The sequence below is a fragment of the Balaenoptera musculus genome, chromosome 5, assembly GCF_009873245.2.
Source record: "Balaenoptera musculus isolate JJ_BM4_2016_0621 chromosome 5, mBalMus1.pri.v3, whole genome shotgun sequence".
Lineage (NCBI taxonomy): Eukaryota > Metazoa > Chordata > Mammalia > Artiodactyla > Balaenopteridae > Balaenoptera > Balaenoptera musculus.
In genome coordinates, this window is record NC_045789.1 from 64979649 (window position 1) to 65268006 (window position 288358).

A 288358-nucleotide genomic window follows, 5' to 3' on the forward strand; every position below is an offset into this window, starting at 1 on the left:
TGTATAGTTAACTCTGTGGACCCTTGGCCTTCTCCCAGGATATATCTTGAGAACTTATGAAACTACAAACTTGTGAATATCTCTAGATAATATAAATTCCCTCACAAAATTTAGTATATTGTTACTGAACCCAATTGCTTATCCTCTAGCTAATCTGTTGATAGTTACAAGTAGTGGGGAGGTCTGGATGGTGGAGCTCATAAGAAATGATTATTCAAAAGGCAGTTGGAACAAAAATGACTGTTGTTGGTTTTTTTGGCTGCCTCTAATGCAGCATCTCTTAGTCACTTATGGGGAGACACACTTTGTTCCTTATGTGCAGCTCTATCTTGCCTTGGGCATGACGCATCCACGAGAAACATCCAAATATGAAAGAAAAATATGAGGCTTAGCTTGGACTTTTTATATCATGAAAGAAAATGCTGTTTGAAGGTCACTACTAGAAAAAAAATGTGCATGGAAAGTGTTGAAAAGAGTAGTCATTTACATTAAATAACTCAATAATTTGAAATGAAGATTTCTCCAAGAGATTGAGAAAAAATAGTAAATATATTTTCAATAATGGCTGCCAAAGCAAGGGCACTTTAAATACCTAAGTCGGCAGAAGGTTTGTTCATAAAACAAACTTTTATAAACTTTAAATTTTCACTTTTCTGTTACTTGTATTTCTGTACAAAAAAAGGCATTTGGAAATAGACATTCTGCTGATGTTATTTTTAATGTAATTCATGACAGGCATATAATTTTCAGGTACTTTTGTGATGTTTAAGGATCCTTCACTTGAGGAGATACAGGATTTAGGGCATCTCTAGAGCCATTTACATTTACCATAATCACAATCCAGCTGAGCTTAGTTAAGTATGGTTCATGAATCTAGAGTTGTACAGGATAAAGTAAAATAATTCAGGATGCCTGGAGTGTGTCCTTTTTTGGTGCATAAGATTCAAAAATGAGTCAAATGAATTTTAAGATTTCACAATTAATAATAAAAAAAGTAACATTTCAGTTCTCTCTTGGGGAATTAAAACAACTCCCATGAAATCATATCCTCACAGAGTAGAAAGTCACAGAATGAAATCATCAATCAAACCTTGGAGAAGAAAGGATACATTATCCACTTGATATCTTTATGTTTTAAATAAGTACAGTGTGTGCTTGGAAATGAAAGTCTGGCCGTCAAATCTACTGACAGGCAATGAGAGCCTTCTTTGCTTCTGTCCCAAGAGAATGTTAATAATGCTTAGGGATGTTTAGAATGAGCTGTGTTCTCTGAGCTGTCCTTTGACATAAGAGTGATCAGTTATCTTGTGTGACTGGGTCTAGATGGTGTCCTTTTTGAATGTGTCCTTACTATGTTTTTAAAAATAGCAACCATTATAAATGAGAATGCTAATGTTTGGCAGTTTTGATATCACCAATAAATATTATAACTAACTTCTAACAAATAAGAACAAAAATAATACATTAGAAATCTATATCCAAAGATAATTTTCTTTCTCATTTATTCATCTGTCATCTGGACAAGTTATTTAGTCTCCTTAAGTTATTGAAAATAATGCTAATGATTTAATAATAATTTGATTACAGTGACTTTATTGTTTTGTTAGATTTCAATTTTCTTTTATTCTGACAGTTTTCTAATGTTTACAATTACACTTCTAAACATTTTCCTTAAAATGACAGATAACGTTTAAAGAGAAAAATTTCTGACGTTTATTTTACCGGTTAATGCATATCTTTTTATATCACAGTATTGCGTTCCTGACATTTTTTAGTCTAATATACAGGCGTTTCAGGTGTGTAATGTCAGGATTATTATTATAAAATTCTGTTTAGTAGAAACGTGAATAATCTTACAAAGAGATTTCAAAACAGGTAAGAAAATATATCCAGTAGGAGGTTATAGATTTATGTAGTTGAAGTCAAGGGCAAGTGGTAGTACGTTTTACAATTTTTCTAGGAAGCATTTCCAAGATTTCTTTTTTTTTCTTTGAAATATTGAGGAGAAAATCTTTTAAAGTAGTTTCTGTACAATATAAATTACATGTAAACAATATTTCTGATAATTGATAAATTTTTGTTTATTTTTAGGAAACATAGTCCAACATTTACAGCCAATTTGCTTTTTGGATAGTCTTACTGGAAGGAAGAGTTATACCTACCCAAAGCCTCACAACCTGTTTTACTCCTTTTAACCTTGAATATCACACTTTACAGACTGAAAACACTCCATCACTAAAAAGCTTAATTAAAAGATTTCCAAACTTTGCCAGGAAATCTAGGGAGCCATGATTTCAAGTTAATATCTTTATAAATTTGGTGTTAAACTGTTACCAAAAAAAGTATGTATTGTATTGTAACTTCCCCTATATACAGAGACGCAAAATAAAACGAAATCCATGATCCCTCACAGCCCTCTGAGATTATATTCACATCCCAGATTCACAGTAAACTATGGCACACAGGGTAACCATCCCCCAGAATGACAGACTCCAAGCTGACATACACAAAGCTCTAAAAGAAACTTTACTTGAAAAGCAGGTGTATCCAGGATCCCAACACCAGGTCATTCAATTTAAGGCCTAAGGAAACTGAACTTTGGTCAGCAGGTTTTTGCTATACCTATCTTATTGTCCACCAATCAATCATGGGTGGGACATCATTCAACAAATATTTATTGAGCACTTACTACATTGATTACAGTGACTTTAAATAGTTTTCCATGTTCCTAGGATAATCAAAGTGCTCAGAGAAAAAAAGTTATTATGAATGCTTCTATTTTCTCGCCAATAGATTTTTCTTAGATGGTACAACTGATACCATCAGGATTTCACAAGGATTAGCCTGTGTGAGAATCACCCATGTTAGTCAGAAAAGCTCTAAATGATAACATTTCCTCGTTATTAAGACTTGTTTCTCTCTGAAATAATCAAATCATGGGACAATAGAGCTGTTTTATTACTAAATGTAACAATGATATTCTTTTATACAAGAAGGGTAGTTTTTAAGGAGAAGTTGTGTGTAAGGTACTTATACTCTATTAACTTTTAGTACTCTGAGGCAGTTATTTGCTAAGTAATACCTAAGGAACAAATTTTAGATGTTCCCAAGTGAAATATTGTGGCTGGTTCAACAGTTTAAATACTTGGTTCATTTTTTAAAATGTTTACATATATTAAAAAATTTTTTTATTGTTTTAACATTTTATTAAGAATATTTCAAACCACATGATTAGAGAGAAAGGTTCAATGAACACCTAGGCATTCATTCCCCAGCTACAAAACCATCAAAACATGTTCCATCTAACTCAGCCTCACTCCCTGCCCCTCCCCCCGCTGGATTATTATGAATCAAATTCCAGATAACATTTAATTTCATTTGTAAAAATTTCAACATTGTCGCTAAAATATAAGGCCACACAAAAAATTAACTCCAATCCTATCATCACCTTAAAAAGTAATAATATTAGGAAAGCTAAAATTAAAAATGATGGATATCAAAAGTTGGTGAGCATGTGGAGCAACTGGAACTCGTGCTGGGAGTGTAAAATAGCACAATTACTTTACAACTTCTTATAAAATTAAATATACATCTACACTATCACCTAGCAATTTCACTCCTAGGAATTTACCCCCAAAGAAACAAAAACATATACAGAGGGTCCTGGCTTAGGATTTTTCAGCTTTACAATGGTGTGAAGGTGATATGCATTCAGTAGAAACCATACTTGGAATTTTGAATTTTGATGTTTTCCGGGCTAGCAATATGTGGTACAGTCCTCTCTCATGCTGCTGAGCCAAGCAGTGAGCCACATTTCCCAGTGAGCCATGTGATCACAAGAGTAAACAACCAATACACTAAAAGCATTCTGTACCCAGACAATCGTTATGTTTTCCACTTTCAAAAAAAGTGTTCAATACATTACATGAAGTATTAAGCAATTTACTATAAAATAGGCTTTGTGTGAGGTGATTTTGTCCAACTGTAGGCTAACGTAAGTGTTCTGAGCATGTTTAAGATAGGCTAGGCTAAGCTATGATGTTTGGTAAGTTGAATGTATTAAATTCACTTTCGAATTATGATATATTCATACAATGGGTTTATTGGGAAGTAACCCCATCCTAAGTTAAGGAATATCTGAGTGCACAGAAAGACCTGTGCAAGAATGCTGATAATGTTTTACTCATAATACCCCAAACTGGAAACCACCCAAGTGTCCATGAACAGGAGAATGGATTGTTTTTAAAGTGGAATATTTATACAATGGAATGCTACTGAGCAATAAATAGAAATTAACTACTAGTATATGCAACAGCATGGATAGATCTCAAAAACATTATTTGATATATAATCATTAGAATGGATGCCATCAAAAAGACAGTAACAGATGTTGGCAAGGATATGGAAAAACTAAAACTCTCATACTTTGCTGGTGGGAGAGTAAAATGACATAGCCACTTTGGAAAATAGTTTGACTGCTTCTTTACAAGTTAAACATAAATGTACCATATGACCCGGTAATACACCTACTTATCTACACAAGATAAATGAAAACACATATGAGGACAAAGACTCACATGTGAGTGTTAACAGCAGCATTTTCACACCAGCCCCAAATTCGAAACAACCCAAATACTCAATAAGAGATGAATGAATAAATAAAATATGGTCTATCTGTACAATGGAATATTATTCAGCCAATAAAAAGGAATGCTACAACATGGATGAACCTAAAAATATTATGCTAAGTGAAAGAAGCCAGACACAAAGACCACAAATTGTATGATTCAGTTTATATGAGTTGTCCAGAGAAGGCAAATGTGTGGAGACAGAAAATAGATTAGTAGCTGCCTGGGTTGGATGTAGAAATGGGGATTACTTGAAAATGACCCTACTGGATCTTTTTTTTTTTTTTAATTTTGGTTTCTGCTCTGATTCTTTTTATTTATTTGTTTGTTTGTTTGTGGCTGCATTGGGGTCTTTGGCTGCACATGAGCTTTTCTCTAGTTGTGGCGAGTGGGGGCTACTCTTCGTTGCGGTGCGCGGGCTTCTCATTGCAGTGGCTTCTCTTGTTGCGGAGCATGGGCTCTAGGCGCACGGGCTTTGGTAGTTGTGGTACAAGGGCTAAGGAGTTGTGGCTCATGGGCTCAGTAGTTGTGGCTCGCGGACTTTAGAGAGCAGGCTCAGTAGTTGTGGCACACGGGCTTAGTTGCTCCGCACCATGTGGGATCTTCCCGGACCAGGGCTCGAACCAGTGTCTCCTGTATTGGCAGGAGGATTTTTAACCCCTGTGCCATCATGGAAACCCGGGCCTACTGGACCTTACTGGGATGATAAAATATTCTAAAACTGGATTATATGATTGTTGCACATCTTGGTAAACTTACTAAAAGTCATTCAATTGTATACTTAGAGTGAGTGAATTTAATGATATGTAATGATATGTAAAGAAGCCAGATACAAAAGAGTGTGTTAGTGTATGATCTTTTTATATGAAGTACAGAATAGGTGAAATTAACCTATTGTGCTAGAAGCTAGAAATTGGTTACTCTGAGGTAAGAGCTGGGGGTTATTGACTGGAAAGGAACAGGAGAAAACTTTCTGGGGTGATGGAAATTTTCTACATCTACATCTATATCTTATTTTGGGTGGTGGCTACCCAAATTGTTAAAGCAGATACAATTATTAAAACTGGTCATACTGAACACCTAATATCTGTGCACTTTATTGTATGCAAATTATACATTCATTAGAATCATAACAATATTTCCCTTAATACTATAGAATATTCACTTCTGAATCCCCAATTGTTTATTTGTGTATAATTGATTTGTTTGAATTAGTATCTAAACAAATTCCCTACATTGCCCTTAACTGGTATGTCTCTCAAGTCTTTTTTTTCCTCAAGAAAAATAACAAAATTGATTTATAGGTAGTGTGTGTTTTGCACATGCATTTCCTTCACTCCATTTTTTCAGTACTTTTTAAAGAAATAATTTACATATGATAAAATGCAAAGTGTTCAGTGTATAGCTTGATAATCTTTTGAATATGAACATGTATTTCTAATTTAAAAGGTAAATTGGCCACATTGTAAAATGTGTGAAATTGAGAGAAAGTAAAAACAATCACAATCACCATTTTGGTGTATTTCTTCTTATCTTTTTTTGCAACTGCCTCTTAGTGAAATAATATATATAAAGTGCTATATCATCATCATCATCATCATTTCACAGGCATATATTGCTGAGGAAATCGTCAAATTAAACAGAGTATGTTTCCTTGAAAATGAAGTCTTGTCCCAGCATATGTTTTGATCTCACTTACTGTAAACTGACTTATTCCTTACATGGGCTTTTTGAAAACAGTTTCCATGTAATGCTTGAGGTGTTGATTTTTCTTGCGATTGCATTAATTCCCATATAAATGCCAGGTTTTGTTGAAGAAGAAGAAACTAGGCTAAATGATGGGACCCTTGGGACGTGGATATTACTATTTTTACAAGCAGCATTTTTCTCTGGTCTGGAAAAGTTCACAGCATTTCTGTTTTGTTTTGTTTTTTGAGGGGGTGGGGTGGGGCCGCTGCTGTTCCCTTTCCTGAGATGTAATGAGATGCAATTGATCTGTTAGTAAAAATGGCTTTCAGAGGCTGCAGATACAGTAAAATCTAATCAAGCAAACAATATTATCCTAAATTGACTTTGAGTAAAAAGTGGTTATCCCACTTTCTGAACAGCTTTTAAAATAATACCAAAAGGATGAAAACACAATCAAAGGCAATTTAATGTTCTTAAAAGTTTATGATAGGGCTTCCCTAGTGTCACAGTGGTTAAGAATCCACCTGCCAATGCGGGAGACACGGGTTCGAGCCCTGGTCCGGGAAGATCCCACATGCCGCGGAGCAACTAAGCCTGTGCACCACAACTACTGAGCCTGCGCTCTAGAGCCCACGAGCCACAGTTCCTGAGCCGGAGTGCCACAGCTACTGAAGCCTGCGCACCTAGAGCCCATGCTCTGCAACAAGAGAAGCCACTGCAATGAGAAGCCCACGCACTGCAACGAAGAGTAGCCCCCGCTCACAGCAACTAGAGAAAACCTGCACGCAGCAACGAAGACCCAATGCAGCCAAAAACAAATAAATAAAATAAATTTTTTAAAAACTATAAAAAAAGTTTATGAGAGCTTTTTCCAAAAATAGTGCTGGAGCAGTTAGACATCCATAGGCAAAAAAAAGAAAGAAAGAAAGAAAAAAAACAAAGAATCTTGAGTTAAACTTTATACTTTACGTAAAAATTAACTTAAAAATAATCACAGACTTAATTAAAAATAAAATACAAAAATATAAAACTTTTATATTTAAGAGAAAATCTTCAGAACCTAGGACTGGGCAAAAAGCTTTCAGACTTGACACCAAAAGCATGACTCATAAAAGGAGAAATGTGATAAATTGCATCTCACCAAAATTAAAATTTTTGCACTGTATGATATCACTTCTATGTGGGATCTAAAAGATAAAACAAACTAGTGAATATAACAAAAAAGAAACAAACTCACAGTTATAGAGAACAAACTAGTGGTTACCAGTGGTGAGAGAAGAGGGGAGGGGCAAGATGGGATAGGGGATTAAGAGGTACAAACAACTATGTATAAAATAAGTAAGCTACAAGGATATATTGTACAACACAGGTAATATAGCCAATATCTTATAATAACTATAAATGGGGTATAACCTTTAAAAATTGTGAATCACTATGTTGTATACCTGAAACTTATATAATATTGTACATCAATTATACCTCAATGAAAATTTTTAATAAAAATTAAAATATTCTAGATTTCAAAAAAATTAAAAATTTTGCTCTTTATGAGGAGGATGAAGGGCCAAGCTGCAAACTGGAAGAAAATGTTTGTGAATCACATATTCAAAATAAGACCTTGTATCTAGAATACAGAAAGAGCTCTCAAAACTCAATCTAATTAGAAAATGGGCAAAAGACATTAGCACACATTTCACTGAAGAGAACATACAGATGGCAAACAAACAAATGAAAAGATGCACAACATCAATGGCTATTAGGAAAGTGCAAATTAAACCCACAACAAGATATCACTATACACCCATCAGAATGGCTGAGATAAAAACAAAAATAACAATAACATCAAATGCTGGAAAGGATACAGAGAAACTGGATCACTCTTTGCTGATGGGAAAGTAATATGGTACTGCCACTCTGGAAAACAGTTTGTCAACCTCTTATAAAATTAAATAAGCACTTACCATATGACCCAGCAATTGCACCCTAGGGCATTTATCTCACGGAAGTGAAAACTTATGTCAACACAAAAACTGTACACAAATGTTCACAGCAGCTTTATTCACAATAGCCCAAAACTGGATGCCCTTCTGTAGGTGAATGGTTAAATGTAATATAATAAAAAGGAACAACCTCCTGGTAATATATAACAATTTAAATGGATCCCAAGGGAATTATGCTGAGTTGGGGGGGGAAGACATTCTCCAAAGGTAACATAGTGTATGATTCCATTTATGTAACATTCTTAAAATAACAAAGTAAAAGGAAAAGCAGGTGGCAGCTGGAGTTAGGGATGAGGAGAGGGGCTGAGTATGGCTAAAAAAGGGTAGTACAAGGGAGCTTTGTGGTGATGGAATTGCTCTGTGTCTTGACTGTGATGGTGGTTAGAAGAATCTGTGCAATTCATAAATTGCACAGATTTGCATAGAACCACAAATTGCATAGAACTACACACACACACACACACACACAAGTACACGTAAAACTGGTGAAATCTGAATAAGCTCTATGGATTGTACCAATGTCACTTTCCTGATTTTGATATTGTTCTATAATTATACAAGATATTACCTTCGGGAGAAAATAAGCAAAGAACACATAGGACTTCTCTATAAATTGTTTGGCAACTTCTTGTGAATCTATAATTATTTCAAAATAAAAAGTTTAAAAAGTTTATGAGAGCTTGGGCTGTGTGTTTAGTAAGAGGTCTGGATGGTAAAAGACCATTGTAATAATTTGTCCCATCTCCTCCTTCTGCCTTCCTGAAAAATTGGTGGGTCTACATCTTGAAAGTTTCATGGAAGTAAATGAATTCTCCTCCTTCTTGTGTCTGTTCTTCCTATTCTCGGCATTGACACTCTTCATTATGAAATACACAAAAATGGAGTAAAACTTTAGAAGAAGTTTTCAAAACCCTCCCTTCTATTTAATGATTTCTCTTCCTCATCCACTTGTTAGTCATCACCAACATAGTAAAACTTACTGTGCACTTATTTCGTGCCGGTCACTGTTGCAAATGTAAGAATCCCAACTTAAAAGAGAAATGGAAATTTTTGATTTACTTAACTCTGAACATCGAAGGATGACCTGGCTTCAGGCCTGGCCAGATGTCAGCATGTATAACAATTTCCATCTCTCTCTCTTCCTCTGTCTCTCCATTTCTCATGGCTACTTGGTATCATTCCAAGACAGCCTCTCTGCATGTGGTAACCCACATGGTCCATGTATGTCAGACTCACAGAGAAAGAGAAAGCCTTTGCTATAGCTCTGAGGCAAATTCAGGGATCAATCCTTGAATCATGTGAGATTCTTACAGAAAAAGGAATGGTTTTCCAAAGGAAGGGATGTTATGCAGGCAAAAAAAATTTATGCACTCCTAGTTTACAGATAATCAAAACTGGATCTTTCAAAGGTCAATTAGTATCGCAACGTCTTGCTGCTAGTAGGTGGTGCTGCTCTGAATCAAGAGCTAGATTGTCCAGCTCCTGTGCTCAGGTTCTCAATCATGAGGTCATACTGCCTCCAAGAATTCTTGCTCTCCTGGTTACATAATCCCAGTGTCTAACAGCATTTCTATATTTATGTTTATTTTCTACCATATGCTGATTGACTCTTTTCTTTATAAATTCCATCTTCTCAAGTCTCCCACACTCACTAGGTCAGAATAAGAGACAGAACCCAGGACAATGAAAGATCGCTTTATCATTCCAATATAGTTATAGGGTGTATCACCATTTATACAGTAGATATATGCTTCAAGGTTGTATACTATTATAAATAAAAGTTTTAGGGCTTCCCTGGTGGTGCAGTGGTTGAGAGTCTGCCTGCCAATGCAGGGGACACAGGTTCGAGCCCTGGACCGGGAAGATCCCACATGCCGTGGAGCAACTGGGCCCGTGAGCCACAACTACTGAGCCTGCGCGTCTGGAGCCTGTGCTCCGCAACAAGAGAGGCCACGACAGTGAGAGGCCAGCGCACGGCGATGAAGAGTGGCCCCCGCTCGCCGCAACTGGAGAAAGCCCTCGCACAGAAACAAAGACCCAACACAGCCAAAAATAAATAAATAAAATTAAAAAAAAAAAAAAAAGACACCATCAACAGCAATGAACACCATTGATTTAATAATAGCCCTTTATGCAAAAAAATGATTTAAAAAAAAAAGTTTTATACATCAGTTTTTTATTTTCCTTATTCATGTATATATATTTTTGTGCTTATTGCATGCCAAGTACTCTTAACACCGAGAACTTGAGTTATAGAACAATATGAAAGTGACTGTGTTTTTAAAAGGATAAAAGCATTAAAAACCTGAGTTGGTATTCTCCTAGCAAAGGGAGACAAATAAAAAACAAACCAACAACTCTATAGATAGAAATATCTAGTATGATGTCAGGTGGTAATAAGTGTTAAGGAGAAAAAGGTGTGTAAAGGAGATGGGAAGTGCTGAGAGGAAGAGGGTGCTATTTACTATCCAGGGATCAGGGAAGGGAGACATCATCAATTATGTAACATATTTGCCTTGAGTGCTTTGCCCAATATAGAATTAACTCAACACTCCTGAAGGTCTCTATTATATGATAGGGTATAATGTGGTAGGATAGGAAAGGAGTTGAAGGCAATTCTTTGGTATATTTTTAAAGAGAATAAAAGTACAGGAGGACAGAAGGATGAGAAAAAGAAGCTCAAATTATTTTTATTGATCAACTACAATTGCCACAAATCAAGGGTTGGTAGTTAAACCATTAAATATATGGATGTCATGATGAGAATATCAGAGTTGATCTGCTTGGAAACACACTGAATTAAGGCAATGATTGCCTTAATTTTATTTTTCAGTTTTCTCTAAGAAGTAAATCTATTATTTTGCCTACTTCTGCTTTTTCCTTTTAAGCTGTTTAAAAACTCTGAAATTCGGGTTGAAACTCAAGATTGAAAGTAGCTTACATATGTACTAATGGATGAAAACAGAAAAAAGGACCTGTGATTAATTTTTGAGAAAAAGGGATTTGATCACTTCATAGATGAACAAAGAGAATAAACTACTCAACACTGACTAATTTTATTCTTCTCAGAAATGTCTTAAGTTTCTAGTATTTAATTTAGAGCAACATGACATACATCCATATACATTGAGCATTTCATATCTGTTATGGTCCACTTAAAAAATCAGAGCTAAAAGTATTTGAGACACTAGAGATAAAATGAGTAGTGATTACTCCTTTTATGATACTAACTGAAATGGCGCTTATTTTTATACTCAGAAACTCATTCCAGGTCTCTTTTGATTAGTTTATTTTAGCATTTTTTAAAAGATCAAATAATATCAATTTTCTTTTCCTTTCTTTCAATTACCTTTGACCAAATGCAGTAAAAGATTTTATTTTAACACACCTGTGTAAAGAAATTACGTATTTTTTCATAAATACAGATGTCTTTAGAAAATATAATCGTTTTGACTCATTTTGAAATAGACTGAAAAACCAGTCTAGTGATAAAAAATGGTTGTACAACTTATTGTGTAGAAATAATAAATTTTACTTTATCCTTGTATTTTTTTAACTGTCATTTAATTTTAGGTTCCATTTTTATAAAACTTGCTATATCTGGAAGTATCTGTTTTGCTTCCAGCTTTGCCACGATGTGATTCATAAGCATGTCAAGAAAATCTAATAAATCTTTCATTAGTGTGTATAAATATTTTAATTGCAGTTTAAGGAACAGGGAAAGATTCTGCCTTCAACGGATTGGAATTTTTTTTAACGTCATGTTTCAAATTAGTAATAACAGTGCTGCATTTCTATAATGGCTTTACCCTCGGAACATCTATCACGTGAAAATCTAGCCTTGTGGGCATCAGTGTAACTGCAAAAAGTTATTGACTTCTTGCTTTTTAAGAAATTCTCTTATTACTTTTCTCAAAAGGAATTTATCTCTAAAGTCTCTCTGCGATAAACCTATGCTGCTTTCAGGCTGCATGGCAACCTTCTCTGGCCTGTACTTAGAGAATTCACCAACAGTATCTCCACCCACAGCTCCTCCTGAATGCAAGAGACTGAAGAGATGAAATCTAGCTCCTTTTGCAAAGACATTAGCAAGAATGCCTCTTGAACATACAAATCTTTTATTCACCATTAGTCCACATCACAGTCACTACGTGCATCGGATGAACCTGAAAAACAACCTCAAGTGGAAGGACTTTTAATAATGTTGCTCATTATTCCTGTAAACTGTTTAAAATAAATTTTATCAAATACTTAGAGAAAATAAGAAGAGTTTCCCTCTCCTGTAAAGGATGATGTTGCATTTCTTAAATTTTGTGAGCTGCTACATCATTATCAGGGCAAAGTTAATTATCCTACAACAGAAAGCCTTAAGAAATGTAGATGTATTTGGTCTGTGGTCCTCCATTTCTTGTATTCATTATTCTTTTGTTGTCTCTTAGAAGAGTGTTTTTCCTGCGTTGATTTCTCAATACAGTGTAGTTCATCCAAAAGTCTTTCTGAGTCAAGAGATTTTCCTGGAAGCAGAGAGGCAGATATCTACCTAGTTTGAAGACACAGATGGGAAAAGGAAAAGTTAGGATTATTGGAGTTACTATAAAATGTATGAAATACTATTGTTCAAAGAGAAGGCAAACTCAGTTATAAACTGGGAATTTCATCCAGATGCCAAAGTTGTTTGTGGAAAGAGCTGAAAAGTATCCTTGTCACTAAATAATAGATACCCATCTTCAGAAGTAAATAGACCCCCCAATCATTTGGTCATTTTCTTGTAATTGCCACAAATGACCCTCTCCCCTTGAACCTGTGCTCTGTAACCCCACAGTTGGCTTCTCCCCTGAATTCTATTTAGAGACCAAAGGCTAAATTGAGTCTTTGGAGCAGTTTGCTTTTAACTTCCATAATCTCATCAGAACTTTACTCTTCAGTATTAGATACCCTTAAGCAAAACTTTTCTCTAAACTTCAAATTTGATATTAGGGTGGTATTTCTAAGTGAATCACCCTGCATGAACTTAAGCAGTAAATAACAGAAAATTGGGAAGATGCACGACAAGGTACAGGTGGTCTTAGGAAAGATAAAACAAGACGCAGAGTTTTCAGCATTTTGTTAGTCTATAAATCTTACAGGTGACAATGGCTTAATAAATGCTTCCTGAATGAGTGAGTGTCCTATAAACCGTTTAGAACAGGTCATCACAAAATCCACTTGCCATTATTTATATAATGATGCTATTCATAAATAACAGTTATATCAAAGTGACTATTAAGACCAACATTCTCCATCTGGGTTTTATGAAGTATATATTTTCTGCCCTGAAAAAATTAGTTAATGACTATAGCATGATACAGACATGTCTTAGGTGAATGCCTTCACAAAGTTCTAGAAGAGGATTTCATAGTTACCAAGAACATCCAGGACTGTTATTTGTTAAATAACAAAATTTGTTATTTTGTACTGTTATTTGTTAAATAACAAAATTTGGATATTTAATGCCAAAAATAGACAAATTTTTTTTGTGCTAAATTGCAGAGGCTGCCACCATCCTCTGCCACAGGTCATCATCATTGTATCTGGCCTGAACTTCTTTCTTTTTTTTTAATTGAGATGTAATTAACATACCATAAAATTTATCCTTTTAAAGTGTACACTTCAATGATTTTTACTATATTCACATCATCACTGTCTAATTCCAGAACACTTTTTATCACCCTAAAAAGAATGCCCCTAAAAGGAATCGTCTATTCTTATTAGCAGTCACTCTTCTTTCTTCCCAGCCTCTGGAAACTACTGATCTATTTTCTGTCTGTATGGAGTTGCCTCTTCTGGATATTATGTATAAATGGGATCATGCCATTTGAAACCTTTTGTGTCTGACTTCTTTCACTTAGCATAATGTTTTCAAGGTTCATCCATGTTATAGCATGCATCAGTACTTCCTCCAGTTTTATGGCTCTGGTGTGGACTTCTACCATGTTCTCCCTGCTTCTACTGGGGTCCTCCACAGTCTGTTCTCCACTGAAGTCAGGGTGATGTTTTGCAAATGTAAATCGAATCATCTCACTCTTCTACTTAAAATCCTTCAGAGACTTCCCATTTTACTTAGAGAAAAAAAACTGAACTCCTACCCATGGTCTCTAAGACCTTTCAATGATCAGGACTCTACCCTGCCTACTTCCCAACATCAGCTCCCCATATTCCACTTACTCACTCTGTACCAGTTCTGTGCCAGTTACACTGGCTTCCTTCTGCTCCTGGAAACTTCAGGCTTGGCATTTCTTTCAGTTTCTGCCTCAGGGCCTTTGCACTTGATGGTCCCATTGCCTGAGGCTCTTTTTTCACAGAACTTTCTGGTTTCTTCTTATCTTTCAGGGCCTTTCATATCATCCCCTCAGAGAGGCAACCCTAGATAACCCTGTGTCAAGTATCTTTCCCCCAACTCCCAGTCACCTTCTATCATTTCATTACCCTGTTTTCTTTATAGCATTTACTACTATCTGAAATTGTTCTGTTTTGTTTACTTGCTTATTATCTACCTCTCCTTGAAAATCTGTCAACTCCATGAAGGCAGAGACTTTAACTGACTTGGTCTCTGCTATATCCCAAGCTTCTAGAATGGAGCCTAGAAGGTGCTCAATTAATATTTGAAGGAATGCATGGCTATCTTGCCTAGAACTCCTAAATCTTCCAGATCTTGCCCCTACTCTCAGCTCCTAAAGCTGGGTCTCTTTATTAGACTTTACTAGACTTAGCTATTGCCAACTACTGCCTGCCTGAGTTTCCATCTGTTGCTGACTCTCCCATTCTCCTGACATTCAACCATCCTCCCCTTCCTAATGCTCTCCATGATGACTTTTCTAGATACCCCTGTCACAAGCTAGCAGGTCTCACTAATCTGTAGGTCCATGATTTAATTGAACCTTCATTCTTATAGGTTGCAAACAGAAAGCACAGTCCAGTTGCCAATTTGCAAGAGATAAATAGGTGAGAGGAGTCAGCATGGTACGAAGAATCAAACTTTCAGTCTTGAACAGAGTAAGTAGGAATGCATTAGATGCTGCACTATGCCTGGTGGTATATACTGATGTATAAGCTCATGTTAGATGAATGTGAACTACATACAGATTGGAATGTTTCTAACTAAATTGTTAAGCCTCCACTGTAGAGATCTGGGTTCTTGCTTCTTTGGAATATTTGGACAAAAGGGAACCTTGGGAATCAGCTTCTTCCCATTTAGTCATTTGTGAAATTCCACACCCCACCACTGCCCCACTTAGCTCCTAGGTAAATAAAGTGTCTATTTTCCCTCATTGCCTCGTCCATCTTCTCTTATCATCCAAGTCACACAATAGCACCACCATTTGTCTGCAAGTCTTTTCTTAAGCATTTCTTCAAAATAACAACTCATATACAGTGAGTAAAAGGAAAAGCCCTATATAGGGAGGAAATAGTTGCCACACAGTTAACCAACAAAAGCTCCAGATGCATAAAGCATTTCTATAATGGGTAAGAAAAAAGCTGACAACCCAAAGGGGAAGAATGGGCAAAAGAGATAAATGGACATTTCACTGAAGAGAAAACAATAATGGCCAACACATTTGTGAAAAGATACTCATCCTCATTAGTAGTGGGAATTGCAAATTAAATCCACAATGAGATACCACACCCACCAGGGTGTCAAAGGTTTTTGCAAGGATGTGCAGCAATGGAAACTTCATGCACTGCTAGTGAAGTGTAAATTGGTACAGCACATTGGAAGACAATCCAGAGTTTAACTAGATATCCCTATGACCTAATAACTCTATTCCTAGGTATATAACTCAGAAAACTCTTACATATGTGCACCAAGGGCCATGTACAGGCACATCCAGAGCAGCCTGATTCATGCAGGAAAAAACCTTGTAATACACAAGTCATTTCTTTTCCTGACCTGCTGGGGGTATAAAAGCATCGAGCCCACCATTTCCAGGTTTTTCTGTTCTCACTGACATCTCACCCCACACAGGTGGCTGAGACTAGTGATCTTTCACTGCGCCGCCAGGAGACACAAGGAAGGCAACGGGAAACCAGAGGCTTCTTCCCCCGCCAACATCCTTATTTCATTTACATTCTTTGCACTACTTTTTTACTACTTTGGGGATAAATCAAGGTACACACAATCTTGACTCAAATCTATTCTCATCCATCTTTGAACCTGGACCAGACTCTATAATCTGTCCTTGCTCACATGCTTCATGGGTACAAGGAACTTTAAAGTGGTAGGCATTATTTTTTCACTTTATCTATCAGGATTATTCTCTTGCCTCTCTGTATTTTTGCCAGAGCACCATCCCAATGGGCCTTGTAATACAGCTATTTGAGTGTGGGTTTGGGGTCCTTTATTAAATTGTAATTTCCTTCAGGAAGATTACTAAATGTTGTATCCTTAAGGACATGTCTTGCCTATGGTGGGTTGCACAGTGCATGTCTGATACATTAAAATCCCTGATTTAGAGGAGATGCACCTTCAGAGAGTAGAATGGCCAGCGGCTCCCTCACATGCTGATACCCTTAGATTGTTTAATATCTCTAAGCATCATCAAATGAGAATCATAATACTTTCATATCCCAGAGGTGCTGTGCATTTTAAATGAAATAGCACGGGAAAGTGCCTGACATAAAGATGTCTCTTAAGAAATGTTAATGTACTTCCTTTTCTACCCTTTCCTCAGCGTTCCCTTCAAAAGGAGGTCAAATAAGATCCATCTTCCATCTTTCTGGAGAAAGAAATTTAAACTGTATCAGCTGGTGCCCTGGAGGAGGCTGCTTCGTGGATGTTTCCGCTTAGGAAGGAAAGTATGGAGAGGGATAGCAGAAGTCAGGTCACTCTGGAAATCAGAATGCAACAGCTAGGGAGTGACAGCAGGAGAAATGCATAGAAAAGGGAGTTACCTTAAGACTGGAATTCCACAGGACAGCCAGAGACCTTCTAGAACTGTTAGAAATGTAGTGTGGTCAAGCCTCAGCAGCCCTTTCTTCTTAACCGTCTTTAACAGACAACCGCTTTTCCTAAAAGGTCTCAGACCAGGTAGGAATTTGGGGAACACCACCACCATGAACCTGTGTTTCTCTAATATGCCCCGGGCGTTGGGCCAGGGGCTGAGGATGAGCAAGGGAACAGAACAGAGGTGCTTTGCACCGAGGTGGTTACTGGAGCGCTAGGACAGGAAGGAGGGGCAGAGAAGGCTTCCCGGGGAGGGTGCATAAGGGGCGTCCCAGGCAGAGCGTCGCCACCGTCTGGTGTAAAAACCGGCATCCCAGCCTCTTCGGGCCGCCTGCCTTGCCATTTTCCTCCAGCTCCCATTCATTGCTTCCAAAGAAGGGAAGGGACTTGCCTCGTTTTAATTCCATTCTCCTCTATCCCAGAGACCCTAGGGCGGGGGCGACGAAAATGAGTGGTACTCTGAGTCAGAAACTTGTGAAGGGGGCGCGGGAGCCGGCAGCGGGTTGGGAGTGACGCGAGGGAGGCCGGGGGCGGGGAGGTGACGCGCGCGGGGACCTCGCCGCCTCAGCCCACGTGTCCGCGAGATTTAAAAGTTGGCAGAGCGCGGGTGGGTCAGTCTGGCGGCCGAACTGGGCGAACAGCGCGCCAGGGACGCAGAGGCTCAGCCAGAGCATCGCTTGGAGCGCGGGCTGGTGCAGTGCAGGGTCCCGGGATGCTGCGAGCCGCGAGCCGCCGCCCCGGGCCGCCCCCCGGTCAGGTGGCCGCTGCGTCCCCGCTCCTGCTGCTACTACTGCTGTCTTGTTGCGCGGACACCTGCGGAGGTAAGCCGACCCCGCGCCTGCCAGGGTACCCGCGCCACCGCCTGGTCCCGCGCCGCTCCTCCCCGCTGTGATCGCCGCGCTCTCTTCCCTCCCTTTCTTGCCTCTTCTCTTGGCTTCTGGGATTTTCCACCCCCTCGTGCCGCAGGGCTCCCCAGGTTCTCGCTCTTAATCACAGGAGCGGGTCGGCGCCCCAGGGCAGCCAGCGGCGCAGGTGCCAGTGGCCGGGCTCGAGCGCGGACCTGGGCCTGGCCTAAATCCCCAGGCCGGGCAGCCTGAGGTCGGTGGAAACTTGTAGGGCTCCCTCGGGTAATGGGAGTTAAAACAGTGAAAATGAAAATGCTTTTCCTTTGACTGCAATCACTGGAGGGGATTGACGGTGAAGCAAAACTAGAGTAGGTTTGATACTTCCCCTGCTGATGCGAGGTCAACTTGCAAAGTGCGCAACTTCCTTGGTAAGTGATCTGTTCAGACAATCATGAGCAATAACATGCCCCGTTCTGGCCGTATCGAAGGGGAAAGAGTCAGCTCTGTGCCTCGTAGGTTTTCAGGGACCAGATCAGGAAAAGGAATAGAGGCCTTCTTACAATGCGGAGTTGGAGAAGCAAATGTGCAAGCCGGGCTTTCAGTCAGTGCTACAGCTAAAGCCAGTGAAGGCAGATGTGGTTTGATAACAGTAGGGACTTCCTGAGCTTTGCTTAGAGGAAAGGTGTGGGAAAAGCAAAAGCAAGGTCAGGAAGGGGTGTCTGAAGCTTGGGAGACAGTGTAGAGCAGATGCAACTTGTTCCAGTGGAGAGATCACTTCCCTGTTCCCTTAAGGTTACCTTTCCAGGTACCTTGAGGGGACCATCCCTCATCTCCCAGCTCTGAGCCAGGGCCCCTCCAGCGCCAGCCACTGACCTACTAAGATCATGAATTTTCTAGCTTCTCAGCAGGTCTTCTTAGTTTCCCTCTGCTCTCCTTCCTGTCAGTAGGATAAACGAGGGCTGACTTTCATCATTGCTCAGAATGTTAGGGACTTGAAACCATAACTGTGGGGACCTTTCTTAGCATGTAGCCCAGCCCTCAGTTAGAGGTGGGGGAACTGAAACTATTATTCTTTTCCTAATTTTTTTTTTTTTTTTTTTTTTTGCTGTCCTTTCATTGTTTTCCCCCTTTCCTTAAGGAATTGGAGATGTAGGGAGGTGGGGACACCCGTGCTTGAAAAGTAAGGTAATTTGGCTATGAAATCTAAGCAGTCAGAAGCTAGGAGACCTAAACCTTCTCCATCACTTATTCAGCAGTGCTACAGCATGACTTATGCAAAGTAATATTAATCTTTTTCAATTTTAAATTTGTTATTGGTAAAATTAGTTTGGTAGTTTTTATCTACCTTATTAAGGAAGCAGATAATCATAGTTTAATTTTTTTCCTCTGTAAAGCAAATGTACTTTCCATGCATGTTACGTACTATATGCTTGCAGTGATTTTTGCATCAGTGGGAGGTAACTTCTTTTTGTGGGGGGAGGCAGGGAAATTTTCAGGCTTCTGGTGATTGAGCAGAAACTATAGAAAGCAGCAGCTGATTTCTAAAAAAGGCAAGTCTTGGGTTTTATTTTCAAAAGAGCATATCATGTGGTTGACCAGTCATCTCATAAATATCCCCAATATTTCTCAAGCAAAGGGATGAGATACCTCTTTCCCTACTACCCTTTTCTGTCTTCTTTCCCCTTCAGATCTGCTCTTGATACCAAAAAATTAATTTTATCTCTCTAAAAATGTGATGGGGAGGGAAGAGGGTGAATTTATCCTAGTATGATCTGCCCTGGTGATCTGCCCTAGTCCTGAGCCCCTAAAGATAGCACTGGAGGGGAAGCATGACATACATAAGCAAAACTGGGAGATAATCTACCAAGATTAATCATTACGCAACATGCAAGTGGATGTATTGAAAAACAACAAAGCAAATGCCACAATGCCAGAGGAAAAAAAAATCTTGTCAATAAGTGCAACATCCTTGGCAAAAATGAGTTAGCAGAGCATAAAATAGCAATGGGAAGATAAAGGACCAGCCACAGATTCGGTGGCTGGAAATGGTTTACTATTCAGAGAACATTAAAATAAAGGACATTTCCTGAAAGAGGGGCACATCTGTATATCTGCAACAAACTGTCACTTGATGTGGCCTCTGACAATAAGTGATAAAGCGCCCAAGACTAAATTAAGAAGTGTCTTTTCCTACTCAGACCCCTATTCATGGAATAATTCTTAAAATTCAGTCAGCAGTAACAGTTTCTGACTTCCAAACACTACACTAGTTAAGTACTAGCAATGAGAAAAGAAAATTGATACCACTTTTAGAATAATCAAGTCTGTTTTTCTTTCTCTTACACATGGTATATTTACAGATCACAAGTTGTCTATCCATATTATTTGCATTAGTTAGATTGTACAGTATAAGACTAAAGATTTCACTTAACTAGATAGTGTGAAGTATAAATATCTTGAAACTGATTGATCAAAAACAATGCAGTTTTTAGGCTGTAGATGACAGTGGCACTGTCCCTGACAATACTTGGGAAAGTATCTAGTATGGCTATTTGATTAGTATAAAGCCCACATCTGGGGTATCTTGCGAGGAAAATCACATCAACGTTAGTTAACAAATAGACAAAGGGGGAAAATTTTTCCCTTATGTTTGGAATTCAGTCATAGGCTATTAATGGTTTTCTATAAATTATAGATAAACATTTTGAAATTTTGGCTTCTCTAACCTTTTTACCCTGAGACTGTGTTTTGTGTAAGAGCCACAAAGTACCCCTTTTTGATTATATAAGTGCTTGGGACTAGGTTAGACATAATGGCAATTTTGGTGTGACCCATGCAAGCTTGGGGACATGGAAGGAGGCAAACTCTCCATGCTCTTGGTAAGGCAGTGGGGAGGGGGAGCTTCCACTTTTACTGGAGGATGGGAGTTCGTCAGGAGAAGAAATAATATGAAACTGTATTCTTTAAACAGGAATGCCCTGTCAAACAGAGATTAACCATGGTATCTTGAGTGGAGAAATCAGAAGTACAGGCAGGTGAAGACTGAATCCAACAAGTGGAATTCCTTGTGTATTTCCCTGCATCATACTTGACTCTGGTTCTCATCAATCAAATACTGCTCTCTCCCTCCATTCCTCTTTCTTTTACCTTCCTATTTTTCAAAGCTGTGCACTCTTAGTAAAAACGGATGAGTAATGCATCCAAGCTGTAAGGAATGGGCCTATGGATTTTAGATTTTTTTCATGACAACATTCGTATCCCCCTTTTGGAAATATTCAGACTTGTTAAAAAGGTTACACCTAAAATGTTTATTTGAGCTCCCTAGTTCTGTCAAATAAGAGGCATCCTCTGTTTCTTTCTACAATGCGGCGCTCACTCCCCCTGTCTATTCACTGTTATTCATGCACCAGCAGCATCGGTATCAGGTATCACCGGGCAGCTTGCTAGAAATGCAGACTCTTGGGCCTGTCCCCCAGTGACTGAATCAGAAGCTCATTTAAGTAAGATCACCAGGTGTTTTGCATGAAAATTTGAGAAGCACAGCTTTATCCCTTCCTGAAAACAGAATCAGCTCAGAGTAATACCCACCAGACAACAGTGACTTTGGGATATACATTTGTGCTAGGGTGGGAAATATTTAATTGAGAAGTGTGTAAGTTCATTTGTCCACCTTGAATAGCTGTCCCATGAAAGGGGATTCAAACAAATCAACTCTCTACTATGGACTACATGAGCTCTGTAAGTTACTTCTATTGCTGGGTACAGATAATGTAGCTAAATACTATTACTATTATTAGAACATAGATTAAATACTAGCACAAATTTTTGTGCACTCAAGGCAAGACTTATCTGAAAAGTGGTAGAATTAGAAAAAAAAAAATTTGTCAGGATTTGGAGTCTGGTTTGAAATCTGCTTCTGCTATGTATATATTTTGGTGATCTGAGACAAATTACTTAATCTTTCCTTCCTTCAATTTCCTCATCTTAAAATGGGAGTAAGTAGAATAGCTAATTTAAAAGGTTGCTATGAAGGTTAAAGGACATGATACATTTTCTTTTCTTTTATTTTATTATTATTATTTTTTTTACTTCTACAGACAAGTTTATTGACCTAGATTGAACATTTTAGAAAAACATTTTCTAAATGTTTACTGTAATGTATAGTTAATTTTCCCAATGGTAGTTAACCCTGGATTTTACAACTAAGCCTATGATTTTGTTACCAAATGTAATGAAAAGCTTTTAAAACCCTTTAACAATCAATGATATAAGTTTCACATTCTCCTGAATATATAAATTTGCTATAATTCACTTCTACTGATAAAGTTTGTATTGTTTCTAAGAGACCTTAACTTTTTATTTTCTGGAACATATTATCATTAGTCACAAATAATCTTATTTTTTTCTGGTGATAAGAATGAATAGCAGGAGCAGCATTTGTGAAACCAAATCTAATATGAAACTGACTCTTTCTTGTGAGTAAATTTGAATTTTGAAACAGTAAAACAATAAGGTTTAATATAAAGCAAAATAAATTTTTTATGTTTATGATCTGCCAATTTCCCAGAAAAAGTTTTGTGGTGACTTTAGTTATATACCAGATACATTAAAATCACCAGTGGACAACACATCTTTTATTCAGGTGCCATCTGAAAGTTTTAAAAATTTGTTGACTTAATATCACTGAACTGTCCACTTTAAAATGGTTAAAATGATAAATTTTCTGTTTTGTGTATTTTACCACAATTTTTAAAAAATGTGTTGTTTGACGATTTTTAGGTTTTATAAAGGTATTGTATTAGCATAACAATGAAAAATTTAAAAGACTGCCTCTAATCTCATTACCCTATCAAGCAATATTTACATTTTTATTTTCTCTTCCTGTTGTCTAAAAACATAATTCCACATAGCTTCAATATAATTTTCCATTCTTATCTTTTCATACTAAATTTAAATTTTATGATTCATAGTTATACTTTTTAACATTGTATTCACAAGGTTTCATTGAGTTGGTCATTTTTTTTTTCAAGGTAACAGTAGTGTTTTATTTTTTTTAAATTGCACACATGTCTATAAACCTAATAAATAGGTTTTCTCTATTTTTTTTTATACAGCAGGTTCTTATTAGTCATCAATTTTATGCACATCAGTGTATACATGTCAATCCCAATCGCCCAATTCATCCCACCACCACCACACCCCCAGCCGCTTTCCCACCTTGGTGTCCATACGTTTGTTCTCTACATCAGTGTCTCTATTTCTGCCCTGCAAACCAGTCCATCTGTACCATTTTCTAGGTTCCACATATATGCGTTAATATACGATATTTGTTTTTCTCTTTCTGACTTACTTCACTCTGTATGACAGTCTCTAGATCCATCCACGTCTCAACAAATGACCCAATTTCGTTCCTTTTTATGGCTGAGTAATATTCCATTGTATACATGTACCACAACTTCTTTATCCATTCATCTGTCAATGGGCATTTAGGTTGCTTCCATGACCTGGCTATTGTAAATAGTGCTGCAATGAACATTGGGGTGCATGTGTCTTTTTGAATTGTGGTTTTCTCTGGGTATATGCCCAGTAGTGGGATTGCTGGGTCATATGGTAGTTCTATTTTTAGTTTTTTAAGGAACCTCCGTACTGTTCTCCATAGTAGCTGTATCAGTTTACATTCCCACCAACAGTGCAAGAGGGTTCCCTTTTCTCCACACCCTCTCCAGCATTTGTTGTTTGTAGATTTTCTGATGAAGCCCATTCTAACTGGTGTGAGGTGATACCTCATTGTAGTTTTGATTTGCATTTCTCTAATAATTAGTGATGCTGAGCAGCTTTTCATGTGCTTCTTGGCCATCTGTATGTCTTCTTTGGAGAAATGTCTATTTAGGTCTTCTGCCCATTTTTGGATTGGGTTGTTTGTTTTTTTTAATATTGAGCTGCATGAGCTGTTTATATATTTTGGAGATTAATCCTTTGTCCGTTGATTCCTTTGCAAATATTTTGTCCCATTCTGAGGGTTGTCTTTTCGTCTTGTTTATGGTTTCCTTTGCTGTGCAAAAGCTTTGAAGTTTCATTAGGTCCCCTTTGTTTATTTTTGTTTTTATTTCCATTACTCTAGGAGGTGGATCACAAAAGATCTTGCTGTGATTTATGTCAAAGAGTGTTCTTCCTATGTTTTCCTCTAAGACTTTGATAGTGTCTGGCCTTACATTTAGGTCTCTAATCCATTTTGAGTTTATTTTTGTGTATTGTGTTAGGGAGTGTTCTAATTTCATTATTTTACATGTAGCTGTCCAGTTTTCCCAGCACCACTTATTGAAGAGACTGTCTTTTCTCCATTGTATATCCTTGCCTCATTTGTCATAGGTTAGTTGACCATAGGTGCGTGGGTTTATCTCTGGGCTTTCTATCTTGTTCCATTGATCTATGTTTCTGTTTTTGTGCCAGTACCATATTGTCTTGATTACTGTAGCTTTGTAGTATAGTCTGAAGTCAGGGAGTCTGATTCCTCCAGCTCCGTTTTTTTTCCCTCAAGACCGCTTTGGCTATTCGGGGTCTTTTGTGTCTCTGTACAAATTTTAAGATTTTTTGTTCTAGTTCCGTAAAAAATGCCATTGGTAATTTGATAGGGATTGCGTTGAATCTGTAGATTGCTTTGGGTGGTATAGTCATTTTCACAATATTGATTCTTCCAATCCAAGAACATGGTGTATCTCTCCATCTGTTGGTATCGTCTTTAATTTCTTTCATCAGTGTCTTATAGTTTTCTGCATACAGGTCTTTTGTCTCCCTAGGTAGGTTTATTCCTAGGTATTTTATTATTTTTGTTGCAGTGGCAAATGGGAGTGTTTCCTTAATTTCTCTTTCAGATTTTTCGTCATTAGTGTATAGGAATGCAAGAGATTTATGTGCATTAATTTTGTCTCCTGCTACTTTACCAAATTCATTGATTAGCTCTAGTAGTTTTCTGGTGGCATCTTTAGGATTCTCTATGTATAGTATCATAAAGGACATGATACATTTTAATGCTTAGCATAGAGCTTGGCATCAAGTAACTGCTCAATCAGTATTAGTAGGTGCTATCTTTATTTTTAAAAACTTCTCTATTTTTTTAATTATTTGATTTAGGTGTGGTTGAAATCTTAGACAAATTTATAGTCTTCTACTAAAGGATGTTTTCTTGATTTTAGTAAAGGTAAATGTATACATATAAAGAAAACCAGTAATTACATTTAATATTTATAATTTATATAGCATGAATTAAAAAATTAAACCTATGAAGAAAATATTATTTTGGAGGATGTAGGCTAGTTAAAATTTTATTTCAATAATAATTAAGGCCTTACCAAGTAATTCATTTTTAAAAAATCTTGATTGAGATACAGTTTATGTACAATAAAATTTATCTCTTTTAAGTATACAACTCAGTGATTTTTTTTTAACATCTTTATTGGAGTATAATTGCTTTATAATGTTGTGCTAGTTTCTGCTGTATAACAAAGCAAATCAGCTATAAGTATACATATATCCCCATATGCCTTCCCTCTTGCGTCTCCCTCCCACTCTCCCTATCCCACCCCTCTAGGTGGTCACAAAGCACCAAGCTGATCTCCCTGTGCTATGTGGCTGCTTCCCACTAGCTATCTGTTTTACATTTGGTAGTGTATATATGTCAATGCCACTCTCTCACTTTGTCCCAGTTTACCCTTCCCCTTCCCCGTGTCCTCAAGTCCATTCTCCACGTCTGCGTCTTTATTCTTGTCCTGCCCCTAGGTTCTCAAAACCATTTTTTTTTTTTAGATTCCATATATATGTGTTAGCATACGGTATTTGTTTTTCTCTTTCTGACTTACTTCACTCTGTATGACAGTCTCTAGGTCCATCCACCTCACTACAAATAACTCAGTTTCATTTCATTTTATGGCTAAGAAATATTCCATTGTATATATGTAGTACATCTTCTTCATCCATTCGTCTGTCTATGGACATTTAGGTTGCTTCCATGACCTGGCTATTGTAAATAGTGCTGCAATGAACATTGTGGTACATGTCTCTTTTTGAATTATGGTTTTCTCTGGGTATATGCCCAGGAGTGGGATTGCTGGGTCATATGGTAGTTCTATTTTTAGTTTTCTCAGGAACCTCCATACTGTTCTCCATAGTGGCTGTATCAATTTACATTCCCGCCAGCAGTGCAGGAGGGTTCCCTTTTCTCCACACCTGCTCCAGCATGTATTGTTTGTAGATTTTTTGATGAGGGCCATTCTGACTGGTGTGAGGTGATACCTCATTGTAGTTTTTATTTACATTTCTCTAATGATTAGTGATGTTGAGCATTCTTTCATGTGTTTGTTGGCAACCTGTATATCTTCTTTGGAGAAATGTCTATTTAGGTCTTCTGCCCATTTTTGGATTGGGTTGTTTGTTTTTTTGATATTGAGCTGCATGAGCTGCTTGTATAGTTTGGAGATTAATCCTTCGTCAGTTGCTTCGTTTGCAAATATTTTCTCCCATTCTGAGAGTTTTCTTTTCGTCTTGTTTATGGTTTCCATTGCTGTGCAAAAGCTTTTAAGTTTCCTTAGGTCCCATTTGTTTATTTTTGTTTTTATTTCCATTTCTCTAGGAGGTGGGTCGAAAAGGATCTTGCTGTGATTTATGTCATAGAGTGTTCTGCCTATGTTTTCCTCTAAGACTTTGATAGTGTCTGGCCTTACATTTAGGTCTTTAATCCAGTTTGAGTTTATTTCTGTGTACAGTGTTAAGGAGTGTTCTAATTTCATTCTGTTACATGTAGCTGTCCAGTTTTCCCAGCACCGCTTATTGAAGAGACTGTCTTTTCTCCATTGTATATTCTTGCCTCCTTTATCAAAGATAAGGTGACCATATGTGCATGGGTTTATCTCTGGGCTTTCTAGCCTATTCCATTAATCTATATTTCTGTTTTTGCGCCAGTATCATACTGTCTTGATTACTGTAGCTTTGTAGTATAGTCTGAAGTCAGGGAGCCTGATTCCTCCAGCTCCGTTTTTCTTTCTCAAGATTGCTTTAACTCTTCGGGGTCTTTTGTGTTTCCATACAAATTGTGAAATTTTTTGTTCTAGTTCTGTGAAAAATGCCATTGGTAGTTTCATAGAGATTGCACTGAATCTGTAGATTGCTTTGGGTAGTATAGTCATTTTCACAATGTTGATTCTTCCAATACAAGAACATGGTATATCTCTCCATCTGTTGGTATCGTCTTTAATTTCTTTCATCAGTGTCTTATAGTTTTCTGCATACAGGTCTTCTGTCTCCCTAGGTAGGTTTATTCCTAGGTATTTTATTCCTTTTGTTGCAGTGGTAAATGGGAGTGTTTCCTTAATTTCTCTTTCAGATTATTCATCATTAGTGTATAGGAATGCAAGAGATTTCTGTGCATTAATTTTGTCTCCTGCTACTTTACCAAATTCATCGATTAGCTCTATTAGTTTTCTGGTAGCATCTTTAGGATTCTCTATTTATAGTATCATCATCTGCAAACAGTGACAGCTTTACTTCTTCTTTTCTGATTTGGATTCCTTTTATTTCTTTTTCTTCTCTGATTGCTGTGGCTAAAACTTCCAAACCTATGTTGAATAACAGTGGTGAGATTGGGCAACCTTGTCTTATTCCTGATCCTAGTGGAAATGGTTTTAGTTTTTCACCATTGAGAATGATGTTGGCTGTGGGTTTGTCATATATGGCCTTTATTATGTTGCAACTCAGTGATTTTTAAGTAGACTTAAGGAGTTGGGCAGTCATTTGCCTATTAATGTTTTCTTTAATGTATTGATTTGAAAGAGTTCTATATTATAAGGATATTTACCATCACATTTTATTAAATATGTTTCATACATTTCGGGAGTTTTCATTTGTCTTTTAATTTAAATTAATTTGTGATTTATGGTAAAATAAGTTAGGATGAAGGTGGTCAAAAGGTACAAACTTCCAGTTATAAGATGAATAAGTACTAGGGATGTAACATACAACATGATGACTGTAGTGAACACTGCTCTGTGGTATATTTGAAAGTTAAGACAGTATATTCTGAGAGTTCTCATCACAAGGAAAAAAAACATTTTTTTTTTGGGTATCTATATGAGGTGATGGATATTAACTAAATTTATTGTGATAATCATTTCACAATATCTGTAAGTCAAATCATTATGCTGTATACCTTAAACTTATTCAGTGCTGTATGTCAATTACATCTTCGTAAAACTGGGAAGAAAAGAAACAGAAGAAAAAAATGATCCTCACTCATCATAGTTAATGTGCTACAACATCATACCATTTACATAAATTTTATCTGATACTTCATCATCCAAATTCTATTTCAGGATCACACTAGCAATACCCTGGAGGCATTGTCTTACTTGAAAAATGTTATTTCAGTTAGTTGAATATCATTCTTTACAAGATTTAAGTCAAACAAGGTTCAGCACTATATCCAAACCAAAATAGATGTGTCTGTAATAAATTTCTGCCCCTGCATTATTCATACATAGTGGCATAGATGATTCTTCAAGCGTTCTGAATTAAGTACAATGGATTTCTCACTTTTTTATGTTCTGCCGTATAAGCCTTTTTGTACTTTTACTTCTCCTTAACAAATAAAGTGTTGTTTCATCTCCACCAAAAAAAAAAAAAAAAAGTTGTGCAGCTATCACAACAATACAATTTTCCATCACCCCCCAAAGATCTGTTATGTCCATTTGCAGTCAATCCGCATTCCTACCCTCAGCCCCAAGCAACCACTAGTCTTTCTATCACTATAGGTTTGCCTTCTCTGGACATTCCATATGAATGGATTCATACAGTATTTGATCTTTTGCATCTCACTTATTTGATTTAGCATGATATGTTTGAGATTCATCTCTGTTGAAGCATATATCAGTAGTTCATTCCTTTTTATTGACAACAATTTTCCATTGTGTGGATGTACTACATTTTGTTTATCTGTTTACCAGGTGATGGACATCTGGATTGTTTCTGCTTTGAGCTTATTATGAATAATGCTGCTATGCACATTCATGTACAAGTTTTGTGTAGACATGTAAGAAATTCACTCTTGAGAGTAATGTCTTTGTAATGTTTTAAGGTTTATTTAATAATTATGTCTCTTTATACTAAGTCAGATGTTGAAATATCTAGTTGAAATAGGAGGGTAGTGATGTACAGTGAAAAATGAGAAATATCATCCAAAAGTAAATCAAAACTTTATCATCCAAAACTTTATTTTTAGGTGCTCCAATATTGCCTCAAGGATTACAGCTGGAACAAGGATTACAGTTGTGGAATGAGGTAAAGAATTATCCTTACACAAACTAGTGGAAACTTTACCCTTTTTAAAATTATCATGGTAAAGTGAAATAATGTAATTGAGCTTTGGGACAACTGTGATTTTACTGACATTCTGAATTCAAAATTATTCTCTTTATCAAGTGAAAGAAGGAAAGATGAAAAAGAAACCAAAAATACTGTAAGTGGTAAATTAAGGTGGCAGAAATATGTCCTAATAATAGAGTAATTATAATAAATATGAATGTGCTAAAATACACCCCTTAAAAGAGATTCTCAGGCTGGATTTTAAAAACAGATTTAGCAATATGATCTCTATAAGAGTCACACTTAAAGCAGAAAACGAAAAATGGCTAAGAATGGAAAGTGACATACCAAGCAAATATAAACTGCTAGAAAATTGGAGTAGCAGTCTTAATATCTGATAAAATAGAATTCAAATACACAAACCATTTTAATAGACAAAGCAGGATCTTATATACTGATAAAAGAACAACAGAGCAAAAAGATACAGCCATCATTAATATATATTAACAGAACAATCTCAAAATTTATTTAACAGTTGATAGAAATTCAGGGAAAAATAGATAAATGAACATTTGTAGTTGGAGATTTTAATATTCCTCTTTCAAAACTGATAGTTAAAGCAAATAGCACAAAAGTAGATATGTCAAAGACACAACAGTACAATTAATAAATTTGAATTTGAACTATTAGAACTATTTTTAAAAACCTGTACTAAACAGTATGAACATTCTTTTTGAGAATAATTGGGGCATTTTAAAAACAGATCATGTCTTAGAAGACAAAGAAAGTTTTCATGAGTTAGGATCCATTTTAAATGTTTTCCAATCATAATGCAATGAAGTTAGAAACTATTAACAAAAGTATAACTTAAATATCCCATCTGTTAGGAAAATAAGTGGAATTTCGGTAAATAGCCCTAGACTGAAAAAGAATGACATAAAAATATTATGAGTCAAAATTTGTATGCTACAACTAAAAGAGTAGCTAGAAAGAAATTTTAACTTCATATATATTTATCAGGAAAAAAGAAAATTTAAAAACAAATATGCTTAGCATTCAACTGAAAAATGTGGGGGAAAAGAACAACAGAGAAAATTCAAAGAAACAGGAATGAAGTAAATAATAAAAATAAGGGCAGAAATAAATATTAAAAAGAGAGAGGAGAGAACAAATCAACAATATTAACAAAATCATATGTTTGTTCTTTCAAAATGTTAATAAGCACTGGCAGTACTGATTTAAAAGGCAGGGAAGATAAAGATAAAAAAAGACATACACTGAAAAAGGGTAGATCACCAAGAAAAAGAGAGATTTAAAAAATGTTTTATACGATATTTGCTTTTCTTCTTCTGACTTACTTCACTCTGTATGACACTTTATAGGTCCATCTGTGTCTCTACAAATGACCCAATTTCATTCCTTTTTATGGCTGAGTAATATTCCATTGTATACATGTACCACATCTTCTTTATCCATCCATACCAAGGGGGAAAGTGGTGGTGTGGGAGGAATTGGGAGACTGGGATTGACACATATACATTATTGATACTATGTATAAAATAAACATCTGATGGGAACATACTGTAATAGCACAGAGAACTCTACCTAATGCACTGTGGTAACCTAAATGGGAGGGAAGTCCAAAAGAGAGGGGATATCTGTATGTTTATGGCTGATTCATTTTGTTGTGCAGTGGAGGCTAACACAACATTGTAAAGCAACCATACTCCAATAAAAATTAATAAGAAATAAAAACAGAAAAAAAATTTGAAATAAGTATTATGGACAATTGACTGGCGAAGTTTGCACAACTCAGTAAATAACACTAAAAACTAGTGAATTGTGTCATGTTGGTCTGGAGTCATCATACTGGTCTAGACAAAAATTATCAGCTAAGGGATGGACAGTGGTGGGTCATGACTTGTAATTTAAAAAGTCCGTGGCTGCAAAGGCCCTATGGAAAGACCCCTTGTTATTTGTAGCTCTGAACCAGAGAGTTCCTATATTCTGTGGTTCAGTTTGAAGGTCTGTATTCAAAACATGAACTTTAGGTCCAGTAACAAGGTAGTTAGAGTATAGATTTACTGCTTTGCCTATCAATGACATCACCCTCTAAACTGATAAAGAAAAAAACAGATTGAGGAGACTCAGTGCCCCTCTAATCTGGTGGGACTCCCATCCTGCATTAGTCCCATAAACCCACAGATCTAGGGCACATCTCAGGGAGAGAAAAGAAGGACGCTGGAAGCGGCACCTGTTCTATTACCTTAAGGCATTCTCTGCTCTAACTAGTTGAGTTATAGCCTTCATCTGAGGTAAGCTAATTCTTGCTACCGTCAGGGTTAAATTCTGACATTTATCTTGACCCACAAGCCTAATTTCTGTGTGTACATATATATTCTCTAGAAGGCTATTATATCAAGCTGTTATTTTCTTTCTAGATAAACGGGATAATAGCTTAAAAAAAAAAAACTAGTGAATTGTACACTCTAAATGGGCAAATTATACAGAATCTGAATTATATTTCAATAAGCTGTTACCCCCGCCAAAGTATTATGGACAGTTATATGGTAATAATTTTGAAAACTTAGATGAAATGAATAAATTCCTAGAAAAATATCTGATGCCAAAAAGGTGCTATAGTAATACAATAAGCACTGAAGAAACAGTTTCTTCTTTCCTTCTAATCATTGGCCAAAGGCCTCCAGTACTATGTTACACAATAAATGTAACTAAAGCTTCTCCATAGGGTATAAATTTGCTCTAGAATTTTGTTATATAACCTTTACCTAGTTAAGGAATGTCTATTCTTCTCCTATCTTCCTAAGAGTTTTGTTAATCCTAAATAAAATGTGAACTTAATCAAATATTTTATCTGCACCAATATTGAGATAAGCAATATGCCTTTTCTCCTTTAATCTATAATCATGATAATTTACATTAATAAATTTCTCGCTCTTAAACTATTAGAGCTAAGATGAGAATTTAGAAGAGTTTTGGGTATAATACCAATATACAATAATCAATAACATTTCTTTTCACTAGGAAAAAGTAACATGAAAATATTACATCATTCACAATGGCAACAAAAACTATAAGTATCTAGGAATTAACCAAAAATACACAATAGCTTATGGAGAAAAAATTAAATTTTAATAAAGGAATTAGAAGATAATGTGAATATATGGAGAGACATTCTTTACTTTTGGATGGAACAATTAATTTAATGTAATAAAAATATCAATTCTCCCTAAATTAGTCAATGTAAACCCTATAAAATCAATGCAACCCAATCGGAATTCCACTTAACTTTTTTTTTGGAAAGTTTATAAATTTAACCTAAAATTGATGTGGAAAAATAAAGGTCTACAAATGGCTAAGGAAATTTTAAATATAAAGAGCTAAGAGCCAGAACTTGCCCTACCAGATATCAAGATATACTAAGAAACTGTACTAATAAAAAAGGTATGGTGAGGGCGTAAGAATAGATGAACGAACCAGTGGAACTGAGACTAGAGCTTGGAGAGTTTAGCAGACACTGTCAGTGCCTTGTCATATCCCTTTGTCATTCACCATTCTAGCACACTCCAAACTTACTGTTTCTAATTGCAAGCACATGTGACTCTGCCTGTTTGGCCTATGCTCAGGACAGACCAGAAGTGCCTGGGACCAAATGCCCCCACCACAGGAATAGCCATCAGTTGGTGACCCAAGAGAGTAGGTGGATGAATACCTTAGCTGCCTCTCCCCTCAGGTGGGATAACTCTGAGATGTATTCTGCATTGTGTCTCAGAGTACCCCAGGCAGATTGATCCCAGTTACAATGGTGGTAACCTGCTTGATAACATACTCTTGACTGGATTCCTTCCCTTCCCTGTTTTACTTCTCCACTCTTCTACCAGTGCTTTTTGGGTTATCTTACAAATGATCTACTCATATCCACATCCTTATCTCAAGGTCTCTTTCTGGGGGAACCCAGCCTAAGACAACCTAAGACAAATGCATGTGCACATAAACTTAACTTATAATAGAAGTAACACGAAAATTCAGAGGCAAAAGGACAGATTGTTCGGCAAATGAGGGTTGAGAAACTGGCTCACTGTATAGAGAAACATAAAATTAACACCCCATACAAAGGTAGGCTCCAGGTGGATTAAAGGTCTAAACATACAGGGTAAAATTATAGAGTTAATAGGAAATATCTTTTCTATTAGGAAACCATCTTTGTGAGCTAGGAGCAGGGAAAGGCTTCTTTCCACAAATTTTAATAAGTTTTTCCATAAAAAATTTCCATAAGTTTTTCCATAAAAAACTTCTACCATAAATTATAAGGCCAAAAACATCATGATTTGAATTACATTAAAAGTAAAGATTTCTTTCAACAAAGGACTCCCTTGAAAAAATGTAAGAGCCTTGGAAAGAAGATATTGACAATGCCTAAAACTGATAAGGTATTAGTTTCTAGAATATCTAAGAAATTCTAGCTAATTGGATAAAGACAGGAATCCAAAGTAAAAATAGTCAAAGAATAGAACAATTTACAAAGAGGAAACCTAAAGACCAACGAGCATCTAAAGAGATGCTCAAATCCATTAGTAACAATGACATGAAAATTAAGACAAAAATATTGTCACTTTCTATCCGTTAGACTGGCAAAAAATTGAAATCGAGAGAATGGCAAACGTTAGCAAGGATGTAGGGTGTAGGAATCCCCATGCATTGCTGATGAGAGTATCAACTGGTGTAGCCATCTGGAAAGCCGCCTAGATACCCCTGTGGTTTAGCATGCCCTCTCCTGAGTGTGTAGCCCAAACATATTCTCCTACAGAACCATATGTGGAGGACAGATACAAGGAGGTAATGCGAGGAGTGGAGGGAACCGGCCTCGCATCACTGGGGAGTAGGTAGGCAACATGTGGTGCATGCACATTATAAATACTCTCTGGCAGTTAGGAGCAACACGCTAGAGGTATCCAGGAGCAGGGAGAGATCTTAAAGTATAGTGTTAAGTTAAAAAAAGTAAGAAAATACCATATGTGCACAGCAAACAGCAGTACAGATTTTATAAGAACATAAACAGAGGATACACGTCAAATACATTAGAAGAGCTGCTTATGGGAGGATGGTATAGGAGTATGAAATGGAAATATAAAAGGATAAATAAAGTGAGTCCAGTGATGATAGCAAGCTATGAACTGAGGAGAATACCCTTTATACCTAAGCCACCCCCTAACAAAATACATAAGGGCAAAGAAAGACAGATGATAAGGGCCAAGTACTAAAGAGTCTTAAATAGCACAGAAATTTGTAAGACTATTTTAAGGGCCTCTGCCTTGGTATATCATAATACATGCTTGAAAAATATAAGCAAGATGAAGAATAATTTAAAAACAGATATTAATGTAGAGTACAGAAACATTTAGTTTAGCTTGAAATTATATTTCTGAGGAAAATCTTTGAAAAAAACTTTTAGATGATAATGCTGGGGAAAAAACTCAAATGGAGCTGTAAAAGCACTATGCATTCTTTTATAGAAAAAGATATTTTAAGAAGATGCTAAGAACATATAGTTAAGCTTTCTGCTGGAGGTTTTAAATATTACATAGCTATTCAGATGCTAGAAACACATACTTTTCAAACCGTATACAGAGACCTAACCATTTTCAAACGGGTTCATCGATGGACTCCACAGAGTTCTCAAAAGCATTAGTGGCACTTAAAACCATTAGGGCCATAAGCTGAGTGAAGTGAACACATGCTTACCCAAAGGGAAAGTGGGAGAGCAGTGCAGCCATGCCTTTTAAAGAAAGGAGAACAAAGACTGAAAAGCTTTGCACTTATCTCCTAATTTGATTAATTGGTGTTTTTTCTTATTCTGATGTTTTTATTCAAGCCATATTGATGCACTGATTAGTGAGCCCTGAAGTTCAAGGGTCCGCTGTCCTTGGACACGGCCACCTCATACAATTTAGCAGCCTGGGCTGGGGGTGGACAGCTTTCCCCTTGAGCATGTAAAGTCTTCAGATACCTAAACATCACAACAATTTCGAGAGGGACCACTTCCTCCTACCCTACTAGAGCAAATTAAATCGCATTTGGGGGTGATACATAAAGCATTAGTCACAATTTGAAGCTTAAAACGGTATCTTTTTCGCTTTCCCTTCTCAATTGACTTCTCTTTTTTTTTCCCCACAAACTCAATGCAATTTAATTAAAGAATATTTATTGAACACTTACTTGGGGACGTTAGATAGCCCCTGCCCTCAAGAAGTTTACCACTGTCTGTGTGTTTGTATCCATGATTCTGGCTTTATATGGCATGGAAGAGGGAGCAGGTGGATGGACACAAGGGACAAATAGAATAAAACAATTCTCCCAGTATTTGTGATATATAGAGAGGATAAGTTCTGTGAACATGAAAAGGAGACATAAACGTATGCTTTTCTATCATACCGTATACCTTTGTTATTCTCTAAATTACAGAATTATATATATTAGTTCATGTTCAACTTGGAAACCAGAGGAGCTTGAGAAATTATGACTAAAGGGTATGATTATCCCCCTTCAGTTTAGTGTGAGAATGGCAATTAAATTAAATTCAACAAACAATTCTGAAACTAGAAGGGGGCCCCTGAGATGTTATGCCATAAATAGGACTCAACCTAAATCATCCCAGACAGACAAGAATCAGTACCATTTTTTCCAGTCCCGTTTTAAAAGGCCACCAAAGAAATAAATGCCATAGATAACTCTAGACACCTAGCTTAGTGCTTAACTTCTCAGCACAGTTTTTTAATGATTAGTATAAATCTCATACTACAGTTTAAGATCTTTCAAGGTTTCTTTTAAGGATAAAAGCTGAGGACGGAGCACGGGAGCCTACCTGGCTCTTTGGTGGGGCTAATTGTGGACTCTGGGAGGGCTCACGCCAAGGAGTACTTCCCAGAACTTCTGCTGCCAGTGTCCTTTTCCCCACGGTGAGCCACAGCCACCCCCTGCCTCTGCAGGAGACCCTCTAACACTAGCAGGTGGAAGCTTTAGACAAAAGCGATCACACCTCACCTCTCTACTAGTGCAGCCCATCTCAGCATCTCTCGTTGCAAAACTCATCTCTTCGCCAAAAGATAGAATCACACACAGTGCCTGTGGCCCTCTAGAACTTCCAAATAATGAGGAAAGAATTGTCAGCATGCAAATTCAGACAGTCACAAAATTTGAAACAGTTACTAATGTTGTTGGATATTTAAAAGGCTCGACATCTCCAGACCGTTATATCATAGTTGGCAGCCATCGTCATACCGCATACAGTTATAATGGACAAGAATGGGCCGGCGGCACTGCCGTCATCACAGCTTTTATCCGGGCCTTGATGTTAAGAGTCAAGAGAGGGTGGAGACCAGACCGCACTATTGTTTTCTGTTCATGGGGTGGAACAGCTTTTGGAAATATTGGCTCGTATGAATGGGGAGAGGATTTCAAGAAGGTTCTGCAGAAAAATGTTGTGGCTTATGTTAGTCTCCACAGTCCTGTAAGTGGTAACTCAAGTCTCTACTCTGTAGCTTCCCCATCTTCTTCAGCAACTGGTCGCTGAGAAAAATAATTTCAACTATTCCAGAAGAGATCAGTGCCTAGAAACAAATATCAGTTCTGTACAGATGCAAGATGATGCCGATTACTTCATCAACCATCTTGGAGTTCCCACCGTGAGGTTTACTTATGAGGACATCAAAGCATTAGAGGGTCCAAGTTTTCTCTCTGAAGGCTTTTTCCCTAAATGTGCAACAAAAATTGAAGAAATGGATCCTTTTTTCAACCTTCACGAGACCATTACCAAGATCTGGTGTACCCCCAGCAGAGCTTTGTAATAACATTCAGCAGAAAGTGCTTCACAAATGAGTGTGCAGAACAGTGGAAACAAGGTCTTTGGCAAGGCCTCCTAAACATCTCATCAAAACTCCACAGAGGGACTTCCCTGGTGGCTCAGTGGTTAAGAATCCACCTGCCGATGAGGGGCCACGGGTTCAATCCCTGGTCCGGGAAGATCCCACATGCCGCGGAGCAACTAAGCCCATGCGCCACAACTACGGAGCCTGCGTTCTAGAGCCCACGAGCCACAACTACTGAAACCCATATGCCTAGAGCCCGTGCTCCACAACAAGAGAAGCCACCGCAATGAGAAGCCCACACACCGCAAGGAAGAGTAGCCCCCACTCACCGCAACTAGAGAAAGCCAGCACGCAGCAACAAAGACCCAACGCAGCCAAAGATAAATAAATAAAATAAATTAATAAAAAAAAAAAACTCCACAGAAAGGAGCCCTCAAGATAAATTAGGAGTGTGGGATTAACATATACACACTTCTATATATAAAATAGATAATCAACAAGAACCTATTATACAGCACAGGGAACTCTACTCAGTCTTCTGTAATCACCTATATGGTAAAAGAACCTGAAAAAGAATGGATATATGTATATATATAACTGAACCACTTTGCTGTACACCTGAAACTAACATAATGTTGTAAATCAACTATATCCCAATGTAAAATAAAAATTAAATAAGTTGGCAAAAAAAAAAAAAAAAAACCAAGGACAGCTAGTTGCCAAGCATAGTTCAGTAAACCTTCACTGTAAAATAGAACTATTTTCTCATGCTGGCTTCTTGGTAGAGCACTGGAAGATGGCCCATGTTGTGTAAGACTTTTTACTTACACTCTTTGTCATTTAGCACACATGCTATTATCATGTTAATTTAGATGGTGTGATTAGATTTATATGGAGATATGATTAGATTTAAAGAACCACATAGCAGGGTGCTCCTTAATTTTGAGGCCATTCTTTAGTCACTACTCACGTTTCTCAGGCTGAATAATACCAGAAGTTTTTCCATTCAATGTTTGAAGCATCTTTATGCTCTGATGATCCCTACTGACTGTTAATGGGGATGTATATCCCTGTGCCTGGGGGTGAATCTTGGGGAAATCCCAATTCCAGGACTTCCTTAGATAGTTTAAAAGGCTCCTGCCTCCCAAATCCAGAGTCCTGAACAGTCATGGAACTTGAATTAATGTTACATAGGTAACTTGACTTCGTAAAATCTGCTTTCCATTTTTCGCTATCTTCTCTCTGTTTCCAAGATGTAACTGGCATTTTTGTTTTCTACAGATAGATGATGCTTGTTTGTCTTTCCTGTCCATGGATCCTCTGCCTCAGGTAATTCAAATGGAGGTGTTTCATAGTGATGTAAGCATTTGTGTCATGCTGAAATACTCCATCTCTCCCTTTGGACCCATCATTATTTTATGGACTTACTAAAATGTCAACATATTAGAAATTATTACATCATCTGCAGGTAATAATGAGTGCTATGAGTTTATGGTGTAAAGTGTTAGGGCTTTTATCTCTAAGAAAAATAGATTTGCAGGTAATATACCCATATTTTTGAAATTAAAATGCTAATTTCAAAATCAAATTCTGTGTTAGATTAAAAATAATGAATCCATTGCTCTATTGGGGGACTAATATCCTGGCCCTCAATAGAGTTTGCAACCCATGGAGAGATGAACTTACAGAGTCAGACTTAGGAGATCAAAATATCATTGTAACTGAAAAGTCAGTTTGTGAATGTGGCCTTAGATCTGCTGCTAAGTGTGTCTGCTAAAACTACCCCCAGAATTAAACTGAGGTTAGACTGTGACTCAAGCCTCCTGCCAGAATCAGGTTTTCTGCCACGGGGCAGCAATAAGGCAAGAACAACTGGCCAGAGAGCTGGCTCTCTAAGAGGAAAGGGCTCAACAGAGCGTGCCCAATTTCCTCCTCTCAGTCATCTGTCAGGTAACTCACTCCTCTTCCCGCAGGAAAGAGTTAAGAGGACTGGGGAGAGAGGAGTGTGGGTCTAGCTTCTGTACCTGGAAATGATACAGACCAGTGTTCTTGGCCTTCCCTAATCAATAGAAATTGACTAGAGGCCAGACAAGAAATTCAGGCAAAGCTTTACTGGGGCCCCTGCTGCAGCAGGGGGAGCTAGAACAAGTAACAGGTGCCCTCGCTCACTCTCCGAGGGGGGTGAGCTGGTTCCTTATATGGGGTGAGGGTAGGGGTGTGTCCAGCGGTCAGGCTGGAGGGGTGGCTTAAGTGTTTGGCCCACTCCTCTGGTGGTGTTGAGTGCAGGGAGCATGCTCTGTACCCTGCTTTTGCCCCCCACACCCTGTTTTTTGCCCCCAGCTCTTTAGAAGTGGCAGTAAGGTTTTTTGGTCTGCTTGTATCTTTTTGTTCATAATTTGCCCCAACTGTCCATACACTCAGTTATTTTTAGTCTCACATAGCTTCTTTGTATTTTGTTGGTCAAGGAGAGGTCTGTCCAGGTGCAAGCCTTGCAGCACTGCAGCAAAGGGTCCCAGGTCCCAGCAGTCTCAGAAACACGAGCCGCGGGAAATGTGTGTCCCTCTTACACGTCTCTACTGGACGCTGCTCCCTCTGTCTGCAGCTCTGTCTCTGAGTGCAGGTGTAGCAGAGTTAGGCTTGGTGTCTTAACTTTCTTAATCAGCATCACTAAGTCTCCTGAACAGAGGAGAGGGCTCAGCAGAGGCTCTTGGTTCAACCTTCTCAACACAGTCAGCTGTGTGCCTGGGGCGAACCCCTACATGGTCTGGCCAGGGCGCGATGCCTGTCCTTCACGTAGTCCTTCCAGAATGTCATCCTGGCCGGTGTGGAGAAGCAGCCTTTCTCCTGCCTCGACCGGTTCCTCAGCCTGCAGAGGATCACTTGCAGCAAGTTAGAGGCATTAAGTGGTAAAGCAAGACCAGAATCAAAATAGACAACATTTATGAATGATATTTCGAATTGCTTGAGGAGCATTGACGGATATATAACATGTGGTGGATATTAATCAGCACACAAGCTTTTGCATTACATTGGAAATTCAGGAACACCCTCAGAATCACTTTTATGTCTTCAAAATTAAAAGGATGAATTTTAAAGCACTCATCTAAACACCATCAAGGTAAACTAAGCTTCTATTGGATTTGGAGACTGTACCTTTTGAGGAGAGCCTTGTAAATTTACTATGAAATCTTTTACACTAACTGATACCATTTTTTAAAAATCATTAATTTCCTGTTAACTGTTACTATATTATGTATGTGATTATCTGAATAGTTCTTCAAAACATTTTTACCAAATAGAAAATAAAGGCTCTTTAAAAGATCCACAAATAAAAAATAAAATATTAAAAATCTCATATGAGAAAAATCCTTAAAGAATAGTTGTAGCTCAGTGAATAATGGCTTCATGTAAAAAGTTGACGGAGAAAATGCAATTTGTTTTGAAACTTTTTCTGTCAAACTTCAGTCTTGTTGCCAAGCCTCAGCTGGCTTAGAAGCTGTTTTCTAAGGAAACATTCATATATCTAAATTTATTCTTCTTTGAGTTAAGAGACACATGGTATAACTAGATTTTTTAAAAAATTATTTTGTATTTTTTCAGCATTTCTAGATGGGCCATAAGAGGAAGTTTCAGGGATTTATTTCTAGATTTTTCTGGGGTGAACTGCAAACCCAATCCTGAAGGGAAAAAGTGAGAAAAGATGTATCAGTGTTCACGCTCTACTTCTTCTCTCATCCAACTCCCAACCGTAGGCTTAACAGTCAATACCAGTGCAACACAGGGATACCTATAGATCAGACGACCTAGCCGTGTGTAGTATTGGGCAAGTGACAGTCTCTTAGAATCTCACTTGCTTTATATGTGAGAATAACAATTCCCATCCTGTATATGTCAAGCTGTGTTTTAAAGACAAAGTGTGGATTATGTATATGAAAATGTGTTATAATTTATTGAAATACTACTTAAATATGAGCCATTTAATACTATTAATAAATATCCCAACAATTTGCATTGGGCAGGCAAACAAATAGAAGAGAACAAAGCAGGCCTATGACATGCTAGGTGGGATACTCAGAGAAGCTGTTTCATGACTCCAACTGTATCCCTAAACTACAGCCAATCCTGTTAAACATGTGCTGTTGTTCAAAGGGTGAGGATCTTCCTGGCCCTGAACAATCCTTTATGACACGTCTTCTGAATTAGCGGTAACTGCAGCTGTTAAATCAAGCTTTACAGGTCACACATTTTTCAGCGCTACTGTTGTTAACTAATTGCTCTGTATGTGGCACTGTGTTAAGAGCTTTACCTGCGTGTAATCCTTCCAAGAATTCTGCATTGATGTTGTCATACCCGATTTACGGCTGCAGGAACTGAAGTTTAGAGAGGTTAGGTAACCCGCCCAAGGTCACACAGCTAATAAAGGGGAGAAATGGAATTTGCACTGCTCTGGAGTTGCAGGCCGCTCCACTCCACAGCCCTACCCCACTCCCACACTGTTTCAGCTCCTCATTATTTCCCATATGTATTTATTAAGTAATCAATTACTCCTGGTGCGACTATGCTGAACTCTGTGCAAGGTAGGTTTCGCCCCTGCTTGTCCAGTTGGGCTCCTCCTCACCGCACCCAGCTGGCTGCAAACCACAAGAGCCCTGCCCTGCTTCTGTGCTCGGGTGCTTTGAAAACCCTGATCCTGGGGTATGCAGTCAGCAGCCTGGAAGGGTGGGAACTCATATTAGGTGCACCATACACGGCTTCTTCTCCTCCAAACTCCCATTGTTTGCGAGCAATTGAAGGATTTTCAAATTAGCCAGTAATGAGTACTATTCAGCGAGGCTCACCACTTTGGCATGTAGATTCAGACTTTGCTGCAAGGTGGGAAGAATAATCCTTCTTTTGGCACTGCCTTAGTTACTCTCAGTCATAGAATTTTAGCAAATACTGAGAATTTTGTATCTGGACCCACAGTGGAAGCCTTAATCAGTGCATATAGACAATACATAACTTTTATATTTTCCTGGTTGGAAGGAAGGTTTTACTTTTAGGAGCCAAGTTTTTGTCATGAGAGAAATCAAGGGATTCCAACAGAGTGTCAATGGGCCACAAGGATTCTATTTGGTGTAGTTGTGTTGCAGGAAGGGGGACCCCTTCCAGGGCCCGAGAGTGGGCTCTTGTCTAACACTTGGAAATGAATTGTCTGAGGAGACACATGTGCTGGCAAAGCAAGAGACTTTATTTGGAAGGGGAGCCCGGGCGGAGAGCAGAAGGGCAGGGAACCAGGAGAACTGTTCTGCCACATGGCTTGCAGTCTCGGGTTTTATGGTAATGGGGTTAGTTTCCGGGTTGTCTCTGGCCAATCACTCTGACCCAGGGTCCTTCCTGGTGGCGCACGCATCACTCAGCCAAGATGGATTCCAGCGAGAAGGATACTGGGAGGTTGGTAGGACATGTGTAACAGGGAAGAGCCACATCTGACTACATGTTGCATCTGTTTGTTTTACTTTAACCTTTGCTTCCCATTGCTTTTGTTCACTAAAAGGATATTGTCTCTACATAATGGCCTGCCTCGGGGAACCCCGCCCCTCTGCCTGAATGTTAAACCAAAGTGCCTTTGTTCAGGGAAACATCCAGACCCTGTCCACCTGTGGATGGCTGCAAGAAAGAAGAAATTAACACATCCCCTCCCCGAGGCTGGCCATTCCAGGGGATATTGCAAAACGTATGGACCTTTTTACTTTACTTCCTAATCTCCTCCCCCTCTCTGCGCTATAAAAGAAACTGGCATCCAAACCCCGATAAGATGGTTATTGTGAGACATTAGTCTGCCATCTTTCCAAATAAAGTCGTATTCCTTGCCTCAGCACCTTGTCTCCAATTTATTGGCTTGTTGTGCGGCAAGCAGAGTGAGCTTGGACTCAGTAACATATGGACTGGACTCTCTTCTCTCCTTTTGAGCTTTCCTGAATTCTTCCGGTTGGTACTAGCTTGTTAGTTCCGCATTCTTACCAGGACCTCCTGTTGTAAGATAACTCATGCAGGTGGTTACTGTGGTGCCTGGCCAGGGCGGGCAGTTTCGGTCAGTGGTTCTCCTAACGGTTGGAATGTCCTTGTGATCCTAACATTTTATGGTTATCTCTTCTATGCAAATCATGATAAAGCAGAAGCATGGCCTATATATCTTCTCATTTCCATTAGGCATCCAGTGCATTGGAGGAGCTTTGCTTCATAATTATGGGGACTCTACCAAAGCCCCAGGTAAGGTTCAAATAGTGTTTAATTTGTAGGAAAAAAAATTGCTCAGTGGTATCTTGGAATTCCTCCTGGAAGAAAATATACCCAATTTAGGAAGCATGCCAAGAGGAGCTAGAAGAGCATAAATTGACTTTGGATAAGAAACAAATACTTCAGTTTCTTTGACGCCTGAGAATTTAGGGTTATATTAATGGAGTTGGCAATCATCTAATTGGAAAATGGTATGTCCCCTTCAAGTATAAGATGTGTTCTAGTTCTGATGAGGGAAAGTTGAGGTCATTTTGGCTCTTTCTCTCTTCTTGAATCATACTACAATTGGAGAACAGATGCATTTTTCTAAGCCCAGAGGTTAGGACAGTGTACTTTGTCAGAGAGGACATTAAGAATGCAAAAAAAGCAAACTATATTGCCAATGTCGGTTTGAAAATTATATTCTTACTGTGATGTCTCGGTTTTTATTAAAATTATTATTTGATTCTTGTGTGAGAACTTTTTGTCCCAAAGTGAGGCAATGGGAACTTGAAAAATGGCATGAGGTACCATACCTCAGTTATGTTCTGTATCTTATAGGTAAACTAATTTTAAAATTACCTTATTAAGGATAAGAGCCTTAGGTTTAGAATGTATTTTTCATTAGCAGTTTAACCTATGATCACTGGTTTGGTCTGACTTCCATGATTTTCACATACGGTAATTCAAAGAAAACTTGATATTTTGAAAGCATAAATGTTCTCTTAAACTAAATAAGTGTTTACAACTGTATTTTTTTCCAATGTTTTTAATAGTGACATTTTCCAAAACACTTAATTGATTTTTTTCCTAATTAAGAGAAAATAAATGGCAATGGTGTTTATCCATGAGTTTCTATTTATTTTAAAAGCAAATGAGAAAAAAAAAGAATAACAAAAAAGGAATGATATGTCTTTTTCTTAAAGACAGATTTTTGTAGGGAGAGAGGACTATAAAAAAGTTTATGGAAGAAAGCAAAAATAACTGATAATCTTGTTCTTTCATGATAACAACTACAAATATTTTGATGTGATTCCTTCTGGTCTTTCTCTCTGAATTTTCTATCATGTGATCGTATCAGTATTTCCTATTCCACCACTACTGAACATTTAGGATGTTTCTAGTTTTTTACTCTTATGAATAATGCTGTAGTAAAGATCTTTGTTCATACTTTTATTTATAAACATACTTTTATTTATAAAGCTTTTGATTAATTGCCCATTTATTTTTAGAGTAATATATGCTTAACCAATTGCAGTCTTATGTTTTATGTATAGCACATGTGTCATATATTTTAAAAATTATATAATATAATCTTATAATAAATTATAAATTTTAAACTATACATTTATATTATACATATTATGATTTTCTAATATAATATAATGACATTTCTATATCTCTCTTTTCAACAGGAAACAGATGAAAAAGATAATACCAAAAGGGTAAGGTGATTTCCATAAATATATACATTAAAAAATAATAAAGGAAACCACTAATTATCTATAGTAAAGCTCACTATTTTTTTAACAGTTCTTATTTCATTATTCGAAGACACAAAAGTTGGGCAATTCAAATGCTGTGGTAAGTTGTAGAATTACTTCTTATTAGTAATCACTAGTATTTTTTTTTAAACCTGTTTTTGCAGTTTATCTTATAGAGTAGATCAAAATTCATGTTTTTTTCTTTAAAAGTTTACATGTGGGTGAACAAATGGAATTCAGTATTTATTATACATTTATTTTATATCTCAATAACTACAAGTACATTAAATTCATTCATTTATTCATTCAACAGTTATTTACTGGGTATCTACTATGTGCCAAGCACAATTCTAGGTACTAGAAATATAGCAGTAAATGTCATGCAACTTACATTTTAGAGGCAAAAAAAGCAAATGATTAAGTAAAACATATTGTTTTAGATGGTGATTAGTGCAAGGGAAAAACAGACCTATGCAAAGTCATTTTAAGAATTATTTTAAAAGATGATTGTCAAAAATGTATTTAAATATAACTAGAAATACCACTTGTATTCCTAAGAGCTCCTTATTTGTAACTAGGCACTTAATTTGAGAATTTACTCTCTAAGATTAGCCAGATACCAATAACTTGAATTCATTTTACTTCTAAATTGTGTGGTTTTAGTGGTAGTTTTTCTTTTTGTATGCATGGATTTTTAAAATGCTAACCAATCTACTTTGGTGTTTCAATCTAGAATACTTAAGAATTACTTGACTATAATATTCTTTCTAAGCTTGTGACTCACTACCATGGACCAGTTTGTGAAACGAGGAACATAGTGTATTTTAAACATGTGTTTACCTGTGGGAAAGTAACTGTAACCATAAACTCAGTTTTAAATGTTTATCCCGTTGAATATTCTTACATGTGAGGAGTTGAAAGTTAGGTTATACTGGCTTCAAATGAAATACAAGTTGAATTGATTAACAAATAACCATTATATGGGGCTTATAGTAGTCCATTTGATGAATGAATTTAATATTTGTGAGAAGGTTCAATTGAAGTCATGCCTTTAAAATGAAACCGTTATCAGGTAGTCACATGTCTCAAATGTGCTTTCATTTTCTTCTGCTCGGCATCTTTACATCTTGAGAAAATGTATCTTAGTCACATTTTTCACTAGCAATGACACATTGCCATTTTTTGTGTCTCCTGTTGTCTTGTTCCACACGTTCAATTTAAATGAAATATATATTTTATAAAGAAGATTACTAGATGTGTGTACAGTATAATCTTCCAGATAAAAATGTTCATGATGGAAAACTGATTCTCACAGAGTTGGCTTCATGTGTCCCCAAATCATTCTGAGTAAGTCTGGAAACAGACAGACAGCTTTTTTGCTTCTCAAGGATGCAGGTGGCTGTTTTCCTTGTTGGCTGCTACTGGTGGAGCTCAGGCCCTCAGGAAAGAGCATCGTCAATAGAATGACCAAGATCCCAGCATAAAACTGCCAACTTTTACTCCATCTCTTGGTTTATTCTCCACAGCTCTTTGAAAGGCTCACAAAGGACTGTCTTAGGTCACATCTTTCTTGTTCTTTTTTGTCTGGAGCAAGGATGGTGGGTAAAAACAAAAACAAATAGGAAGCCGTCTTTATGCCCAATGCTGAGAAACCTGTGTGCTCATCACGTGTGTGTGTTCGTGTCTCTCAGTCATCTGTCCTGCATCCGCTGCTGCAGCTCGTTCCACAACTGCATGAGAAAAGAATGAAGAGGTTCAAAGTGGACGTATGTAACACAAACTGCATGCTTCCTTCGCCACTCTGTGCGTGGCAGCCCTTTCTGTTCGTTCCCTTTGGTGGTGGTTTATAAGATCTTCTTCCGGGTGAGCCTCATGTAACACCCAGGTAGCCTACAGAAGAGCATCTATTCGCAGAAATGTTTTCACACTCAGGAAGAAGAGAACTGTCCTCCTCCCCATTATATGTCCCTTCTAACCCAGGTTGTGGGCAGTGAGGAAAACCGGGATTAGACTTCCTGCCAAGGGCCGTGCCCCTCCCAGTGAGGAAACCTATTCATTCTTGGTTTAAGAAAGGACATGGCAGTGTGCCTAGTCATTAGATAGGAATAGGAGAAAAGATCAAGGACCATTTACTGCCCCTCTGTGTACAGGTCGGCAGATGGCTGGAATGACAAGCTTTCTATCCAGGTATTAAAGCATTAGTAAGAGTAAGGCTCATGAAGTATTATAAATATAGCAGACATTAAACGTAGGTATTTCGTTTTTCCACAGTTAACAAAAATATGGCCCAAACTCAGTGTCTGTGTTTAAGATGAACATAACTAAGAGGAACATAAATGAGTTAACACATTTTTAAACTAGAAATTGTGGCATTTTTATTGTCCTTTGAAAAGAATCCTAACTCTTTTGATGATGAAAGTTTCTAGGCGTTATTTTTAAGTAATGCCTTACATTGTTGGAATGCCTTATAGTTTTTAGTCTTATAGGATCTCATTTTATTCTTTTGACAACTCTGTTGGCACTTAACAAGTATTGTTATCCACAGTTTACAAAAAGGAAAACAACTCAGAATAGTTAAAGGAGTTTCCCAAGATCATAGTAGTAAGTGGGATTAGAGATTATAACAATCTCTTGACTTCCAGTCTAGGCAAATATTTTTTTTCACTATGCTGTTTCCTTTGTAGTCTAATCTTGAATATTTCTATTATTGTTAAATTTTTTCTTAATTTAAATACCATATTAATTTTATTCTTCTACTACCAAAAGTTTTCAAATACTTTTTAAAACACATACAGTTTAGGCAAATAAATTCCTCAAAATTTATTTTTATGATCACTATTTCCTCCCTAAATTCTTCGCATCGTTGAACTAAGCTTTCATCATGGAAGACAATACTGCTGCCAACTTTAATGAGAAATGTAAGAGGGACTGTAGTAGCCCTTAAAATTTTAGAATTTCCAATATGAAAAAAATCAAATCAGTTTTCATCAAACTTTCTAGAAGTAATATATGCTTTTTTGAATTAACTTTTACTTTCTGAAGAATCTTCCCGACTTATGAATAGTGTAAGATTTCAACTTAAAGATCCAGTTTCTTAAAATACACCAGCAAATTATTAGTTTACTACAACACTTCAGTGTTAGTATTTGCAAAATCAAAGCTACTCAGTATTGTGGGCGGTTTGGTACTTTATCTAAATGTTCCACCTTGAGTGAGACTATCTATATTTACAGATAACTATCTAAAAGTGTGAACTCTGACTTAGTAGTAATATCTTGTTGGACAAATGATAGCTCTTAAAAGTATTTTGCAGCAAGCCAGGTTTTCTAGGAATCTCTAAGAGAAAAAAATGTAAAACATGAATTTTAGAAAATTACAGTAAAGTATTACTTTTGCTGGGCCTAAGTCACCTAATTTTAAACCATATTTTTGATAGTGAAATATTTTGGGTTCTTAAAGAAAATGAGTTTTCAGATTTTAGTGCACTCAAACCCTTTTCTTACATGTTCTTTGCTAGACATCCTCACTTCCATCCCCGCATGTTTTTCAGCTCTACCACCCAAATTCTTTTATATACTGTTCTATCTCCAATAAGACTAAAAAGACCTGTATGTTTGAGTTTGAAATTTTTAAATTTGGGCACATTTTAAGTTACATTTGTCCCACTTTTCTTTTTTTCTGTGTAATATAAAATACATAGCTGTTCTTATATAACCATATAAAGTCTCTATGTGTACATTTTTAAATATTAAACATTTCAATCTTTAAAGTAATTTGGGAGGACTTAATAATCAGGATGAGAATTAGATATAGAATGTTGAGAATTTAAGACACATTTGTTGTAAAGAAGGGATTTTAGAATTTTAATAGACGTCAGGGCCATTTCTTAGAATCTAAAAATGTGATTGTACTTATATTATGGAATACTTGAAAAAGGTCTTGATGACAAATTTCATATAATTGCTGTCCTGATACTTTTATAACTTGCTGTTGAAAATAGGAAGCTATGAGAACCAACTTTATGGAAATCATAAAATGTTAAATATTTTTTCCATTAACTTTGAAATGAAATATTTTGAGAAAAGAAACACTTCAAAATACATCCATTATGAATAATCAGTTTGTTCCTATTTGGTTTTTTTTTTTCATTACCATTTCTGTTAATATAATTATATTGGGAAAAATCTTCTCAGAAGTCTCATTGAATAAATATAGTTTACCAAATTTGTCCCTCAATTTCAATTTAAATTTCTATAGATATATTATGTATTTTAGCTATGACACAATTCTATTTTATATTTTTGCCTGTTCGTGTGTTAGCACATACAATATGTATTGTAAAGAAATCATTTCATTCTAACAAACTGCTGAAGGGAGATTTTAAATATAGTTAATTATCTATGAAATGTCCTCTGCCTACTTATCAATGAATATATGTACAACTGACAAATTTCATGAAAATAGTATCTGTTAGACTAATAAGGAAATTACCTTAAAATACAACACACTGATGATACTGCTAGTATCACTGAAAATTCTTCCAGTAGAAATACAATAATTACTTATTGATATGAATTATATACTCAAGTCCTTGATTCCCTCATTATTTAATTATGATAGTTGAAAATAACTATACTCTCAAGAAGCATTTGCACTTATTTTTACTGTTGTTTGATTTGTAATGCCCTCATTTTCTCTTCCAGGAAGAATTCCAAGGTCCTATTACAGGCCAAAGTAGAGGATTCTTTTTATTCAGGGTATGCACATACTATATTTTTTTAAAAATCAATCAACATCAACATTGAAAAATACTTTCACTGTGCATTTATTTACATTAACTCATAAGTTTTAATTAAGTTCTGAAGTTTATCTAAAGATACTTGACAGCAAGCGTTACAGTCTGAGATTCACTTCTGTCGCCACCTTATTGCCTTAATATCATGGCATCTCTGATCTCTTCTCTAATCCACTACTCATGTTTGTAAATACCCCAAATGACATTCGCCTATTTCACAGTTTAGTTCCATAACATTTCATGTCGGAAATGCGTGTCTGAAAGATGTATTACTCCTTAAGTTCTAATGAAATATTTAGCTAAAGAAATATTAGCCAATGAAATATTTAGCTAAGGAATTACAACTTTATTATAAAGTCTAAGGAGAGCTATATGGTAAGATTTGCATTTCGGAAACTAATTCTAACAATAAATTGGAGGAGAATGGACTGAAAGAAGGAGGAAAATAACAGATATAGATAAGGAAGAAATAATACCACTCATCAAGATCATTAGGCTGCTTTCTATGAAAATTAACTTCTCTCCTTAGTTACATTGATGTGTTTCTCACTTATTATTTTCCAGCCACGCAATGGAAGAAGGTCAGAAGGTTACATTTAAAATGGTATGTGCATCACAATTCAACCCAGTTTGAAAATTTCTGTCATTTTCGGATCTTCACAAGTTAACCTATGCTCAGTTTATTTCTATTATTTGATTGCATGTGTACATTAATATTCTATATAAATACTGCAAATATAGAGGCTGTGAGGACTTCATATGACGGAAAATGCCAGTATTTTAGGGCCAGATTTGCTTTGCCCATGTCGTGCATTCCTCACACTATGTCACAATAGTCATCATCAGTTTTGCAGACACTGACCTAATCATCATTTACTGTGCAAGTAGAATGTGTCAGGGATCATGTTCTTATTTTGGTAATCAGTGTCCATAATAGTGGGCCATAACTTACAGACTGGATGCATTTCTGACTTCCAGATGACCTATATTCAAAGATTCTTTATAAGAGCTGTGATTTACCATTTCCAGAGAACTAAGAAAATGTGGAAAGACATGAAAGCATGACTTCTACTTTGGGACTCCCAGAGTTTCCACCTCAGTGCTGGAGATACAGTAGACACTTAGTAGCTATTGAATGGCCCTACACATTTAATAAATATGTTAATCTTAATAACTTATTAGGCTATGAATTTTAAAGTTAAATGCAAATGCACATTGATAAATTTATACCACAGAAATAAAACTATATTCTACTAACTTTATGTAATCCTAAATGCAGATTCTACGCTGAACATATTTTTGCAAATATTTCATTCATATAATTTATCTCAACCCTTTAATACATACATATTTAGCTTAAGAATATAAAATTCTTAATATTTTCTCATAGAAATGAAAATCAAAACACATTATTTCCAACTAAAGAAGACAACACCAAAATTATACAATATCTAGAAAATGAAGATAATGAAAACACTACATGTTAAAACTTGTGGGACTCTGACAAAACCATATTTAGTGGAAAATTTAAGGCTTTAAACACTATCAAGCAAGAAAAAGTGAGTGAATTAGGAATTTGTCATTAAGTTAAAAAGAACAACAAGGTGAACCTCAGGAAAGCAGAGGAAGAAAATTATAAAATGAAAGATGAAATTAATTGATTATAAAATAGTAAAATACAACAATTGGTAAATAAACCAAAAATCTTATTCTTTATAAAAAATGAAATAAACTATCCTAATTTTCCTAGCCTAATCAATGAAAAGAAGAAACCATAAATATACAAAAATACAAATGAAAAGAGGGAAATTAAAACAGATACAGAAGAAATGGGAATCATAAGAGTACTTTTCAAATCTCTGTGCCTATCAGTTTGAAAACCTAGATAAAATGGAGAATATATAATAAAGTAGATGCTACCAAAATTGACCTCAGAAAAAAGAAAAAAAAAATCTAAGCATACTGATGGCCTTGGAAAAAAATCGAGAATGTTATCTAGAAACTCTCCTGTCAAGAGTACTAGGACAAGAAATTTCAGATTTTTCCAGCTCAGAGAAGTAAGAAAAATTTCAAAATATTTTTATGAAGTCAGCAAATACTAATACCAAAACCTTACAAAGTTAGTATAAGAAAGGAAGCTGTAGGTCAATTCTGTTTATAAATATCAATGCAAACATTTAAAAGAAATATTAGTAAATAGTATTCAGCAATACATTGAAATAATTATATGACCCCATGAAGTGAAGTTCATTCCATCAACTAAGATGGTTCAATATCAGGAAGTCTATGAAAATATTTTCACCATTAAAAGAAAAATTATACAATCAACTCAATACAGGCATACCTCCATTTTATTGCACTTTGCTTTATTGTGCCTCACAGATATTATGTGTTTTACAATTTGAAGGTTTGTGACAACCCTGTGTTGAGCAGGTCTATCAGTGTCATTTTTCCCAAAAGCATTTGCTCACTTCGTGTCTTATGTCTCATTTTGGTAATTCTTAAAATATTTCAAACTTTTCCATTATCATTATATTCGTTATGGTGATCTGTGATCAGTGATCTTTGATATTACGATTGAAATTGTTTTGCGGTGCCATGATCCACGCCCATGTAAGATGGCAAACTTAATTGATAAATGTGTGTGTTCTGACTGCTCCACTGACCAGCCATTCCACGGTCACTCTCCCTCTCGTCAGGCCTCCCTATTCCCTGAGACACAAAAATATTTAAATTAGGCCAATTAATAATCCTACAGTGGCCTCTAAGGTCTCAAGTGAAAGGAAGAGTTACACGGCTCTCATTTTAAATCAAAAGCTAGAAATGATTAAGCTTAGTGAGGAAGGCATGTCAAAAGCCGAGACAGGCCAAAAGCCAGGCCCCTTGTGCCAAACAGCCAAGTTGTGAATGCAAAGAAAAAGTTCTTGAAGGAAATTAAAAGTGCTACTCCAGTGAACACGTGAATAAGAAATTGAAGTAGCCTTATTGCTGATATGGAGAACATTTCAGTGGTCTGGATAAAAGATCAAACCAGCCACAATGTTCCCTTGAGCCAAAGCCTAATCCAGAGCAAGGTCCTAACTCTCTTCAATTCTGTGAAGGCTGAGAGAGTTGAGGAAGCTGCAGAAGAAAAGTTTGAAGCTAGCAGAGATTGTTTCATGAGGTTCAAGGAAAGAAGCTGTCTTCATAGCATAAAAGTTCAAGTTGAAGCAGTAAGTGCTAATGTAGAAGCTGTAGCAAAATCCAGAAGATCTAGCTAAGATAATTAATGAAGGTGGCTACACTGAACAACAGATTTTCAATGTAGACAAAACCACCTTCTATTGAAAGAAGATGCCATCTAGGACTTTCAAAGCTAGAGAGAAGTCACTGCCCGGTTTCAAAGCTTTGGAGGACAAGCTGACTCTTGTTAGGAGCTAGCGCAGCTGGTGACTGTAAGTTGAAGCCAATGCTCACTTACCATTCAGAAAACCCTAGGGCCCTTAAGAATTATGTTGAATCTACTCTGCCTGTGCTTTAAAAATGGAAAAACAAAGGCTAGATGACAGCATATCTTATGCAACAAAGTTTATTGACTATTTTAAGCCCAGTATCGAGACTTACTGCTCAGAAAAAAAGATTCCTTTCAAAATATTACTGCTCATCGACAATGCATCTGGTCACCCAGGCACTCTGATGGAGATGTACAGCGAGATTGTTTTCAAGCCTCCTAACACAACATCCCATGGATCAAGGAATAATTTCTTCAAGTCTTATTATTTAAGAAATGCATTGTGTAAGGTGATAACTACCATAGATAGTGATTCCTCCAGTGGATCTAGGCAAAGTATAATAAATTGAAAACCTTTTGGAAAGGGTTCATCATTCTAGATACCATTAAGAATATTTTTGATTCATAGGAAGAGGTTAAAATAACAGGAGTTTGGAAGAGCTGATTCTAAACCTCATGGATGACTTTGAGGGTTCAAGACTTCAGTGGAGGAAGTAACTACAGATGTGGTAGAAATAGCAAGAGAACTCGAATTAGAAGCGGAGCCTGAAGATGTGACTGAATTGCTATAATCTCATGATAAAACTTTAACAGATGAGCAGTTGCTTCTTATGGCTGAGCAAAGAAAGTGGTTTCTTGAGACGGAATCTACACCCAGTGAAGACGCTGTAAAAATTGTTGAAATGACAACAATTTCAATGACAGGGATTTAGAATATTACATAAACTTAGTTGATAAAGCAGCAGCAGGGGGACTTCCCTGGGGGTCCAGTGGTTAAGACTCCATGCTTCCACTGCAGGGAGTGCAGGTCCGATCCGGTGCGGAACTAAGATCCCACATGCCGCTCGGTGCAGCCAAAAAGAAAAACAAAGCAGCAGCAGCAGCAGCAGGGTTTGAGAGGATTGACTCCAATTTTGAAAGAAGTTTTACTATGAGTAAAATGCCATCAAACAGCATTGCATGCTATCAGAGAAATTGTCCCTGAAAGGAAGAGTCAATCGATGTGGCAGACTTCATTGTTGTCTTATTTTAAGAAATTATCACCGTCACCCCAGCCTTCAGCGACTAATACCCTGATCCCTCAGCAGCCATTAACATCTAGGCAAGACCCTCCACCAACAAAGAGATTACGAATCTCTGAAGGCTCAGTTGATGGTTAGCAATTTTTAGCAATAAAGTATTTTTAAATTGAGGTATGTGCATTTGTCTTTTTAGACATAAAGCTACTGTGCACTTAATAAACTATTGTATAGTGTAAACATAACTTTTATATGCAACAGGAGACTAAAAAATTTGTATGACTTGCTTTATTGAGATATTCACTGGAACTGAACCTGCACTATCTCTGAGGTATGCCTGTAGATGCTTTTGGTAAAGTTCCATGTCAATTTCTGATGTTTTCAAAGAAGATCCTGTAGAAAGAGATGAATCTTTATTAACAATATTTATATAATGGTCTGAAACAAAGTCAGTAGAAGGCTTGATAGTAAAACATTTTGGAGTATTTCTATTAACATCAGAAACAAAACAAGGATGCTCTGTTCTCTTTTATTTCATGTAGTTCTTATGCATTAGCCAACTCAGACAAGAAAGAAATAAAAGATACAAATATTGGAAAAGTGAAGAAAAAATTTTATGTTCTCATGGGGCATAATTATGAACTTGAATTTTCAAACTATATTTGGTATTAATTCATGTTTCAACAAAGGCTTGTTATGTTCACATCAAGAATATGAGCAGGGCTTCACTGGTGGCTCAGTGGTTAAGAATCCGCCTGCCAATGCAGGGGACACGGGTTCGAGCCCTGGTCCAGTAAGATCCCACATGCTGCAGAGCAACTAAGCCCGTGAGCCACAATTACTGAGCCTGTGCTCTAGAGCCCATAAGCCACAACTACTGAAGCCTGCATGCCACAACGACTGAAGCCCGCGTGCCTAGAGCCCATGGTCCGCAATAAGAGAAGCCACCACAGTGAGAAGCCCGTGCACCGCAACGAAGAGTAGCCCCTGCTCGCCACAACTAGAGAAAGACCACGTGCAGCAACAAAGACCCAACGCAGCCAAAAATAAATAAATAAATAAAATAAATTTATTAAAAAAAAAGAATATGAGCAATCATATTTCTAATTTTTTCTTGTTTCAAGGAACTAAGAACAAAAAGTTAATGGAAAAGAACTGTATTTTATAATATTACAAATGTTGAGGCATTTTATAAAATGTGAACAAAAAATAGTTTAATACTAAATGGAAAAAATGTCTGATTTTAACACTAAACTAAGTGTTAGAGTGCTCATAAATGTGAAATGGAATTTAATCCATGATTTGATCAAGTTAGCAAAAAATTCTCTCTGAAACTGAGAAAAATAGCTTTATTTGGATTGTTTCCAAGATTAGGGCCCACATATACTAATTCACTCAGGATTTCATTTTATCTTGTCAATAGAGAAACACTTCAATAATACTTTTTCTTTGTTTTTCTCATCTGATTATCTGAGATCTTACTCTGTCCTGATGACTTATATTTATTTAGACTATGGTTAGATATAAAATAGGATGATTTAGTCACAAATACATGAGGAATAACTGCAACATATTCATAAATCTTATTGGCATCAATGAGCTTTAGGAAACTACTTTTATACAGTTAAATAATTTTTGTAAAACTTTGGAAAATAGTGGCATACAGAATAAGCATTTCCTCAGAGAGATATTAAACGATAATTAAAAATATGCAGATTGAAGAATAGCTGAGAAATATCTCAGATGTCAATTTTATCATACATGACAAAATATTTATAGAAATGTCTATATATAAAGGAAGTGTATATAGACTTGTATATATGCTCATTATATACATACATTCATATACCCGTTTATACTTGAATCTAAATTCAATTTTTTTTTTAACAGAATGCCTACTATTTTCTGCAGAAACAATGCTATGGAATACAAGATGTACTGACATTTTGTTTTCTTCTGAAAAACAATCCTTGCTAAGTTTAACATGTTTGAGAATCCCTGTGTTGTAAGCATTCTCAGTAAAAGTTGATTGAGATTGTAAATGTTTAATTTGTTGAAAATTAAAGAAGCATCTTAAAATATTTTTTCTTAGTGTTGTAATGATAGATAGTGTATAATAAAGCTGTGAATAATTATGTTCCTTAGATCCTTGAGGCTGTTGATGGTACTCATATACAATGCTCTTTTGATATTTTTATTAAAGGTAGTTAGTAGAGCTGAGTTTTAATGAGCGATTTTAGTTTATTCTATTTGGATTTCTTCAGTGACAAAATCACCAGCTCTTACAAAATAGCAGAATGCCAAATAGCTAACAATCTTAGAACATGAATACCAACTAAAACTATACTAGTTGGAGGACTTGGCCATGATCCATCCAATAGTCCAATAAGCAAGTTCTGATATATACACTGTAAAATAGATGTCTTATTGCTACTAACATAACAGGAGGCCAGCTTTTTCTACCAAGTAGTAGTATTAAGTTTATCTTTTTTTTTTTATTGGAGTATAGTTGATTTACAATGTTGTGTTAGTTTCTGCTGTACAGCAAAGTGAGTCAGTTATACATATACATATATCCACTCTCTTTTAGATTCTTACCCCATATAGGTCATTACAGAGTATTGAGTAGAGTTCCCTATGCTATACAATAGATTCTTATTAGTTATCTAGTTGTTTCACCCTGCAGCATCTGAAAGGCAACCAGCCTTGTCCAGAAAGAATGCAGTCTTACTAGTAGAGAATCATGAACACAGTGGGTGAACTTTTTACATCAAATCAGTGTCTAGTGGGCACAATTAACCTCATATGGATGTTGAGATTCTCTCCCTTCAGGTTCCCCTGGGTTTTCCCTTCAGATTCCCCTGGATTTTCCCTTCTGACCTGGCCTCTTGGATAACCGCCTACTCTACCAGCTGGTTGCTGGCTGATTAGAGAAGGCTGGCTCTCTGTGTGGGTAGGATTAGTTCTTACATTCTTCAGAGTATCTAACAAGCCTTTGTCTTACTAATGATGACCACTGATTATAGCTTAAATTATGCCTTTTTCTAACAGAGTCCCTGAATTTCACTTCTTGTCAACCCACGTGAAGAACATGAGAAAGAAGGAGCAGAAGAGAACAAAAAGTATCTTCTTTAAAAAATGAATTGCCTTGATGAGATGCGGACTTGAGACAGAGAATGTTGCCAGAGCTGCTCCAGGTCTTTGCTCAAAACCTGCCAACCCCCACTTTTAGCAAGAGTTAACATAAATCTTTAAAGGGTCCAGAAATAAAAAAGGAAGCTACAAACAAACAAAAACCAGATGGAACCAGCTAGGACCAAGATGGTGAGAGATCTGACCTCCAACAGACCCTGAATCTCATTATATGCTGATTTTACTACATTAGCATATTAAATGACATGCCTACTGGTGGCCAAGACTGGATATTAAGGACCAAAAAAGGATAAAAAGGGGTGGCACTCCATTCCCTTGGAAAAAACTCTGCCTCTTCCCCAGTAGACTAATGCATATGCCTCCCCATCATTAACCTCACTCCTCCTCCCTTTGTCTTTACTCTTTAAAATTAAAGCCCTCTGGACACGTGGGCAAGAAGTGGATCTGTGAACTTAGTTCCTGCTTCTCCATTCTTTGGCCACTGAATAAAGCTTGTGCTGTGTTGATCTCAGCTTTGGCTTCGTTATTTGGCTGCTCGAACATGAATGGAAAAAGAACCCTCCCCCCGCCAAGGCAGAGAGCCATTGCCCAGCTAGGGGCTGAGCAGGGTCCGTAGGACTTAATTCGGTAACAAAAGGGCTCTAAAGCTCTAAATGTATAGGCAGTGTTAGCTAGTGCTATGCACAGTAATTCAACTAGCCTGGATTTTAGATTGTCAAATAAGAAAGGGAGTTGACTGCTAATTCAAGCAGCAGCTCCCAGGGCCTGTCGGAAATCTAGAGAGACTTAGGCCACTTACATTTTGGGGGGTTCCCCTGATATTAAAGAGAAGAAGAAGAAAGAGGAGGAGTAGAAGGGGAATGAGGGAGGAAGGGGGGAGGGGAGAGGAGGAGGAGGGGAATGAGAAAAAGAAGAAAACAAAACATGGTTACAAAAATAGTGTGATGTTTTAAAATATTTTATATTTAATATTAATATTTTACACACAAATAAAACAAAACATATAGGCTGTTAGGAATGTACGATTTGTATTAACTGGGCACTACAGATGGAGTAGTCCAGTGCTGAGCCCGAGTTTAAAACTGTGTCACTAAAAACATTTTTTCTTCTTTTCCAACTCTTTTCGCATCTTTGTGACCAGGCGTATAACCTTATTTGGCAATAACATCATATGTTTTCCTCATGTTCCTGGCAGCTCCCAGTAAACATCCTTTCCTTCATCTAAACACCAAGGAACCAAACTGTCTAGGTTTCCTACCTAAAGTCTGAGCTCCTGTCTCCTAAGGCAATGGGTTTTTAAGGTGGCGGCAGAGAGCCATTTGAGAATCTGATGAAAGCTCTGGTCCTTAAATACCCCCCAAAACTTACACATACAACACAATTATGTGTGCATCGAGGGCTGGGGCTAGGCACCCCCTGAAGTCCATCCAAATATAGGCTATGGGTTCCACGTTAAGAACTTATACTCTGAAGAGTTCTCTCCCCAGGATTTTGTTACTTCTCCATGAAGACAGGACTCAGGGATTGAAGGGTGCCGGAGGCACGGAAACAACGCGTGATTTTGGAGGTGGTGGAGGGACGGGTGGGAGGAATGCCGGCACCAGTTATCATGAACGAAAGAGGCGCTGCTTGGGATAAATGCCCAAGTCCAGGTGCGTCAGTACCCACAGCCACTTCCTAGGCCACGCCTCCGCGTTGCCTGGCAACAGAGCTGCGCCAGGCTCACGTGCGTCAGAGGCCATTGTTCTCCCGTCTCCCTCCCCGTGGGCAGTGGGAATAGCTAGGACCTCGGCGGGCTCCCTTGTGGCTTCGAGGGGACGTCGGAGCCAGGAGTCCCCGCCAGGAGTTAGACGACACCGGCGTGTGAGGGGCGAGGCGGAACACCATGCAGGTGGGAGTCGCGGCTTCCGGGGAACCTGGACACCCCAGCGGGGTCCCTGGCTGGGCCTGAGGCTGAGCGCGATGGGGAGGGCGGCCTACCGGGGTTAGGTTCTAACATTTGTTTTCAGTGAGAGCTGAATTTTGCTTGCGTCTCTGTCACAATTGGAGAGAAATTCAAATTACCTCTAGGAGAACGCCGTTTTTTCAACACTAAAGAAAGACTTCCGCTTGTCGCTGGAGGAAGCCTTTGGATTGCGTTTCACACCTATATCCTGGAAATCTTACTGCTGCACTATTTCTGACTTAAGAAATAGACCATCAGCTTTAGCCCAAGTGTAATTAAATTTAAGTATCCTGCCCCACTACATTTTAAAAAGGTCAGAGAGGAAACCCTAATAGTCGCATCTGTCTTGAGAAAGACCAGCTGTCCCTGGAGTTTCTCCTACCTGATCACAAAAACTCTGTTAAACTTCCATTAATTCGTAAGAAGGTTGCTCCTCTATCTAAAGCTGCATTATTAAGCAGAAGGCTGTGCTTTTATTTCCTTTTTTTAATCAGAGTAAAATTCTCATTTCCAACTTCAGAAAAAAGCTTCTTCCCACCTGCTATCCCAGATTAAAACCACTGTGATTTTTCTAGTTTTACATATTTAATTTTGGAAATCGTTTATGCTGTATAATTTGTTAGGATATTTTGAACACAAATTACATATAATTTTAAAGGGTATTCCTTTTGTGTTAATAATAGATTCCTAGCAAGTGCATTTTATTCACTATGTAAAAACATTGCAAATTTGTCCTGATTTTTGTCTGCTCTTCAAGAAATAGGCTGAAATGTAATTGAGAGTAGAGACGACAGCATATTAATCTTTGTTCATTTATTTATTCATTGATTTATTCAATAGCCAGTTATTCAGTGCTTATGTGTAGTTGTGGACTTGTTCTAAAAGAGCTTACTGTGGGGGAATAAGAGAGAGTCAGATATAACTGTGTCATGATAAATGCCATAATACCTTTATCAAATAGATTGCGATGCCTATTTCTATTTCTCTTATTACAATTTCATAGATAATTTCTAAAGGTGAAGGGAAGATCAGAGTATAGAGCATTTACTATTAAATCCCATTGCAACTAACTCCCAGATCAGTTAAGGAAGAGCAGTCACGGAGAGGTATGAATAAAACCATAAGTATGTGATATCATGAATATCAAGAAAGAGTGTTTTAACGAAAAGAATGACAGACTCTCCCCAGTTCTGCCTGAGATATCAAATACAATGAAAATCCATTGAAAATAACAACATGGAGCTCATAGGTGACCTTAGAACAGTTTTGAAAGGAGTATTGGAGGTAGAAGCCAAATTTGGAGTAGGTCAAAGAATGAATGGGAGATGGAAGTGGTTACAGCATATATAGACAATTATTTTAAGAAGTTTGAGTAGGAAGGAGAAAAGAGAGATAGGGTGGTAGGGGGTGCAAAGTGCAGGGAGGGTTTTTTAAAAAGGTGACTGCTGGATTTTCTGATAATAGAGGGCTCAGTTATTTGGACCAACTCTCCTGCTGAATAATGCTGGCTAGAATGTAAAACCTATCTCCTTAAAAGCATCAGAGATAACGTGATAGTAAATGATGAGACCAAAATCAAAGGGAAAGTGGAAAAGCAGGTGAATGGATTTCCAGAGCTTTAAAGCCAGTTTTACCACAAGGCCATCTTAGCAATCTGCAGTTCGTTCCTGGGTGTAATCACAGGGTGACGAGGAATCAAAGGGTATGGTCCATGGAAGCATGGGAAACTAATAGGAGTATGAACCAGAGATAAACCCATGTCTAGGGGAATTCAGGGAAGGTCGTCTTGATGCCTAGTGGAGCAGGAGAGAAAAAGAAAAGCAATAAAACCTATCCCCAAGAAGTTGTGGCTCAAGAGATCTCTCACATAGATTGCAACCTAAGGCATATTGTCTGGGTGATCCAACAAACTTCAAACTGTGAATTTGATATAAATTAGTTATATGGGGCTTCCCTGGTGACGCAGTGGTTGAGAATTTGCCTGCTAATTCAGGGGACACGGGTTCGAGCCCTGGTCTGGGAAGATCCCACATGCGGCGGAGCAACTAGGCCCATGAGCCACAACTACTGAGCCTGCGCGTCTGGAGCCTGTGCTCTGCAACAAGAGAGGCCACGATAGTGAGAGGCCCATGCACCGCGATGAAGAGTGGCCCCTGCTTGCCACAACTAGAGAAAGCCCTAGCACAGAAACGAAGACCCAACATAGCAATTAATCAATCAATAAAAAATAAATCTTTAAAAAAAAAATTAGTTATATACTAATTAGTGCTTGTAAATACCTGGAAGAAATAGCAAATCCTCGTGCAGGAAGACATCTTTATGTTAGAATTCATGGAGATAAGTTTTCAAGGACATCAAGCAGAAATCAGTCAAAAGTGACCAAGCACACAAGGGAACAGGGCACTATGAGCATGAACCAACAAAAACAGACTTGCAGAGACTTCAGTTATCTGAATGATCAGAAACAGGTATAAAATAACTATGCTTATTATGTTTAAAAAAACAAAAGACCAAATTGAAATTATCTTCAAAGAGTAGGAGACTATAAAAAGTGACCATAAAATTTGATGAAGACATTTCTATACACTACAATGAATAATAAGAAAGGAAATTAAGAAAACAATTCCATGTATAATTGCATCAAAAAGAATAAAATACTCAGGAATAAACATAAACAAGGAGGCAAAAGACTTGTACACTGAAAACTACAAAACATTGCTGATAGGATCAGTGTCCTTATAAGAAGAGGAAGAGACACTAGAGCATGCTCTCTCTCTTTGCACACACACAGAGGAAAGGCTATGTGAGCACACAACAAGAAGGTGGCCTCCTGCAAGCTAGGAGAAGAGTTCTCACCAGTAGCAGCCCTGCTGGCACCTTGATTTTAGACTTCCAGCCTCCAGAATTGTGAGAAAATAAATTTCTATTTAAGTCACCTGGTCTGTGATATTCTGTTATGGAATCCCAAGCAGACTAACACAGGCTCTTCTGCCATCTGCAATCTGCTGTAAAGCCCATTCAGTGAATTTTTTATTTCAGTTGTTGATCTTTTCAGTTCAAGAATTTCCATTTGCTTGAGTGTCCTCAAAACATGGCAACTGGTTTCCCCCCAGAGCAAGTGATGAGAGAGACTGAGAGGAAAAAGCAGCAGCAGTGCCTTTTGTGACTTAGTCTTAGAAATCACATAGTGTCACTTCTATCATATTTTCAGTTTATTAGAAATGAGACAGCAGGTTCAGCGTATACTCAATGGAAGTGGGTTAAGCTTCAACTCTCAAAAAAGGTGCATGAAAGAATTTGTGAACATATTTTAAAATTAACACAATAGTTTAAAAAGAAGATTAGATGTAGTTGAGGGCGTTTTACAATCATATGGCATGGGGTGGCAGAAAACTACCATTTTAATACAGATGTTGGAGGGCAAAGTCCTGGGCTGGTAGAGTGGTGGGAGAATCATGAGGAAGTCTCAGAAAGGAAAATAACACAGAGGGGATGATCCTTAAATTCTGCGTATAAAATCCACACAAATTCTTATTTGTCAGCCAAACTCCATATGTATATAGGAGACCCCAAGGTGCCTGGCAAAAAGCAGCCACTAGAAGGTCAAAGAACTGAAGTGATCTGAGGTTTTGGCTGCTGCGCATTTCAATTGAAGTAGTTTGGTGTTTGAGTCCAACCAAGTTAACTGCCTTCAAGTATGAAAATCAACATACTTTAGAGGAACATAAAAAATCATAAATTTCTATGATGTATCTTCCTGAATGTCTAGTATGCAATAAAAATTATATAAGCAAAAAGAAAAAAATGAAAAGCCATATTCAAAATGTGACTCATATTCAAAAGCAAAGCAACCAATGGAAACAAATCCTGAGACTATCCAGATGTTGATATTAGCAAAAGAAGACTTTAAAGCAGCTATTATAAATATATTCAAGGACTTAAAGGAAAATGAATTAACAGTTGGAGAATCATAACAGAGAAATAGAAACAGTAATAAAGCAAATGGAAATTCTTGAACTGAAAAGATCAACAACTGAAATAAAAAATTCACTGAATGGGCTTTACAGCAGATTGCAGATGGCAGAAGAGTCAGGGAACTTGGATTCATCAATAGAAAGTGTCCAACTTTAAGAACAGAGAGAAAAATATTAAAAGTGAATAGAGATTCAGTGAACTGAAGGGACATTGTTAAATTGGTTAACATACATCTAACTGTAATACATGGTTAACATACATGTAACATCCTGTCAAAAATCCTAGAAGGAGAGGAAAGACGGGGTGGGGGGGCAGGAAAAAATTAAAAGGATGATGGATAAAATTGTCCAGAGTTTGAGGGAAGACATAAACTTAACAATCTAAGAAGTTCAGGGAACTCCAAACAGGGTAAATACAAATAAAACCACACCAAGCACATAGACACACTTCTGAAATCAAAAGATAAAATCTTGAAAACATCCAGAGAAAAGACATAATGTAAAGATGTGTATGTTACGTATATACAGGAGAACAGCAATATGATTGACAGCTGACTTCTCATCAGAAACATTGGAGGCCAGAAGGCTTTTAAAATGCTTTAAATGCTGGAGGGAAAACTTTCAAACCAAAATTCTATATCCAGCTAAACTATCCATCAAAAAAACTGGGAAAAAATAGACATTTTCAGAAATATGAAAACTGAGAGAATTAGGTTCCAACAGACCTGAAGGGTAAGAAATGCAAGGAAGTTTCTTCAGACGGAAAGGAAATTACATCAGGTGGAAAACTGGATCTAAAAGTAAGTGTGAAGAGCACCTTAAATGGTAAATATGTGGGTAAATTCTAAAAACTAAATATATTTATTCTCTTAATTTTCTTAAAAGACATAATTGTTTATGGTAGAAATCATAACATTGTATTATAGGGGTTCAAATATATTGTAAATGTTAATATATATAACAGCAGTAAGACAAAGGATGGGATAGTGGTAAATGGAACTATACTAAGTGAGGTTCCCATATTTTATGTAAAATACTACAATATTAACTGTAATATGTTAAAGATACCATTATAATTTCTAGAACAATTATTAAGGCAATAATGCAAAGATGTATACCTAAAAGGCCAGTTGCAAAGAACATAATTCTAGAAAATATTTAATCGAAAGAAGGCAAAAAAGGAACAGAGGAACAAAAAAGCAAACAATACTAATTAAAAACAGGAAAATAGTAGCTCTACATCTAATATTAACAATTATATTAATTTGCTGTACAGCAGAAACTAACACAACACTGTAAAGCAACTATACTCCAATAAAAATTAAAAAGACAATTATAGTAAGTGTAAATGGAATAAACACTTAAATTAAAAAGTAGGGATTATCAGAATAGTTTAAAAAGCAATACATAGCTACATATTGCTAAAAGAGACACACTTTAAATACAAAGAAACAGATGGGTTAAAGTAAAAGGATTGAAAAAGACATGTTATTTAAACAGTACTTAAGAATAAGGGGTATAAACTATATTAGTAACAAACAAAATAGACATCAGGATGAGGATTACTGCTAGAAATTAAAAGGAACATTTTATAATGATAGGAGAAATTCATCAGGAAAATATCATAAATATAGCTGTGGATTTGCATAATCAAGCCTCAAACACATAAAGCAAAAACTGACGGAGAAATAGACAAATCCACAGTCATAACTAGAGATTTTAACACCCCTCCTCCTAGTAATTGATAGAACAAGTAGATACAGAAATCACAGAATAGAAGATCTGAACAAATCTGTCAACAGTCTATTGATTTGTGGAGAAAAAAGCCCATCAGTGGCAAAATACACATTCTTTTCACACTATGTAGAACATTCACTAAGATATGCCATATGCTGGGTCATAAAACAAGTAAATGCATTTCAAAAAATCAAAATCTTAACAAAGTATGTTTTCCGACCATGCAGAAGTAACTTAGAAATTATTAATAAGATACCTAGGAAAGTCCAAAATATTTGAAAATTAAGCAGTATCCTTCCAAGTAAAAATGTCAGCAAAAAATCGTAAGATTAGAAATATTTTTAACTGAATAATAATAAAAATACAGCATACCGAAAGTTGTAGGATGCAGCTAAAGAATTTGTTAAAGGAAAATTTGTAGCTTTAAGTGGTTATAATTAGAAAAGAACTCCAATAAAGATGTTAAAAAATTTTTTTTAATTAAAAAAAAAAAAGACTCTAAAAAAAAAGTTCTATGTGTGCTTGAAAAGAAAAAAAAAAAAAAAAAAGAAAGGTTTATAGTTTGATCTAAGCTTCCACCCTAAAGTAGAAAAAAATATGAGCAAAACACAATAGAGAGGCTTCTCTTTTTAAATATTTGTATTATCTGTCAGGAGTTCTCCTTTTTCATTTTTAATACTGGTGATGTCTTCTCACTTTTTTTCCTTATCAGTCTTGGCAAGTGTTTATTTTATTAGTCTTCTCTAAGACCCAATTTTTGGCCTTGTTAACCCACTCTATTATATATTTGATTCTTATTTCATTAATTTCTATTTTCATCTTTATTATTTCCTTCCTTCTACCTTTGGTTTATTTTGATGTTCTTTTCCCAGCTTTTTAGGTTGCATGCTTGTATATTAATTTGTAAGCCTTTTCCATTTTCTAATATGTTACATTCAGGGTGTAAAATTCCTTTCATGAACTGCTCTTGTTGCAGCCCACATATTTTTGATACGTGGCTTTATTATCATTCAATTCCTAATGCTTTTAAATTTCCATTGTGATTTCTTCTTTGACCCTTTGGTCATTTAGCATTTTTTTTTAATTCCAAATATATGATGATCTCCTAGTTATCATTTTCTTATTGATTTCTGTCTTTGGTCACTGTGCTCGAATCTGTGCACCTTTATTTAATTTCTCAGCCTCTTGGCCTCTTTCAGAATTGGTAGTTGATTGAAGGGGAGTGGACCCAAACATAGAGCTTCTTTCTCTGGGTCTCCTTCTCATCCAGGATTTTCTTACCGTAATTCTCTTCACTGCTTTGTTGATTCTCCAGTGCCTTCAAATTAATTTTCATCTATTTTGTCCAGTTTTACTAGCTGTTCTCAGTAAGAGGCTTGATCAGGTTATCTAGTCTGCCATTATCAAGTGCAGAACTCCTGCTGATGGTGACTTAATTGTTTTAAGACATATAGAAAGAATGGAGATCAGAAGATTTTGTGGATAGAGAGACCAGTAAAAGACCAGTGTGAATAAAAAACCGAAACTTTGCCCAAAGAATAGGATGAAGAGGAGAAATAAGATGATACTTGTATTAGTTATCCATTGTTGCATAACAAATCACCACAAACTTGGTGACTTAAAATAACACATTTATTATCTCAGAGTTTTTATGGGTCAAGGATCCAGGCATTGCTTAGCTGGGCCATCTGCTTCAGAGTCTCCAACAAGGTTGCAATTAAAGTGTCAGCTAGAGCTGGGGTTGAATCTGAAGGTACAACAGAGTACATCTGAAGGATCCCCTTCTAAGTTTATTTGCATGGTAGTTGGCAGAATTCAGTTCTTTTGGAGCTATTTGACTGAGGATCTCAGTGTCTAGCTGATTGCTGAATACATTTTCCTTGTCACAGAGTTCTCTCCATGGGGGACCTCACAGTATGACAGCTTGCTTTATCAAAGCCAGCAAGTGTGAGAGAATGTTGGCAAGATGGAAGTTACGATCTTATGGAATGAAATCAAAGAAATTATATTCCTTTACCTTTGCCATATTCTATTGATTAGAAGCATGCCATGGTTCCCACCCATAATCAAGGAGAGGGGATTATGCAGGATGTGAATACCCGGAGGTGGAGCTCATTCAAGGCTATCTTTTACTTTGTTTGCAGCAGTATTTACTCATGTATATAATTAAGTTCTCCTTTTCTCTGAAAACCTCAGAGAAAAGGTACAGCAGACTAGAAAGACAATATAGTTGATATGTGACAGACAGTTACAGGAAGAGCAGCAAATAAAACATCAAAGCCTAAGTAACATGGAAAACAAGGTTACATTTCAAAGACAGAAATTATGGTTAGACAAAAATTGAACTATGAAAAGATTCCTAACCTCTTCTAAGATTTAACTTGGGAGTAAGAATTCCATGAAGCTATATAGCTGAAAAGAAGCAAGTCCACCTTGAGGTCTTCAATGCTTATGTAGAAAAAGAAAACAGTATTTTGCATGATGTAAATTGGTTTTGCCTATTATAGTCTTCAGAGAATTTTCCATGACTTACAAGTTTCTTCATTAACATTTGATATATGTTTTTTAGATTTATTTTTTATTAAACATCTCAGTGTAACTTTGAGGGTGGAGGATGTATTCTTTTTATCAAAGTATGTAGTTGCATTACGGAACTGGGATATGGGAAAAAAGTAGGCCATTTTGTTGTATTCTTTGAAACTAATTTTCTAGTTTACCTGTAGAGTTCATGAACAATTACATGGTTGGAAATCGATTTTACATATATTAAAATGCACAACTGTGCTAATAGATTTTTTATTTTTTTTATATAGGATCCAAATGAAGATACAGAATGGAATGAAATTTTAAGAGATTTTGGCATTCTTCCTCCAAAAGAAGAGCCAAAAGATGAAATTGAAGAAATGGTTTTACGTTTACAGAAAGAAGCAATGGGTATAGTTGTGCATTTGGTGGGCTGGGTGAAGGGAATAATACGGTTATGACAGTGATCATGTATTTCATGAATTTAGAGGGAGAGAGGACATTAGAAATAATTTAATATAAATCCCACTCATACTTTTGAAATTAGGATGCTGACACCTAAAATTTCTAATTCATGTGTTGAAAGTTACATGCTAGTTAATATCAGAGCTGAAATGCCCTGGTATCTAAGCTAGTGAGCTTTTTTTTCTCTATCATATTTCTCTACCTTGTGATTACTTTCTGTTTTGATCATTCTATATAAAATGTATTATTTGTCAAAATTTCCAGGTACTTGAGGAAATCTAAATTTATGAGGTCTAATTGATTTTCACATCTGCTTTTAAATGCAGCCTGGTAGTTCTGTGAACTCTGAGGGAGTAACAGCACTTTAAACAAACCTGAAGCAGTCAGCCACAATATAGCTTATATGCTGGAGAAACTGCAACATTAAAGATATTCTTGATCTCCATTTATCTAATATATTGTTTTTTCTAGACATGTGACTCTAAAGTAAAATTGGCTTTTAAATAACTCAGTTATCTACAACTTATTTTGTTTTAGTTAAACCATACGAAAAGATGACTCTTGCACAGTTGAAGGAAGCTGAAGATGAATTTGATGATGAAGATATGAGAGCTATTGAAATATATAGGTACAGTGATTCATTTGGATAATTTATGAGTTTATGAATGAAGTATTGTAAGAATGAAACTAAGAAAAAGTCCTTTTCTGTCTACAGACTATATTTTAAAAAGAACAAAACTAATTTTTAATTAACATTTTAAAACTCACCTTATATAAGATGGTTTTTTTTCTTGACCTTTTTTGCCTTTGCTTAAATAAAAAGCTATTCAATAATATACAGTAGAACTTCGTCAAGCTACATGTGAATAAATGGAAAATGTCAATAGAAGGCCAACAAAAAGAGGGCCATGGTTTTCCTTCTAGCCTGATGTTTGTCAAGGGTTTCTGTCATTTAATGAATAATTAATTACCAGTCATAAACAAATTCTTTCAGAAATTAGAACAGGTGCATAGGTTTCCCAACTTATTCTGATACAAAAACTTGACAAAGAAATTGCAAAAACAGAATGCTACAGAAAAATATCTCCTATAAATGTAGGTATGAAAAATTTTGACAAAATATTAGCAAATTAAGTCCAGCAATTTAAAAGAAGAAGAATACATTCTGATCAAGTGGGATTGGTCCCAGGAATACAAGGTTGTTTTCACACGAAACAAATCAGTGAACTGTGTTAGAAGCAGCAATACTTTGGTAGCAATGAACACACCTAGAATTCAGCTCTTGATTCACAATACTATTCTCCAATAAAAGGAACCAGTGATTCTTTTTTTTTTTTTTTAAGATATTTATTGCAGTATAATTGCTTTACAATGGTGTGTTACTTTCTGCTTTATAACAAAGTGAATCAGCTATACATAAACATATATCCCCATATCTCCTCCCTCTTGCGTCTCCCTCCCACCCTCCCTATCCCACCCCTCTAGGTGGTCACAAAGCACCGAGCTGATCTCCATGTGCTATGCGGCTGCTTCCCACTAGCTATCTATTTTACATTTGGCAGTATATATAAGTCCATGCCACTCTCTCACTTCATCCCAGCTTACCTTTCCCCCTCCCTGTGTCCTCAAGTTCATTCTCTACGTCTGCATCTTTATTCCTGTCCTGCCACTGGGTTCTTCAGAACCTTTTTTTTTTTTTTTTTAGATTTCATATATATGTGTTAGCATACGATATTTGTTTTTCTCTTTCTGACTTACTTCACTCTGTATGACAGACTCTAGGTCCATCCACCTCACTACATATAACTCAATTTCGTTTCTTTGTATGGCTGAATAATACTCCATTGTATATATGTGCCACATCTTCTTTATCCATTCATCTGTTGATGGACACTTAGGTTGCTTCCATGTCCTGGCTATTGTAAATGGTGCTGCAGTGAACATTTTGGTACATGACTCTTTTTGAATTATGGTTTTCTCAGGGTGTATGCCCAGTAGTGGGATTGCTGGGTCGTATGGTAGTTCTATTTTTAATTTTCTAAGGAACCTCAATACTGTTCTCCATAGTGGCTGTATCAATTTACATTCCCACCAGCAGTGCAAGAGTGTTCCCTTTTCTCCACACCCTCTCCAGCATTTATTGTTTGTAGATTTTTTGATGATGGCCATTCTGACTGGTGTGAGGTGATACCTCATTGTAGTTTTTATTCGCATTTCTCTAATGATTAGTGATGTTGAGCATCCTTTCATGTGTTTGTTGGCAATCTGTATATCTGCTTTGGAGAAATGTCTGTTTTGGTCTTCTGCCCATTTTTGGATTGGGTTGTTTGTTTTTTTGATATTGAGCTGCATGAGCTGCTTGTAAACTTTGGAGATTAATCCTTTGTCAGTTGCTTCATTTGCAAATATTTTCTCCCATTCTGAGGGTTGCCTTTTTGTCTTGTTTATGGTTTCCTTTGCTGTGCAAAAGCTTTTAAGTTTCCTTAGGTCCCATTTGTTTATTTTTGTTTTTATTTCCATTCCTCTAGGAGGTGGGTCGAAAAGGATCTTGCTGTGATTTATGTCATAGAGTGTTCTGCCTATGTTTTCCTCTAAGAGTTTGGTAGTGTCTGGCCTTACATTTAGGTCTTTAATCCATTTTGAGTTTATTTTTGTATACGGTGTTAGGGAATGTTCTAATTTCATTCTTTTACATGTAGCTGTACAGTTTTCCCAGCACCACTTATTGAAGGGACTGTCTTTTCTCCATTGTATATTCATGCCTCCTTTATCAAAGATAAGGTGACCATATGTGCGTGGGTTTATCTCTGGGCTTTCTATCCTGTTCCATTGATTTATATTTGTTTTTGTGCCAGTACCATACTGTCTTGATTACTGTAGCTTTGTAGTCTGAAGTCAGGGAGCCTGATTCCTCCAGCTCCGTTTTTCTTTCTCAATATTGCTTTAGCTATTCGGAGTCTTTTGTGTTTCCATACAAACTGTAAAATTTTTTGTTCTAGTTCTGTGAAAAATGCCATTGGTAGTTTGATAGGGATTGCACTGAATCTGTAGATTGCTTTGGGTAGTATAGTCATTTTCACAATGTTGATTCTTCCAATCCAAGAACATGGTATATCTCTCCATCTGTTGGTATCATCTTTAATTTCTTTCATCAGTGTGTTATAGTTTTATGCATAGAGGTCTTTTGTCTCCTTAGCCTAGGTATTTTATTCTTTTTGTTGTAATGGTAAATGGGAGTGTTTCCTTAATTTCTCTTTCAGATTTTTCATCATTAGTGTATAGGAATACAAGAGATTTCTGTGCAATAGTTTGTATGCTACTATTTTACCAAATTCATTGATTAGCTGTAGTAGTTTTCTGGTAGCATCTTTAGGATCCTCTATGTATAGTATCATGTCATCTGCAAACAGTGACAGCTTTACTTCTTCTTTTCTGATTTGGATTCCTTTTATTTCTTTTTCTTCTCTGATTGCTGTGGCTAAACCTTCCAAAACTATGTTGAATAATAGTGGTGAGAGTGGACAACCGTATCCTGTTCCTGATCTTAGTGGAAAAGGTTTCAGTTTTCACCATTGAGAATGATGTTGGCTGTGGGTTTTGTCATATATGGCCTTTATTATGTTGAGGTAAATTTTTCCTCTATGCCTACTTTCTAGAGGGTTTTTATCATAAATGGGTATTGAATTTTGTCAAAAGCTTTCTCTGCATCTCTTGAGATGATCATATGGTTTTTCTCCTTCAGTTTGTTAATATGGTTTGTCACATTGATTGATTTGCCTATATTGAAGAATCCTTGCGTTCCTGGGTAAACCCCACTTGATCATGGTGTATGATCCTTTTAATGTGCTGTTGGATTCTGTTTGCTAGTATGTTGTTGAGGATTTTTGCATCTATGTTCATCAGTGATATTGGCCTGTAGTTTTCTTTCTTTGTGACATCTTTGTCTGGTTTTGGTATCAGGGTGATGGTGGCCTCGTAGAATGAGTTTGGGAGTGTTCCTCCCTCTGCTATATTTTGGAAGAGTTTGAGAAGGTTAGGTGTTAGCTCTTCTCTAAATGTTTGATAGAATTCACCTGTGAAGCCATCTGGTCCTGGGCTTTTTTTTGTTGGAAGATTTTTAATCACAGTCTCAATTTCAGTTGTTATGATTGGTCTGTTTATATTTTCTATTTCTTCCTGGTTCAGTCTTGGAAGGTTGTGCTTTTCTAAGAATTTGTGCATTTCTTCCAGGTTGTCCATTTTATTGGCATATTGTTGCTTGTAGTAATCTCTCATGCTTCTTTGTATTTCTGCAGTGTCAGTTGTTACTTCTCCTTTTTCATTTCTAATTCTATTGATTTGAGTCTTCTCCCTTTTTTTCTTGATGAGTCTTGCTAATGGTTTATCAATTTTGTTTATCTTCTCAAAGAACCAGCTTTTAGTTTTATTGATCTTTGCTATCGTTTCCTTCATTTCTTTTTCATTTATTACTGCTCTGATCTTTATGATTTCTTTCCTTCTGCTAACTTTGGGGTTTGTTTGTTCTTCTTTCTCTAATTGCTCTAGGTATAACGTTAGGTTGTTTATTTGAGGTGATTCTTGTTTCCTGAGGTAGGATTGTATTGCTATAAACTTCCCTCTTAGAACTGCTTTTGTTGCATCCCATAGGTTTTGGGTCGTCGTGTTTTCATTGTCATTTGTTTCTAGGTATTTTTTGATTTCCTCTTTGATTTCTTCAGTGATCTCTTGGTTATTAAGTAGTGTATTGTTTAGCTTCCGTGGGTTTGTATTTTTTACAGATTTTTTCCTGTAATTGATATCTAGTCTCATAGAGTTGTGGTTGGAAAAGATACTTGATATGATTTCAATTTTCTTAAATTTACCAAGGCTTGATTTTTGACCCAAGATATGATCTGTCCTGGAGAGTGTTCCATGAGCACTTGAGAAGGAAGTGTATTCTGTTGTTTTTGGATGGAATGTCCTATAAATATCAATTAAGTCCATCTTGTTTAATGTATCATTTAAAGCTTGTGTTTCCTTATTTATTTTCATTTTGGATGATCTGTCCATTGGTGAAAATGGGGTGTTAAAGTCCCCTACTATGATTGTGTTACTGTCGATTTCCCCTTTTTATGGCTGTTAGCGTTTGCCTTATGTGTTGAGGTGCTCCTATGTTGGGTGCATAAATATTTACAATTGTTTTATCTTCTTGGATTGATCCCTTGATCATTATGTAGTGTCCTTCTTTGTCTCTTGTAATAGTCTTTATTTTAAAGTCTATTTTGTCTGATGTGAGAATTGCTACTTCAGCTTTCTTTTGATTTCCATTTGCATGGAATATCTTTTTCCATCCCCTCACTTTCAGTCTGTATGTGTCCCTAGGCCTGAAGTGGGTCTCTTGTAGACAGCATATATACAGGTCTTGTTTTTGTTTCCATTCAGTGAGCCTGTGTCTTTTGGTTGGAGCATTTAATCCATTCACGTTTAAGGTAATTATCGATATGTATGTTCCTATTACCATTTTCTTAATTGTTTTGGGTTTGTTATTGTAGGTCTTTTCCTTCCCTTGTGTTTCCTACCTATAGAAGTTCCTTTAGCATTTGTTGTAAAGCTGGTTTGGTGATGCTGAATTCTCTTAGCTTTTGATTGTCTGTAAGATTTTAATTTCTCCATCGAATCTTTCTGAGAACCTTTCTGGGTAGAGTAATCTTGGTTTTAGGTCTTTCCCTTTCATCACTTTAAATATGCTCTGACACTCCCTTCTGGCTTACAGAGTTTCTGCTAAAAGATCAGCTGTTAACCTTATGGGGATTCCCTTGTATGTTATTTGTTGTTTTTCCCTTGCTGCTTTTAATATTTTTTCTTTGTATTTAATTTTTGATAGTTTGATTAATATGTGTCTTGGCATGTTTCTCCTTGGATTTATCCTGTATGGGACTCTCTGCGCTTCCTGGACTTGATTATTTCCTTTCCCATATTAGGGAAGTTTTCAACTCTAATCTCTTCAAATACTTTCTCAGTCCCTTTCTTTTTCTCTTCTTCTTCTGGGACCCTATAATTTGAATGTTGGTGCATTTAATGTTGTCCCAGAGGTCTCTGAGACTGTCCTCAATTCTTTTCATTCTTTTTTCTTTATTCTGCTCTGTGGTAATTATTTCCACTATTTTATCTTCCAGGTCAATTATCCGTTCTTCTGCCTCAGTTATTCTGCTATTGATTCCTTCTAGAGAATTTTCAATTTCATTTATTGTGTTATTCATCATTGTTTGTTTGCTCTTTAGTTCTTCTAGGTCCTTTTTAAACATTTCATGTAATTTCTCCATTCTGTTTCCAAGATTTTGGATCATCTTTACCGTCACTACTCTGAATTCTTTTTCAGGTAGACTGCCTATTTCCTCTTCATTTGTTAGGTCTGGTGGGTTTTTAACCTTGCTCCTTCATCTGCTGTGTGTTTCTCTGTCTTTTCATTTTGCTTAACTTACTGTGTTTGGGGTCTCCTTTTCGCAGGCTGCAGGTTCATAGTTCCCATTGTTTTTGGTGTCTGCCCCCAGTGGCTAAGGTTGGTTCAGTGGGTTGTAGGCTTCCTAGTGGAGGGGACTGGTGCCTGTGTTCTGGTGGATGAGGCTGGATCTTGTCTTTCTGGTGGGCAGGGCCGTGTCTGGTGGTGTGTTTTGGGGTGTCTGTGACCTTATTATGATTTTAAGCAGCCTCTCTGCTAATGGATGGGGTTGTGTTCCTGTCTTGCTAGTTGTTTGGCATAGGGTGTCCAGCACTGTAGCTTGATGGTCGTTGAGTGGAGCTGGGTCTTAGCGTTGAGACAGAGATCTCTGGGAGAGCTTTTGCCCTTTGATATTACGTGGAGCCAGGAGGTGTGTGGTGGACCAATGTCCTGAACTCGGCTGTCCCACCTCAGAGGCACAGGCCTGACACCCTGCCGGAGCACCAAGACCCTGTCAGCCACGTGGCCTGGTACAGTAGGTGTTCTATAGGAGTTTTTCCACATGTAGATGTATTTCTGATATATTTGCGAGGAGGAAGGTGATCTCCACGTCTTACTCCTCCGCCATCTTGAAGGTCTCCTCTAGAACCAGTGATTCTTAAAGAACTGCTTTATTCAACAGTGTGAGTTGAGAAAGAACAGTATGAGTCTGGGGCATTTTGTAGTATCAGAAAGTTAAGGAAGTGCTAAAAACTTTTTTCAAGGCACAGGAGCCAAACTAAAAGATCTCAGAATGGCCAGAGTTGGAACAACTTGAACAACAAAATTAATTACTATAATATTGAATTATAAAATAAGTAATAAAATAATTATCCTTGAGTCCATAGTGACATAGATAAGTAAATGAATACATGAACAAATTCAGAGGAAGTTAACAATTCTTCCTCACTGAAGAATTCCAATTAATAAGTGTAGACAGAATGAGGAAAATAGAAAGATCACCATTAAAACACCATAGTAATAATCCCCCATGGGCAAGATCTGCTGATAGATGCTAAAATGAGTGAGTGGAAGTTTAAATAGAAACAGGATATTTGCATAATCTCAAAGTATTGCCCGCAAATGTTTAGTAATTATAAAGGAGGAAATAGTAAGTTTACAGTGTAAAATATTGGCAGACCCCATCTTAGGGATGTGACCAAAGTTAACATCACCAGTAATACACATTGACATCAAGTAACTCCTGATATAATGTGCTGAGGAGGACTCATCAGCTCTGGAGTATCCTTCTCAATAATGCATAGCATCAGTCTAATCATAAGAATACATTAGAGAAACCCAAATTTGAGGGATTTTCCAAAAATGACTGGCCAAGTGGACAGCAGGAAAGGTGAAGTAGAAAGCTCCAAGAATCCATCTGTCCACCTAGGCAGCAATTGTACTGGCAGAAACAGTCTGAAATGATGGCTTTGGAACTCTGGAGTCTATTTGAACACTTGTAGCTTACAGCATAAAGCTTGGCTGGTAAATTTCAGTTAGTATTGGTTGATTTCAGTCCTCCGTGTAGTAACAGCTATCCATCCCTCACCCCCCAGCCCCATGGCAGGCAGCTGTTTCAACAGCATCCTGTGTTTCTTGCTGGAGCCAGGGTAGGCAATAAGGACTTTGTCCTCAAATATCAGGATTCTGTGTTCTGATTGCAGATTGCTGCTCTAAATGCAGAGGTACAGACCCAGAGACTGGCAGTCATTGTGTCAACCCTCACTGGCTCAAGTGGCTTCCAGGAGATTTTAAGGAGCCACTTCTGGTTTCTTTTTTTTAACATTCAAAACAACCATATATATGGGGGAGTTTAGAAAGACTTGGGAAAGATGAAGGCTCAGAAAAGACCTGAGAAGACCTTATGCTTTCACCTGAGGCTGATGCTGGCACAGACATACCCACTGTAAAAGAACAAAAACAAAAACATGGGTTAGAAGAATAATCTGATTTCTAGAGTTACCAATTGAATGAAATATTCAGTTTTCAACAACAGCAAAAAAATCAGGAGGTGTAAAAAGAAACAGGAAAGTATGGCCCAGACAAAGGAACAAAATAAATCAATACAAAATATACCTGAGAAAGCCAAAGTGTCAGACTTACTAGACAAAGACTTTAAGACAAGTTAGTTAAAGATGCTCAAAGAGCTAAAGGAAGACATGGACAAAGACAGAAAAACATCATATGAGCTAAATGAGAATAACAATAAAGAGATTGGAATTATAAAAAGGAACCAAAAAGACATTCTGAAACTAAAAAGTACAATAATTGAATTGAAATATACACTAAAGGGCTTCAAAAGCAGATATGAACCAGCAGAAGATAGAGAAAATTTGAAGATAGGACAACTGAAAGTATTGAGTCTGAGAATAAAGAAGAGTGAACAGAGCCTAACTGGCCTTGTGGTACACTACTAGATGAACTAGCATATATAGTATGGGAGTCCCAGCAAAGGAAAAGAGAAAGAAAGGGGCACAAATCATATTTGTAGAAATAATGGCTGAAAACTCCCCAAATTTGACAAAAGGCATAAATCTACAAATCCAAGGTGCTCAATGGACTCCAAGTAGGATAAACTCAGAGACCCACACAAAGACACATCCCTTAAAAAGACTGTCAGCCAATTTCTCCTCAGTAATCTTAGAGGCTGCAAGAGAAAAAAAAAACACCTGTCAATCAAGAATTCCATATTTGGCAAAACTATGCTGCAAGGATGAAGGAGAAATTAAGACATTCCTAGATAAAATCTAAGTGAGTTTGTTACTACAGCAAGTCCCCTACATATGAACGAGTTCCATTCTGAGAGCACATTCGTAAGTCCAATTTGTTCATAAGTCCAACAAAGGTAGCCTAGGTACCCAACTAACACAATTGGCTATATAGTACTGTACTGTAATAGGTTTATAAACCTTTCACACAAATAAAACATAAAAAAGAAACACAAAAAATAAAGAAAACATTTTTAATCTTAACCTTGGAAAGTACAGTAGTATAGTACAACAGCTGGCACTTCTTAGCAGTACCAGCTACATCACTGCTGCTTTTACGCTTGTTTCTTGACATCCTGGGCTTGAAATAAAGATACTGTACTACTGTACTACTGTGCTGTATACAATACTGTACAGTAAAGTACCAAAAGTACAACCACTTGTAGAGGATGCACGCATGTGACAATCAGACACGTGAACTAACTTACATGATTGGACATACAAATGCATGTTCGCATCTTTTAAAGTTTGCAACTTGAAGGTTCGTATGTAGGGGACTTACTGTACTAGAATTTCCCTAAAAATTAGCTAAAGGAGTCTGTCAGCCTGAAATTAAAGGGCACTAGACAGTAACTCAAAACCATACGAAGAATAAATATCATAGGTAAAGGTAACTGTATAGGTAAATATAAAAGCCAATATTACTGTATTTTTGGTTTTTAACTCTCTTTTTTCTATATGATTTAAAAGGCAAGTTTATAAAACAATAATTATAAATCGATGTTAACGGACACAGTATATAACAATGTAGTCTGTAACAATAATAATATAAAGAGGGAGGGATGAAGATGTATAAGAGCAGAGTGTTAGTATGCTATTGAAGCTAAGTTGGCATTATTCACAGTAGGTTATTGTAAGATATTAATTTTAATCCTTAAGGTAATCACTAAGAGAAAACTAAAAGAATACAGAAAAGGAAAGAGAAAGGAAATCAAAATGGTATACCACAATACAAAAATACAAAAAGAAACAATGATGGAAGAATTGAGGAACAAAAAGCATGTAAGATATAAAAATACAGAAAATAGCTAAATGGCAGAAGTAAGTCCTTCCTTTTCAGTAATATGTTATGTTAGTCCCAGCCTATTGATAATGAGGCTAGTGGCTAGGAATGCCTGAGGCACTCACCTCCTGGATTACTCATAGCTGTGACTGGACCAGTTCCTGTGGTTTGTATTATGATTGTAGGATGCACTTCAGCAAGAAACTTTGAGAGAACTTCGAGGAACAAGATTTATTCCTCAGAAATCCTGAAGAACACACAGCATGCCTGAGGGCCATTCAGCCAGGTCTGGTGGAGGGGTGGGAGTGGGACCTGGGTCTGTGCCTTTATGAGAGTCCATTGATGGGGTATCTGGGTTTCACGGGTTCACTCTTTATTGGCTAATCTAGAGCATAAGAGCTGGAATTAGAGCACAGGAAGGGAGAAGAGGGGTCACTCAAGTGGTCAGTTATCTAGGTTACCCAGGGCTCTCTGAAAGAAAGACTTTCATGGATGGGAGCAGCCTAATTCCTAATCTTGTTGTTTTGCTAGTAGCTGTGTCATACAGCTGGCAGTATGGTTTTCAAGATGGATGTCTTTTGAAATAGGTGCCTCAGTAATCAAAAGCTTAATGTCAGGCACTTATATTACATACTTTAAATGTAAATGGATTTTAAATTAATCCAAGTAATCTAAAATTAAAGGTAGAAATTGGCAGAATGAATAAAAAGAAACACATCCAGATCCTGGAAACTAAGCAATCTTGAGAAAGAACAATGTTGGAAGACCAATACTTCCTGATTTCAAAGCTTACTACAAAGCAACAGTAATCAAAACAGTGTTATAGTGACATAAGGATAGACATACAGACCAGAGGAATAGAATAGAGAGACCAGAAGGAAACTCTCTCATAAATAATCAAATGATTTTTCAACAAGGTGTCAAGAACATTCAATGGGGAAAGGACAATCTTTTCAACCAATGGTGCTAGGAAAACTGGATATCCACATGCAGAAGAATAAAGTTGGACTCCTACCTCATATCATATATAAAGATTAACTCAAAATGGATCAAAGACCCAAATGTAAGAACTAAAACTATAAAACTCTTCAAACAAAACACAGGGGAATATGTCCATGACATTGGATTTGGAAATGATTTCTCGGATGACACCAAAAATAACAAAAGGCAACAAAAAGGAAAAAATAGATAAATTTGACTTCATCAAAATTTAAAATATTTGTGCATCAAAGGACACTATCAAGAAAGTGAAAAGACAACCCACAGAATGGGAGAAAATATTTGCAAATTAGATACACGATAAGGGGTTACTAACAAGAATATATAAAGAACTCATAAAACTCAACAACAAAAAAACAAATAATTAAAAAACATGCAAAGGACTTGAATAGACATTTCTCCAAAGAAGGTGTACAAATGGAAAATAAGCACATGAAAAGATGCTTAATATCATTAGTTATTAAGGAAATGCAAATCAAAACCACAGTGAGTTTCCATTTCACTCCCACCAGGGTGGTTATAATAAAGAAGACAGAAAAATGACAAAAGTGTTGGTGAACAGGTGGAGAATTTTGAACCACCATACATTGCTGGTGGGAATGTAAAATGGTGCAGTCTGGAATTTCTTCAAATATTAAACATAGAATTACCATGATCCAGCAATTCCACTCCTAGATATGTACACCCAAGAGAATCGAAAACACAAAACGTGTACATGAATGTTCATAGCAGCATTCACAATAGACAAAAAGTACAAAGAAACTTACTGTCCATCAACTGGTGAGTGGATAAACAAAATATGGTGTATTCATACAATGGAAAATTATTCAGCCATGTAAAGAAATGATGAACTGGTACATGCTACAACAGGACTGAACCTTGTAAATGTTATGCTAAGGAAAGAAGCCAGTGACAAAAGGTCACATTTTATATGATTCTACTTATATGAAATGTTCAGAATAGGAAAATTTATAGAGACAGAAAGCAGATTATTAATTTCCAGGGCCTGGGATGGGGGGATAGGGAATAACTACAAATGGATATGGGGTTTCTTTTAGTAAGTAAAACTATTCTGGAACTAGATAGTGGTAATGGATGCACAGCTTTGTGAATATTTTAAAAATCACTGAGTTATACACTTTAAATCATTGAATTTTATTGTATATGAATTATGTTACAATTTAAAACTAAAGATTTTAGAGGAACTGGAATTCTCATATGATAACTTAGGGAAATAGTTTGGCAATTTCTTCTAAAGTTATATATGCATTTAACGTATAACCTATCAATTAAATTCCTGGATATTTACTTGAGAGAATTGAAGGTATATGTCAATACAAAGACTTGTACATGAATATTCATAATAGCCAGAAACTGGAAACAACCCAAAAGTCCATCAATATGATAAATGAATACAAGGTGAATGAATAAACAAACTGTAGTGTGTTCATGAAAGGGAATACTACTCTGTAAGAAAGTAAGCAAACTACTGATACACACAAACTTTGGTGAAATTTGAAAACATTATATGGAATTAAAGAAGCCAGACACAGGAGAGTATCTGATACATGATCATATATATCATTTTTAAAATGAAAGAATAGTTTCCAAAATTGATACAATAAGAGAGAGAAAAGCATAATTAAGAAGACAGCCTGCTTCCTAAAATTTATTGTATAGCTCATTTTTCTCTACTTTTCAAGGCACAGATAATCCCTATGTTTTTATTAAGATGAAAAGCTTACTAATAAATTGCATATGACATTGTTACATTTATTGATAATATAATCTTACTATCACAATCAGATAAGGCTAGTACAGACAGGAAATAATAGACTCATGGATCTTAAGTTGGTTAGTCAAAATAATCACCTAGCTTTACTACTAAAAATTTTGATTTCTTGTGTGAATTGATTTCATGATAATATAATAAGCTAAATTCAGACTGTGGGAAAGTTTGGACAAGCAATCTAGTTTCCTTCAACAAAGAAATTTCTAGGGGAAATATAGATGGAAAAGAGTCTGTGTATTAAATGAGATTTAAGAGATATAATAACCACTCTATAAATCTAATTTGGATTCCCATTTGAGTAAACAAACTTTAAAAATGGGACCATGGGGCTTCCCTGGTGGCACAGTGGTTGAGAGTCTGCCTGCTAATGCAGGGGACACGGGTTCGAGCCCTGGTCTGGGAGGATCCCACATGCCGCACAGCGGCTGGGCCCATGAGCCACAATTGCTGAGCCTGCGCGTCTGGAGCCTGTGCTCTGCAACAAGAGAGGCCACAATAGTGAGAGGCCCGCGCACCGCGGTGAAGAGTGGCCCCCGCTTGCCGCAGCTGGAGAAAGCCCTCACACAGAAGCGAAGACCCAACACAGCCAAAAATAATTAAATAAATTAATTTAAAATAATAATAATAAATTCAAAAAAAAAAAAAGGGACCAGAACTTAATGCTACTGAACTGTACACTTAAAAATGGTTAACATGGTAAATTTTATGTTATGGATATTTTATAACAATTAAATAAAAATTTTAAATGGAGAAAATAGGATTATTTGAACAATATCTGAATATATTAAGGAATTACCATTGTTTTATATATGATTATGCCATGTGAATTAAAAATTTTAAACTATCCTCATCTTTTAGAGATATATGATGAAATATTTACAGATGAAATGACATGATGTCTTATATTTGCTTCAAAATAGCCCTTGAAATGGGGAGTTAGTGGGGGTTGAGATGAAAGAGAATTGGCTATAGACATTATTGATGGAAGATGCATACATCTGGGGTCACTTTACTACTGTTAAGTGTTAATAACCATCCATAATATAAAGTTAAAAGTACACATTCCTGAGTCCAGTACCAAGAGGTAATATTCAGTAACTTTGGGTTGAGTCTCAGGAATATGCCCATCTGTGGAACCTGCCATTCCCAAGTAATTCTCATGTGGGATGTCCACATGCCTCAACTTGATAAATACTGCTTTAGATTAATCTCACTTTTGAAACATAGATGCAAAAATCTTAAATGCAATATTAGCAAATAAAACAGTGTATTAAAATAATCATATATAGTGAATAATTAGGGTTTATTCAAGGAGTGCAAGGATCGTTCAACAATCACAAATCTATTGATACAGTCACGTCAGCAGAATTTATTAAGATAATGCTAGCTGCTGTAACAAACAAGTGCAAAATCTCAGTGGTTTCACACAGGAAAGTTCCTCACTCACAGATGATGCATATTTTACAAGCTTCTTCTGAGCAGCTCTTCTCCAGGTGATGACTAGGGACCTGGGCTCTATTTTTTTTTTTTAATTGGAGTATAATTGCTTTACAATGTTATGTTACTTTCTGCTGTACAATGAAAAGAATCAGCTATATGTATACATATATCCCCTCCCTCTTGGACCTCCCTCCCACCCCCCACCCCATCCCACCCATCTAGGTCATCACAGAGCACCGAGCTGAGCTCTCTGGGCTATACCTCAGGTTCCCACTAGCTATTTATTTTACACGTGGTAGTGTGTTTATGTCAAACCTAATCTCCCAATTCATCCCACCATCCCCTTCCCCCACTGTGTCCACAAGTCCATTCTCTACATCTGCGTCTCTATTCCTGCTCTGCCAATAAGTTCTTCTGTACCATTTTTCTAGATTCCACATATATGTGTTAATATACGATATTTATTTTTCTCTTTCTGACTTCACTCTATATGACAGACTCTAGGTCCATCCACATCTCTACAAGTGACCCAATTTCGTTCCTTTTTATGGCTGAGTAATATTCCATTGTATATATGTACCACATCTTCCTTATCCATTCATCTGTCGATGGACATTTAGGTTGTTTCCATGTCCTGGCTAATGTAAATAGTGATGCAATGAACATTTCATTAGGGGCTTCATCATCTCAGAATCCTTAACATCCAGGCTTGTGGACCAGGAAAACAGTATGAAAGATGGGATGGGACATTTCAGGGATAAGTCATAGAAATGTACATATCATTTTCACACATGTTCCATTGGACGTAATCCAGTCTCATGGCCCTAATCTAACTGCCAAGGATGCTGGCAAATATAGTCTTCCTGTGAGTCTTGGAAGAGGAAGCTATACTGATGAACACCCAAACAGTCTCTGCCACAGAGATTAAAGAGATATTATACACAGAAGTTCTTTCCCTTGCATGTTCCACATCAAAAGTACAACTCTAATTCTGGTCACCAAATTATAGTATTATTTCAGTATCTCTGCTGTCACTTTGGATCTAAGGAAAAAGGAACCTGTAGCCTTTTAAAATTTTACTTATTCTTAAGAAGAGAAAATTCTGTAGTAATCTTGATAGTGCTGATTTAAAGCGAATTCCTCATTTAAAGCCAAAACAAAAGAGCAATGACAAAAAAAAAACTTTAAGACTTTTTTTAAAGCAGTTTTAGGTTCACAGCAAAATTGATGGAAGGTATAGATTTCTAATATACCTCCTGCCCCACACATACATAACCTCCCCCATTGTCAATATTCCCCACCAGAGTGATATATTTGTTATAATTGATGAACCTACACTGATACATCAGAATCACCCAAAGTCCATAATGTACATTACAGTTCATTCTTGGGTTTGGACAAATGTATGATGACATATATCCATCATTATGGTACCATTCACAGTATTTTCACTGCCCTAAAAATCCTCTGTGGTCTGCCTATTCATTCCTCTCCCCTGCCAACCCCTGATGTTTGTATTGTCTCCACTGTTCTGCCTTTTCCAGACTGTCATATAGTTGGGATCATATAGTATGTAGCCTTCTTAGATTGGCTTCTTTAACTTAGTAATATGCATTTAAGGTTTCTCCGTGTCTTTCCATGGCTTGATAGCTCATTTCTTTTTAGCACTGAATAATATTTCATTATCTGGATATACCACAGTTTATTTATCCATTCACCTACTGAAGGACATCTTAGTTGCTATCAACTTTTGGCATTTATTTATTTATTTATTTATTTATTTATTTATTTATTTTTGGCTGCATTTGGTCTTTGTTGCTGTGCATGGGCTATCTCTATTTGCGGCGAGTAGGGCCTACTCTTTGTCGTGGTGCGCGGGCTTCTCATTGCAGTGGCTCCTCTTGTGGAGCACGGGCTCTAGGCACATGGGCTTCAGTAGTCATGGCACGCGGGCTCAGTAGTTGTGGCTTGTGGGCTCAGTAGTTGTGGCCTGCGGGCTGTAGAGCGCAGGCTCAGCAGCTGTGGCGCACGGGCTTAGTTGCTCCGTGGCATGTGGGATCTTCCCAGAACAGGGATCGAACCCGTGTCCCCCCTGCAGTGGCAGGTAGATTTTTAACCACTGCGCCACCAGGGAAGTCCCCAACTTCTGGCAATTATGAGTAAAGTTGCTGTAAACATCTGTGTGCAGGTTTTTGTGTGGACATGTTTTCAACACCTCTGGGTAAATATCAAGGAGCTTGATAGCTGGATCAAATGATAAGAGTATGTTAGTTTTGTAAAAAAAAAAACAAACAAACGGCCAAACTGTCTTCCAAAGTGGCTGTACCATTTTGCATTCCCATCAGCAATGAACGAGAGCTCCTGTTTCTCCAGTCCTCTCCAGCATTTGGTGTTATGAGTGTTCCAGATACTGGCCATTCTAATAGGTGTGTAGTGGCCTCTCATTGTTTTAATTTTGTTTTCCTGTTGACATAGATGTGGAGCATCCTTTCATATGCTTATTTATCATCTGTGTATCTTCTTTGGTGAGGTGTCTGTTAAGACCTTTGGCCCATTTTTTAAATCAGGTTGTTTTCTTATTGTGGAGTTTCTAGAGTTGTGTATATTTCAAATAACAGTCCAGTTCCGATACGACTTTTGCAAATATTTTCTCCCAGTCTCTGCTAAGGAGATAGGTCCCTAGAGACAACTGTCACAGGGGTTTTCTGATCGCCAGAGTAGGGGATACTAGGGCACAATTGGAACGTTAGTTCCAGGTGCCCCAGTGTCTGGATTGCAGCGGAGAAAGCTGTCCCCTTGGCAGACCAGTTTTGCAAAGTTGTTCTGGGAGTCTTCCTGGTAGCCCAGTCTGGAGCCTCCTCCTTCATCTTTCCATTAAGTTTGTAAAGCACTTAATTCCTCCGATTAAGCTTCTTGCTGCTTAAAATAGCTAGAGGGCTTTCTGTTTATGCGACTGAATCACAACGGGTATGACTGTTAGGTGAAAAATGCAGGCCATTGAACACTCTGTCACTTCCTGATGGCAAAGCTAACCCAGGTTTTTATGTCTTTCCCTGCCCAATACTGTTGAAAGTAAAGAAAAATGAGGAGGAGAAGGTGGAAGAGCGGAGGAAGAAGAAAAGTCGTTGATAGCTGCACCATTAAGTAGGGCATAGTGCCATCACTGGAACAAAAACTTTTTGAAAATTCTGAAAGATATTAAGCCAATGAGATCAAATTGAGGGACGTTAATGATAGTGATGCCAAATACTCAATGCAAACAAAATAGGGCTCCCAGAAGCTCTCTGGAGTGACTGTAAGTTCTGAATATCTGGGCCAGTAGAAGGAAAATTGAAGACCTTCAGTTTGAAAACTGAGAGGGCCCTAGACTTGGATTACTATTCTTGACATTCTCCTCTAGGCTTAATTTTGCTTGGATTACTTGTTACATAAAGTGAGTGGTCTTACTGGACATGTTTCTAATATGTGAAATAAGGACACAGTGTTTTAAAATAGACCCAGGATCTTGTATATATTCAGGTATGGTGAAGCCAACACATCAGGAGATAATTGCCATTATTATTCACAGGGCTCAAGAGTAGGGGGCATGCCCCTCAATGCAGGGCCACACAGGGAAGCACCAGTTGGTCAAGAGGCAGGAGGAGGGAGAGGCTAACATGGATATGAGCCTTTATGTAGTTTCTGTGGGAAAGACGAGCTAGGCAGGGTAAGCAGACTTAGGACTGGCTAGTTTGAAAAAATTTGGCAGGCTCTGGACTGTAGTGCCTATCTCTAATTGTGTGGTACCAAGCCCAGGGGATGATTTGGGCAGGGGGATAGTGGCTCAGCCCAGTAAAGGAGGTAGTTGAGGGACTGGGCTCTGGATCGGTTGGTTTGCTGTGCTTTCTGGTGAGTGTTTGCTATCTTTGGGAACTAGCTAGCTCAGAGAGGGGCAGTCTCTCTAGGATCAGGAAGACCCCAGATGCCAGAGCTGAATATAGTAAGTCCCCTACGTACAAACCTTCAAGTTGCGAACTTTCAAAGATGCCAAAGGGCCCCTGTATGCCAGCTGTTGTACTGTACTACTGTACTTTTCAAGATACTGTACTGTAAGATCAAAAATGTTTTATTTTTTGTGTTTGTTTTTTATGTATTATTTGTGTGAAAAGTATTATAAACTTTTTTTTTTTTTAATAAATTTATTTATTTATTTATGGCTGTGTTGGGTCTTCGTTTCTGTGCGAGGGCTTTCTCTAGTTGCGGCAAGCGGGGGCCACTCTTCATCGCAGTGCGCAGGCCTCTCACTATCGCGGCCTCTCTTGTTGCGGAGCACGGGCTCCAGATGCGCAGGCTCAGTAGTTGTGGCGCACTGGCTTAGTTGCTCGGCGGCATGTGGATCTTCCCGGACCAGGGCTCGAACCCGTATCCCCTGCATTGGCAGGCAGATTCTCAACCACTGCGCCACCAGGGAAGCCCTAAACTTTTTACTGTACAGTACTATATAACCGATTGTGTTAGTTGGATACCTAGGCTAACTTTGTTGGACTTACAAACGAATTGGATTTAATGAATGTGCTCTCAGAATGGAACTCGTTCGTATGTAGAGGACTTACTGTACAGAAAACAAGAAAATATAGTTAATACCCAGAGAAGGAAGGGGAGTAAGTACTTCCAGGTACTTAGAGATACACAGTCAGTAACTTTTAACATACTTGCAGATATGTCAGAACCATTTGGATTTGCTTCATAAACTCAAGTATTCAACAGCTAAATCAAAGTATATAAATTTTGAGATTTGTTTAACAAAGTTTTTTTTTTTTAATTTATTTTTTTTTATTTATTTATTTTTAGCTGTGTTGGGTCTTCGTTTCATGTGAGGGCTTTCTCTAGTTGCGGCAAGCGGGGGCCACTCTTCACCGCGGTGCGTGGGCCTCTCACTATCGCAGCCCCTCCCGTTGCGGGGCACAGGCTCCAGACGCGCAGGCTCAGTAGTTGTGGCTCACGGGCCCAGTTGCTCCGCGGCATGTGGGATCTTCCCAGACCAGGGCTCGAACCCGTGTCCCCTGCATTAGCAGGCAGACTCTCAACCACTGCACCACCAGGGAAGCCCTGTTTAACAAAGTTTTAAGGTTCTCTATAGATGAATAACTAGGTAACCTTTATGAAAGGCTCATGGTGTGCTAGACGCTGCCCTAAGAAATTTATATGTTTACACTTAATCCCGAACAATCCCATGAGAGCAGATTTTAGTTTTATTCACATTGGGGGAAACTGAAGCTTGGAAAGATTAAATAACTTGCCCAAGTCCACGCTACTAGTAAGTGGGAGCTGGCACTTAGACCCAGTTCAGTCTGACCTTAGAGTCCATATCATAATCACTCTTTCTCTACCACCTCTCTACCTGCAATACATTTATAACAATTAATTGCATCTATTCACAAAGGCTTTGAACTGAAAGTCAGCTTAGCATGATAGTTAAGAGCATGTCAATGGGGATAGTAATAGTACTAACTTCATAAAGTTTTTGCAAGGATTAAATTAGTTAACGCACTTAAAACAGCACCTAGCAACATAGTAAGCCCTCAATAAATGTTAGTTATTATGTATACTCTCCCTTTATTTATTTAAGCTGTATATGAGCATTTGTTGGCCCAATGTCTAAATAAACTCTCTATAGCTATGATTGACTTAGTCTTAAACAAAAATAAAGTCAATAGCTAATTTCTTACATTTTACAATACCCATGATAAAGCAAATGCCCATATAAAAAGAGAAACTGGCATTGTAAAGCCGTTAATAGTTATTCTTTAAAGTGTTTGATATGTACTAGCATTACATTCATTGCTCTAAATTATTACTGTATATGGGGATGGCCTTAAGAATATAACAATATTCTTATGTAATTTAATTTCTTTTTTTTAACTAGAGAAAAGCGGTTACAGGAATGGAAAGCTCTTAAGAAAAAACAAAAATTTGGGGAATTAAGAGAAATTTCTGGAAATCAGTATGTGAATGAAGTCACAAATGCAGAAAAGGATGTGTGGGTTATAATTCACCTATACAGATCAAGGTAATTACCATAGCTTTTTGCGAAAGGCTAATATACTAATTTTTAATATACGTATTTCTGGTTTTAATGTTTTATAAAGCATATAACAAAGATTAATCAAGAAAAATAAAGTAAATCAACCATACTTCAATTAAAAAAAGAAAAATATGGACTTCCCTCGTGGCGCAGTGGTTAAGAATCTGCCTGCCAATGCAGGGGACATGGGTTCGAGCCCTGGTCTGGGAAGATCCCACATGCCGCAGAGCAACTAAGGCCGTGCACCACAACTACTGAGCCTGCGCTCTAGAGCCTGTGAGCCACAACTACTGAGCCTGCGTGCCACAACTACTGAAGCCCGCGTGCCTAGAGCCCGTGCTCCACAACAAGAGAAGCCACCGCAATGAGAAGCCCACGCGCCACAACTAGAGAAAGCCCACGCGCAGCAACAAGGACCCAACACAGCCAAAATTAAATAAAGACAAATATATGTGTAGAGTCATTGGCTTCAGGGATTAAATTAGGTATTTTAATATATTTTCATGTCTAATTTAAAGAACTTGTCATACTTCTTAGAAAAATAAGTACTCTTTGACAGTTAATTAAAAAAACTTATAGAAAATTTCAAACATACAGAAAAGTAAAAAGAATGATAAAATGAGCACCCTAAATACCAGACAGGTAGATTCAACAATGAACATTTTGCCATATTTGTATCATTTTGTTTATATGTGTATGTGTGTGTATTTGTAGTACCATTTCAAAATAAATTACACGATGCTTTACTCTGAAGTACCTCAGCATGCATCTTCAAAATATAAGGGCATTTTTCTATATAACCATTTTCTCACCTAATACCCAGGCAGTCCTTACTCAAATTTCTCCAACTGACTTCAAAATCTCTTCCATAAATACATATATTTTTGAACAAGGGTCCAATCAAGGATCATGCAGTGCATTTGGATATATCAGGTCTCTTAAGTCTCTCTTTTTTTTTTGGCCAAGCCACATGGCTTGCAGGATCTTAGCTCCATGACCAGATATTGGGGCCACGGCAGAGAAAGCACTGAGTCCTAACCCCTGGACCGCTAGGGAATTCCGCTCTTAAGTCTCTTTTAACTGAATAATTCCCTTGCATTCCCTTATTCCCCCAAAACAGATAATTTTAGAGTGCCTAGTTGTATTAAGTATAACCCACATGTCCCCAGGCCTCACCAGCCTGCTGTAACAGTTACCAGGAAGAGTGGACTTTTCCCTAACTCCCGGCCAGAGGAGCTGCCAGCTCCCATAGTTTCACACATCTCTCATGGAAACAGCCCCTCTAGCTTTTGGTCCCAGCCCCTCTGCCTGGGCTCCAAGCCAAATAGGAACAGAGGTCATGACAGTAGCCCTCATGTCCTCATCTCATTCTCTGTATAAAAAATTTCTTCTCTCTTCAGATCCTCAGAGAAATTCTGAACAGAGCAACTTAGGCAAATTAGAACCCTGCTGTTTACCAACTCACCAGTTTCTCAAATTTTAATAGGACACCATGCCCCATAAAAGAAGACATTACTTTTATTGTAACTAAAGAGATTGGTAATTAATTTTTGAGTAGTTTAAAGCCTTAGAAAGAATCAATTCCCATTTTACCTATACCACTTATATGGTAAAACCAATGTGTAAATGCTGCTGATTTTCATTCTTCACAAATAGGTATGAGAAACACTGACATTTATAATACTGGGATCTGTGTGTGATAAATGTTATATACTGAAGTGATTCACTGAATGTCTTTTCTGAGACCCATTCTGATTAGCAGAATAGATGTTGGTTTTGAATGCTCATACCATAGTATAAAATTTACTTTAATGGTTATTTCTAGATAAATAACTAGTTTTGACCAATAATTTTCAAAAATTCATAAAAGAGGTTGAATGTGTTTTAGTCTCATCTAGGCTGTTTCAAACTGTTATGCTTTGATGGACTCAAAGAGTAAGAATCTGTTTTCATAATATTTTAAGTATTTATGACCTTCTCAGAAGGTTCCTGGGGGGCAATCTAAGATAGTTACATAAAATACGTGCTTTGGGACTTCCCCGGTGGTGCAGTGGCTAAGACTCCACACTCCCAATGCAGTGGGCCCGGGTTCGATTCCTCGTCAGGGAACTAGATCCCACATGCTGCAACTAAGAGTTCCCATGCTGCAACTAAAAGATTCCACACACCGCAACGAAGATCCCGCGTGCCGCAACAAAGATCCCGCGTGCCGCAACTAAGACCCAGCGCAGCCAGAAAAAATAAAATTAGTTTTCTTGACATTAAGAAAATGTATTAATGTGTTGGTACAAAATTAAGAAAATTAATCTATAATCAAAGTTAAAACAGAAAACAATTATTTATGTTACATGTTCTTTAGAAAAGTCTAGTTTTTAATAACTTTTTAATATTGTAAAGTATAACTGATAAATTTGTGTTTCTAGCTGCCTTCTAAAAATTTTACAGGAGGGTAAGAGTTTGTTTTTTAACTAGATTCCTAAGTTCTGTAATTTTAATGTCTCTTTGCCATTAAGTTTATAGGCTCAGCCTGCTTAGGGTACCTTAAAGGGATCTAGTTCACTCTGGGCCAGTGAACCTAGTGGCTTAACTTCAAGTCAGTCTTGTTTTCGATTTTATTCAATCTTACACCTGTGTCCAAGTTCTAATCTGGGGCTTCTACATTATTCCTGTACCCAACTGTATATTTTGAGCCTCAAATATCATAAACAAGGCCCTTAACTTGTTCTTGGATGTCAGAGGTCTCCCTTAGTTTTTACAGTTCTTCTGGGGTTCAATTCTGGCCCTTGAACCCCAACACCAAGTCTTTTCCCTACCGCTTGCTGTCAGAACTGCCTTCAAGTAGCCACTTTCTCCCTGCACTGCAGTCTATTGTGCCATACTCTCCTAATTCCGTACTTTTCACTGCCACCACCAATGCCCACCTGCCTTCTGCCATTAACACCACCCACCCCATAAGTGGGTCATACCACCGACTCAGCTCTCATTGTGATAGTCATCATAAAATTCTTCTAAATTAGATATTTGTGGGTTCATTTCACCTATTTGAGGGAAACTGAAACTTATAAAGTATTTATGTCATTGCTTTGTGTGGAAAACTGATTTAAGTTAGGCAGTACGTGTTTTTCTAATATGACCTTTAGTATGCTATCCACTAAAATAAAGCAGTATCTAGATTTGTAGCAGGTTATACTTATCAGGATATATATGTATACATATATTCTGAAATGTAAATTAAACATATAATGCATTTAATTTGTTTTTCTCTTAGCTTTTTGTTACATAAATTGATATATAACATCACTTAGCGTTAAGCTGATTTCTGAGGATTTTGTAGATGCTGGATGTGCAAAGGCATATAAGGCATCTATCTCTCCCATTAAAGAAATTTCAGTAGAGGGAGACAATTAGATGTAATAATAATGTCTTTTAGGTGCTATGATTGAATTCTATACAGAGTAGAGTAAAGGCACTGAAGAGGGAGTAGTAAGTTCTACTCTTGGAGGGTGGAAGTACAGCACTTTCTGTGAAATAATTCTTGGTCTTGGCCTCAAAAATTAAGAAAAGATTCCCCGAGTTTACAGAGTTGGAGGAAGTAGACAGACTGAATGGGGTATTTCCGATGGGGTATGCAGCTTGAACAAAGGTACAGAAATAAGAGGGGTCATCTTGCTTTAGAGGACCTTGAGTAATATGGTGGCAGGCAGACAGTAATGCTGGAGAGATAGGCAGGAGCCAGACCACAGAGAAGCTTGAAAGCTACACTGAGGAGCCCAGACTTTATCCTGAAGGCAGTGAGGAGCCACTGGAGGATTTTACAATCGAGGGAAGGGCATTTGTTACATGATGAGATTTTCCTGCTGAGCCAGCTTTGTCAGTAGGGTCTAGGATGGGTTTGGGGAACCATGACTGGAAACACAGAGACTACTTAGGGCAATTTGATGTTGCTCAGATGAGACAGGAAAGGAGGAAAGCAGTAGAGAAAGAGAGGAGAGGTTAGGTATAAGATTAGGAGGTAGAATCAATATAACTTGATTACTTATTAGATATTGTAGAGGAAATGGAGATTTTTTGGGCTGAGTGCACTGAGAAAATACAGATGTATTATGGTACAATGTATTATGGTATAGTTTAGATGAGAAAAGCTATAGATGAGCAGCTCATGAGCCAATATCAAAGATTACTAAATTAATGTATGTTTATATATGTCAGATGAAAATAAAATATTTAAGTTAAAATTATTTTTGTGTGATTCCCTGCTTTGACTTTTTTACCTTTGGTCCAGCTTTATCCATTTCCCCCACCTCTGGCAGCCACCAATCTGTGCTCTGTATCTGTGAGCTTTTTTTTTCTTTCTTTCTAGATTCCACATATAAGAGAGATCATATGGCATTTGCTTTTCTCTAACTTATTTCACTTATCGTAATACCCTTTAGGTACATTCGTGTTGTCCCAAAAGGCAAATTTTTGTTCTTTTTTATGGCTGAATAATATTCCATTGTATATATACCACAATTTCTTTGTCCATTCATCCATTGATGGACATTTAGGTTGTTTCCATATCTTGGCTATTGTAAATAATGCTGCAATGAATATGGGGGTGCATGTATCTTCTCGAGTTAGTGTTTTTTTTCTCCAGATAAATAACCAAAGGTAGAATTGCTAGATCATATGGTAGTTCTATTTTTAATTTTTTGAGGAACCTGTATACTGTTTTCCATAGTGGCTGTACCAATTTACATTCCCACCAACAGTGCACAAGAATTCTCTTTTCTCCATATCCTTGCCAACATGTTATTTCCTGTCTTTTTGATAAAAGCCATTTTAATAGGTGTGAGGTGATATCTCACTGTGGTTTTGATTTGCATTTCCCTGATGATTAATAATGTTGAGTATATTTTCATGTACCTTTTGGCCGTCTGTATGTCTTCTTTGGAAAAATGTGTATTCAGATCTTCTGCCCATTTTTACATCAGATTGTTTTTTTGCTATTGAGTTATATGAGTTCTTTATATATTTTGATATTAGCTCCTTATCAGACATATGATTTGCAAATATTTTCTCCCATTCAGTAGGTTGCCTTTCATTTTATTGATAGTTTCTTTTGGTGTGCAGAAGCTTTTCAGTATAATGTAGTCTCATTTACTTTTGCTTTCATTGCTCTTGCTTTTGGTGTCAGATTCAAAAAATCATTACCAAGACCTATGTCATTGCTTATGTTCTCTTCTAGGAGTTCTGTGGTTTCAGGTCTTACATTCAAGTCTTTAATCCATTTTGAGTTAATTTTTGTGTATGGTGTAAGATAGGGATCAAGTTTCATTTTTCTGCATGTGGCTGTCCAGTTTTCCCAACACCATTTATTTATTTATTTATTTATTTATTATTATTTTTTAATAATGAATTGGCAGTTCTAGGCCTAGGTCTTTTTTTTTTTTTAATTTATTTATGGCTGTGTTTGGTCTTTGTTTCTGTGTGAGGGCTTTCTCTAGTTGTGGCAAGCGGGGGCCACTCTTCATCGCAGTGCGCGGGCCTATCACTATCGCGGCCTCTCTTGTTGCGGAGCACAGGCTCCAGACGCGCAGGCTCAGTAATTGCGGCTCACGGGCCCAGTTGCTCCGCGGCATGTGGGATCTTCCCAGACCAGGGCACGAACCCGTGTCCCCTGCATTGGCAGGCAGGCTCTCAACCACTGTGCCCCCAGGGAAGCCCCCAACACCATTTATTGAAGAGACTGTCCTTTCCCCATTGTATATTCTTGTTTTCTTTGTCATAAATTAACCATATAAGGTGTGGGTTTATTTCTGGGCTCCCTATGCTGTTCCATTGATCTTTGTGTCTATTTTTATGCCAGTGCCATAGCATTTTAATTACTATACCTTTATAATACAGTTTGAAATCAGGAAGCAAGATGCCTCCAGCTTTGTTCTTCTTTCTCAAGATTGCTTTGGCTATTTGGGTTTTTTGTGATTCTATACAAATTTTAGGATTATTTGTTCTCTTTCTGTGAAGAATTCCATTGGCATTTTGATAAGGATTGCATCGAATCTGTAGATTGCTTTGGGTACTATGAACATTTTAACAAAAATAATTTCCAATCCATGAGCACAAAGTATCTTTCATGTTTGTTTCTTTTTCAATTTCTTTCATTAATGTCTTGTAATTTTCATTATGCAGGTCTTTCACATCCTTGGGTAAGTTTATTCCTGGGTATTTTATTCTTTCTGATGCAATTATAAATGGGATTGTTTTCTTTATTTCTCCTTCTGATAGTTCATTATTAGTGTATAGAAACACAGCTGGTTTTTGTGGATTGATTTTTTTTATCTTGCAACTTTACTGAATTCTTTTATTCAGTTTTTTTTTTTTTGATGGAGTCTTTAGGATTTTCTACATATAATATCATGTCATCTGCAAATAGTGACAATTTTACTTCTTCCTTTCCTATTTGGATGCCATTTATTTATTTATTTATGTATCTTGCCTAATTGCTCTGGCTAGGACTTACAATATGATGTTGAATAAAAGTGGTAAGAGTGGGCATTCTTGTCTTGTTCCTCATCTTGAGGAAAGGCTTTCAACTTTTCACTGCTGAGTATGACATAAGCTGTGGGCTTGTCATATATGGCCTTTATTATGTTGAGATACGTTCCCTCTATACCCACTTTGTTGAGATTTTTGTTTTTTTAATTTGTGAAACAAGTTTAGCAAAATATATTGAGGATAAAAGCCAGAAACTGGTAAAGAAAAGCCAAATTAAAAAATATACAAATCTTCCCCCAAATATTGATAAGACTTAGCGCATTACCATTGATTTCAGTTTTCAGGGTTTGTTTAAAAATGGAGCAAGAACTCAAAAGTACATGCGAAGCAATTTGAGTGCAGAAATCCTTATTCTTCCTCTATCATTTATGTTTGGCTGGCCTACAATGAACTAAACTGCAATTTTTTTCTTAGTGGTTCAGCCTTATCAAGTTTTTCCAAAGCATGCATTTGATTTTCTTAAGAACTACAATGATTTTTGTTGTCCCATTTTTATTTATTTGTTAATTATAACAAAATGTGCAATGGGCATAAATAGGTGTAGAGGGGAAAAAACAGACAAAAGTCCAGAAGGGTTACCACCTGTCTGGGGCATGCAGTATGCCCTGGCATGAGCCACTCAGTTAAGAGAGCTTCGACTTCAACTATAGGTGTGACAGGTTTTAGGAGTTGAGAATACAAAGGGGAATAAGATGCTTTTATGGTATAGTACAAGAGGCCAATTAAACATTATATATATATATATATATTTTGAAAGGACATATAAAGTGTAATACAAGAGAAAAAAGTACTAATTTTGTCTGTTTAAAGAACTTTTCCCTAATTAACATCAGTTCACACAAATATTTCTTTCCTCTACACTGTTGTTTGATATGCTCTATATTAATGATGAGAAAATGCATACAAAGTAGAAATACATGTATCAAATTCAGTGTTTTTTTTTTTAAAAGAAAATACTGATAAAGATCAGATTTTTTTTTTTTTTTGGTTGAGGGAGGAGGGGAGATGAAGTTCATCAGCTGTTGATATCAGAATGGATAAGACTGCCCAGTGAATGTGTCTAGAATTAGAAAAGGGCCTAGGACATAATTACAGGGAATATCTACATTTGAGGTATAGACAGAAGAAGGAAGTCAAAGGAGTAAAAAGGAAATTAATAGAAAGTGTTATCACAGAAGTCAAAAAAGGAGAGCCCTTTAACAAGGGAAGTGAACAGAACATAGAGATTTTTTAAAATCTTTTTCATCTAGGCTGTGACCAGAAGGAGAGAGAGTAGTTTATTAGAGGGAGAGTGAGAAGGGGCTTTTTAAAAAATTTAGTAATTTGAATATGTTTATGTAAAGTGGAGAAGGAAAGGTTAAGAAAACAGGAAGAGAGGGAAGCAGAATAACAAATAAAGGCTCCATAGGAAATGGAAAGAGTGTGGGATAAAGCAGAGGATTAGCTTTGAAAGAATTTGATAAATCTGTGAGTGAGTGATAGACTGAGAGAAAAGGGACTAATTAAAGTGTGAGTGTAATGAGAGTTAAGTGATAGAGCAGGAAGAATTGTAGGTTTTGGTTACATTTCCAATCAATTTTAAATTTCTGATGAAGAATAGTTCTGGATGATGAGGAACAGGATATGGCATGTCAAAGAGAAGGATGGATGAAGTTTGTTAGAGCAAAGGAATTCAAGGAAGCTTGAAATAAGAACTTCGGATGTGATGATCTCATGTGGAAATAAACCCTTGATGAAGAGTTGGGATCCCTTTGTTTCAATTCAGAGCTGCTAAGGAGTCCCTAGATATGTCCTGTTTTTTTCTCTTCTTTTTTCTTTCTCCCTCCTCCCCCCACTGCCCCACCCCCCACCATGTGCTATAAACTAGGAACTGGCTCGATTAAATTGATGCTAAGTCAGATGTGGTTAGCTTCAGTTAGGCAGCAAATTCCCGTGGTAGCAAGCTTCGTTCCCAGGCTATAACGGTGTTTGTAATAAAAATCAGAGAACTTGGGACTTCCCTGGAGGTCCAGTAGCTAAGGCTCCATGCTCCCAATGCAGGGGGCCCGGGTTCAATCCCTGGTCAGGGAACTAGATCCCACAAGATGCAACTAAAGATTCCACAAGATGCAACTAAAGATTCCACAAGATGCAACTAAAGATTCCACAAGATGCAACTAAAGATTCCACAAGGTGCAACTAAAGCTCCCACAAGACACAACTAAATATCCCACAAGATGCAACTAAAGAAACTGCATGCCGCAACTAAAAGATCCCTCATGCTGCAACGAAGATCCTGCGTGCCACAACTAAGACCCAGTGCAGGCAAATAAATAAATAAATAGATTTTTAAAAAAATCAGAGAACTCTATAGTTCATCATTACTAAAGGTAAAAATAGAGGATAGCAATTGATATGCTCTTATATTAAAAGAATATCTAAAGATATATTTTTGTCATGGAGATGTTTCACTTATTTTATTAGATTGAGATGAGTAATCTTGTTTTTTAACGACGTTGTGTGTACTGTTTCTCTTTTTAGCATCCCAATGTGTTCATTGGTTAACCAGCATCTTAGTCTCCTAGCAAGAAAGTTTCCTGAAACTAAATTTGTTAAAGCCATTGTGAATAGCTGTATTCAACACTACCATGACAATTGTTTACCAACAATTTTTGTTTATAAAAATGGTCAGATAGAAGGCAAATTCATTGGAATTATAGAATGTGGAGGGATAAATCTCAAGCTGGAAGGTAACGATGTTACTTTTAAATTCATTTGTAAAAAAACTTCTATAAATTAACATATATCATGAAAGTTTATTTTCATGAAACATAAGGTTTTTCCTCTTATTTCTTATTTCCTCTTACTTCTTTTTCTTCTTAGATGCCTCCAGATTAATTTTCCTACAGTAATACTATCATAACACGCATTTGCTTAAATCCTTAATGGTTCCTTGTTTCAAATAAGTTAAAAATTCAGAATCATATGCTTGAAACTTTCAGCCCGTCTATACAATTATACTTCTCAGTGCTTCCTAGCTGCTGCTCCAGCCAGGCTGGTCTTCAACCACTACCCCAGACGCACTTAACTCATTTATGGCTTTATGCTTTGTTTCATACTCTTTCCCAGTACCCCAAATACCCTACCCTACTTTTTTCTTCCATCCAAACCCTATTCCTTCATGGGTCTCCTAGGTTACCATTTATTCCATTATGTGATTCTGGACCAATTTATAATCTGTTTTCATCTTCTCTACTGAATTTCTATAGCATATCTTCTCTATACAACTTATTTTCCACTTACCTACATACTGTCAGATTTTGTTGGTTAACCAATTCCCGTTGAGTTTTGTCTCCCTAACAGGTACAAGGACTATGCCTACTACTATTTTCTTTTTGATAGTACACAGCACAGGACTTTATATTTTTACCTTTTTTAATAATGTTTACTTTCTAACCTAGTTCTAAGACCATATTCTTCAGTTAGTCATTTCTTGGAACTGCTTTAATCCTGTATTATTAAAATCTTTCTCTCAGACAATCGTATTAAAGCCATTGTGAATAGCTATTTTTAACAGTTCTTTCTTTCACTCTCTCATTCCCCTAAAACTGCTTTTGGCCTTACTAAGACCTCCAGTATTTTGATTGTTCCAGAATTTTCCTTCTCCCAGTCTCTAAGGCCCCTCTTTGTTTTACTACCTTGTTTTTTCAGCTTGTACCTTATCCTCTAAATTTAAAAACTATGTAAGAATACAGACAATAATATAGTAAATATTCATGTAATCATTACCAAAAATAACAAATGTGAACATTTGTTCATGTTTGCTTCAGCTATTTGTTTATTATTGAAAAAACAGTACAGATATTGTTGAGGTTGCCTGTATTTCCATTCCTAATCCTGTTCCCCTCCCTGCCTCACTAAGCAATCACTGTCATGAATAGCGTGTTATCTGGTCCATGCTTTTTAAAATTGTTATATTTGAAAAAAATTTTTTAATTGTAAAATACACATAACATGAAATTTACCATTTTAACCATTTAAAAATATACAATACGGTATTATTAACTGTAGTTATTGTGGTATACATTACATACCTGGGACTTAATTTATAAATAATGTTATTTTATTTAATCATTTTTAAGTATATCTTTAAGTGACATTAAGTATTGATATATTTTCACTGTTGTGCTGCTATCATCACTATTATCCATCTCTAGAACTCTTTGCATCTTGCATAAGTGCAACTCTATATCCTTAAACAGTAACTCCCTATTCTCTGCTCCCTCCAGCCCCTGGCAACCACCATTCTGGTTTCTACCTCTGAATTTGACTCCTCTCAGTACCTCGTATAAATGAATCATACAGTGTTTGTCCTTTTGTGACTGGCTTATTTCACTTGGCATGATGTCCTCAAGGTTCATCCATGTTGTAGCATGGGTCAGCATTTCCTTCCTTTTTAAGGCTTTAAGGCTGAATAATATTCCACTGTATGTTTTTATAGCACATTTTGTTTACCCATTAATGTGTTGATGGAAAGATTTGTTGCTTCTATCTTTGGCTGTTGTGAATAATGCTGCTATGAACATGGACGTGCAAATAACATGTTCTAGCCCCTGTTTTCAGTTCTTTTGAGTGTATACTCAGAAGTAGAGTTGCTAGATCATATGATAATTCTACTTTAATTTTCTGAGCGACAGCATACTGTTTTCCATAGGGGCTGCACCATATTGCACTCCCACCAACAGTACACAGGAGTTGTAATTTCTCTGCATCCACACCAACACCTGTTATGTTGTTTTGTTTTTTAAAATAGTAACCATCCTAATGTATGTGATGTGTTTTTCCCCCACTGGCTTTTAATATTTCCAGTGTCATTTTTCAGGATTAAAAAAAATGCTTCAATCTGTTTCTGAAATTTCTACTATGTTCCACTGGTCTGTTTTTCTATCCCTGAATCAATACAGCACTGTGTTAATTACTGTACCTTTCTAACAATCTAGTTGTCTCTAGTAGGGCAAGTCTTTTTCAAAATTTAATATAAATGTTGGAATTAGTCAAGTTCTGTGAGAAATACTGTTGGTTAGTTATTAGAATTATATTTATAGATTAATTGTTGGAGACTTGATATCCTAATAATAGTGAATGCTCCTATCCATGAATAAGATATAGCATGTCACTTATTTTGGTCTTCTTTCATTTTTTGGTAATTTTCCTCATAAATATAATATATTTACAGTTGGCCCTTGAACAACACAGGGGTTAGGAGCACTGACCCCATGCAGTCGAAAATCCACACATAACTTTACAGTTGGCCCTGTATATTTGCAGTTCTGCATCTGTGGATTCAACCAACCATGGATCATGTAGTACTATAATATACATTTAATGAAAAAAATCCACGTATAAGTGAACCCCTGCAGTTCAAACCTGTGTTGTTCAAGGGTCAATTGTATTACTTTTCATAATGTAATATATTTTGCAATTTTCCTCATAAGTGTATTTTGTAATTTTCCTCACAAATGGTCTGTTCATTTATACAGTGATTAGGAATAAATTTAACAAATAAGGAATTTGCAGGGTTGGGGGATTTTGGTTATCAGTTCAATTCTTTTCAGTTTCTCTCTTGAATATGTTTTCGTAATTCACATTTTTGTTGAAATTTTCCCACTAAAATTTTCAAATGTATTGGCATACTTTTTTTCTCATAGTAGTCTCATGGCTTTAAAATCTTTATCTTGGTTATGCCCCATGTAAAATCTTTATATTATTTGGTTTCTTTCCTTGTGATCATTTTGGCCCAAGGTGTGTCTATTAGTCTCTTCAAAGAATCAACTTTTGATTTTGTTGGTCACCTCTACTGATCTTGTTTTTCTACTTTTGCTAAAGTCTTTTCTTCATTATATGCCTCATTCTGCTTTCTTTGGGTTTACTTTGGTTTTTTCCCTAACTTCTTTTTTTTATTTTTTATTTTTATTTATTTATTTTTTTTGATAGCACTCCAGTTTATTTATTTATTTATTTTTGGCTGTGTTGGGTCTTCGTTTCTGTGCGAGGGCTTTCTCTAGTTGTGGCAAGCGGTGCGGGGGCCACTCTTCATCACGGTGCACGGCCATTTCACTATTGCGGCCCCTCCCGTTGCAGGGCACAGGCTCCAGATGCGCATGCTCAGCAGCCGTGGCTCACGGGCCCAGTTGCTCCGTGGCATGTGGGATCTTCCCAGACCAGGGCTTGAACCTGCGTCCCCTGCATCGGCAGGCAGACTCTCAACCACTGTGCCACCAGGGAAGCCCTTCCCTAACTTCTTGATTTGTACTTTCAAAGCACTATTTTCAGTCATTTTAAAATAAACATTTTAACCATAATTTCTCCCTTTAAGTATAACTTTTCTGTATCCAATGTGTATCTTGATATTGTAGTACTTTCATTGTAATCTAGTTCTAAATACATCATCATTTCCACATTAATTTTGTTAGAGTCAACTTCTGTTTCATATAGATGTTCCAAGATTTTTATCTGATTTATTGATGGATTATTTATTGCAGAACTTGAATGGAAGCTAGCAGAAGTTGGAGCAATACAGACTGATTTGGAAGAAAACCCCAAAAAAGTCATTGTAGATGTGATGGTATCTTCAATTAGAAACACTTCTATTTATGATGACACTAATAGTTCAAACAGTGATAATGATGATACCAAATAGAAATATTTAATAAATAGCTTTAAAGTGTTTATATATGGAATATTTTATTTGCCACTGCCTTTATAATCAAAGATCAGAAAATTCATAAATAAATTTCTTTACTTTTTTGTATTAGAATTATAGCTTATATGTCATTATAAAACTTTCAGGTATTTTAGAATATTCATTGCCTCCAACAAAACTAGAATTTGTACTGAACCCTAAATATTTTTTTGTGATTTATCCTTTTTCGGGTCCTTGTTGGACAAAAACAAAAATATTACAAGTCCTCTGTGTTGCCTGCTCACTTCCAAAGAGGCCTATGGGTAAAAATGATGAAAGAGAACCATGAAATTTCATTTAATTTACTTCAATCAATATTAAAGTCTATTATTTAGGGGCTTTGAATGAAAATACTTAAATTTATGACCATACGACTTTTCTTTGAAATCTCTTACCTATTAAAAAAATTAACCAATCAATAGAAAAAATGCAATTTAAAGATTCTGAAAAGTACACAAGAAACTTCTCCACTCATTATTGTAGTTTTTTTTTTTTTTTAAATTATTTATTTATTCATTTATTTATTTATGGCTGTGTTGGGTCTTCGTTTCTGTGCGAGGGCTTTTTTTCTAGTTGTGGCAAGCGGGGGCCACTCTTCATCGCGGTGCGCGGGCCTCTCACCATCGCGGCCTCTCTTGTTGCGGAGCACAGGCTCCAGACGCGCAGGCTCAGTAATTGTGGCTCACGGGCCCAGTTGCTCCGCGGCATGTGGGATCTTCCCAGACCGGGGATTGAACCCGCGTCGCCTGCATTAGCAGGCAGATTCTCAACCACTGCGCCACCAGGGAAGCCCCATTATTGTAGTTTTTAATAGTTGTTCTATTATTAAGTTAGAAAATATTGACTTACTAAGTATACTCACTCACAGTTAGGCTACAGAATCATTAGAACTGTATGACATTGTAAGTCATACAATGTAAGTTTCTAAATCATGAGGAGAAGTGAGAAAAATATATTGTGAGGCTTACCTATGTTTTAATAGTAATCACAGAAGAATTCATCATGAGAAAATATGTAATACGAGGACACTGAAGAAGACCTGCAGGATGTTTTATCTTGGCTTAATAATTAACACCACTTTTAGAGAAAATGGTGTTAAATCCAGCATGTAATAATAGTTCAATAACAGATTTTATTCTTCTACTATTTTTGTATTGATGACCCATCATTCTGATTATGGATATTCACTGATGTCTGTGAGAGAATCTAGACTTTAAATGATTAGATTACAAAAATAAATTGGTGAGAATTGAGGCAGTTTAACACGGAATCAGAAAAGGCTCTTTGCTGTTCTTGGGGGTGAGTTGGGATCACAGAGGCTGCAGAGAATGATGAAGTAGAGGAAAGTTAAATACAGATTGAGTAAGGTAATGATAATTTATTTCACCAGATAAGGTAAAATCAAATGATCTAACTTTGGAAAGAATCAGGAAGACCCCTTCTGAGATAGCAAAGAAAGGTTTTGAAAATATACATATTGGGATGAAGGGAAGGAAAGTTGGGAGTTGCACACAGTGGTCTTTATTATAGCATTATGCACACATATCAGAGACATAATTACCTGTAAGATCCAACTCCTGAAATTCTCTAACAAATGGATGGAAAAATTCCTATTGAGGATAAAACAGTTGTGGAAATTAAGGGAAAAGCCATATTATCATAAAGTTAAAATGTAACTTTAATGCCGTCTAATACATATAAGTATAAACATTATTTTCCTTCCAATTGAAACTAAATGCAAAAGGTTCCCCTAAATGTAATCTTTTTTTAGTAAATCCATATTTTCCTATTTCCACTTTTAAGTTAAAATTAACAGAGGAAGTACTAAAACTATTTAAGATGTCTGAATAAAAAGATCCATATTTCTTTTAACTCTTAACTCAAATCCACCAGGTGGCAGTAGTTTTTACATACAAGCACAGTTCATGAAAACTTTAACATTCGTAAAATTCATAAAATTATAGCATGTTAGAGGTGGCTGGTTTTGATTCCAGCCTCAGCCTTTTTCAAGTAACGCGCACACACACACACACACACACACACACACACACAAATACATTCTTCTAGCAAGTACTCGTGCTTTCGTGCTTGCCAATACAGGTCGGTACTATTTCATACCCTACTTCATTTATACATTCTCACTTAAGTAGGGTATAAATAATTGTTAGAATGTGGGGGAATTATTTAATATTGTGTTTCCCATTTTATTGAATGAATTTTTATTTGCTGGGATAAACACTTAAAAGGTTTTTTGAAATTGCCAATATTCAAACATTTTTGACCTACAAAAATGGATATTTCATATAGCCAACCTAATATTTTTCTCTATTCCTTGCTGCCAACCATGCTGTACTGAAACTCCCTTCCCTACTTTATAGTGTCTCTTATTGGTCAAAGTGTGGTCCTAGAATCAGCAGCAGCCCCAGGGAGCTTGTTAGAAATGCAATCTCTGGCCCCATCCCAGACTAGCTGAATTGGAATTTTTGTGTTAATGAGATCCTCAGTTGATTAAGCTGCACTAGTTAGCAAGTCCCCTAAAGACATCTTGAACATATTCCTTAACTCTTCTCTCACACTTTTGGTTATGAAAAGTCTGTCTGGTTTAAAACTCCAATCTCAGTTCCCAGGCAAGTGTTCTCTGGCTGAACTTGTGACTCAGGAACTCTGAAGATGGAAGGTGGAGTTTGTTTTTAGCCAATTACTTCCCTCTCTTTTCAAGGTCCATTCTCTGTGGTTTGGGGACTGGGAGGGAGATTAAGGAAGAAAGGGATAAGTTTCTCTTAACTGGGTAAATACAATCCATATTGCATCAAAATGTTCACTCTTTAATGGGCACATTGAGTTCTAGAAACTCAGAGGCAGCCTCTCCACTGCACGGTTCCTTGATACGGGCGATCAGTCTGCAGCTCTTTCTCTTTTGATCTCTCTCAGTTCCCACTCCCAGAAGTATACCAGCCTCTTGCTGCTAGAATTTCTTTTCCCCTTAGGTGTCAAGATGTTTCAAACCCGGACGGCACTTTCTCCACAGCACTGATGGACCCTGTAGAAATTTACATATCCTTGCCATGCCAAATTGTAGGAGTTACATTATTCCAGCCAACTTCCTGGCTAGCTGTTTCTCTCCAAGTCTCTATCCTCCTGTTCATGTAGTTGGATGCAGAGCATATCAACAATCTGCAAGAGATGAGATGCCAGTCTCTTCTTACAGTCACTGCAGTTTCTCTAGCTGATTCTGTTGGAGCCTTGTTCACTTAACTTAGAGTGGGGTGGGGAATAAATGGGAAATGAAAAGCCACAGTGCTCTCCAGGAACCTCGTAAGACATGGCTCCAATGATTCTCTCATCCTCCTCTTCTCATGTGTTCTGCTTATATGCCTGAAAGTGGGAGTGGGAGGTTTTGACCATGTTAGGTACAGTTTTGTCCAGCTTGTAGTCTTGGCTGAAGGAGTAAGTATGTGGGTCCAAATGTAAGCAGCTATTTAGAGGGTGAGTACTTCATGTTCTTTGTTGCCTATTTTGGACCTCATTCAGCAGCCTCTCATACAGGTGTTAGCTGTGTCTATTACAGTGTTATATATTCTTGTGGGTCCTCAAATACTCAATTACTAACACAGTACTAGTGTTTCACTAACCATTTTCAGTTTATCTCTCCTTTGTACTTTAATACACATTGCTAAGTTTACCTCCTGACAAGACTCTAATCTGCCTACAATCATAATTTGGAATATAAGAATGATCCTAAAAATCTTCTAGCATGTTTTAACTTTCATCTCATTCATTCATTCATTCAATCATTCATTTAACTCAAGCATTGAAATGGATGCTGCATGTACAGTGGTGAAGAAAACACATGGTTCTTTTGCCTCCTGGAATTTACCATGTAGCGGTGACAGGGGGAAGATAGTTAATAGGTAAGAAAACAAATATCAAAAAAAGCACAGTAATAGAGAAAAACTGTGGGTACTATGTGCGGGGGGCAGGTGAGAGGTAGGAGGGAGACCTCTTAAATAGGGTAGGTAGATCTTTGAGACATGAAGATTGAGTAGGAACCAGCCAGGAGAAAAGGTAGGAGGGTGGTCCAGGCAAGGGCACAGCATGTACCAAAGTCTGAGAATACACAGAGGTTAGCAAGGAACTGGAAGTGTTACAGGAAAAGAAGAAAATGGTAGGACATGAGGTCGGAGAGGTAGCAGGGGCTAGATCAAAGAGGTTATTATGGCCACAATTAGGAATTTGGATATAATGGGAAACAATAAGGATTTTAAGTAGGAACGTGTGATTTTATTTATATTTTTAAAAGAATATTCTGGCTGCTCTGTGGAGAAGAGATTGAAGGGAGCATCTAAGATATTTGAGACAGTCAAGAGGAGACATCAGATAGACAATTGGATATGTGTTTGGAACCCAAAGGAGAGGTGTAGGCTGGAGTTGCAAATCTATGAGTTGTTTCAACCATTCCTAGGGTTTCAACAACAAATCATAAAAATCTAAAACCACCCATCCTTATCACCTAACCTTTCTGCAGTAGTTTGTAAGTTACACTTGATCATCACAATTCTGAGATGCTTTTCTTCTCACTTTACAGATAAATACCCTGATGCTCAGAGAAATTACTTAACTTGCTCATGTCTCTTAGTAAGTATTAGTCAGGATTTAAGCCTAGACTTTTGATTACAAAGTTTATAATACCACCTCATATTATTGACTTCCCTCTATTTTAAAGGCTCTAGAAAGGATAAGAGTAATTGATTAAACCATGAAGGATTCTTAAAAAAAAAAACCCTAACAGTATATTCCCTATTATGCATATCAAACTTCCCATGTTCTAATTCACCTTAAACTATAGTGGTAAAACTAGGAATGTCAAGGAAAGGATGGATGAGAGAGGTATTATGAAAGAACAGAAAGGACATAAGGACACAGGGAACTAGGGGAAGAAATTGAGCAAGAGATCTAAGACCTACACAAAAAGGAACATCATTACTAATAGCCAATGTGGGATTTCTTATGTACCAGGTAGTACCACACACACACACTCTATATTCTTTATCTTCTCTCAATTATCCTATGAGACAGGATTATTATTATCCTTTATTTACAGATGAGGAAAGTGAAGAACAGAGAAATAACTTACTCAGAGTCATGCAGATATTAAGTAGTGGGGCTGGAATAAATCCTGGCCTTTAATTCCCAATTCTGTACTCTTAGCCACTAAGCTATATTGCCTCCATCAAGACATCAACTGTGGAGATCAGCTGGGAAGGGAGTTGGAAATGCTCAGTTTAAATTATAGCAAGGTGGACAAGAAGAAATGAACAATATTTGAATTACATAAATTGTGTTTAAGGAGAGGATTTAGGCTGGGGGACAATTTAGGGTCTATGAAACTATGAGGTAGGATTTTTCTTTTAGGGAAAAGTGGAGTCTGGCAGTTGGAAATGTGATTAAAAATATACAGTTTCGTCTTGGAGAGAATATGGGTAGAAAGATAACTTGTGAACTGAGCCACGGGAAATGGCTGAGTGGTGGCAGAGGACTAAGCAGAAAAACGGGATTATCAACAGGTCTTGGTAAATGATTAAATACATAAAGTAAGAGAGGAAGGAGTCAAAGATGAACATGATATATTCCTAGTGAGTAAGAGGACAATGGAACCATTAAAAAGGGCAAAGGTATTTTTGAAGATATGTGGTTCTAGATGATGCAGAATATGAGATCACTTTCTCTAGAATAAAATCCAAACATCCACATCCTAGGAAAAGCGTTCAAACCCTCTTGTCTAGTTGAAACCTTCCTTATCAGTATTATTAATTTTGCCTCCTCTCTTGCTACCAGTATGTTAGGACTCATGATCGCAAGTGACAGAAAACTTCTCATTGGTTTAAGCAATAAATACATGAAAGAATTTATTGAGTAACTTAGCTGAAATTTCCAGAATTATCTAGTCCACAATGGATTCAGGGCATCAAACATGTCTCCAGGCCAAATCTCCATTTTTGAATCTGCTTTCTTCCACGTTGCCTTCTTTCTCAGAATCTGTGAGTGGGAAGATGGCTTCAGGCTTCCATTTTTCCAGACTTAAATCCATTGGAAAAGAGAGATCACCCTTCTTAGTAAGTCTAACCTAAGGCAGAGGATTAACTCAAATATGTTTTCCTCTGGAGTCCTGCCCCAGCCATATGGTCTGAGAGTGAAGAAAGGATAGTTCTCCAAAGGAAATGATCAGATTAGGGAAAGACTGCTAAGCAGGAAAAAAAATGTCTACTAAAATCCTGTCATATGATGACTCCATCATGCTTTCCCACTGTCGACAGAAAAATCCTCAGGTGAATGATCAGGGATCTGAGTAAGTTCCTCGATTCTGATGTTCCTTTTCTCTTGAGTACACTGCAAGAATTTGAAATGTTTACTGAGATGAATGTTACCTTGAAGGAAGGATTTTATAGTCACAACAGTTGTTTATTTTTTGAAACAAGAAAATGGCTTCTATTTCAAACCCCAAGGACATTCATTAAAGTATGAAAACTATTAGGAATTAGGAAAGTAAAAGATCTCTTTTCCAATAATTTTCAACTACTGAAATGTGCTTTCCCTTGTGAACCAAGTGTGTCTTAACCATCGAGGGAAGTAATTTCCCCCTAGATAAGGGGGAGATATTCACACGTTTTTCTAACATGGGAAGCAGTGCAAATTAGGGTCCTGGTTTATCCCCACTGCTTCATCTCCCATCTTCCTTTATACTGTCACCTGGCCTTTAGGGCCAAGTAAAAAACTCCAAAGGAGCACATCCATACCTTCTTTTTTTTTTTTTTTAATTATTTATTTATTTATTTATGGCTGTGTTGGGTCTTCGTTTCTGTGCGAGGGCTTTCTCTAGTTGTGGCAAGTGGGGGCCACTCTTCATCGCGGTGCGCGGGCCTCTCACCATCGCGGCCCCTCCTGTTGCGGAGCACAGGCTCCAGACGCGCAGGCTCAGTAATTGTGGCTCACGGGCCCAGTTGCTCCGCGGCATGTGGGATCTTCCCAGACCAGGGCTCGAACCCATGTCCCCTGCATTGGCAGGCAGATTCTCAACCACTGCGCCACCGGGGAAGCCCCATCCATACCTTCTTTGGCTTCCCTCCTCCAGCCAAGGATTCACGTCCGGTCTCCCCAGGCCCACCCTCCAATAAGAAGCAACTAAAGCAGTGCACCTGCAGGAGAGGGGAAGGGAAGAGTCTGGAGATCCAGTCACCTTCACAAATCCCCTCTTCCAGTCCAAGGAGACAAAACGCAAGTGATACCATTGGAAGGGGAAAAAAGTCTTTCGCCCGCTAACACCCGAAAATTTTTTCCTGGCGTTGGCAAAATGATTTGCTTTTCAAGAGAGAGAGGGTCCGCTTTTTGGCCTCTGCATCCCTCATACAAGAAACTCTCCTTTCTTTCCTCCTCCTCGCTCCTCGAATCCAGGGTGAAAACCAAAGCCGCCCTGAGCCAAAGTTAACACTCCCGGGTTCGGCCGCACCCTCAGCCGACCAGGCCCCGCCTCCCCTGCTTTCCAGTAACCGGTGCGGGGAAGGAGCGCCAGGGAGATCTCGGTTTTCCTGCACGGCCGGCGGCGGCCGCGGAACGCGCAAACGCGCGGCCCAAAGGAGCGGGAGTCTCCTCCGGCGCCCGGGAACCCCTTCGCAGCTCAGGGCTGCCTAACGGAGCAAGTCGCATGCGCACCAAGACGCGCCAGGGAAAGGGAGAGTGAGGGGAGGGGCGAACGCAGAGCACCGGCCGTCGGAGCCCGAGGGGAGGGGGGGGGGGGTCACTGATGACGCATGCGCCGAGAAGGAGTGCAATCACAGCCTCGGCTTGCGGCGACCGGCTTAAAAAAGGAAACACCCGAGACCGAGAGGGCGAAGGAAATCTGGCCGCCGACGCGTGCGCGCTCCCGGTGAGTGGCGCCCCACCGGGTGGGCCTGGGGCTTGACGTCCGCCGGTAGGCTTGCCTGGGCGGCGCATGCGTGCTACCGGTGCTGGTGGAGGAGGGGAAGGAAAGGGAGGGGGAGGAGGAGCGGGAGGCAGTCGCGGTGAATTGTTTGGGGGTGGGTGGGGGGCGCCGCTCAGCCGCAGGTACTGCCTGAGCTGGGAGCCACGGCGTCTTCCGGGCTCAGCCGGGTTAGCTGTTCCGAGTCACCGCAGCTAGGCTCCAGGGTGGGGGAGGGAAGAAGCCGGAGCCGCCGCAAGCCACACGGTGAGGGCGCGGGGAAGGGGAGGGAGCGGGGGGCGGTGTGTACGGGGCCGGGGGGCGGCGGCCAGGGGAGGGGCGGGCGGGTGCTGAAGCCCAAGTTTTGCCCGTCGCCCTAGTGTGTCTTTTCTCGGGAGTTGGGGCGGAGGCCCGCCGCGGTTGAGGGGCCCTCCGGAAAAGCTGGGGTTACCTGCGGGGCAGGGGCGGGATTGGGGTGCACGGCGGGGCCGGGTAGCTGGAGCGCGCTCTTGGGCTGGGGCCGATTCGAGCGGCAGAGCGGCCGGGAAAGCCGGAGACCGGGTGCGGAGAGGGCTTTCGCTGGGGACCCGTTAGGCCTTGTGACCCACTTTATTCCTGTCACAACTCGGGCACGTTTGGAGCGGAGCCCAATGGGGCGCCAGGACGGCCAGCTCCTCCGGGGAACCCCCGCCCTCCCGGCCCTCGGCCCTCGCGCCGCGGTCCGCAGTCCGTGCGGCGGCCACCGCCGCCTGTGGGCTGGTTCCGTCAGTGGTCGCGGTTCCGGGGCTCGGTCCCCGGGGAGCGCGCGGCTCCGCGCGTCCGACTCGAGCGACTGCGCGGGTTCGAGGGTGCCCCGCGCGACGCCGCTCCTCCTTCCTTCCGTCCACCCGCGCCCGCCTGCTCCCTGTCACCGCGGCAGCTGGCTCTTCTAGCTGCCTTCCCGCCGGCGAAGCCGGAGTCTCTAGCTAGTCCTGGAGCTCTGGCCCCAGGAGTGTAGTTTCCATCGCGTAGCGCCGCAGAGCTTATATTCTTGAGTGCGTTTTCGCCGGTGTAGAAGTCGTCCTGTTAGTAATAGTGAGCAGAATCCTGAAAGGTAAAAGCCTCGGCCTCTGACCTGGCAAATGAAAGATCGAATCAGGTGGCGGTTTCTTGCTATCAGAATGCCACGCTCTACGACTTTAAGCCTTTCTAACCTTAAAAAAAAAAAGAAAAAGGAAAAAACCAATGTCTTCTTTTACAGTGAAAGAAAAGCCCAAGAAGTAAAGAAACTTTTACAGTAATTGTTGATTTGGCTATTATGCTGATCCCCCGAGTCAAAAAAAGGTAATTTCACTTGAAGTCTGCATTCTAATTTGTAGCTTCATTTTAAGTGATAAGAGGAGAAAATTGTGCGGCGTTTTCCCTCTACCCGGTTGAAAAATAAACGTTCTAAAAAGGATAAAATTTAGGTAATGAGTTGCTTTCTCTGTTTTAAAATCTTTGGGGGGGGGGGGAAGAAATTAACTCAGGTGTTAAGTAGTTGACTGAACAGAATGTCATTAAAGGTTAGCCTGAAGAAGATAGATGAAAGTTGTGGTAGAACTAGTCATGCTCAGCTGTGAAAAGAAGAATGAGGAAGCTTTCTGTGTAATGACATGGAAAGATCTCCAAAATATGTTATAAAGTGAAAAAAAGCAAGATGTAGGACAGTGTGAGTAATGTGCTACTTTGTGTGTTAAGGGGGCACCCGTGGAATAAGAATACAGATTTGTGTTTGTTTTTCTAAGTACAAAGAAAGTCTGGAGGGATAGTGGAAAACTAACAATGATGGGGCAGAGGGAGAAGTAGCCTGATGAGGGGATAGTGGGAAATGACATGCACACTGTATGTCCTTATATTTTAAAATATTTGTGACTATATTATGGGTTTATAAACTAGATTAAACAGAGTTCTCCTCTCCAAAATAATTTGCTATGTGGTTTTTTTGTTGCTTGTCTTTCCTTCCTAATTTATGGTAATTTTGACTATTTTCAATATGGTTTCTTTTAATTTTCTTTAGGAAAATGAACTAAAATTGAAAGAAAGTTTAGGATAAGTTTGGCTATCTATACTTCAGTTTTTAAGAGGCTGAGGTCACCAGTTTAACTCTTAAAGATGTTTAGTCTTATTTTGCTTTGCTAAAATATATGACGTTATTTACATTTGGCATTATGGCTGGATTATGCTGTTTTCAGAGCATAGTTTGTCCTCCCTTCCTTTCTTCCCCAGGAATCATAGTTGTATAAAATTTTACTTTTACTTGTTTTAACTCCAAAGTTGTCATGACAAATAGTTGGAGAATATGAACACTCCATTAAAATGATAAAAGAATTGATTGTCCAGGTAGTTTGCTTTTCAGATTGGAAAATACTTTTCTCAAGGCAATCAGACATGAACCTCAGTGACATGTAAATTTATATTTGTATATATGTATATAGTACTACTTATGGAAAATTAAACCGATAGTCAATGATCTGTTGGTGCAAAACACTAAAAACTTTTTACGACTTATGGATTGTTATAAGCAGTATGTAATTTTGGGGGGTGGGTACTCAAAATTCCTCTGGTGGCTAATGTTGTATAATCAAAAGTAGTGAATGTTGAGTGACAGTTGCTATGGGCATTTTTGTTATGTTACCAGCATTCCTTTTTATTTTGTAGGATAGGATAATTGTGTTATTTCTGTTTGGTCTGTAGGTCTCTAGTAGCCAAACTTCTGCAAATGGCATTTATTTTTCGTTTGAATTCCATGTGGGTCTATTCAGTCTTTTTGAAAAAACAGAATCGCGTTTCAAAATTTTACTTAAAATTTTGTTTTTAACATTATAGAAGTAAGTCAATGTTCATGAAAAATTAAAACAATACAGTGTATATATAATGAGAGAAAACGCCGTTTGCACACTTCCACTTTATGTCACATCTCTCCCCAGAGATAACTGCTGCTAACACTGTTATATAACCTTCCAGTTCTTTTTTTCTGTGCATTTACAAACATAGACTTTTCAATCTTGAAAATAGAATTATATTGATTGATCGTCTACTTTACCAGTTTGCCTCTACTGTGGGCTGTTACTAACCCACAGGACAGGGAAATGACCTGGAGTATGTGAGAAAGTTTAACATGTAGTATACACCTTAGGACACTCTCATCTTTTCACTTGTGAGGGGCTGGTTGGTTTGGGGTACATTTACAGAGTTTGTAGTGAGGTCTTAACTGGTGTGAGCTTTATGTGATGTAGATTGAATTCACCTGTAAGACATAGATTCCATGGCTTTTATAGGACTCTTTAGGGTCCACATTCTAGCGTTTTCTTTGGGTTTTGACCTGGTCAGTAGCTCACAGGTTAAGCTTTGATTTTATTCTGTACTTGCAGACCACTAGAAAGCCCCTTAGATTACATCAGCCTCTCCTGGTCCTCTGAAGTGAACCTAGGCAGGCTTTGTCCTTAACTAAGAGACATTGATTGACTTGGATGGAATCCAGCCTTTGAAGCGGAAAGGGGAGAAGAGGCATTTTGGTCTGGTTTGTGCTTTACTGACAGCAGACAAGTTGCATGCATACTTCCACTCAGAGAGAACATTGCCCTTCTAATAGTTCCAGAGGTGGTGGTTTTTTTTGTTTTGTTTTGTTTTGTTTTGTTTTTTTAAACCAAGCTGCGAATAATTAGCAAGACTTAATTCTTTTTAGGTGATAGAAAGTTGAGTATTAGTCAAGACACTTTACTAAGCTATGTGAGATACATAGAAAGATGCAGTATAATTGACCCTGCCCTCAGTGGGTTTGAAATCTAGTATGGTTAAAAGAGCATGTATGTAATGATTATAACACAAGATAGGAAATGATAGATTCCAGAAGAAAAACATACATGAGGTTTGTAAGGGTAAGACTGTTTCTAGCTTTTTATTTTTGTGGGCATGGAGTTTGGAGGGAGAGTAGATATCTCAACGTTTTAAATAGTTAAGAAAGGATAGAACAAACTTATAAAGCTCAAATCTTAGCTCTTAAGGGGTAAGGAAGTAAGGAGTTAAATTGCATCCTCATAGCAGGCACTTATGAACACTAATTGATAGTTTATTTTTGTTTGTTTGCTTTTTACTCTCTCCCACTGGAAAGAACCATTTGATGTTTTATTTGATCATTATAATACAGCCTCTCTTAGATTTCAGGATTTTAGAATAGGAGGTTTAATTCTGCCAGTTAACTGTTGTCTACCATCTAATATGTCAGGCAGTGTTAGTATTAAAAGTAAGTTTTTTTTCCTATCACGTTTTTTTCCTTCAAAGCACATATTTAATGTCCCCTCTCCCCCACATTTTTACTTCTGGTGTTGTGTCAAATAAAATATTTATTTGCTGTACGTATTTTAAACTATGAAAGCAAACAACAATATGGTGAAAACTCAGAGTTCCACAGCAAAACTACCTTTTATTGTTTGTGTCTCTTTCCAGTTCTTTGCAGATGCATAAAGTAAAAAAATAATTTTAAAGTGTAGTTTCTTGTAAGCATTGTACCAGTGGACATTGTATTTTCTCCTTTTCTGAGTCTAAAATTCTAGATGGAGTTGTATGAATTATAGAATACATTTTAAGTGTCAGAGCAATTTAATTCTTGCTAATTGACTGCGATTTTTATAATGGCATTTATATTTGTAGGTTGCTTTACAACCATTTGTTACTTATTTTTATAGCTCAGGTATAACTCCTGTGAATTAGGTGGGTAAGAGATTGCTGTTTTTCTCCATGTTTTTGATTATGTGAATGTTAAATTACCTAAACTCCCATAAGTATAGTGTCAGCTTTGAGTTATTAGTTATTTTAGATGTGTATTTCATAAAGATGTAAGTCTATTTATTATTTTAAGTCTTAGAAGTCTACAGAAAAATCACTTGTAAAAAATAAATTTTTATGTATTATTTTTGACTTTCATAGGATACTGTTTAGAATGTGATTTACCTTTTATTTTTCAGAAATATTTTTTCATTTTTATATTAATAAGATCCAAGGATAAGACAAAAATTCCGATCTTTTTCAAAGAGGGCACATTTAATCAGATATGTACTAATTCCCATCCAAAATAGTAGAAAATGAAAATACAGATTGATTCATGTTCAAAATTTTGTGTTTAAAAAATAAAACACAAATAGGTGTTGCAACAATGAGAGTTAAACCATATACCTTGCTAAGAATTTATCATTTGCATTAAAATATGGCTGTAACGTAAATAGCTTATTTCTTTCTTAATCTCTTTCCCCCCAGTTATAAAAATAGTGTATCCCTAATGTAGAAAACTTGGGAAACGTGCAGAGCATGAATTAAATTTTGAAAACACCACTGGAATTCTCACAACCACGAAACGCCATTGTTAACCTTCTGAAATATCTTCTCCCTGTGTTTTGCTTAGCCACATCACATGTCTATAAGTGTACATATACTTACAGACATCACATGTACACTTACAGACATGTGATGTTTACAAAATGGTCTCATAATGCATCCACTGTTGTGCAAACTATTCTATTCATTTAACAGTGAATCTTGAACATTCTTACGTCAGTATTTTTCTACAACATTATTATTTTTAATAGCTATGTGATACCCTCATTTATGTTTGTGTAATAATGTACTTACTGGTCTATTTCTGTTGGATGCAAGTTTTCAGTTTTTAAAATTATAAACAATGGGACTCCCCTAGCAGTCCAGTGGGTAAGACTCAGCGCTTCCACTGCAGAGGGCGTGGGTTTGATCCCTCATCGGGGAACTAAGATCCCGCATGCCCCATGGAGCAGCCAAATAATAAATAAATAAATAAATAAATACTTTAAAAAATTATAAAAAAAATGGTCACTTTTAGAAGTGACAGCATTAGTCATCCGGTAGAGTCGGTACTTAAAAAAATTTCAATAGAATAGTCTTCAGAAGAATTAGAATTCAAGTAGAATTATACTGAATTTGTATTAATGTTGAGATTAAACAGAAATCTTGTGCTTTTTGTTGAAAAAATATGCCAGAAGCATACGATAAATTATCTAATATTGATTCATAATAATGAAGACTCCAAGATTTTTATAATGGTATATTTTCTTTCTAAGGTAGGTTTAACTTTGAATTGTATTAAAGTAACTTTGCATTTCATGAGCATACATGATTTGGATAGCAGTGCTCTTGAATAAGCCTTCAAATAAGGTAGGAATCTTTGAAGCAGTCTGCACACACTCAATTAAAATTTAAGCTGTAACATTTTTTACAACAGAACAGAGAGTTTGTTTGATTGCTCCAAAAAACTTCCTTAAAAGGAAAGTCTGAATACCAAGAAAGAATACTTTCACCCAAAGAATTGACATTACCTGTGTATAGGACTTCTGTGAAATTTTATTCAACTCTTAGGTATCTATATCCTTCAGTTTAAATCGGGGAGAAAAACTGTTAAGTTAAACTGTTTTCAGGGGAAAATAGATATGATCTTAAAGTTTAATGCAGTAGTTTTAAGGTGTCTTCTGTTGCCTGTTTTTGGAAGTTACATATTTTATCAGGTTCCTATGACTATTACTTTTTAAAAATTTTTATTGGAGTATAGTTGATTTATAATGTGCTAGTTTCTGCTATACAGCAAAGTGAATCAGTTATACATACACATATATACACTCTTTTTTAGATTCTTTTCTCATATAAGTCATTACAGAGTATTGAGTAGAGTTACAGTAGGTCCTTATTAGTCATCTATTTTATATATAATAGTGTGTATATGTCAATCGCACTCTCCCAGTTTATCCCTCTTCCTAGCCACCCCCCCACCCTCTGGTAACCATAAGTTTGTTTTCTACATCTATAACTCTTATTTCTGTTTTGTAGATCAGTTCATTTGAACCATTTTTTAGATTCCACATATAAGGGATATCATATGATATTTGTCTTTCTTTGACTTATTTTACTCAGTATGACAATCTCTAGGTCCATCCATGTTGCTGTAAATGGCATTATTTCGACCTTTTTTATGGCTGATATTCCATTATGTATATGTACCACATCTTCTTTATCCATTCATCTGTTGATGGACATTTAGGTTGCTTACATGTTCTGGCTATTGTAAATAGTGCTGCGATGAACATTGGGGTGCATGTATCTTTTCAAATTATGATTTTCTCTGGATATATGCCCAGGAGTGGGATTGCAGGTAGTTCTATTTTTAGTTTTTTTAAGGAACCTCCATACTGTTCTCTGTAGTGGCTGGACCAGTTTACATTCCCACCGAAAGTGTAGGAGGGTTCCCTTTTCTCCACACCCTCTCCAGCATTTACTGTTTGTAGAGTTTTTGATGATGGCCATTCTGACTGGTGTGAGGTGATACCTCATTGTAGTTTTGATTTGCACCTCTCTAATAATTAGTGATGTTGAGCATCCTTTCATGTGCCTCTTGGCCATCTGTGTGTCTTCTTTGGAAAAATGTCTATTTAGGTCTTCTGCCCATTTTTTGATTGGGTTGTTTGTTTTTTTGAGCTGCATGAGCTGTTTGTGTATTTTGGAGATTAATGCCTTGTCAGTTGCTTCATTTGCACGAGGGTTGTCTTTTCATTTTGTTTATGGTTTCCTTTGCTGTGCAAAAGCTTTTAAGTTTAATTAGGTCCCATTTGTTTATTTTTGTTTTTTTTTTCTTTCATTACTCTAGGAGGTGGATTGAAAAAGATCTTGCTGCAATTTATGTCAGAGAGTGTTCTGCCTATCTCTATGACATAAATCACAGCAAGATCCTTTTTTGACCCACCTCCTAGAGAAAGGGAAATAAAAACAAAAATAAACAAATGGGACCTAATGAAACTTTAAAAGCTTTAGGAAACCATAAACAAGGCGAAAAGACAACCCTCAGAATGGGATAAAATATTTGCAAACGAAGCAACTGACAAAGGATTAATCTCCAAACTATGCAAGCAGCTCATGCAGCTCAATGTCAAAAAAAAACCCAATCCAAAAATGGGCAGAAGACCTAAATAGACATTTCTCCAAAGAAGATATACAGATTGCCAACAAACACATGAAAGGATGCTCAACATCACTAATCATCAGAGAAATGCAAATCAAAACTACAGTGCGGTATCACCTCACAGCAGTCAGAATGTCCATCATCAAAATATCTACAAACAATAATGCTGGAGAGGGTGTGGAGAAAAGGGAACCCTCTTGCCCTGTTGGTGGGAATGTAAATTGGTACAGCCACTGTGGAGAACAGTATGGAGGTTCCTTAAAAAACTAAAAATAGAACTACCATATGACTCAGCAATCCCACTACTGGCACATACCCTGAGAAAACCATAATTCAAAAAGCGTCATGTACCACAATGTTCATTGCAGCACTGTTTACAATAGCCAGGACATGGAAGCAACCTAAGTGTCCATCGACAGATGAATGGATAAAGAAGATGTGGCACATATATACAATGCAGTATTACTCAGCCATAAAAAGAAACGAAATTGAGTTATTTGTCGTGAGGTGGATGGACCTAGAGTCTGTTATACAAAATGAAGCAAGTCATAGAGAGAAAAACAAATACTGTATGCTAACACATATATATGGAATCTAAAAAAAAAAAAAAGAAAAGGTTCTGAAGAACTTAGGGGCAGGACAGGAATAAAGACTCAGACGTACAGAATGGACATGAGGACATGGGGAGGGGGAAGGGTAAGCTGAGACGAAGTGAGAGAGTGGCATGGACTTATATATACTACCAAATATAAAATAGATAGCTAGTGGGAAGCAGCCGCATAGCACAGGGAGATCAGCTTGGTGCTTTGTGACCACCTAGAGGGGTGGGAGAGGGAGCGTGGGAGGGAGATGCAAGAGGGAGGGGATATGGGGATATATGTATACGTATAGCTGATTCACTTTGTGATACAGCAGAAACTAACACCATTGAAAAGCAGTTATACTCCAATAAAGATGTTAAAAAAAAAAAAAAGTGTTCTGCCTATGTTTTCCTCTAAGAGTCTTATGGCATCTGGTCTTCCATTTAGGTCTTTAATCCATTTTGAATTTATTTTTGTGTATGGTGTTAGGGTATGACTATTACTTTTGATAGCGACTGCTTTTTGCTTTTTGCTTTTTTGTCATGAAAATAGGAAATTTTGGGGTGTTTATTTTTTCCATTTATTTATTATCAGTGACATGATCAGATTACTAAAATATCTGGTTTTATTCTAAATAAAGCTTATTATTACCTGAAATTTAGTAATGAAGACAGCAAACTACTTTAAAGGTCTTAGTTACATTTACAGCATGGTATAGGGATGAAGAGTGCACAGCTCTATAGCTAGCCTGCTTGGCATTTACATCCTGGTTTTATTGCTAGTGATTGGACGAATATTACCTCAATTTCTCATCTGTAAAATGAAGATAATACTAGTTCATAATATTATGTGAGAATTAAACAACATGTGCAAAGTAATTAGAATAATGAGTGTTTATCACATAGTTAATTGTTCAGTAAATGTTAGCTGTTACTATTTCTGTTGTTTTGTTACTTTCATAGTGTGTACCAAACATGGCTCTTATCATTTTTTGGAGGGGAGTTCCAATTTCAATAAGTTGCTTAGAGTTTTGTATCTACATAGAGAGTTTGGGAGTACTTGACCTTTTTATGTGACTCAGAACAATGAAAAAGTTATTAGAAGATGTTGCCAAGGTGCGTGGTATTGCATATTTCTTTGAGATACTTTTGCCAAATCAATTTATGGAAAACCGGTGACTGTTTTTTTCCATGTCGAAACTTAAATTTTAGTTGAAACAATATTAGAAGTTATTTAGGAAAAAACCCACAAATTAAAATGAAATAAGTTAGAACTCAAATTTTATTTTACAACTTTAACTTACGTAGTTCTATAGAAATTTCACAAAATTTTATTAGAAGCGAGAAGAGAAATGAGAGAAACATTAGTTAATGGAAAATGCTATTTCCAACTCTTACATGGTAATTTTTGTCTCCATCAGAAATGGTGATGATATAATATATCTGTAATTATAAAGGTGTCTGTTTCACCAGTAGTTTATTGTGTGAAACAGATTTACATTGTTTAGCTTCTGTTTAGACTTGATCACATTCTTATATATTTTTTTAAGTCTCTTACTTCTGTTGGGGCTGATCATTATTAAAACTTAAGACTTTTTTCTTTTGAAAATAGTTTTTTGTTTTTTATAAAAATGAGTCTTGTTCCTTGGGAAAGAGTTAAAGTACCAAAAACTACAAAGAAAATCTATGATGAAAAAAAATCACCCAAAATCTCAGGGATAAAGCTCTGTTAATATTTTTTTCAGCATTTTCTAAGGCAGTTGGGATGGGTGTGGGTGTGCATGTGTATGTATGTACATGTACATGTTACAATTTTATAGCAAGTGGAATATATACAGGTTTATAAACTGCTTTTTTCCTCTCATCATGTTTTCTGTATATCTTTACTTGTAAAGTAATGTTTTCATTATTTTTATCTAGTCTTAGTCTTTTACTTTGTTTTCAGTTGACCCTTGAGCATTGCGGCAGTTAGGGGCACTAACCTTCTGTGTGGTTGAAAAGGTCGAAAATCTATGTATAACTTATAGTGGGTCCCTCCATGGTTCATCCATATATGCAGTTCCTCAGTGTTCAGGGTTCCGCATGCTTTAATTCAACCAACTACGGATCGTTTATTACTGAAGTATTGGGTTGGCCAAAAAGTTTGCTTGATTTTAAGTAAAAATAAAAGACGTATTTCATTTTCACCAAGAAATTTATTGAACAACGTAATCATTAACCGAACGAACTTTTTGGGGAACCCAATATTTACTACTGGAAAAAAATCTGTGTACAGGTGGACCTGTGGAGTTCAAACCTGTGTTGTTCAAGGGTCAACTGAAATTCATTTACATTTTTGCTGATAATAGCCAAGTTTGTAACCACCATCAACTTTGACTTGTCTTTGAGTCATCTGTTTTGCATTCCTTTTTATCCCTCCTATTTTGCTCTTTTTTTGGTGTTAATCTAATTATTTTTCCTGTTTTTCCTCCTATTAATTTGTTAGTTATATATTCTTTCATTATACCTTTAGTGGTTATTCTAGAGGTTAAGACAAGCATACTTGACTTACAATACAAATTACTTATGATACAGATAATACAAATTATTACTTTTACCATTCCCCAATAATGACAGCTTCTTACACATTAACTCATACTCCAACCTTTTTGCATTGTTACTGTTCTGTATTTTATTTATACATATTTTAAACTCCACAAGATAGTATGGTTTTGGACAGTCAATATTTGTTCATGTTTACCCTTTCCAGGGTTCTTCCTTCCTGCATTTCTGTTTCTGTCTGGGATCATTTTCCTTCTGTCTGAATAACTTCCTTTAGTAGTATGTATTTTAATACCGACCTACCTACTGACAGTGAATTTTTCCATTTTTGTTTATCTGAAAACATCTTAATTTCACCTTTTTAAAATTAATTAATTTATTTATTTTTGGCTGTGTTGGGTCTTTGTTTCTGTGTGAGGGCTTACTCTAGTTGTGGCAAGCGGGGGCCACTCTTCATCGCGGTGCGCGGACCTCTCACTCTTGCGGCCTCTCTTGTTGCGGAGCACAGGCTCCAGACGCGCAGGCTCAGTAATTGTGGCTCACGGGCCTAGTTGCCTCACGGGCCTAGTTGCCCCGCGGCATGTGGGATCTTCCCAGACCCGGGCTCGAACCCATGTCCCCTGCATTAGCAGGCAGATTCTCAACCACTGCGCCACCAGCGAAGCCCCTTCACCTTTTTTTGAGTTATATTTTCACTGGGTATAGAATTCTATGTCAGTAGTTATTTCATTGTCTTATGGCTTTCTGTTAAAGTCTTATTGAAGGTAATGTGTCAGCTTATAGTCTTGCTAATAATTCTTTTGTTTTTTTCAAAAGACTTCTCAAAATGCCTTCCTTCTCTGTCATAGTTTTTTAGCAGTTTGACTATGATGTGTTGAGTTGTGTTTTTCTTTGTATTTGCTCTTTGTTCATAGAGCTTTTTTGAATCTGTAGCTTGGTGCTTTTAGTTTTGGAAAGTTCTCTGTCATTATGTCTTCAATTATTGCTTCTGCCCCCTCCTCCTTTATGGATTTTAATTTAAACATTTATTACACCCTGTCATCATGTTTCACATTTCTCTTAAAAATTTTTTTCTCTATATATTTCAGTTTGGGTATCTTATAATGACCTATCTTATAGTATACCAACAACTATCTTATTTTTTCTCCAAGCCAATCTATTGTGTTCTTAATTTTATATTGAAACTTTGAATTCTAAAACATCCATTTGATCCCATTTTATACATTTTTAATAGACTTCAAGTCTCTTGAACATACTGATTATAATTATTTAAATGCTTGTCTATTAATTTCAGTAACTGTATCAACCATTGGTCTACTTATATTGTTCTGTTGTTCTTCATGTGGTTGTGTGGTTCTGTCACTTCATATGTTGCTAGGTTTTTCAAAGAACTTGTCCATTTCATCTAGGTTGTTGAATTAGTAAAGTTGTTTATAATATTCTCTTATTATCCTTTAAATAGCTATAGAATATATCATGAGTCTAGTATCTGTATAATCTGCAGAGATTTGGTGTCACTCCTGATACTGGGAAATTGTGTCTTCGCTCTTTTTTCCCTGATCAGTCTGGCTTGAGATTTATTAATTTTATTAAGATTCTCAAAGGATCAGCTTTTGGTTTAACCGATTTCCTCTAGTTCTCTAGTTTTTTGTTTCCTTATTTGGACTCTGATCTTTATTAATTCCTTTCTTTAACTTACTTTAGGTTTGTTTTCTTTTTCTAGTTTCTTAAGGTAGAAGCTGAGGTCATTAATTTGTGACCTTTTTCCCCACTATACGTGTGCTACAAATTTCCCTCTAAATATTGCTTACAAATTTTAATATATATATTTGTTTTTCATTTTCATCCAGTTCAGAGTACTTTTTAATTTACTTTTTGATGTCTTCTTTGGCCTTGAGATTATTTAGAAGTATATTATTTAGTTTCCAAGAATTTGAGGGTTTTCCAGAGATCTGTCTGTTATTTTAAAGTTAATTCTTTTGTGATGAGAGAATATATTTTTATGACTTGGATCCTTTTAAATTTATTTATTTGTTTTATGGCCCAGAATATGATCTGTCTTAGTAAATGCTCCATGTGCACTTGAAAAGAATGTGGATTCTATTGTTGGGTGGAGTGTTCTGTAAATATCAATTAGGTCAAGTTGGTTGATTGTTTTTGTTTATGTCTTGTAATTTTTGATTGAATGCCAGACATCGTGAATTAAAAAACAAAATAAAGCAAGCATCACCAAGTATGTTCTGCCAGAGGGTGTTTACCTTTTCTTCTAGGCAGATAGACTAGGGAGCCAGTCACCTTAATTTATACAGAGGCTAGGTTGCTATTTGAGTAGTTTGGTGGTATTCTTCTTCTTTCCTTTATTTGTAGGGTGTGGTTTTCCAGGACTTTCATTTCAAAGCCTTTCATTTCGTTTCAAAGGGTCTTTATCCCCTTAGCAGAGCCAAAGGTGGAAAATTTCACTTTGCTTTTCAAAGTTTTTCAATTATTATTTAGCCGCTTACCCTGTATTGTTTTAAAATTAAGCAAATGTCCTGTAAGAGATATTGGCCTTGAGCTTGAGGTCCCTGCAGTTTGCCGTTTTTGTTACTCCAGCCTTGTGTGAACACCAAAAGCACTCCTGGTTTCTTGGTTCCTCAGCAGCAACGTTTTGTACAGGCCAAATCTCAAGTTTTCAGCCTTCACCCTCAGCCCATAATCTGGAAATACCCCCAGGGAAAGCAAGTGCAGATCATCTAAACACCTTTAAAAGATTTCCCCTTCCCTGGAGTGGTAGACCTTCTTGTCCCCCATGTTTTAAAGACATCTATACGCTGCCTTTAAAAATATGTTTTTTTGTAATTTATTTAGCTTTTCTAGTTGTTCTCAAGAAAAATGTTGACCTGCTGCAAACTGTTTCATCCTACTTGGGTGTGGACAACTCCCTACTGGTTTTTAGAAGCTTCACATAATACTCAATTTTCCTGAGCAATTTTGTATTAAGTTATTCTTTTGGGTTTTGGGTAGTTGGGTTTTAGTTTTGACCTAGTATACTTTCTAAAAATCAGATTTATTGAGGTATAATTTATATGTTAAAACTCATCCATTGTAAGTATACATGTTGAATTTTGACGGATGTATACATTTTTGTAACCACTACCACAATCAAGATACAGAAAATTCCTATCAACCTGAAAAGTTCTCTCTCCCTGGCAACCACCAATCTGTTTTCTGTTAATACAATTTCGCCTTTTATACAGTATGATATAAATGGGATACTACAGTATATGGTCTTTGGGGTCTAGCTTGCACTTAGCATAATGCTTTTGATACTCATCTGTGTTAGTAGTTTTCTCTTTTTATTTCTGAATACTTTTCCATTGTATGAGATATGGCATAGTTTGTTTATAATTATTAGTTGTTGGACCTTTGGATTGCTTCCAGTTTTTGGCTATTATAAACAAAACTGCTAAACATTTGTGGACATGTGTTTTCATTTCACTTGGGCAGATATGTAGGCATAGAATTGCTGGGCTGTATGGTAATTATATGTTTAACTTCATAAGACACTGATGAACTGTTTTCTAAAGTGGTTTTACCATTTTACATTCCCTTCAGCAATGTGAGATTTTCAGTTGGTCTGCATTCTTGCTAACACTTGGTATTGTCAGCGTTTTTGAATTTCTGCCATTCTAGTGGGTATGTAATGTTATATCTCATTGTGGTTTTAATTTGCATTTCCCTAATGACATGATATTGAGCATGTTTATGTGTGCTTATTGGTCATTCATATATTTTCTTTTGTGAGGTGTCTCCTCAGATCTTTTGCCCATTAAAAAAATTGGGTTGTTTGCTTATTTACTGAGATGTAAGAGGTTTGTTTTTGTTTTTGTAAATATGTTCTGATATGAGGCTTTTATCAGTTATTAGAATTGTGAAAATTTGATCTCCCAATCTATGGCTGCCCTTTATATTTTCTTAATGGTATCTGAAGAGCAAAGTTTTAAATTTTGATGAAATCAAATTGATTAATTCTTTTATGCTTCATATTTTTGTGTCCTAAGAACTGTTTGTCTACTTTAAAGTATATGTTTCATTTCAGTTGATTTTTATATATGATATGAAAAAGGGTTGAGATTCTTAAAAAATTTTTTTTCCATGTAGATATACAGTTGTAGCACCATTTGTTGAGAGACTATTCTTTTTCTCCACTGAATTACCTTGTCACTTTTGTCAAAAATCAATTAATCATATGTGTGTGGGTCTTTTTTTGAACTCTATTTTATGTAGTGAACTTTATATCTATCTTTACATCAGTATCTCAAAATCTTGATTACTGTAGCTTTAAATCTGGTAATGGAAGTCCTCCAATACCATAAACATAATATACTTCTGTATTCATTTAGGCCTTTAATTTCTCTCAGTAAAGCTTTTTAACAGTTTTTGAATATACTTTTAGTAGTGGACTTTATCCTATTTGTTCAGCAAGTACCTAGTGAACATCTACTGTGTGCCAGGCACTGTTCTAGTTGCTGGTGTTACAGCAGTGAACAAAGAATGCAAAAAGGCCTGCCCTTGGGGAGCTTACATTCCAACTGGGGGAAACCAGATGAGAAACTCTTAACTTAAATGTATGTTAGATGGTGATTAATTAATACTATGGAGGAAAACAAATCAGGGGAGGGGGCTGGAGTGTTGGGGTGGGGACAGAGGGATTTATAATTTTAAATTGTGTGGACAGAAAGGTCTTCATTGAGAAATTGATATTTAAGCAGACCTTAGTCTGCTCTATACCCTAATAATGAAACAACTAACAATTCAGAAGGAAAAGGGAAAAGAAGGTGGGAGCTTGAATAAGTGTGCTAAGTATGCTAGTTGCCTCCTGTGTAGTAACTAGAAGTCCATAGCATTTAAAATCAACAAGTGTAGTAATAGAAGTATACCTAACAGCAGAAAGGTAGACCGTAAGAAAGATCATGTTTTTGGTTGAAATCTGGTGATGAGAAAGTGTAACATCTTAACGTAGCTTATAGTAGAGAACTAATAGGTAACGTGAAGAAATGGAAGACGGACTTCAATACATATGATGTGATTACAAAAGTATTATCTTAATAAAAACCTTATTAAAATAATAGAACTATCTGTAAAATGTAAATATAGAGAGAAGATGGAATTAAATGAGACAAAGATGGGTATTTTGATTGTAAAGTTTATAACTTACAATGAAGAAATACCAAATATACCTGCAAAAATAGTAGAGCATTAATATTCAAAAAGTAAAAGTGATCCTGGAAAGTTATTCAGAAAAACTTTACTGGTGGACTTTAATGGATCTCTCTTAGACCAAAGTGTATCAAGTGAACAAAAAATTAAGGCTATAGAACAACAATATCCCAATTAATAAGCAAAATTTGATGGATAAACTGAACCCTACCTTGAAAAATAGAGACTATACCTTCTTTCCAAGCATTTATAGAACATATACAAAAATTGATTATAGTACTAGATCATAAAGAAAAGAAAACTTTTGTACATTCCTAAAGGTAGGAATAATTTAGAACTGCCCATCTAATATGATAGCCACTAGCTACATCTAGCAATTTAAATTCATTAAAGTTGAGTAAAATTTAAAATGCAGTTTCTCAGTCTTACTAACTACATATCAAGTGCTCAAATAGGATTGATTGCCATTGGAATGAGGAGAGAAGAAAGCAGATTGAAGACAGTATATGTGAACTAAATCTTCTTGTTTCATAGCAAGGAGTTAGTAGACATAATTTGAAGTTAGTCAAGAAATACAGACATGTTATTTATAATTATAGAGGTAAATATAAAAACTACAGACAAGTAGGTGAAGGTGAATGCTTCTAGCGAACAGGACTGCAGTTTTTTACTATTTGTTTTTTTAAAACCATGTGCATGTATTACATCAATAATATGCAAGTTTTAAGAGACTAACAGGATATACAAACAAAATAAAAGCTTATAAACTGTCTTTGCACAATAGCTTCTTATCCAGTAAATGTTAAGTGTAACTTTTATTCCTTTGCATAAAGTAAAAAACACTCTAGTTTTTTTTGATATTTGATTAAAATTAATTTATACTGAAAGTATTAAAAAAATTTTTCAGGCACCAGTTGCCAGTCTTCTCTTCCATTTACAAATGAAGATAGCAAGCAGCTTTCTGTGACTTTGGGCATATACTACTTATCTTTAATTGATGAAATAGTTAATTCGATTTCAGTAGTGAGTAAAAGATTCATATAAAATATTTGGAGTACTTTAAGATTTTAATCTAAATAAACATCTTTCAGACAACAAAAGGGCACTTACTTGGGTCAGGAAATAAAAATCAAAGCCTATACTCACAGCCCCTGAGGACTTATGATATATTTCAAAGGTAATTTCTCTTTAATTTCTAGGGAATATTTTAAATATAAGTAAAGAGCGACATCTTTAACAAGGACATTTGACAAATAACTATATGAAAATTTTACTGCTTATATAGTGAAGGTATTGGTTATTATTTAAGATGCCACTTTATATTGCTTTATTTATTCACAACCTGTTGCTGTAGTTATTATCTATTTTCAGAATATTATTACATCTTTTTGCAGATTCACTATGAGAGAGGGACTATAGATAAGGTTTAGGGCAAAAGAGAAAGAAGTTTTGCCCTGTGATTTAATATTACTTGAAAACGTATATAGGCAGACTAGTTCAGTGTCATTTGTTGAATGTGTATAATATTTTTTTTCCGGTTTCCCAAATTGACTGGCCAAGCCAGTTTTTACAGCTTGATACTCTGAAACTGTCAGTATATTGTAGTTTGATAATTCAAGTAACTTTACACATAAGAAAATTAAACGTGTAGGGATTAAATCTAAACACTTAGCTTAGAGGAACAGCATTACACAGCAAATCATCAAAAAGACTGAAAATAAATTCCCAACGTAGTGGAAGATTTACGGAATATGGTGTTAGTAATTTATCTTTATAGCAATAAAGTCTTGGTCTCCAAATACTTTTTCAACATTTAAAAATTCAGTATTTTAGAAATAATATTAGGATTTTTTCTGCCTTGGAATGTAATTTACATCATTTTAATAATTAAAGATCTTTATGGCTATACTTAAATCAATTACAAAGTACTTACTGAAGGTGTAGGAGATTGGGAACTTATCTACTGACTTCTAGGCACAATCTAAAACTTTGCTTTTCAATAAATCTTTGACGTTTTCTTGTTTGTCTTTGTTCTAAAACATTAATGCATGTTTTAAAAGATCCAATAGTAATGAAATGTTCTATAAATGTGTTTGTCACTTAACCTAGGTTGTACTACATTGTGATTACCAGCCCTAAAATAATTATTATAATCATATGGTTTACAGTATACAGCAAGAGTATAATGGCACCACTGGAACAATACCCAACCTGAAACAAGTGTTTATTCTATTCTTTCAACTCTCATCAAGTCATATGCCTGTATATGTTTAGAGGAGAGTATCTCTTCTTCCTCAGGCTAGGCCCACTCTGCCTCTCACTACCTTTTTTTTGAAGGCCCTGACATTTTAAAATTCTCTAAAGGTGTTACTAGTGAGTGCTTTCCGTACATACTATTAGAATAAAAATGAAAATATTATATTGCTAACATAAGTCATAGTTTCTAATGGTAGGGACTTTGTTTTGTTCAGTCATACAGCCCTGGTACCTAAAATGCCTGGCCATAGTATATACTCAATAGTTGTTGAGCATAGGTAAATGCAGAAACAACTGATGTATCCATATTTTTATGTATATTTACTCTATTCATATTTAGCAAATATTTTAACATTATTGTATATAACATGATAGTCTTGCAATTTATCTTCCTATCTAAAAGAATATTTAGTTGTATATAATCCAGTTAGACTCTAAGCTCCTTAAGGAGTTTGAGATTAACTTTCACACCACTGGAATACTAAACTGTAAGTGGGAGTAATATTCCACATTATAACTTAGCTGCCCAAATGTAAATTCTCTAGTTTGTGCCAGTTGGGAGTTCTCACTCATAATAGTCTACTAATCATCCACTTAAGAAAATTAATGCTCTGGCAACTTTAGTTGGTCAAACACATTTATTTAAGTAGTAAGATTTAAACCATATGTTCAAGACTTTATTTTTAAGTTTCTAAAATCTTTAATTATTAAAGATTAGCAATAGTATGTGAGATTTCATCATCAGACCAAATTGGCAGCATAGGGATTCCTATCACTCATCCCTTGCCAAAACATCATTTTGCTCCTGCAAACCCAGGTCCCATCTCTGCCTAGTGTCTGTCAGCTCCAGTGGCCCCAGGCAGCTCCTGCTACTCCTCAGCTCCAGGTCATGAGAATTCCAACAAACCCAGTCCCCTGATCCATTGTAGCACTAGCCAGCTGTGAACCCAGGCTACAGGGTTACTTTGGTGCTGGTCAACTACTGTGGCACCAGGCCCTCAGCAGGCTCCTGACTCACCTCAGCACCAGCTGCCTTCCATGACCCTGGGCATCTTCCATAGCACCAGGCTACTGGCAGTTTACCATGAACCCAGGTCCTGGCACATCCCAGCACCAACTGCCTCTGTGGCCCCTGGTTCCTAATCAATGCCTGTGAATGCAGACTCCCAGCTGGGCTCAGCACCTGGCCAACTACCATGACCACAGGTCCCTGACACATCCCAGCTCAAGTCTGGCCCATGTGGAACTAGACTCCAGACCGGCTTCTGTGGGCCCTGAATCAGGTCCTCCCTCTTGTACCCAGGCACCAGGATGGTCCCTGAATATGCAAGCATCTGGCCTGCCCACCTGTTGACCCAGGCACCACACCTGCCTACCCCATGGCTCCAGCAGTAAACTTGCCTGTGGAAACCACCTTATGTGTCACCCAGAATCTCTGGATGGGCTGACTGGTGAAGGACTTTGCCTGCTGAAGCATGTTGTAAAGACTAGAAGAAGTGCCCATTTTCTCAAATGTGCAGACTCCAGTGTGAGCCACAAGGATCATGAATCATCAGGGAAACATGACACCATCAAAGGAAACTAACAAAACTCCAATGACTGCCCCTAAAGGAAGAGATCTGTGAACTATCTGGCAAAGAATTGAAAATAATCCTCTTGCAGAAATTCACTGAACTATTAAAGGAATACATACAAGTAAATGAAAGTAGGAAAACAATGAGTGAACAAAATGAGAAGTTTAACAAAGAAATGGAAACCATGAGTAAAAAACCACAGAAATCCTAGAGTTGAAGAATACAATGACTGAAGTGAAGATTTCTTAGAAATCTTCAACTGCAGATTTGACCAAGCAGAAGAAAGAAATAACGGATGAGGAGACAGGTCATTTGAAACCATCCAATCAGAGAAACAAAAAGAAAAGAGAATGAGAAAGTGTGAAGAAAGCCTGTGTAAATCATGGAATGCCATTAAAAGAAACAATCTACTCATTATTGGAATCCCAGAGGAGAAGAGAGGGAGAAAGAAGCATAAAGCTAATTTAAAGAAATAATGGCTAAGATGTTCCCAAATCTGGGGAGAGATTTGGATATCCAAGTTCATGAGGGTTGAAGCTAACAGGTCACCCCAAAATTTCAACTGAAAATGATCTTCTCCAAGACATGTTATAATACGACTCTGTAAAATCCAGCCCATTTTAAAAGCAGCAAGATAAAAAAAATTCTTCACATATAAGGGAACCCCCATAAGGCTATCAACAGAATTATCAGCAGAAACTTTGCAGACCAGGAGTACGGGGGATGATATGTTCAAAGTGCTGAAAGAAGAAAACTGCCAATCAAGAATACTTTACCCAGCAAGGTTGTTTTATATACATGAAGGAGAGATACTTTCCCAAACAAAAGCTGAGGGTATTCATCACCACTAGATCTGCCATATGAGAAATGGTGAAAGGAGTTCAAGGTGAAAGCAAAGGATGCTAATTAGTAACATGAAAACATATGGAAATATAAAACATACTGGTAAAGGTAAGTATATAATCAAATTCAGAGTATTAGATAATATGAGAGTATTGAGAGTAACATGGTGGTTAAGTTAATCACTTAACTCTAATACAAAGGTTTAAAGGACAACTGTGTTAAAAGTAACTATAGCTACAGGACTTCCCTGGTGGTCCAGTGGCTAAGACTCCACGCTCCCAATACAGGGGGCCCAGGTTCAATCCCTGGGGGTCAGGGAACTAGATCCCACATGCTGCAACTAAGAGTTCACATGCTGCAACTAAAGATCCCACATGCCACAACTAGAGATCCCGCATGTTGCAACTAAAGACCCTGTGTGCCGTGACGAAGATCCCACCTGCTGCAACTAAGACCCAACACAGCCAAATAAATAAATATTAAAAAAGGTAACTATAGCTACAGTAATTTGTTAATGGATGCACAGTATTAAAAGAGGTAAATTGTGACATCAAAAGCATAAAGTAAAAGATTAGAGTTCTTGTATGTGATCTAAGTTGTTAGCTTAAAGTAGACTGTTACAGCTAGAAGCTGTTTTATGTAAGCCTCATGATAATCATAAAACAAAACCTGCAGTAGATAGACAAAAGATAAAGAGAAGGGAGTCAAAGCATACCACTATGGAAAATCATCAGTTCACAAAGAAAGACATCACAAGATGGAGAAAGGAACAAGGGAACTACAAAACAGGCAGAAAACATTTAATAAAATGGCATGAGAAAGTTCTTACCTATCAATAATTACTTTAAATGGATAAAATTTTCCAGTCAAAACTCATGGAGTAGCTGCCTGGATTAAAAAACAAGATCAACTATATGCTGCCTATAAGAAACTCATTTCACCTTAAGGATACATGTAGGCTCAAAGGGAAGGAATGGAAAAAGATATTCCATGCAAATGGAAACCAAAGAGAGCAGGGGTAGCTAACCTTATATCAGACAAAATAGACTTTACATCAAAAATGATAACAAGGGGCAAAGACTGTCATTATACAATGAAAAAGAGATTGATTCATCAAGAGGATATAACAATTGCAGATACATATGCACCCAACATTGGAGCACCTAAAAATATTAAGCAAATACGAACAGATCTTAAGGGAGAAATCGACAACAATTCAGTAATAGTAGGGGACCTCAGTACCCCCACTTTCAGCAATGGATAGGTCATCTAGAAGAATGAAGGAAAACACTGGACGTGAAATATACCTTAGACCAAATAGACCTAACAGACATATACAGAACATTCCACCCAACAGCAGCAGAATACATATTCTCAAGTGTACGTGGAAACTCTCCAGGATAGATCATATGTTAGGTCACAAAACAAGCCTTAGCAAACATAAGAAGATTGGTATTGTACCACCTATCTTTTCCATACAATGGTGTTAAACTTGAAATCAATAAGAGGAAAATTGAAAAATTAACAATTGTGTGGAAATTAAATAACACACTCCTAAACAGCCAATCAGTTAAAGAAGAAATCAAAAGGGAAATTAAAAAATACCTTGAAAGAAACAAAAATGGAAATACAACATACCAAAACAGATGGTATGCAGCAAAAGCAGTGTAAGAGGGAATTTCATAGCAATAAATGCCTAGATTCAGGGGGGGAAAAAAGATCACAAATAAACAACCTAACTACACCTCAAGGAACTAGAAGGGAAAAGCCTGGGACCAGTTGGCTTCACAGGAAAATGCTCCAAAACATTTAAAGCAGTTAGCAGAAGGAAGGAAAGAGTAGCACAGAAATAAATGAAAGAGACTAGGAAAATAATATAAAAGATAAATGAAACTAATGGCTGTTTTTTGTTTGTCTTTTTTTTTTTTTTTGAGAAGATAACATTGACAAATCTTTAGCTGGACTAAGGAAAAAAGAAGACTCAAAATCAGAAATGAGACAGATGTAGAGAACAAATGTATGGACACCAAGGGGGGAAAGTGGCAGGGGGCGGTGGTGGTGGTGGGATGAATTGGGAGATTGGGACTGACATATATACACCCATATGTATAAAATAGATAACTAATAAAAACCTGCTGTATTAAAAAAATAAAATTCAAAAAAAAAAATCAGAAATGAAAGAGGAGACATTACAACTGACACAACAGAAATACAAAGGAAAATATGAGACTACTGTGAACAATCATGCCAACAAATTGGTTAATCTAGAAGAAATGGATGAATTCCTAGAAACATACAACCTACCAAGACTGAATCATGAAGAAGTAGAAAATTTGAACAGACCAATAATGGATAAGGAGATTGAAACAGTAACCAAAAGCCTTGCAGCAAAGAAGAGCCAGGACCAGATGGTTTCACTGGTGAAACGTTCTACCAAACATTTAAAGAATAATTAACACCAATCCTTCTTAAACCCTTCCAAAAAATTGAAGAAGAAGGAACACTCGATACCAAAGCCAGATTAGCATACTACAAGAAAAGAAAACTACAGGCCAAAATCCTTGAGGAATATAGGTGCAAAAATTATCAACAAATTCTACTAGTAAACTGAATTCAGCAGCACATTAAAAAAATCAGACACCATGATCAAGTTAGATTTATCCCCGGGATGCAGGGATGGTTCAGTATACACAAATCAATAAATGTGTACACCACATTACTAGAATGAAAGATAAAAAACATATCAATTATTACTGAATAGATACTTTCTGCATATGTGATCTGTGAACAGAGGTAATTTTTTGCTTCTTCCTTCCATATTTGGATGACTTTTTTTTTTTCTTGCCTAATTGCTTTAGCTAGGACTTTGAGTACAATGTTGAATATAAGTGATGTGAGTAGGCATCCTTGATTTATCCATAATCTTGGAGGAAAAGCTTTCAGTTTTCATTGTTGAGTATGATGTTAGCTGTGACCATTTCGTATATGGCTTTTATTATGTTGAGGTGGTTTACTTCTGTTTCTAGTTTAGTGTTTTTATTATGAAAGAGTGTTTAATTTTGTCAGATGCTTTTTCTTCATCAATTGAGGTGATATTTCCTCTCCCTTCATTCTGTTAATGTGGTATATGACACTGATTGATTTTCATGTTTTGAATCATCCTTGTATTCCACCTGATCATGGTATATAATCCATTTAATGTGCTATTGAATTTGGCTTCTTAGTATTTTGTTGAGGATTTTTGCATCATTATTCATCAGGAATATTAGTCTGTAGTTTTCTTGTGTCTTTTTCTGGTTTTGCTATCAGGGTAATGCTGGCATCATGAAATGGTTTGGAAATGTTCCCTCCTATTTAATTATTTGGAAGAGTTTGAGGAGGATTGGTGTTAATTCTTCTTTAAATGTTTTGGAGAATTTTCCCATGAAGCCATCTGGTCCCAGACTTTTCTTTGTTGGGATCTGCTTTTATTTCTTGATTAATTGACTTTAAATTATTCTCTTGATTCTTCTAAGAAAGATGAAGATTTAATTCACTTATGCTGTCCTTAATCTCTCATATCTCTTCATCCCAAAGTGTGAAACATTGTAATTAGTTCTTTTATTAGTACCTTTGCAACTGTAAATAAAATGTTTCTTAGACATTATATTTTAAATCCCTACTGTGTAAGATAAGGATAGTAGGGCCTTTATCCATTTCTCCATCTTGTCTTTTCTACTCCTTCACTTCCATTTCTACCTTTTCTTTTGTGTTTGACCAGGTTGATCACATAACATTTACGTTCTGTTATGTAATGAGATTTAAGACATTCAGTCTTTTTGGTAGGTTGATTCTAAAAGCTGAACAAAATAAATTACAGTTAATCATTGAGCTATTTGTTTTCCATGGGTACAAAGTTATGATAATGGAACTCAAAAAATAAAATATGTGATATCAAGGTAAGGTTGGTTATCTTTACTTACAGTTCATAAGTTTTTTTCACAGTCATGCCACTAGTTTGCCTTATATTCTGACTTTATATTCTGATTAGTTTGCTTAATATTGTTCATCTTTCCCCCCTATAGTCTGTAATTGCCTTTTTCTCCTTGGTCAAAATGTTTCCTGCTTGAATCACAATATCTTGTTCCATCTTGTTGGATGGAATCCCTGGTTTTCCTGGAGACATCCCTTTTAGAGTTGTCCTACTTTCTCCTTCAGTCTTCATGGGTTGGAAGCCTGCTGTATTTCTGTCATTCTGAGATAACTCTTTCACTGCATTTCTGGGTTAGACTTACTGTTTCTTAGATATCACATCTTTGTCTTTTATGACATTCTCCTTCTTTTTGCTGGAGTATATTCTAAATTAACTTTCATATACAGGGTACTTAAGATGTAAACATTCTTACATGCCTGAACATGGCTTTCACCTCGTTCATAACTGCTTGATAGTTTGTCTGGGTGTAGAAATTTAGATTCAGATTAAATTCCTTTAGAACTTAACGGGTTTTGCTCTGTTCTGTTTAGATCAAGATGGTAGGAAGTGTGGTGCTACTCTTGAGTCTTGTTACTTTTTTTTTTTTTTAAATAAATAGGTATTTTTTATAGTGGGTAATGTGAAGACTTCAGATGAAATAGATTGAGAAACTGATTGGAAATTGAATGCAAACTAAGACCACTTGACTGTTACTGAAATGAATAGCCCGGTTTGCTTTTTTTTTTTTTTTTAAAGAAATTCACATTCTTTTATTTATTTATTTATGACTGTGTTGAGTCTTCGTTTCTGTGCGAGGGCTTTCTCTAGTTGCGGCAAGTGGGGACCACTCCTCATCGCGGTGCGCGCGCCTCTCACCATCGCGGCCTCTCTTGTTGCGGAGCACAGGCTCCAGACGCGCAGGCTCAGTAATTGTGGCTCATGGGCCCAGTTGCTCCATGGCATGTGGGATCTTCCCAGACCAGGGCTCGAACCCGTGTCCCCTGCATTGGCAGGCAGATTCTCAACCACTGCGCCACCAGGGAAGCCCCGAGTCTTGTTACTTTTTAATGACCCTTTCCCCTTGTCTTTGGAAGCTTTAGTATCTTACCTTTGTCTTTGTAGTTCTGGAATTTTATAGTTACGTGTCTAGGTATGAGTTGTTCTTATTATTGTATCTGAACTCTCTGGGGTAGGTAGGCCCTTTCAGTTGAAATGCACATGTCTCCCTCCAGGTATGGGAAATGTTCTCCATTATTTTTTTGGTAATATTTCTTGGTTTTCTATGTTCTCCCACTTCGGAATGCTCACCAGCAGAATTTTGGCTTTCTGGTTTGATCCTTATGTCTTTTATCTCTTCTCATGTTTTCTGTCATTGCCTTTTTATTCTATATTCTGACAGATTTCTTCAACTATATGTTCCTACTTTTCTGTGAATGTCTGTAACCAGACTGTAAGTATTCCAGTAGCTTTGCTTAGTTTTTGTTCATATCATTTCAAGAGGCAACATGGTATAGTAGTTAAAAGCATATACAATGGAACTAGACTGCCAGACTGTGTGAGTTAAGATCCCGGCTCCACCACTTAATACCCATGTGACCTTGGGTAAGTTATTTAACCTCTCTGTGCTTAGTTTCTGAACTACAAAATGAGGATAATAACTACTTTGTGGGCAAAGGAGTTCATATTTGTAAAGCATTTACAATGGTTCTTGGTGTAGTAAAATCTATGTCATTGTTTGTTAAATATGTAGCATTCTGTTTTTGTTGTACTGAATGCAGTGTCTTTAGGAGTATCTTAAAGATATTTTGTTTTTTATCCTTTTCTTCTGTACCCTGAGTAATGTATGAGTCTTCTGGGGTTAGTTGATCTACTTATTTATCTTGTTCTTTTTCTAGCTGCGGTTTTTCCTCATATGACTAGAAATTATCATTGTTGGTTCATGTATATTGCTACAGGATTATCTTGATTATTTTAGGTAGCTATGGTGGGGTTTTTTTCTTGTTGTATAGGTGGATATTTTTTCCAATTGCCATCTCTGTTTGAAAAGACTGGTTGGTAATTCTTTGTACATAGATGGAGTGTCTTGTCTGCTGGCAAGTTTAGGTTTAGAGCCTAAGAGCAGGGAACCTATTGCTATTTTCAGGAGCTTTCCGGTTGTCATATTGACATGAGCTCTGTGGACACTAACATCCATCTAGTTTCTTTCTGAGCAGTTTGCTAAATTTCTGCTAGATTTCTTTAGAAAAGAGTGGTGCAGTTTTGGGCCTAGGGGTGATGCTGGACCTTGCTTAGCCAGGGAAGGGGTGCAGAGAAAGGAGACAGGTAGAGCTTTTTCCTAGGTCACCTGTATTCAGCCTCTGTACCTGCAAACTCTAGAGCCTAGAGTCTCAGGATGATTGACTCAGAACTCCACTGTAGTCCCTTTATGTGTGAATTTTGCGTGTGCTTAACCTGTTAATACACTTGGATCTGCTTTCTGCTCTCCAGAAATCTACTGTATCATTTCATCTCTTCATAACTTCCTTCTCCATTCTTTTCATTGTTTTATAGATCTTACTTTTTGTTCTTCTGTGCTGTCTTACCAGTAGGCTTTCCAAAGGGAAGAGAGGCAAAACTGAGTGTTTGTCATCATTATCTCTTTTCATTCTCCAGATTTTCTTGAAAGAAAGAAAGAAAGAAAGAAAGAAAGAAAGAAAGAAAGAAAGAAAGAAAGAAAGAAAGAAAGAAAGAAAAGAATGAAAGAAATTGTCACTTCACCCCTAATTCTATGTTTCTTTAAAAAATAAAGATATTTTCTTACATAAACTCAATATCATTACTACATCTAACCAAATTAACCATAACTTCTTAATATCATATAATGCCTAGTCCTTATTCAGATTTTTTTCAGTTGTTTCAAAAGTACTTTTTGATATTGTCTGAATCAGGATTCAAATGAGGTATTAACAATTGGTTGTAATGTTTCTTGAGTCCTTTTTTTTTATGAGTACAATTTATTTGGAAGAAGAGTGATATCAGTTTGTAGATCACCTTTGATAGAAAATGTTTGCCACAGGTATGTATTACACAGTAATGCTCCAATTTCTTAACAATGAAAAATCTTCCTCAAATAACACATACTTTGTTGTAATGGAAAACATATACAGCAGTATACAGAATAGAATAATGAACTCCCATCTACCGATCACCCAGCTTTAATAACTATCAACTCAGAACCTGTCTTGTTTCGTCCATACCTTCACCCATGTACCCTCTCCTAAAGCTATTTGAAGAATATTCCACATTTAACTCATTGTAAATATTTCTAAATGTAAATGTAAATATTTCTGAAACTAAAGGCTCTGAGGCTTTTTAAAATTTAGGACAGTTGACAACCCCCACCCCCTTTTCCCTTTTTTCCCTCCATGTTGAAGAAACTAGATCAGTTCTGTATAATATTTCACATTCTAGATTTATCTGATTGCTTCTTCCTGATGCCATTTTACTTATTCCTTTTCTATATTAATTTAAACTGAAAGTTTGATCTAAAGCAGTGTTTCTCAACCTTTTTCTTCTTTTTTTTTTACTCCTTTAAAGGCCCTTTTTAGACATTTTTTTCCTTTATTGTCTTCTCTCTGAAACCCAAGAATAGATATAGCACTGTGCTTTGGAGGGCAAGAAACCATTTTAATATACTACTATTGAAGATATTTTTCACCCCTGGGTGTGACATTGCTACTGTTAAGAATATACGATATAAAGGTCTGATAGATTCCAGCGTGACTCTTTTACACAAGAACATTTTATAAGTAGTACTATGTACTACATATTACATTGGGAGGTGCATAATGTCTGTCTCACTTTTGGAGATGGTAAGATTGATCAGTTGCACTCATTTGGTGACAGCATGATTTGTTGTGCAATTCACTATCACTTTTTCTCCTCATGGCTTTAAAATCCATTGATGATTGTTGCCCATCTATTTATATAATTTCTTTTTGTTCTTATTAGCTAAAATTCTTTGAAGGACTGCCCCTCACCAATTAGGTCTCTTTGGTTACCTTGAAATATAGTTTGATAGGACAGACAAGAAAAATGCTTTATCAGTTACCTTTTACTTACCAATTTTTGATTAACCCTTAGTATACCATCAGTATCCATTGGATTTAATTTTAGACTTTTTGATTTTTTAAGCATTCCAACTACTTATAAGGACTAGTATTTCATGATTATTATTCGTTGAGGTCTCCTAAAGAACAAAGCAAAATGTACTTTTAAAAAATTGAAGAAATCTCAATTTTTTCATTAATTATATTTTCTTACCTTTAAGCATTGTGTGTTTCAACATTTTAAGATTTCTTTTATCATGACTCACCAGTTATTGCTATCTTTCATTAAAAGATAACATGAAAATAGAAGAATAATGGAATCGTGTAGAAGGGTGATAGAATATGGAAAAGTTTGTTGCTATTGCATCATTTTTTTCAGTCTAATTTTTGTATTGCCCAAGTTATTGCATCATCTTTCAAGAAGTTATTAAAGAAGCCTAGAGACACTATTTTTGTAGGCTACTTTTAGTTTTCATTGAACACAGTTGAGAATTCAGAAACTTTCATTTCTGCCCATAATGGCAAAGAAAAGAAAAATCACAGCAGAAAATGTTTCACATCTCTTCGACAAATCAGCTGCTGAGTGCAAAGAGAAATTGCAGCACTCCAGGCTCTATACTTGCATTATCCAATAGAAATATAATGTGAACCACAAATGAAGCCACATGCATTATTTAAAATTTACCTTAAAAAAGTAAGCAAAGAAAATGGTGTCACTGAGTCTGAAGTCAGGGAGCCGGATTCCTCCAGCTTCGTTTTTCTTTCTCAAGATTGCTTTGGCTATTTGAGGTCTTTTGTGTCCCCATAAAAATTTAAAGATTTTTTTTGTTCTAGTTCTGTGAAAAATTGCTGATTTGATAGTAGAGTAGTAGAGTCATTTTGACAATGTTGATTCTTCCAATCCAAAAACATGGTATATCTCTCCATCTGTTTAAGTTGTCTTTGATTTCTTTCATCAGTGTCTTATACTTTTCAGAGTACAGGTCTTTTGTTTCCTTAGGTAGGTTTATTTGTAGGTATTTTATTCTTTTTGGTGTGATGGTAAATGGGATTGTTTCTTGAATTTCTCTTTCTGATCTTTCGTTGTTAGTGTATAGAAATACAACAGATTTCTATGTATTAATTTTGTAACCTGCAGCTTTACCAAATTCATTGATGAGCTCTAGTAGTCTTTTTTGTAGCATCTTCAGGATTTTCTATGTACAGTATCATGTCATCTGCAAACAGTGACAGTTTAACGTCTTCTTTTCCAGTTTGGATTCCTTCTGTTTCTTCTTCTCTGATTGCCATAGCTAGGACTTCCAAAACTATGTTGAATAAAAGTGGCAAGAGTGGACATCCTTGTCTTGTTTCTGATCTTAGAGGGAATGCTTTTAACTTTTCACCATTGAGTATGATGTTAGCTGTAGGTTTGTCATATATGGCCTTTATTATGTTGAGGTATGTTCCCCCTATGCCCACTTTCTGGAGAGTTTTTGTCATAAATGGGTGTTGAATTTTGTCAAAAGCTTTTCCTGCATCTAGTGAGATCATATGGTTTTTATTCTTCAGTTTGTTGATGTGGTGTATCACATTGATTGATTTGTGGATATTGAAAAATCCTTGCTTCCCTGGGATAAATCCCACTTGATCATGGTGTATGATCCTTTTAATGTATTGCTGGATTCAGATTGCTAGTATTTTGTTGAGGATTCTTGCGTCTATGTTCATCAGTGATATTGGCCTGTAATTTCCTTTGTTTGTGATGTCTTTGTCTGGTTTTGGTATCAGGGTGATGGTGACCTCATAGAGTAAGTTTGAGAGTTTTCCTTCCTCTGCAATTTTTTTGGAACAGTTTCAGAAGGATAGGTGTTAGCTCTTCTGTAAATGTTTGATAGAATTCACCTGTGAAGCCACCTGGTCCTGGACTTTTGTTTGTTGGGAGTTTTTAATCACAGTTTCAATTTCAGTACTTGTGATTGGTGTGTCCATTTTTTCTATTTCTTCCTGGTTCAGTCTTGGGAGATTGTACCTTCTAAGAATTTGTCATTTCTTCCAGGTTGTTTGTTTTATTGGCATACAGTTGCTTGTAGTAGTCTTTTATGATTCTTCTTATTTCTGTGGTGTCAGGTGTAACTTCTTTTTCATTTCTAATTTTATTGATTTCAGTCCTCTCCCTTTTTTTTCTTAATGAGTCTAGCCAAAGGTTTATCAATTTTGTTTATCTTTTCAAAGAATCAGCTTTTAGTTTCATTGATCTTTGCTGTTGTTTTCTTTGTCTCTGTTTCATTTATTTCTGCTCTGGTCTGTATGATTTCTTTCCTTCTACTAACTTTAGGTTTTGCTTGTTCTTCTTTGTCTATTTGCTTTAGATGTAAAGTTAGGTTGTTTATTTGACATTTTTCTTGTTTCCTGGGGTAAGATTGTATTGCTATAAACTTCCCTCTTAGAACTGCTTTTGCTGCATCGCATAGGTTTTGGATCATTGTGCTTTCATTTTCATTTGTCTCTAGCTATTTTTTGATTTCCTTTTTGATTTCTTCAGTAATCCGTTGGTTGTTTAGTAGCATACTGTTTAGCCTCCACGTGTTTGTGTTTTTTTACAGTTTATACTACAAAGCCATAGTCATCAAAACAGTATGGTACTGGCACAAAAATAGAACTATAGATCAATGAACAGATAGAAAGCCCAGAAATAAAACCCATGCACCTCTGGTCAATTAATCTCTGACAGAGAAGGCAGACTATACAATGGAGGAAAGACAGTCTCTTCAATAAATGGTGCTGGGAAACTGGACAGCTACATGTAAAAAAAATGAAATTAGAACATTCTCTAACACCATACACAAAAATAACTCAAAATGGATTAAAGACATAAATGTGAGACTGGACACTATAAAACTCTTAGAGGAAACAAGGGCAGAACACTCTCTGACATAAATCATAGCAATATCTTTTTCAGTCCATCTCCCAGAGTAATGGAAATAAAAACAAACAAATGGGACCTAATTAAACTCAAAAGCTTTTACACCACAAAGAAAACCATAAACAAAACGAAAAGATAACCCACAGAATGGGAGAAAATATTTGCAAATGGTGTGACTGACAAGAGATTAGTTTCCAAAGTTTACAAACAGGTTTTGCAGCTCAGTATCAAAAAAACAACACAATCAAAAAATGGGCAGAAGACCTAAATAGACATTGCTCCATAGAAGACATACAGATGGCCAGGAGGCACATGAAAAGATGTTCAACATTGTTAATTATTAGAGAAATGCACATCCAAACTACAATGAGATATCACCTCACACTAGTCAAAATGGCTATCATCAAAAAATTCACAAACAGAAAATGCTGGAGAGTGTGTGGAGAGAAGGGAACCCTCCTACACTGTTGGTGGGAATGTAAATTGGTGCAGCCACTATGGAGGACAGTATGGTGGTTCCTTAAGAAACTAAAAATAGAGCTACCATATGATTATGCAGTCCCACTCCTGGGCATAATACCTGGAGGAAAACATGGTCTGAAAGGATACATGTACCCCAATGTTCATTGCAACGCTGTTTACAATAGCCAAGACATGGAAGCAACCTAAGTGTCCATCAACAGACGAATGGATAAAGAAGAAGTGGTACATATATATATATAATGGAATATTACTCAGCCATTAAAAAGAATGAAATAATGACATTTGCAGCAACATGGATGGACCTAGAGATTGTCATACTGAGTGAAGTAAGTCAGACAGAGAAAGAGAAATATCGTGTGATGTTGTTTATATGTGGTATCTAAAAAAAAATTATACAAATGAACTTATTTACAAAATAGGAACAGACTCACAGACTTAGAGAATGAACTTATGGTTACCGGGGGGAAGTGGTAGGGAGGGATAGTTGGGGAATTTGGAATTGACATGTACACACTGCTATATTTAAAATGGATAACCAACAAGGACCTACTGTGTAGCACAGGGAGCTCTGCTAAATATTCTGTAACAACCTAATTGGGAAAAGAATTTGAAAAAGAATAGATACATATATATGTATAACTGAATCACTTTGTTGTACATCTGAAACTAACACAACATTGTTAATCAACTATACTCCAATATAAAATAAAAAGTTAAAAAAAAAAAGAAAACGGTGTCATTGAGGAAAGCAAGAAATTCCTTTTAGGAATTCACACTCTGAGGGACAAACTTTGATGGATTGCTTCTGTCTCTTCTTTGGCCCCAGTCAGATAAATTCTCTCCATTCCTCATCTCCTCTGCATTCACCCCAAAGAGGCCATGTTTCTCATGGCTCTGCGTAGCTCGGTAACGTACTACCTTGGATTTGCTTTGTCTCCTTATATGCCTTTCTTCCCTTTCACTTATTCACATCCAGGCATTGAACCCTCCCTTTCCAAAGTGTCAGCTTGTCCCTATGCCTCAGGCTATCTTTTTGAGGTGAAACAGTGGCTTCCAAACTTCTTTGACCACAGCCTATAGTAAGAAATATGTTTTATGTTGTGACCCAGTACCCACACACTCAATAAACACATACCTGAAACAACAGTTACAGGAAATGTCCTAACTATTACTAGGTGTCCTGTACTTTGACTTTTTTTTCTATTTCGTTTCATTTAAAAAATGCTTGTTATAACCCCTGTATTGCTGGACCAAAGTGTAGGAACGTTTATAATTTTGTTAATATATTGATATATTGTCCTCCATAAGTCAGCATCTATTTCTACCCCCACCAGCAGTGCATGAGAGTAATGCCAAAACTGATATTATAAATGCTTTGAAAATTCTGCCTTTAGAGTATGTGACTCATCAATGTCCTCAAACTTGTTACACTCCTGTCTTGCCTGGGGATAGAGTATCTTGTGCATTAACTCAGCTCCTTTTTAAGTAGTAGTGGGAGAGCGAAAGAGAAGCCTGTGGGTTAGTTGAACACTTTAGGATTCCATCCTGATTTATTTATAATGTTTTGATTGTATCTCTTGGGATAGCTTTTTTGTGGTTGCTCTAGGTACTTTATGTATAGGTAACTTATTACAGTCTACTGGTTAACTCCCTTTACCTACCCCCTCCATTTCTAATGTGATTGCCTTTTATATTTTCTCTCTATATATTGAGAACTGTATCACACAGTGTTAATAATTTTTGCTTAAATCATCAAAAGTAATATAGAAGACTTAGGAGAAGAAAAAGGCTATTTACCCATATTCTTCCTCTTTGCAGTTTTTCCCTCCTGATTTTCCAGTATTCCTTCTTTTATCATTTCCTTTCTGTTAGAAGAACTTCCTATAGTCATTTCTTTTTTTAGGGCAGGTCTACTGATGACAAATTCTCTTAGTTTTCTGTCATTTGTGGATATTTTAATTTCCCTCTCTTTCCCGAAGGATATTTTGTCTGGATATAGAATTCTGGGTTGGCAGTTCCTTTCTTTCAATACTTGAAGAATGCTTCTGGGCATCAAAAATATGAATAGAAATTGAAATTCAGAATGTTTATTAACTATGACCATAATGGTCTAAGTGTTAACAGAAAAACTTTTTTCCGAATTATAATTACTATGAGTATAACATAAATGTATTATTGATTTTATTATTAAACAATTACTAAATGTAAATGTATCTCTTCAGAGGGGACTTTTCTTTTCATGGAATTTATGTATCCATAGATGAATATTATGTATATGTTAGAATGAGACTGGTTTCAGTGGAAATTAATAGTAAAAAGAAAAGATGTTGGGTCACTAATAAGTGTGAAGTTTACAAAACACTTATGCTTTTGTTAAGTATATCATTTATAGTAGGCTTTACAGTATATTCCTGCTAAACTAATCTATATGTAATATGTCCATATAGGAATGAAAAACAAGCAGAGAAATGGTTGGAATGTGACAGTGTAAAGACTTGTCCCAGTTTTTAAAAAAATATGGATTTACTGTGTGCATTAATTATTCTTTTCATAAAAGTTAATAAAAATGTTTCTCCATAAATGTTCAAGAAAATATAAAACACTAACTTAACTTTGGTATGTGTTACGTTTACTTGAAGATATGACGTTAACTGAAGTAAGGGGTCTTTTCAACTCTTTGAAATCATGTAAAATATCTTCACGTCACAGACACAAGACACAGGTGATTGATAGAATGTACTAATTTCTTTCTCATTTCTCTGAGAATGGTGAAAGTACAGATCTTGAATTCTAATTTAAGATGCTTCCCAGATCTTGAGTTCTAAATAATTCTATATAAATTATGTAAGGAGTCTGGCCACAAGCTTCTAACCTGGATGAACTAAGTTCTAGCTGTCTTCAATATTTATCATCACTGTTTTCATTGGATTCTCTCTTAGATGAGCTTCTTAATCAGAAGGTTTTTTTTATTCTCACATCCTGAAGTTTTAACAGTGCATTGGGGCCAGGCCAGAATATCTGCTTTTTAATGTCATGTATTGTTCTCAACAGATGTGTGTGGGACAGGGAAAAACAAGACCACCTTGGATATATGGTACTTCCATTAGAGGCTACTCCCTTGATATCAACATTTAAAATTATTCCTTTGGTATTCTGGATATTTCTACAGGGAAATGCATTGTAGTGAATTTTAGATGTGTAAGAGATACATCTTTCTCTTGTGAGCTGGAAGAAGGAAGATATAAAATACACTGTAGGAAAGGAGAAAGCAGTATGATGCTCTGACCTTGATATTAGTTCTAGTAGCTGGTTGGTAATTATAGACATGAAGGATTTGGAAATTGATTCCCTAAAACCATCTGGTCCCTAGTGTGAAGACTGCTGGATTAAGGTATAATCTTTCTTCACTAGATTATAGTCTTGAATCATCTACTGTGTAATATTCATCTGCTTTTTATCTTCATAACTGTTTTGAGTCCCTTAAGGACCTTCATCATTGTGGGCTGATTACCGGTACTTTGCTGTGCTCTCTTTTCTCTTTTTCATTCTTCATGAGTGTGTTCCTCAGTGGAACAGATTTTTTTTTTTTTAATTAAGTTATACTTGACATACAACATTAGTTTCAGGTATACAATGTGGTGATAAGGTATTTTTATACGTTATGAAATAATCAGAATAAGCCCACTTACCTTCTGTCACTATACAAAGTTGTTACTGTATTACTGACTGTATTCCCATTACATCCCCTTGACTTAGTTTATAGCTGGAAGTTTTATACCACTTAATCCCCTTCACCTGTTTCATCCATCATCCTCTTCTCCCAGCAGTTTGTGCTCTCTGAGTCTGTTTCTGTTTTGTTTCATTTGTTTATTTTTCTTGTTTTTTGGATTCTACATATGAGTGAAATAATTCAGTCTTGGCATTATTTTTTTTTTAACATCTTTATTGGAGTATAATTGCTTTACAATGGTGTGTTAGTTTCAGCTTTATAACAAAGTGAATCAGCTATACATATACATATATCCCCATATCTCCTCCCTCCTGCGTCTCCCTCCCACCCTCCCCATCCCACCCCTCTAGGTGGTCACAAAGCACGGAGCTGATCTCCCTGTGCTATGCGGCTGCTTCCCACTAGCTATCTGTTTTACATTTGGTGGTGTATATATGTCCATGCTACTCTCTCACTTCGTCCCAGCTTACCCTTCCCACTCCCCGTGTCCTCAAGTCCATTCTCTACATCTGCGTCTTTATTCTTGTCCTGCCCCTAGGTTCTTCATAACCATTTTCTTTTTTCTTTTTGTCTGACTTATTTCACTTAGCATGATATCCTCGAGGTCCATCCACGTTGTTGTAAATGGCAGGATTTGATTCTTTTTTATGGTAGAGTACTATTCCTGTGTGTGTGTGTGTGTGTGTGTGTACACCACATCTTTGTTATCTGTTTATCTATTGAAGGACACTTAGGTTGCTTCTGTATCTTGGCTATTGTAAATAATGCTGCAGTGAACATAGGGATACATATATCTTTTCAAATTAGTGTTTTTGTTTTCTTTGGATAAATAGCCAGAAGTGGAATTGCTGGATCATATTGTAGTTCTATTTTCAGTTTTTGGAGGAACCTCTATACTGTTTTCCATAATGGCTGCACCAATTTACATTCCCACCAACAGTACATGAGGGTTCCCTTTTTTAGTGGAGCAGTTTTTTATTCTTCCTCTTCCTCCTTCTTTAACATGTATATATATATTTTATTCACAATCCACTCCCCTCAGGTTTTAATTTTCCTCTATGCATCAGATTTTGTATGGTTGTTGATTCTTCATTCATTCAAAAAACTTAGGATATGTTACAAAAACATAATTGCCAATTGTATTTCAATGACTAAAACTCCATGAGGGCAGGAATTTGGTGTGTTTTTCCCCTAATCATTGGATATGTAGAACCTATCATAGTAAGTGAATGAATGAGCACGAAACAAAATTTCCAACTCTTTCCCTAACAGAGAAATAACCAAATTAATGTTGTAAAGTCTTTGTTTTTGTCAATTAATCTTTAAAATAGTACTTTTCTGATTTAACGGTAATTAAAATGCTTTTAATATTGTGGTAAGAAGTATCATTAACATTTCTGATAATTTTAATTTTAATTGTTAATAAAAATTAATGACCATGATTGGGCTATTTCATAAAACCATACTGGAAATATAGGGTTATAAAAGCACCTACCTCATAGGGATGTTGTGAGGATTGAATTAGTTAATACGCGTAAAGCACTTAGAACTGGACTTCACACATAGTAAAATGCTTGGCAACTATTAATTTGTAACTGAGAATGGTGCTGAAACTGACTTCTTCCCCATCGTTTTGCAGGAGGGCCCCTGATGGTCAGTTGATCAATTCATCCATTCATAGGGAGGCTGGCAGTTTTCCCTCAGGCCTTTGCAAAAGCCCCCTGAAAGGATCATCCTCCACAGGACTTTGACTCACCTTCCTTCCCAGGGGTCAACCTCTAAGACCCTTGAGGCTAGGGGACTGGGAAGAGCTTCAGAATGGCTAATATATTGCAGTCAAGTGGTGAGAGTTTAAAATGGTCTCTGCCTGTTAGCCCTGTGTGACTGAGTGACGCAGGGCAAATTGCTTCACTTCTTACTTTCCTCCCTTGCCCATCTCATCTCAGAGAATGACCTTCTCATCCCTTTTCTTACTCTGAGCAGCCATACTAGATTTCTTTTACTTGCACACAAATGCCATATCCTCTCCTACATCTGGCCCTTTGAACATGCCATTCCCTTCTAATGAAACATGTTCTTTCTCTCCCCTCCCCTCTTGCTTTATTTGGTCAGACCCTACTCATGCTTGCATTAATTGCCTCTTTTTTAGGAAACCTTTCCTAACCAGTTCCCACCAGCCTGGTTTGTATCTCTGCCATGCTTTCCCTTCACACCATCATGATTCTTAAAGCCTTTCATCCCATTTGGAGTTGGCCTACAGACTGAGCTCCCAGAGGAATTGATGGAATCTGACATGTTCATTGCTGCATCCCCTATTCCTGGCACATAGGAAGCCCCAATTAATGCTGTATATGTGGATGGGAAAAAATACTGGCGGTATTGTTACTTAGAATTTGGTTAACATTATTTCCACAGCTGCCCTTGTTTTACAGATTTTGTTTTTTGTTTTTTGTTTTTCCTGTAAAGCTGCTGAAACTTAGAAGCTGATTTTGTCACAGTGTAAGATGCCTTTGGAAAATTCTGCATTCCTCTTAGATGAATCTTTACAACTTGGTGAGTTTCACTAGATATATTCAATCTTCATTTTGAGCTCAGCAGTATGCCTTCTCTTTTTCTTTTCTTTTTTCTTTTTTCTCTTTTCTCTTTTCCCTTTCCCTTTCCCTTTCTCTTTCCTTTTCCTTTTCCTTTTCCTCCCCTCCCCTCCCTTCCCCTTCCCTTCCCTTCTTCCCTCTCCTTCTTCCCTCCCTCCCTCCCTCCCTTCCTTCCTTCCTTCCTTTTCTGTCATAATTATTGGGTACAGTGAGGTTTGCAATCTCCTGGCAAGGCACATAGGACAGAGTATTATAAAAATATTTAGGACATGATCTGCTACCTTCTTTGATAGTTTTTATTTATCTTTAGATTTTTTATTCTTCAGCGGAATGAAACATTATTTATTGGTAAGGTAATTGATATCCAGATGTATTTTCTTTCAGCAATTCTTGAAATTTTTCAAAGTTACTACCTGAAAGTAAGAATTATAACTCGCCTTTTTTTGAGAGAAAGGTGATTTGCAAATGACTGAAAAGTAGAATAAGAATTATTTCCTGTCAGGTTTTACGTTTAGAGATAAAGAAGCAGTTGACTGAGGTACAGAAGGGCCAGTCACCTACTGCATCTCTGCCTTACAAGCAAGTCTCTCCATCAGGGGTCTGCACACCACCAAATCCAGCTTGCTGCCTGTTTTTGTATGACCCATGAACTAAGAATAGTGTTTACATTTTTAAATGGTTGGGGGGAAATAAATCCTGGAAGAAGAATACTATTTTATGATATTTGAAAATTATATGAAATTCAGATTTTAGTGTCTGTGAATAAAGCTTTATTGGAACACAGCCACTCTTAATTTTTACGTATTGTGTATGGCTGTTTTCAAGCTATAGTGGCAGAGTTAGGTAGTTGCATCAGAGATGTTAGGGCCCAGAAAGCCAAAAATATTTACTTTGTGACCCTTTACAGAATAAGTTAGCTGACCCCTGCTCTACCTGGGTAGAGAAGTATCTATAGATTGAGTGCAAAGTAAGAGATGAGTGGGGGAAAATTAGAGGGAGGTAAGAGTTGATACCAGCTCTCAGTGACTGACTTACACTTTTTTCGTGTCCTGGAAAGCATAATCCATATTCTCATTAGACTGACCTGTGTTGCTGTTTTAAAATAGAAAATAAGAGAAGTTGATTCTCCTATTACTTTTCTTCTAAAATGAATGGACGTTTGTAGAAAGAAAATTAGTATAGTACTCTCAGTTTTTTACCAGGTTTTAGTGTTACCATAATAACTTAAACATCAAGCACACTAAAATAGTAGCTCATAATGCTTTGCTTAGCGATGCCCTCACAGGAAACAGCAGTGATAAAAATTAAGCCATAAATGAAAGTTCAACTAAGTTATGTTATTTAGGGTTGGTAAATTTCGTGCCAGCCACCGTGGTCATACGATTAACCCAAATTAATAGAAAATTGGTGTAAAATGTGTTAAAGAATAATAAAAAATAAAGTTCTAGCTAAGCCTTAAAAAGCTATAGCTATTTAAAAATGAACTACAAAAGTGACTTTAACAGTTACTGATCACATGACAGCTAAGACCCCAAATAGGACTAGATACCCCACTATGCTTAGCCCTACACACAAATAATTATCGTAACAAAAGTATTCGCCGGAGTACTACTAGCAATAGCTTAAAACTCAAGGGACCTGATGGTGCTTCATTCCCCTCTAGAGGAGGGTGTTCTCTCTGTAATCAATAAACCCTGATAAACCTCACCAGCATTTGCTAATTCAGTGTGTATACCGCCATCTTCAGCAAACCCTAAAAAGGAGTAACAGTAAGCATAATTATTATACATGAAAACATTAGGTCAAGGTGTAACTTACAGGATGGGAAAAAATGGGCTACATTTTCTATTTCAAGAACATATTTCTTATTATACAAAAGTTTTGATGAAACTAAAAGCCAAAGGAGAATTTAGTAGTAAATTAAGAATAGAGTGCTTAGTTGAGTCAGGCCATGAAGCATGCACACTCCGCCCATCACCCTTCTCAAGTATTAATAACTCTTATAACTTCTTAGCAAGTACCACACATATGAGAGGAGATAAAGTCGTAACAAGGGAAGCATACTGGAAAGTGTGCTTGGATAAATCAAAGTATCGCTTAAACAAAAGCACCTAGTTTACACTCAGGAGATTTCATAGTGTATGGACACTTTGAACTAAATCTAGCCCAAACCGCCCACAAATTCAACTATTATAAGCAGATTAAATAAATCATTCACCCAATATTTAAAGTAGAGGAGATAGAAATTAAAAATTTTTTGGCACTATAGAGAAAGTATCGTAAGGGCATGATGAAAGAAGCATTAAAAGTAATAAAAAGTAAAGCTTTCCCCTTTTACCTTTCGTATAATGATTTAACTGAAATTTTTAACAAAGAGAAGTTAAGTTAAATATGCCGAAACCAGACGAGCTACTTATGTACAGCTTATTAGAACAAACTCATCTATGTGGCAAACTTGTGAGAAGATTTATAAGTAGAGGTGACAAGCCTAATGAGCCTGTTGATAACTGGTTGTCCAGGAAAAGGATCTTAGTTCAACTTTAAAAACTATTTAAAAAATCATAAATTTTAATGTATTTTTAAATAGTAATCTAAGAAGTTGCAGCTTTTTAGAAACAGGGTACAACCTTATCTAGAGAGTAAAAATAACACCATAGTTGGCTTAAAAGCAGCCATCAATTAAGGAAGCGTTCACGTTCAACAACACATTTACCTTAATACTAGCAATAAGTAAATCAACTCCTAGTTTAATACTGGACTAATCAATTAATAGAAGCAATAATGTTAATATGAGTAACAAGAAATATTTGTCCTTGCATAAGCTTATATAAGTAATAGATATATCACTGGTAGTTAACAACAGATAAACCTAAGTCAATGTTAGATTATTTATTAAAATTACTGTTAACCCGACACAGGTATGCACCTAAGGAAAGATTAAAAAGAGTAGAAGGAACTCGGCAAATACAAATCTTGCCTGTTTACGAAAAACATCACCGCTAGTGTAACTAGTATTACAGGCATTGCTTGCCCAGTGACATCTGTCACATGGCCGCGGTATCCTGACCATGCAAAGGTAGCATAATCATTTGTTCTCTGAATAAGGATGTGTATGAATGGCCACATGAGGGTTTTACTGTCTTTTACTTTTAATCAGTGAAATTGACAAAATAAGATAAGAAGACCCTATGGAGCTTTAATAACCGCCTGCCCCCCCCAAAGAAGGAACTAAACCATCAAGGGATAACAAAACTTTTATATGGGTTAACAGTTTTGATTGGAGTGACCTCAGAGAACAAAAAAGCTTCTGAATGATTAAAATTTAGACCAACTAGTCAAAGTATCTTCACTTATTGATCCAAAAAACTGATCAACGGAGCAAGTTATGCTAGGGATAATAGCGCAATCCTATTCTGGAGTTCATGTTGACAGTAGGGTTTAGGACCTTGATGTTGGATCAGGACATCCCAATGGTGTAACTGCTATTAAAGTTTAGTTTGTTCAACAATTAAAGTCCTATGTGATACGAGTTCACACCAGAGTAACCCAGGTCAGTTTCTATCTATTAATATTTCTCCCAGTACGAAAAGACAAGAGAAATAAGGTCTACTTTACAAAAGCGCCTTAAAACTAATTAATGATATAATCTTAATTCATTAAAACACCCTGCCTGAGAACAGGGTTTGTTAGGGTGGCAGAGCCCAGTAACTATGTAAAACTTAAACATTTATTATCAGCTGTTCAACTCCTCTCCCTAACAAAATGTTTATAATTAACATTCTAACACTTATTGTCCCAATTCTTCTAGCTGTAGCATTCCTCACACTAATGAATGAAAAGTATTGGGTTATATACAACTTCAAAAAGGACCAAACTTCATTGGACCATATGGCCTATTACAACCTATCACCGACGAAGTTAAATTATTTATTAAAGAACCACTGCAACCAGCCACATCATCTGTTTCCACATTTATTATCACATGCATTCTGAAAGTATCTAATAGTATATACCTTTTGTACAGTTTCTGGTTTTTTCTGTCTATGGAGATTACCTGTTATTTTTTAAGTGAAAGTACTAGTACATTACTTGGAAACTAGTCGGCGACTGACTCAGTGGAACAAAGCTAATACGTACATTGGGGATGACGGTACATGTCCCTTTTGGAGTCAATGGATAGATTGGAGGATACTCTTAAGGAGCTCTTCTGCAGTCTGACAGAGGCAAGTTAAGTCCTCTGTTAGGAGATTAAAGATCACGATTTCAGGATCTACCTTTCTTGTTCCTCTAGAACATTTCAGAGTTTTGTCTTTGGACACATTTATCACGCTGCATCGTAGTTGCTTCCTTTTCAAAATAGGAAAACATAATACTTTTCCTGTCTGAAAGCAGGAATCTTAGGTTTGCTAAATTATAAGTTTCTTAAGGGTAGGTACCATGACTTTTTTTATCTGTTGGATCCCTCTGTAGCTATCATAGGTCTGGCACATAGTTGGCACACAGTCAATGTTTGTTGAGTGAAAGAACAAGATCTTTCGTATCTCAAATAGCTATTGTATCTATGCATGATCACAATAATTCCATTTCATTTAAAGGTTTGCTTACTGGGATTGCATGTCTTTTTGTTAACTGTAGGAGAGAATTTTGATGAAAACAGTAATTTTTTCTGGATCCATTCCTTACAGATAGCTATCAAATCATTGATTTATTTGTCTAAGTTGATTATATATTGTAATTTTTTGATATCTTGAGGGACAGGATTTCGAAACCACTAATCCATGAATTACCAATATCAAAGAAACCTAGAAACCTCCTCATTATAAAGCTTTAAAATGTATATCTACTAAAGCCACTCTTGGATAGGAAGATTTTGTATTCTCATCTTAGTCTTCTGAACTTTTCCTAGCTCTTCCACTGAATCTCTTTTTTAATGAAACTTCCCTATATAGTTTGCTTAAGAACCCAAGTTTTAAAATCTTATCTTGCAGAGTACCTTGTAAACATAAGACAGTTTAAAGGTATTAGCTGAAGGAAAACTTCCAGATTAAAGGACTCTAGGGAGATAAAATAGCTAATGCAATACATGACTCAGAACTGGATCCTGTACTAGAGGGGAAGAAAGCCTTAAAGGACTTTATTTGCTCTCTTAAAAAAAATAGACGTTAATATTGTATAATTGTTAAATTTCCTGAAGTTAGTAACTATACTATGGTTATTTAAGAGAATGTCTTTGTTCCCAGGCTGTACACATTTAAGTAATTGGGGGTAAAAGGGCATGATATATGCAACATACTCTCAGATGGTTCAGAAAATATGTTTATTGGTATATAAAGAAAATGATGTAAGTGTTAACAGTTGGCAAACTGGATAAATTATATGTAGAAGTTCTAATCCTAATGTCATAGTTAAATATCTATTAGTACAACTTAGAACTTAAAAAAAACCTTAGGTATAGTTTATTAAATTTTCATGTATCCTGTACTTTTCTTTAATGTTCACTTTGGCTTGTTTCATTAAAAATCTATTAAGTTTTCCCTTAGCTCCATAAATATGCTTTGTTTGTTTTTAAAAGAGATCTGTTTTTATTGTCTTAAATATTTTGAAGGAAATTCAAGAGTAAGGATCTATTATAGGGTTTTTCAAACTGGTATAAAGAATTGCAGACCTTTTTTGAGCATTTACTTTGTGTTACACATTATATTCTAAGCACTTTACATTTAATAATTCATTGTATTTCACAACAACCTTATGCTTACACCTTGCCTTGATTTGCTTTTTTCAAGTTTAGCTAAAACTGAGCTTAGATGCTAAGCCTCAGAAGCTTTGCATTTTCTTCTTTTTTTCCAAACACAAACTGTGGGAACTGGTGACCTAGAACTTAATATAGAAAATTGATTATATTTACATTAAGAAAAAAATATCATCTTAGAATTATCTAGTTTGTGAACATGAGATAGGTCTAACTTCAAGGTAAACTTTTGCCGTCATAATGTGGGAAGGATCCACATATCAAAACTATCAGTAATTATCCAGGAAAAAGTAAATAATGACTTTTAGTACCCAAGTAAGAGGCAGATTGATGTAGAAACCTAGTTCTACTAGACTTCAATTTCACGAAGTAAAATAAACAAAATATTAAAAATTAAATATCAAGAGGCTGATATAGTATTGCTAACTTTTAAAATGTTTTATATTGAATTAAAACATGCATATTATACAGTGCATAAATACTGAGTGTCATTTTGATGAAATTTTATGAAGTCAACACTCGTTTAACCAATACCAAGATCAAGATATAGAACATTTTCATCAATCCAGGAGCCTCCTTCATGCCCCCTGACAGTCATCACGCACTCCCAAAGGTAACTATTATTCTTGCTTGATTCACTATTCATTAGTATTGTCTATTTTTGAACTTCTTTTGTCTTTTTATGATCAACATCTTGTTGGTGTGAGTCATTCATATTGATTCATATAGCAGTAGCTCATCCTTTTTCATTGCTTTGTAATACTTCATTATATGTATATACCAAAATTTATTCATCCATTGTACTGTTGATAAGCATTTGGTTTACTATCAGTTTTTGACTGTTATGAACAATTCTGCTGTGACCATTCTTGAACATGTCTTTTGGCACATGTGTATGCATTTCTGTTGGATAAATATCCAGTGATGAAAATGCTGGGTCAGGGTATTTGGCTGTTTAGCTTTTGTAGATGCTCCTAATGGTTGAATCAGTTTACGCTTCCACCAACAGTGTACATGAATTCTTGTTGCTCTTCATCCTCAACACTTGAAATTATCAGTGTTTCAAATTAATAACTCTTCTGCTGTGTATGTAGTGAAATTTTATTGTAGTTTTAATTTGTTATTCCCTGATAACTTAAAAGGTTAGCACATATTTATATGCTTACTGACCCTTTGGATATCCTCTTTTGAGAAATGCCTGTTCATGTTTTTTGCCCATTTTTCTATTGTGTTGTCTGTCTTATGGATTTGCAGAAGTTCTTTATTTCTAGGATAAGTTTTTTGTTGGATTAAGTATTGAAGATATCTCTTCTACTTCTTCACTCTCTTAGTAGTGTGTCTTAAGATAATTTCTTAATTTTAATAAAGTCTATTTTATCAAAGTGTTCTTTTATGGTTAGTTTTTTGTGTTTTAAGGATTCTTTGTCTATCTCAAAGCCAAGAAGATACTGTGCTATGTTTTCCTCTGTAAACTTGAGTGTTTTAACTTTCATATTTAGGTTTCTGCATGATATGTGGTAGGATTCATGGTTTATTTTATTTTCCATTTGGAAATCCATTTGGTCCAGCATTATTTATTGAAAAGACTGTCCTTTCCTACTGTAATGCAGTAGTAGTGCCTTTGTTGTAATTCAGGTGACTTTATTTGTGGGTCTCTTTTTGGACTCTGTTTCTGTTCCATTGGTCTGTTGTTGTACCAGTCCCATACTCTTTTAGTTATTATAGCTTTAAGTTCTCCAACTTTTGTCCTTCAAAATTGCCTTGGTTCTTCTTGGTCCTTACGAATTTCAATAAAGATTTTACACTCAGCCTGTCAGTTTCCTAAATGAGTAAATAAATAAAAAATCCCTGCTTAACATTAAGCAAGTTAAATATTATCTATTATTTCATATTATTATTGTCTAGTTTAATATTGAATCTGTAGATCAATTTGAATATATTAAATATCTTTCCATATTGAGACTTTCAATATGTTAACCACAGTATATCTCCATATATTTAGGTCTTTTAAAATTTCTCTCAGAAATATTTTGTGTGTAGAGGTCTTAGACATCTTTTATTAACTTTTAAAGGTAATGATATTGTGGTTATTTTTTTTTTAAGTCCTTATAATTTATACATTCGTACTAGAGTATTTACAGATGACATGATATAGTTTTGGGGATTCGCTTCAAATAATACAAAGGAGGATGGGAAGGAATGGGGAAGGGGAAGAATAGATGAAACAAGATTGACCATTATTTGATAATTGTTGAAAATGGGTGATGAATATATGGGTTAATAATTATTCTTTTTTACTTTTGTGTATGTTTGAAATTTTCCATAAAAATAGGTTCAAAAATATGTATAACAACTGAAGATTGAAACACAAATATTTAAGAATTCAGAAGTTTATAATAATACTTAAAAAAAACACCTCATTTCATTACTCTGAAAATCACGGTTAAATGAAAGAATCAACCATTTATTCTTCATTTTCTGTACAGATTTCATTCCAGGATAACCAAATAGTTAAGAGGGAAAGTTTACTGTTATAGAAAAATCACAGATAATAACAAATGCTGGGAGAATGATAGGATTAGAAACTCACCACAGTGCAATTTCTAATAGAATTATGATCTAGATAATGATCAGTCAATGACTACTAAAGCCTTTAGGTGAAAGTCTGTTGAGAAATGGATATAATACAATGCATAGGCCAAAATGGAGTAAGCCTCTCTCTGACTGATAGAACTAAATACTCTCAATAGAATACTAAAAGCAACTATCTAAAGACTTTGAAAATTAATAATAGGCAAATCGAGAAGGGAAGTCATAACTTGAAGACTAGCCTGTATAATGGTGAATATACCTTTTCTTTCTTTTCATGACCCAGCTTTGACCAAATGGTGGGCTGAATTAGGGACCTGCACAGTGGATGCAGCAGTTTAGAGAAACCCCTATTTCTAGCCAGAAGACAAGGAAAAGGAGTTCCCCTTTTTTCCCTCCCAAGCCTGCCCTGAGACCATCTCTACCTATAAAGTTACATTGCCAGGTAGCACAAGCACTTTTAAACTCTGAGAGAAAACGATTTTTCTGGTCAGAGGATTTGGGAAAAAGGCCCCTGCAAACTGGAGCATGCTGGGGAAATCTCAGAGAAGAGAGCTGATGTGAGAGGAGACCCACAAAGGTCCCACCTTACTTATGAGCTACACATGCATGTACAGACCCCAAGGAACACAGCAAAGACAGAGAACTGACCTACAATATAAACCACTGTTCAAATCCCAGACTTGCCTCTGAGCAGTGCATGCAGAGGATAAACCCAAAAAACATAGCAAAGACTTTGAAAACTGAGCTGACAGTGGTACTGCCACGCCTAGAAGGCAATATATAACTTGTAGTATAAACTTAAGCAAAAAAAATACCAGATTCTCCAGAAGATGTTTATAGGATCTAGTTTCATAACCTAATATTCAGAATGCCTAGGATATAATCCAAAATTACTTGACATACAAAGAAACAGGAAAATCTGACTTTTTTAAGAGAAAAGACAATAAATAGATGCCAACCCTGAGATGATTCAGATGGTAGAATTATCAGAAAAAGACTTTAAAGCAGCTGTTATATTATATCCATGGCCCATGAGACAAAAGTGAACATTTTTGAAGTGAATAGAAAGATAGTTCTCCTCTGAAATAAAAACCATATAAAAGAATCAAGTGATAACTTCAGAACTGAAAAATACGATATATGCAATACAAATTTACTGCATGGGCTCAATAGCAGACTTGAAGATATATCAATAGAAATCTCAAATTGTATCTTCTGTATCAAGGGTATGTCTCTGTTCTGTAATACTTGTTAAGTCCAGGTTGTACCCTGTGAAGCCTGGTCACAGGCCTTCTGGCTGTGAATGAGCATGCCATATACATATCCTTTTTTATTCTTAATTACTCTTACTTGCATGCTGCAAATAAAATGTGTCTGTATCAAGGGAGTTCCATCTCCCTTGATACTCCACAGATTCAGATAGGGTCTTGGCCTGTGATTTTCCCAGACCTTGTCATTTCAGGTAAGGATCAAGCAGTGAGTAAGTGTGTTAAAAAAAATAATAGTCAACTAAGGAACTTAATATACTCATGTATTTTTGTTCATTTGAAAACTTTGAAAGTACATAGGTATAGAAAAGTGGGAATGGACAGTATATATATAAATCATATATTGCAAAATCTTACAATTTAAACAGTGAATTTTATCTTAAGTATAAATGTAGATATAAAAATTTTAGTGAAGAAAAAATAGTTTATGGTGGTAGTTCTCTAAATAATCTGTGGTTCAGAATGCATCTAAATGTATTTGAACTAGTTTTCAGATGGTTGTGAACTTGCTTGACTACTGCACAAAAGCAACCTGGCAGTTTACTCAAGTTTTCATAGGTCAAAACAACTGTCTTTTTTATGAAGTGTTTACACTGCAAGAAGAGGAATATTCGTGGCCTTGAAAATTGACATTTTTTTGGTTGTATTTTATATGGATCTGGTGGCCTCATTGATGAGGTGTATGTCAAAACATTGTCATTATATTTATACATATTAATTGTAAGTTATTAAATAGTTCATGAGCTGACCCTAAACCTATTATTTTCGTAATACTACTTAATCAAATTTCTTAACAGGTCCCTGTAGATTTATAGCACTAATGAAATTCTGTACTTCTTTTGGGTTGATATAATTCACTCTCTTTTTCTGGAGATCCATCTCAGAAATTTACATACACTTGACTTTTAAAAACAAAACATTCCAGATCAGGAAACTTGCTCAAGCCTCTTAGATAGCCTCATCCACCAGAGGGCAGAGAGCAGGAGCAAGAAGAACTACAATCCTGCAGCCTGTGGAACAAAAAGCACATTCACAGAAAGATAGACAAGATGAAAAGGCCAGAGGGCTATGTACCAGATAAAGGAACAAGATAAAACCCCAGAAAAACAAACAAAATGAAGTGGAGGTAGGCAACCTTCCAGAAAAAGAATTCAGAATAATGATAGTGAAGATGATCCAGGACCTCGGAAAAAGAATGGAGGCAAAGATCGAGAAGATGCAAGAAATGTTTAACAAAGACCTAGAAGAATGAAAGAACAAACAAACTGAGATGAACAATACAGTAGCTGAAATGAAAACTACACTAGAAGGAATCAATAGCAGAATAACTGAGGCAGAAGAACGGATAAGTGACCTGGAAGACGGAATGGTGGAATTCACTGCTGTGGAATAGAATAAAGAAAAAAAGAATGAAAAGAAATGAAGACAGCCTAAGAGACCTCTGGGACAACATTAAACACAACATTGGCATTATAGGGATCCCAGAAGGAGAAGAGAGAGAGAAAGGACCTGAGAAAATATTTGAGGAGATTATAGTTGAAAACTTCACTAACATGGGAAAGGAAATAGCCACCCAAGTCCAGGAAGCACAGAGAGTCCCATACAGGATAAACCCAAGGAGAAACACGCCAAGACACATACTAATCAAACTGGCAAAAATTAAAGACAAAGAAAAATTATTGAAAGCAGCAAGGGAAAAACGACAAATAACATACAAGGGAACTCGCATAGGTTAACAGCTGATTTCTCAGCAGAAACTCTACAAGCCAGAAGGGAGTGGCATGACGTACTTAAAGTGATGAAAGGGAAGAACCTACAACCAAGATTACTCTGCCCGGCAAGGATCTCATTCAGATTCTATGGAGAAATCAAAAGCTTTACAGACAAGCAAAAGCTAAGAGAATTCAGCACCACCAAACCAGCTCTACAACAAATGCTAAGGAACTTCTCTAAGTGGGAAACAAAAGAGAAGAAAAGGACCTACAAAAACAAACCCAAAACAATTAAGAAAATTGTCATAGGAACATACATATTGATAATTACCTTAAACGTGAATGGATTAAATGCTCCAACCAAAAGACACAGGCTTGCTGAATGGATACAAAAACAAGACCCATATATATGCTGTCTGCAAGAGACCCACTTCAGACCTAGGGACACATACAGACTGAAAGTGAGGGGATGGAAAAAGATATTCCATTCAAATGGAAATCAAAAGAAAGCTGGAGTAGCTATACTCATATCAGATAAAATAGACTTTAAAATAAAGAATGTTACAAGAGACAAGGAAGGACACTACATAATGATCAAGGGATCAATCCAAGAAGAAGATAGAACAATGATAAATATATATGCACCCAACATAGGAACACCTCAATACATAAGGCAACTGCTAACAGCTATAAAAGAGGAAATCGACAGTAACACAATTATAGTGGGGGACTTTAAAACCTCACACCAATGGACAGATCACCCAAACAGAAAATTAATAAGGAAACACAAGCTTTAAATGACACAATAGACCAGATAGACTTAATTGATATTTAGAGGACATGCCATCCAAAAACAGCATATTACACTTTCTTCTCAAGTGCGCACGGAACATTCTCCAGGATAGATCACATCTTGGGTCACAAATCAAGCCTCAGTAAATTTAAGAAAATTGAAATCATATCAAGCATCTTTTCTGACCACAACGCTATGAGATTACAAATCAATTACAGGGAAAAGAAACGTAAAAAATGCAAACACATGGAGGCTAAACAGTACATTACTAAATAACCAAGAGATCACTGAAGAAATCAAAGAGGAAATCAAAAAATACTTAGAAACAAATGACAATGAAAACATGACGATCCAAAACCTATGGGATGCAGCAAAAGCAGTTCTAAGAGGGAAGTTTATAGCAATACAAACCTACCTCAAGAAAGAAGAAAAATCTCGAACAATCTGACTTTACACCTAAAGAAATTAGAGAAAGAAGAAAAAAAAAAAACCCAAGGTTAGCAGAAGGAAAGAAATCATAAAGAGCAGAGCAGAAATAAATGATATAGAAACAAAGAAATCAATGGCAAAGATCAATAAAACTAAAAGCTGGTTCTTTGAGAAGATAAACAAAATTGATAAACCATTAGCCAGACTCATCAAGAAAAAGAGGGAGAGGACTGAAATCAATAAAGTTACACATGAAAAAGGAGAAGTTACAACAGACACCGCAGAAATACAAAGCATCCTAAGAGTCTATTACAAGCAATTCTATGCCAATAAAATGGACAACCTGGAAGAAATGGACAAATTCTTAGAAAGGTATAACCTTCCAAGACTGAATCAGGAAGAAACAGAAAATATGAACAGACCAATCACAAGTAATGAAATTGAAACTGTGATTAAAAATCTTCCAACAAACAAAAGTCCAGGACCAGATGGCTTCATAGGTGAATTCTATGAAACATTTAGAGAAGAGCTAACACCCATCCTTCTCAAACTCTTCCAGAAAATTGCAGAGGAAGGAACACTCCCGAACTCATTCTATGAGGTCGCCATCACCCTGATACCAAAACCAGACACAGATACAAAAATAAAAGGAAAATTACAGACCAATATCACTGATGAATACAGATGCAAAAATCCTCAACAAAATACTAGCAAACAGAATCCAACAATACGTTAAAAGGATCATACACCATGATCAAGTGGGATTTATCCCAGGGATGCAAGTATTCTTCAATATATGCAAATCAATCAATGTGATACACCATATTAACAAATTGAAGAATAAAAACCATATGATCATCTCAATAGATGCAGAAAAAGCTTTTGACAAAATTCAACAGCCATTTATGATAAAAACTCTCCAGAAAGTGGGCATAGAGGGAACCTACCTCAACGTAATAAAGGCCATATACGACTAACCCACAGCAAACGTCATTCTCAATGGTGAAAAACTGAAAGCATTTCCTCTAAGATCAGGAACAAGACCAGGATGTCCACTCTCACCACTATTATTCAACATAGTTTTGGAAGTCCTAGCCACGCCAATCAGAGAAGAAAAAGAAATAAAAGGAATACAAATTGGAAAAGAAGAAGTAAAACTGTCACTGTTTGCAGATGACATGATACTATACATAGAGAATCCTAAAGATGCCACCAGAAAACTACTAGAGTAATCAATGAATTTGGTAAAGTAGCAGGATACAAAATTAATGCACAGAAATCTCTTGCATTCCTATACACTAATGATGAAAAATCTGAAAGAGAAATTAAGGAAACACTCTCATTTACCATTGCAGCAAAAAGAATAAAATACCTAGGAATAAACCTACCTAGGGAGCCAAAGACCTGTATGCAGAAAACTATAAGACACTGATGAAAGAAATTAAAGATGATACAAACAGATGGAGAGATATACTGTGTTCTTGGATGGGAAGAATCAATATTGTGAAAATGACTATACTATCCAAAGCAATCTACAGATTCACTGCAATCCCTATCAAATTACCAATGGCATTTTTTACAGAACTAGAACAAAAAATCTTAAAATTTGTATGGAGACACAAAAGACCCCGAATAGCCAAAGCAGTCTTGAGGGAAAAAAGTGGAGCTGGAGGAATCAGACTCCCTGACTTCAGACTATACTACAAAGCTACAGTAATCAAGACAATATTTTACTGGCACAAAAACAGAAACATAGATCAGTGGAACAGGATAGAAAGCCCAGAGATAAACCCACTCACCTATGGTCAACTAATCTATGACAAAGGAAGCAAGGATATACCATTGAGAAAAGACAGTGTCTTCAATAAGTAGTGCTGCGAAAACTGAACAGCTACATGTAAAAGAATGAAATTAGAACACTCCCTAACACCACACACAAAAGTAAACTCAAAATGGATTAGAGACCTAAATATAAGACCGGACACTATAAAACTCTTAGATGAAAACATAGGAAGAACACTCTTTGACATAAATCACAGCAAGATCTTTTTTGATCCACCTCCTAGAGTAATGGAAATAAAAACAAAACTAAACAAATGGGACCTAATGAAACTTAAAAGCTTTTGCAAAGTAAAGGAAACTACAAACAAGACGAAAAGACAACCTCAGAATGGGAGAAAATATTTGCAAATGAATCAACAGACAAAGAATTAATCTCCAAAATATATAAACAGCTCATGCAGCTCAATATTAAAGGAACAAACAACCCAATCCAAAAATGGGCAGAAGACCTAAGTAGACATTTATCCAAAGAAGACATACAGATGGCCAAGAAACACATGAAAAGCTGCTCAACATCACTAATTATTAGAGAAATGCAAATCAAAACTACAATGAGGTTATCACCTCACACCAGTTAGAATGGGCATCATCAGAAAATCTACAAACAACAAATGCTGGAGAGGGTGTGGAGAAAAGGGAACCCTCTTGCACTGTTGGTGGGAATGTAAATTGTTACAGCCACTATGGAGAACAGTATTGAGGTTCCTTAGAAAACTAAAAATAGAATTACCATATGACCCAGCAATTCCACTACTGGGCATATACCCAGAGAAAACCACAATTCAAAAAGACACATGCACCCCAGTGTTCTTTGCAGCACTATTTACAATAGCCAGGTCATGGAAGCAACCTAAATGCCCATCGACAGATGAATGGATAAAGAAGTTGTGGTACATATATACAATGGAATATTACTCAGCCATAAAAGGAACGAAATTGGGTCATTTGTAGAGACGTGGATGAATCTAGAGACTGTCATACAGAGTGAAGTAAGTCAGAAAGAGAAAAATAAATATCGTATATTAACGCATATATGTGGATCCTAGAAAAATGGTACAGATGAACCAGTTTGCAGGACAGAAATTGAAACACAGATGTAGAGAATAAACGTATGGACACCACGGGGGCGAAAGCAACCGGGGGATGGGGTGGTGGTGTGATGAATTGGGAGATTGGGATTGACATATATACTCTAATATGTATAAAATGGATAACCAATAAGAACCTGCTGTATAAAAAAATAAATAAAATTTAAAAATTTAAAAAAAAAACAGGAAATGACAAGAAAGTGATAATACCAGAGCAGAAAACAAGCTCTTCTCTGAAAACCAGAAGGGGAGCTTCTGTCTTCTCAATCCTGAAAAAAAAAATTTAAAAAATGAAACATTCCAGGAAGGCTGGGATTGATCAATCATGTTTCGACATTTGTTTGATACTTATAAATTATGCCATTTTTGTATATGGTGTAGCTCATTAAGTAATTGTCCAAAAGGGAAAGTATGCTGTCATATTCATTTGGACGTTAAAACTTTTGCCATTCAGAAAAGCATCCATAGAGCCTGTTGCTTATAGCAATCAAGTTTGACCTTCAGTTGCAGTTGAACTCATGCAACTGGAATTCTCATCTACATTATTTTTCAATTCCCTTGAAGAAACATGAAAGGAAAATATAGTTCAGATGTTATAAACTTCTGAATGGTGATATAGTCTTTTATCTGTTGATAGATCAAATTATTTATTGTTTATCCCCAAAAGATACTTTGTGTTCACCAAAGAGATTTCTTGGGTCATGGGATGTGGTAGGCAGAATAATGGCCTTTCAAAGATGTCCATATCCTAAGTTGCCAGAAACTGTGACTATGTTAGGTTAAATGACCTTATAATGGGAAGATTGTCTTGGATTATCTGGGTGGGCCCAGTGTATCAGAAGGGTCTTAATAAGGGAAGAGGGAAGCAAGAGATGGCAACCTGAGGAGGACTTGGTCTGCTGCTGGATTTGAAGATTGAGGAGGAGATCCATGAGCCAAGGAATGCAGGCAACCTCTAGAAGCTTGTAAAGGCAGGGAAACAGATTTTTCTGTTCAAGTTTCCAGAAAGAAATGCAGCCCTGCTGGCACCTTGAGTTTAGCCCAGTAAGACCTGTGTTGGACTCTGACCTACAGAACTGGGAGATAATAAATTTGTGTTGTTTTCCTCCATTGAGGTTGTAATAATTTGTTACAGCAGCCACAGGAAACTAATACATGGTACCTCTGTTTAGTTTTTCACTAACATGAGTTTTACATGTTGATTAATTGAATCGTAATGTGAATGACAATGTGATTTCCTGCAAAGATCAGTTTTAGTTTAGTATATTAAGACGTCATTTGTGTTGATAATATGCTGGACACTGATGGGCAGACCTTTGTGTACCCAGGGATCTTTATTTTCTACTTCACAGGAATGGTGACATGTTTAGTGTGGCCAGAGAATAAGGAGTATGTATACAGTGAAGGTGGAGTGGGAGATGAGGCTGGAGAGAGAGAATGAAGCTAGAAAGGAAAATTGGGGTCTTATAATGTGGCAGAGCAAGTGATCTTCAGAAGCCTTGGTTTCCTTCCACCTGTTCTTTGATATTTGTATTATTTGCGCCTCTATTAGTAAATGCTGTAAATAAGTTGGAATTATAAGACGTTTTTATTATCAGCTTGACTTTAGCTGTGTTAGAGTTGTAAGCAAGTTGCATTTTGCCACAGAATGGCTCATGGAATGGCTTATCTATATGTTAAATATACTAAGGAATCAATGGCAAAAAGGAAGCCTAGAGTTTAGACAAACATGAAAAAGAATTAAGTGTTTCTGATAAGGAATAATGAACAACCTGACCAACAGAGACTGTTACTAGATGTCCCCTGACCATCTCAGATAAACTTGCCTTACTCCTTCGTACCTTTTATGGGATGAGAAACTGTAAGGGCTCAGCAAAGATTAGGAGGCTAGGACAGGTTAAAAAAAAAAAAAAAAAGACATAGACGTAAATAAATAAATTAGAGCTATATGGCCAGTTAGAAAAAAATGCTTGTGGTTTTTTGTTTTTTGTTTTTTTTGATGGGTTTGAATCAAGCAGATCACATGCTATCCTAGCCCTTGTGTGAGATTCAGAGAGATAAAGTGCTTGAAATTGAAAATATGGAGGGGCCGTGTGATTATTGCTAATGGTGAATTCTAGAGTAACTCCAGGGGAATGAGTGGAAGGTAAGCGCAGGATTGTTGGAGGAGAGGAGATCAGGGAATTGACTGGCCAAGATGTTGGGAGGATCATTTATGTAGATATCAAAATCAAAAACAACGACAAAAGAGGTATTGGAGAGAGACAGCCCTCAGAAAAAGAGGGCTGATTCTGGGGGTTTATGAATGCTTACAACGAGCAAATGGAAATAACTGATATAGTGTGGGGGCATGAGATTCAAAGCTGGGGGGTTTAGGGAGGGAGAGAAAGAATAATTCAGAAATGACAGTGAGGCCCTCACACCAGGGCCTTGACATATGAGACATGGGAGAGAAGAACAGCTGTCACTTGAAAGGCCTGGAGATAGAGCAGAACTCCTGGAGGAGCGCAAGAGATCTGTTGGTGCAGGAAACGTGAAGCGAGTGTACAACAGCAATATTCAGGAAGTAGGATATTTTGCTAATGGTATACTGTGAGTTCCAGAGGACACAATGAAAGGATTTTGGAAATTGGGAAAGAAAGGGGAAAGGGGTCAATGTGGGGATATACAGAGTATATAGGGACAAGAGTCTAGGTGATGGGGGGTGACCTGAGAGTCTTGGGCCTCTCCTGGTGACTGATATAAAAGGAAAGTAGGGCATAATGGGATTAGTCCTGGTGGTTTCCTAGGTAGATTATTGTAAATATGGAGGGAGAGAGGGTTTGGGAAAGGCAGATTTATCAAGAGCAGCCAGAGATTTTAGACCTGTATTAAATTTCTGTTGTCATAGAACAACAAACTTAGAAACTACCACAAACTTAATGGCTTAAAACAGTACAAATTTATTATCTTACTGTTCTGCAGCTCAGAAGTTCCACAAGGGTCTCATTGGGCTAAAAGCAAGGTGTCAGTAGGGTTGCATTCCTTTCTGGAAGCTTCAGAGGAGAATGTTTCCTTGTGTTTTCAAGCTTCTAGAAGCTGCCCCTATTTCTTGGCTTGTGGCTCTCTTCTTTCACCATCAAAACCAGCAACACTGCATCCTTCTGACTTTTCTGTCTCACAGCTCTCTGACCACAGCCAGGAAAGGTCCTCTGCTTTTAAAGACTCTTGTGATTACATTGGACCACCCAGATAATCCAGCATAAACTACCCATCTCAAAATCTTTAACCTTGATCGCATCTGCATAGTCATTTTTTGAAACATATTCACAGGTTTCAGGGATTAGGGCGTGGCCCATTTAGTGGGGCCATTATTCTGCCTACCACAGGGTCCCGTCTTTCTTCCTGTGGATACTAGTGTGAGGCCTAGTGCAGGGTGGTATAGGTTCAGGGTTATGGTACCTGGTTCAGTGTGTAGTTCACATTGAGACTCAGCCTTGGGCTCTTCCTGCAGCTTCAGATCTTTTATGGGGCTCATTTGAGGCTGGGGACAGGCTCAGGCCGCAGTCTCATCTCAAAAAAGGGTTAAGGTGCTCATGTATTCTGTGGACCAGATCAGTCCATCACATGAAGAGGGAGCTCAGACGTTATTTGAAGAAATATGTTAGTTGAATAATTGCAGTAGTCTTGCGTGCCACTAAGAGAGCTGTATAAATATTTCAGTTTTTGTTTACTTAATGAGGCTTCAAAAATACCTCACGTCTAGACATCTGACAGTCTAGAATTTTGGTAGCATTTGATGTTTGTCTTGAGCCAGCATCTTCTTTGGTTCTAAGAGGTCTGGTTCATGAGACTTTGGTGTGGGGTGTGTTTCTTGTTCTTACTGTCAATTTTAAATTTAAGTTGGTCTTAGAAACTGCTGTAGAGTCAAGAATGTTTTTCATCTTGCTAATATTTTATATAGAGGTGGACTAATGTTCCCATTCGGTATTGAATAAATTGAGAACTACTGTTAAATTTCATCTTTACTCATACGTTAAATAATTAATTTTAAAAGTATTTCAGTCTTTTTTTACAAGTTAAAATTGTTCTCTTAGAAATACTTGCCTTTTTAGCTATAATACAAACAGTAATCTGCAGAAGCAAGTTTGAATTTTTCATAAATGGTGATAAATATAGTTAAGTATTGTTGGGTTTTGTATTATACCAGTCAGTTAAATTTCAGCACTACTTTTAATTAATGTTAATAGATCCATCAGTCCCAGAAAGATCTGTGATATCAGATTGAACTAACCTAAATTCCAAAGTAGGTCAGTGGGTCAATAGGTTAGGTTAGTTAGAAAAGGGTTTATTGTGGTTTCCATTTTTTTTTTTTTTATAGCTACTTTATTTATTTATTTATTTATTTATTTTTGGCTGTGCTGGGTCTTCGGTTCGTGCGAGGGCTTTCTCTAGTTGCGGCAAGTGGGGACCACTGTTCATCGCGGTGCGGGGACCGCTCTTCATCGCGGTGCGCGGGGCCTTTCACTATCGCGGCCCCTCCCGTTGCGGGGCACAGGCTCCAGATGCGCATGCTCAGTAGTTGTGGCTCACGGGCCCAGCTGCTCCGTGGCATGTGGGATCTTCCCAGACCAGGGCTCGAACCCGTGTCCCCTGCATTAGCAGGCAGATTCTCAACCACTGCGCCACCAGGGAAGCCCGTGGTTTCCATTTTTTAAGCCCAGGTTCTTGAGTTAAACCTTTTTAATGAATAATTTAAAAATTATCAATAATTAGATGAAATTTAAAGTTTTTTCTTTAAGTTACATGAACAGTACATAGGGAAATAGTCTCTGTTACTCATGTTTTTTAATAGTAATGTGTTACTTTGTTACTCATGTTTTGTTCTCTGGAATGGATAACATGTATCTTAAGTTTTTATGGTAGCCAGGGCTCTAGTATTGGACAATTAAAAGAAAACAAACATTAAAAAGGCAGCAGTTAAGTTTTTCTGATTATAAAATAATACATGTTCTTGGAAAAATTTTAGAAAGTGCTAAAGAAAAACTAAAAATGGAAAAAATCCATAAGCAAATTACTCAGGAATAACAACAGTTGGTACTTAAACATATTTGGATTTATGTTTGATACATTTTAATGCCACTGTTAACTGCTGTTGGATGTTTAAATCTTCCAAGCTTTACTATTTTAAATAATAGTGCAATGAATATAAAACTTTGGCTACATCTCTGATTATTTCCTTTTTTTTTTCAAAATGAAATTACTAGGTCAAAAGATGTAAGTGCTTGAAGTTATTGACACTTCTCACCAAACTTTTTTGAAGAAAGGGAGTCCTAATTTACTCTCTTAAAGCATTGTTCAGTGTCTGTTTCATATCTCCATCACCAAACTTATCAAACTGTTATTAAATGTAATAGACACTTTAGAGTCATTTTCTTTTCCACAGTGCAATGTTGACATTGTCAACTTCTTAAAGCACTCTTTTCCTTTAATTTTAGTGACAAATAATCCTTCCTGGCTTTCTTCTATATCTTTGGTCCTTTTCCATCTAGTTGATACTATTTTTTTTTTTTTTTTTTTTTTAAAGTTAAGATTCTTTTTTTTTTTTTTTTTTAATTTATTTCTTTATTTATTTTTGGGTGTGTTGGGTCTTCGTTTCTGTGCGAGGGCTTTCTCCAGTTGCGGCAAGCGGGGGCCACTCTTCATCGCGGTGCGCGGGCCTCTCACTATCACGGCCTCTCTTGTTGCGGAGCACAGGCTCCAGACGCGCAGGCTCAGCAATTGTGGCTCACGGGCCCAGTTGCTCCGCGGCATGTGGGATCTTCCCAGACCAGGGCTCGAACCCGTGTCCCCTGCCTTGGCAGGCGGACTCTCAACCACTGCGCCACCAGGGAAGCCCTAGTTGATACTATTATTAACACTAATCATACTTAAAATTTATTGAGCATTTGCTGTTTTCTATATACTGTCCAAATGTGTAACATAGTTAATCCTCAAAAGAACTCTATGTGGTAGGTACTACTATTATCTCCATTTTAGAAATGAAAAAAATGATGCACAGAGATTTAGTGACTAGTCTCAGACTCACAGCTAATAAAGGGGCTGGTCCATAATTCACACCCAGGAAATGTTTCTAGAGCCATTTCTTTACATTGTTTTTCTGCCTCCTCCCCATTTTACTAGCTACTCTTCTGCCTGTCTGTAAAATATTAATTTTTCATCAGGTTTCAGTCTTAGCCTTTTTTTCCCTAATTTTATATGTTTTTCCTAGAGAAGCCCATCTAATCATTATCTTTAATTTACCTATTTACATTGATGGCTCCCACTTTACATCTTCACCCAGTTCTTTCCGGAATGCCAAACCCACATTTCCAACTGCCTACTGGACATTTTTCCTCTTGCATGTCCCATAGATATCTTAAACATAACATGTCTAAAACTGAATCCATCATTAAAAGTGTTTGTGAGGTATTTGTTACATAGTGATTAAGAGCATAGTTCAGGCTAAACTGTCAGGGTTCCTATCTTAGCTTTACTGCTGATCTTGGCCAGCTTACCTGTTCTCTTTGTGTTTCAGTTTCTTCATCTGTAAAATGGAGATAATAATAGAGCCTACCTCATATGATTGTTGAGTCTTAAATGAGAGAAAACTTTGGAGAGTGCCCAATACGTAGTAAATGTTCAATAAATGTTAGCCACTGCTTTCAACACCTTTCCCTCCAACTACCCTCCAACTTACTCCTCCTGTGTTACCTATCAACCCACAGACGTGTCCAAGCCAAAATCTGAGTGATATTCTTGACTGCTTCCTGCCCCCAGCTTCTGTTAATCAGTCACCAGATTCTGTCTAGTCATCTCAGGATCTATTAAATTTCCTATATTTCTTTCTATAATCTCTGCTTCTATATTATTTTACCTGAACTATTATAATGCTCTACTTCTACTAGTCTCTCTAATTCTAGTCGAGCCTCCTTCCATTCCATTCTCTGTGTTGTAGCCAGTATGATGGTTCAAAAGAACAAATGTCTATTAATGTCACTTTCCTGCTTAAAACCTTTCAATGTCTTTGTTGAGGGGGCGGGGGTGTTGGGAGTTACCTTCATGTGACCTTTCACGATCTACTCACCTCACCATTATCATCTCTTACCACAACCTCTGTTACCCCCTGTCCTTAGGTTTTTGCCCTAATCATAGGAAACTACTTGTAGTATTCTAAAATCACAGTTCCTTCTCATGTCTTCAGACCTTTGCATATACTGTTCTTTTGGTATAGATCAAATTTCTCTATCTCTTTGCCTGGTGAACTGTTATTTTATTCTTCACATCTCAGCTTACGTATATCAGTTCTCCAGGAGGCTTCTTTAACTTCTTTGTCACTCCCAGTGTGTGCAGAGAGCACTTTGTGGGTTCTCTGGGAAGTGCCTCAAATGTAGTGGCTGTGTCTATTTCACCATTTCCAAACTACAGTCAGCGTCGTATCAGACACTTACTTGTATTGGTACTCAGTAAATATTTGCTGAATGATAAATATATGAAGTAGAATTTTTAAGGAATCACTAATATTTAACTATAATATGTTTTTACTTACGTTTCTTTGATTTCTAGCCAGGAATAATTTTTACATTTATTAGCCGTTTGTTTTTTTCGTGGCTCCTCATTTAGTTATACTCTGTTGTTTGTTTGTTTGTTTGTTTTTAGCTGGGTTTTAACCTTTTTTCAGATAACTTTTAGAGACCATTATATGATAAAAATATTAACCTTTTGAAGTGCTGCAAATATTTAAGCCTTTTATTTTGGTTTTAAGGGGGAGTTTCCATTTGTGTTTATCTGGTTAATAATTGGTATCCCTATATATTATATCCTTTAGTCTTCACAACAGTTGCCTTAGGTAAGAAATCTGAGGCTTAGGATAACTAAGTAAATTGTCCAAAGATTTTCATCCATGCTTTTCTGACTGTAAACTCATGGTCTTAACTTCTATACTTACTCCTCCAGCATGCTGGATTTGTTAGGTGCTTTAACTCTGACGAGTAACTCGATCCCAAAGTACTTAAAACCAAGTAGGACACTAGGATCTGCATCTGAATTTTGCTTCATGCACATTTTAGGAATTAAGTTCTATTGCTCTGGTGTTTTTGACTCAGACCTCTTACTTTTATTTGAGTCCGTAATCTCCAGGGATTTTTTTGTTGTTGCCATCAAAAAAATCCCTTTTTGTACTAAAAAATACCCCCTCTTTTTTTTTTTTGCTATCAAAAATATCCCTCCTTCTTGCTGTCATATTACATATATAGCAAATTCTTGGTTTTTAAAAAAAATTCTAGAATGGACATTGGATGGGTCAGAAGCAAAGTATGAGGGTAAAGTTTTGCATTAACTTTGGTGTGGCAAGGTTGGGTTGGTCTTGGTTAATTCAGTTATTCACAATGATTATTGAGTTTTTAGTATTTGTCAAATATTCTGACAGGTCCTAATAATAGATGAATAAGTGAAGCTTCACTCCTGCTTTGAAGGAGCTCATGATTTAGAAGAATGTTAAAAATGAGAATGTTATAGTGATATCTCAGTTCTACAATGAGAAATAGTAAGAATACAGCAATTCCTGATTTTCCTTGTTAGTGAAAGAACATTTCTATCCGAAACTGACAAGTTCCTGAAGTTCTTTCCACACCAGAAATTTTACCTTTTGATTAAATTTATTCCTAAGTGTTTTATCCTTTTGATGCTGTTATAGATGACATTGTTTTCTTAATTTCCTTTTCAGATTGTTTTGTTTTTAGTGTATACAGAAATGCAACTGAGTTTTGTATATTTATTTTGTGTCCTGCTATTTGATGTTTATTAGCTTTAACAGTTTTTTTTTGCTAGACTCTTTAGGGCTTTCTACATATGAGATCATGTCATCTGTGAAGAGACATAATTTTACTTCAAACTTTCCAATTTTGATTTCTTTCACTTCTTGCTTAATTGTTCTAGATAGTACTATGTTGAATAGAAGTAACGAGAGTGGCCATCCCTGCCTTGTTCCTCTAATCTTAGAGGAAAAGCTTTCCATTTTTCGCTGTTGAGCATGATGTTAGCTGTGGAGCTTTTCATATATGGCTTTTATTATCTTGAGAAAATTGCTATCTATCCCTTGTTTGTTTAGTGTTTTTACCATGAAAAGATATTGAATTATGTCAAATGCTTTTTCTGCCTTAATTGATACGATTGTGTGATTTTAATACTTTGTTCCTTACTGTGGTGTATCACATTAACTGATTTTTGTATGTGGAACCGTCCTTGTACCCCAAGGATAAATCCCATTTGGTCATGGTGTATGATCCTTTTAATATGCTATTAAATTTGGTTTGTTAAAATTTTGTTGAGGATTTTTGCATCTATATTTATCAGGGATATTGTAGTTTTTACTTGTGGAGTCTGTCTGGCTTTGGTGTCAAGGTAATGTTGGCTTCACAAAATAAGCTTGGAGGTGTTTCTTTCCCTTCAATTTTTTGGAGGGGTTTGAGCAGGATTGGTGCTAATTAATTCTTCTTTACATGTTTGGTATGATTCTTCAGTGAATGTTTGGTCCTGGCTTTTCTTTGTTGGGAGGTTTTTGATTACTGATTCAATTTTCTAATTAGTTATAGGTATGCTAAGATTTTCTGTTTCTTCATGATTCAGTCTCGATAGGTTCTATATTTCTAGGAATTTATCTGTTTCCTCTAGATTATCCAGTTTGTTGGCATTTAATTGTTCATGATAGTTTATTATGATCCTTTGTATTACTTGGTATCAGTTGTAATGTTTCCTCTTTTTGTTGTTCTTTGCTAAAAACACTTTTTTTCTGCTGTTTTATTTATGCTCTATTTTGTTTCTGCTTTAATCTTTATTATTTCCTTCCTTCTGCTAACTTTGGGCTTTTTCTAGTTCCTTGAGGTATAAAGTTAGGTTCTTTATATTTGACATCTTTCTTCTTTTTTAATGTAGTATTTACCACTATAAACTTCCCTCTTAATGATGCTTTTGCTGCATCCCATAAGTTTTGATGTTTTGTGCTTTTGTCTCAAAATATTTTCTAATTTCCATTTTGATTTCTTCTTTGACCCATTGATTGTTCAAGAATGTGTTTAATTTCTACATGATTTGAATTTTCCAGTTTACCTTGTACTACTGATTTCTAGTTTTATTCCATTGTGGTCAGAAAAGATATTTGATAAAGCATTTCAATCCTCTTAAATTTGTTAAGACTTGTTTTGCTACCTGATGTGATCCATCCTGGTGAATGTTCCCTGTGCATTTAAGGAAAATGTGTATTCTGCTCCTGTTGGGTGGAATATTCTGTTAAGTCCATTGGTCTGTAGTGTTGTTCAAGCCATCCGTTTTCTTGTTGATCTTCTCTGTCTAGGGTTCTGTCCATTATTGAAACTGGGGTATTGAAATTTCCTACTGTTACTGTGTTGTTGTCTGTTCCTCAGTTCATTTCTGTCAATCTTTGCTACAAATATTTGGGTGCTTTGATGTTGGGTGTATATATATCTATAATTGTTATATCTTCCTGATAAATTTGACCGTTTTATTATATAATGTCCTTTTTGTCTCTTGTGACAGTTTTTTACTTAAAGTCTGTTTTGTCTGATGTAAGTATGGCCATTTGTGCTTTCTTGGTTACCATTTGCATGGAATCTCTTTTTCCAGTCTTTTAGTCTCTGTGTGTCCTTAAATCTAAAGTGAGTCTTGTAGATAGCATGTAGTTGGATCTTGTTTTTTTAATCCATTTACCTACTTTGTCTTTTGACTGGCAACTTTAATTCATTTGCATTTAAAGTAATTACTGACAGGGAAGGACTTACTGTTATTTTGTTCATTGTTTTTGTCTGTCTTGTAGCTTTTTGTCACTTTTTTCCTGTCGTGTCTTTGTTTGTGTTTCATTGTTTTCTTTTAGTGACATGCTTTGATTCTTTTCTCAATTTACTTTTGTGTATCCTGTATAGATGTTTTCTTTGTGCTTACCATGGGTCTACATAAAACATCTTATAGATTTAACAATCTATTTTAAGCTGATAACAATTTAACTTCAGAAACTCTGCTCTTTTACTTCACTCCCCCCACCACACTTTATCTCTGTCACAAATTGCATCTTTTTATATTCATTATATATGAGTATTCATTAACACATATATGTGTGTATTCATTAACATATTTTTATAGCTGTACTTATTTTTATACTTTTGTCTTTTAACTTCTATAGTAGAATTAAAAGTGATTGTTGTAGTTTTTTTAATTTTTATTTTTAAGTTATTTTCTTTTAGAGACAATTTATAGAGTTTAGCATTTGTTATATATTGGTTTGGCCAAAAAGTTCATTTGGATTTTTCCATAAGATATTACAGGAAAACCCAAACAAACATTTTGGCAAACCCAATATATTTTTGTGACAAAGTTATAACTTTTGTTATGTTTCAAAATTATTTTGAAACCTTTTTCATGATAAATGTCTGTATAAGTTGAGTAAATCTAACACATGTTTTTCTTGTTTAAACAGAATTCTGAGACTGATGGTCAGCCATACAGAAGAATACATTGAACTTACAGTTTTCTGAAGAATCAGTTCAAAAGATCCCCAAAATACAAAAGGTAATGAAAGGGTTGTATCTTGGAATGTACTTTGAAATGACACTTGCCCAGGAAAATGGGAATTACAACCAACTTAAAAGATTTGAAGATACTGACATTAAGAATTTCCTCAATGAGGACTTCCCCAGTGGCACAGTGATTAAGAATCCTCCTGCCAAGGCAGGGGACATGGGTTCGAGCCCTGCTCCAGGAAGATCCCACATGCCGCGGAGCAACTAAGCCCATGTGCCACAACTACTGAGCCTGCGCTCTAGACCCCAAGAGCCACAACTACTGAGCCTGCGGGCCACAACTACTGAAGCCTGTGCACCTAGAGCCCGTGCTCCACAATAAGAGAAGCCACTGCAATGAGAAGCCCACGCACTGCAACGAAGAGTAGCCTCCGCTTACTGCAACTAGAGAAAACCCGCGCACAGCAACGAAGACCCAACACAGCCAAAAACAAATAAATAAATTTAAAAAAAAAAAAAAAAAGAATTTCCTCAGTGAAATGCCCCAACCTGATATCCTTACAATAAAGTTCACAGGATCCCATCCTTAAATATGAGCTGTAGCCAAAGATCACTAGACATTTTAGGAAAGCCTCTTTTGTGAGAGTCAAAGACCAAACCAAAATAGAAAATACCAAGTTAGGGGAAATGGAGACCAGGTAGGCAGGTAAAAATGGAAAGAAACACAAAACTGTCATTTAATAGTTTGAGAAATAAGAGGAGATGCTAAATCCATGAACATGAGAGAGAAAAAAATAAGAAATTAAATCAGAAATGGAAAACTCAATGGAAGGGCTAAAAAATGATACTGATGTTGAAAGTTAAGCAAAGAGAAAATGAGAGAGAAAAGATAAGAAAATTGGGGCATCTGTCCAGGATCTCCAATGTTAAAAAAAACAGGAGCTCTAGAAAGAGAATAGAGGGACTAGAGGGGAGAAATACAGAATAGTGAATGATTCAGCAAAACTCTCCAGAAATTAGAGGACACACATTTCCAGGTAGAAAGAGCCCATAGAGTGACCAATGCAGATATGAAAATTAGTCCAAAATAGGGCATATAACTGTTAAATTTTGTTAAACATAAAACTACATCTCTGATAGTTTAGTCCAAGATCTTTTCTCTACTTTTCCAGCCAGTTGATAGACATGCTATATTTAAGGGAGAGATAAAGAAAGAGCTTCCAGAATAAGAAAAATAATAGGCCACATATAAGGGATCAGTAATCAGAATGGCTTTGGACTTCTTGATCCCACACTGGAAACTAGAAGACAGTGGAGAAGGGTGTCTCCACTGAAGATAGAAGGGAAAAATGATTTCCCTTCATAATTCTGAGGGAAAAATGATTTCCAACTCAGTATTCAGAATCTAGCTAGACTGTTGATTAAGGATAGACCAGTGCCAGTTTTAGACTTGTGATGTCTCAAAAAAATTTATCTGCCATGTTTCCTTTCTTGGGCAGTTAATGTAGGAGGTACTCAACAAAAATAAAGAAGTAAATTTTAAAAATGAAGCCGTAGGATACAAGAAACAGGGAATGCAACTTACGTAGAGACCCAGGAAATCACCAGGATGATAGTGAAGAGTGATCCCAAGATTACAGCTGGTCACCAATGATAGTTATCCATTCCCAGTAGGGGTAGGTCAGAAGGTGCCAGGAGAAATAGCTGCAAGAAGATTAAATTGGTAGAATCTCTAATGTATTTGAAAATATTAAGAGTAGATTTAGACAAGGAAGAGTTTAGGGCTGAATTGTAAGTATGTATTTAGAAAACCAGGTAAATAACAAAACAAAACAATGATTAACTCTAGGGAAAGCTATTCCAAAAAAAAAATTGTAGTATACCATATGGCTTAACTGTGAATTGTATTTACAGAGTCATAATAATGTTAACTCTGAATATAACCACCTAGCCAAAATCACGGTATTGGAAATTTGGGCAAGCGTGCATGTATATGAGGTAAGGATGGGGGAGTCAAAGCTAAATTATTATTTTTTATAGTGGAATTCAGTAGATGATGGCTTAAAAAAAAAAGACACTTTAGAGAGCAAAAGCAAGCACTTTTAATAATTACATTGGGGACAGCTCAAATAAATTGGGAGTGTATAGGCATCCTACCTAAAACAGAAGGAATCAAGAAGTAATAAAGTAAAAGTTATTAGAGATAGGGAGTTAACTATCAAGGGAAACAGTTAAAGAGATGAAAGTGATTGAAAGTAGGAAATGGGGATCAGAAGACTTCTGATTTTTTAAAAAGTCTTGTAAGACTGGATACTTTAAACTCTGAACAAGTATACATTTGTGAAAATAAACACTTAAGTTTTAAAATGAGAGAGCGGAATGAATTAAAGATGTTGAAACACCAACTGTACACAACAACTCTGACAAGTGGTTTTTCTGTGAAAGGGAGCAGAAAAGGAGGGCTGTCCCTGAAGGGGGTTGCTGGGTCGAGGAAGTTTTTGTCTGTGTTTTGTTTGTTTTTTTAAGGTAAAATACTAAGATGTTGATAGAATATTCCAGTTATAGAGGGAGAAATTAGTGATGTAGAAATGGAAAGCTTTGAGAAGTGACAGCAGGTGGGATTCAGAGGACAAGATACTGATACTGCATAATTTATTTTTAATGCAGAATGTGTTATATTGGATGTAAGAGTCCTTTTCCAAAGATGGACTGGCAAGCACTGAGATTTTCTGTTAATTATGTGTAATGTTGCATGCTGAATTTAAAACATACCTGCTTCCATATTTTGCAAAGTTTGAATTGCTTAGAAGGTTTGTTAGTTAATACCTGCCCATGTGATAAATGTTTTAAAACTTGTTTTTAAAATGATGTTTATTAAAAAAAATGCCATCCTGCCCTCCACTGTGATAAAATAGTAATGTGGTGCTTACTCAGCTGGGAATTCATATCATTGAATTTGAGCTCAAGTTGCTTAAGTAAAGGAGCATTTGATTCCTAGCAGTAACTTGATCCTTTATCATTTCATTTGCTCCAATGACTGTAACTGATCCTTTTAAAGACAGATTATTTCATACCATAGTGGTCTGTTAATATCAATATTTAAGGAAAAAGACTTTTAATAATATTTAATCTGTATTAGATCATCTACTTGAAATTCCTTGCTATGAGTAGGGACATCGCATGTCTTCTAAAAATGACTCCTTAGAATCTATGGATGAGCAAGTGTGACTCTGCCTAGTCTTTTTTGTACTGAAAGTGTGAGTCCTAGGATAGACCCCACACAAGACCTTTGGCTGCTCCCACATTACCACTTTGTTTTGTTAAAGTTAATTCGACACCATGTAAAGAAGTCAAGAGGAATCTCCTAACAGTTGCTTTAGAGTACTTAATTGGGCCTATTTCACTTCTTCCTTTATCTTTCCCTTAAATATAGCATGCCTATCAATTGGCTGGAAAAGTAGAGAAAAGATCTTGGACTGAACTATCAGAGATATAGTTTTATGTTGTTCAGTTAGCTGGACAACAAATAGTGTTTGGAAAAATATTGTTAACCAACAAAAGTAAAATAGCTTAATAAAGCATCAGTCTATCTTCTAACGCGTTTTGGATTCACTTTCCTTATAGTCAGCATGGCCTCTCCTATATAGTATAAGTTCTTATTCTTGGGGTCTTTTTTTCCCTCTAGTTTGCCCTATTTCTACCTTCTGATAATTAAACAAGCATATACTTGCTGCCATATAAGGCTCAGATCTGGTCTTTTAACTTTAAACTGAAACTGTTCTTTTTTTAATTCACTCAAATTGGCTGTGTTACCTTTGCATTGTTCTTTTTGTTCTAGTGATAGAACCAACCTCTGTTATTACCATGATGCTAAGTATGTCTGTTAGACCAGAGGGCTGTACTTAGGTGATCTTTAAAGTCTCTTCTAACTCTAAAATTCTGTAATTTTCTGTTCCATCTGCTGATGTTGACCCAGACACTTAAAATCACTATTTTATCCTGGAGTTAGTTCTTTTTATTTTTCCTGACTCCCCCACTCATTATCTTTTAAGAACTCTTAGCCCTTCACAGTTCTGCTTCTGCAGCCATAACCACATGGGCAACCCAGCATCATTTATCAAGAGTTATTCTCTCTTCCTCTCATGAATGTACATTTAAAAACAATGATAGAGTATTATAGAGTCTCATATCCTTTAATATTCTCTCATTTAGTTAGAGTTACACAATAATTTACACTATTTTCTAAACTTTAATTAAAAATAATTCTTATGCCTCAAAACTGTTAGGATATTTATTAGAGTTAAGGTGGTTATTCAATATTTAACTCATGACTATAAGATATAAGTATCTTATATGGGTAAAACCTGCTTTATACTTTAGCAAAACTGTATAGAATATAGAGAGATAAATTTTAGGCTTATGACTGAGTTTTAAAGCAGTAAATTTTAATCCCTTCGATGTGAGTATGAAACTTTATAATAAGGCTCTTCTCTGCTTGACTTGCCTTCACCCCTTTACCACTCCTGTTGTCTCTCACTTTATGCTCTAGTAATTAGAACTTTCACTTGTAATATGCCTACATTTTTCTCTAAAGAGAAAACTTTCTCAAATATGACACTCTCTCATAAATGCCTGTGCCTTTGCAAATCGCTTTTCTTGTGGCTTAGAATCCCTTCAACTATTACCTCTTCCTGTCCTTTAGTCTGTTATTTCTCAAACTTAAATGGTCATACAAATCACATGAAGACCTTGTTAAAATGTAGATTTTGCTTCAGTGGGACTAGAGTTGGGATCAAGATTCTGTATTTTAACAAGCTCTCAGATGATGGTGATGGTCTCTGGAGCACATTTTCAGTAACAAGAATCTAGACTGCCTAACAAACTCACTGCCATCAAGAATATTTCCTCTGACTGCCCCCCCCGACCAATATACCTTCATCATCCCTTTTATTATAATTACTTAGTTATCCATCTCCCTCTTTAATTGCAGATTTTTGCCTGTCGTGATTGTGTCTCTCATCCTTCTATTTCCAAAACTAACTATACTGTTTAACAGAAAGCAGGCTTTCAACAAATGTTTATTGCCCACTAGCTGGTGTTATTATAGCCTACTTACATAGGCTTACATATGTAGCCTACATAGTCTAATATATATACTGAATGTTAGGAGTGGCTTTTTAATTTCCACTATTTTGTTATAGAAAGAAAATGAATTGTGGTCTTCAGCTTTTTTTCCCCTGTTGTCCTTTTTTTAAAAGGAAAAAAAGCCTCAAATGTGCCTCAGCTAAGTATATTTGCTTGAAAATAATGTTATAGCCTTCAGTAGAAACAAAAACATTTTGAAGTCTCTATGAAAACATAGTGTTTCTCAAATTACTGTGTTTGTAGACATAAGTTTTTTAGAAAACTAATGACCATTTATTTTTCTTTCCACCCAAGGAGAAGTACAAATGTCTACTACAAGACGAAAACGTAATATGTTATGTTGTTTACCGTAAGCTGTAGTAAAATGAGCTCACTTGTTGACAGGTATGTTTTTAGAGACTTGTTTATTTTGAATTATATAAAGCTATTTAAAAAATTCACTATTAGAGTAATGGTCTATATCAAACTGATAAAAGGAGTATTATGCTTAAGCATAATTACTGTTACATTTACCTTCTGTACCGAGCAAATTTCATGTAATAGTAAGTTAGGTATATTATCTAGAGCCAAAGTCAACAGCATGTGGCTTGTGTTCTGAACGGATCTTGAACTGTAATTCTGAGTGATTTGGTCAGAACTGCTCTGAAATAAATTATGGCAATTGCAGATGTTTCCTTGGCACTTTGTGGAATCATCTGTCTCCTTATCTATTGGTTCTAACTTCAGCCCTTTAAGCATCTTAGCATTTGTGACTCATGAGAGGTGACTATAATTAGGATTTCATTAGTTGAAATTATAATCTTTAAATCTTACTATTGGGAAAAGGATGGGCCTCGTTTCTTTGATTTAAAGACTTTATTTTTTATTTTTTTACATTTTAACATGTCTGACATTGGGATTCATCTTACAATTGGCTTATAGTTTAATTGGTGGCATTTTTTTCTTTCATAGTGGCACATAAAATAGTAAGTCTTATAGTCAGTGGTGTCTTAAATTAGATGAAATACAGTACCAGTTTTTTAAAAATACCTGCTCTTTGACAGATAATGTACAGAGCACTTTTTATGTCTTACTTCATTTAACTTCACAATAATTCCATGAGATTTTACAGATGAGGAGTCTATAGGCCAGAGAGGTTAAATAACTTGTTTAAGGTCACATAGTAAGTAATAAGGTGGAGTTATGACTTGTATTGGTCTGACACTAAAGTTCCTAAAGTTCCTGTGCTTTTATTATAGTGTAATGTGTGATTCTTCCATAGGGGATTCTTTAAGAGTTTTGTAGCTAGAGTTGTGCACAGAAGTGACTTTGACATCTAGGGACAGCTTTCCTCCCTTTTCTATGAGGTAAATAGTGAAGGTATGTACTCTATCAGAGCTTAAGACTTAAGGGGCAAGGAGTTTCCTCAGGGAGGCCTGCCTGCCACTGCCATGGATGTGGGCTGTGCTATAGTTTCAGGTGGAATCTATGTGTAGTCTTTTCCTCAGAAAGGATGTTTCTTCACTACTCCTGAGAGATTAAATATGATTTTGGCATTATGCTTCTGAATGATTGTCAGTTCCCATTCTAGACAGTATGACCTGTAGGGACAACATCTGGGTGTTCAGACATAAAGCAGTGGTTCTTAATATGAGTTCATTATCTCTCTGAATATCATGAAAGTTATGGACTCTCTTCTCAATAATGTACATTTACATACAGAATTTTTTATAAATTTCATTGTATACATGGAACCCCAAAAGTCTACTCATGAACCTCTATGATACGAGATTTGTAGATGATCTCAGTTGTGGGGCTCGTAGGCACTTTATAGGCCACAGAAAGATGTGGTTGAAGTGAATAGTGAGTTCATGTAAAAGCTCATATCACTTGCAACTATTCACTATTTCCCCTTAGATTAAGGAGGTAGCCACCAGTGCTCTTGATTTCATTTGTTAGAATGCTCTTCCCCTTGGTCTTCCCATAACCAACCCCTTCTTATTACTTAGATCTCAGGCTCAAACGTCCCCACTTCAGCAAGTCCTTCGCTAACCACTCAGACTAAAGTAACCACCCAGTAATTAAAACATCACCCCTTTTAAAAAAAAATAAAATTCATACATTTTCATGTTGATTTGTTTCTTTCTACTAGAAAATAAGCTATATGAGAGCGGGGACCTGTATGTCTAATTAACTGCTCTGTAACCATGTCCAGATCAGAGCCTGGTACATGAGTGCTAACAAATATTTGTCAAATGAATCAGTACTGAATGAAAATATATCAGTATAAGTTAATATGCTAGATATTGTGATGTTTCTGAGTGATTTGTGTTTTATAAATGTCTCAGAAAATATGTTTTTTAAATGTGCTACTATAATTAAAAATAATTTCAAGCGAATCATTTTATATAATGGCAAATATACTGACTTTCTATAGATTTTCACTGGTTACTAAAAGTTTGGAATAAGATATTTAACCTCTGGTAAAGTTAAATTCTTGTTTATTGTAATAAACTTTTTAAAATGTAAAACATAGTTGAACTTTGTCTATATGTGTTAGAAAACAGGTTGGTAGTTACTGAGTTTGAATTTATGCAATCCATAACTCTACAAAAATCCTAGGATATAACTGATTTGATTCATACGTTGTTTTAGTATTGCTGTTGCTTAGTGAGTCTGCCCTCTTATTTTCTCTATCCACTTTCTTTTTCTTTTAGAGACGATGGTAGTATTTTTGATGGGTTGGTGGAAGAAGATGACAAGGACAAAGCAAAAAGGTAGTTCAACTTCAGATGTAAAATAGTAAATAAATGAATAATAAATAAATGTAATAGTAAATCAGTGATTTCCAAAATCTATCTGCCTTAAGAACTTAGATATGTTAGAAAGGTGGAAGAGTTTAGAGTATCAGTATGTAGTTTATAAATTAAATAAAATTATCCTCTAAAAGTGCCCTTCTCACCACATTATATTATGGCACATAATATTTACATGACATCACTGGGGATGTTAGCCTTCGTCACTTGACTAAGGCAGGGTTTGCCTAGATTTACCATTGTAGTTACTATTTTCTGTTAACCCACTCTATTCTTTGGAAATAATTTATTTAGGATAACACACCTTCAGAGTAGGGATGGGGGAATTAAGCTTCACCTCCCATAGGAGGGGGTATCTACACATTTTTGAAATTCTTCTGTAAAAAAAAAAGTCTCTTTCCCATTTATTTATATCTCTATGGACTCATGTATATTTTGTATGGACTCATGATTTATTTTGTACTTTAGGTTATACTTCAGTGCTATGTTATTTATTCTGTTGCTCAGTTTGTTCCAGCTTTGGCCTTTGGGAGGTCTTTCAGGGTGGGCTTCTGTGTCTTTTGACATGCCTCCATTCTCCAACAGAAGGGAAAGTGGGTGATGGAGAGTGGGCGTGGTGGGGAAGAATTGATGGAGAGGTATCATCAAGTAGGTGACAGGATGGGATCTAGAGCCGTGGTGGTGATGGTGGGGGCTTGACCTTAGATACGGGCCTTGATGGTGATTACAGTATCAGGGGAGGGGTCCAGAGAGCATTGCAGCCAAGTTTGTAGTCATTGAGGGTAAGCAGTAAATACTTTATGGCTTTTTCCCAGCCACATTGAACTACTTGGGTGCTTAGACACGAGGGTAGAGAGTGTTGTAGCCTTACATACAGATACAAAAGATAAACATATAATAAGTAGTAGTTCCTAAATGTCTGTATTTAGCAAAATAAAAGGTACTGGGATAAGAAAAATATTCACATAACCAGGTAAACTGCTAAATTCTTAAATGAATGATTAAAATATATCTGGGAAGAAGATTTTGAGGAAAGCTATACAACTTTATTCAAGGAAATAAAAAGACCTGAATTTGAAGCTAAAAATATATCGGATAACTCCTTTCCTTTAACTTCAATCTAGTGGGGGAAGGTTCTTATAAAATATTTCAGGGTAGAGAGAAAGTCACTGATAAGGTGGGAATAATCAGTCTTGCCTGAATGAAGAGGGAGAACTTTGAGGAATTAACTTGGACAGATTTAAAGGCCAAGTTTAGAGATGGATAAGGTGAGCTAAGGGTATTCTGTTCGCAGAGACTTTGAAGGTTTGATCGTGTTTTTAGGGGACCAAAAATGCTATGGCTGTGGGAAACTTTGGAGAAAGAGAAGGCCTCATAATAATGCTGTCAGAATTAAATGGACCATGTTGAACGCTGACATCTGTGGCCTGTTACTATTGAGGTCATCACAAGGGCTGAGTACGTCCAACCTGAACGTAACATGAAATAAAGTTGCTTTAATGGGTGTGATCCACTGGTAGAATTGGCAGTGATATTTGATTTCTGTATATTTCTTATGCTGGAGTTAAGATGCCTGTTTTGAATTATTACTTCATGGTAACTGTATGATCCTGGGCATATTCTCTTTTATGCCTGAGTTGTCACACTTGTAACATGAAAAATAATAAAGTCTACTTTGTAGGAATTAAATGAAATTTCATATATGTTTCCAGTAGTGCCTAACTTATATACAACAAATAATGGTTCTAAATTTTACCCATGTCTTCAGATATTTCATATATAAATAATTCTCAGATGCTTATTTCCTACTTACTCCTTTCTAGAGGAATATAACTAGACCTGTATGTCTAACTTCCTCTAGTATGTGTCCTTTAAAATATCAAACAGGCAATTTCACCATATTTAAATTCTCCCCAAACCATCTGTCTACCGAAACTAATATCTCGTGTTATATTACACATTGATAAACAGCATTATCAGTAACTTGGGAATCCTCTTCGATTTTTCTTTTGCTTCCCCACTCCAAACTAAATCTGACTTACCTAGAATTGCTAGTTCTGCCTGTTAACCCGCAGACCCACACTGCTCTGTTAACACTGCCACTGCCATGGTTTATAGCCTAGGATATTGCAGTTGCCTCCTAAATGGTCATCTGGCCTCCAGTCTTGTTTGGCATACAGTAAATTTCCAGTAGTATTTGTTAAATGAATTTGTTTTGCCAAGCACTGATCTTTTCATTACTCTGGTGCTAGAATGGTCTTAACAAGCAGTTCTGTTCATGTCAGTCATTTCTATGCTTAAAACCTTTTCGTGCCTTCCCATGGCTTTCACTATTAAACTAAATCCTTTTGTGCAGCATAAAAACTTCATGATTTTTTCTTCCAGTACTTATTATTCCTAACTGCCACCCACCCTCCTCCCCCAACTCCAGCATAGCTGGGCACAGAAAGCTTGTACACTAGGTACACTTGGCCATGCTGAAACTACTTGTGATAGATGTGTGGCCCTTTTTTTTTGGCCACACACCGCACAGCAATGCAGGACATTAGTTCCTGATGACCAGGGATCAGACCCGTGCCCCCTGCATTGGAAGCGCGGAGTCCTAACCACTGACTGCCAGGGAATTCCCTGTTAGGTTTTTCATCTTTGTGCAAGTTTCCTGTGTCTGGAATTCCCTGCTCACACCCCGCCACCATCCCTTCTCACTTAGCCTTCATGACTCAATTCGGCACACTTAAGAGGTTCCATAGGTATTAGGTGAATTTCTTGAAAGGGCATCTTTCTCTAGTATCCCTAGTCCTTATTAGCACAGTCTCTGTCATTATAACAAAGCGCACTCAATGTTTGGTGAGGGAGTCAGTTAATTTCTGTTATGTTTCTTAAGAGGTTTGAACAGTTGTATTTTTTCCCAGTACTAATACAGAATAAATGCTCCTTCTTTACTGAAAAAAATTAAATTAATAGAATTATCCTCTGACTTTTTGGGATCTTTTGGGAAAGTAGTGTACTTTCTAAAATGGAATTCTAAAATCTGACTTCCCAAAGCAGGTAATTAGAAGTATTATGGAATGATTAATTGCTCTGTAAATAATTGTGTTTATCTCAAGAGTTCTCAGTGCAACTAAGAATTTGCTTCTAGTTACTGCTTCACATAGAACAGTGGGAATTATTCCTTTAGCACATATATTTTGAGCGCTTACTGTTTGTTAGGTGTTATGCTTAAGTGCTTAGATGAAAAACTGGGGCTCTGTTATCAAGAAGCCTACACCCAGTGGAGAGACAGCTATGCAAAAGAGTGGTTACAGCTCTGTGTTGGAGGCTGGGATGAAGGAATAAGAGGAAGAATGTGTGGGTAAGCCTGAGGGTAGGGAAATTTTCATTTTTAGATTTCTGTTTATAATTTAAAACTTACAGGAGATGGATAACTTTCTCCTATTCAATAATTTTTAATGATTTGTACTTATACATTATATGTGCTTTCAGAAACTGTATCTCAGTAATATTCATAATAACCTTATAAGGAAAATACAGATTCTTGGTAAATATTAGATTAAATAAAACCTGAGATTTGAATGTAGTTTGTCTTACTGATATTTTCATAAAAACATGTATGCCGAATGCTTAATATGTAAAAGTTTCTTTAGTGGTTAAACCAAGAAGAAAAATTATTGCCCTAATTAACTGTATATTGTTGGTAACCTAGAATATAAATATTTATTACCATCTGTATTGACAGAAGTACATGCTCTGTGGTTGTGTCTTTATTGAGCACTGTATTAAACTATTTGTGTAATTAAATGGACTGTTTGAAAACTGGTTATCTAATTTTTTATTTCAACAGAGTATCTAGAAACAAATCTGAAAAGAAACGTAGAGATCAGTTTAATGTTCTCATTAAAGAACTGGGATCCATGCTTCCTGGGAATGCTAGAAAGATGGACAAATCTACTGTTCTACAGAAGAGCATTGATTTTTTACGAAAACATAAAGGTACATTTTTAACTTTGTAAAATGGATTTTTTTTTTTTTGAATAATAACAGACTGTCTCTTAAAGCATAATGTGATGGAATCTTGGCAGTGATGGCTTGAGACTGTATGCTTCCTAACCATTTTTAAGAAAAGGAAATAATTGCCTTTTTAAAGATTTCCTGGTATATTCTTTCTTTCATTCAACAAACATGTATTTAGTGCCTACTAGTATATCCTAGATTCTTGTGGTGCGGGGTAACAGTCCTGGCCCTCAAGTAACTCATGCCAAGGGAGACAAACATATAAACAGCTAATTGCAATGCAAGTAATTATAATGTGAGTAGTGCTCGTAAACTGTAAACGTTGTGTGAGAACACAGAGGAAAGAATGTGTCAGGGAAGTCTTAACAGTTAATTTTTCAACTGAGTCTTCCTGTTAGCTTAAGAAAAACAGCACTTCATATGGAGGAAATAGCATGTGTAAAACCAGAGAAGCAGGGAGAGTTCAGTTTAACTGGAGCATAGTTTGAGTTGGAAAGTTATGGGTATATTTGAAAGAGAAGCAAGAGTCAGATCATGAGAACTTTATATGTCATTTTAAAAGATTGCTTCAGTGTATATTTAGGAAATAAATACTGTGTTTTAAAGTGATCATTTGTTAATCAAAGAAAATCACTTTGAGTAAATGTCATGAAAAGAAAATTTTAAAGAATGTTAAGTATTTTGGTACTTAATAAATGCTACTTAATAGAAAATAGGTGAAAAACTTGTAAAAGGACATTTCTTTTTCAGATGGAAATGAAACTGCAGAACTTCTCAGAAAGAGAATTTGTAACTAGTGCCTCTATTTCTTGCTAGCTCACTCTGTGATACATTACTAGCCTGGTTTATGCTCCACCACTGTTTAAAATTATTTTTTGTTAATTTCATTAATGCCATGACCCCCCCACACGCTCTGCTACCAATAAATCGGTAGCTTTTTCTTATATTTCATCCTCTTCTGCATCTCTGAAGCACTGGAAATTTTCATCCATCCTCCACTGGCTCCCTTTTCCCTTGGCCTGAGATACACTGTACTTCTTCATTCACCTCCCCCTCCCAGCTGAGCTAACTTCTTTCCTCTTTCTTTTTCTGCCCTCTGAACACGACATTTCTCAAGGTCTTGTCTTTTGTGCTCTTGCTTTCTCTATGCTCCTTCCCTTGGTTTTGCCTCTCTCTTAAACTACTAAATCTATATTTTTAGATGCAAACTTTTCCGTTTTTTTTTTTCCAGGTAACTTCTGGGTCTTTGTTTTATGTGTCCTCAGACTCAACGCATCTGAAGTTGAATTCATTTTCATTTGTCAAGTCATCTTTTTCTCTCAGCTTTCCTTTTTCCATTTTCACACCACTGTCCTTTCAATCCCCTGGGACTCAAACCTGAGAAGAGTTTTGCATTTTTTTCATCTTCTGTAGTACAGTATCACAGTTGCCAGTTTTGTTGATTATTCTCAAAATTGCTGGTCTTCATTTTTATTGCCACCATTATCATTACATTTTATCTCTACAAATAGTATTCTCACTAACTTCAGTGCCCCTTGTTAGATAGCACACTCATTCCTCAGACATTGTAGGAGTTCAGTAAGTGATTGTTGAATGAAATGAAATAATATACATGCATATTTATTTCCCCCTGACAATAGAGGATTCATTTTTGGCATTTAGATATTTTTTCAAAATTGGGTGTATGATTCTCACACCAAAAAAATTTACCTTAATTGAAAGGTAATTCTTATATACTTCTTACTCTAAAAATAAACCTGGGTTTAACTAAACTTGATGGGATTTGCTTATGGATTTAAGTCCTTTTTCCTGAATGTATATAATGTGAATTTGAAAAGCATGACTATGTTCCACAGAATTAGTAGCTATACTTCTCAGTTACTCTTCATATCTAGTATAGGCATTTCCAATATGCCAAATTTTGGGTGCCAATTTAATATGCTATATTTATATATCTGGTAATAGAAAAATCAAAACAACTTAGTCCATTTTTTTCACTGCAACGTAGAGTATATTTTGTAGAGTAAACTCTGTGACATAGATTTTAATTTTACTTGTTTGTTTTAATATGTCCACATTTAAAAATGGAAAAATATTACCTAAATAGTTCACATTTCATCGTTTATGAATAGTTTTCTCATAACTAAATCCATTAGAAGTATGTTGCAAGATAAACTGTAATTATTGTGTTAAAATGTGTGCCTTAAGCCAGGGATCTGCAAATTTTTGAACCACTAAGAAAACATACCAGAGGACACTAAGCAGGATTACTCTGGGTTTATTACTATAAAGTTTTTGCCTAAAATTTTATTTTAGTCTCCTTGATTAATTAAGAATAGAATACCTTAGACTGGAAAGAATCTTTCTGCCTGGCAATAGGCAGGCCTGAAGTCATTCTTTTTTTTAATTTTTTTTTTTTTTTGGAGTGAAATAAAGTCATTCTTTTTTAAAAGCAGACTGACTGATCTCCTTGGCTCCTTTCCTCCAGGTTCACGTCCGTATGTCTGCTCTAGGTGCTACCGTTTGAATGGCAAAGAAAGGAAGGGGAAAAAGAATATATTCCTAATGCTTGGTCTAATCTGCTTGTTCTGATTCTTGTTTGGTCATTGTGTAAAGCAGGAAGCAATCTCAGGCCTGTCAGCAACACAGGTTCTCAGAGCTCCCCAAAGAAAATCCAAAGAAAATCCAAAGAGACTGGTATTTTCAGGAGAGCAAATCTAAGGAGATAACTTGCTACATTAGCTCAAATATTTCATCATCCCCAAACTTGGACCTCCTGATAACCTACCTAGACCAATGAATGTTATTGACTATGGTTTAGAGTGGGAGAAGGGAAGGCAACTTGTAGGACTTTTGTACCACCACCCTCTCCCTGTGTGTGGTTGGACTATACCGCTAATGTGTCAATCTGTTTACAGAAATCACTGCACAGTCAGATGCTAGTGAAATTCGACAGGACTGGAAACCTACATTCCTTAGTAATGAAGAGTTTACACAATTAATGCTAGAGGTATGTCCAGATTTAATTTTTGAAAAGTTTTATTTTCCTTAAAAAAGAAATCACAGGGGTTACCAATTTTAGTATAGTTTTAACAATATTAATTTAATATTGAAAAATCTTAATTCGGTGTAAGTCAATCAACTATCTCTTCAGTTAAAATTAACTGATATAAGTATTGTAAGGAAATAGTACTATGTGGTAAAATAATGCCAAATCTTTGTGGTTTCAATATCATCTGAATTTTTGAGAGGCTTAATAAAAGTCAGAAACCTATAACTACCAAGTTCTCTACCTGGACCACAGTAACATTCAAATGAAAAATAAAATATATTATTCATCACATACTAAATATTATTATGAAATGTATTCTACTAGACAGTAGGATTTTTTTTAACAAATTAAAATCCACCTACACACAACATAAAATGGTAATAAATGAAGTATTTTGAAAATATTAAAATAATGAAATATACATTGAAAGGCAACTCTTCTCAATTCAAATAGAAACTTCTAAAACGAAATAAGTAGATGTTCTTTTGCAACAAAATTATTTTTGAAAATAATTCAGGTCATATTTGCTTAGAATTGCAAAACTTAATAACTCATACAATCAATTATAAAATCCACAAAAATTTTGAGTCACTCATACCTATCTATTTTACTTTTTTACTTTTTAATCATTTCCTATTTACATTAATAAGGTGTCATCTATGCACACAAAGTACGGAGTTCAGTATCAGACTTCCATGAAAACTTACAATAAGTTTACTTTGGTGGTAACAGTTAAGGACAAGAAAAATACATACTTTGGTATACTTTGGTGGTAACAGTTAAGGACAAGAAAAATCCATATACAGAAGAAGGTAGACATGGAAGAAGTAGAGGAAAGCAGTTGAGGTAGGAATATACAGAGGTTGTTAAATAATTTACATTTCTTATTCTGTTTGTTTGGGTCTGTTATTTTAGAACTTAAGCATTTTTCTGTGTGCTGTATGTATATGTAATAGCCATGTCTCAGGTGTCTTTGTATATTGACTAAAGCCTAAAGCAACATTATTTTGCAAATTAATGAACTATTTTTCTATTTATACTTTAGGTGGAACAGTTAATTGCTGGATTAATTAAGTCTTTACCTATTCAGCAGAAATGCTACCGTATGAAAATTTGTTGGAGTATAAATACATTGTATATATATTTAAAGCTGTGCTTAAAATCTGAAAAATAACTGAGCACTTTTCACATATTACCTCAGTGAATCCTTACAATAATCTTCTGAAGATAAACTATTTGTATCCCTTTCTAACTTTCAGATGAGGAAATTGAGGAACAAAGGGATTATGAAATTTGCTCAAAATAAAACAGTAATTAGCTTAGCTAGGATTCACTGCAGGAAGACTAGCCTCTGGTCCCTGTGGCCCCAGCCCTTGTGCCCACTGCTGCTCATGAGACTTCTTTTCAGTGAAGGCTAGCTGTGGCACAGGACTTCTGGCTTAGTAACCAGCAGTCAACTCTTTAACTTAGTGGACACTTAAGTTACAAACCAAATAATAGTTCCAATTTGGTTAAATTTTTTCTCCTCTTAAAAGTAGTTTGCCATTGTCCGAAATTGTCTCTTTAGATAGAAGTAATACATTTATGAAAGGGTACACACAAGCTAATGTCTATAACCACAAGAAGAAATCAACTCATTTAATTCCTCTTTAATTTTTTCTTTGATTATTTCTCAGTGTAATCATTTAATAAGATCTTCTGTGTTAATCATAAGCTATTTATGTACCCTGCTTTATTGGTATGAAAAATTTTTTATAAATTCATAAATTGATGTAATATCTACACTTAAGAATCTCAGCAAGGTAAATTACCTATTCACTAATAAGCTAAACGGAAAGCATTGTCCTCAAATTTTTCTTTACAATGAACAGATTTTTTAAATTAATTGCCAAGACACATGTAGTGCATATGTAGATAAGTGTTAAAAATAAAGAGTCTAGGGATTGTAACATTATATATAATATGCAACAGAGAAAATTTAAACAGGTTAATTTTGAAAATATAAATTAGTTGTCTCATGATTATCCTCACTGCTTTTAAAATTACATTCCTGAAAAATACTACATTTATTTATTTTCAATATGTCAAGCATATTTTTGATTTTTAGTGAATATTTACAACTACTAAGTAAATATGCATTTTAAGTTCATATTGCCAAGATTGAAGGATATGTATAAATGTGTGTACTGTAACCTGGGTCCAACTAACCTAGTTATGTTACTGTTCGCTGGTCGTATTGATGAGGTTATAGTTAGGCAGTCTGGATACCCTTTTCAGCAGAATTTCGGATGTAGGCTATATCGTAGAATGTTAGAGCTGCTAGTAGAGGAGTTGGGTCATTCAGCTCAACCTCTTCATTTTACGGATGGGGCCTGGAGAGGCTGCAGCTTGTCTGGTCAGATTGCTAATTAATTCAAGAACTCAGACTAAGATCTTAAAATTCACTTACACCTTATGTGTTGGCTGTCTTTCTCCATTCTTCCGTTGCCACCCATCCCTCTCCCTCTTGTCTCTGTTGCTTCAGGAAAATTTCTTGCTACCCTTGCTGGGGGTGTTGAGAGTAGCCAAGGAAATCAGGGCAGTTTAGCCTGACCAGACCTCTATGCAAAGTCATCTCTGTGTGAAGTCATCTCCCTGTAAGGAGTTCTTTTTCCTTGGCAGCTGGCAGCTCTCTCCAGTAATCTACAAGGGAAGGGCCAGTGCCCTGCCTGCCTCATCACAAGGTGGTTCTGTCCCCTTCCCTAGAACTTCCATCCAGTCTTCCCATATTAAACACCCACTAAGGAAACAGCGAAGGTTTACACAGGCCTTTTGTTGTGGGTAAAGTAGATGTCAAATAGGAAGATGAGTTTTAACTAATGAGCCCTTTCCCTCCTATCATACAACGTGGGCAAGGGATAACCTTCAAGGTCTTCAGTCTTGGTATGAGGATGTCCTTCTGTATCTTGCTCTTCCTTCCACATCTCTCGAGTCTTCCTCCTCAAGGCCCCTTCAGTTTTTGGTGTACCTACTTTACCTTCTTGGGAAATTACATTCCTCCACTCAAAAGAAGTTTGAGCCCTGGATCCCTTCTTGTGTTAAGATTTGGCAAGATGCTGGTGGAGGCTTTTCTCTGCTGAATCTTTGACTGCTTTGAAAGAGGAAGGGTCAGGCTCTGGTTCTGGGAGTGGGATCAAGTCATTAAGAGTTCTGATTTTAGTTGATTCTCTTCACAGAAGAGAGCTGCATACTAATTTCTAGCAAATAGAGATCATCATAGAAAATAGTAATTTGCTTTCAAAGATGACACAATCTAGCTTCACATGAGAAAAGCATGTCATTCTTAACATCATTTTGACCCTTTTCCTTAGGAAATAATACCAGCATTATTGTACCAAGGAGTTTTTGTAAAAATTTCATGAATTTGCTTAAATTATAAGATTTTCACCCCTTCCCCTTACATTAGCCAAGAATGAGTTTGAGCCATTCTAGAAAACAGGCATCTACTCAAAATAAGTACTTTCTGATATCCAAACGTCTTCCTCAATAGAAGGGGAGGTGGGGGATGCCTTTTTCCCTACTTCCAACACGTACCTCAACAGTTACTTGGAGGGAGGTTACTCTAACTCTCAGATCCATAAATTACATACAGGTTATTTTTTACTTGCCACGGGCCACACATATGCTAGGTGCTGCAGATACAGTATTGGAGGAGTTATACATAGTTCTCACTAGAGATTGTATCCTTTGAGAGAACCCTATACTTAAACAAGAAATTCAGATTTAGTGTGATAACTATTTTGATAGGAGAAGAGGAACTCCTCTTACGGTGTATCTTTTCTGCTGTATATCTTCAACATCTTTTCTATTGCATCTTCTTTTCCTTCAGCCTGCAAATACATTTCAGTTACTTTTTTAAAAAATGACTTCCCTTGATACTTTGTCCCCTCAAAATGTGTCCTTTCATGAACTTCAGAAGGGAAGAAAGAGTGGTTTAATAATAGACTTCTGATCATCCACCCATCTCTAAACTCATTGTGATGTGACTCACCTTCCTATTGAAATTACTCTTAAAAGTCACCAAAATTCAGTCCTCATTTTCTCATTCCTTGTCTTATTTGATTCTATGTTATACTGAACCATCCCTCTTCCTCCTCATTCACTTTGTCATTCTTTCTTCCATTGACTTCATCGACAACAGTGTATTCAGTCTTTGTCATTTTCTCTGGTGCTTTTGCTCCTCCTCATTCCCATAAATAGATTATTCCCCAAGGATTTGTCTTTGGCAGTCTCCTCTCTTTTGCAGATCTCATTTCTTCAGCTGCAACTTTGGTGCCTAGGATTCTCAAATGAAAAACTTTGTGATATGTGAATACAAGATTGCTTTATTATTATTATTACTATTTTATACATTTATTTTTAAAAATTTTTGGCTGAGTTGGGTCTTCGTTGCTGCGCACGGGCTTTCTCTAGTTGTGGCGAGCGGGGACTACTCTTCATTGCGGTGCGCGTGCTTCTCATTGCGGTGGCTTCTCTTGTTGCAGAGCATGAGCTCTAGGCACGCAGGCTTCAGTAGTTGTGGCATGTGGGCTCAGTAGTTGTGGCTCACGGGCTCTAGAGCGCAGGCTCAGTAGTTGTAGCGCACGGGCTTAGTTGCTCCGTGGCATGTGGGATCTTCCCGGACCAGGGCTCGAATCCATGTCCCCTGCATTGGCAGGCAGATTCTTAACCACTGCGCCACCAGGGAAGTCCCAGGATTGCTTTATTATTAAGTATTGTTCCCCTATGCTGACTTCTCTCCTGAACTCTAACATCACATTTCTTAATGTTTGCCTAAGTCCTTTCTTCTCTATTCTTACTGCTGCTAATTTCATTTGGATTCGCCTTAACTTCCCCTACTATTCTGAAGGCCACTGAGATTTTCCTCTTAATTCACTTTTTCCTCTAAATCCATTTTACACACTGCTTCCAGACCGCTCTTGAACAAAGTCCATATGTCTTGCCCTGGTATTCAAGGCCTTTCATGATCTGACCTCAGCCTACTTTTTCAGCTTATTCCCTTTCACTTTATTCCCCATGTATCTCCCTGTGCTTCAGTCTGTACATAATATCTGTCTGTTAATATATCCGAAGGTGGTAATGTGTTCTTTTGTGTGCCAAAGACATATTATTGGTGGCCTATGTGCTTCGGAGATATTAACATCTTCAAATAAGGCCATTGTTGTATAATAACATGATAAAGGTAGAACATTGTTTCTACCTTTTAGAAACCAATCATCCAATAATGGCCATAGAGTGATTTTTTTTTTTCCAGAAGCATTTTAAAATGCACAAAGATAGATACTAAGGTATTGTAAAGGGGAAAAGCTAGCATTTTGACAGTGCTCTGGAAATTTCCACAGTTAAGTCCTTTGTCGTTTATCTTAGATTTTTATTTCTGTCCTGTGAAATACTTTTTTCTTTTCATTTAACTGACCATTATGTTTAATTTCAGGCTCTTGATGGTTTTTTTTTAGCAATCATGACAGATGGAAGCATAATATATGTGTCTGAGAGTGTAACTTCATTACTTGAACATTTACCAGTAAGTATAAAAATCCTGTGATCTTCTTCTTACTTAATGCCTATTCTAAACGTTCTAAAACACTAAGAAGTGGACCCCTCAGAACAGTGCTGAACAATGGTTGGAGCGGGGATGAGACCTCTGAATATGTCTCTTGTTTTAGCATGGCTGTATTTTCTTAGGTCAGTCGTAACTCTAATCTATAGTGACTAACTATTCAACTACCACTTTATCTAACCTCTATTCTTCCTGCCCTCTTTATTCTAATGCTGAATTTTCAGTATTAACTTTTTAATCAGCGTGGTGAAGACGTTGCTTAATCACTGAAATTATCTTGAGAATAACTAAATTTCTACTGAGATATTTGTTGCAGCTAAATAATAATTTTCTCAAAAGAATGACTGATAAGAACATACTGAAAATAATAGATACAGAACTTTTGTGCTCTGTGGCTTGAGTTGATAACATTTTAGTGGCCATATTCAATTTGTTATTAATATGATCAAAAGGGTAGATAATTCGAAAAGAATTATAATTTTGATTAGAATGGTGAATACCTGAATTATGTATTTGCTGTTTTACTTAACATATATTTATTGAACATCTGCTCTGCCAGGTGCTATGCTAGGTGCTCTGCTACAATTGACAGTTCTTATGAATTTGAAGTTTTTATTGAATATGTAATGTTCTTATCTAAGATGGTGTTACCCAGAAACTGGGTTCGCCTCTTGGTGGGTGCCAAGCCAATAGACCCAACCAAGCCAAAGACTGGGAGAAGGAAGGATTTATCATAACTCACAGCAAGTAAGGAGAACACATTGGCCCGGGGCGGGGTGGCGCGGATCTTTCCCAAAGCAGAGTCTCCCCAGACAGCAAAATTGGGGAAGTTTTCAGCTAAGGGCACATGCATATTCATGAAGGGGCTTTAGCAGAGGAGAATTCAGCATAGAAGTGGGGCAAAGGTTGACAGAGTCCCAGCTTTACTTGACTGAAGTCAGAAAAGGTCAGCATCATCATTATATCCTCCACTTGGGGTGGGGGGCCTTGGTTCCTACAGAACTCAGATGTATTATTATGTATATCCTTTGAGAAGGAACTAGGACTCTGGTTTATCCCTGCACTATTGTTTGCCTGCCTTTTCTCTCTCCCTGCATTCCTTTGTTCCCTTCAGATCATTAAATACTGAGATCAGGGCAAGCATTGTGGCCAGGCTGAGATTACAAAATGGCTTCTCTTATGTCAAGAAAGCCATTCCTGGTTCTCTTTCTCCAGGGAACCCCTAACTTATCTGCTTACAGTGGGGCTTGTGGTGTAAATATTTTGAAGTTACTTATAAATTACTCTTAAAATGCCCATCTCTTGAAAATGTGTAACAGTACAGAGTCAACTGTTCTATAAGGATCTCTTTCAAGAGATGTTGAAAAGCAGTATCTCCTTCCCTCTGATTACTCTGCTACTTTGTACTTTGTAAAGAGAATGGACTCTATACTTAAAAGGTCAGATTCGAAAAGGGTACTTTGTTTCTGAAAGCCAGGCAGTAAGTAATTTGCTAATTTCTTTGGGTCTGGCAGAAAATGACTTGGCTTTACTGCTTCTCTAGGGGCTTTCTTTACAAGTAAGCTCAAACAATAGGTGATCAGCCCAACATCTAAAAATTGTTTGGGAATAAACAGTGAGATTATAGCAACATGTAAGTAAACTACTATGGGCAGAGAAAAGGACAGAATTTTCTGGAGGACTCTTTTTTAAAAAATATTTACGTAGTGAAAAAAGCCAGGGAAAGAAATCCTCGATAGGATTAAGATATGACTAAGATAAGATTGACTAGTGGACTCTAATAAATAAAACAAAAGAATGTATATAACAAAACAGAAGCAGGCTCACAGATAAAGAAAACAAACTGGTGGTTACCAGTGGCGAGAAAGATGGGGGGAGGGGCGAGATAAGGGTATGGGGTTACCCCTACTACGTATAAAATAGATCAGCAACAAGAATATATTGTACAGCACGGAAATATAGCCATTATTTTGTAATAACTTTAAAGTGTAAATAACTTTTGTAATAACCTTGTAAAAACTTTTGTAGTAACTTTGGAGTGTAATCTATAAAAAAAATTGGATCACTATATTGTGCACCTGAAACTAATAATACTATAAATCAACTATACTTCAATTTAAAAAAATAAGGTTAAGTAACTTGAATAAAGGTATAATTATATGCTTTTAAACCACAGACATTTTTATTGGATTTTCTTTCGGTTATGTATTTATAGAAACTATATAATCTTTAATTTAGTCATAGTCAGGGTATAATTTGCAATGTGGTCAGACTTTTTAAAAGCCTGCTTCTTGGGCATTTTCCCTGGACTTCATTGAGAATTAGATTCCTTTTCTCTGTGTTCTCACGTTACCTTATATGTACTGCCACCCTGACACTTAACAACGAATTGTAATTTTCTGTTTATTTTGATAATAATGGTAGATGTAAGCTTCCTAAGTGCAGGGACTTCATCTCTGTATCCACGTGTGCTGGCTGATTTCTCAGAGAGGCACTTAGGAATTATTGATTGAGTATAAGAAACTGAGTAGATTATTTGATGGAGATGTTTGAAAAACTTCTTCCTAATGGCACACTGGTGTTGGATCTTTAGTGAGGGAATATTTAATTGCATTTTGAAATAACAACATGTCTACCACAGATCTAGTTGGGATCCAAGTGTTTGATCATTAACATTCTCCCCTCAGTGAGAAACCTCGTCACCATTCCCTCCTGGATTTTTTTTTTAAACTTTTAATTTTAGAACTATTTGTAGATTTATAGAAAAATCGAGAAGATAGTACAGAGAGTTCCCATAGGTCCCCTACCCAGTTTTCTCTGTTGGTAACATCTTCTGGATCTTTTTGATTGTCGTGCCAGCCAAAGCGTGTAGCAGGTGAACGTGTGGGCAGAGGAGGTCGCTGCTGATCCAGCAGACCCGTTTCGTTCCGTGCGGAGTTCATAGTAGCCTTTATTAAAACAGTTTTGTTTTTTTTTTTACCGCTCTCCAGTTACAGTGGATACTTTCCTTCGCATCACTGACAATGTTGTATGTTATTTGAAGGTTTGAAAACAAAAACACAAGTGTGTTTTGAGAAAATGAAGTAATAATACTTGTTTAGGATCAAACACAGTAAGGAAAAAAGTATGTGATTTTCTGTTTTGGCTTGCCATTAATAATTAAACTGTAACAGATGCTAAACAAAAGGTTTAAAACAATGGTGTGCCTTTCTTTGTATTTGAACATGCATACCTTTTGGTCTAAAATAGAATTTTGGCTCTTGCCCAGAGGGGGAGAAACATTAGCAAATCTCTAAATACAGGCTTTAGTGTTTATAATTCAGTTCTGTTGAGAAATTAAAATTTGCCATCTTAATCAGTGGTCAATGTGACTTAACATTTTTTAATTTAAATTTGACTGTAAAATTGCAAGACTGATTCTAGAGGTCCTGCAAAAAATTTTTTCTTAACTTTGTCATGTCATACTTATGAAATTAATTTAGGTACATTTTAACCTATTTGTGGCTAATAATCAGGAAAGGAAATTTATGAATTTTTTTTTTTTCCTGGTGTGGCTTTCTACAACAAAATTATGGGGTCATACCACCTCCTTGCTGGAAGGGATTTTAGACATCCTTAGCCCAGCCCCTTTATGTTTGTTAGAAGCATACATGAAACCCAGAGAAATTGGACTTAATTGTACAATTTAGTGGAAGTGCCAAGACATAAAGTTGGGTCTCTTTACCAGGAACTTAAAATTTGTAAAATTTTACAATTTAAGATTGTTTTCCTCATACTTGCTTAAATGTGTTCCTGAGAAGAGAGTATATTAAATTTGTTACCATGTAATATAGGGAGGAAGATTCACCATGTTACAGCCTAACAGAGTCCAGGACTAAAAGTGCCACTATTAAGATACTGTATGAGCATTTCATTTTCTACTCTTCTTAACTTGGTAATTTTGAACTATAAACACAAGAATGTGCTAAGAAAGTCAGTAACATCTTTGGTGTAAATGCAGTATGCAGAAATAACAATTTAGAATTTTTTTCAATAGTTATATGATTATTGGCGAATTAATATTTTTAATAAGAAAACAAATATTTGAAATAAGCAAATAAAGCTTACTTGATAGGACCAGAATCTCTGTCCCTTATGCCTGTGCATAAGGAACATAGTTGTTTAAAAATATGTTATATCCAACATATACCTGACATTTTTTTGGAGGAGCTTTCAGTCCCTTTTGAGCAGCTACTCTCTATAGCAGTTATTTGTCAGTTTTCTCACTGAGGAAAAGATAATTGATGATAGTTAATAATGTCCACTGAATGGTTGCATTGACCTAATGTAAAGAAAACAGCCTGTTGATTTATATCATATGGCAATCAGCAGGATTTACATTTCTTCTTCATGAAAATAATTGAGGGAGACAGAAGGATCCAGGTAGCTGTCACTTCCTTCTCTTTCCTTTGAATTGTGCTTGGGGACCGAGTGGATGGTATGGCACCATCAAGTATGATCAGCTTCATTTTGAGATTGGAAGTGTAATGGTTAATGGAAAATCACACATCAGTTAGTTGCCTGCTAAGTCCGATACTTCAGTTTATCAAGTGTCTGGGGAAGCAGAATGGTGAAGTAGTGCTTGTGATTATACCACTCTGTATACTAGATAGTCATATTATTTTCTCTATGCATATGAGACAGCCTATAGATTTATAGATAAAAAAGCAAGGGTAACAAAGGTCAGATCATAATTTACTGAAATAGTGGAAGAAATGTCAGTAAAAGTAAATAATTGTAGGAAACTGTAATCATCTCCAAAATGAGTTTTAGTTCTACAAATAGGTATCTTATTTTTCTATCGAGACTATTTTTTACACTAATGTCAATGCCTATATTTTAATACTTTATTTTATGAATAGAAGGCAATTTTTTGGCCTTTTTTGTTGTTCATGCCTTAATTTTTTGTTTATTCCTTCTGTTCTAGAGACTTTTCAGACATTCAGAAAAATTCCTTGTTAAAATGCAGATATATTTTTGGTGTGGTTACCCCTTAAGGCTTATCAAGTAACTCCTTAATTCAAAATAATTTACTGCACTAATAACCGTTATGTGCAAAGCTCAGTGTTATTGTGTCTTGATTTGAAGGATAGGAGATAAAGGTGTAAGAAATAGGGCCCTTTAATTCACCCACAGAGCGGTAGGACATAGAGATTAAAATATAATTAAATATTTTTGATGGGAAATGAAGGATATGAGTAGTAATTACTAAAGGAACTTTATTATTTTTACTGTGGATTATGCAGTTAAGGGACATATTTTTGAAGGAAATAATTTGAACTGGTCTTTGCAAGATGGAAGTGTACAAACATGTGGTGAGAGAGGGGAAAGATACTCCACTTCATGAGGTGGACCTTGAAGGCTAGAGAAGATACAGAAGGAAGAGTGTAAATGTATGGCTTGTACAAGAGTGGTAAACACCCCTTTTCCCACCTCTTACCATCCCCAGTGGCTGTTTTTTGTTACTGTTTGAAGTTTTTTTTGTTTTGTTTTTAACAATCTTTACAGTGTTTGAAATACAAACAAAAGTGAAATTTCTTAGTGGAACCCTTAGCCCGCTTTCACAACTCCTTTTCACTTCCCTTGCCCTCCATGCCTACCTCCATAGTCTTTGAGATACCACTTCAGTAACCCCAGGATTCCACAGGGCAGTTTGAAAATGTAGAGAAGCAGGGTAGACTGCATGGGATTTGGCAGGAAATGTGAAGTCACTAAAGTTTTGTTGTCGATGGTTCTTACAGACGGGCACTGTCCTATTCACTTTTGATTCCACAGCCATGGCGCATTGTAGGCCACCTGATGCTTGTCAAATTACTGTTGATTAAAGCCGTATTTCAGCAAGGATTATAATGCTCAACACATAACTTGCCTTTTTTTTGGGGAAGAGGATGATTATCTTAAAGCATGGCTTTTTGACAGTGGGATACAGGATAGATGGCTGGAAAAGATGAAATAAAAAAGAAAGGACACATTGGACAACTGAAATGACACCAAAGTCAAGTCTCCTCTTCATGTAGCCTGTGGCCACTCCTGTTGTCCTTTATTGTAATGTACACCACCGTAACGTACCAAGAGTTTGGGATGTATGGTAAGGCTACATCTGGTAGCCTAAGATTCTTCTAATCAACTTTCTTAGTCCTGTTATATTTTACATGTTCAAATTTGAAACTCACCTTAGCAAATAACTTATCAGACTTTCAAAGGTCATATTGATCATGAATCTGATGACACTAGTCTCAGAGGCAATGAGGTCATGTTAACCTCTTTCACCTTCTCAGTCTTGTTTTTTGAGTTGTGCTCTGTAACGTGACATTTGTCAGTTTTTACAGATAATTAAACATTAGCCATATGCTCATCTGATGTTTTAAGAGTGATTATGTACTTTTAAAATAAATGTCTCTTGAATCACTATAATTACTTAATTTTTAAAAATTTCTTTTTCAGTCAGATCTTGTGGATCAAAGTATATTTAATTTTATCCCAGAGGGGGAACATTCAGAAGTTTATAAAATACTCTCTACGCATCTGCTGGAAAGTGATTCATTAACCCCTGAATATTTAAAATGTAAGTAGTAGTTCTTAAGCAAAAAGTTAAACAGACTTGGTTGCGTTATCCTTTACTTTTGTAATTTTGTGACAAACCCAGGTATGTTTAACCAAATTAACACATGGCATCGTTCCAAATGCCCTATTAGATCCTTTTTAAATATTAACATATGATGGAATTATGACCATATTAGAAGTCTGAACTCTTCCAGAATACATTGAAATCTCATCTTTTTGCTATAATATGCCATAAAACTGTAGTTTACATAAAAAAGGAACTTGCAGTATATTCTTAATTTTTATATAAAATCTTACTGTGTTTAATGAGAGAAAATGAAACATTCTCATTTTCACCATCACTAACCAATTGAACACAAACTATGGGGCAAGACTTCTATATTTAAAAAAATTATTTAATAAAGGACATTGTTTGCTTTATTAATTAAACAGAATTAAACAGTAATTTATTGGCTATGTCTAGTGTGCCAGACATTTGTGCGCTATATCATAAAAGTGCCAAGAATAGGGAAAAATAGTCCCTGCCTTTAATAAGTATAAAATACCATGGTATAATCTGACTTTTCTTCTAGATTCACTGGACAAATTAATTTGACCAGAATACCTCATTTTCTTGCATAAATTATCCTGTGTAAAATCTGAAATCATTACAGCACTACATTTGGCCATTAGTGATTAGATGTCTTCTACTTTTTCCATGATTTTTAAGTTTTGACTTTTCCGGTAATACTGACATTAATCATTTTAAAGGTTCTTTATATTTTGAATCTTCAAATTCTGTAGAACACTAACCGTTCAAGAATTGAGATACACATACACACACAGACACACACACACACACGTGTAAATATGTGTGAACATACATCTTTGATAAGATAGCCTGTCAGAAGGAGTTGAGAAGAAGAAAAACTGGAGACCAGGCGAATCCATTTGAAGCCTATTTGTAATTGTTTTAAAATCAAGTTCCTATGACATTGACCAAAGGACTAGTCTTTCACCTAGGAGAAAGATTTGGGTTGGATATAATGATGTAGAGGCCAGTTATAGGCCTGTAAACGGTATTTGAAGCCATGGATTGAATGACGTTGCTTGAGGTAAATATATAGAATAAGGAGAGAAAAATTAGAAAGATGGAACCCTGGGCCATGGCGAGAGGTGGACAGAAGAGGAGTCTGCTTTAGAGACCTTCACAAGGGCAACATTGTCTGGAGAACTGGACGAAAGCCTTTGGCAGAAATACAGACCTTAGGCTTCTGTATCAGGCAAGAATACTCTTTTTTTTTTTAAATTAATTAATTAATTTGTTTATTTATTTTTGGCTGCGTTGGGTCTTCGTTGCTGCTCACGGGCTTCCTCTAGTTGTGGTGAGCGGGGGGCTACCCTTCATTGCGGTGTGCGGGCTTCTCATCGTGGTGGCTTCTCTTGTTGCGGAACACGGGCTCTAGGTGCATGGGCTCAGTAGTTGTGGCACGTGAGCTCAGTAGTTGTGGCTTGCGGACACTAGAGCAGAGGCTCAGTAGTTGTGGTGCACGGGCTTAGTTGCTCCGAGACATGTGGGATCTTCCCGGACCAGGGCTTGAACCCATGTCCCCTGCATTGGCAGGCGGATTCTTAACCACTGTGCCACCAGGGAAGTCCCCAAAAATACTTTTTAATAGAGAAAAGCCTTAATTAAATGACTTGCAGACCTCCTGCTTAAAGAACTGATATACAAAAAAAGTTATTTCTTTTTTTGTATATGAAAAGGATGTTTCATGTCAAAGGAGTAAACGAGATGTAGAACAGAGGGTAAATTGCTTGGAAAATTCAGGATTCTGTAAATATGCCATTTGGGTCATAATGAAGGTGAGGTAGTACAGGTGATGTGATCTGTGTCTAGAGAAGGAAACAGGGCCTAATGTTTCATCCTAAACAGTTTGGTTTTTATTTTTTAACGTAGTGAGAAGCCAGTGCAAGGGGATTTGGGTGGTTTTGTGGTCTGAAAAGGAAGTCTCTCAGGTGGAAAATTTTGAAAAATAACAAGAGTGGAGATTAAAAGGATAGCAGTAGAAGTAAGGATGGAGAGGAAAGCATGCATTCGATTGTTGAGTGCATAAACTCAGTAGGACTTGATGTTAGGCACAGGTGTCCAAACAGCTAGGGATCATCAGTGGGGAAGGTTTTAAGAAGAGTGTAGTTAGAGTTTGAACCTGTTGAGTTTGATGATAAACCCATTCATGATAATAACAGAAGAGTATGTGTTTGATGCTGTGAGTGAAGAGAGGTGTTATTACTCCTTGAGTGCTGAAATAATAATAATGAAAGTGATGTTAGTCTTAGAGTAACAGGCAAGGGTGAATCTGAGTGGGAAGAGTGTGGAGGCATGGAGAATCCATTTTTGCAGTTACCTAGATGCAGGGTAATTTACATCTGTACCAAGTTGGTGGTACTGGATGCTCATTTGGAAAAAATGACTCATGAGAGCTTCCTTGGTGAAATGAACAGCACATCCTGTGACAGATTAGTTTGGGAACTGGTGATAGGACGAGAAGAGACCAAATTGATATGATTTCTAACTAAGGAGATAAGCATACATACATAGGACGAAGGGGAAGGACAGCTGGCTTAGGAAGAAAGGGGGATAAATTCACTTTCAAATATTTTGAGTTTCATTTACTGATGGGACAATCAGGTAGAGATGTTCTGAAATCAAATAGTGATATGAGACTTGGTCTTATATAAAATGTTAGAGTTGGGGAGAGAGATTTAGGAGTAAATAAGTTTGTCAATGCTGGTACGTTTGTAAAGGATAATACATTACAATCAAAAGAACTTTTGGGATGCCCATAGTTTGAAGACTGATTAGCAGAAGAGGTAGAAATAGTCAGTAAGGTAGGAAGGTAAGTTTCATACTATGGGAATGAAAATATGTGAATTTTAAGAAGAGGTAGAAACAATGAGGAAAGACCATTGAGCTTAATACAGACGTGGGTGATTTTTAGAAGAGCAGTTTCTATAGAGGTGTGAGGGCAAAAGCCACAATGCATAAAGTTAAGGGAGGTGAACGTATGGAAACTAGAGCACATAATGAAAAGGAAGGAGATCTGTGTTACTAAAAAGAGTAGCATGAAAAACTCTTTATATCTTTGAGATGGAAAGACCTGAACAAATTTAAAAGTAGAAAGTAAGGACCCAAAAAAGAACATGTGTGGATGTTAAAGGAATAAATACCGTGGTGTGGCCCTGGTCCTAGAGAAGGAAGAGAGGAAAGACTGTTCAAGGTAGAGATAGAAGTATTAGCTTTGGAATAGGAAGCAAAACCTTTCTTTGAAATTAGAGTGAAGAATGAGAAGGAAGGACAAATAAAAATGGAGGAACATGGAGTGGCTTGTATCAGAAGATCTGTTTTCTTTATTAAGGACAAGGTGAGATCATCTAAAGAAACTCTGCTTTTATGGACTAAACAAAATGTCATTGAGGACCTCTGTTGGAGGAAATAATGATTGTAGACTTATACAACTGTTACAATCTTACTTTGTGTGATATATCATTCATTATGATAAATCACAAATATGTCATATTTTTTCTCTTATTTCAGCAAAAAATCAGTTAGAATTTTGTTGTCATATGCTTCGAGGAACAATAGACCCAAAGGAGCCATCTACTTATGAATATGTGAAATTTATAGGAAATTTCAAATCTTTAAACAGTGGTAAGTTAAAATGCTTCTTTTGCAATGTAATTTCACTTGGTATTCTTTTAAGCTCTTAAGGACAGATGTTTGAATATCAGTAAAAACTAGATTTTACTGGAGTAACTGTTGATACTTATTTCCTTATTGTTTTAGTATCCACTTCAGCACACAATGGTTTTGAAGGAACAATACAACGCACACACAGGCCTTCTTATGAAGATAGAGTTTGTTTTGTAGCTACTGTCAGATTAGCTACACCTCAGTTCATCAAGGTATGTTTCTAATTTTATTTCGCAAAGGGGTTTCACTTTATATTATGAGAATTGCCTGTGTAATTTTTTTGTTGTTTCCAGATACTTCCTGTACGCATTGAAGTGGTAGTGGCCATGAGACATTAAATATACAGGATCATGATATTTTTGAAGCAAATAATGAGTTACCAAGGCACTCATTAAATTATATAACTAATTTTTAAATGTATACCCTTTGTAGTTAACCGGTGGTTATGTATCACCATTGTCCTGCTTTTGTGCAAAATTTTAAGATGCTTTTTTTGTATGGTTCACAACTACATTAAAGGGGAAAAGCCAAAAATCTAGGTAGATTTAAAAGATTGGTTTTGAAATTTTCTTTTGAAATACACAAGTGGCTTTTTACTGCCTTTCATGTACCTTTTCAGTTTTGAAATTCAGATAAATAATTTATTTTTATATCCTGGGCCCAGGAAGCAGATGATTAGTAGGGAAGTGGGAAAATCAAAGACTTCAATCACTGGAAAGTGGCTGGAAATAAGCCAGGCTAAGATTTTAAATTTAGGGAAACACCATATTATAGGACAAAGTACTGAATTAGCAGTTAGAGGATCTTGAACCAGTCTCGCTCTGCTTGTTTTGATCTTAATAGCAGTGGCTAAAATGTTTATTGAGTGCTTACCACATGCTGTATACTTTACATGCGTTATCTCATTTAATTCTTAAAAATGCTGGTATGATCACCATTTTATATATAAGGAAACTGTGGCCTTAGGGAAAGTTAAGTTACTTGTCCAAGGTCACAGCTATTAAGCAGTAGAACTGAGATTGATTCTAATTCTTTTTCTCTCAAAGCCCAAACTCTTAATCACTGCACTGTGCTACAGAAGGTTATTCAAGGACACAGAGGCAGGTTGGAATACATTGTTGAGTATGACTAGAGTCTAGGGTTACTGTGTGTGGAGGAGCGGATACGGATGGTGAGAGATGATGTTAGAAAAGTAAGCAGATGCCGGCAATGATATGTGCTTCTTTCTTTGTTGTTTGTTTCTCCTTGCTGAAGAGTGTAGATTTTATCCTGATGGAATGAGCAACCATTAAGGTTTTTAAGCAGGGAAGTTATACAATCATATTTGAGTATTTATAAGGTAATTGTGGCCAGAATAGAAGATGAGTTGAAGGACAGGGAGACTTGTTTGGGGAGACACTTTGGCAATAGTGTGAGCCAATGATGGCAAGGGTCTAGAGTCTAAACTACGACCCTGAAGATGGATGGGCTCGAACAGATTTCTTAAAAACTGAGAAGGTGAAATTGAAAGGATTTAGTAGTGGCCATTTAGATGGTGAATGGTGAAAATGAGTGTATTGTGACTATCAGATTTCTAGACTTAATGGCGTAACACAGGTATGCCTCTGTTAATGAGATGGAACATTGTGTAACTGGGTATGAGGAGTAAAGCAGTTAGTTTATTTTAGGACACGTTGAGTTTGTGATGTGCAGGAACATCCAGACAGAAATACAGAGCTCTAATTCAGGAGAGAGATCTGAATTCAGAATTAGGGTTTATAGGCATGTGAGTGAGTAGAGAAATGTGTCGAGTGAGAAGTACTCCCCCAGAAGCCTGTGCCTATTTATTGCCATATTCCTTGCTACTAGAAAATAAAAATGTATTTAAAAAAATGTTTAGGGAAAAGTTAGCTAAGAATGACTTTTACAGCTAACAATGTTTGGGACTGTGCTAAGGACACAGAAAAGTATTTCTAAATTTTAATTATTAATTTATTTGTAGGAAATGTGCACTGTTGAAGAACCTAATGAAGAGTTTACATCTAGACATAGTTTAGAATGGAAGTTTCTATTTCTAGATCACAGGTAACTCCCATTTTTCAATTCTATAAAAAGATAATAATCATATTATAATTCTTGAAATTAATGGATTTCAAGGACAAACTTTTTCTCATCAGGACGCTCAAACTCATTATCCATTATTTAAAAAATAGAGGTTCCTCCCAAAATTGATTTCTAGTTGAGTATTTTTTGTTATGGAAAAATTCATAATATTGGTTGTTTTATATGTAATTTAGGGCACCACCCATAATAGGATATTTGCCATTTGAAGTTCTGGGAACATCAGGCTATGATTACTATCATGTGGATGACCTAGAAAATTTGGCAAAATGTCACGAGCACTGTAAGTAGATTTTAATATTTCTGGTGATAATTTTTAATCTGTAAGTAACTGTCATATTAATAGAAGGTGGTGAAATACCAACTTAGAACCATTTTTCTATTTTTGAAATATATTGGAAATTTTTTCTTTGTATATATAACTAATTCCAATAGGAATCCTAGATCAAGTCTAAATTAAACTTCTTCCTATTTTACATATTTCAGTCTATAGTAGTAAGTACAGTTTTATAATATGGCATCTAATAAACCTTGTTTTGAAGTGTATAAGCTCTACATCTAGAGTAAGAGAAGTAGATTCGTTTCAAAATTGTAATAGTGTGTCAAAATATTAGAACACTATTTCATAAATTTTGATATCCAGGCCCAGGAGGTAGGGACACATTTATAGAATCTCTTTTAGAAAACTCATAGTGAAAGAGGGAAGAGATACAGGAACATATGTATATGTATAACTGTTTCACTTTGTTATAAAGCAGAAACTAACACACCATTGTAAAGCAATTATACTCCGATAAAGATGTTAAAAAAAAAAAAAAAAAAGAAAACTCATAGTGAGTGCTTCATTAATGTTACCTGCCATTGTTATATTAGCAGAAGGAACATTATCATCGCATTTTTTGCCCTGTTCTAAACAATTTACGTACATTATTCTCTATTATTCATCATCACAGTTGTAGAAAGTAGGTACTATTATTATCTCCACAAGTAAACTGAGACGCAGAAAGGCTAACTAATTTACTTACAAGCCCATAACTCATTGGTGGCAGAGACAGGATTAGAGTCTAGCCCTACCCCTTTACCACGTGCTATTCATTCCTTGTTTCAGAAGTTTGTTTTTAATAGGTTTTATTTGCTTCTCTGATCCTCCTCTCCAAATACTTCCCTTTTGAGTGTCCTCTAAATTAGATATTTAAGATACTTTCATAATTTCTTAGGCTGGTCTCATAAACCTCTCTCTATGAAAATAAAGCATGTTATATAATATCATCAGCTATATGGAAGATTTTCAGAGTAAAGTCACTTCACAAAAGAAACATTCCTCACTTCAAGTGATAATGGGCACTAAGCTCCATGATGTATTAAAAATATCCGACACCTCTATTAGCTAGGTGGGTAATTTTGGACAAGCAGTTTCAAGTATGTAGAACTTGGTTTCCTCATTAATAGAGCAAGCGATTCCTGTCCAGCATTTCCTAAGGTTTGTTGCATGAATGCCAGTCTATTAAAAATGAATTTTATGGTCAAGGAAGACTAGGTAACAGCTTATAATCAATCCCCATCTTCCCACCACCAGAATCTTGACATATATTAGCATACTCAAGGCTTTGAGAAGACCTATTTAACAAATTTTCACAAGTTAATTTAACCACAAAACCCATTTTTTGCTTAATATCATTAAAAGGCTTCCGAACTTACAATCTACAGAGAATGTTTTGGGAAATACTGTATTGTCAGTTACTTTAAATGATTAAGTTTTTCTGATTTTGGTTAGTTAAGGTTTAGAATTAAATGCCTCAAAGGTGCTGTACTTGTGGGGGCCGGGAGGGTGGGTGGAGCTCAGGTGTGATTACTTATTGCTGTTGCCCTCAGTATGTCTTAGCAGGAGAAAGTCAGTATGTGAATAATTTATTCTTGAGTATTTGGAAATTTGTTGTATGTGAAAAGTATCTAAGATCAGCTGTAAATTGGGCACTGTGGAAGATATGCTAATTGCTATCTCTACAGAATAGCATTTTCTTATAATTGATGTACTATATGTTATTGAAAAGCCAGAAGAAGAATTATATAGAGAGATATAAATGTGGGTGATACCTTTGGCTAAAAATCTAATAATATGAATCAAAACATATTTCTTTTCTTCTTAGTAATGCAATACGGGAAAGGCAAATCATGTTACTATAGGTTCCTGACCAAAGGACAACAGTGGATTTGGCTTCAAACTCATTATTATATCACTTATCATCAGTGGAATTCAAGGCCAGAGTTCATTGTTTGTACTCACACCGTAGTAAGGTAATAATTCTTTTTACAGAATTTCTGAATATAGAAACATCCATAATGATTCTGGAATGTAATTTTATGTATAACTTATTAATGAAATACAAAGTGATTTTTTCACCATTTTGGATATATATTTCAATTTATTATTACATTTACTTATAGGCATTATATAGAAAGAAATACAGTACAGATATATAGAGATATATAATTCTTGACATAAATTTTATGGTTTAGAGCAGATGTTGTAACTGTCTTTTATATACCACAGTCAGTCATGTAAAAGGAGAACTGGAGTAGATAAAGCATACTCTTCCTTTATTTAATTCCTCTTAATTTAAGTTCTGTGTGGTTATGGATCATTTACAGTAGCACATAAAACTTTTGAGATATGTAGAAAAATGGAATTTGAATTAAGATATACACTGCATGTATATATGTTTTAGGTTTTTGTGGTGCATAGAAAAAGAGTCTGGAATTTGTGATGAACAAGTAAGACACATAACAAACACTGAATGGGTGCACCTCTGCAGTATTTTAAATGAATGATCAAACAGTGAAATTCTATTTTTTACCATTTGTAGTTATGCAGAAGTTAGGGCTGAAAGACGACGAGAACTTGGCATTGAAGAGTCTCTTCCGGAGACAGCTGCTGACAAAGTATGTTATCCTACAGTTTTTAAAAATTATTTTCATTTCTTCCCAGTGAAAGACAAGACTCAATAATTTACAGGAAAATTGTTTTTCAAATATTTCATTTCCTTACTTGTGACAGGGTTATAACTATACTTTACTATTTATTTTTATATTAAATTTAATATCTTACAACCTTGTGTGCTTCTAAAAAAGATCTGAAGGGCTGCTATTTAGTGATAATTGTATGAGAGACATGTATGATCTCAGATTTAAACTAACATTTGTTACAATGTGCTAGGCTCTGGCTTGGTTTTTATATAAATTACAAAATGTCATTTATTTCTCAGACATCCTTATCTGAGTAGGTGATATCCCCACTTTGAAAATATTAAAACTGAGCTTAAAGACTCATGGCTGGCAAGTTACAGTCAGATTTTGAACTCTGGTTTCTCTTTTCATTGTATCAGGTAGGAGTGTAGTATATTAGCTACCTACTGCTGTGTAACAGAACTTAATGATGTAAAATAACACACATATATTATCTGATAGTTTCTGTGAGTCAAGAATCCAGACACAGTTTAGTTGGGCCCTCTGCTTCAGAATTGGTCATGAGGCACAACGTTTCAGCACAGGGTCTCTCACAAGTCTGTAATCAAGGCGTCACTGGGGGCCACAGTCATCTCAGGGTTCAACCTAGGCAGAATCTGTTTCCAGACTCACTTAGTGGTTGTTGGAAGGATTGGGTTCCTAATGGGCAGTTAGACCGAGGGCCTTGGTGCCTTGCTGGCTGATGGCCAGAGGCAACCCTCAGTTCCTTTCCAGGTGACCCTTTCTATCTGAACAAGTATGCAAGAAGATCTAGGGGGAGAAAAATCCAGCAAGATTAGAGTCAGTCTTTTGTAACCTAATCACAGAAGTGATATCCCATCACTTTTGTCTGTTCTGTTCATTAGAAGTAAGTCACTAGGGGGCTTCCCTGGTGGCGCAGTGGTTGAGAGTCCGCCTGCCAATGCAGGGGACACGGGTTCGAGTCCTGGTCTGGGAGGATCCCGCGTGCCGCGGGGCAACTGGGCCCGTGAGCCACAATTACTGAGCCTGCGCGTCTGGAGCCTGTGCTCCGCAAAGGGAGAGGCCGCGATAGTGAGAGGTCCGCGCACCGCGATGAAGAGTGGCCCCCGCTTGCCACAACTAGAGAAAGCCCTCGCAGAGAAACGAAGACCCAACACAGCCATAAATAAAATAAATAAATAAATAAACAAATAAAAAAGGCATTTCCTGAAAAAAAAAAAAAAAAAAAAAAAAGAAGTAAGTCACTAGATCCAGCCTACAGTAAAGGGGAGGGATTATACAAGGTTATGAATACCTGAAGGTAGGAATCATTATGAGCCATATCAGAAGTTGCCTACAACAAGTATTTTTGACCTGTAGAAAAATAAGTGGAATGAAAAGGTCAAAAATGTATATAAAAAAATGAGTTAAAATAGGCAGCATGCCAGGGGACAGAATGGGAGGATGTCATTCAGTCATTCAACAAACCTTATTAAGTACCTTCCATGCACAGTGAAGAAAACCATCAATGAAACGAAAAGGAAATCTACTGAATGGGAGAAGATATTTGAGGTGATAATCCAATAAGGGGTTAATATCCGAAATATATAGAGAACTCATAGGACTCAGTAACAAAAAAGAAGTCCGATTAAAAAATGGGCAGACAACCTGAATAGACGTTTTCCCACCAGACACATGAAAAGATGCTCAACACCTTTCTAATCATCTAATCATCAGGGAAATGCAAATCAAAACCACAGTAAGGTATCACCTCCTACCTGTCAAAATGGCTGTTATCAAAAAGACAACAAACAAAAAGTGTTGGCGAGGATGTGGAGAAAAGAGAGCCCTCATGTGCTGTTGGTGGGATTGTAAGTTGGTGTAGCCACTGTGGAAAACAGTATGGAGGTTCCTCAAAAAATTAAAAATAGGACGACCTATCAGTTTCACTTCTGAGTATTCACCTGGAGAAAACAAAAACAGTCGAAAAGATTTATGCACCCATGTTCATGGCAGGATTATTTACAATAACCAAGATACAGAAGCAACCTAAGTAAAGATGTGGTACATATATACAGTGGAATACTTTGCAGCTGTAAAAAATGAAATCTTGCTATTTGCAGCAATATGGATGGATCTTGAGGGCATTATGCTAAGTGAAATAAGTCAGAGAAAGACAACTGATCTCACTTATATGTAGAATTTAAAAAACAAAACAAATGAACAAACAAAACAGACCCATAGATACAGAGAACAAACTGGTGGTTTCCAGAGTGAGGCGGGGTGTGGTGTGGGCTGGGTGAATGGGATTAAGAGGTACAGACTTCCGGTTGTAAAATAAGTAAGTCATGTAGGAATATGGTTAATAAAACTGTAATAACTTTGTATGGGGACAGATGGGCACCAGACTTACCATGAGATTCATATTTAAATGTTGAATCGCTATGTTGTACGCCTGAAACTAACAATATTGTGCATCAACCATACTTCAGTTAAAAAAGAAGAGTGCCTTCCCTGTGCCAGGAAGTACTGGACATCGCTCTGGCTGCTGAGAATATGGCTGCTGCTCTCATGGGTCCCACATGAAAGAATTTTTCCAAAGAGGCTCTGTCTGCTTAGGGGAGGAAGATCCAGCATGTTTTTAGTGACAGAAATTTTCTGAGGGAAGTGCTTAAATCTAGGGTTCCTTGAAATAAGGACTATCATAGAAACCAAAGTAATACATATGGAGATTGTTCTCTTTACTTCTTTTTTTCCCCTCATGCCCATGTCCAGTCCTAGGAAATTCAGCTAGCCCTACTTCCAAAATATACTCCAACTATGTCTACTTTCTCCCCACATTAATGTTACCACCATGATGCTCCTGAGTTTAGGGAAGAGGTCCACTTGAGATATATTTTTCAGAAACGTCCATGTGTGGATGGTTTTAGTCAGGAATCTAAATGTGATCACCAAGGGAATGAGTGTAGAGGGAAGATGACCAGGCACTAAGCACTGGGGCATTCCAACATTAAGACGTGAAGGGGTCAAGGAAGAACCAATCACAGGAGACCAAGGAGAAATATCCACTGAGGTAGGAATAAAACCAGGAAACTAAGTTGTCCTAAAAGCCAAGAAAAGAAACCGAGCGTGTCAGTGAGGAATGAACAGTCAGCTTTGTCAGGTTCTGCTGAAATAAGTTAAATTAGATGAGTACTGAGAATTGAGCATTCAGTTCAGTAACATGTATTCATTGATCAGTAAGAACAGACCAGGTGGAATAGTAATATGAGGGAAAGCTTGATTAGAGTGGGTTTAGAAGAGAATTTTCTGAGACAAGGGGAATTAGAGATGGTGAGTAAGGAAGGGTTTTACTACAAAGAGGAGAGAGATCTGGCAATAATAGGAAGAACTGGGCTAAGAAGAAGCTTTTGCTTTTTAAGGTGGGAGAAATAATAGCATATTTGTATACGGACGAGAATGGTCTGAAGGAGAGAGAAAAATTGGTGATAGGAGAGAGAGTGGTAGAAATGCTAGAGCAGTGTTCTTGAGTAGGTGAAAGAAGATGGGATCTAGTGGACAAGTGAATGGATTAGGCTTAGCTAGATAGAGGAGCAGATGATTTCAGCTACAGAAGGGGTTAGGAAACTATGGCCTTTCGGCTTGATCTGGCCTTCTGCCTTGGTTTGTAACACCCACAAGCTACAAATATGTTTTTTACATGTTTTTAAGTGATTGAAAAAAAAAATGTTTTGTGACACACAAAGATAATATCAGATTTCACAGCCACACGTACTTGTATATTGCATATGGCTGCTTTTGTACTACAACAGTTGAATCGTTGTGACAGAGACTATGTGGCCCACAAAGCCTAAAATATTGACTCTCTGACCTGTACAGAAAAGTGTGCTGGTCCCTGAATTACAGTAACATGAAGAAGGGTAGAATATGTGAGTATGTATGCTGGTAAGAAGGTTGATATAGTAGTGGAGCTGTGGCATTTCTCTACAGTGAAATAGGAAGTGGAGTTTGGGGTTTGAAAAGAGGGAAAGGTGTTGAATGGTTTTCTAGGAGAGTGAGAAAGTGAATGGACAAGGGAATTTTAGTCTGTTTGGCAGGCAGGATTAAGGGCTCATTGAGGGTCTTGGTCATTTATTTAAAGAGAGAACAACGGTTACCATGTGTGTTTCTTCAGCCATGTTTAGCTGTGCAGGAACAGATGTGGAATAGGTTAAAAATTGGGTTTCACCAGCACTGGGATTTTCCTAAGGGAGTATGGTGAAGGGAGATAGGGGCAAGGGAGTTGATGATACACTCAAGGGTGTGTTTGTGATGATTAACCATGATTTTAAGCTGGTTAAAGAGGGAAGAGAAGACAGAGTGATTATGAAAATGTGGTAGAATCGATGTATTTTAGGTTCCACTGAAGGATTATTGGAGTTGGGATACTAAAGGGAATGAGGAAGAAACAGGGGGAAAGGTGGTTAGAGAGTAGGATGTTTGAAACTGAGGTTATGGAATGTTTATTTTTATTGATTATGACAAGGTCTAGGGTTTAACTATAAGAATAAGTGACTGAGGACAAGTGGATGTCAAGGTCTTCATCAAGGAATAGAGAAGTCATGGTGTCGAATATGTGAATGTTGATAACCTAGGAATTAAGAATCAGTGAGGGCAACATCTAACATCATACTCAGCAGGAGAAAAGCTGAAAGCATTTCCTCTAAGATCAGGAACAAGACAAGGATGTCCACTCTCACCACTTTTATTCAACATAGTTTTGGAAGTCCTAGCCACGGCAGTCAGAGAAGAAAAAGAAATAAAAGGAATCCAAATTGGAAAAGAAGAAGTAAAACTGTCGCTGTTTGCAAATGACATGATACTATACATAGCAAATCCTAAAGATGCTTCCAGAAAACTACTAGAGCTCATCAATGAATTCGGTAAAGTTGCAGGATACAAAATTAATACACGGAAATCTGTTGCATTTCTATACACTAACAACAAAAGACCAGAAAGATAAATTAATGAAACGATTCCATTTACCATCGCATCAAAAAGAATAAAATACCTAGAAATAGACCTACCTAAGGAGGCAAAAGACCTGTACTCTGAAAACTATAAGATGCTGAAGAAAGAAATTGAAGATGACACCAATGGATGGGAAGATATACCATGTTCTTGGATTGGAAGAATCGATATTGTCAAAATGACTGTACTACCCAAGGCAATCTACAGATTGCAATGCAATCCCTATCAAATTACCAATGACATTTTTTGCAGATCTAGAACAAAAAATCTTAAAATTTGTATGGAAACACAAAAAACCCCAAATAGCCAAAGCAATCTTTTTTTAAAATTAATTAATTAATTAATTAATTTATGGCTGCATCGGGTCTTTGTTGCTGTGCACGGGCTTTCTCTAGTTGCGGTGAGCCGGGGCTACTCTTCGTTGCTGTGTGCAGGCTTCTCATTGTGGTGGCTTCTTTTGTTGCGGAGCATGGTCTCTAGGCGCTCAGGCTTCAGTAGTTGTGGCGTGCGGGCTCAGTAGTTGTGGCGCATGGGCTTAGTAGCTCCACGGCATGTGGGCTCTTCCCGGACCAGGGCTCGAACCCATGTCCCCTGCATTGGCAGGCAGATTCTTAACCACTGAGCCACCAGAGAAGCCCCCAAAGCAATCTTGAGATGAAAAATGGAGCTGGAAGAATCAGTCTTCCTGGCTTCAGACTATACTATAAAACTACAGTCATCAAAACAGTAAGGTACTAGCACAAAAACAGACTTACAGATCAGTGGAACAGGATAGAAAGCCCAGAAATAAACCCACACACCTATGGTCAATTAATCTATGATAAAGAAGGCAAGAATATACAATGGAGAAAAGACAGTTTCTTCAATAAGTGGTGCTGGGAAAACTGGGCAGCCACATGTAAAAGAATGAAATTAGAACATTCTCTAACAACATACACACAAATAAACTCAAAATGAATTAAAGACCTAAATGTAAGACCGGATACCATAAGACTCTTAGAGGAAAACATAGGCAGAACACTCTTTGACATCAATCACAACAATATCTTTTTGGATCCACCTTCTAGAGTAATGAAAATAAAAATAAACAAATGGGACCTAATTAAACGTAAAAGCTTTTGCACAGCAAACAAAACCATAAACAAAATGAAAAGGCAACCCACAGAATGGGAGAAAATATTTGCAAATGATGCAACCAACAAGGGATTAATCTCCAAAATATACAAATAGCTCATGCAGCTCAATACTAAAAAACAAACAAACAGCTCATCCAAAAAAATGGGCAGAAGATCTAAATAGACATTTCTCCAAAGAAGACATGCAAATGGCTAATAGGCACATGAGAAGATGCTCAACATCGCTACTTATTAGAGAAATGCAAATCAAAACTACAATGACGTATCACCTCACACGGGTCAGAATGACCATCATCAAAAAGTCTACAAATGATAAATGCTGGAGTGAGTGTGGAGAAAAGGGCACCTTCCTACACTTTTGGTGGGAATGTAAACTGGTACAGCCACTATGGAGAACAGTATGGAGGTTCCTTAAAAAACTAAAAATAGAATTACCATATAATCCACCAATCCCACTCCTGGGCATATATATGGAGAAAACCATAATTCGAAAAGATACATGCACCACAATGTTCATTGCAGTACTATTTACAATAGCCAGGACATGGAACCAACCTAAATGTCCATCAACAGAGGAATGGATAAAGAAGATGTGGTACATATACATAATGGAATATTAGCCATAAAAAAGAACGAAATAATGTCATTTACAGCAACATGGATGGACCTAGAGATTATCATACTGAATGAAGTAAGTCAGACAGAGAAAGACAAATATCATATGATATCCCTCATATGTGGAATCTAAAAAATGATACAAATGAACTTATTTACAAAACAGAAGCAGACTCACAGACTTAGAGAACGGACTTGTGGTTACCAAAGGGGAAAGGTGGGCGGGAGGGATAAATTAGGATGCTGAGATTAACATATGCAGACTACTATGTATAAAATAGGTATTCAACAAGGACCTACTTTCCTCCATTATAATGAGGAGGAAAGAGAAGATGGTTGTATTCATATACCTGGTATGTTAATAGGTAGAGTTACATATTTGGTGGTGGCAAGTTTTCTCATCTATATAAGACAAAGCTATCAGTTGAGAGAGGGAGAAAGTTTAAGAACAATGGGAAAGATATGGAGTAATTGTGAAGAGTAGGAAGATGAGCCCACTAGAAAACTTAATGTTTCTGCTTAGTGTTGAGTATCTTTTTTAGGTTGGCGATCATTTTAGGTTGACTGTAATTGTCTCCAAAGGAACAAGTGAGCTGGAAGGCTAGGTAGGACAGGGATGGTTTAAAGTCAGATTTTAATTTGTGCTTTTAGAGGTGCTAGAGTATCTGGTAATGACAAGGAGTAGAGATTGAATGCGGTAGAGTAGAGGAAGAAGTTTCTTGGAGACGAGGAGTTCCTAGAAAGCTGAGAGGACAGGACAGGATATTGGATGAATCACCAATATGGATATTGAATTCTGGAGAAAGGTCAGAGTTGATGTGAAGGAGAAGATTTTGAGCAGGCAAATGTGGAGTTCCAAAGATGCTTTTAGTGCCTTGTCTGTAAACTTAAGTGTCATCTTAATTCTGTTGGGGTTGTTTTTTTTCACTTTTTTTTTTTTCTGATGTGGTGAAATATATGTAACAAAATTTAACATCTTAACCTATTTTAAGTATATAGTTGAGTGGTATTAAGTACATTCACACTGTTGTGCAAGCATCGCCACCATCCATCACCAAAACTTTTTCATCTTTCCAAACTGAAACTCCATATCCATTAAACAGTAACTCCCCATTCCCTCCTCCCTCCAGCCCCTGGCAGCCACCAATCTACTTCTGACTCTGTGAATTTGATTCCTATAGGTACCTCATGTAAGTGGACTCATACAGTATTTGTCTGTATGTGACCGGCTTATTTCACTTGGCATAATGTCCTCAAGGTTCGTCCATACTGTAGCATGGGTCAGCATTTCCTTTTAAAGGCTGAGTAATATTCCATTGTATGTATATACCACATTATGTTTATCCATTCATCCATCAATGGACACTTGAGTTGCATCCGTCTTTTGGCTATTGTGATTAATGCTGCTATGAACATGGCTGTACAAATATGTGTTTGAGTACCTGCTTTCAATTCTTTTGAGGATATACCCAGAAATGAAATTTCTGGATCATATGGTAATTCTATATTTAATTTTTTCAGAAGCTGTTATACTGTTTTCCATAGTAGCTGTACTGTTTTATTTTATACATTCTTGTCAGCACTGCACAAGGGTTCCAATTTCTTCATATCCTCACCAACACTGGTTATTTTCTGGTTTTTTTTTTATAATAGCCGTCTTGATTGAAGTGGTATTTCTTGGTTTTGATTTGCATTTCCCTAATGATTAGTGATATTAAGCATCTTTTCATGTGTTTGCTGCTTATATATCTTCTTTGGAGAAATGTCTCTGCAAGACTTTTGCCCATTTTTTAACTGAATTTTTTGTGGCAGGTTTTTTTGGGTTTTGTTTTTGTTGTTGTTTTTTGGTTTTTTGTTTGTTTGTTTTTTGCTGTTGAGTGGTAGGAGCTCTTTATATATTCTGGGTATTAATTCCTTATCAAATAAATGACTTACAAATGTTTTCTCCCATTCCGTGGTGCTTTTCCACTTTGTTTATAGTGTCCTTTGATACACTTCTGTTGCCTGTGCTTTTAGTGTCATATCCAAGAAATCATTGCCCAATCGAATGTTATAAAGCTTTTTCCCTTTTTTTTCCTAAAAGTTTTATAGTTTTCGTTCTTAATGTTTAGATCTTTGATCCGCTTTGAGTTAACTTTTATATATGGTATAAGGTAAGAGTCCAACTTCATTCCTTTGCATCTGTTGTTTCTTTAAATAGAGAATGAAACCAAAACTTTCTGGCTATTAAATTTTTTTTTTCATTTCTTTACCTAATATTACACAGGTACACTTCCCTTGTTATGGGGTAAAAACTGATTTTGGGGAGGAGGAATTAGTAAGCAGTATTGCTAATTTGGGAACTCTGAACTGAACCACAAGAAAACATTTATTTTACTCTTGTCTCCTTAGAGCCAAGACTCTGGGTCTGATAATCGTATAAATACAGTCAGCCTCAAGGAAGCATTGGAAAGGTTTGATCACAGCCCAACTCCTTCTGCTTCCTCCCGGAGTTCAAGAAAATCATCTCACACTGCAGTCTCAGACCCTTCCTGTGAGTACCCTAGCTTGAAAGCAGACTTCCTTTAAAGAGAGTCCTTCTAAATTGTTTATGTTGCCGCTATCAGCATTTTTCATCACTGCCACTTTCAAATTGTAAGTGTTTACATTTCTGAAATACACTAACCTTTTCAGTGAGCAAGAGGCACATTGCTCACGTTTAGCAGAGTTAAGTTTATAAAGTAGCCTATAAAATATGTAGGTAGTAATATTGGTCTTGTTAAGTTATCTTTAATCGTTCCTCTAAAAGAAAGCAAAACTATTACAGTAATTCCTTTTTTATTGGTAGAGCCAGTAAGTAGTGTTCTTTGAGTTTGCTTTTTGAAAGTGTTTTGTGTGTATCTTGTCTTTATGAAGACTTACATAATTGTCATTAAATTAATATCCTTTTTAATTTTTTAAAAAGAGTCTAGCACCTTTGTTTCTCAGAGTATTAAAACTATATATGATGAAAAAGGAGGTTGTCTGAACTACTCAACATTGTGGGTAGAACATCAAAAGAGGTTAAATATAGAAATTTCTGAGATCTTAGAAAAAAAATTTTTCCCTATTATAGCTATTTCTTTCTTTTAAAAAACAAATTATTTTACTGTGGTAAGAACACTTAAAATGAGATCTACCCTCTTAAATTTTTAAGTGTACAGTACATTATTGTTGACTATAGGTATGACGTTGTACTGCAGATCTCTAGAGCTTATTCATTGTGCTTATCTGAAACTTTATGCCCATTAATTAATAATTCCCCATTCCCTGCCTCCTGGCCATTGGCAGTCACCATTGTGCTCTTTGATTCAATGAATCTGACTATTTCAGATACCTCATACAATGGAGTCATGCGGTACTTGTCTTTTTCTGTCACTGGCTTATTTCACTTAGCATAATGGCCTCAAGCTTCATCCAAGTCACAAATTGCAGAATGTCTTTCCTTTTCCAGGTTGAATAGTAGTATTTCACTGTATGTATACACCACATTTTGTTAATCCATTCACCTGTCAACAGACATTTAGATTGTTTCCGTACCTTGGCTATTATGAATAGTGCTGCAGTGAACGTTGGAATGCTAATATCTCTTCGAGATGCTGATCTCAATTCTTTTGGATAAATACCCAGAAGTGGGATTTTTAGATCATATATGGTAGTTCTAATTTTAATTTTTTTGAGAAGCATCCATACTGTTTCTACGGTGTCTGCAACATTTCCCATCCCCACCAACGGTGTGCAAGGGTTCCAGTTTCTCCACGTTCTTACAACCACTTGTCTTCAGATTTGTTTTTTGAACAGTTTATAAGCTGTTTGTTTTTTTTTTTAATTGTATAGTTAAAGTATACAATTAAAGTATAGTTTAATTGTATATTTTTTGAATTGAAGTATAGTTGATTTACAGTGTGATATTTTTGATAATAGCCATCCTGACAGGTAGAGGTGATATCTCATTGTGGTTTTGATCTGCATTTCCCTGATGATTAGTGACATTGAATATTATTTTATATATCGGCTGGCCATCTCTGTGTCTTTTTTGGATAAATATCTGTGCAAGTCCTTAGGCCGTTTTTTAATTGAGTTATTGGGTTTTTTTTACTATTGAGTTATAGGAGTAGTAACCATTTTTATATTTGAAGTTTTCCTATTTCAGATATTTTCTTTGTCCTTAAAAAAGAAGTGATTAAAATGAATCATCTTGTTGTCATAGACTTCACTTTTATTGAATAATTTAGAAAAATAACTCAAAAACCACTTTTATTCACTGAAATGCATTTTGAGATTGATCTTTGAAAATTATATTTTATAAAGTACTAATGCTATTCTGTTTTTGTTGACCAACCTTAGCTACACCTACAAAGATCCCAACGGATACTAGCACTCCTCCCAGACAGCATTTACCAGCTCATGAAAAGATGGCACAAAGGAGGTCATCATTTAGTAGTCAGGTAAACTCTTCAGGTAGTATTCTTCTGAATAAAGATTTATTAAAGGGGAAAAAAAAATCATCTAAATCTTCAGAAATTCATTTATTCATTATCCCTTTCTATGAAATTCAAAATAGTTGTTGATACATAACACTTACTCAAGATCTTTATTTTTTTGTGAAGTAGTTGTCAAACATACCAGTTCTTTTGATTATTTTTCAGGTAAAATGTTAGATTTCTTTTTTTCAGTTATGGAAGACTGATAATTTAGAGCCATTTTATATCTAATTTCAAATACCAATCACTTTCAGTGAAGTCCAGCCAGCTTTTATTGAGAGCCCATGCAAGGTAATGTGGCAGATGCCTTGAAAGACAAAAAGATAAATAGGGAATAGGCATTTCCAGTTTAGAGGGGGGAGACATGCCTATACTCCGCTAAAAAAGTATGAGGCTAGTTGTAATTCCGTTATAAAGATGCCATGGTGATATTTCTGGTGGAAGTGCTCATGTATGGGAATGGTTGTCACCCCAGTGTTATTTTTTATTTTGCTTCTAGTCCATGAATTCCCAGTCTGTTGGTCAGTCATTGACACAGCCAGTGATGTCTCAAGCTGCAAATCTACCGGTTCCACAAGGCATGTCCCAGGTATTTCTGTTTGTTTCAGTTAAGTATTTTAAAATTATAAATTGTTTCTAAGCTACTAGAGATTTTTAAAAGTACATACTTATAGGTGCAGTAAATCTCAACTGTGGGCATTTAGAATATCTGGGGATTTTTTGATTGTCAGTGATATTGGGGTACCACTGACCCTTTAGTCAGCAAGAACCAGGGGTGCTAATTGTCTTTTAGGGTGTGTGACAGTTTTGCACGACAAAAAACTATCCTGTTTAATCCCTATTGAGAAACAGTATAGGCAGAAAGATATGAAAGATGAAATGTAGCTGTTCATTTTGTTCTTCTTATAGATAGTAGAAGAATTGAGTAATTCATATATTCATCCATTTGTTTATATACAGGACATTTATTGAGTTCCTTGTATTATCAGATATTGCAGGTGCTGGCAGTAAATATATCTGTACTAAGAGACTTTATTACATCTAGAGGGAAGGACAGTTAACTACAATACAGTGTTCTATAGTCTATGCTCAGGGTCTGAAGGCTTGGTATGTGAGCACATTAGATGGACCCTTAATGCAGCCTGAGGAAGTGAAAGAGAACTTCCTGGAAGAATTGTTACTTGGACTGAGTCCCAGAGGAGGCTTAAATATAAAAACCAGCAAGACAAAGGAGAGGTATTGCAAAAGTGACACTTTTGATTATAACTTCACAACTTGTATGTAATTTATGACTGCACTCATTCAGTGCCTCAGACACGTTAAAAATACTACTAAGTTGTGCTAAAAATAATCCAGAAGTTTCTGTTCTGTTTGGTGTTAAAGATATCTTAACAGTATCTTAATTTCAAAAAATGATAGTTAGCAATAGGTAAAAACAATATTTTTCTAAAAATACCCTTATCATATGTGGTTATTTAAATTATATATATATAACTATAGCTATTATATATTATGACACTTGTACAAATATATTGACAGTGCTATAAATTAGCTAAATGTCATAATCTTGACTTTTAGCAACATATAATTGTGTAAGGTATTTATAACAGCACTGTATTATTAAATAGTATCTGGAGTTGCAGTAGTTTTTATTAGCACTGAGTCCTCAAAAGCTTTTTATTCTGAAGGGTAACAGAATTTTTATGTAAATATTTGACATATTTTCAATATTATTAGTTCATTAATCTCAAGATACTGAATAAGCATTTTTTAACATTGTTAAGGAATATTTTCATGAAATAAGTAGTATCGACTATGTCAAAAATGTTAATAAGTATTCAAATCTCGTATTTCATTCAGTGATAAAGCCAAGCACTCTGCCTCTTAGTTCTATGATTTTATTTCCCATTATTCTGCTTTCTGTGTTTATTTTTATTTTCGTATTTGTATTTAATAGAAATCCTTTAAGTGGTGACAGTGTAATGTTTACCTAAAGGTATAAATAACTTCAGTTAAAATAAAATATATTTGTATGACATAAATATAAAATTTCAAATAATGAAAAATTAAGGCATGAGGGTATTAAACTTGTAATGTTTTCTCACACCTAGTGTAATCTAATGTATGATTTGATCTGGCATTGTCAACTTCAGAAGTCAGAGTTGTATACTTTGAAAAGTAATATTCAGTATTCTCAATACAAACTTTTGAAGATAGAGTAAAAAAGCTTTTGGCGGGCATTTCTCACTTTTACATGAATTGTAGGAGACTATTTTAAGATTAAGACAGATTTCCAATACAGTGAAATTCTTTCTGCTCTTATACTGTATCCTGTGCAGAATATTCCTAGAATTAAGTAAACGCACTTAAGTGGTGAATCAACAAATGTGACTAAGTTTCAAGCAGTAGTAAATAGAAGCTGCCTATAACTCAGGTGAAACAGAGAAATAAGTAAGATTGAAACCCTTATTTACTCTGTAGGTAGAATATCTGTGCTTTCATTTGCGTATGCATGCATTCATTTATAATCGCTTAGTCTTTAAAAGCCTAGGTTTTGTACTTGTCTGAGAACAATTTCAGTTGAAAATATTATGTTTGGTTATGTCAGATTTTTACAACTTTCTAATGTCAGATTTTTATAACTTTTATAACTTTCTAATGCACAAAGAGGACATTCTAGGGATGACAGAGTTTGATGTGAACAACTCTAGGTGCAGGCTACTTTTTAAGTTGTTAAAGAGTAGAAATGCAGTTCAGTAACTTGTTCTAGTAAGTGGTAGTGCCACAATAGGAACCTAGGTCTTCTAAAGCCAGTGTTATTAATTCATCTTGTAATCAGTCAAGATCTAGTCAGAAACTAGACCAGAAATTTGAACAGGGGTAGTATAACAAATTACTGGTAACAGGGATTAACTACTGAAAGCAGTTAAGAGAATTCAAAAGAATACAGGGAAAACAGGTGTAGAGAGCAGCCACTAAATGTAAGTGAAAGGGAGCGTAGCCAAGGGGGAGCAACTTGGAAGACTCCCTCGACCCTCCTGGACTGCTGCTCTTCCAGGCCAGGCTGAGACTCAGATCCCATTAGGGCAGGTGTGGCTGTAGCCACTGGGTGGTACACACACTCACGGAGGTGCCACAGACTAGGGCTGGAGAGCAAGAAGCCACTTGCTGGGGTACCAGCAACATTTGCTGGGGAGCTGCCCACTAGGATGCCAGTGAGACTTGCTGGAAAGCCACCTGCTGGAGCGCTGATGACACTCGCTAGGATGCTACCCATTGGCCTAAAAACAAGAAGGAGAAGCACCAGAACCAGAAAGATAGGCACCTCCCTTTGCACCATCCCTCCAGCATCATCACTGACAGGACTGCTTGTGCCTGCTGACTAAGGAGATATATTTATAGGGTCCAGCTCCAGTATCACAAAGCCGAGCAAAGATAGGTAAATTAGGAGTTGAGAGGCAATATATTAATAACTGGCATGACATTCTTAGCTCATGATGTACTGCTTATGTTTCACATTTTACAGTTATGAGAAGTGATTGTAAAATATGTTACACTCTTTCCATCCACCGTACTTAAGTTTCAGTTCTCAGCTCAGTTAGGAGCCATGCAGCATCTGAAAGACCAGTTGGAGCAACGGACTCGGATGATAGAGGCAAACATTCATCGGCAACAAGAAGAACTAAGAAAAATTCAAGAGCAGCTTCAAATGGTCCATGGTCAAGGGCTTCAGGTAAGTTATTACATTTGAATTCAAACAAAGCATGCTATTTGCATTTTGGCTTCTTAGGAAATTGACTTTTCTTAATTAAAAGTGAGATGCAAAAGATACATTTCCTCAGTTTAGTTCCATAAATACTCATTGGTTATTTACTCAATAGGATTGTATTAACAGTCTCTAAAGATGATTCATTCCTAAGAGTGTTTCCATCAGCATCCTTGTTTCTCCAGGTCACAGTCATCTTTTAGCAGGCTAATGTTTAGTAAGCTTTAAACCCATAACATCAAAATACTTTACATAGACTTTTAGGTACATGTAGGTACAGAATTTATGAATCAATCATCAATCATTTTTTAAAAAACATACTAGTAGGTGTGATTCAAATTAGTCTCATTTGGTCAACCAACAAGGCCACTCTAAAGTTATGTCTATCCAAGGAGACTAGGACTTTGGTAAAAGGAAACTTTAAGTGAAGACTGCTTCTATCTAATGCCGTGAATAACAAATGATGAGTGATGCAGAGCTGCCAGTGCACAGACCCTTGAGTAGCTCTGAGTTAGAGTAATGCTAGCTGATATAATAATCCTCAACATGTAAAAATGTCAAACAAGTGGAGGTTTTGAAATTTATAACGCTTTTTCTGACAATTAGAAACATGATAGGGTTAGGGTGACTGGAAGAATGAAAATGAGTATCATGTTTTATTCAGTAATTATTTATTGCTCAGTGTTCATTCAGAATGACTTAGTCTTCTTGTTACTTGCGTTTTAAACTTAATTTTTAGCTGTTTTTTTTTTTTAATGCTCTCATTCTTTTTAACTTAAAAAGATCATTTCAATGTAATCTTTATTTTTAAAGATGTTTTTACAACAATCAACCCCTGGATTGAATTTTGGTTCTGTTCAACTTTCTTCTGGAAATTCATCTAATATCCAGCAGCTTGCACCTATAAATATGCAAAGCCAGGTTGTTCAGACTAACCAAATTCAAAGTGGAATGAATACTGGACACATTGGCACAACTCAGCACATGATACAACAGCAGACTTTACAAAGTACATCAAGTCAGGTAACGTTAACGAGTACAGTGGGCTGTGGGGTGTTCAGTGATTGAAATGTATGGTGTTGCTAAAACAAAAATAAAGCTTCATCTTGAACAATACCATATTTAAAACTTTAATAGTAATAATTAGAAACTATAGTATTGAGAGTGATAATTAAAATATTTTGAGCAAAATTGTTCTTAATTGTTGAATGCTTTTTGTTGAATGCTTAATTGAATGCTTTCAGTATTTTGACATTTAAAAATTTTGCAGTTTGCTTAAAATGAACATATGGACTAGTTCTGTGTGTTAAAAAAAAAAAAAAGTTTGACTTGCAAGAGTCTGACTAGGACGTGTTACCATAGGTGAAGAATGTATTGTTGGGGCAGTGATGGCTTAATCAGCATTCTAGGAAATTTTGGTAATTGGTGTGCATCTGTGATTATGAATCTCAAGACTTCAAATGAAATATATAAAAATGTGTAATGTCAGTCACCTACTCTGGGTGTTTGAAGAAATTCTTCATGTATGTTTCATATCATCCCTGTTAAGATCATGTTCCTTTTCAAAAGTCATAGCTTACCTTCCAGCAAGATACTGAAGGCTGATTCATTCTCAATGACTACAAGTTATTCCTTGATTTCTCCCAGAGTAATATGTTCTGCCACTTCTGTTTCTGTCATGTCAACTATTGTTAGAATGACGAGTAGTAGAATCATACTTCCTGAATAAATTTTTTTCAGGTAATCTATCTGTAAAATATTCTCTTTTCTAGCAGAATCAACAGAATGTACTGAGCGGGCACAGTCAGCAAACATCTCTTCCCAGTCAGACACAGAGCACTCTTACAGCCCCACTGTATAACACTATGGTGATTTCTCAGCCGACGGCCGGAAGCATGGTCCAGATTCCATCTAGTATGCCACAAAACAGTTCCCAGAGTGCTGCAGTAACTACATTCACTCAGGACAGACAGATAAGGTAGTGGTCATATTTCATTAGTCATTCCAAAGATGTAAATTGTTTGATTAAAAAACAATACTTTGATCTTTAAAAACGTGATTTTAATTTGTTGCTCACTCTTGAATTTGAAATAAAAACACAGAATGTATCCATTGTTTACGGACTTTATAATAAAAGAGTAACAAGAAGTTTCGTTTTGTTCAGAAATGTGCTAACAAATATTGTAGAATCCAAATTCTACAGCACACTGTTACACAAGTTTTATAATCGGGTTTGTCTATATCACTATAAAACTTCTATCATTTCAATACAGATGCTGTGAGTTGTCAGTGTAGTGACAGTGGTCAGGGTGTTTGCTACCACGGTTTATACGTGTTACGGAGTAAGAGTAGCCCACCTTTCTTGATTTCTATTAAGTACTGTACTAAATGCTCCAAATATATTATCTTATTTAATTTTTATTTTAAAAAAATAGGCGTTAGGGTCTTTTATTCCCCAGGTAAGAATAAAGTGAGTTTTTAATAATTTGGTCAAGGGTCTATAGCTGTTAAGGGAGTGAAGAAGGGTATCTGAATTCAAGCCTGGGTGTCTGATTTCAAAGCTCAAGTGCTTTAACATATACTACGCTAAAGTTCTGTGGGCAGTTCTAGAAAAACCGCCATCTGTGACTTATTTTAGTCATCCGAATAGCTGACTTAGAAACAAATATTATGAAGAAATACCCTTTTCGAATATTAGGAAGGAGTCTTTCAACAACTATAGGATTTCTATAGTCTTAATTATATTTTAAATACATTTTATTTTTTACTTATTTTAGTACAATATAAGTAGGCTGCTGCTTTTATAATAAAATCTTGCTGTTGTATTAGACTGTGTAATAGATTTTATTAAAGTCCTATTAATAATTTCCAGAGACTAAAGAAGCTGCAGGATTGCAGAAGCAATAAGAGCAGAGAGAAACTCATTTCTTCTCTTTGGAACTCAGTTCCTTCAAGTTAAAAAGTCCAGCTTTCAGCTTTGACTTCTGAAAAGAAGTATTATGAATATGCTCCACAGAAATATAGAGGACTAGTTTTAAAGCCTGAGGGAAAATCCATTAACGTAGAATGTTGACATGCATTTGGGAGGACACAATTTAGCAATTATTTGTAGACAACTGTTTTTTGAAGGGGGAAAAACATACTTCAGCAAACATTTGAGTGCCTACTTAGATGAGTATGGCACATTCTTTATCCCAGGAGAAAGATCAGACTAGTCAAAGCCATAGAAAGGTAAATAATCAGTATTGTTTGATGTGATAAATCCTTACTAGGTCTTTAGAAAGGAGGAAGTGAGCAGTTTTATGGGTTGAGGCAAGCAGGCGAAGAGAGGAGTGTGGTCAGGGAAAGCTTCAGGGAGGAGATACTTGACCTGAGTCTTAAAGAGCTTGGCTTTGGATATGCGTGTGGCAGGGAGTCCAGGAGGGTGTTCTAGGCAAAGGTAGGAGTATATACAAAGCCACGGAAGTTAAGCCAAGGTAGATTGCAGACTCTTTTAGTGCCAGAGAGGGATGAGGTAGTCTCATAGTATACCAGTGGGCAGTTGGACAATTCAGATACTAATTACTTTTAAGATTACAGAGAAATTAGTGCTTAGCACTTCTATGATTAAGCCACTTTGTAATGTTATTTGTTTCTTTGTGCTTTCTTTATAGGTAAATTTTTTACTATATATGTTTTTGCATTAAATAATGCATTTGGTCCTGAAGTATATAATATACAGTATTTTATTTTTAAGATTTGGAATGGATTCAGAATAGATTTATTTTGTCTTGTGGAGCATATAAAGTATGTATATGTGCTAAGTTTAATCGTAGTTATGTGCTTTGAACAGTTTGTAATTGCAGCTGTGTCATGCTAAATCGACGGTAGTCATGTCTCAGTTTCCTCACTGTGATGACCAGTGTTGGAAACTAACTTCATCTCACAGAAAAGGCAGATAGAAATAATATTGCTCCCTGAAGAGGCATCGTTTTTTGTTGTTGTCCTTTTACTAAAGACTGTGGAAGAAGGAAGGTGGGTGGGAGGGAATGTTAGTGAATTGTAAAACGGTGGGTACTCTGCTCCTTGATAAATTTATAAATTGAGTGTATTTTTATGTACTGTTAGAATGTCATTTAGTTTTGAATTATGTTTATAAGATACAACTTGCAATGTAAACATCTGTAAACCTAGAGAGTTTTTTAAAAATTCCCTTATGACCGCTTTATTTTGATTAGTTTGATTTAAGTTTATTTTGATTAGCAAAATGAACCATGTGTCACATATACCTACCTCCCAAGGACCTAGTAATTTTATAAAAAGAAAAAAGTTGATATTTTTAACAGGTTAAATTTTTTTTTATTGTGGTAGAATATACATAACATAATATTTACTGTGTTAACCGTTTTCACATTTACAGTTCATTGACATGAGTGCATTCGCACCATTGTGACAATCACTACCATCAATCGCCAGAATTTTTTCTTCTTCCCAAACTAAAAATCTGTATCCATCAGACGATAACTCCTCACTCATCTTCCCCCTAGCTCCTGGGAACCACCATTCCACTTTCTAAGCACATAAGTCTGTGACTTTGACTACTCTAGATACCTCATATAAATGGAATCACGTATGTCTTTTCTAACTGGCTCATTTCACTTGGCACGAAGTCCTCAAGGCTCATCCATGTTATAGTATGTGTCAGCATCTCCTTCCTTTTTAAGGCTAAATAATATTCCATTGTAATATATATACCACAGTTTGTGGATCCATTTATCTACTGATGCACACTTGGGTTGTATCCATCTTTTGACTGTTTTGAATAGCTGCTATGAACATGGGTGTACAAGTATTTATTTGAGTCCCTGTTTTCAGTTCTTTTGAGTATATGTCCAGAATTGGAATTGCTGGATCATATGGTAGTTACATTTTTAATATATTTGAAAAAAACACCATACTGTTTTCCATAGTGGATGAACCACTTTACATTCCCACCAACAGTGCACAAAGGTTCCAATTTCTCCACACCCTTGTCAACACTTTGTTTGATAGTAGCCATCCTAATGGATGTGAAGTGGTATCTCCTAGTGGTTTTGATGTGCATTTCCCTAATGATTAGTGATGTTGAGCCTCTTTTCAGTGCGTATTGACCATGTGTATATCGTCTTTGAAGAAATATCTATTCAAGACTCTTGGCCATTTTTTAATCAGAGTGTGTTTGTTGCTGCGTTATAGGATTGCTTTATATTTTCTAGTTATTAACCCCTTATTAGATGTATGATTTGCAAATATTTTCTCCCACTCTGTGGAGTGCCCTTTCACTGTGTTGATAGTGTCCTTTGATATATAAACATTTTTAATTTTGTTGTACAGTTTATCTATTTTTTTCTTTTGTTGTCTGTGCTTTTAGTGTCATATCCAAGAAATTATTGCCCGATCCAGTGTCATGAAACTTTCCCCCTATGTTTTGTTCCAAGAGTTTCATAGTTTCAACATTTATGTTTAGGTCTTTAATCCATTTTGAGTTAATTTTTATATATGACGTAAAGGTCAAATTTCATTCTTTTGCATGTGGATATCGAAAAAAAGTTTTGTGTTTTTGTTTGTGATCACTTCATTTTGCTCTACACATTTTTGTTTCACTGATATCCCAAAGGGAATCTTTAAAAACGTGAAACAAAATTGGAACGTACAGCTTTCAATATGGCAGTATTAAAAGGGTATTATCTTAGAGTTACACCCTGTCAGTTCATTGGCAATATCATGGGTATTATCTTAGAGTTACACCCCGTCAGTTCATTGGCAATATCATGGGTATTATCTTAGAGTTACACCCCGTCAGTTCATTGGCAATATCATGGGTATTATCTTAGAGTTACACCCCGTCAGTTCATTGGCAATATCATGGGTATTATCTTAGAGTTACACCCCGTCAGTTCATTGGCAATATCATGGGTCTTATCTTAGAGTTACACCCCGTCAGTTCATTGGCAATATCATGGGTCTTATCTTAGAGTTACACCCCGTCAGTTCATTGGCAATATCATGGGTCTGATCTTAGAGTTACACCCCGTCAGTTCATTGGCAATATCATGGGTCTTATCTTAGAGTTACACCCCGTCAGTTCATTGGCAATATCATGGGTCTTATCTTAGAGTTACACCCCGTCAGTTCATTGGCAATATCATGGGTCTTATCTTAGAGTTACACCCCGTCAGTTCATTGGCAATATCATGGGTCTTATCTTAGAGTTACACCCCGTCAGTTCATTGGCAATATCATGGGTCTTATCTTAGAGTTACACCCCGTCAGTTCATTGGCAATATCATGGGTCTTATCTTAGAGTTACACCCCGTCAGTTCATTGGCAATATCATGGGTCTTATCTTAGAGTTACACCCCGTCAGTTCATTGGCAATATCATGGGTCTTATCTTAGAGTTACACCCCGTCAGTTCATTGGCAATATCATGGGTCTTATCTTAGAGTTACACCCCGTCAGTTCATTGGCAATATCATGGGTCTTATCTTAGAGTTACACCCCGTCAGTTCATTGGCAATATCATGGGTCTTATCTTAGAGTTACACCCCGTCAGTTCATTGGCAATATCATGGGTATTATCTTAGAGTTACACCCCGTCAGTTCATTGGCAATATCATGGGTCTTATCTTAGAGTTACACCCCGTCAGTTCATTGGCAATATCATGGGTCTTATCTTAGAGTTACACCCCGTCAGTTCATTGGCAATATCATGGGTATTATCTTAGAGTTACACCCCGTCAGTTCATTGGCAATATCATGGGTCTTATCTTAGAGTTACACCCCGTCAGTTCATTGGCAATATCATGGGTCTTATCTTAGAGTTACACCCCGTCAGTTCATTGGCAATATCATGGGTCTTATCTTAGAGTTACACCCCGTCAGTTCATTGGCAATATCATGGGTATTATCTTAGAGTTGCACCCCGTCAGTTCATTGGCAATATCATGGGTATTATCTTAGAGTTGCACCCCGTCAGTTCATTGGCAATATCATGGGTATTATCTTAGAGTTACACCCCGTCAGTTCATTGGCAATATCATGGGTATTATCTTAGAGTTACACCCCGTCAGTTCATTGGCAATATCATGGGTCTTATCTTAGAGTTACACCCCGTCAGTTCATTGGCAATATCATGGGTATTATCTTAGAGTTACACCCCGTCAGTTCATTGGCAATATCATGGGTATTATCTTAGAGTTACACCCCGTCAGTTCATTGGCAATATCATGGGTATTATCTTAGAGAAATGTTCAGCCCACCGCCTTTCATAATGTATACCTTGTACTTCTGACTCCCTTTCCCGTTCTTTCCTCCTAACAGATTTTCTCAAGGTCAGCAGCTTGTGACCAAGTTAGTAACTGCTCCTGTAGCCTGCGGGGCGGTCGTGGTGCCCAGCGCTATGCTCATGGGTCAGGTGGTGACTGCCTACCCTACCTTTGCTCCGCAAGCGCCGCAGTCACAGACGCTGCCGGTCACGCAGCAGCAGCAGCAGCAGCAGCAGAGTTCCCAGGAACAGCAGCTCCCTGCAGTTCAGCAGCCGCCGCAGGCGCAGCTGGCTCAGCCACCGCAGCAGTTTTTACAGGTAATTCTCCCCGTGGGGAAGCTGTCCCAGACCTGTTTACTTCTATGGAGTGAAATCAGGGATTAAAGGAACCTTTTTTAAATGATCTGAGAAGTCCATAAAGGCTCATTGTACGACTTAAATTTATATGAAGACAGAAAGCTTATCCCAGCTGGCTGTTTTTTCTTCTCTTGTTCTGTCTTCGGCAAACCTTTGACCTTGCTGCGGAGATAATCCACTGTCTGAACTGCTGGGTAGAGTAGGTGGCTGCTTCTTGCCCATGTCAACGTACTTCACAGAGAGCTCTCTCTGGCTAGAGTTTCTGGAATTCAAGCAAAGGCACCTTTCTCTCTTCTCTTGTTTTCCTAGTGGCCCATCAAGCTGTACTCTCTACAGGGCAGAGGTGTTGAAAGGGATTTTTTTTTAAAATTAGTTTAGGCATTATCTTAAATTATTTTATTGGATTAAATTTTATAGTAACTTTTTGGTAATAAATTAACATCAGAGGAGATACACTGTGGAGGCATAGGCTGCGCTGAGATTGAGTCACTGCTGTACCACATACTGTGTGAACTTTGGCAGGTTACTCAACTTGCTTAAATTCACTTTCCTCATCTGTAATATGGAGGTGCTAGTAGTTAATATCTCATGGGTAAAAGAAGCATGCAAATCACTGAGTATGGTATAAGGCACGTAGCTAGCTTTATTTTATGACTACTGTCTTGATAAATGTATTAGTAGACACTCAGATTAACCAAAATGCAGACACAGATCTCATGTGGGTATATCAGACAGAATCTACTTATCTAAAGGGTGCAGAACAAAGTCACCTAGATCGGGATCCTCAGCAAAGAAATCAGCAGGACAAATTTCTGGACCTCAGTACCCTCATTGGGGGTACACAGTAGCAGACTATGACATCTGGAAATCCAGCTTTTTCCTTACTGGTCTAAAAGGCCAGCAATTTTGAATGTAGGCTAAGCCTAGATTTGTGCTGGTTACCATTCCGTGTATGCCAGGCACATATCATCAGTTTTAAAGTTATACAGCATATGGTATGATTAGAAGATTCAGTGCTATACTGTATGCTCAGACATAAATACGGTGTTAATTTATCGCCACTGGTGTTCTGGTACAAATATAATTCTGAACTTGGTGATGTGCTAAACTAAAAGAGGTTAGTTGCCTAAATATCTCTGAGAATCATACAACCCCTTAGACCTTAAGCCTGTAGTGCAGCCATTAATGACTGGGTTAGCTATTGTTACAGATGAATTAATGACAAGAATTTATAATAAGTTATAAACTATTCTCTAGGGGAAATGTATTCAATGAAAATTAAGCAAAAGCTTAGAAAGGGAGAAGACTTGCCTTAAGAGCTCAGTTTTCTAAGTCTCTCAGGGAACGAGGGCTCTTAAAAGAATGAACATTCTCTTCCACTTCTAAAAAAACATTCCAAAGACATGGGACCACTAAAGAAATAAGATAGGCAATACCCTCTAGAAATACCCTCGTATGTAGATAGAAATAAACAATTTGTCTTTTCTGGTTATATAACACCTAGTTCCAAAGTGTACCTCTGTTGTAACCCTGTAAGGCTCATAAATATCCTGAGTTCTTTATCTTACAAAAGCTTTTCCTAATAACAAAGAGAAAAAGAAAATGTCTCCAGGTCCTTAGCAAAGCTTAATGGCCTTAAAGTTTCAAAGAACTGTCCTTTTGTGTGCGTGTGCAGGTGTCCTTCATATACATTTTCAGAAATCACCCATCACAGTTACATTTTAAAATTATGAACCCTGCATCAAGATGTATTGTCAGTAGTGAGGAAAGACTTGCACTTTCTTTTGGCTAGTTTCCTTTATATCTCTAGAAGGAGCAATTAGGCAAAAGAAACTGAAGTTCATGGACTTGACACTTGCCCAAGGCCACACAGCTAATAAATAGCAGAGCAAAACTCAAAGCCAGGGCTTCTGACTTCAGATTGCGCGCTCATTTTTTGTTTTGCTTTTTCTTTGTTACATCATACTGCTACTTATAGGACATAAGTCTCTAACTTTGCCTGCCCTCATTTTTATGGTACTTTTAAATAATAATAATCTTAATATTTAATCTTCACAAAAACCCAGTGTGGGAGGTACTGTGATTATCCTTATTTTGTAAATGAAGAAACTGAGGCCCAGAGATGTAAATAGCTTGACCAAGTTACACATCTGGCAAATGGGGCAGCCAGAGTTTGAACCCAGGCAGTGTGCCTCAGGGCCCATGCTCTTGGCCACTGAACTGCTGCTGTCACCAATCAAAAAGCCTGTGCAGACGGCGTTGTCTGTTTGACCTCAGAATGTTCATGTTTCACATGCTCTTAGCGATGCTTAAATTGTATCATCTGTTTAAAACGTGGTCTTTAGGACATATAAAGTGAAAGAATATGTGTGGTTTGTCTCAGGACATAGATTGCTTTCTGTACCATAAAACCTCTAGCTCAGCTTCCTTTTAAAAAATGAAATTCTGTTATACTTTCAGGAAGAGGGAAATCCTCATAAGCATTTTCCAAAATATTATTTTTAAATGAGAAAGCAAAACTTATGTACAGATTTTGTTCCTGCGGAGAGAGGAAAAGTTGAGTAAATCTTAATGTAGACAGTATAGTGGGGGTAAAGCAGTGTTGCATAATCCATTTGTTTTTTTAGACTTCTAGATTGCTCCATGGGAACCCTTCAACTCAGCTTATCCTCTCTGCTGCATTTCCACTACAGCAGAGCACTTTCCCTCAGTCACATCACCAGCAACACCAGTCTCAGCAACAGCAGCAACTGAGTCGGCGCAGGACTGACAGTTTGACTGATCCTTCCAAGGTTCAACCACAGTAACACACACGCTTCCTTTCTGCCCTCAAGGGAGGAAGGGGGTGGCCCATAAAAGAGTTGCTCGGATGATCTGAGGATAGGATGAAAAGTTCCAGTGGTTTCATGAGATGCAGTATTGAGTGTTCTAGTTCCTGGAATTAGTTAGCAGAGAAAATGCTGCCTCGTGCTGCGGATGTGCATTAAATACCAGCCAGCAGGAGATGATCATAGGGCCATAGCCAATTCTGACAGTGTTTTACTTGCCCAGATATTTTTTGATGGAAAAAGAGTATATTGCCAAATGTTAAGAAACTCAGCTAGGAAACATGACCTCCAGTGAATAAGAAAGGCACTAACAATGTTAGTAACTTTGAGCGGTTCCGTGCCTGTTTTCAAGTGTTACAGAGGATACACCACTGCCATGTCAGGGGTTTGCTTACAATGATGCCATGAAGACAGTCCAGTAGACTCAGTAGGCCCCCTTCCCCAACCCCTCTCCCTTTTCGGATAATGACGGAATAGTAATTAATTTCAGAATGTTGTGTGAGTTTAAATTCTCTATGTACAGATGCTGTAAAAATAATATTATGTATATGTCTGGATAAAAGGAGAGAAAGCAAAACATTTTGTATGCTGCATGAAAGCATTATCTCCTCCTTTATGTATGAGTACGTTTCCTTAGATTCTGACACCATGTGCAAACTAATACATCCTCTTTTCCCTTTTGTTTACCATACAGTAGTGTTCTCTTCAGTTTTCCGGGGCACAAGTCTTTTTTTGTTCATACTTTGGCTGTGATGTCACAGTTTGTTCAGTGAGGTATGATGTGCTGCTGGGAATGGATTTTTTTTTTCAGGTTAAATTATTTGAAACAGGATTTTCAAGTTACTCAGAAATATCCCTCATTTCATTATTTTTCAATTATGTTTGAAAATAGGATTTGCACTGCTTTATTTTAAGATGGTTGGGAGTTTTGATCTAGTTCATAGTTGGAAATAGTTGTGTAAATGGTTTTTAACAAGCCTGAAAGTAATTTCAAGAATGTTTCAGTTATAGGAGTGAATTTGCACACAAAATATTTTAGGCACTTTTTAACGTTCTCACTGGTGGGAATTTTAACTTTTAGGATTTGTTGGAACCTTTTTATTATCCCCACAATTTCAATGCTTCTTTTAGTCAGAAATGATTCAGGGTTATTTGAGGAAAAAAAAAAAAAAAAAAAAACAACCCATAGTGCCTTGATTTTGATTCAGGTGATAACTCACCATCTTGAACTCATCGTCTGGTTTCAGTAGCAGTTTTGAAATCTTGGTACATTTTTAATAGCATGTGGGTGTCAGTGCCATTAAGTTTCTAATGAAGACTGCTTTGAGTCTCTTGGTTTAGAGGTACAAATAATTTCGAAATTAAAGATGACATCCTAATGATACATCAGAGTTACTGATGTGATCACAGAGTTGTTTTGCTAAATCATCATTTTCCTTAAAGCTATGTAGTCATTTAGGAATTACCAGTAAATATTTGCTCAATGTGATCTTAAAATCCTGTGAAGAAAAAAGAAGGGGTAGGAATTGGCTTTGCCTTCACTACAGCACTAGAATATTGTAGCTCACATGCTTCATAAACATGAACTAAGATTTCATTTGTTAATACATTCTAAAGGTAGTAAGTTCCAACCAGAGTTACGTACATGAAAAAAAAAGCATTTTATAGATTTTATGGTACTAATAATTAAATTTATAACTACAGAACAAAGGAAAATTAATGGGAAAATGTCTTACTAGAATATCAAAAATTATTACTGAGGAAAGGGAAGACAGCAAGCTATAATAAATCAAAATTGACCTTAAAAGAAAATGTGTAACAGAATTGAGGTTGTTAAATAGAAAAGATTTCAGCAATGAACATAATCTGGTACAGAATTGCTAGATAAAGGAGTCAGGGGAACTCTCAGTCGGTTCCTAAGACTTTTCTGTTCTCATCTTTGCCATCATCCTTAAGGGGTGTACTTTGTCTTTCTGTAGAAAACCATGCCTGGCCACACATAAACTAGAAAATTAACGTTGAAAACAACCAAAGAGACTTGGTACCTACCCTTCTACAAAAGAAGTGTTACTAGATGCCAATCAGTAATTAACATATCAAGGAGCTCCTCTTCTAGCTAAATGATCATCTGACTTTCTCATGAATGTCAAGAATAAATGTCAGAATATCTGTGTACTTGAGCATATGTACACGTGGACAACATTGATGTTGTAGAGTATGGCAACAGTATTTTTTTCCCCTTTCAAATTGCCTTTCTTAACCTTATCATGCCATTCCATATATATCTGAGTTGTGCCTCATTTATTTATTGGCAATATGTAGTGGTACAGATTTAGCAAACAAAAGATATGATGAACTGTTATATTAAGGTTTATTTTCTAAGTCCCATATGTAAAAGGAAAGATGGTGAAGCGTGAGTACTGTGTACTTAGGTTACCACAAGCAAAGTGTAAGACAAGCCGCAGGGTAAATCTGTAGACTGTTTATGCACATTCTCCTCCACCAGTCCCGTCAAGCATTTTTCCATCCTCACAAATATTTGGGAAAGAAAATTAGACAAGACCTTGCTTTATAGCTCCTGCTGTTCCTCACAGCTCGTTTTTGTCCTGCTTAGAATTGGTTGCTACACTTAAAGGAGCAGCCGGCTGCTTGTCCTTTGCTGTCAGAATGAAGTGTTGCATCAGAAGAGCTAGTAGCTGCCTCTCAGCTCCTCCTTTAACTTTGTTTTCCTCCTGCTTCCCTGCAACCTGGGCTGCAGAGCAGTCCCTGTGCCCTCCTCCATGAATTGAGACTGGAGCATTCTGATGAAGATTCAGCAGTTGCCTGTTCTTCATTCATTTCTGTAGCCAAAGTTGTTAATCAAAATCCAAATCTAAGTCATGAAAAAATACCAAATAGGAACACCTTTCAACTACTTAAAAATCTTATCTTCCCTCTGCTTTACACTCACAGATACTCAGTTTTTCTTAAAAAACACTTTATTCCGGGTGGCAGTCATTAGGTGTTAACCTTCTTTGGACTGCTGTGGCACTGGGTGGGGCACTGTTGTTTCAACAACTACCAGCGAGGGCTGTAAGGATTAATACAGTTGCTGCCGCGAGTGGTGTCAAACCGGAACCAAGACACTCAAAAGCACTTCATTTTTTGAGTGAAAAGATTGGCAGAAAAGCAAATATGGGGGAAGATGGGGGTAGCATGTGAGTAAATACTACAGTTCAGTCTCCCAACTCTGTCCCAGGTTGAGGGGGTAATTTGAGTCCTGTGCTCTGCTTTGTCACGTAAATCTGGTTTAGGAATGTACTAGTAACAAAAGGATGCCAGTGACTTCTTTGAATAGTTTGTTGTAGAATTCTCAGTGTAGATTCGTGAAAGTGTTATTGTAATTCTTCAGAAGTGCTTGGGCTGTTGGTCATTGCCTTAAAGCGGTCTGCTTGCAGTTAGTTAAGGGCACTGCTTGTTGAAGGGAGATGAACCCTTGTTCAAGAAGCCTTAGGAAGGGGCCCCTTAAAATAGTACTCTATTTGCCGGCTCTACACAGACAGGTGAAAATTATTTTAAACTGGAAGTTACTCAGCGTGTTTTAAAATGTCTCCACGACATTGAGGTAGCCTATTTTTTTTTTTTTAAGTGGACTGCAGATAGCATTTTGCTCTGGTATTGCTCATTTCTACTTGTTTTCTTTTCCTATATTTCTCTGGTAATGGAAAGTTTGTTGACGAACATTTGTGTAAAACTCATTCAAGTCTATAACCTTTCCAATGCCTGTGACCCTGTTCTTAGTCCCTCGGGAGTCAGTGCTGGAAGGTATAAACACTGGATATTATTATTGCTGAGTGAGTCTAGCCAGGAATAAGCTGATTGGAATTTTTAAACAGAGGGAAAGAAACAGCACAAAGGCACTTGCCATTTTATAGTGATTGGAGAAAAAGAGTCTTTTGTTTGGGGTGGGTGAGCATTCTTCTAAAAGGAGCTTCTGAAGTAATTGCAAAGGAAAAGAGTTGACTATTTTTATAGCATATTTAATATATTTGTATATAACTATGAATATAATAGGAACCCTTCACATGCCTCCCCACTTTTCTAATTTACTTCCCCTTTGGCCATAGCTCTAGCTTAGCCTCATCCGCATGGGTAACGTGCCTATTGTCAGCCTACCGAAAGATAGTGCTGCTGCTTTCTGAGACAGGTGAGAAGACCCAACTCTCATGCCTGGGGATCCTTTTTATATAGGAATAGCACACACTTCGCAGACAACACACCACAGTCTAAAAGCATCATTTTGAAAGGTAACAAGCACTTTATTGCAATTACTCATTTTGATAAAGTTTATTATCTTAGATATTACCATTTCTAAAGGATCCCCAAATCATCACTTAGGTGAAATTTTTAAATAATGACACATTTCTGAGAAATGTTTAGATCCGGTGAACCATAGTAGGTTTATGGGAGTGATTTCATGGTAGCCAAATGAACTTTGACTTTTGTTTTGAATGTGGTGGAGTCGAGAGACTGTGGATGCCTAGCTCCATTTAGACACTATTGTAAACCTATCTTGCCTATTGTGTGGACACCAAAAGAGACCAATGAGCCTGTTTATTTTCAGAGGTCTAGGAGAATTGCATCAGTGTGAATAGATGTATAGAACTAACCTAAAAGTGATTGGTAGTCATATTTTAGAATACAGTAATTTCAAGAATTATTCTGGGTGTTTTAAATGTGCTCTGAAATGTTGGCATGTCATTTCAGTGTTTCCATTTGAATTGCTCTTGTAATATTTTTGCACAAAAAGGACTGAGAAAGACTACTTTGGTTGAAGAAAAGGAAAAAAAATAATAATTTGGTCATATTTTAATGTCTCCTGTGGAAACACTGGGGATGAATTTTGTTGGTACAGTTATTAATTCAGGATGTTTGAAACAGTATTGAACAGCTCACAAGAAATTAAGCAAACGTGGATATTAAAAATTAAAACACTTTCCCTGTGACTGTTTTGCATACTTTTTCCCCATGTCATAATTTAACACTACATTCCTTGTTTTTGTTAAATAAAATAATACTTTGCAGGTTCTGTTTTTGAGTATTTAACAATATTTTGTAAGCTGCCTGAGTTTTCCTAGGGAAACGTTCTTTAGTGAAATAGTTTATGAAGAGGTATTAAGTGAAAGTCCGTCACCACCACCACCAGCAAATACTGAGGTGCTGCATTAAGTAAGTGACAATCAAAATAGTATTTATGGGAGAATTTAGAAAGTGGTTTTTAAAGAAGCAATTGCTTTGAAAGCAGTTCTCTGGGTTTCTTGAATAAAAATGGCTACATGTATTTATTTATATTTTTAAATATCTTTGTGTTCTGTTTTCTCATCAGAGTGATTTCACAGCGTTATTTAATTGTGGTTTGTTTTGTTTTGCCTTGTAATCTCCTATGTGGAGGACTGGCTCTTCCCATCTGGGGTGCAGTCCTTAGCCCTCGCGACGCCTCTTCATGGCGATCGGAACCTGTTCCACTTCAGGACAGCAGTGGAGCCCCAGTCCAGATGCCCCTGTGCTTCCCTGCTGTTCTCAACTTAGATAAGAAACAGTAAAGGTAACTCCTTTCACATCTGCTTCATATAGCTCCAACTTTTTTCTAGTTTCACTTGCTGCCTTTTCTATTTTATGGGCACTTTTAATATGATAACTTCCCCAACACAGCCAAACGCCAGTATGACAGAACCCAAAACACGCGTTGCCTGTTTTGCCCATTTGGGAAAATGTTATTAAAACAGTCAGCATCTTCTAATGGCCGTCACTATCATATCCATATTAAAATCCATCTAAAGTCCTTAAATATAGGTGGAACACTGCAAAACTCTTCTACAAAAAATATTTGCTGTGTTTATATAGTGTAATGTTGCTTGGTCCTTTAAAAACAAAGCCACACCAAACCTCCATACACAGCATTGTCCAGTAAAGCAGTGTTTGAGCATTTGAGGCCTAGAAATTTGAGGATACTTCTTGCTGGTCTGCATTGGAACAGAATTCTCCACCTTAGGGCTCCCAGAGTAGTTCTTGAGTCCCACAGGCCAGGTCCAGAGCACACTCTAGCTTTTGGGATCCCTTAGAGAATGGTAATTAAAGGAGGTCAACCACAAGTTGGATTTAATGATATAAAAAATGTTTCTTGACTCTAAGGGTTAAATTGGAGATATGATGTTTTTAAATGTATGCTTTTTAGTTTCTGAGGAAACAAACGGTGACATTGCTTTAAAAACTACATTCAGATGTTTTACGATGTGTATTTTGAGTTGGCCTATACTGGTACAGATTCACTGCTGGCGATGGTTGTACCAATACTAAAGAGTTAAAATGTTAGGAGAGGTCCGTTATCTTCAGATTGACGTATTATGTAACCGGACAATCACCATCAAGCAGAAAGAAAAAGAATTTGGCCAGGAAATGTCCTTTTCCTTTATAGATGTCAGCCAGAACAGCTGTAATTTAGATCATCCTAGAATTACTGTGAAATCTGTTTTATCATGGTGTAAGTTGGGGAAGGTGCTCAGTATGGCACTTGCGCATTCATTCTATGTAAAGACTGAAGCCCAAAGACGAGTTAAATTCAGTGCTGTATTGAAACCAGTTAGTGCAAAAAAAAAAGAAAGTTTTATCTCTGTAAATTTTTAATTGTTAATTTAACATCAGTTGGTAATTGTAAAAACACACACCAAATTCTTTCTAATGTTCTGTGTGGTTCTTAGTGTACTACTCTTGACATTGATGTGTCCTTACTGCTTGGTTCTTGGTTTTAAATTAAAATTAGATATAGCCTGTCATTCCTTCTGAAAGGGTGGAGCTATAAATGGCTAAGAATACCTTTTTTTTCCTAAAGCAAACATTTCATTGAAATCCAGATTGATTTACAAAAACAAGACTGACATTTTCCAAGTAATATCTTCAGACCAAATCCTAAATTACACAGAAGCACAATGGGATAATGAATGGTTTCAACGGTGCTATAATAGGTTCTCTGCTGATTTTCATGAGCTATGTTTGGAAATTCAATCTTATATAAAATGTGGATCATTTTGTTACTTATTTAATATTGCCATTTTAATTTGGTTTTACAATTGGTTACACTTGTTTCTCAAAGCTGTCCTTTGAGAACAGGTAAAGTGTTATTTAGCCTGCCTCCACTCAGGCCTCTTGCTGTATGATCATTTTTCCAGGTTATGATGTGCACAGTTTTTAAAAACTATATGTACTATTATAATGCTCTTTCCCATACTCTTGTAATGTATTCAGAACCTAAAATTATAGCAAAAGAGCCAAGCAGTAGCATTGAGTTTTTTTTTTATAAATGTAAAATTAGATTCAGACTTTGTTTCCTTATTCAGTTTTAAAAATAAAAAATACCTCAGTGCTATGTTTTCCAGTATCACCTGCATTTCTCAAAGAAATAACACCTGCTTTATGTGGCACATAACTTGTAAGAATCACATTATTTTGGATTTTAAAGAATATTAAATATTTTAAAAGCACTACCAATGACATTTTCCTCTCTTTTATTCAGCAATGGAGTGTAACTGCATTAGCAATTTTTACCTTGTAGCTAAGGTCCGAGCTGCCAGATTCTCTGAGTAGTTGTGTCCTGTTACAAGATTGTGGTGCCTCAGAAAGCTTCGCTGTTATTCGCCGTTACGCTGGTGGCTGGGACCAGGCTGCCTGCACTTCCAGGTCTGTGCTATGACGGTACCAGCTACTTTCTAACAAGGAATTATCCTTTCTATTCTTGGAAAAGAAATAATGCAATTCCTCACTTATTCTGTTTGTAATAATCTAAGGCAGTATTAGGGGTATTTAACTACAGAGAATTCTGGTGTAGTTTCGGGATTTAACCTGAGATTTCTTTGAAGTGCTTTATCTTAACTCATGGACATTGTGTTTTTTTTAACCCTGTAACACACACTTTTCATGGTAGAGAACTCCTTAAAAGTTTCTAAAAATGACTTTTTCAGAAATATGTGAACTGCTGCTTTTTAACTGACACTTTTAGATCTCCTCACAATAATGGTTACTACTGCAGAATGATTGCTGTATTGAGAGTGCTGGGTGATTAACTAGATTATTTCACAGTCTGTTCAAGTTACAAATGACTGTACATTGTGAACTTTGTAGTAGCTCAGTAAACCTGACTTGCTCTGGGTCTGCTATTACTTCACACAAGGAATATGTGGGAGTTTCTACAGAACTGTCCCTTCAGGTCTCTAGAGGCTTCTGATGGCAGTGTTATTTGCATATGGTAATAGAGCATATGAGGCTAGGAGAAAACAGTTATGCTGCTTGGACGGAACAGTTAGTTAGTACTCAAGTTAGAAGAGACTTAGTTAAATGACAGTGATTACTGAAGTTGCTATGATAACATGAGGTGGCCTTCACCATAATCAGTGATTATGGTCTCTAGAAGTAAACTGTCGTCTGGCTTGACTCCCTGCTCTACCATGTAATAACCCTGGATGAGTTAACCCTTTTTTTTTTTTTTTTTTTTAACTTTTTGTTAGTAGCTACTCCCTCACAAAACTGTGTGAAGGTTAAGACAGTGCTTTAGAACAATGCTTGGCTACTGTTTTTTATATCAACAACTTTAGAAACTGGTCTATAAATGTTAATGAGTTGATAAATTAGTTATGAACTTGCATAACACACAGGGAAAAACAAGCACTGGTCATATCACTTTTATTTATGTTGTATCTCTTTGTTACATTGTTTATTCAATATAGAAAAAATATGAATACACTCACAGTATTCTCTTTTAATTTGGTAATTCCACATGGTCAAATATTGACTGACTGTTATTATATTGGGTTTCCTACCCAATTGACAAAAAGAGGAAGAATGGACCTGGCAGACAATTCTTGTCATGCTATTAACAGTAACGCATTTCTCTCGCTCTTAAAAAAAAAACACACAAACAAAAAACACCCCACAAAAACCTAATTTTGAAAAGACTTCTGATTATTCTGATAAACCACTGCTTACTGGCTCAGGAAAGTGTTTTAAAAGATAGATAGATGATAGATGATTGATAGAAATTAATTCATTCTTTCCCCCAGGAAAAATTTTAAGGTAAACAAACAAACATCGTAAAACACCTCAGTTATTCAGGACAAAACTCATATGCCTTACAAAGGGGTCAGTGCTGAAAGAGAATCAAGTGGCAGACCCCCTGCTGAACAATGGCTGTCTATATACTACCCTCACCTTGCCCCCGGCCAAGAAAAGGAGACCATGTTAACAAAATTATGCTGGAGAAAAGAAAAAAATCCACACTTAGATATCAGTTTTTAAAAAAAAAAAAATCCATTTTGCAAATAGAATCGGTGATTATTTCTCTTGGACATAATACTTCATTAAATGGGTCAAACTCACAAATCAATGCTACAAAATACAGTATTTTCCATCACTTTTAGTTATAATATACACTATGTACATAGTTCACCTATCTTAGACTAAATATAAATGAACAGTATCATGTTAAAAACCAGAATCAGGACTTATAAATAGTGCAGAAAATGCAAACGCCAAAAATACGATGCCTCCTATGATTGTCACTGTAAGAGAACAGAAAAAAGTTTAAGGCAAAATTCCTCTAAATAAGCCCTGATGTTGCCTATTATTCTTCCAATCTAGTAAACTAACATTAAAAACAAATTAGGAATACTTTTGAACAAATTAGAAACACTTCAACCTCATTTCCACAGCAAAATACTTAACATGCCTGACTCTGAACAGTTAAGAATCAGTTTATTTTCCAGCACTTTTAATAACAGAATTATTAAATTGAAACAGTGCTGACAAGCAACAATAGAACTATAACTCATCTTAAAACCCAATTATATAAAAGAATTTTCAACAACTTCTGACTAGCAGAGGCTATTTTTTTTATTCCATCTTTAAGATCTATCAGCTACGTAGGAAATTTTCAGCTGAATCAGTAAATATGGTCTCCATCTATGATTCCCAATCCCGAAGACACATTTTCAAAGCTAACAAGTTCTCGTATTTCCACAGCGTTGTTTCACTGACTTAAATATGTTGACAAAAAGCTACTATGAATCCAGTAATGCTTTGAGATTGTTCTGTATTTTACTAACACCTCCACGTGAAAAACAGTCCATGTTTGCCACAGCAGAGCCAGTACGTTGGACCTCTAAGAGATGATCGTAGCAAAGACCAAGTCTACTTCAGAAGAAACACACTCTCTTTTCTAAACTCAGTGATTCTAAAAGTTAAAATAAATGGTATTTTCTTTCTAATTTAAAAAACAAAAAACAAACAAAAAAAAGAGGCTCACCGGTTCTGACGGAGATTTTCTGTGCTATCATTCTCCCTCCGATTACTGCCAGTCCGGTGCAGAGGCCGTGTCCCGCTGTGCCACCCACCGCCACGCCACAGGGGTCCTGCAAACACACCACTCATTTAAAACCAAGGCTGAAACTGCTACCTGAGGAAGATAACTATCAAACAATGAAAACAGAGGTCAGTAACAACAACAAAAAAAGCATAAAACAATTCTATGAATTCAGCTGTATAATTTATGAAAAGTGTTACGGCTGCTTGAAGGAATATGTTCCAATTATACCTAGGACTAGAGATAAAAGGAGAATAAACTCAAACCAATGTGTAAGATCAAAGGAACCTAATTCAACCTTTCAGCAGTTGTTGAACTTACTTCACAGGCACTATTTAGCTCTTAAGTGACGAGTGCTAAGGAGACCTACCCTAGACACCTCTTCCCTCAGGCGGTATTTGATACTGTCTAGAAACTACGTTAAGAGTGTAGTCTGACTGTGCTTCCCAAGAACAGAGGCCCTGCCTCTCAGTCTCCACTGTGTCCCAGTGCTTTAGCTCAGCGTCAGGACACAGTATGCATTCAGTAAACACCTGCCACCAAAGCAAAGTGGAGGCACTCAGATTGGGAAGACCAGTGAAAGTTTTCCAGAAAAGACAGCCCTGAAGAACCAAGCGGGAGCACCTGACCTGGCAGCAGGCCAGCAGCAAGAGACAGCTGCGGAGCACTTGAGCGTTTCTAGAGAGAACCAATGAGTCACAAGGGGAGGAGGCCCATCAAGGTAGGAGGGGGCTGGGTCATGAAGGACCCGTATAAGCTTGGAGTTTAGACTTTTTAAGACACCGGTTTTTATCTGGGGAGTGACAGACAGGTTATGCTTTAAAAGTCGAGTCTAGAGAGTGAACTGGAGGAGAAGAAGACTGAAGGCAGAGTGATCAATTGAGAGGCTACTGCAATAGCCCTGGGAAGAGACAATGCTGGCCTGGTTTGGCGTGGGAGACTAGGCAGAGAAAAGCAGATGGATTCGAGAGAAACTGAGGCACTACTGATACACCTTAGTGATAAGTGAATGACAGGAGTGAAAAAAATCAGGCCTGACACTTGAGTTCCTCACCCATAATTCTCTGGATGAATTATGGCAATACCAATGTGATTAAAAAGGTAGAGGAAGCAAGGGAGAAAGGGTTTGTGGCTGCCAACAGGAGTTAAAAGTAGAGAAGTTCAGGAGTCAGTTGAGTTCAATGGAGAAGAAGTGATGGGACTGAATATAATAACCCCAGGAGAGGATGTAGGAAAGTGCTGACGATACGATCACGAGGAAAGCAACACTGAAGAGCTGACAGGGGAAGAGGAGCCCAAGGGAGACTGAACAGGTGGCCAAGCAATTAGCCTCCCAAGATGACCACGGCAGGCCCCACCGGTGGCTGCAGTGAACTTAAAGCACCAAAACAACCGGTGAGTCAGAAACTAGAGCCCAGTGGGTTTAGTAAGCAAGGAAGTAGAGCCAACTCCTGTTCCCATCACAACCAAGCCCTCTGAAACTGAGGGAAGTGGGGGAGGAAGAGGCTTATATTTGGAAGAGAAGCAGAATTGAGGAAGGGGTAAAACTTTTTTTAGATGAGAAAAACTTGTGCATATGCTCACAAAATTGGGCTGGAAGAAAGGCAAAGATTTAACCTGTAAGTGGGAGCACGGGGGGGCTGGAATCCAGAATACAGGCGGGAAAGGACCCACTGTGATGTGTGGCAATGAAGAAACAATGACTTCTGCTTTCCTCTGTGAAGTGGCAGGAAGGCCTGTTTGCTGGGGTGGGCAGTGTGTGTGTGGACTGGGGAAATGGAGAGAGCTGGAAACACTGTCTGTGGGGAATGGAAGAGTGGGACCACGTTTCCTAAATGCTATTATAACCTCTAAAACTAATATCCCAGAAGATGGTTTCATTCTATTTGAAAGTGACACTTGAAAAATCACTGGATTTAAATAAAATTAAATGGTTCCTTGAATACAGGATTTTTCAGTCTTTGGTATTTTGTATACTCCATCTTCAAAACAAAAAAAACAGGATATATTATTTGCCAAATTTATTTGACCCTGGAAACTTTTTCCTCAATTGTGGTTTTTTTTTTTTTTTTTTTTTTTTTTTTTGCTTAGTACCCATTAACATCTCAAAGGATACTAGGATTCTGTGAAATCCAAAGTGAGAACACTGAATTCTACTGGGAGCAGAAATGAAGTTCAGACTAAAATGGACTGGACTAGACTACTGCATGGGTTATACAAAAATGTTACCAAAAAAAATTAGGAAGATTAAAGTAACAAAGATAGACAACTGCATCTGTGCTCGTGAAGAGCCCATTCCATGTGCCCGTGGTGCTGCAGCGTGGAAGGTGGCTAACGCTGAGTGCTCCCCACGGCGGGGACCCTACGTGCATCACTTTGTTTCAGCCCAGAGCCACCCTGGAAGTAGACGCTGCAGTGATGTGCTCGCGTGGCCAGACACTCAACCCCAGGCCGCAGGGGCCGCACTGCTGGCAGGGAGCGGACCCCAGGGGCTCAGGGAGTCTCGAGCCTGTCCCAGGTTGCTCTGTGCCGTTTAGACGACAGTATTAAGAAAAATGCAATGATTCTGCCGTCACAACAGCTCACACGGCAGAACCAACCGCCACAGAATGATCACTTGCTTTCAAGTCCCAATTCTGACAATCCGAATGCCAATAAAAAAGGCTGGGGACCAAGAAAAATATAGGTCAAAGCCATTAAAATGACATTTTAAAAGAAAGCTTATTTTTAAATACGGGACTCAAATGAAAAATCGAGTTCCTTTTTGTCCGCATTTTTGAGGCTTCTGTGACAAAACAGCCCATCCTCAACTATCTTCGCCCTGGCTTTCAACTCTTGTTTTATATTTTGAACTGCAGCCTATGTTGAGGAACTTGTTCTTTTATGGTAGATATTTCCCAGGAGTTAAAACTAAATTAAAATCAAGTTTGCTATCTAATAATCTTACCGTCTGATTAAAAACAATGTAGCTTCATAGACACAGAAATATAAGAACTAGCATTAGTTAGGATCAAGAAGAGCTGAAAAGCAGCGGCAGCCTTCCATCCCACAACCGTCTCTTCAGTAGACCTCAATCAGTGTGAACAATAACAGACACCGCATGTAAAACTTCAGTCCCCTCAAAAGGAATGAGGGTTAAACATTTTCTCAACAAACAGTTATCTTTTACAGAGTGGCATCTGACAACTATGAACAAGATACAGCAGAAAAGCCTAGAAGGCAGACAGCCTCGGCTCTGGTCCTTGTCCCGGCTACCAACTAGCTTATGTCCTCGGACAAGTCACCCAGCCTCTCTGAGCCTCAGGATCTTATCTGTAGAGCAAAGGCTAGAACAAGATCATCTGAAGTCTCTTCTGGCTTAACATCCTAGGACTGAGCAACCTGGGGCTAAGACTTAACAAGTTTTCTAAGTAACCTCTGCAACACTCAAATTAGTTTTTTAGCACAAGGAACAGAAGAAGCCAAAGATATCTACTTTTAAGGCATTAGGTATTTATTGCCAAATTGGCCTTCAATAATAATATACCAATTTATTTTATGTTCTCAACGTAAAGTGAAGTTTCTGAGAAAAGAAAAAACTAAGCCAAAACAACTGCCACACCATCATATTGGCAAAACTGAAGGGAAGAGGAGTCAAAAGAGTAATCTGACCGACTGTAGAAACTGGGAGAAGGTCAGTTTTCAAGAGCAGCCGCGTTATTAGGTCTAAAACAGTCCAGCACATGAAGTCCTCCCTTGACCCACCCTGACTCTGTCCCGTGACCTCTGGAGCAAAGTACCACTCATTATGCTTAGTTTTAATACAGAAGCAGTCTCCAAGTACCACTCACCTCTCTAGCTGCCAAAACAATTGTAGTTAGTTGAGAGCGATCACCCCATTCTGCTAAGAATGTTAACGTAAGAGCCTGAACAAAGATGGGTGAAATAAAATGCAGCCACTTTTTCTGAGGTATTGTTGTGCTTGTACCCGTTTCAACATCTCCTGGTCCATTTAAGAGTTTGGTTCGTTGAAACTAAATTTCAAAAAAAAAAAAAGACATTAATTCTAGGAACCAAGTCGATAGAGCACAAAATTACTTAATATTTCTTTTAAACAGTGTTTAAATTCCATGGGAATATGCTCCGAGAAACTAAAGTTATGTGACCCCAAACTTCTCTTTTGAACCACTGGTCTCACATAGCAACAAATGCTATATTCTCAATTTTTCCCTTTCTTCCCAATGAAATAAATCAAACGATATTTACTGATCACTCGTTATCCTAGATGCTATGGAAAGAAACAGGTAAAATTATAAACTACAGTTCCTGTTTTTCAGGAGCTTATAGTCAATCTAATTAAGGAACTTGATTACAGGTGTTCAGTATTCATCCCCGAGTCCTTTCTCTACCGCATTCACACTTACCCAGTCCTATCACAGCCAGATGTAAGAACGGAAACTAAACAAAATAAGCTGTTTTCTGTGTAGCCCACACATATCACAGATATGGATGACTATTGGAAAACCTCTGGATAGTGTGTACTCTTAATGGTTGAGTGCCTTTTTGGTCCAGATGTTTAACAGTGCTTTGACTTACTTCTTCATCTTTTTTCTTTAATTCTGCTTGAACTTCTTCTAGTTCCTCTTGACCTTCATCTGGACTCATCTTTAAGCCTTCCCGAAGCATTCTAATGCCAAAAATGGCAAATAATGCAGTTGAAACATAGTATGTATACACCCTGGGGATGACTGTGGTGGCATAGCCAAACAAAACTGCAAGAAAGTGCAACAGTGTATTGGTTAATTAGCACATTATACACCAACCAAAGAAACAGTTAACCTCAGAAGTCATCATTTACCACTGTTTTAAAGAGAAAATGGTTCACATTAGAAGCTCAGCTAATACATAATAACCTTAAACTCTACTTCTTTCCCTCCACCAATATTGAACCCTTAGCTCTAGCCAATGACTCATCACAGCTTAGCAAGAAATCAGTGTTGCAGGTTGAGGTGGCAGGGCTTCCACACGGATCTCTCATGAGATGATCATCTCCTCTTCAGACACCCGCCAGGGGCTGGCTCACCACAGGTCGTGCAGGGCACAGAACTTTAGTTAGGAGGTTAACTTTGATGCCCTCTACGGATCCCATGATCTAATAACCTGGAAGCTATGCCACTGTCCTGTGGGATATTTCTTCATCACAAATCTTTAAATTACAAACTTCTGTAGTGAAGAATCACAAGATTCTCATGTGGCATTATTCAAACTCTGCTTCTTTGCAACTATTTAAAAATAAGTATATCTTATGAAAGAAAACTAATAATTCCATATCTATACATACACACATACATATATATCCATACAAGCTCACATATATGTAACATAACAAACTTATTCAGTACTATTCTTTCCTATCATCAAGTACAGAGGGACAATTGTATAAATTATACAAAAAAACTATACTTGGAACTATCAATATATCAAGAACCTAAATCCTAACTGTGAAATACATTCACATTGGTAATATGAAGTTAGTAATTAAAAACTATGGAAGGGCCAGAGGGTATTTGCATATATATAACAAATGCAATTACTCTTTACTTCACCAGCTCTTTTTATAAAATGGGCACAACACTTATAAAACTGCCTGAACATCAAAAATATAACTGCATAGGTAAAGCATTCCTTGCTTCATTATATTACAAAATGAAAAAGACTTTAAAATCATGTTTAGAAATGTAAACCTATGCTTATGTGCATACCTATATCCAAGTTACATAGGTACGTGTGTATATGTACCCGCACACACACACACACATAATACAGACATATATTTTCTAGCTCTGTCCACTGAAAAGGCCAAGAAGCCAAGACATCTCAATAACAATGAGCCAACTTTGCACCCAGATCTTGATTTCTAATACATTCCCCACTAAAAGGCTCCTCAGAGAAATGGCTAATTCCAGGACTGGGCAGAGCAGGTACAAGATGAACCTGCACTATCCTGTTACACTAGACAGTAAGGAAGAACAAAAACACATGATAGCAGGTCACAAGGACCCAGGAGTCAGGCTGGAGGGGCTCCTAGCTGCCACATCTGGGACAACTGAAGGAACAATATAGTTAAGTAATTAATCATAAACCACTGCAAAAAAAGTTCATGAGTTTATATTGATAATAAACAGACAAACCAATGGGAGGTGGGGAGAGCTCTTTATCTTAGAGTAGCATGCCAGGGCCCACTGGTAAATGTGGATGGGGTACTGGAATTAGCCATCATTTTGCAAGCGTCAAGGTGAAGTTCAGATCATGTAAGAGTCATCAACTGATGCTAAACTATGGGGAACAGGGTATTTGTATTGTCTTTAAGTGTCTCCCTAAAGATTACATATTAATTGCAAGGGAAGAAAAAACACAGTGTACAAAGAGAAATCCTGACAGGGTGATCAAAATTAACATCATCAGTGAGGGACAAATGGACACCATGTGCTACCAGATGTGATACTCTTTAAGAGGGGCATGCATCACCTATACAGTGTTCTAGTCAAGAATGCATAACCTCAATCTAGTCATGAGGAAAAATCACACAAACACAAAATGAGGAACAGCCCGTTAAAGGGGAGGGGGATGTATCTTAGAAAAATATTACAGAACGCATAAGACTATAGAAATATTTCAGATTAAAAGACTGAAAAGAACTTAATGTACCACCTGACCTAGACTAGATTCTCTACAGGAAGGAAAAAACTGCTAGAGAGAATATTTTAGATCAACTGACAAAATTAAAATATGGATGACAGAGCAATGTATCAATCTATGTCTATAAAGATACATGTGTCTATGTACTCTATTTCTCTATAGATATATAAACTGTGTGTATATGTACATATACACCTAGAGATATATAAATTATGTGTGTATACACATAATTTTATTCAGATATAAAGGGAAAGGTCACAAATGCTAAAGCAAATGTGGTAAAATGTTAACAACAGGCGAATCTGGAAAAAAGGTTTATAGGTGTTCTTATACTATTTTATTTTTGCAACTTTGTAAATTTGAAATATTTTCCATAAAAGGTTTTTAAAATTTTTAAAAGCGACGTAGCAAACCTTTTAAAATCTCCTAAATTTGGCTTTCCTTTTACCTTCAGATAATCTAAAAGAACTATTTACTGACACAATCCCATGTTTTCTGCCTTGACGTCTCCATAGAAAGAAAAAAACGATCTGGCACTATAACCTTGTTCTTCTTCCCCTGGCTTCTGTCCCTCAACGTCCTCTTTCTTTGGAAGCCTTTCCTCAGACACTCGAGTACTTTGGTTCTGTGAACAAGGAGAGGTTACTTCTCTTTAAGCAAGTGATTTGCATCAAGTCAGAAATCACTGATTTACAAGTAATTAAACTGAAAACACTTGGCACAAGAACGTTAGTGTGAGGTGGAAAAATGGGCCAAGGATAAAACTGTGGGGAATATCAATATTTATGGTACAGTTTTGTTTTTTTCTCAGAGGGATAAGACTATAACTCGAAGCAGGGGGTGTCTTAGAAGCCAAGAGAATACAAGGACGAGAATGCCCATGAATGTGGCCTGACGGGCGCGTTAAAATGAAAATTGAACTCCGTAATAACGAAAGCTGATTACTGAAGCCTTTAAGACACAAAGACTTTCCAGGGGACACGGATGAACAGTTTGTGAAAGAGTCTATTTGCAGAAGTTCAACTTCCACGGGTACTTTTCCCTAAAACTCACCTGCCTGAAAACATGCTTGTAGCTGAGGAGTTGTGCGGTTCTCCTTTCTCACGTCCCTTCTTCACAGCTGCCCTCTGCTCGCTCTACAAAGATGCCTTTCACCCAGCACCTGTGGTGCGTTTCCCACAGTATGGAAAGATATCCTAGGGCACCAAAGAGAGGGTCTGAAATACTGGTATCCCCAGTCAAGGCATCATAAACCAGAGACGGGGCTTTGGGTCTTCCCTGTCTTATACAAGTTTCCTATAAGGCCACGGCATTAGAAATAATGGCATTTTAGGCACTGGAAATAACGGCATTTTAGGCACTGGAAATAATGGTCATGGATGAGAAATAGGGTATTTGGACCTCAGTAGGAATACTTTTTACTTAGAAATTGTGCTTCCTTCATCCTCCAACCAGGGGGGTGCTTTTCCCTAAGGCAGAGTCTTGATACAGCAAAGAGAGCATCAGAAAAGATACTTATTTCCCCAGGCAGCTCACACCAAGCTGGGTTCCAGGCCCAATCTGGCCAGCCAACCATTTTAGAATTAGAATTCTAAACAGCTGGTTGCCATGGGGATGTATATCATGTTTATTAAATTCAAAAACCAAGTAAATGTCTTCTGACAGAAAATAAGCCTGACTTAGATGGTTTACTATGGAGCAACTGCCATGGCAATTAGGCAATGTGGTAGACATTTTCCATAAATTGAACGAGCTAAATCTGTGGCTCCAAGGCTCCAGAAAAATATTTTTTAAACATGTGATCTGATACAATTTTTAAGATGAAATCCTTTATTGGTGAAAGTACACTGAAATTAAAAATATTTCAATTTTCTCAACCATTTCTAAATATATCCAATTAAACAAGGTATTGGGCTGGCCAGAAAGTTTGTTCGGGCTTTTCCCCAAGAAGTTATGGAAACATCCAAATGAACTTTTTGGCCAACCCAATACTTCTAAGTAAAAGACTAAACATGTATAAGAACAGTCATTTGATGAATTTCAGAAAAACATTTTTTGGTATACTTGATGGTTTCCAACTCTCTGCTTTTAACAAAATTGACAGAAGACCTTATTAAGTTGTCAGTTGGTAAATCATTTAAAATCTCCTGATGATAGACCAGTATGTGATTTTGAGCATATAACCCAGGAGTTCAATGAACTGAGTGACGTGACTATAACAAAATTCCTTCCAAAATTCCAAAATAAGTTTGCTTATGTGAATAAAATTTCTCAGCTCTTATATCTATTTTTTTTTAAAAAGACCAGAATTGATTCTAAACCTAGCTTCATTCTAGCAATAATTACCATCCATGGACATATAAACTAATTTTAAAAGAACAGTTCTATCATCTCATTAAGAGATGCATTTCCAACTTTTAAAATATGTTTACTTAAATTTGTGATATATTTTGCTTTGTTCAACTGTGTGCTAGTAACTATAACTCAATCGATAAATGTTAACATTTAGAGACTTAACAAAGGAAATTCTCACCATCTTCTAAAGTTCAATTTAAATGCATATTTTTGCTGCAGATAAATGACAGTGTAATCCATAAAAGATTTTCAAGCAAAAAACTTATCATCATTAGAGTAAAATTCTATGAGAAAAGTAAATGAAAGTAAGAATTAAAGGAGGAAAAAGAACAATGTAAATTTCCAAATGTTAAAGCAGAGTTTATTCATGTTTTTTTTAAAGGAATGATGGTGGAGTGATGGTAAGTATCAAGTTGCTAATAGTATTTAGATGCCATTAGGTGTATTTTAAAAGAACAGGCCAAGTAGGCCGGAGACCTGGGACAGCTGGTGCAGGCCCACTCTGGCTGAGTCAGGAAGGAAATCAGTGTTGACCTTACAGCTGCTCCCTCTCCTTCCTCTCAGGCCTTCTTCCACATCTGCCCTGGGTTTCTCTATAGTCACTCCTCCTAAGGAACAAACTCACAAAAACTGAGAAGTTGCCTCTCTTGACGGCTTTGAATTTTAGTGAGAAATTTTGAAAACAGCCAAAGACAAGAATGCCCGATGGAGGCTCTTCAGACATCAAGCTCTCTTCAGGGTGGGATGGGGCAGGAGGAGACACCGCTCACAGCCTCCGTACCACCTGGCTGCCGACCCCCCTTCCACCAGGCATGCCTGGCCACAGACCCAACACTTTTCTAGGCACACAGTTGGTTCTAAACAAGTACTTGTTGAATTAATTAGCCATTTTTGTAAATAATGTGAAAATATCCAAATAAATGGTTCAGTTGTGCCCTGGGCACAGGTGAGCCATACCTAGATGCAAACCTTTTTATGATAAGGGGGAAGAGAACTAACTGTTACAGAACTAACCATCCTATACAAGATGGTTTGCTAGTTTTACTTCATTTAATCTTTCTTACAATTCTGTAAGGATTGTTACTATCAGTATCCTGAGTTTACAGCAGACAGAGATTCTCCAGGAGCTTAAATAACTTAGAAAGTCATAATGGAGTAAAAATATAATTATTTCCCAATGACTTTTAAGCTTCAAACCTTTTCCCAATAAAATTTTAATTATCAAACAGATGACAGTAAATTGTTCTCAGAGGAAGGACTGGGGGCCCATAGCCACCCTGACTGTGCAGCCTCCAGCCCTCATCCACCTCCCCCTGCAGAACCTCTTACCCCAAAGAAAACCATCAGAAACCCCCGGATTCAGAGACAGACACAGCCTTTGAATCCCAGCTCCACTGCCTGTGAGCCATGAGTACATAATATGTCTCTGCTTTCTGTTTGTCCATCTGTAGCAGGACAAAGGTTGTCCTGAAGCGGGCCTGAAGCATCATGCACACAGATGGTACTCAGCAAATGGCAGCCGTGTGACCTGCTCCTGTCTGCACGATGAGCAAGCAGTAGAGGCTAGATTCGGCCCCAGGCTCAAGACGTCAGGTCTCAGGCCTTTCCTGCCCCCCACCCCCCAGCAGCTCCACGCTCCTAAACAGAACGTAGAGAAAGGGCTCAGGACCCAAAGGCAAGCCAGTTTAGGAGCGAATCTGGAATGCTAACAAGAAAGAAAGAATACTGGCAAACGGAAATTTTGCAAAGGAAAGCACTGGCTCCACGCTTACAGACTGCTGAAATTCCCCCGGAACTGAACTCAACCACCTGGGGGAATGGGTACAGTGTGACCAGCCTGATGGGAAAACAAATGGGGTCAACGGATTTGACCGGGGAAGCAGTGTTTGACCGGGGAAGCAGTGTTTAACCTATCTCGAAAGACTGTGTTTAAAATGTATGATGTCTGAAATTTCTTTTTTAATCAGTTTGCAAATGTAATATAAATTTAAATATTGCATAATAAATGTTAAAACACTTACAAGACAAACATTAAAAAAAAAAAAGGAATACCAACTATAACAGTTCTACACAATATACCAAAAATTAGATCTTTGAAACTCCTTGAACTTACGATGAAAAGTGAGAGGGGGTACATAGCTTTTCAAAATTAGTTTAGAGATACACAAGGAAGAGGTGTGAAGACCACTGATACAGCCCGGTCCTTCAAATAGTCCAGGTGAGAGGAGCTGTCAGTACCAGCGGCCAGAAGGAGGCGGGCCAAGGGTCAGGGTGAAAGAGACCAGCCCCGCTCACCCTGAGGGAAGGGAGCTAAACCCATAGAAGGGGGCGGACGCGTGGGGCCAGGCTCTGAGGAGGGCATGGGCGGAGAGAGGACAGCCTTCTACTTTATCCTCAAAGCTGGAAGTTTCAAAACTAAAATTCTCTGATATTATTCAGACTCATTCCAAACAAGTGACATCACCATTTACAACCTGCTCCACTCTTCCCATTTCCTAGAATCAAAATTTGCTTTTGAAGAGAAAGTATTTTTGTGTGTGAAATATGAATAATGCTAATATCCAAATGTGAAAAGTAGTCAATTTTTTTATTCAATAAAATACTCATTATAGTAGGTTTAAAAAGACAAACTTTAACAAGCATCCAAACATCCAGAAATAGAACCTGTCCTGTACTTTAAGAGCTGTGTTTCAGGAGAAATCTAAGGCATGCTGAGAGAGAGGAGTGAATGACGGAGCACCTGAAATATAAGATCTCATTTTAATACAAACCGCAACCCTGTGAGGCAGCTAGATACTATCTCCAGTTTACAGCTGGGGAACTGAAACTCAAAGAGGTTAAGTAACTTACCATTAAGTTAATACACAGCAGAATGAGACTCCAATCCAAGTCTGGCTCTAAGGGGAAAATTCGCTATTTTCCATCCAACTATGTGGTTCAAGGTAGCTTTTGAATCAGAGACTAAACTATGTTTAATTACGTAGTGTTAAGTTTACTTTCTCCTGGTCTTAATTCTTTGAAAAATTGAAGCCTATATAATAGTAACTCAAATAGTAATACAAACTGGGAATCTAAGAATGTTTCATTCCCTTACTGTTGGGGTAAGGGGTTAAGAATAGCTTAACAGAACACAATACACTGAACATGACCCCTCACTACTGATTACCAAATGCCCTTCAACAGAAAATACGCAATTCTCTGTGGTTGCTTGCGTCCTGTTTCTAAGATATCAGATATAAATTTCTCTGGACTTAAAAAGGAAAAAGAAAAAAAAGCAAGGACAGCCATAGCAAAAGCAAGGATCAAAAAACTAGTGAATAAATGAGGAGCATGTATCTTGACTGTGAATAGCTAAAAAATTAATTTCAAAAGTGCAATATGGTTTTTAGGAATTTATGTACTGTAAACATGTTCTGCTTCTAAGTTCTGAAACATGAACCAAATTCCAATATAACTGGTTGAATGATTCAGTGACTTAATACCACCATGCTTTCTCTTTAATAAACTCATTAGGAGGAAAAAGCACTCACCTGATAAGCACGTCATTAGGCCCAAGGCAAGCATAGCACCAGCCAACACTGTCAAACGATTATAGCGCATTGCCATGATGGCTGCTATAAAAAATGTCTTATCACCCAGTTCAGATACAATGATAACTGATATGGCAGCCACAAATGCATGGATAAATCCCAAATTAGTTTGGGTAGCTGGATCTTCTTTATTGGTATGAACTGGAGCAGCTGGTGTAAATCCTTTCTGAAATAAAAACAAAATACATATTAGCTATTTTTTTGAAAAAAGTCATTATTTTCAATTATTTTATTTTGTATGTGAATTAAGATTGTTTTTCTGTCATGGTCATTAGACTTATTTACTGTCTAATCACTTTGAAAGCCATTAGTAATGACAGAAACCTCTGATTGATGCCTGCTACAATGGAAATCCAAGTACAAGTCTACAAAGCAATTAAAAACAAAAAAAAAAACAACAAGAAAAAAAGAGAGACCAGCTATATCCACATATCAAAATTACCTTGTGGGCTTCCCTGGTGGCGCAGTGGTTGAGAATCTGCCTGCCGGTGCAGGGGACGCGGGTTCGGGCGTCTAGGAGGATCCCACATGCCGCGGAGCACGTAGGCCCGTGAGTCACAATTACTGAGCCTGTGCGTCTGGAGCCTGTGCTCCGCAACAGGAGGGGCCGCGATGGTGGGAGGCCCGCACACCGCGATGAAGAGTGGCCCCCACTTGCCGCAACTAGAGAAAGCCCTCGCACAGAAACGAAGACCCAACACACCCAAAAATAAATCAAAAAAAAAAAAATTACCTTGTTTTCTAAGTGAGTTGAGATTTAGTTCTTAGCTATGTCTCATTCAAATTTTTATTCATAACTTGGGTGTAAGACCCAAGGTATGCTTATCAAACATTTAACAGGAAGCTGAGAGAAATTTCATGAACACTTACGAGAACAAAGTAGGATCCGGAAAGCTCTCAACAGGCTAGGAGAAGAGTTGGCTCTAGCTAAGATGAGATCTAATATAGCCGGATATATGGTTGGTCCTACACTAAAAATATCCTAGGCTGAAATGTGGCCTAATAAAAAAGATAAGCCAGAGTCTGGGTTGGTGTTAAGGTCATTTTGAGTTGAAAATGTGACAAAGCTCCAAAAAGGCAGCAAGCACGTTAAGCACTTTAAAGAGTCAGTGACAAGCCCATCTTCTGTGCTGCACAGCCCTTACCCAAAGGTCTGTACTGGCTCTGAGGCACCACATTTTAAGAACGCACTGCCCTCTGAAGATTACTGCAGACAAAAGAGACTCTAAAACCAGGGACTGGCAAACAACAGCTAAGAGTAAATCCAGCTGAAAATGATTTTTACGTTTTTTAAGGGTTTGCAAAAAAAAAAGAAAAAAAGAGGGAGGGAGGGAGGGAAAGGGATGGAGGGAAGTAGGAAAAGAAAATTATGCAACAGAGACCTTAAGTAGCCTGCAAACATGTGGCCCAAACCTAAAATATTTATAATCTGGCCCATGACAAAAAAAAAGTTTGCCAACTCAGGCTCTAAAACAATCACATAAGGGACCAGGAAGGACTGGGTGCCTATGTTCCAATAATTGAGAAAGTCTGTATGAAAGTCTATATGGTCCCAAGAGATAGAACTAAAAAGTTATAGGTGGCATGGCAGGTTGTAGCTTAACACACAGAAAAGATTTCTACTCCACAGGAGCCCCCAGAGGCTGAAATGGACTTCTAGAGAGGGTAGCAAATTCCCTCCTCAACGTGAGAGTTCCAGAGAAGAGAACCACCACCTACAGGAAGTGTGCTCATCAGAGGTTCTCAACCAGGGCGATTCTGTCTCCCAGGGGACTTTGGCAAAGTCCAGAGACATTTTTTGGTCACAGCTGAAGGGAAACTAATGGCATCCAGTGGGTGGAGGCGAGAGCTGCTGCTATGGACACAGGGCATGATGCGCAGGGCAGCTCCTCACTACCAAACATTATGTAATCCAAAATATCAGTAGTTCCCAGGGAGAGACCCTGGACTAAAGGAATCACTTCTAAAGGTCTCTTCCAGTCCTAATTGCCTATCTTTACTTAATTTTTAAAGCCTATGAGTCTCTAGAAACCGAAGGGATAAAAAAGAAAAAGAAACCCAAGAATGTAGGTGATTTTTGACAGAGTATAAAAAGAAGTACTTTTATTCACAAAGGCTCCAGTCAGAGATAAGAATAAAATCCTAAATTTTTAGTGTGTATGTCATTCCTTAACACATGACATAAACTTGACTCCCAGATTCCACGGTAAAGATCAGAAAACTTTAAGCATTACTCAGACTAGACCTCTGAGCTAAAAATTGGGGGAATTTAACAATTGAGAAAATACTTGGTGTGAGGGCTAAATCAAAAGGGCAGCCTTGGAAGCCAGCTCTTGATTAAGCAAGTACCATTTTAAGGGATTCTAGCTTTCTCTCCATTATCATTTTAATTCCAACTATGCTGATCTTCTTGTCTCTTCCAATACCCTATGAGCATTAAGCATCATAAAAAATATAAGCATTTTCATTCAGCTTTCACTAATGCAACATTTTCCTCTTGGAAATACCTTTTGAATGAAAAAATTTCATTGCAAAATATTTAGGACCTGAAATCCAAGAAAATTTTTTAGGAATAAATATTCCTAAAACATTTATTTACAACCAATTAGCTGCAAGCTCAAACAGAAAATGTTTACTTTTTAAAACAAACAATAATGATCAAAACCACAAATTCTCGTTTTATAATTCGCAGCCATAAAACCGTGGCCACATTACTTAGCCTCTCTGTTCCTCTGTGAAATGATGAGAATAAAACTTGCCTTGCAAGCACAAAGCAAAACAAAAACTACATATTCTTAAAACCTTTCTATATACAAAGCACAAGAAAAATTAATTTACAGTTTTTGTTATATATTGAGCTGGTCCTGGATAGCCAAAATCAGTGTTAAACAGCCACCAACCATGGTGTGATAAGAATTTAAAACAAAAGTACCAGGGTTATTATGAAGATAGAAGATTTAAAAAACTTTAAGTGTTAATAAATAGGGGCAGAAAATGATCAATTACCATTCATTCATTTGTTGTCGATCAATTGCCCAAGTGATTACTGTGTACAAGGATCATCGCCCTTTTCTAATTCACCTTCAGAGTGACAGAATGTACTGGTTTAATAGGTGGGCTCTGGAATCAGACTTCCAGGGTTCATAGCCAAGGCATTACTGGTTACTGTACGACCCTGGGCCAGTAAGTTTACCTCCCTGTGACTCAAGTTACATCTCTAAGATGAGGGGTACCCATACCTTACAAGGTTGTTGTGAGGATTAAATGAATTACTACCCATAAAGCCCCTAGGATGGTGCCTAATATACAGTAAGCACTCAGTTACAGTCAGTTATTATTGCACACCACAACGTGACCAGTTTAATCTTCCTAAAACTAATTTTATCATGACCTTCTTATGCCTAGAACATAAAATGCAAATACTTAATTCTGGTAACTATCCAACATGTCCCATCTAATCACATACCAATTCCCAAAGTGAACCTTAGTGAACCTCCCTAATGAAGGATGAGCCAGAGCAGCACTGCCCAACAGAAAATAATGCAAGCCACATAATGTAATTTTAAAATTTCTAAGGGGGGGCTTCCCTGGTGGCACAGTGGTTAAGAATCCGCCTGCCAATGCAGGGGACATGGGTTCGATCCCTGGTCTGGGAAGATCCCACATGCCACAGAACAGCTAAGCCCTGGCGCCACAACTACTGAGCCTGTGCTCTAGAGCCCGCAAGCCACAACTACTGAACCCGCGTGCCACAACTACTGAAGCCCATGCGCCTAGAGCCCGTGCTCTGCAACAAGAGAAGCCACCACAATGAGAAGCCCTCACAACGAAGACCAGCCCCCGCTCGCCGCAACTAGAGAAAGCCCGCACGCAGCAACCAAGACCCAACACAGCCAAAAATAAATTAATTAATTAATTTTAAAAAATTAAAAAATAAAATAAAATTTCTAGGGAATTCCCTAGCGGTCCAGTGGAGTTAGGACTCCATGCTTCCACTCCAAGGGGCATGAGTTCGATCCTGGTTGGGGAACTGGGATCCCGCAAGCTGCGCAGTGCAGCCCGAAACAATAAATAAAATAAAATTTCTAGTAGCCAGATATTAAAAAGTAAAAACAGATAAAATTATTTTTAATATTATTTAATTTAACCCAATATATCCAAAATACTACTCTAGGAATATTTTTCAAATGACTAATGAGATATCAGTATTTAACCCTCTTTTTTTGTTCTTACCAAATCTTCAAACACCGGTGTGTATCTACTCACTGCACACATCTCATGCACATCTCAGTTTGGACCTGCCACATCTTCTCAGTGCTTAAAAACTGCCACATGGCTCATGGCTGTAGTACTGGGCAGTGTGGCTCAAGAACACTTCAAGTTTTTGGGTAACACAAGCCTTCAGTCATGCAGTCCTGCTTCCCTTCCTACCTTCCTATCATTATGCCCCTATTCATCCACATTCCTCAAGACCCAACTTATGTAGAGCCTCTTGAGCAAGCCGTACCTCAACAACTCCAGCCCCTTAAGGATCCCACTTCCCTCAAACTGCAGGCATACTGTGGGCAATGAGTCATGGCAAGTACATGACTGCAACAAAGTTTGAGGTAGGAACACTCAGGGAGTTAACCGTTTTGTCCTAGAAACACGTATAAATGTAATGTTATCATTTGTAATAATTAAGAGACAAAAATAACTAAATGTCCATCCATAAGGAACTGGTTAAATAAATGGTAGCTCCATATACTGGAATATTACGAGGCTAAAAATAAGAACGTTTATATACACTAATAAGAAAAAAAAATCACTAGGGCATTTTTAAGTTGAAAAAAGTACGTCTTATGTACATAGTTACTGTATGTATGTTATGGGGCGGAGAGTTAGGTAGGTATATAAAGTATATACACAGTTGCTAATGAACCGGAAATCTCAGGACACAGTAACAGTGGCCAGGGAAGGAACCAGGATGACTAGAACAGGTGTTGGCAAACTTTTACTTAAAGGGCCAAATATTTAACCTCATGGACTGTAAAGTTTCTGTGGTAATTACCCAACTCTGAGGTTACACCCTGAGATCAGCCACAGGTAATACTTAAACGAATGGCCTGGCTGTATTCCAACAAAACTTTATTTACAAAAACAGGCAGTCAGTGGTAAACTACAGTTTGCTGACCCCTGAGCTAGAATACAAGAGGAGGTGACACACTTCTCCTTCTACATTTTTCTGTACCTTTTGGATTTTTCACCATGCACATGATTAAAGACACCTATTGTGCACCACTTCAAAAATCTCTTGACCCAATCTCTTACTCCAGCTATGGAGGACCAATTCCTTGCAGGCTGTAACTAGCTTTAGGCAGATCCAACCAGAAAGTAAGCGGTACACATACTTACTCACTACACTATCCAGAAGTATACAGGAGTTAACCCCTGTGGGGCAACCTTTGACCAACACGGAGGAATCAATTCTGAGCTTCATTACATTAGGCTCCAAGAAAGTCGCAGCAGGATTCATACTAGTCACTCGTGGAGTGGCTAACTTCAAAATGCATCAGGTACATGCATTCACCTTCTGCCCTGGACTGACAATTTGAGAAAATACAGGCTTTATTCTGATAACAGGAAGTAAACCACCAGATGAATGGTTGGGGTAAGATAAGAAAGATAAACTGGGCTTGGACCGAAAAGCCTGTATGTTATGGACCAGCTTAGAGGCAAGCGAGAAGCCCTTTAAAGTTTCTGAGTAGAAGACACAAACGTAATTAAGGCACTGTGACTAACAGATCAGGGCAGAAAGCAGAGAATACAGGCCACTGGACCAATTAATTAGGAGTAGGAGGTCTGCTGCACAAAACCAATGTTGAAGACAAAATAAAGGAAAAAATTCTGCACATGATGAAAAAGAAAAATTAACAGAATTTTAAAAAGGCAAAGAATCAAAGATGCTATTCATATTCCCATAAAGTATATGGGAAAGAGGAATAAAAATAAGGGGTTTGTTTCACACATGTTTAATTGGAGGATAAAAAGCATTTCAAATAAAGCTTTCCAAGAAGTCATCAGAAATGAAAACCTGAGTTTAGGCCAGCACAGCCTCAAGGTATGTATTTGGTTGCTGGCAACCTGAATTTATCAGCTAGAGTTTTGCAAGACTAGATTTCTAAGGGCAAAGGCAGAGATTACATTGAAAAAATGAGCCTTAGACAATGTCTATATTTAGGGAAGGGAGTGGAGGGGGGACAAAAAGAGAAAACAAAATTGTTTTAGATATTTAGAGGCGCAGGCAGGAGAACACCACAGATGGTTCAAGTTAGGGGCAATCACCATTTCACTGAGCTGCTTGCTAACTAAAGGCCAGGGATTTGCATATACATTGTTCTGATACTCAAAACCTTAAAGCTGTTATCCCAACTTAACACAAAAGGAGAAGCTGAGAATCAACAGGGTTAAATCATTTCCTCAAGTTCATACAAACCAAGATAGAGCAGGACTCTTAAAAAAGTGGATAGATAATAGTGTCAAACAGCAACTGAAAAAGAGCCCTGGATTTAGCAATTAAGTAGGTTACAGGTATCCTTCAAAAATGAAGTTTCAATGTAAAGACAGCTGATGCAAAGCAGCTAATTCCCTAGTTAAAAATTTCATTTACAAAACTGAAGAACAGAAACTAATGCAGCCAAGTAGAGTTAAATCAATGGCCTTTTTTTTTCCCCTCCAAACAGGAGAAACCTGTGGGCATGTGTAAGCAGATAGAAAGGAACCAAAGAAAAGGAGAGAATAAAGATACTGAAGGGAAAGTACTGGAGGTCAGAGGAGAATGGGCACATGGACAGAAAGAAATATGGAAAGGGTGATAGTTTTGTCCAATTCAGGAGAAAGGCAGAAAGTACTGGCATAGAAGCAAATATTTAGATTAGTAAAGGACAGTCACATGCAGCAGTGACTATAATTCCAATTTTGGCATTCCACTAGTTACACAGTGTTAAAGTAATGAAACAGTGTTTTCCTTAGTACAAATACCACCCTTTCAGTATTTTAATTTGGGTCTGAAACTCAGATCATTTAATTTGGATCTGAAACCCAAATTTACATCCTGATAGCAGAGTCAACAACTTATAATTAGAAAACAAAAACAAAAAACTTACTGAATAAAACTCTTTAAGTTAAAATTAGTTCCAAATTGAAAAATTGTTAAAAAGCTCCCTCATTTAGAGAGTATTCTTTTATTCTTTCATTTTTTTCAAGAGACGAAAAACAATTAACAATGAAAACATAATTCCTATTCTAGTTCCAGAGCTCAAATGAACACATATGTGACTGTAATGAAATTGATAGATACCTGCATCAGAATCATCTACACGTGATGAACTAGAGAAGATGAAGATGCTTTCTTTGGAACAAAATCTAGAGCCTGCTACCAAGAAAAAGACTTACGTCCCTGCAAAAACAAAGTCCCGTAACAAAAGTTACCACGCAAGAGGTGAGATTATTTGAAGATAAAGAAGTCACAGGAAAACGCTTAGAATTGTCTTAGAACTGTCTCCTTGCCATTACTTTATTGTATAGTCAAAAAAACCTTTCAGAAATTGGAAAAATGTGCACAAAAATACACGTGTAACTTAAACAATGACACCATGGATAAGCTTGGTTTTAAAAGACTGCATTAAAGAAATAAAATTATATTTTATTATAAATTTTCATTATCATCTTTTTATTTGTGGATGTTTAACTTTTTTTTCCATAAATTTATTTAATTTATTTATTTAATTTGGGCTGGGTTGGGTCTTTGTTGCTGTGCGCGGGCTTCCTCTAGTTGCGGCGAGCAGGGGCTACTTACTCTTCCTTGCGGTGTGCGGGCCTCTCATTGTGGAGCACGGGCTCTAGGCACAAAGGCTTCAGTAGCTGTGGCACACGGGCTCAATAGATGTGGCTCATGGGCTCTAGGTGCGTGGCTTCAGTAGTTGTGGCTCACGGGCTCTAGAGCGCAGGCTCAGTAGTTATGGCACACAGGCTTAGTTGCTCCGCGTCATGTGGGATCTTCCCAGACCAGGGCTCGAACCCATGTCCCCTGCATTGGCAGGCGGATTCTTAACCACTGCGCCACCAGGGAAGCCCTAGCTTGTTGTTTTTTAAATAGTATTTTTTATGAATGTTACTGTTAATTCATATTAGAATAATATATTTAACAATTATATTTTTATAAATACATTTTTAATGAATCTTTAAACAGCTTTGTTTTTATGAATGTTTTATAATGTATTTATAAATTTTGACATTTGAAATGTATTAAGTGTATTTAATTTCACTGATTTTTTTTTTTTTAATGAATTGCTTTGATAGCAGAACACCAACAAATAAATGCAGTAACATCATGATCATTTCATTCTGACGCAGCATTCATGAGTAAGACAAGGGTCTTCATACCCTTGGCGTCAGTCTTAGCTGTAAGGAGGCTAGAATTGGGAGTCTGGACTGGATGGAACCGGACTGCAACTTAATGAAAATGGAAAAAAGTTTAAAATATTGTGTGGGAGGCCTTGGTGTTAAAAGATAATAGACAATAGAAATGCCAAGAAACAGTAAAGCAGAAATACAGTAAGGAGAATTTGTACTGGGTTGAGGGATAGGCTTCTGCGGCTTTATCCACAGTGCTTCACAACCAGAGCAGTGCTTCACTGGCCCTTCCAGAATACGCAGCAAATTATAAATTACCTCTGTTAAATCTAGCTGATTTCCCCCAACTAAAGGAACTTAATGTTTCTTGTACTACATACTCTGTCCAAGGAAGGAATAAGAAAAAAAACTGAGTATGTCACTAGAAGTAAACTGCATAAACGAAAGGATCCCAGTGGTCAACAGTGCTTTTTTCATGGGTTTGTAAATTGGGGTTTATTTTTAACTGTAAGTTTAACTGTAACCTCCCTAAACTTTTTTTTACCTGATTATAGAGGGGGAAAGAAAACACCTATTGGAGAAAATCATATTAGAAGTTCAGTAATCTTGCTTTAAAGCACCCTGTAAGATACAACTACATTTTTATAATACATCTTACATTTGAAAGCTTACCAATACATTTTTTCCTCTCCATTTTCAGAAGTCCACACTCACATAGTGGCATGAAAGCATATATTTAAATATCCTACCCTTTTAAAAGATCTGCTCCATGTAGTTGCAAAGCAAAACAGTTGAAACTTTCGGATATTCAGCGATGCTGAATCCTTGCTTACATGGGTATTAAACTGAACTCTGACCGTATTTTACTTCCGCCAAGTGGACAAAAAAAGCAAATGATACTTATATTACATAGTTTAGAAAATATGTGAAAGAAAAATCTCTTCCGATATACTGTAATACCGTAGAGGAAAAAAGAAACTTGAGCCATAACAAAAAGTTACGTGAAAATATAATTAAAACAAAATAATTAGATTCTACTATAATACAGAACAAAGACAGTAAATTCCTATCTAAGAACCACCAAGAATATATCAAAATAGTAAAGACAAAAATCATACTATCTTGTGCCTGTCCCTTCCCTCCACGTCCCCAGTTTTAAAGACAAGGATCCTTAAGACACTTAAATATGGTCACTGGATACTGCTGCCTTTTTTTTTTACACGGCTATATTTCTCCTAGCTGTCTAAAAAGGTATCAATAAGCATACCTACCATTATTTGTATCTCAAAAACCACTATATGACTAAAACTTTAATGCAAGGCCTGGAAAGTTACACAACCCAAAATATTTACCGCTTTAAAATAAACTTCTAATAGTGAGTTAAGTGACAGAAAGCTAAAAGATGAACACTAAGAATGAATTTCATGAATCAGCATTTCAGTTCAATTTCAGAAGTGGAAATGGTGAGTCGGGTCAGCTGAGCCCAGGAGTGACCGGCAGGAGAGAGAAGTAACTTTTTGCCTGGAAATTTCAGGGAAGTCTTCACGGAGAGGAGATATCTGCTGGTTCTTGAAAGGTGGGAAAGGTTCTGATCAGTAGGCTTCAAGCTCACTAAAGCCCTTTTATTTAGAGACCTTTTGTTGGAGAGACTAGCAACAGAGCACATGGCATGTCTTGGATTTGAGTACAGCATATGATTGAGCAAGGGAATGGGGACTAAAAAGCCTAGAGAGGTTGACTGGAGCCGGATCACCAAAAAACCTGAACATCTTGCTGAAGAGGATGGACTGAAATCATTATGCCGGGAAACTCACTGAAGATTTCTGAGAAGGAAAATGGAATTCAATGTTTAGGAAGATTAGTTACGTGGGGACACGTTGAAGGTAGCCTGGGGTGGAAACGGGAGGGCTGAGTGACAAATGGTCCCCTACTAGAAGACACTACAGAGGGCCTGGATTCAGGAATTCAAATTGGAAACGAGGAGAAAGCCCAGGACCCCTACTGGGACTAAATTTTAAAACGCTGCTGAGATTTTGAACATTAGTGACTGATTCTATTAACATAAATTAAGATGTTAATTAATATCTACTTAGTGAAGGCCAAAATGCAGGGTTCTGGTACACTTATAAATTTAGTTGTGGCATCCCACACCGCTGCAGCACTCCTTACTGTCAAAGACTGACTGTTCCTCTGCATTCCTAAGGGCTACTTCCTGCAAGCCAGAGCACGTTTTTAAAAAAGTGAGAGTCACACTTCGTTATCCATATACATTTGGCAAAAATCACAAGTGAATTTGGTAAACAATTTGGGATAGTCTGTTTCAACAATGAAATGGCCAATGTTATTATTCTCAGAGAATACGAAAAGCCTCCCAGCTGCCCTCCGTTAAAAACTTTCTACTTGGGATGAGTATTTCCATCTCTCTAGAATACATGTGATCAACAAGACGCCCATTCCTCAGCAGCATCTTTATCCTCCCGAGCTGAAGGTCTACAGTGGACTCCCAGCTCTGCCCTCCCCTCCCCTCCCCTCCCCTCCCCCCCTAAGGAGCCGGGCGAGGCCAGGCCCGACCCGGGAAAAGCGCACTCCTCGGTCTTCCACCCCAGGGAGCCGGGGCCGGGCTCCCCTCCCCCCGCTGGCAGCCTGCGTCAAGGGCGGCGCTCCGGCGGCGGCGAGCCTGGTACCCGGCCCGTCCTGCTCACCTCGGCCCGGGCCGGCTCGGGGCCCTGCACGGCCGCGGGCTGCTGCTGCAGCTGCTGGGCAGGCGCCGGAGGTTCCTTGTTCCGGTGGCTGAGGTCTTCGTCGGGTACGGCCCGGACCCCGGCCGGGGCCCACAGCAGCGAAAACAGCAGGAGCAGAAGCAGCCGGGGCGCAGATGCGCGGCCGCTTCCCCGGGCCGCCGCCGCCATCCCGCCCGCCGAGACAGCCGCGCACGGGAGCCTCAAGAGGAAGTGCGGGCGACTGGAAGCCTCGACCCCGAGCCGTCCCCGGGCGCGTCCCCCACGCCTCGCCGCCGCCTTTCAGGGAGGAGCCTGCAGCATGCGGGAAGTGGCCAGGGCGGACGTGAGGCTTAGGTCAGGCCGGCGTCCGCAGCCGGGAACTCGTCCTCTCCTCGCCCACGGTGGCCAGACGACTCCGCTAACTGCCTCAGCGCAGCCCGGCCCAATTCCTCCGGGCTCCGCCCCTGCCTGTGACGGCCTCCCATTGGCCCGGCGTCCGCCTCGGCGTCGTGACGTCCTCGGGCAGGTTGAGGTGCGGCTCGCGCCCTCTTCCCATTGGACCCGGCGCTCCCGAGGTATAGGGCGCTGCGTGACCTTCCTCGCCTCGCATCCTTCTCGCGCTCCACCCGGCACCTTTTTCCCCTCTGTCTGCTCGCGGTCCCAGAACCGCACGGCTCTTTACTTCTTGTTCCCTCCTGAGTCTTTTGCCCTAATATCCAGTCCAGCCTGTCTCTTAGCCTTTCCTAGATGTCACATTAGTTCGAACGCCCTGGCTACGTGGCAATTGCGGGAGCTGCAACTGCTTAGCCGGGTTCCGCACTCCTTCACCGATTCTCGGTGCCGCCTCCGACCCGGCGATCTACTGAGGACAATGTGCTTAGAGCGTCAGGATGCGATTATTTAAAACGAACCTCTGAGATGAGACTTAGGAAATAACAAGAAAAATTTCAAGCCTTGTTTTAGATGTTGTTTGTTTGCCTATAATCGCCCCCAGACCAAAAACATCTAACAGTACCCTTTTCCTGCAACGCCTTTTCGTTTTACGTGTTTTGTGCCACACCTATCTTAGACTGGCCTCTTAAAATGTTTGGCTTTTGAAATTGAGTGTTTAGGATTTTTGAAGGATGGGGATTGGGGTGGGCAAGCATAGGAAATAGGAAAGGATGATTGGTTGAGAATATTTTTACATCTTATTTTTAAAAAGTTGAGCTATTTAGTTATCAGAAGTGTGACTAAGGTTGTGCTAACCTTGAGGCCAAGGCACTATTATAAATACTTTATATATATTTATATATATTAAGCCTGTACTTTGTGAAGAACTAAGGAAGGTTCTCAGTAAATACTGGAACAAGAAATTAATCTACCAAAACAATCTGTGGAAGAGTGGACAAACCTACTTTGAATTCACTGAAGATACAATGTTATATCATGGGTTAGTAAAGCTTTTGTCCATGCTGTTCCTGTCTGTAACTAACTTCCTCCTTTCTGTCGTTGTAAACTCCTACTCATACTTCCAAAACCTGTTCAGGCCTGACTGCTCAGAAGTCTTCCCCCAACACCTCCTCTTACAGAATTCATCACTCACTGTGTTGCTTCATGCTACTGTAGATTACGCATGCTTCTATTACTGTGTTAGTAACTAGGATGCCGTACAGTTTGGCATACAACTATTGTGCCTCCCAGTTCATCCCTAGGATGCAAATGTTTGAGTCTCACAAACTAGTAGAGAACCCAGAGGTGTGAACTATCCTCCCTCCAACACCCTCTCCTTTACACCTACAGCATTTGCTGAGCTTAAGAGGTAACTGAAAGGAAGTCTGGTGGCTCAGTCTAATGACTGAGACGGAAGGGTGAATGCAGCAACACTGGCCATGTGTCCTGGATTCCTGGAAGGTGCTTGGCTTATTTTCTGGAGTGGGCACCTACACTCCAGAGCTCTCTAACAGGAAGTACTCATGGCTGAATTCCCAGCCACCTTGGCAGATGTGGCAATGAGGACTTATGGGTTAAGCTGCAGGATGCCTATGCACCAGCCACTGAGTGAGGGGTGGCTCAAGGGCAAGGCAGCAAAGCTCTTTAGCAGGCGTAAACAGACATAAAGCCTTGTCCTCAGGGGGGACCTGCACAGTGGGGTCAGTGTCAGAATCTTGGCCAGAGTGGGGCTCTTCCAGGCTGTTCCAGTGCACCCTGATCCAAGGGCCCTCAGGCTCGTCAGCCAGTTTAGGCTCCAGGTGTCAGATTCCAAAGTGATCAGCTCTTTCCATGCCCAGCAGTGCTACATCAGGGCTGGTTCTAGCTTTCACCACCTTGAGGATTTAGAGCTATCATTGTTCTATTCCTCACTGGTGACTAACTCCTTTGGAAAACAAAACAAAACAAAAAAACTAAAAACACAGGCAGTTTCCTGATACCTTTCTTGCAAACAGAGGTACTTACTTGACCCCAACCAATAAGGATGTAGGAGGCTCAGCAATTCCAAGATGATTTTTTTTTTGTTTGTCCTGGCCTGCATAGATAGAGTCTCACTAAAATGCAATCACTGGTAGGCATCCTTCTGGTAAGAAACCCTACTACATGTGCATTACACTGTATTTTTTTAATATAAATTTTATTTTATTTATTTATTCATTTATTCATTTGTTTATTTATTTTTGGCTGCATTGGGTCTTTGTAGCTGTGCACGGGCTTCCTCTAGTTGTGGCGAGCGGGGGCTACTCTTTGTTGCAGTGCGCGGGCTTCTCATTGTGGTGGCTTCTCTTTGTTGTGGAGCACGGGCTCTAGGCACGCAGGCTTCAGTAGTTGTGGCACTCGGGCTCCAGAGTTGTGGCTCGCGGGCTCTAGAGCACCGGCTCAGTAGTTTTGGCGCACGGGCTTAGTTGTTCCGTGGCATGTGAGATCTTCCCGGACCAGGGCTCAAACCCATGTCCCTTGAATTGACAGGCGGATTCTTAACCACTGCACCACCAGGGAAGCCCTACACTGTATTTTAATGTTTTTTTCCTTACTGAGCTTCAGATGGTAAGATTATGTCTTTTATCTTTTATATCCCTGGCACCTAGCTGATTTCCTAACTTGCTGATAGTGGTAGCCATCATGACAGTAGTAATAGTGGCAGGAAATCTTTACTGAGTGCTTATTCTGACCCATGCAGTGCACTCAATGTGTTACATGAATGATCTCACGAGGCAGGTACTCTTTTTTTTTTTTAATTTAATTTAATTTATTTTTTACACAGCAGGTTCTTATTAGTTATCTATTTTATACATATTAGTGTATATATGTCATTCCCAATCTCTCAATTCATCCCACCACCACCACCCACCCCACTTTCCCCCCTTGGTGTCCACACGTTTGTTCTCTACATCTGTGTCTCTATTTCAAGGCAGGTACTCTTAAACTCATTTTTACAAATGAGAAATTTGAGACAGCTCAAGTAACTTTCCCAAAATTGCACAGTTCGTAAGTGGCAGAATTGTGCTTGATATCTGCTTGTTGAACTTAACTGTGTCCTACTTACTAAAAAGCCAAACATATAAAACCAGCCAATTAATGGTGAACGTTTCCATTATCATTAGGGGAGAATGTCCTTTCTCCACTCCAAGTTTCCATGAGGAGGATTGTTTCCTGGCTTCTGAGGCTCAACCATTTCACCTCTGATGATGGAAAGTAAATTTGGGCAGAGTAACTGAGCATACTGGGCTCAGTTGTTCTGCCACCTTTGTCCTCTTGGAAGGTGCAGCCCACAGGGAAAAACAAGTTTCTGCAGCTCTCCCTGCGGTCTGCCCGCTCCCAGTCCAGAGCTGCTTGGAACTGGGTGGGGACAGCTCTTAATTCTGAAATTCAGTAGTAGCTCAGCACACCTGGCTCCCAGACCTAAAGTCACTCCTGGGGGCCTGTCTCAGTCTTTGTTTTCTTCCTCAGCTTTTCAGAAGTAAGGAAGAGGTGATGAGCTATTTCCTGAGCTCTCTTAGAGACCTCTCCCTGCACTCCAGTATCATCAAAGGGTGAATATAAGCGTTTTAACTTGAAACAGTCCACAGAGGAAAGGCCGGTTAGAAAAGCCAGGGCACGGAGTGATGAGAAAGGAGAGGGGGAAGCAGAAACCAGAAACTTCCTGCTAACAGTCAACTGAAGATCATTCAGAATTAAGAAGGTGCTTGGCAAACTGAAATGTAAGTGAATGACAGAGAGCAATTTACAAGTTGCTGGACCTGCACAACTCTTTAAAGCACTTCTACTGTGTGAAATGAAGCCTGTTGCTACCTGTAGGGATGCTAAAACCCTTTAGATGATGGGGATCTGGACCTTGTAGGGCACCTCCACTGGTCCAGAGGAAAGGGGAACTGCCCTTTTAGGGTCATTCTTGGACTTTCCTAGGTTTCCACAAGCAGGCTGAAAATTCCAAAAAGGATGCTAAATATGTCTCCATGAATTCTTATCTATCCAACAATATGTTCATCATCTCTAGCTGTTTCACAGGCATTTCAAATAAAGCATGGGACAAAGAGTTCTCTTGATTTTCTTCCAAAAAGCTGTTCCTTCTTCAGGCTTCCATCTCAGTAGATGGAAGCAGCAAACCCCTTTAGATTCCTCTCATTTTCTCCTACTCCATATCCAATCCACTTGCCAAGTTCTGTTGTCTCTACCTCTAAAACAGATCCTGAATCTGTTCCCCTCTCTCTATCTCCACTATTACCACCTTGTCCAAACTAGGTGTCATTTCTTACTTGGACTGTTAAAATGACTCCTACTTGGCCTCCCTGCTTGCACTCTTGCCAATCTATAATCTAACCAGCATCCAGGGAGAGCTTTCAAAATTAATAAAAGTCATTTCATCCCCCTGTTTAACATTATCTTAATGGCTTCTAAATGCCCTTATAATTAAGTGCAATTAATGCCCTTAGAATAAGTCCAAGTCTGAATTAAAGTTCGATGTGATCTAACCCCTGCCTTTTGTGTGACTTCATCTCTTGGCTTTCTCTACCTCATGTGTCATGCCCAACCACACTTTCTTCCACCTCAGGATCTTTGTAGTTGCTGTTTCTCTTCTTAGAGTACTCTTTTTTCAGATCTTCTTTGGGTCATTCAGGGTGAATACCACCTCCTCAAAAGATAACTTCCTGCCCATCCATCTAAAGTAGATTGCTCCCTTCTCCCTTGTCACCCTCTGTCTCACCTTTTTTTTTCTTAAGTTGGGTTTTCTTTTTTTTTTTTAATTTTTTCATAGCACTTATCACTATCTGAAATTACCTTATCTAATTTTTTACTTGTTATATTTATTATCTGTATCCCTCAATTAAAATGTAAGCTCCATCAGGGCAGGAATCCTACCTGTTTTGCTCACTGTATTTCCAAGGTCTAAAACAGTGCCTGGCCATTGAAGACACTCAGATATAAATGAATCATTAGTTTAACGAAATTCTGAGAATGAAAAGAAAAGGCAAAGACAAATCTAGATATAGACATAGACATAGTTTGGCTTGAAAACACAGATTCCTAATCTTGTCATAGCTTCCCCTTTGAAGGTTAGCCTCATTCCACACCCAAAAGGCCTGAGCAGTTTTGAAGGGTCTTTTATGCCTTCTTTGTCCTTAGCCTGATTCTGAGAGACAGAGTTCATCCTACTTTCTCCTCACATCCTAGTGTCGTTGAGTTCATTCATAGCCAAAGATAAGAATCAGTCTTTACTTCACCAAGAACCCTTCAAGCCAGAACATCTCTCCTCCCCAAACGATTGCCAGGTCCATTTAGGTCTGACAGCAACTGGGCCTCCAACCTCCATCCCCTCCCCCAAATTAGGGGGAATCCTCTTAGGCCATGTCAAGTCAATGCAGGAAGTTTGGTGATGCTATAAGGGGCAAAGATGGTTGGAAACTGGGTGGGGGTGATACACTTTCACTAAAATAAAACTTGAGTATATTAGTGAGAAACTGGGTCAAAATTATGTGGACTACAGGAATGCAAATTCATTAGACTAGATGAAGGTCTTTGCAATGAGAAGACGGTTGCAGCCATGGAGTGGAAGACCCTCTGTATCCCTCCTCCCAAGCCTTGAGTAGCACTTCTCCACCATGAGAAGTCTGCACACACTGAGACCTGTCCCGCGCCTCCCGTGGGCAGGCCTATAGGGCTATGATGCGGTATCTCAGATGGCAGAGGAAGGCCCGTTTCCACCAGCATCAGACACATCTTCCTTTGTGGACTACACCAACTTGGGAATGCTCCTGCTGCAAGTGATGCAGAGAGGAAAGACCAAGTTATAAGGTTGGCATCCATGATTTTCCATCCTTCCTAGTCTCCAAAAAAAGTAGCTGGAGAAACAGCCTAAGAGGACAAAATAAGTTTGTGCAAGGGCCTATCACACAGTAGAAGTAAAACCCCATCATCTATGTCAGGGAATAGCAAGCTCGAATGCCTTCAGGAACTTAAACAGAGGAAAAGAAACTGATGGGGTCTCCAGCTCTGTCTAAAGCAGGTGAGCATCCATTATCCTGCCCTAGGCTGTTGCTAAAATGAGGAGCATGACCCCAAGTTTATCAGATATTCCAAATGGTCAAGGGAGAAGCCACGGATTAGAATTTTTATGTGATATTTTCTAATTTTTAAACTAGGATTACCTTCCACTAAATATAACAGAAAATCTAAAACACCGTCTAGCATGAATTAGATAAGAAGGTTTTCCTTTGTGAGAGGCAGTTCAGAACTTAGGTAGTAGGTCCCAAGGGATCAGGGATCCAGGTTCCTTCCAGCCTTCTGCTCTATCATTCCTAGGGTGTGGCCTTTATCTTTTTTATTTTTTAAATAAATTTATTTATTTATTTATTTATTTTTGGCCGTGTTGGGTCGTTGCTGAGTGCTGGCTTTCTCTAGTTGGGGCGAGTGGGGGCTACTCCTCGTTGCGGTGCGCGGGCTTCTCATTGCGGTGGCTTCTCTTTGTTGCAGAGCATGGGCTCTAGGCGTGCGGGCCTCAGTAGTTGTGGCACGAGGGCTCAGTAGTTGTGGCTCACGGGCTTAGTTGCCCCGCAGCATGTGGGATCCTCCCGGACTAGGGCTCGAACCCACGTCCCCTGCACTGGCAGGCGGATTCTTAACCACTGAGCCACCAGGGAAGTCCCTGGCCTTTATCTTTATGACCCAGTATAGCTGCTAGAGCTCTAACGGCCTGGTCCAGACAGCAGGATAGAGGACTGGCTGGAAAAAGAAGGGTCACAGGATACGTGTCTTTTAAGGAAGCTGGCACAAAGCACATCTGCTTACATCTTATTGGCTAGAACCTAGCTGCACGGGCACTGTTAACTGCAATGTCACTTTTCCCAACTTCCCTTGCAGTTACGTGTGTATGTGTGTGTGTGTGTACAGAGAAAGATGCTTATTTTAAGGAATTGGCTCAGGTGATTGTGGGGACTGGCAAGTCTGATATGCTTAGGGCAGGCCAGCAGGCTGGAAGCTCAGGGAACATTTTTATCTTGCAGTCCTGGAGCATCATTCCTTCTCCAGGAAACCTCAGATTTTGCTTTCAAGGACTTCGATTTATCAGATGAAGGCCACCCTCATTATTGAGGGCAATTTCCTTTACTTAAGGTAAACTAATTACAGATGTTAATCACACCTAGGAAACATCTTCACAAGCAACATCTAGATTAGTGTTTGAACAAGCAATTGAGCACCATAGCCTAGCTAAATTGACACGTAAAACTATCACAGCCGCTCATTAAAAAATGTTCAAAACCGTGCTGGCAAAGTAACACCTCTGAGTCTGATTTGGGCTTCAGCCTGCCAGTTTGCAATCCTTCCCCTACACTAGAGCAAGGAACTCGGTTCTTTATAGCCCTAGAATATAACAACCCCATATACCCTCCACACAGCTGGAATCACACATGTATGATAACAAGAGGCCTGCAGTCCCACCCTTTCCGGGAGACTATACCTAGATAAATAGCTAATCTCAGGTTTTTGTGTATGTGTGTTTCTGTTTTTATTTTTGTTTTTGCCTGCTGTGTTGATAGTATCTGATAAACAACATCCTTTTCTCTTTGACCTTGTTCTAGCTCATTAAATTATCTTCACTGTAAATTCCAAGCTTTCTGGTGCTAGTCATTTAGAGAGAGGAGGGCGGGCTGAGGGGGCAGGCAAGGCATTTTGACTAATAAAGCCAAACCACCAGTCACTCTATTCCCTGAGGACCACCCAGACAGAGGAATGCCACTCTTTTCCACAATCTCCTCAGACAGTTCTTTTAAACTTGCTTTTGTCTTTCAAATCTAACTTTGATACAGTCAGCCTAGAAAACTGAGGCCCGCTGCAAAGTTATTTTGTCACTAATTTGTAAGAGGGCTTTATATGAGTATTTATTTTCTCATTTTTATATGTATTGCGCTTGTTTTTCCTAATTTTGTAAACATTGTTCATGATGCCTTTCTCTGTAATTCCGTACATGCTTGCAGCTTTTCTCAGTCTATTTTAACATTATAGGTACTAGAAATGTGACCCATTAAAAGCACTGATACACAAATTATATCACTTAGAAATCCATAACTCCATTAAGTCAAAGACAGAACTAAATTTGTTTTGGGTAAATGTGCATCTTCTTTTAAAGTTGTTTTATATAACAATCATCACACAAAAATAATTTTAATTAAGTGGATCTTTTTTATTAGCCTTATGGGAAGCAAATTTGGTTTATCTGGTTTAAATGCTTTTCCCTGATGTTTCATTTTCAAATGTAAGTCATCTCTACGGTGATTTTGTATCTACGGTAAAGTTCACTAGAAGTCGTCAGTTCTGAAGAATCCTAGAAGGGGAGGGCCCATATTGTGGTGCCATTTCTCTGATTTTGGGAAAAATAGCTCTTCGTACTTGAAAATCACAGAATGCTGACAGGACAATCTGACCGACTTACTGCTTATAAAGTATGAGTTTGACCCTCATTTGAATGGATGTTTATCCCTGTTAATCTCATGCTTTGGATGGCAAACACTATAATTTTAATCAGGATGCCAACCCATTGGAGGCATTGTCCCCAACTGTTCTTTTGTGACGTCCGTTTTGGATCAAATACAGATTTTTCCTTATGCCAAATTCTGCACTCTGGCCCATGGTATTACATTGTTTTACTCTTAACATAGGTAAAATGCCTACCAGCTGATAGATTTTTGTATGGAACACATTAAGAACATGCACTTTCTTGCATATCTTGCTCTTTTCTATACTTCTTAAGCATTCATAGCACAAACTGTCTTCAATAATGGCTTATGATGAAAATTTGTCATTCTCTGACCTGACCAGGGCTAGCTACATAATTTGCTGGGCCCAGTGCAGAATGAAAATGTGGGACCCCTGTTCAAAAGCAGGGAAAAAAGTGCAGTTAAAGGTACTAGTGTGATAGGGGTAATGGTGATAAACGGGTAACTCGGTGAACTTAAAAATTGCAAAAATAATATTTGGGGGGGGTCAATATTCTATATAATGCCATAAACAACAACAGTATATTAATGTGATATCTTGATTATGAAAATTTTTCTGGCTCACCTGTCTGCAAATTAAGATTTATACTTGTCATTTTATTTTCATTTTCAACAGGTAAGAAATTCATTTCACATAGTTTTTTTTTTCCAAGAGATACGACTGAAAGAAATATCAGTCACTCTCGGCAAATGCAAGATCACAAGTTATGACCATTTGCATTCTGAAAAGGATCCTTCTGCTGATGCAACTGTTAAGAAAATTTTATAGGCTGTGACAACACAGATAAATTTCTAACAACATTTTGAGATATAAATTTTAGTGGTTCTAGTCTATTCTAGTGTTGATTCTTGTGGAACTATTTTTCTAAACAGATTTAATTTTTCACATAAATTCATTTTATGTAAGTCTGAATTTAATTTTAAGTATAAGTTTATATATGGCATTTTAGTGTTTCCTCAGACATGAGGAAATGTTTCCTGAAACTTGTGGAGGTCGTACAAGCAACTGAAAGTGACTTTATGGTTTGAGTATAAATCAAAAGGCCTGTTTATGCTTTCTGTTGTTGTAGCTTCAATTACAAGGAAAAAGATTTAATTGCCTTCCTCATTAACAATTGGTTCATTCAAACCTTCAAATGAAAATAGTGTTTTTTAAAAACTGAAGTACAGTTGATTTCAATAACATAATATTAGTTTTGGGTGTACAACATAGTCATTCGATGTCTTTATAGTTATAGTCTGTATAAAGTTATTGTAAAATACTGGCTATATTCCCTGTGCTGTATATTACATCCTTGTATCTTACTTATACCTAGTAGTTTGTACCTCTTAATCCCCTTTATACCTAGTAGTTTGTACCTCTTAATCCCCTACCCCGATATTGCCTTTCCTACCTCTCTCCCCAGCAGTAACCACTAGTTTGTTCTCTGTATCTGCAAGTCTGTTTCTGTTTTGTTATATTCGTTTTATTTTTTTAGATTCAACATATAAGTGATAACACACAGTATGTCTCTGACTTATTCCACTAAGTATAATACCCTCCAAGTCCATCCATGTTGTTGAAATGGCAAAATTTCATTCTTTTTAATGGCTGAGTAATATTCCACTATATATGTACCACATCTTTCTAGTGTTCTTTTCTGTAGAATGTGATGATCTTTATATTTAATTTCTATTTCTACATGTGTGGTTATTTGCTTCACCATTTTGCAGCAGTTTTCAAAACCAGAGATTCTAAATCCTTTAAGAATTCTAATAATTCCCTGATAGGCTTTATTGCAATGTTCATGTATTTTGTACTAATTTACTGATAAAGTCTGCTGCCTGAGTGCCAGCAGTTCCTGTCCCAGGGTCAGGCTGGTGAGTTCATATTTTTGCGGATGACAGGGATTTGCAAGCTGGCTTCCCACTGCAGGTCCTGGTGCTGCCCCCGTGCAGAGCCCCTTCCCACCTGTCGAGCCAGGCCTGCCACAGCTGTTGCCGCCACCATCCCCACTGCCGTGCAGGCCCAGGAACCTGCCCGGCTGCAGCGAGCTGCTCGGAGGCGTGTGTGTGCACGCTGGGTTGCCTGCGCTGCCCGAGCCCTCTGCGCATGTGCAAGCATAACCTCTGGTCATGTTTCCACTGCTTACGTGCATGTTCCATTGTCCTATCAGACTTCACTTACCAAACACAAGTTCAAAAATAAAATTATTAAGAATTTCAAGACAGGAACAGCAGAGGATTAAACTAAGCGTGGGGTCCTTCTGACAGAAGGGCCCTGTGAGACTGCACGGCTCATACGCTCGCGAGGCTGTATGTGGTTCCCTAGTCTGTCAAGTGTCAGGATTTGAGCTGGAAGGAGGAGAACATGAGGTGGTAGGGAAATGATGAAACTGACGGATTCCCTCCATGACTTTAACGTAAGGAAATAGGTTGTTGATAAATCTGTGTCATCCTCATACTGAAATGTGTGCTTACTGAGAGCAAGAATCGTGTCTTATATAACCCAGTACGCACCACAGAGCCTACCTCCATGCTTTGGATATAGCAGATGTTAAATAAATTTGGTTGAATAGATAAATTGCTATTCTTCTGTTTTCAGAGGGGTAACATCTAAAGACCTGGCCACAGATAGATGGTCTTTTTCTGTAAGTCACTAAACTGATCAAAGTCGGTGTAAAAAACTCTGATCTGATTGTCTGATCCAGGAGGAGGAATATTGTTAGTAAGCATTGTGTTTCCTGTACCGATTCTCTAAACGTGCCTGTATGTAAACTTCCTGAGTTTGGCAGGAACCTTTCTGCCTTTCCCTGGACTTAAAGAGAATCTCATAACTGATTTCCATTTTTTCCTCCTTTGTTTCCTGAGGGGACTTAATTCTTTTCCAGACCCGAGATTAAGATGGCATTATTCTTTACCCAGAGTTTCCAAAGGTGATTTTGTAAATATTGTCTTAGACCTAACGATGAAAGACTGCTGACTAGGGAAATCTAATCAGCAAGTGGGAGATGAAGGGAAGGAGCAAAGTCTATAATTCTGCCTGTAACTTTTTATTAAAAACTGTCTTCTATAGCAGGCAAATCAGGGTGCTGCTCCATCAAGTAGCACAAGTACTTGCCTTGGGGGCTTCCTTGTTTCACTTACTGTATAAAAGTTTGAATTTAGGGTAATAAAAACAGACCTTGTTGAGTCATGAAAATGGAAGATAGGCCTGGATTCTGCAGGGCAGTTGCAATAAGTGCTCAGTCTACAGACAGCCAGGCCCTTTGCCAACCTCTACTAACCAGTGTTAAGGTCTATCCACAGCCCAAAATTCCTGTCGATCTTGATAAGTCTACACTCTACGAATAAGTAGAATTTATTAGTATGCATGCCAAAATGGCATACTCAGATGTTACTTATTCATACTGACACACCCTGATACTATCAGGCGCTTCCAATTCTAAATTACTACACATTCCAGAGGATGCGATCCAGGGAGTACAAATAACATTCACCTGGGTTAAGAGCCTATGTCCCTCTTATATAAAACAACAACAAGAACAATAAAACTTACTGATGGGACCTCAGCCCTGGTGACATCTTGACTGCAGTGAATTCTTGAGGCAGAGGCACCCAGCTAAGTTGTACCTGAAATCCTGACCCACAGAAACTATGAGAGATGTTTGCGGTTTTATGCTGCTAAGATTTGGAGTACGTCATTACACAGCGGCAGGTGATACGACTTAAAGGAGGTGAGGGAGTCAGCCATGTGGCTCTCTGGAGGAGGAGCACTCTGGGCAGAAGAAGCAGCCAGTGCAAAGGCCCTAAAATAGGAGCACGACGGATATGTACACGGAACAGCAAGGAGGCCAGTGTGTAGGAAGAGGGAGTGAGGGCAAGACTAGGAGATGAGGTAAGAGAGATGACTGGGGGTCCGATCATATGGGAAGCTAGTAGGTTACTGGAGTAACTTTGGCCTTAGTCTGAGAGAAATTGGGAGCTGTTGCAGGGTTTTGAGAGAGTAGTGGTATGATCTACGTTTTTGAAAGATCACTCTGGCTTGTGCTGAGAAGCAGCTGTAGAGAATAAGGGAGAAAGCTAGGAAACCAATTATGAGTCTGGGGCAGTAAATTAGGCAAGAAATGATGGTGGCTAAAATCAAGATGGTAGCTCATAGAGTTAATGTAACAGGCATGACTTCTGGATGTAGAAACACTGATTGGCCTGCGGGGCATGAGAGAAAGAGAAGAATCAAGGAAGACCTCATCATTTTCAGTTTGAGTAACAAAGAAATGGGAAGACTGTAGGAGGATCAGGTGTGGGGATGAGGAAAATCAGAAATTCACATTTAATCACATCTATCGAGATATCTATTACACACCAAGTAGAGACATTAGCAGGAAATTGGACATATGAGTCTAGAGTTGGGGAATGATGTTTAGGCTGGATATATATATTTAGAAGTTGTCAGTATACAAATAGTATTTAAAGTCATGAGACTATATGAGATCACCATCTAAAGATAGAGGGACCAAGGGACCAAGAACTGGGAATTGGCGTATTCCTACATTCAGAAGTCAGGATAGAGAGAAGGCATTGTAGAGAAACCTGGGAAGGAATAGCCAGGGAGGTAGGGGGAGAACTCAGAGTGTGTGGAGTCTTGGAGTCAATTGAAGTGGCAGACCGCCGCTGCTGTGTTGGTATGAATACCGAGAAGTGACCGCTGCATTTAGCATGGACTTTGAAGAGCAGTGTCAGTTGAGTCGTGAGGTCTGGAGAGTGACTGGAATGGGTTTAGCAGTGAAAGAAAAAGAACTGGAGCTAGTAAGAACAAAATAACTCTTTCTAGTTTTGCTGCAAAGCCACCAGAAAAATCAGGTGGTATCTTGTGAGGGCAATGGGGTTAGGTTTTAAAAAGGTATTTTTCTGCTGATGGGAAAACTGAGAAATGGCAAAACTTTGCTGATTTAGTAGGAGGAAGAATGGCTAACCAATGTCCTTAGGTAGACTCTAGTGCCCAAGTAGAGGGCCTAGCTTTGAGCAGAAACCCAGAGAGATTGTTTAGTCTCAGGAAAAACTGTAAATGACTTTGAAATGAGCAAAAAATAGTACTGGTGTCCTGTCTAGCACACTCCTCAGGTTATCTGCACCTCGTCTTTGAGCTATTTTACAACTTTGTTAAGTCGTAGACTCTCAGTACCGGTTCTAACATCTTACTAGTTCCTTCATTATGAGTTCAATAAAATCTTTGGCACGCGTTCATTTTATATTTGTGTGAGAATCATGATTATACATTCTCTTTTAAAAAGAAAGTATCCTTCAATAGTAACGAGGGCGGACAACATAAACGGGCAAATGCTTAGGTGGGTGGAGGTAGTGGTGGTAACGATGGAAGCTGTCTTCCAGCAGCTTCATTTTCCTGAGGACAGGGATGTGACACAGTCAGCAGAGTGGGAGAGTGAATGGACTGGGGAAGTTTAGTATGACCGCAGCAGTGAACACCACTTGAGGTTAACAGCCATGAATTCGAAGGGGGATGTTCGTGGACTGTATTTCTCCAGCCACAGTTCGGTTGCATAGGTGCACGCACCAAGGAGGGAGGGTTGAATTTAACCAGGGGTGTGCCTTGGTTAAACCACCAGGAAGAAGCAATGTGGGGAGGCAAGAGAGTTGGGGATATATACAAAGAATGATTAGAGTGATTCACTTAAGCAGGGTAAGGAGATATGACTTAGGAAAGGTGAAGGACAATAACGTTCTATCGACAGACTGGAGGTCCCAATGGGGTGGAAAGACTTGGAGTTGCTGTACTAGAACAATAAGCTGGGAAAGACAGGAGTTGGTAATCAGAGAAGCAAAATATTCTCTACTTGGGGCCAGCATCCTAGCATCTGAACAGACATTCTACTGTTTGAGGGTCACTTACCTGTTAACCACCAAACTCCTCTTTTAGTGTGTGGAAGCACAGATGTTTTGCATGGAGTGCTTACTTCCCCTTCTCCTAGTTTAATTCTTATGGTCTTTCTCAATGAGATGATTCCACGAAATCAAGTTTTGTTTTCTTCAAGAGTGAACAGAATCTGCAGACAGACAGGCAGCACAATGAGCAGGGTCTCTCTGGAAGGTTGTGCAGTCTGTGCACTGCACAAAGGACCCCAGGCTGAAGGGTGAGTGGGCTGAGATCCAGCTCAAGCTCTGCTCACTGAGCTGCAGTCCTATCACCAGCTGCCTTTTGTGTCCACAAAGGTTCATGCCCTGCTCTCGTGGGGATATTCTAGAGTAACGACTTGTCTAATTCACAGGAAGATGCTATGTAGACCAAGGAGCCCTGATAAAAGCTGCACATGTGCTATGAGGCTTTACCCCGAGGGCTAGGCTCAGGAGGCACATTTGTCTTTCTGCAGAGAAATCTCCTGTGTTCTTTTGTCCTCTAAGCATTTCAAGCGTTCAGAGTCTTTTTGAAGGAAGAGACCTGGTATTATATGTGCATAGAGTAGCTGTTTCCCCAAAACCAATACATGGCTTTCTAGATCACTGGTATTTGAGAAAAATGATGAAGTGTGCATCATGTGAATTACTTAGGGATCACTGCCACCTCCACTGTTTCTTGTCCATTTATCAGAAAAATCTTAGAAAGTTAGACTAATGTAAGACACTGATAAAAATCAGCTGAATATTTTTTTTTTTCTGATAAGCAATGTAAGCGAGTGGGCAGAAACTGCTTAGATAGTTGTAAAAAATTTCTACTTGCTCATTTACTATTTTAAGACCTTTAATACATCAGTTCATTTTAAGATATGTTATTTATCAATGGTCTTTGAATTTTCAGGTAACTTTAGTTATGCAAATGTTTACAGTCTCCTTAAACTATCCATTAAGCTTCGTATAAAAATATCGGCAAAGGCTTTTTTTGGGGATAGGAATTCTAGCAATAACCACTCATTGAATTAAAAACGTAATACAGAACAAAGCTTTGTGGAGACAAAATAATCCATGCTCATTGAAAGCAAATGTTAGTATAGAGGATGAGCTACAACTTGGAGACTTAAAAACAAAGGCTATTTTCAGCACACTTTTATAGTCAGTAGCTAACCCAGGGAATGCTGTCATGAGGTAGTTCGGTATCATTTCCCTGAACTTAATAGTAACAGAGAATTAAAGAGTAAAGCTATTCAACTAAGCCAGTAGGAAAATCAAGAATCTCCAGCACCAAGCTATTTCTGGATTATCCGTGTGAAGAACCTGCAGACTCTCTCTGGTGTGCTCCCTTTAGGCACATGGACTATTTTCACCGGCACAAAGAGCGACGCTGACTGTGATCTTGCAAGCACAATTCTCAATTATTCTCCACGGCTGAGCTTTCGTCAAAGACCACACAACTTTGTTCTGAGCCCCTCTGAGGACATCATTACTTCCTTTTCTGTCTTCACCTAGAAATGCAATGTTTGGGCAAGGAAGGGGGAGGGAGAGTAGAAGACAGAAGCATGAGAAGGATGGCAAGAACATGGGGAGCACAGAGCTGACTGGGAACCCTCTCTCATGGCCCGACAGGCTTCTTCACAGGGAATATTCATTATTTTACTTAAAAGTACAATGAAATTCCAGAAGAGCAGACAAATTCCTAGTCTAACCTAGTATAAAACCGCATGCTAAAGCAAAATACATTTTCCTCCCCAAATAATATGCTGCTAAAATTATTTATGCCATTTGTGTGGAAATTAAGACCAAAATGCAATATGCTTTACATTTCTGGTGTATAAAGTTTTGTTCCTGAGTCCCGGTCCTGAGGATGGCAAATCTAAATGATAAATGAAAGGAATATGTCATTTATTAGATGGAACAGCTGATGGAAGTGGTATTTGATTATTGGGGAGAAAAGGCTACTTCAGAAATCTAAGAACTTTAGAAAATGTGCTGATATACATATATTGAAAGTTGGGTTAAAAAGAATCTGTTTACCAGCTTTGGTTTACTACTCCAGAGATGCAGGTGGGGAGGATATTCTTAGACTGTGCCTTCCATACGTGTCTGGTTAATAATGAGGTGCTTTCCCCCACAGCATGGTACGTCTTAGTGCAAAACTTTAGTACCTAGT

The 288358-nt window shown here is 37.2% G+C and overlaps 5 protein-coding genes across 16 annotated transcripts in view; 3 read left to right on the forward strand and 2 right to left on the reverse strand.

The window, feature by feature from the left end:
• The first annotated feature begins 17827 nt into the window (after positions 1-17827).
• Positions 17828-58087, forward strand: NMU (neuromedin U). The gene is made up of 10 exons (XM_036853889.1): positions 17828-18118; positions 29409-29467; positions 38659-38706; positions 43570-43629; positions 45051-45080; positions 45169-45219; positions 46811-46885; positions 49823-49876; positions 50479-50518; positions 57475-58087. Exons 1-9 carry the CDS (start codon positions 18010-18012, stop codon positions 50512-50514), a joined length of 522 nt encoding a protein of 173 aa, XP_036709784.1. The 5' UTR covers positions 17828-18009; the 3' UTR covers positions 50515-50518; positions 57475-58087.
• A 3839-nt stretch (positions 58088-61926) lies between these two features.
• Positions 61927-102279, forward strand: PDCL2 (phosducin like 2). The gene is made up of 6 exons (XM_036852245.1): positions 61927-61989; positions 68046-68166; positions 68758-68848; positions 88585-88728; positions 97801-98009; positions 101802-102279. The coding sequence occupies exons 1-6, from the start codon at positions 61927-61929 to the stop codon at positions 101957-101959; spliced, it is 786 nt and encodes a 261-aa protein (XP_036708140.1). The 3' UTR covers positions 101960-102279.
• A 7488-nt stretch (positions 102280-109767) lies between these two features.
• CLOCK (clock circadian regulator) lies at positions 109768-238394 on the forward strand. Of its 12 annotated transcripts, none has more exons than XM_036853595.1 (25): positions 109818-109922; positions 111196-111278; positions 148566-148652; positions 154911-155052; positions 175670-175761; positions 181152-181241; positions 183554-183613; positions 187494-187642; positions 190582-190673; positions 196189-196278; positions 202798-202918; positions 206495-206608; positions 206744-206862; positions 208632-208714; positions 208927-209033; positions 210898-211045; positions 211615-211690; positions 220867-221008; positions 222841-222941; positions 223477-223566; positions 226558-226710; positions 227557-227766; positions 228516-228721; positions 234084-234345; positions 237012-238394. In XM_036853595.1, exons 6-25 carry the CDS (start codon positions 181195-181197, stop codon positions 237189-237191), a joined length of 2550 nt encoding a protein of 849 aa, XP_036709490.1. In that variant the 5' UTR covers positions 109818-109922; positions 111196-111278; positions 148566-148652; positions 154911-155052; positions 175670-175761; positions 181152-181194; the 3' UTR covers positions 237192-238394. The 12 variants fall into 12 exon arrangements, with proteins under 12 accessions (XP_036709500.1, XP_036709493.1, XP_036709490.1 ...); XM_036853604.1 differs by having other exon boundaries at positions 154952-155052; XM_036853593.1 differs by lacking the exon at positions 109818-109922 and adding an exon at positions 110091-110222.
• A 7495-nt stretch (positions 238395-245889) lies between these two features.
• On the reverse strand, positions 245890-271779 carry TMEM165 (transmembrane protein 165). The gene is made up of 6 exons (XM_036853606.1): positions 271319-271779; positions 260163-260388; positions 252175-252350; positions 251430-251612; positions 247543-247648; positions 245890-246799 (listed from the first exon to the last, which is right to left on the reverse strand). Exons 1-6 carry the CDS (start codon positions 271523-271525, stop codon positions 246723-246725), a joined length of 975 nt encoding a protein of 324 aa, XP_036709501.1. The 5' UTR covers positions 271526-271779; the 3' UTR covers positions 245890-246722.
• Positions 271780-287029: 15250 nt separating this feature from the next.
• The window catches only part of SRD5A3 (steroid 5 alpha-reductase 3), a 17742-nt gene continuing 16413 nt past the window's right edge, over positions 287030-288358 (reverse strand). The window contains exon 5 of the mRNA XM_036853071.1: positions 287030-288358. This exon is cut by the window's right edge and continues 1478 nt beyond it. The gene's annotated coding sequence lies outside the window, so the exon portion shown is untranslated.

Coding starts and splice junctions, on each gene's coding strand:
- NMU (XM_036853889.1), top strand. CDS start 18,010: ATGCTGCGAGCCGCGAGCCGCCGCCCCGGGCCGCCCCCCGGTCAGGTG. Junction 29,468..38,658: donor GATTACAGTTGTGGAATGAG/GTAAAGAATTAT, acceptor TGTTTTCTACAG/ATAGATGATGCTTGTTTGTC. Junction 45,220..46,810: donor TGGGCAATTCAAATGCTGTG/GTAAGTTGTAGA, acceptor CGTGTCTCTCAG/TCATCTGTCCTGCATCCGCT.
- PDCL2 (XM_036852245.1), top strand. CDS start 61,927: ATGAGCATGAACCAACAAAAACAGACTTGCAGAGACTTCAGTTATCTG. Junction 68,849..88,584: donor AGAGCTATTGAAATATATAG/GTACAGTGATTC, acceptor TTTTTTAACTAG/AGAAAAGCGGTTACAGGAAT. Junction 98,010..101,801: donor GATAAATCTCAAGCTGGAAG/GTAACGATGTTA, acceptor TATTTATTGCAG/AACTTGAATGGAAGCTAGCA.
- CLOCK (XM_036853605.1), top strand. CDS start 181,195: ATGTTGTTTACCGTAAGCTGTAGTAAAATGAGCTCACTTGTTGACAG. Junction 221,009..222,840: donor TGCAGTCTCAGACCCTTCCT/GTGAGTACCCTA, acceptor GACCAACCTTAG/CTACACCTACAAAGATCCCA. Junction 228,722..234,083: donor ACTCAGGACAGACAGATAAG/GTAGTGGTCATA, acceptor TCCTCCTAACAG/ATTTTCTCAAGGTCAGCAGC.
- TMEM165 (XM_036853606.1), bottom strand. CDS start 271,525: ATGGCGGCGGCGGCCCGGGGAAGCGGCCGCGCATCTGCGCCCCGGCTG. Junction 247,649..251,429: donor TTGTTTTGGCAGCTAGAGAG/GTGAGTGGTACT, acceptor GTGTGTTTGCAG/GACCCCTGTGGCGTGGCGGT. Junction 246,800..247,542: donor GAAAATCTCCGTCAGAACCG/GTGAGCCTCTTT, acceptor GTTCTCTTACAG/TGACAATCATAGGAGGCATC.